At 44.2% G+C, this 225,834-nt stretch overlaps 4 protein-coding genes and 1 long non-coding RNA gene across 13 annotated transcripts; 3 read left to right on the plus strand and 2 right to left on the minus strand.

The window, feature by feature from the left end:
- Positions 1–5,800: 5,800 nt before the first annotated feature.
- NTAQ1 (N-terminal glutamine amidase 1) lies at positions 5,801–24,332 on the minus strand. Of its 2 annotated transcripts, XM_074985621.1 has the most exons (7): positions 24,155–24,332; positions 23,108–23,207; positions 22,598–22,648; positions 17,677–17,825; positions 16,381–16,505; positions 10,898–11,085; positions 5,801–6,241 (listed from the first exon to the last, which is right to left on the minus strand). In XM_074985621.1, the coding sequence occupies exons 1-6, from the start codon at positions 24,229–24,231 to the stop codon at positions 10,904–10,906; spliced, it is 684 nt and encodes a 227-aa protein (XP_074841722.1). In that variant the 5' UTR covers positions 24,232–24,332; the 3' UTR covers positions 5,801–6,241; positions 10,898–10,903. The 2 variants fall into 2 exon arrangements, with proteins under 2 accessions (XP_074841722.1, XP_074841723.1); XM_074985622.1 differs by lacking the exon at positions 10,898–11,085 and having other exon boundaries at positions 5,806–6,241.
- Positions 24,333–26,521: 2,189 nt separating this feature from the next.
- ATAD2 (ATPase family AAA domain containing 2) lies at positions 26,522–142,742 on the plus strand. Its single transcript, XM_074985623.1, has 28 exons — positions 26,522–26,774; positions 39,355–39,497; positions 41,738–41,787; positions 43,135–43,288; positions 51,808–51,910; positions 54,891–54,978; positions 63,220–63,333; positions 64,013–64,130; positions 71,008–71,118; positions 72,755–72,863; positions 73,144–73,259; positions 75,639–75,813; positions 76,637–76,725; positions 78,211–78,370; positions 80,646–80,736; positions 81,280–81,594; positions 90,180–90,306; positions 92,618–92,804; positions 95,742–95,927; positions 103,767–103,902; positions 104,040–104,236; positions 105,226–105,385; positions 105,736–105,858; positions 105,955–106,107; positions 120,969–121,403; positions 125,562–125,695; positions 140,604–140,732; positions 142,575–142,742. The coding sequence occupies exons 1-28, from the start codon at positions 26,550–26,552 to the stop codon at positions 142,623–142,625; spliced, it is 4,179 nt and encodes a 1,392-aa protein (XP_074841724.1). The 5' UTR covers positions 26,522–26,549; the 3' UTR covers positions 142,626–142,742.
- On the minus strand, positions 115,284–130,220 carry LOC142008437 (uncharacterized). The gene is made up of 3 exons (XR_012644145.1): positions 130,202–130,220; positions 128,440–128,474; positions 115,284–115,379 (listed from the first exon to the last, which is right to left on the minus strand). It is a non-coding gene; the product is annotated as an uncharacterized LOC142008437 (long non-coding RNA).
- A 5,809-nt stretch (positions 142,743–148,551) lies between the features above and the next one.
- On the plus strand, positions 148,552–188,330 carry ZHX1 (zinc fingers and homeoboxes 1). 8 transcript variants are annotated; one of them, XM_074986702.1, is made up of 8 exons: positions 148,552–148,833; positions 149,977–150,077; positions 152,121–152,328; positions 154,876–154,904; positions 157,694–157,945; positions 159,765–159,927; positions 179,434–182,272; positions 187,874–188,330. In XM_074986702.1, exon 7 carries the CDS (start codon positions 179,651–179,653, stop codon positions 182,267–182,269), a length of 2,619 nt encoding a protein of 872 aa, XP_074842803.1. In that variant the 5' UTR covers positions 148,552–148,833; positions 149,977–150,077; positions 152,121–152,328; positions 154,876–154,904; positions 157,694–157,945; positions 159,765–159,927; positions 179,434–179,650; the 3' UTR covers positions 182,270–182,272; positions 187,874–188,330. The 8 variants fall into 8 exon arrangements, with proteins under 8 accessions (XP_074842803.1, XP_074842800.1, XP_074842805.1 ...); XM_074986699.1 differs by having other exon boundaries at positions 152,121–154,904; XM_074986704.1 differs by having other exon boundaries at positions 152,121–154,904; positions 159,765–159,917; positions 179,430–182,272.
- A 19,630-nt stretch (positions 188,331–207,960) lies between these two features.
- C2H8orf76 (chromosome 2 C8orf76 homolog) lies at positions 207,961–219,306 on the plus strand. Its single transcript, XM_074985624.1, has 6 exons — positions 207,961–208,385; positions 211,629–211,724; positions 212,613–212,756; positions 214,000–214,526; positions 217,052–217,184; positions 218,953–219,306. Exons 1-6 carry the CDS (start codon positions 208,275–208,277, stop codon positions 219,109–219,111), a joined length of 1,170 nt encoding a protein of 389 aa, XP_074841725.1. The 5' UTR covers positions 207,961–208,274; the 3' UTR covers positions 219,112–219,306.
- The last annotated feature ends 6,528 nt before the right edge of the window (positions 219,307–225,834 follow it).

Genomic DNA, 225,834 nt, shown 5'->3' on the forward strand with positions numbered 1-225,834 from the left:
AGCTGCTAATGAGGCACTCTATGAATATGCACTGCCTCATTAGCATAATAGCAGCTGCGCTCAATTCAAAAGTGCCGCTTTTGACTTGCACGCTGCCCATTTAGACTGGGGCCTTTTGAAGGGACCCCCCAGACTTCAAAAGCCTCTTCTTCCTAAAACCAAATAGGAAGAAGGGGCTTTTGAAGTTCGGGGGCTCCTTTCGAAAGGTCCCAGTCTACATGGGCAGCACGCAATTCGAGAGCAGCAATTTTGAATCGCATGCGGCTGCCACTATGCTAATGAGGCACTGCATATTCATGGTAATATGAACTATGCCCCTACTGAAAGGAAGGGGTGAGTGTAGACATAGCCTTTGAGAGGTACTGAGTTTGCAGCAGCTACAAGAAATACTGATGTTAAAGACAAATTCTGACCCAACTTATATGTCTTAAAAATGTTAAGTACTTTAGAGTCTCTGCACAATGGTTATATTCTGTTTTCAGTTATGCTTCAATTTCAGAGTAACTCTTTTGACTTCACTGGAGCTCCTCTGGATTCACACTGATGTAACTACGATGCAAAGCAAGTACATTTATTCTGTGCACGAGGGGTAGGGCTAAACACAGCTTTGATACAAGCAGACTTGGCTCTGACATCAGTTAAGTTGTATCTGCTCCCATCCGGGTAGAATTTGTCCTGTGAAGTTTGGATTCTTGGAGAAAGAGACAGTCATCTAAAAGAAAAACCACTGTTTCTAAGCTGTCTCATTCTGTTTTACCTACTTTATTATTTTTGTTTGAGTGCAGGTATACATATTAATCATGTGTATGTTCCATATAGAGAAGTGCTCTGTGTTGAGTCCAATATAAATAACTAAACAGATTAAACATGTGCTGAAAAGTCCTTGTTTCCCCCCCTTCCCCACAAGGTACAAGTAACAGCGGCATCTAGATCTGTAGAAGCAATAGTTAAAAGCAGTTACTGCAACAGAACATTTTCTTTGGATGGCTCCATGCATACGCTGGTGCAGTGCCATTTGAAGAGCTGAGACGCCAGGAAGAGTGCCACTAAAATTACATATGAAAAAGAAAGGAAAGCTGAGAACTACCCTATCCTTACTGTGTAGGCCATTTAAAAACAACTCCTGCCTTACTGCAATGTCAACATTCCAGATATAGTCTTCTCTGGGAAGATTGGTACTACATAGAACCAGCCCACATGAGGATTTCCTGCATTTACGAAAGATAATTACAGGAGCCCAGCTCATTGGAGACGCTCTGCTCTTCTCATTCCCTGGTTAGCACAAACGTCAAATATTTCGTATTTACAGCCCAGTCTTGCAAACTCTTCCTGACATGAGCAATGATTTAGACAGGGTTGGTCCAGCTTTGAGCAGGGGGTTGAACTAGATGACCTCCTGAGGTCTCGTCCAACCCTAATTTGACATTCATTTTTCCTGGTGTGTACTTCTTCCTCCCCCACCCCACCCCAAACTCTCCCCGTTTTGCCTGAGGCTCTCTCCTCACTGTCTTTTCACCCCTTTCCTCAAAGCCTCCTCCCACGTATTGCTCTCTGCCTGCCCCCAGCACCAGCAAACAGCTGTGGCAGGTAGGTGCTGAGCACCCTCCTATTTTTTTCTATAGGGTTAGGGTTAGTTAGCCTGACCAGCCGCTCTCTAGAGCCAACTGTAAGCACAGTAGATAGGGCTGCCTGCTGACCTGCAAGCCCTGTCTGTCAACAGAGCTCCTGTCCCCCTCCCCGCCCCCAGCATCCACATGGCTGTTTTGTGGGACAGATTCTGGTGAGAAGGGTGGTTCTGTCTCATGGGGGAGAGGCAGAAGGCTGTCGACAAAAATTCTGTTGATAGTACATCGATACAGAATGCATTTTTAGTGTGGACGCTCCGCAAATTTTGTAAACAAAATGCCAGTTTTGATGGTAAAACCCACGAGTGTGGACATGCCTATGTGAAGTTTTGGCTAGATTGGTAATGGGCGAAAGGGGAAGGCAAATGATCAGACTTGAGCTTTGATCTGGAATTTGATGCATAATGGTGTAGACATCCCTGCCCGTGGAACTGCGGAGTGCTGTGTTCAGTGCCAAAATGTACTTAGGTGGCTAAGTCAATGGGCCGATTTTTTTTTTTTGAAAGGAGCTAAGCGCAGATTTTTATAGGAGCTGTAAGTGCTTACCATCTCCGAAAATCAGATCATTTACTTAGGTGCCAAACTCTGGAGTTTAAAAATGTTGGCCTTATTGTTCATGATTTCCAGAAAGAATTCTTGTTGATATTAATGGGAGTAGTTCAGGCTGGCAAAAGCAGCATATATCCCTCAGTGGTGAACAATGATCTTGCAAGATGCACGTCCATCTGTACAGGTGCCAGAATTTATAAACTTGAACTGTTACCGGAACAAATGGAGGTGAGGGAAGGGAACTCTCCCTAGCCCACTGTGGGAACATGTCTGTTTCTTGAATGGCACCTGCTCCCCCTGCTGGCCAGCTGAAAAACTGTTACAAAATCAGAATTGCTGTTACATCACAAAATAAGGATAAGGGCAAATGTACTCCAGGAAACCAGCTTTTTCTCTTGGGCCCTGAACAGTTACAGTAAATGGTATTACAGTATGTAAGTATACGGTAAACACCATGTGTTACCAGTGACTGAGAGGAAGCAAAGAGGCAAACAAGCAAACATTAGCTTGTTTACATATGGTTTGGATACACTGGCTCACATCATTTTGACCCTTACCTCACAAATAGTTCTACTTAAAGCAATAGGACTTGTGGGCTACGTCTACACGTGCAGCCAACATCGAAATAGCTTATTTCAATGTTGCGACATCGAAATAGTCTATTTCGATGAATAACGTCTACACGTCCTCCAGGGCCGGCAACGTCGATGTTCAACTTCGACGTTGCTCAGCCCAACATCGAAATAGGCGCAGCGAGGGAACGTCTACACGTCAAAGTAGCACACATCGAAATAGGGATGCCAGGCACAGCTGCAGACAGGGTCACAGGGCGGACTCAACAGCAAGCCGCTCCCTTAAAGGGCCCCTCCCAGACACAGTTGCACTAAACAACACAAGATACACAGAGCTGACAACTGGTTGCAGACCCTGTGCCTGCAGCATAGATCCCCAGCTGCCGCAGAAGCAGCCAGAAGCCCTGGGCTAAGGGCTGCTGCCCACGGTGACCATAGAGCCCCGCAGGGGCTGGAGAGAGAGCATCTCTCAACCCCCCAGCTGATGGCCGCCATGGAGGACCCAGCAATTTCGACGTTGCGGGACGCGGATCGTCTACACTGTCCCTACTTCGACGTTGAACGTCGAAGTAGGGCACTATTCCTATCTCCTCATGAGGTTAGCGACTTCAACGTCTCGCCGCCTAACGTCGAAGTTAACTTCGAAATAGCGCCCGACGCGTGTAGCCGCGACGGGCGCTATTTCGAAGTTGGTGCCGCTACTTCGAAGTAGCGTGCACGTGTAGACGCAGCTGTGATGAGGTAGACAGCCCTTAAAAGCTGTAGAGGCTAGTGGTCAGCCCATTGCATGGCCTGGCCCGTTAAGGGTACGAAAGGCCTAATAGGTGCTTAGATATAGTTTATATATATATACACATATATATATATATGGGGGATATGGACAGAGTGGAAGAGGTCCCCACAATATACAGTGTATAGGAGGCAAGCCCAATTCTACCACTTTTTTGTGGTGAGTAAATACTTCCTCTGTGAATAATCTCTGTGACTCCACCAGCACAACATATAGAATAGGTAAAAATCACAGAATCTGACCCTTTTTTCCTTTAGTACATACAGTAGGTTGACACTAGAAAGCCTGTTGCATCTTCTTAGGTGCTCAGATACCACAATGGTGATCACTATATAAGCAGATACCACTGTCCTTTGGATTATTGTTCCTTTTCCTTGCCTTTAGGATAACAGGTGCTCATCTCCATTTTTCTTTAGAGACTGATATTTATGTAGATCTTCCCTGAGTGGTTCTAAACAATTTGGATTTCTGTCTAGTCTGTTTCAGTGGCTGGCATGAATATGGCTGTGCAAGGAAGTAAGATGCTTGGCTGTGATGTGGTAGGGATCGCATGTCTCTCAAACCTTTCTTCCCTGCAAGCTAGCTGGTGGGGAGAGGAGCAGGCAGTGTTGACTTTGTCCCTCTGGTGAAAGACTGGCATAAATTACTGCACCCAACTACCATGAATTGAACAGAGATGAAACAGTCTCAGTTCCTTCGCTGACCTTCTCCCAGGCAAGCACTTATTCAAAAGGTTGATCAAAGGCTCACTCTACACCTAAAAGGTAGCTTTCTAACAGCATACATTCTGGAAATTCTGATGAAGTGCTCTCAGGATTCAGGTGCAATAAATATAAATATTACCCGGGCCTGAATATACTCAATACTGAGTGAAAACATCCCTGGGACTATACCTTGGCAGAGGAATTTTTCATAACAGCTACAGGAACAGATTATTCTATAAATGCTAATGGGGATCATCTTGGATATTCATGATGCTCTACCTAGAACTAAACATCTTTGCGAGACTGATTAGAGAGGAAAATCATTGTGGTTTATTTCCAAGGGTTTTTTTTTTAATTTTCTGAATAAAATCTTGACTGCAGTCATGTCTGAAGCCCTTCTCCTGCAGTTGGATCCATGCGGGCAGATCCTTGCATTGTTGAGTCTCACTGAAGTCAACAGGCTCCATACAGGCACAAGTTTCTTCCTGCAAGGATGTAGCTGCAGGACAAGGGTCCAGTAATGTCAGCTGACAAACTGATGTGTAAGTATAGCAGGGACACCACCACATGCAATAGAAATAGGGTATACAGTTCTGCAGTGTTTTGGACTTGGCTGATTTCCCACAATTCATCAAAACACTGAAGCACGTGCTTAACTCTTACTGACTGTGTCTACACTACAAAAATAACTTTAAAGTTGCTAACTTCCAAGTAAGCAACTTTGAAGTACAGCATCTACCCACATCCTACTTCAAAGTAGGGCACTACTCCATTCCCGGGAATGGAGTAAGGACATCGAAGTTGGGCTCCCTACTTCGAAGTTAATTTTGAAGTAAGGGGAAAAAAAAAAAAGTGTGTAGACTCTCTGCCGGCTACTTCCATGTAGCGCTTAACTTCAAAGTTAATTTCAAAGTTAGTTCCTAATGTAGGAACTCATTGGCTATGTCTACATTAGCCAAAAACTTCAAAATGGCCATTTTGAAGTTTACTAATGAAGCGCTGAAATACATATTCAGCACCTCCTTAGCATGCGGGCAGCTGTGGCACTTTGAAATTGATGCGGCTCGCCGCTGCGCAGCTCATGTAGACGGGGCTCCTTTTTGTAAGGACCCCACCTACTTCGAAGTCCCCTTATTCCTACGAGCAGATGGGAATAAGGGGACTTTGAAGTAGCTGGGTCCTTTCGAAAAGGAGCCCCATCTGGATGAGCTGTATCAATTTGAAGTGCTGCGGCCACCCGCATGCTAATGAGGCGCTGAATACGTATTTCAGCGCTTCATTAGTAAACTTCGAAATGGCCATTTACATGGCCATTTCGAAGTTTTTGGCTAGTGTAGACATGGGCCATTAAGTTCCATACGTATTATAAGCAAGTGCTTAGCTGAATCAGGGCCTATAATAGAATGCTTGTCTTAACTGATGTGCTCTGAAGCTCAATGTCCATTCAGCTGTTTGAACGATTTTTAAATGATCTCATTTGTAATTTAAGAAAGTATTTTACATATTTTCTCTTACAAACTCTTATAATAATTCAAAAAGTCAGGCTCCATTGTCCAGCAGCTTATAAATATACTTTATAAAGGTTATTCCTACATTGTCGGCTTGTTTTAAACACTTAGCAGAAGTTTGGGCATATTAAAAATAAATGATATGCTAATGAAGCAATCCCAATGCTCTAGAATTAGTCTGATCCATTTATACAAGTTCTAACTCTTTGTAGAGTCAAAATATTTTATTCAGTTCTTTGCATTTTTGTTCATTCATCGTATAAGATACTTATGATTACATAGAAATAAAACATTTATAAATAGAACAACAAGACCAACAAAAAAAATGGGGGAAATGATGATGTGTCCTCTGTCTACATTACTGTCCTTTCAAGGTGAATTGGAAATCAGCTTTTTCTGCTATACCGATCCACAAAGTCAGGTAACAGGAATACCGAGCCCCATCCCACCATGGGATTCATACTGATAAAGTCATCCAGGTTCATCTTTGTGTCTAGAGAAGAAGCACAAAAATGGAATATTAAAGTCCTAGATAGTAAATGGATGTACCACACTTACACATGAACATTGTCAATCAAATGCAGACAGAAACCTGTTTTGATGGAAGGGATTAATATACACTTCCATACCAGCAAAGAGCTCATGCAACAGAGTTACTTTCCAGTCATTGAAAACCACTGAATAGGGAAAATGTAACCTGGAGGGAATTCTACAAATTGTAGGGTACCTTTTGAGTCTTCACTGCCTGTTTTCAGGATGTAGCACTTGTCTCATATCTCTCAGCCCATGTCAATAACTTCACCACTTAAGCAAAACTTTCACAGGACTGAAAGACTACAAAGGAAAGCAAAAGAAATCTGCAGCAATTCCAGAAGGCACCTGTGTCATGCCACAGGGTTGTAATGCAGGATAAAAGGGTGACCAAAATTTGAGAATTAAAAGACTGTGGATGTGAAATTGGAATTACTTTAAGGCTTGTAATTACTTTAAGTCAAAGTTACCGAAGCTATTTAAAGCCAACATCCCAAGCAAGGACAAAAAAATTTTAAGGAAGGGTTGCAGACCAACCTTGATGAACAAGCTTCTCAAACAGTTGACAGAGAGCCTACAACGAATGGAAGATGGGGAAAGCTACCTCTTGAAATTCAGGAAGTATATGAATAAAGTGAGAAATGCCAAAAGCCAGCTGGTTGGGGTGTGGGAGAAATACCACAAAGAGAATTAAAACCAACAGTAGAAAGGTTCTATAGTCATAAATAAAAAAGAAAGCAAGGAAAGAAGTGGGACTGCTATTGGCTGATGATAGGGTGGAAAGTAGAGATAATTTAGGCATGGCCCAACATCTAAACAAGTATTTTGCCTCCATTTTTAATAAAAGCTAATGAAGAGTTTAGAAGCAGTGGCAAAGTAGTTTATGGGAATAAAAATATGGAGGTAGAAATTATCACATCAAAGGCATAAGTCACACTCAAACAACTTAACAGGACGAAATTAGGGGCCCCAGATGATCTCCATGCAATAATATTAGCAAATGGCACAGAAAGTTACTAACCCAATAGCCAGGATTCTTACTGAATCTGTAAACACAGGGATCATACACAATGACTGGAGAATTTAAAATACAGTTCCTATTTGTAAGAAAAGAGGGGAGAAAGGTGATTTGGGAAAACTACAGGCCTGTTAGTTTTACTTTAATTGTACACAAGGTCTTAGCACAGATTTTGAAAGAGAAAGTCATTATGGCCATGGAGATTAATAGTAAATGGGATAAATACAATGTGGTTTTACAAAAGGTAGATCATTACAGACAAACCTGATCTCCTTTGAGAAGATGCATGTGTTTTTAGATAAAGGAAATGCAGTCGATTTCAGTGAGGCATTTGATACAGCAGTAGTTTTCAACCAGTGTGCCTTGAGAACTCTTCAAGTGGGCCCTGAAATTTTGTCCATTTCCCCTCACTGTGGCTTTTTGCAGAGCCACCACTAGAGGAAATGCTGACCCCACAGGACCCCGTTCACACTGGGAGGGAGCTGAATTGCTGCTTCCTGGCCCAAATGAACTGGCTGGAAGCCTGCCCCCATTCCCAGCTGTGGCAAGGGGGATGAGAGGGCACGAGTGTTGCAACTGGAATGCAATTTAAATGCTGCATTCTGGCTCCAATGGGCTGGCGAGGAGGGGAGCCTGCTTTCAGTTGTGACTCATTTACTCAATATCCCTAGATGGCATTGAGCAGATTTTGAAAATGTGTCTGTGCTCTCTAAGACGGTGTATTCTGTGGGGGATTTGAAACATTAATGCCTTTAATCCTTGTTTAGCTTATTGTAGGCACTATGTTGCAAGCCTCTCTAATACGACTGTAACCCTAATGTGTGTAATTAGTCCATCGTGTCGGACAATGACGTACAACCCTCATAAATGTGAGTAAATATGATGTTTATGAGCAACTGATTCAGCTGAAAAAGAGTGGGTGTGGCATGGAATTGTTTGTCTCATTGAAGTGTGCCGTGTTACTGGAAAGGTTGGGAACCACTGTGATACAGGTCCAGATGGAAAATTAGTTAAATGGGAGAAGATGGGGATAATTAGGAGAACTGAAGAGTGGGGTAAGGAACTGGCTGAAGGGGAGACTACAACAGGTTATACTGAAAGGTGAACAGTCAGCCTGGAGGGAGGTTACTAGTGGAGTTCCTCACGGATTGGTTCCTAAGACCAATCTCATTTAACACTTTTACTATGGAACATGGCACAAAAAGTTGGGAATGTGCTAATAAAATCTGCAGATGACACAAAGTTAGAAGGTGTTGACAACAGGGAGGACCAGAATATCATGCAAGATGATCTGGATGAGGTTTTAAACTGGAGTAATATGAACAAGTTGAAATTTAATAATGTGAAGTCATGCATCCAAGGACTAACAGGAATTTTTGCTAGAAGGTGGGGATGCATCTATTGGAAGTAACAGAAGAGGGGAGAGACCTGGTATATTGTTTGATCACAAGATCACTCTGAGCCACCAATGTAGAGTGGCTGTAAAAAGGGCTCTTCTAGGATGCATCAGGCAAGGTATTTCCAGTAGAGACAGGGAAGTTTTCATACCATTTTACAGGGCACTGGTGAGACCTCATTGAAATACAGGGTGTGATTCTGGCCTCCTATGTTTAAGAAGGATGAATTCAAAATTGGAACAGGTGCAGAGAAGGGTGATCCAAGGAAGGGGAAAATCTACTTTATGAGAAGAGGTTCAAACTGCCTGGCTTGATTAGTCAACTAACAGAAGAGTGAGGGGAGATAAAACTGCTTTCTATAAATATATCCCAGGGATAAACAGCAATGTGAGCATTTGAACAAATGAACGTAATGTGACCATCAACAAGCTTAGGCTTGAAATTAGATGAAGGTTTCTAACCACCAGGAGGAATGAATTCTGGAACACAGTTCCAAAAGAAGCAGTGAGGGCAGAAATCCTAACTGGTTTCAAGACTGAGCTTTAAATCGTGAGTTGAGGACTTCAGTAACTCAGCCAGAGTTTAAGGGTCTATTGCATGAGTGGGTGGGTGAGGTTCTGTGCCCTGCACTATAAAGGAGGTCATACTAGACAATCATAATGGTCCCTTCTGATCTTAAAGTCTATAATCTACACAAACTCCTTCTGTCACTGTTAGGAGTATCTACACTACAGTGCTGCCTGCCACTGTAGCATAGACATATGTCTAGTGCAGAGTGTTCAACCTTTTTTCATCGTGAGGCCACACAGCAATTTTTCACATGTTCCGGGGCCAAACACAAAATAGCACCCCCAAACCCTCCAGGCTTAACCCCTCACAGCCCCAGCCACTGCCGCCCACCCACCCCACAGTCCTAAGCCTGGGGACAGCTTAACTCCCTCGCTGCAGTCCCAAGCTGCAGTGCAGTGCACCAGGGATTTAGGGAGGGAAGAAAACTCTCAAATACAGGGAAGGGCTTCAGCCTACCCATAATCCAATTCCTATAGCTACTGTTCCAGCTCTGGGATGGCTTCTGCCCATCTGTTCCCTCTAGGTGATGGAGATCACTCATTTGCCCTTTATGATCCTGTTCTCACAGACTCATAGAACAATAGAGCTGGAAGAGACCTAAAAAAGCCATTGAGTCCAGGCCCCTGCTCTAAGCAGGACCAAACCCATCAGATCAGCCCCACCAGGGCTTTGTCAAGGTGAGACTTAAACACCTCCAGGGATGGAGACTCCACTACTGCCCTGGGTAGACCATTCCAATGCTTCACCACCCTCCTAGTGAAAAAGTTTTTCCGAATGTTCAACCTGGACCTTTCCTAGTGCAACTTGAGACCATTGTTCTGTGTTCTGCCATCCGTGACCACTGTGAACAGCCTCTCTCCAGCCTCCCTTCAGTAAGCTGAAGGCCATTATCAAGTCCCCCCTCAGTCTTCTCTTCTGCAGACTAAACAGTCCCAATTCCCTCAACCTTTCTTCATAGGTCATATGCTCCAGCCCCCTAATTATTTTGGTCACCTTCCGCTGGACCCTTTCCAGTGTATCCGCATCCCTCCTATAATTGGGGGCCCAGAACTGGACACAGTAGTCCAGATGCAGTCTCAACAAAGCCGAATAAAGAGGAATAATCACTTCTCTGGATCTACTGGCAACGCTCCTCTTGATGCAACCTAATATGCCATTAGCTTTCTTGACTACAACAGCACACTGTTGACTCATGTCCAGCTTCTCATCCACTACAACTCCCAGGTCCTTTTCTGCAAAATTACTAGTGAGCCAGTCGGACCCCAGCCTACAACAATGCTTGGGATTCTTCCAGCCCAAGCGCAGGATTCTATGGGAGCTGCAGTTCAAGGACAGGCCTTATCAGTCACCTGAGGATCCACAAGTTCTATCACAGTGAGGACATTTGTCTCCAGGTAAGGCAGGAGGCTACTGACCATGACTGAAAGTTAGTCCCTCTTTTCTCCTGTCCCTCTTGCCCTCCTCAGCTTGTTGGTGGGCAAGTTTAAACTGCAAGCGACCATCATGTACTACTTCTCTCCATTTGGAGCAATCTTGGATGAGTGTCTCCCACATCTCAATGTCAATATTGCACTTCAAGTTATCCTTCAGCAAATCCTTATAATACTTTCTTTGGCCTCCTATGTTACAGTACCTTCCTTCAGTGAGAGAACAGGACCTGTTGCAGGAGGTGATGGTCTGGCATCCGGACAATGAGACCAGTCCAGCAGAGTTGCTGATGGATGATCATTGCCTCAATGCTGGTGGGCTGTCTGTCTTCCAGAACACTAATGTTGGTGTGTGTCTTCATGTTTGATCTCATTTGATCTCTCTGTGTACTGCCTACAGCAACAAGGATTCACCATTTGTCTCTGCTCAACTGTAAGCCAGGCCTGGGACTATATCTGAGATCAGATATATTGGTCCTGATAAAGATGTCTTGCACATTAGCTGCATCAGCGGGCCATCACACAATCAGAGATCCCAAATCCCCCTCCTCCATCTACACCACAGGACAACAGACAATTCAATCAGGAGCCACAAAAGGGAGAAGCAATAAAACAAAACAAAAAAGCAACTCAAACCCACACACCTCATTGATATGGGAGTGGGACATAGGATCAGGAACAGGAGCAGGCTGGGGGTGTGGGTCTAGGTGAGAAGAAGGGTGCAAGAGGATTTGGGAAGGAGGGTGCAGGAAGGGGGTGGGAGTAGGGTTCTGGGAAAGAGGGGGGTGCAGGAGCTCTCTGACTCTGTGTCCCCTCACCCTGCTTCCAGGCACTGTCCTCTGCTGCTCTGAGTGGCTGAAATTTCAGCCAATCAGAGCAGCAGTAGGAAGCCTCTGGGCATGCTGCCCAGGCTGCTGCTACTCCCACTTGCCTTCCCTGGCTGGGGGAACAACAGAGACAGCAGTGGAGTCCAGAGCCACTTCCTGTCCCCCAGCAGAGCCAGTCTACAGCTTGCCTGATCCAGCCTGCGAGGCTCGGTGTTCCACGCCCTCCACCCTACTGCAGGCCAGATGCCATGGAGGGAAGTCCTGAGCCTCAGGGTCTGGATCCAAACTGTGGGCCAGCAATTCCCCACCCCGACCTAAACCTTTCAGTCCAGCCCATGTAGGGCCTGTGCTTAGTCACCACAAAATTATTTAAAAAGTGTTCCTGACTTGATAAACAAGCCCAGAGGAACATTCTACCTGTTAAGTGACAACCTCTGAGGGTGAGAAGAAGAGGGCAATGGCGGGGAAGTGGGAGGGAGAGAAAGAGAGAGTAGTTTTAAAACAAGGGAACGCACATGCAGCTGTAGGCAATGGGAAAGGCCACTGCCACCTCATCTAATAGGGGAGTAAGAAGATTCTTCAAACCAGAAAGCTCTTGGGCAGCCTATAAATACAAACTATTTGAATGGTGGGATTTTTTTTTCCTTCTTTTAAAATTCAAGCCAGAATGTCCAAGTCTTCACAGAGCAACATTGTCTGCAGGATCAGTCAATCAATAGATGGCAATGAAGCTTCATAACAGCTAGCTCCCTTTGCATTGCAAGACATACAAGCAGACAGATCAAATGATTATAAAATTCCCTCGTCCCAGGATTATGAATATTTGTTTTAAATGTGTATTGTGCCATAAGTTTACACATTTCCATTCAACTTTATAAAACTGCTAGGCAAAAAAATAGCATAATTCAAATAAAGTTCTGAATCTGAGGTTCTGAGGCACGAAATGAAACAGAAGAGTTAACACACAAGAGCACAGTGCAAGTGTTATTGCTGACAAGGCTGGTGGGGACTGCAGTAAGAACAAGGAGCAAGGTCCAAGCATTGGGGCATGGAAGACCAACTGTGCATATATTCTGGATCCAATCCTGTTTTTAGGGCCTGGCCCTGCTCCTAAAAGAAAACTCTTCCACAGACACTGATATATTGATATGGCTATTTGGTTTGCTTGTCCTTGCCTATCCATACAGCAGCACTTCTGACAGAACCATGTTAGTAAAGCCACACACAATACATTTTATTATTGTGACCAGTCAGTGCATTTTGGGACTCTAAAGCACCTTATCCATTATGCCTGACACTTGCTATGAGCTGGGTCTTGCAGATAGTTTTCAAATACTAGGCACTAGGAGGACAGTGAAGCCCACCCGCAGAGTAAATGCATTTGTGAACTGGAATTTGTTGGGACACTGGTGCTAACACCCCCAAGCTCTTCACTGGTCACAGGAGGTCACCACTCAGTCTACCATTTGGGGGGTGGGGGGGAAAAAAAAGAAGACACCTCCAGAAGTACAGGTCCCAGTTAACAAAGTGCTGAAATAGTTTTTTATGGACTCTGAGTGAAGAGTGCCACCTACTGATTTACAGGGATCAACGTATTTCAGTTTCTTGTCCCATTTTTATCTTCCAACTACAAACACTGAGCTACAGTGAACTCTGACAAGTTATTAATCGAATTTTGGTGATTTACAGAGTTCATACTGAGCTTTGGACTTGAATCATTAGCGACTGTGGCTTCAGTTCAACAAGCAAGTCAGGCACGTTCCTAACTTTAAGCACATGAGTAGTTCCACTTAAGTCAAGATTAGGAACCTTAGGTAGCTCTTGAGGTGCAAATTCCACTCAGATTCATATACCAATGTTTGAGGAATAAGAGTGGAAGAGGAGAAACAGAAAGGAAGGTAAATTTCAAGATAGCAGCTGCTTAAGAAGAGAGGAAGGGAATGGAAACAACAAGAAAAATATTAAGTATTTACTAGATCAGGGTCAGAATATTCTGGATCAAACTACTTCAACGATTTATATAATGGCAGGGAGTACACTTACAGTTTACAGATGACTCCAAGCTGGGAGGGGTTCCAAGTCCTTTGGAGGATAGGGTTACAATTCAAAATAATTTGGACAAACTGGAGAAATGGTTGGATGTAAATAGGATGAAGCTTAATAAGGATAAATGCAAAGCATTCCACCTCACAAGGAGCAATCAGTTTCACACAAACAAAATGGGAAGGGACTGTCTAGGAAGGAGTACTACAGAAAGGGATCTAGGGGTCATAGTGGACCACAAGCCAATCAGTCAATAGTGTGACACTGTTTATAAAAAAAACTGCAAACATGATTCTGGGATGCATTAACAGGAGCATCTGAAGCAAGACATGAGAAGTTATTTTTCTACTCTACTCAGAGCTGATTAGGACTCAGCTGGCGTATTGTGTCCAATTCTGGGCACCACTTTTTAGGAAATATGTGGAGAAATTCCAGAAAAGAGCAACAAAAATTATTAAAGGTCTAGCAAACATGATCTATGAGGGATGACTGAAAGAATTAGGTTTGTTTAGTTTGGGGAAAAAGACAGAGTAGGGACATAACAGCTTTCAAGTATCTACAAAGGTATTAAAAGGAGGAGGGAGGAAAAATTATTTTCCTTAACCCCTGATGATAGGAAAAGAAGTCATGGGCTTAAATTGCAGCAAGGGAGTTTTAGGTTGGACAATAGGAAAAACTTCCTGTCAGATGCTACATCTACATGGCACAGCTACTTTGGGATACATCAGCATCCCAGAACAGCTATTCTGTGTCTGTGAAACATGCCCATCATATCAAAATATTTTTCAATATAGCAGGTGCACTATTGCAGAATCTTTCGGCATTGGTGCTATTTTGGCAATAAATCGAAATAAGAGACGTAATTTGCAAAGTTCAAATGCGTATCTTATTGAGTTTAGGATGCTGTGTAGCCTTAGCCAGCAGTGGATTAAGCACTGTAATAAATTGCCCGAGGGAGACTGTGGAATCTCCATCATTAGATATGTATAAGAGCAGGTCAAATGGTGCTTGGTCCTGCCATGAACGTAGGAGACTAGATTCTATCACCTCTCGAAGTCCCTTCCAGTTCTACCATTCCATGATTCTACTTAAGCATTGAACCCCTCTGGAGACTATTTAAACAGTTGAATAATCCCATTGACTTCAACAGGACTACTAACATGCGTAGTGTTCAGCACGTGAGAAAGTGCTTAGCTGGAGTGGAATCAGAGTGCTCAGCAGCCTGTAGGGACACGGTTCAATAAAGCATCCCTACTCAAGGTAACAAATAGAGCGGTAGCCATGTTCGTCTGTATTTTCCACAAACAACAAGTCGTCCTGTGGCACCTTACAGACTAACAGATATTTTGGAGCATAAGCATTTGTAGGCAAAGCTTATGCTCTGAAATATCCGTTAGTCTATAAGGTGCCACAGGACTTCTTGTTGTTACTCAAGATAAGTAAATTTTTAAATACCAAGCTCCATTGATGATCGTGTGATTTAAGCATGGGCTTAAGCATCATCCTGAATAGGGATGAACTTTTGCACATGCTTATGTGCTTTCCCGAATTGGAGCCTTAGTCTTTTAAGCAGAGAACACCCACTGTGCTCTGAGTCCAATTTAAAGCATAGGCACTATTGGCTTATTCACAAAGCCCCAGCTCCTGGAGTTCCGTGAGGCAGTCAGAACCTCTTTTTTTTTTTTTCTCTTTAAGTTTTTTCTACCCCTCACATATGACAGGTCACATTTTTGAGGATTTCTGTGCAACTGATACCGGTCTGATTTGGAGACAAACTTAAAATGTTAGTTCTGGGAAGTGTGAATTGTCTGGTTTTTCTGAACTGACACCAAAACCACCCCAAGGAGAGGCAGAGCCATAACGTCGAGCCAACATGTGGGAGGTAATGTGCCCTGGGTTATCTTAATTCAGGTCTGTGGATTACAAGGACATACTTACTCCTTGTGAAGACTGACTTGCATGTGAGAGGCAGAATCTGAACACAAGACTAAGATCTAGGAACCCCTAAATCCAAATCTCAAATTGGTCAGACATGCTACATCTATGTCTACACTTGCATTCCTCTTTCGAAGGAGGAACGCAAATGAAGGAAATCAAAATGCAAATGAGGCACTGATTTACATATCTGGCACTTCATTTGCCTACTCTCCTTTCAAAAGAGCTTTTTCCAAAGGAAAAAAAAGGAGGGTAGACAGGGCTCTTTTGAAAGTAAACCCCATTTTCAAAAGAACCCTTCTTCCTATTTTGTTTCAGAAAGAAGGGTTCTTTCGAGTGAGGCATGCAAATGAAGGAAATTAAAATGCAAATATGGCACTGGTTTACATATCTGGCTCCTCATTTGCATATTCTTTCAAAGGAGCTTCCTTCCTAAGGAAAAAAAGCAGTGTAGATGGAGCTCTTTTGAAAATAAACCCCATGTTCAAAAGAGGAATGCTAGTGTAGACACAACTTATGAGACTGTGAACAAGTCACTTTATCCTCTCTGCATCAGTTCCTGTAATAAGTGGATATTAATGCTTCCTTGCTCATCTCAAACAAGCTGTTGTACAGATTAGTTAGGTAATGCTGGATAAATCCCAGAAGCAGTGTTGAATGTTATTCAATCACATATTTATATGCCAAGCATCTTGCAAGTCCCCCCTCTCCCAATGGATGGAAATAATAAAGCACTTTGTCTTGAAAGGAAAGATGCTTTCACCATGTGTTATGGAAGCACAAATATCACTTACGCAATTCTTGGGCTTTATTTTGTTTCATTCCCTTGAATAAAAAGGAAACAAGGACTTTTTTTGGCAGGGGAAGCGTGGATTGTTTTTTACCTTCAGTTTCAATGCAAGGGTAGGAAGGAGGAGGCTTCTGCCAGCATCCGCTGGCGTCTTTCATGTGGGATCGGTCAGAAGCAAATGTCTTCAGAAACAAATCCGCTCGAACTAGTCTGACTTTTCTAAACAAACACATACATTCAAGATATACTAAGCGATGGAGTTGTGTAATACAGTATTACCCATTACTAACTCGGAGCCTGTTCCTGCCCTCATATGCTACGTTTACACTACCATGCTCTGTTGACAGAAGTCACTGTCAGAAGACATTTCCTGACAGAACTTCTGTCAAGAGTGCAGCCACATGCAAAAGATACAGGAGAACACACTGCTCTGTCAGAGTGGCTGGATTGCCCTGCTGTTCTCTCAGCAAAACAGGGACCAGGAGGCACAGCACACAGGGCTCCCCATCATTCTGGATGCCCTGTGGGTCAAGAGCAGCACCGCCTCCCCCACCCCCAGAGCAGCCACGCAGCTCTTTTGTCAACAGCATCTGTCGACAGTGGCGTTATGCCTCATGGCTGGGAAGCAGAACATTGCCAGCGGAAGTGCTGAGTTTTGTTGGCAAAACTGGCTAATGTAACCGTAGCCATAGAAACAAAAAAAGCAGTTCAGGTAGCACTTTAAAGACTAACAAAATAATTTATTAGGTGATGAGCTTTTGTGAGACAGATCCACTTCTTCAGGTCATAGCCATACCAAAACAGACTCAATATTTAAGGCACAGAGAACCAAAAATAGTAATCAATGTTGACAAATCAGAAAAATATTATCAAAGTTAGCAAATCAGAGAGCATAGGGGCGGGGGGGGTGTCAAGAATTAGATAAAGCAAATTGTGTAAAACAGCCCCTATAATGAGCTAGAAAATTCCCATCCTGGTTCAAACCACGTGTTAATGTGTTGAATTTGAATATAAAAACCATAAGAGTTCAGCAGCTTCTCTTTCCAAACTGCTGTGAAAACTCCTCTTCAGTAAAACACAGACTTTCAGGTCACTAACAGAATGGCCCACTCCATAGCCATAGAGTAATTAAAGTGGTATATTAACAGTGTTAAGTAGCTGAATGACTAACAGGAAACTATGCGAGGAAATAGGTTTCTGTTAACTGGATAGACAACTGTATCTTTAAGGCCAGGATCACTAGAAGAGCAGTGTGGTGTGTTTAATTTCCTGCACAGTAACCGATTATACACAAGAGACTATGCATACGAAGAAAAATGTCAACTGCATCAATTGTTGGGGACTAGCTTTTGTAAAACATTCTGTACTGTATTTGTTTTAATTTTCTCACCTTCTAAATTCCGGAAGAAGAACATCATCTGATTTAAAGGCTTCCTCAATGTAAGTGTGAAAAGGACATGGAAATGGCAAAACTGTGTCCAGATCATAAATGAAGTTCTGGTCTCCACTTGAAACATGAAGTAAAACAACATGGTAATCCTAGGAGTAAGTTTCATTGACAGTTAACAAAAAGTTGTAAAACGGTCATACACAAACCTCAGAGATATTAGGAAGAGGAGACAGAAGTTACCCCAAAGCATAATGCATATACTGTGGATCAGATATGAGCTGTGACTGTGACATCTCCCCAAGTCTGTCTAGAGGGCACTTTTTCCAAATGAAGTTCCACAGCTAACCTCATTTTAGCCTGGTTCACCGGCATGAAAAGCCACCTATTACTACCATCCAGCCACAGTTTCAGGGCAACCAATGCTTTATACCCCCTTGCAGCTGCTCATGAGTGCAATTCAGGTGACAAGTTTCACCATCTTCACCTCTTTCTGGCCCACAATTCTACCACTGTAAGACTAGATTCCAGTTTAACCAACAGCCTGGTTTCAGATGTTACCAACAAGAGAGCCAACAAGACACTCCTTTTTGGGTGACTGTGACCCAGGGCTGATTAGAGACTTGAAACAGCTCACATTCGTTCACCCAAAAGTACACAGCATATAGGCAAAAAGGGTTAAACCTAGAACAGGCCTGCATGTCCAAAGATTGCCTGCAAATCACTCTCTCAAGCTTAGGCACTTGAGCTGTCTCAAGCAAGCCTGAAGAGCCCCAGAGCCCTGTTGAATAACTCCACCAAAATAACTTATCTCCCCAAGAAACTGCTGCCTGCTTCTCTCTCCTCTAGGGTAGGGATTGTAACCACTTAGGCTCAGATCCATGGATTTCAGTGGAGGAACCTAAATACCTTCTGAGGACCTGGACCTTAGTTTTCTTTTGGTCTTGGTTTCAGTCCTGTTTTGTGAAGGCTTATCTTTGACACTTTTATTTCCTGTTTGCTGCCATCTAATGGCCCTTCTCTTTTGATTTAACTCTGTGCCAGAGTTAGGAAACAAGTTAGTAATAAGTTCCACAGATTTGTTATATGTTGTGTTAGAAGTTTTAATTTTGCTTTTGATTTCATTGGATGTTCCGTTTTCTTTTAATAGAAGTAGAAATTTTACCCTCTCCATATCATTTATTATTCTGTAGATACAACGAGAAGTCCTGTGGCACCTTATAGACTGACAGAATTTATGGAGCATAAGCTTTTGTGAGCAAAGATGATGAAGTGGGTCTTTGCCCATGAAAGCTTATGCTCCAAAAATTCTGTTAGTCTATAAGGTACCACAGGACTTCCTGGTTTTTTTGCAGGTACAGACTAACCCTCCGATACTTATTCTGTAGATGTCTTCTACCTCTCTTACCAGCCTCCTCTTTTACAACGCTCTAAAACATTTACTACTCTGTTACAGTTAAAATAAATAGCCTGCATCTGAGGCAGTGAACAAAACATAAGGCAGGTCTACACTTAAAACGCTAGATTGATGAAGCTGTACCACTGGAGCGCATAAGTGAAGATGCTCCTATGCCAATAGAAGAATCCTGTAGGCATAGTTAATCCACCTCTGCAAGATGAGGTAGCTATGTCAGCAGGAGAAACTCAGAAGTGATTTTTCACACCCATAAGTGATGAAGTTACACCGCTGTAAGTCTAATGTAGACCTGGCCTTACAAAAGCACATATAGGATATTATGAGAACAAGGGCTGTCAAGCTATTAAAACAATAATAGTACAATAAACAATTTAATTATTTGTGGATGTTTTCTATGTTTCCAAATATATTGATTTCAATTACAATGCAGAATACAAAGTGTATGGTGCTCACTTCATATTTATTTGATTACAAAGATCTGAACTGTAAAGAAATAGTATTTTTCTATTGCCCCAACTACTGCACTGCAATCTCTATCACAAAAGTTCAAGTTACAAATGCAGAATTATATACAAAAAAATAACTGCACTCAAAAATAAAACAGTGTAAAATTTTAGTGTGTGAGTCCACTCAGTCCTTTTTCTTGCTCAGCCAAACAGGTTTATATTTGCAAGAGACAATGCTGCCTACTTTTTGTTTCCAATGTTTCCTGAAAGCAAGAACAGGTGTTCACATCACATGGCACTATTGTAGCTGGTGTCATAGGACAGTTAGATGTGGTTGAGATTCATATGTCCCTTTATGCTTTAACCACCATTCCAGAAGACATGCATCCATGCAAATGATAAGATTCTGCTTGATGACTATACAAAGCACTGCAGATTGATACATGTTCATTTTCATCAGCTGAGTCAGATGCCACAAGCAAAAGGCTGATTTTCGTTTTGGATGGTTTGCATTCTGTAGTTTTTGCATCAGGAAATGTTGCTCTTTTAAGATTTCTGAAAACAAGTGCCACACTTCATCCCTCTCAAATTTTGGCAGACATCAGATTCTTAGACCTTGGATTAAGTACTGTAGTTATTTTTAGAAATCTCACATTGTTACCTTCTTTGTGTTTGATCAAATCTGCTGTGAAAGTGTTCTTAAAAACAAGCAATATGTGCTGGGTCATCAGCTGAGACTACCGTAACATGAAATATATGGCAGAATGCAGGTAAAACAGAACTGGAGACATATAGTAAAGCCTCAAAATATGCAGCTTCAAGTTGCGTGTAACTTACTTTAATGGGAGTTAAGCGCAACTTGAAGCTGCTCTGCAGCTGTCAGTCTGCCTAGCTGCCCACAGCTGTGGGCAGCTAGGCTGGTTAAGAGCCCCTTCTCCCTGCCTTCCCTCAGCTGCACAGCTGTCAGCCTGACAGCAGCACCACTGGGGGAAAGTAGGGAAAAAGCTTTTAGCCTCCCTAGCTGCCCTCAGCTGGCAAGAATCAGGAAACTAACCAGCCCTGGGCTGGCAGGAACCAGGAAACTGACCAACCCAGGTGCCGCAAGTGGCAGGCAGATGGGAACTAGGCTGCCCCCTGGTTCCTGGCTCTCCACTACTCTGGGAGCCCAGGGAAGCTGGGAACCAGGTTGCAGTCTGGTTCCCATCTCCCCCACAACTTGCACGAAAATTTGAGTTATGTGGGGGTTGTAGAAATGCAACCCCCACGTAACTTGAGGGTGTACTGTACAATTTTGACACAAGCAGTTCAATCACAAATTTTATGCACTTTTAATGAGCATCATCAGCACAGAAGCATGTCCTCTGGAATGGTATTTAAAGCATGAGGGGCATATAAATGTTTTGCAACCAGCATTTCAAAAGTATGTCTGTGCCAGGTATGCTAAAGTGCCATACAAACACCTGTCCCCACTTTCAGGTGAAAATGTGAATAACAATCAGGCAATATTAAATGTAAACAAACTTACTTATTTTAGCAATTGGTTCAGCAAGAAGTAGGATTGAGTGGATTTATAAGCTCTGAAGTTTTAGACTGTTACATAACTGAATTCAAAAACAAAAACACCAAACATCTATATTTGTAAGCACTTCCCTGTTAACAAGATTGCATTACAGTACCTGTATGAAGTGAATTGAGAAATTTTATTTTTACACTGCAAATACTTGCATTCAAAAATAAAGTGAGTAATCTACATTTTATATTTTGTTGTTGAAATCAATATTTAAATATAAATAACACCCAGAATATTTAATTTCAATTGGTATTCTATTTTCTAACAGTGTGATTTCAACTACAATCAGTCATGATTAATTTTTGAATTAATTACATGAATTAATTGAGATTAATCAACAGTCCTGTAAAGAATTTAAGAATGACCACATGGAGTCAGACCAACGGTCCATTTACCCCACTATTTTGTTTTCTGACAGTGGCCACTGCCAAATGTTTCAAATCGAAGGAACAGAACCAGACAATTTATACAGTGATCCATCTTCTCTCATCCAGTCCCAACCTCTGGCTGTCAGAATATTAAGGACACTCAGAGCATGGGGCTGCATCATTGATCACCTTGACTAATAGCTCTGATGACCCATACTCAACGAATTTCTTCTTTTTAATTCCAGTTTTGACCTTTTTATCATCCTCTGGTAATGATTTCACACAACCAACCTCTGGAAGACGTACTTCCTTATGTTTGTTTTAAATCTAACACTTCTTAATTTAATCAAGTGATTCCTGGTTTATACATCATGTGAAGGGGTAAATAGTATTCTCATTCACTTGCTTTACAGTGTTCATGATTTTTAACCACTATAATATCCCCTCATTAGTCAGCTCTTATCTAAGCAGAGCAGTTCCAGTATTTTTACTCTCTCCTCACATGGAACCTTTTTCACATCCCTAATTATTTTTGTTGCCCTTTCCTGTATTTCTTCCAATTTTAATAGTTTTGAAAAGGGACAGCCAGAACTGCACACAGTAGTTAAAGTGTGAAAGTATCAGGGATATATACATTGTGATATTTCATTTCTTGTAAGGCTTATGATATACAATGGTTCTTATGATTGCTTTCTTCTTTTTGGTTTGGGGCTTTAAGATTGCTGCTGTGCATACAGCAGATGTTTGTAAAGAAATAAGTTACTGACATGAGAGAGGACTCTCCCTCAGATCCAATTACTCCTTACTTTGCTTAAGAGCCTTTGGCGAAGAACCTTGTCAAAGACTTTCTGAAAGTCCGAGTATACTACATGGAGTGGGAACAACAAGAAGTCTTCTGGCACCTTAAAGACTAACGGATATTTTGGAGCTTAAGCTTTCGTTGGCAAAGACCCGCTTCATCAGATGCATGAGTGGGGGCGGGGGTTGTCTATAGGTTTGTTGACACTCTCAAATAATTCCAATAAGTTGGTGAGGTTTGATTTAGCATATTTTATGCAATAAGGATAAAGTAGTAGAGCAACTGAGCATGATATAAAAACCTATGTAAAACTGAACGTCTTACCCATATCACAGGTTCATCTCCACGTCCTGATTGCTGCTTCCAGAGTGGTATCTGCAAATTACAAGTTAGAAACTAATGTTAAGTAAACTTTTAAAAACACCTAGGATTTCAGTCTAATACAAGATAGATCGGTCTTCACTGGGTAATAAAATTAGTGTTCATTTGTACTGCAATCATTAAGTTCTCAGACTGTCTTTGGTCTTGTTCAGCTTCTGTTTAGGGCATTGTTTTAGATCACACAGATCATTTGGTCTCCTCTGCTAACTGAAGGCAGTAAATGAATCCCCGCCATCCCATCCTCAGGGAGAGGATTCATCTCCAGATGTCAGCTCCAAGGCCTGGACTATCATGACTAAAATACCTGCCTTGTAGGATCTTTTCTGGTATCTGTGAAACCATGGGGCCCACGTGAGCTACAGGCCTCTGGCCACATATATACCTTGACCCCAATCTTTCCTTCAAAGTGAAGATGTTTTGACCTTTCTTCCAAAACACAATTCATTAACTTACCATTTTCCTCTCATTGGATATGAAAACAGCATAAAATTCTTCTAAAGGATATTGATCATAGCTTCTGATGTATTCACAAAGTTTCCAAACATTTTCCTCACTGTAAAAATACAAATTTTTTCCACTGTATGTTTTATTTCAGATGTATACAGTAAAAACAGGATGGTTCTTGTAATTTTTCCAATTTTGTATTCATTTTTCTGCTGAAGATTTTTTTTCCAGTTCACACATCTATTTTTAAGCTCTAAAATTTAGATCCAAGCTCTTATAAAAAGGTTTACATAGATAATTCATAGACTTTTAGGCTACACAACTGTTTAACAGACAGCAGAAAGCATAGCTTAGTTTACTGTATCATGAAATGCTTTGTAATACCAAATGCCTGGTGTAGCTAGTGTTTTGTCTTTTCATCATTGTTTATGACATAGAAGGTTTAACTAAAGTATCAACAAATTATGTTAAATTCCTACCTGCAAAGATATATTCATTTGATAACATGTAAGATCTTTTACAAATATTTGTAATTTTTAATAGATTTCCATCTGATCCGTGTGGAAAATATTAATAATCCCTGTATATAAAATTATTTAATACAATCATTCTGCACAATTCCAAATAAACAATGTCACTGATAACTACTGGGCATGACACACAAATATTAATGGAACCAGAAAATTATTTTCGGATTGATAAACTATCCAGGAGGCTGTACAGTGAGCCTGTATACTGTTATTCCGAGCAAATCTTCCTTCAATAATCCGCATTAAGACTTTCTGTAAATTATAGTGCCCTCTAACCTGTGCATCCTTTTAATACCAAACGCTATTATAAGACAAATATTCACTCTCGGGGCTCTTTTGGCCTCATTTCCTTCTACTTTGCTTCCTGCAACAGTGCGTAGGATTTCTAACGAGAAGTGATAACAAGGGAAAGTGGAATAGGGAACCCTGACACTCGGTGCTTGCCCTCTGAGTGCATTTATTCCTTAACCAGTGAAGAAAAGCGCAGATGCACCCTGCCGCATGTTACATGTCTATTGCTCCTTACCAATAGCAGCTGGTATACACACAGGAGGGCCGACCAGGGACAGCTGACTGATAACCTGCTGCTCTTGGCTGGTCCATAGACGACCCTCATCCAGAGATATAGGAGTGCTGACTATGGAGAGGTTTAATAAGCTCATATACCTCTCCCAGCTGTATAAATCGACTCGCCCAGGAAGTGTTTGTGCCGGAAACTGGTGAGTTACAAGCAATTTCTTCCCCCAAGGAAATGCGGCTGCTATTGCATTGCTACTACGGAGAGCTCAAGCGCGAGGGGGCGGGGATTTTAACTTGAATACAATGAAAGATCATTTCTATTACTCTGTTATACTCTAGCATGTTATGTTAGAGGTAGGAGAGAGGGGGCAAGTTGAACCAGAAGAGTGGGGAAAGGGGAATTTTGAATCCAAACCAGGAAGGGGACAAAATTGGAGTCAGGGTGGGCAAAAGGAAATGCTTAAGCCTAGCCAAGAGGGTGAGAGGATTTCGAGCCAAAACAAAGGAAGAAGAGGGATTTTTGGGGGGCAGGGTGTGTTTGTGAAATTCTGAGTTTACAGTGGAAGGAAGGGAGAGACCAGGGCAAGCCTTTGCAAGAGGGCACGGCAGGGCTGGTACTGATCAAGAATGGCATAGGAGTAGAATCTGCATCTGTTGAGAGAGGGAGAGACTGGCCCAGAGCCACAGAGAAGATGCTGAGGATGAAAAAGAAACATGTTCACAGGATGCATGGAAAACATCCCCACAGGAGTGTTTTCCATCCTCATTGTACATAGTCAAACAACTGTTTCAAGTTAAACACATTTATTTCTAGTTTTTGGTTTTTGTTTTGTGGTGGTGGGGAGGAGATTATGGAGCTAGTTCAAAGCCCTAAAAACTGTCAGAAACTTTCTTAACCGAGCAAAACCAATGGCTGCACACGGGCCTTTAATTTCCTTTCCATAAAATACACAAAACAACTTATTTTTACAGTCACTAGGTTTCATAATGTAAAATGCCATTTTATATTAAAAAGCTGTATTCATTGCTCTGTAAAAGTGCTGTACGCTTTTCTAGTAGCTAGTATGTCATTCTCCATAGTGTGATGATGGGGGGGCCACCTTTAGGAAGCACTTCGTTGAAATTTATGTTTTATTTTCTAACATCACACAAAATGTATTTACTTCCAGGCCATAACAGTTCTGCAAAATGGTGTTGTCACATCGAAACTACAGAAAGCTTTCATTTTTAGTGGATGAGGCCTCATCAGCATTTGGGGTGTTTAGATATGAGCTTTCTAGCTGACAACCCATTTTTAATTGATATGTGCTAAATTCTGCATGATTTAAAACTTTTTGAGACAATGAAATCTTGATATTTGAAACTTCAGTTTGGCTTATTGTTCAGGCAGAGGCAAGCAAAATTACTTTAATGAAAAATTAGTCTATTTTGGTGTGCAAAACTGTTCTTTCTGCATATGGAATATGTTATGTCCCCTTCTTAGGTGTGTCCACTCAAGCCAAAGGTCGTTTTTTAAAATAAAGTTTCAGATAAGCTATTAAATAAATGCCCAAATCTTCCCCATTAGAGTTTTTAGGTGCTTAGTACTTTTGAAATCTAACCCAAAATCCAGGTGTTAAAAGGGGGCTTAGGAGTCTAAATTTAGGTTTCAGTTAAAAAAAAACTTGATTGAAAGCTTGCTGGTACAAACGGTTAGAAAGCTGAACCAGGGAGGACTTTAGGTCATGGGTTCAGTGCTAGCTGATAGCACAACTAGAGGAAAAATGCACCACGTTTCCCTATCTAAAAAGTAAAAACCTGTTAATGTGGGTGATGGGGGAGTGTCTCTTAACCAGAGTTGTTGTGTGCTCGCAGGGTGACAATAACCCCTTCAAACTGTAATCCCCACTTTTACTGCGGCTGCTCCAAACGGGGATCTTGCTCTGCGGACGAGGAACAGCTGTTGGGGAACTGTGTCTTTAAAGGGCGGGCGTTCGACTTAATCCCCTTTCAGCGGGAAACTGGAGCGGGCGGGCTGAGCGCCTTTCTCTTGACCAATCAGAGCCGAGCAAAACACCCCTCCAATTTTACACGCGCCAAAAATTCCAAAATGACGCATTAACCTGCGCGTGTATCTCCGCACCCTGCCGGAACTAACTGACAAGGAAAAAAGAGTCCCAAGCGACAACGGGGGGAGCGGTCTCCTTTGGGGTGGCCGAGGAGTCGCTGGACGAGCGGAAGAGTGCATACCACAACACGACCCCTGCGTCGCAGTAATCGCGCTACTCTGCTCTAATGAGAAGTGGAGGCGGAGGGATTCGGCGGGAGGGCGATGAAGTGACAATCCGCGGTTTGTGGCGCCAGAATTCGGAGAGAAGCCGCCACCCTCCTTCCCTTCAGCTGAGGCAGCGACAGCTCCGGCCATGGTGATGCTACGGAGTAGCACGGGCAGCGGCAGTTCCATCCCGTCTGCCGCGTCTCGTGGCAGCCAGCCGTCCCTCTACGACCTGATGGACTCAAGTGCCGAGTTCCTGTCCCTGACCTCTCCGGCGCTGCGGAGCCGCAGGATGGGCACGCGCTCGGCCGCAGCTGCCTCAGCTAGCAAGTGCGGCAGAGGATCCGGGAGAGCGCCGCAGGCCAAGGGCAGCGTGAGTACCGGGACTGCGGAGTGCCAGGCTGATGCCACCTTCTCCGAGGTCTCCAGAGCGCGTCGGGCGCGCTCGAGTACCCCATCACCGCACTGGCCTTGGTCTTGAGGGGCACTGCCGTGCGTGCGGTGGGTGGGGGAGGGGAGGCGGGGAGCTGGGTGGCCCCCTCCTCGCCTGTAAAATTGGGGGTGTGGCTTTCTAAACTCCGCCCCAAAACAACACCCATCACCCCCGGAGAGTAGCGGGGGTGCGCAGAGACTGATTGCTGCGGGAGCTTCTGGTAAGACTCGTCCGCCTGGGGTGGGCTCTCTGTCTCCCTGGCTTTCCCCTGAGCTGTGTTCGCTGCCGGTGTGTTGGCTCCGGAACCTCTGTGCTCACCTACTGTGAGAGCCTGGCCCCCAGGGTCAAATTACATGGTTTTAACTCTCTGCGCGCCCGTGCCTAAGTGACATCATAGCAACTTGTTGGAGGTCATCACTCTCCTACTGTGGTTTAACTTCCTTGTCTCCACTGTTGTTGTTGTTATGTTTTACTGCGGTGCAGTCCGTGTGTTAATTACCCCAGGTGAAAACTCATCTTTTAGCAGTGAAGGCAAGCTTATGGCACTGAGATGTTATTGTGGTGGGTTGTGTAGATGACTATAAAGTCAGCTGTCAAAGCTTAACATTTTGGTATTAACTAGCATCCTTAAAGTTCAATTAAAATAAATCAGTGAGGCACATCTTGTCTTTATACAATGACAGAGGCTGCAGAAGTACAACACTAGCATCCAAAAAAGGAGCGGCTTGCTGAGCCCATGGAAAGTAGAGTCCTGCAAGTCCATAGCTCATTTTTGCAGATATGGATGCAGATACAAATTTTGTACCTAGTACCATGCAAATGTGTGGATATACATTTTCCAGATGCAGCTGCAGAGACCAATTTTAAATCCATTCAGGGATCTATGTATAAGAACGCTCAAGCCATATGTGTAGGCTGCCAAATACAGTAGCCTGACAAGTGTCCATCAGGGAAAAAATATGCCTATCTTGGAAAGGACCTTGAGTAGTCATCAAGTCTAGTTCCTTGCTTTTAGGACAGGACCTATCACCACAGCTAACAGACTTTTTTTTTTTTTTAAATCTATTTTGCCCTAGATCCCTTAATGGCCCCCTTAAGGATTGAGCTCAGAACCTTGGGATTAGCAGGCCAGTGAGCAAACCACTGAGCTATCCCTCCCCTGCTGGGAAAACTTGGCCTAGGGTGGTAGTCTACAAGCTTGTATCAGACTTGTCACCTTCTGTAGGACTATTGGAAGGGGAGAGGAGATGGAGCTCCTAGGGAAGGATCTTCATTACTCTACACAAGATTAAGCCTGTTGTGACTTTTGTAATCATACCACTTTAATAAGTGTTCCTGCCAAACTCCCAGACAGGTGAATAAGGTTTTCACTGAGCTAAAACTTTGAAGTAGTTTCAACTCAGAGACTGTTTGCAGTAATCTAATTGTAGAGATCTGTGTTCAGCTGGAAGGCCCTGTGAGCATGCAAAAAAACCATAAAATCTTCTTTAAGTTAGATTCCTCTAGCCCACTTTTCCAAGACTGATGTTTCACCAGACTCTTAGTTTGCCGTGCATTTAAAACTTCCAAATATATGTCTCTGAAGAATGCCATAAGTGAAAGGGAAACACTTGTTCTCTTCTGGATCGTAGTACCTAGCAGTCATTGAAGCACTCTGAAGCATCACTTTGGTGAACAAATGGAAGGGCCAGTTACACCCATCAGAAGATTCAAGCACCAAAGTTATCCATGTTTGATTCAGGAGAGAAACAGAAAATAGGATCCAATTTGTCAAATGTTAGCAAGGCCTCTTAAGATAAAATGTTCAGATTCAACTCCAGGTTATCCTTTTGTGGCTTCCCAGCACACTTATAGCTTTGCATCTATCCTGTAATTACAACAAATCTGTATATAAAGAACTTTGTCAGATGTCTTTTATAAGCATCTCTTGGTAGATTTGTTCTTAATTATTTAACAACTTCCTGATATTGGGTCCAGATGCATAGGGAACATCTGGATTCCATTATTACATGGGACAAGGTAAGGTGGGTATATAGCTCAAGAAGTAGACATGGCGTATAGCCTGTCTTTCACTATGGCCTACTAAGTGCATCCTCTTCATTTTCAGTAGATGACTCTTCAGGAACAAGGTCTGTATGTACTGGAGTGGACTGATGTATCGTTGTGTTCCCCACCCCCATGAAAAATTGTTTTTATTTAAATCAGGTTACCAAAAAAAGCTAAGTAAGCCCTGTTGAACTTACTGTCACATCTGGTTTTTTTTTTTGAGACGATGTATAGAATGGGATTCCTTTGCAAAAAGCTAAATTATGCTGGGGTAAAGTAGAGAATAAATTTATGGCATCACCATTATGGTCTGTGGCAATGATGTTTATATAAAATAAGAAAATTACAGTGGCAACTGGCAGCTCTAGATGTCTCTTACTTCAGCTTTCTGTATTGTGTTCTTGAGTGATAGATACTGCACCTAGATAACTAAATAAGCTATAAGGATTAGCTAAAAACTTTTTTCCTAGTAATATTCAACACAGCAGACACCTTGAGAATTTACTTGTCAAATCACACATACTAAAAGGTGTAGAGAGAGAGAGTGAGTCTTGGAAAAATGATGCTTTACAAAGTGAATTATTTAAGTTACTGACCAGTAATTAAGTTACTAATCTATTGATCCAATCAGCCATGTCCACATCTTTACACCATTTTCCCCAATAAGCAGTTTTTCTTACAATGTTTCAGTCTTGCATCTATGCCTTGCATCATCATCATCTTCCACTGCCTACACTTGACAGTTTCTTTTTTAACCCAGGGAGCAGATTTCTTCAAAAATGTTCACTGATCAGGTCTCTCTTATGCCCTGAAGCCATGACAGGTTCCCTTTTTCTTTTTAGTTCACTACACTGTTCCTTTCTATGCTATATCTGTCCTTTCATATATATTGTCTCTGTTTTAAGACAATATCTTAATTAACTCCTCTGCCATGCTTGAACTTGATCTACCCACAATATAAACATAACATAAAAATAATCTGGTCCAACTTGTCTCTTTGTACATGTTACTTTTTAGTAGGCTGAGAAATGGAAATTGAAAGCCCAGAAATTTCAAACAGTTGTTTTTTAACTGAGAAATTTAGTATTTTTTTTTTATTCACCCTTGTATGTATACCATGTTTTTGAGGAGAGAGAGTTTTGTTCAGGCCAGGAGTGGATATTCTTCAGAGTACTACACCAGGAAAAAAAAATCAAGGTTAGTTGGCTCAGCAAGATGCACTTAGAACCAGGGAAATGCAGTCTGGATTACTGTAAGCAAACTTTCTACATGGGGGGGAGCTTTTTGTCTCTGCAATTACCCAGCACCCCCCCACTTGTCTAATGTAATCAAACGAATAGAAATTTCACTTATATTCATATGAAAAAAAAAACTTTTTTAGCACATATAAGAATAAGTATGTAGAATGTCTTTGTTAATCAGTATATAAATGCAAATATGCATAAAATCAGTAACATATTTCAACATTTTAAATTAAAGGGAGAGTGCTTTACATATATAAAAACTCCTTATCTTTCTGTTTCAAGGCTCTGTCCCACTCACTCTTGCGCTGGGGAAGAGGACAGTGGACAAAAAACCAACAGCTCCCTGCTGTTTAAAGAGCCCCCTTTGGAACAAAACAAAAGATCAACATGATTGCACTTTATAGATTTAAAAGAAAAGAAAAAAGTGTTAACTGTCTCAGAAGCTGAACAAAGAGGCTGTTCAGTAGAAGCTTGCCCCCACTCAGCTGCCTTTGCCACACATGCCTCCCAGCTTGCTCAGGCTGGGAGACCAGAAATGATTCCAGCACTTCAGGGGATTGTGGACCCCTCAGGGGTAGAAGGGCTGGCAGCACAGGTCAGCCTAGCTTGGGGAGCAGGAGGGGAATGGAGCAGGACCGGAAATGAAGCAACCCTCTGCCAACAGAGGCTGCAGGAAGCGGTGGAGGGTCCCGTGGGGGTAGGGGGGTACCCCCCTTTTGAAATTGTGCACCCACCTGGCCTAGATCGTTTAGGCTTTTATTGAAGGCCTATTAATAAACCTATAGGCATAATTTAAAACTAGTTTAGAAAAAAAATCATGAGAGAGGCACACTCAGAATCAGAGGGTGATGACGAACTCAGTCTTTAACAGTCTGTCCCTCTGGGTAAACACAGGTCTTCTCAGAGGTGGTCTTAGTTTGGTCAGTGCTGAGGCTGGAGTCCATATTCTTCAGCTATTTCCTCAGCTCTATTTTCTGTAAAGATATGAAAATTCTCAGAACTCTTCTCCTGGGCTCTAGTGTCACGCAGCTGTAGGTTGCTTCTTAAGGGAGCAGTTTGTTCCATTTTGGTTTTAGTCTTCCTTAATCACCTGAACATAAACTCTAGCCTCTTTGGGTGTTTCCCAACCCACTTGGCTCTTCACAGCAGTCTTCTCATGGTGTCTTGTCCAATTCTAGGCTGCTTCCTAGAGTCCCTCTTCTAGAGCTCAGCCTTTGCTAAGTCAGCCTTAAACTGGTCCTTTCTGAATCTAGGAGTACTCTCCAGCTGCTGTTGAGGTCATAGCTGTGCTTATTTCTCTTTCTATTAACTTCTGCTGCGAGGACTGAAATTTCTGCAGTTAATTTCCCTTTCCTAGAATACTCAGGTGCCCTTCTGCTAGGATCAGACTGTCACATACAGTAGACTTCCAACTTACATGATTTCAACTTGTGCATTTCTTAGAATAATGTGAGTCGAAATTGACCAGTACTGCTGTGCGAGTCCATTTCCTGGCTCCTGCAAGTGGCAGGGAACCAGGCAGCAGATGGGCCATTGCACTCCCAGCAACTGCACCTGTCTTCCAGTACCCCTCTGCTTGTGAGAGCTGGGAAACTGACCAGTGCAGCTGCGCCGGTCAGTTTCCTGGCTCAGGTGAGTGGCAGACAGCTGGGAGTCAGGTGCAGGAACACCTGTTGGTTTGCTGCTGTGCCTGACTCTGGGCTTCCTGATGCTCAGGGCAGCAGGGAGCCAGGCACGGCCAGAACCAAGGGACTCTGGTCCCAATTTACGCAAAATTTGACTTATGCGTAGTTGCCCAGGAATGCAACCTACACATAAGTTGGGTCCATTGTACTTACAAGATCTGAAAAACTGGGGCTGCCCCATGAAATCTTGTGACCTAATAAATTGTTCTGTTAGTCTTTAAAGTGCTATATGACTGCTTTTTTTTTTTAAAGGCACTTAGCCCTAGCTCGCCCTTTAAGTGCCAGTCACCCTGTGACAGCCTTTATTCTTTTTCCCACCCTCTCGTCCTCTTCCCTCTCCTCTTCCTCCCCGCCCCCCAAGTCATTGAGAATAAAGACAGTAAAGGAGATTGTGAGGGAACAGGCCACAGTGAATATAATCACCTTTTCATTAATTCTCAAGTCAGGGTTATCAGTCCTGAGCCAGATGTAATTGAAACAACTTCTCAAACTCCCAGCAAAACCCATGCACACAGAACAGAGTGTAACATAGAACTATCCTGAATGGCATCTAGTTGTCCCTGTGCTGGGGAGCTGAGATAAAGGAGCTATAACTGTTCTGAAAAAGCAATGAAGGGTCCTGTGGCACCTTATAGACTAACAGAAAAGTTTTGAGCATGAGCTGTCGTGAGCACAGACTCACTTCATCAGATGCTGGTCTTGGAAATCTGCAGGGCCAGGTATAAATAAGCCAGAGCAAGGGTGGGGATAACAGGGTTAGCTCAGTCAGCAAGGGTGAGGCTTACTACCAGCAGTTGATCTGGAGGTGTGAATACCAAGGGAGGGGAAGCTGCTTCTGTATTTAGCCAGCCATTCTCAGTCTTTGTTTAAGCCAGAGCTGAGGGCAGCGAATTTGCAGATGAATTGTAGCTCAGAAATTTCTCTTTGGAGTCTGGTCCTGAAATTTCTTTGCTGTAGGATAGCTACTTTTAAGTCTGCTACTGTGTGGCCTGGGAGATTGAAGTGCTGTCTTACGGGTTTTTGTATATTGCCATTTCTGATGTCTGATTTGTGTGCGTTTATTCTTTTACGTAGAGACTGTCCAGTTTGTCCAATGTATATAGCAGAGGGGCATTGCTGGCACATGATGGCATAAATTATATTGGTAGATGTGCAGCTGAATGAACCCACGATGGTGTGGCTGATCTGGTTAGGTCCTGTAATGGTGTTGCTGGTGTAGATATGTGGGCAGAGCTGGCAACGAGGTTTGTTGCATGCATGGGTCCCTGAGTTAGAGTGACTGTGGTGTGGTGTATAGTTGCTGGTTAGGATTTGCTTCAGGTTGGCAGGTTGTCTGTGGGCAAGGACTGGTCTGCCTCCCAAGGCCTGTGAAAGTGGGGGATCGTTGTCCAGGATGGGTTGTAAATCCCTGATGATGCGCTGTAGAGGTTTTAGCTGAGGACTGTAGGTGATGGCTAGTGGTGTTCTGTTGGTTTCTCTCTTGGGCTTGTCCTGTAGTAAGAGGCTTCGTGGCACACGTCTGGCTCTGTTGATCTGTTTTTTCACTTCCTCAGGTGGGTATTGCAGTTTCAAGAATGCTTGGTAGAGATACTGTAGGTGTTTCTCTCTGTCAGAGGGGTTGGAGCAAATGTGGTTATATCTTAGTGCTTGGCTGTAGACAATGGATTGTGTGGTGTGTCTGGGGTGGAAGCTGGAGGCATGAAGGTAGGCGCGGCGGTCAGTAGGTTTACGGTGCAGGGTGGTATTGATGTGGCCATCGTGTATTAGCACTGTGGTGTCCAGGAAGTGGATCTCCTGTGTGGACTGTTCCAGGCTGAGGTTGATGTTGGGGTGAAAGTTGTTGAAGTCCCGGTGGAATTCCTCCAGAGTCTCCTTCCCATGGGTCCAGATGATGAAGATGTCATCAATGTAGCGTAAGTAGAGACGGGGTGTTAGTGGACGAGAGCTAAGGAAGCGCTGTTCTAGGTCAGCCATGAAAATATTGGCATATTGAGGGGCCATGCGGGTACCCATAGCATTCTTCCCCTCCCTTGGTGTTCATACCTCCCAGATCAACTGCTGGTAGTAAGCCTCACCCTTGCTGACTGAGCTAACCTTGTTATCCCCACCCTTGCTCTTGCTTATTTATACCTGGCCCTGCAGATTTCCAAGACCAGCATCTGATGAAGTGAGTCTGTGCTCACGAAAGCTCATGCTCAAAACTTTTCTGTTAGTCTATAAGGTGCCACAGGACCCTTTGTTGCTGTTACAGATCCAGACTAACACGGCTACCCTTCCAATACTTGTTCTGAAAAAGTCATTCAAATGTCTCATAAGAGGTACTTCAACATGTAGACTACCACAGCTTTCTCTCTGTTACTATTCATTTATTGAATCACCTGAAGCTAGGTTGGTGTTACAAGGGATACCAAACAGCTGAAGCAATTGATGCTCAGTGTTTGTCTGTTTTTTAAATATGGCCTGATCCTGGAGGTCAAGGTCAACATTTCTTAGAAGGGCAAGTTATCAACCTCAGGCGTATTGCATTATAAGAAACCATTCCTTCATCACCATCAGATAACACATTCCTGAAAACCACCACTTTTCTCAATCCTCTAGCAATATGCATATTCCTGTCATAATCTTGATCTGTGACTAGGAGTCCTAAAAAAAACTATGGAGGGCCTTATCTACACTAGGAGATAAAGTCGAATTTAAGGCTCCATGGTCGATTTTAAAACTCTCCGTCTATATCCCAATGCTCAATAAGTAGATTCTACGTGGCTGTAACACTGACCTCTGTACTGACTTCCCAACGAAGTTACTTGAAAAATTGAATTTGCAATGTCAAGCTAAAACAATATAGCTTAACCAGGGTTAAAATCAATTTTATTAACTCTGGAAAGTGTCCCACAATGCTCCTCGAGGTTTGCTTTCAGGTCATCCATCACTCCAGATGAGCAGGAAGTAGGAAACAGAAAGCCTGGCATTTTGAATTAATTTCTTTACGATAAGTATGGCGATCACATATAGCTACTTTACAGAGCTCCAGTTTCATCTTATGGTCTAGCTCCTGCCCTGATACAGCACATGGTGTCTTGTCTGTGAGGACCAGGCAGTGGCACATAAGATAGCAGGGTGTCACGTCCTGCATGGGGTGAAAGCTTCTTCCCTGCATGGTATATAGTAGGAGAGCCTGAGATTTTTTTCACTGCTTCACATTTGTATGTGGAGGTCCTGCTACCCTACAGGCAACTTGCATTTGGGGGTCTAGCCCACACCTCACTTTGTGGCAACCCCCCTCAGTGCCATGCGGCGGTCCAGCCTCCACCCCACCATACCATGTGGTGGCTGGGCTATGGGGGTCATGTTTGGGTGAGAGGCTAAGAAACTTCTTTTCTGCATGTCACATTTGTATGGAGGCAGCTCCCCCTCTCTTACAGGCACCATGCAGTCAGGGTGTCTATTCCTTGCTCAACCACACCATGTGGCTAGGACCGCACCCAATAAAAACACGTACCTGCTGCACAGTGCAGACCATGCTTCCAGATAGCAGCATGTCCTGGCTTGCATGTGGTGGAGGCTTCAAAGGTGGGAAAGATTTGGGGGCTGGCTGTCACTGGGGAGAAGATTTTTGAGGGATGACTTGCTGTCGCTGGGGGGCCTAGCCAATGTGGAATTGTGGGCTGGCATCCCTGTAGCCTGGTGCCTGCTCCTTGCTGACAGGAGCCTCATGAGCCCCTGGCTCCAGAGGATTGGGTGGCTGGCCCTAGCCAATGCAGAATTTTGGGCTGCCTTCCACTTCCCAAAGCATGTGACTGAGGGGAGCTGCACAGTCTCTGCAATGTCCTGTTTGCTGCTTTTTCACAGGGGGGAAAACAGACCTGGAGAACACACACCATAATGTGTGGGACTGACAGCTCCCTGACTTGCTGCCCAGCCCTACTTCATGCCAGAACATTCCCAGACGTCCGCAGTTGCTCGGATAGTTGTAGCCTGAGCACCTTTGCCAATCCTCTTGGCTGCTGTATGCATTTCCCTAGGTGTTGTTTCCCCAGGGGACCAGTGAGGTTCCTGTTAGTATGTCATAGAACAGGGAAAGGCTCCCTTGCTATTTGCTGGAAGAATATTCCTTGAGGGGGGAACACAGGTGCCCAGCCCTACTGAATGCCAGATAATTTACAGGTCTTCTTTCCCCAAGTCTAGCCACTATAAAGCAAGACACCCTGATTTTCTTTCTCTTCTTCTTCTGAGTGATGCTAACCACTGAACACTAATGCCCTCTGGGATTCCCCCTCTTTTCCTTCTGAAGATTGGCTGTTTGGCTCTGAAGGGAGGGAAACAAGGACAATGCAGTCTGGGAAGATGAAAGTGTGTGCTGTCTTGACACCTTTGGTTAAAAGGTCTGTGATTCAGATGACTCAAACAATATCTCATTGGGGAAGGAGACTTCTGAAAAATGTCCATTTGTTTTGAGCGCAATGCAGTGTGGGAAGATGATATCATACGCCTACAATCACTTGCAGTGAGTTTTTTTTCCCCATAATGCGGCAGTGAAAAAACCCAGAATGCAATGGGGCTCAGGGAACTGTGGGATAGATCCCCACAATGCACTGCTGCAATAGTCAGACTTTGGCGATTAATGGGAACACACTGAGTTGACTTTGTGGGCAGGTGCGGACACTCAACTTCGACTTCATAAAATCCCATATAACAAATTCAACCTTCATAAATTTGATTTTATTTTGAGGTGTAGACATATCCTAAGGTCGCAGGTCTCTTTCTTGCTGAAAATAAGTTGTTAACTCACCACCTCCTTGTCCAACTGGGATTTCAGAGCTTGGTATGCTCTCAGTGAAACTGCTGTCAGACATGGTAATTCTGTGAACTAACCAGGCATCTATCACTAGGGTGTCCACATTACCATAGAATATAAAGTGGTATTATTGTCCTTCTGACTGAATCCAAATAGCCCCTGAAAGTGAAGAAGTGCATATGTTAGATGTGCCTGTGCATTCAGTGTTTTATTTACAATGTCTCACATACATTTACTGTGCATTCTGAAAAAAAGCAACAGTTTTTTGAGCAGTGTCACTGATAGTTTGAGGGAGTCTGCAAGGCTACCATAGAGATCTTCATCCACACTTCTGTAACACAAGAGGCATTCTCATCTCCGTAGATGCAGGATCTGGTAGAAGTCTGTTAAAGAACAGGGTGTTCCAGTAAACCTTTTTCATGTTTAAATTGAATTCTCACTTGGGATGACCTGTTACTTTCACATTGCATAGTGAAAACTCTGTGCCACGGTGAGGATGGAGAGAAGGAACATTCTTCATACTAGGGACCGTCCATGTTCAGCAGTCGGAATCTCCTTTGGAGAATTGGATGATATTAGTAGTTTCTTTGGGCTGTTGGTCTGCAGCAGTCAGTGCCTTAGGTTTGCCTTCGGTGGGGTGGGAACAGTCACAGCACCCCCTAAAGTCCCACAGGCTGGCAAGCCCAGCACCTTCCTGCAGGGCCAAGCTGCACGGTTCATAAGCCCTGACCCCAGGGGAGGGCAACAATTGTTAGTCAAGTTCAGTGCATTATGTTAGTGCTGAGCACCACAGTTACGAGCCCTAGCCCTAGGGCATGGCAGGGCAGCAGTCACTTAGGCTCAATACCTTGCATCATGGCTGAGACGAAGTGAGTCTGTGCTCACGAAAGCTCATGCTCAAAACTTTTCTGTTAGTCTATAAGGTGCCACAGGACCCTTCGTTGCTGTTACAGATCCAGACTAACACGGCTACCCCTCCGATAGTTTACAAGTACTAGCCTGAGGCAGGGCATGGCAATGGTTAATAAGATCAGCACTAAGTTGCTGGGTGGAGCTGCAATCAGGGTATGGGCCCTGGCCCACAGGCAGAGTGGGGCAGTAGTTAATAAGCTCAGCACCTTGCAGCAAGGCTGAGGAATGCAGTTTGTAAGTCCTGGACCTGGGCAGGGCAGCAGTTATTGAGGCTCAGCATTGGATTGCCAGGCTGAGGCCCCAAACGGTATGTGCACCCGGGCCCTGGGAGAGGGTGGAGCAGTAGTCATCAAGACCCTGTTCCCTTTTAGCAGGGATGCACAGTCCAAACAGTACACCAGTGGTTTGCCCTGGCACAGGGCAGGGTAGCAGATACACAACCAAACCAGTGTGGGTTGGGAGAGGCAAGGGGCTGCCTCTCTAGGGAGAGAGGTAGGGGGTGCAGGTCTGTCTACTCCACTGTGCCCCGGTCTTGGGCCCTAACAGCAGCTCCTGCCACAAGCTGGTCAGTGGGGATCCAGGTCAAAACACACTGACATGGGCTCTGGCGGACTGTTTCCCGGGCTGCTTTCTACCTCCACCTCCATCAATCAGCACAGGTTCCCACTTGGAGTCCTTTTGGAAATAAGGTAGGTTGATACCGTCCGAATACATAGCTGCAGGCAGGTCTGGCCAGTTGGGCATTTCTGTGTTGTTGGGATAGGGGACTGGAGGCTCAGGCAGGTCCAAAGCTTCCACATAGCTGGCGGCTGGCAGGCTCACCAACATGGGCAGGTCTGGGCTCTTGGAGTAGCTAGCAGCGGGTAGGCTAACAGGCTTGAGCTGGTCCTCGTCCCTGGAATATGGGGCTCTCAGTGGGCCAGAGAGCCCATATCGATCCGGGAACTCTGAGTAGAGGGCCAGCAGCAGGCCTGGCTGTGGCTTTTGGGATTGGTCCATGTGGCTGGTGGGCCAGTCTGTCAGCCTGGGGCAGGGTCTTCAGCTCCTGCTCACAGGAGACTGGCCAGAAGCCTTCACTTGGCTCAGGAGCCACCCTTTTAATGAGCCCCGTGTCCCACCTCTGGCACATCCGGTCCCAGATGCAACTCACTGCGGGGCAGGGCATAGGTGCTCTGGGCCTGCCCACCAAGGTCTCTGAGTGGCTTCCTCTGCCTTGGAGTCAGGTTAAGGTCACAGCACCTCACTACACAGTCCTGTAAGTGTTTTGAAAAGGAAGGTGTTTCTTCAGGAAATTCCTAAATTTCAAGTCAAGGCTGTGGTGCAAATGGCTTTAATTATAGTACAGAGGTCTAGCTGTAAAATTAAGATGGACCTACAGATGTTTGTTCAGAGCTGTGAAAAGTTGCAGTTAGGTTGATCTGACTCACAGTGTTGATGCATGTAGGTTGGTGGAGGAATTCTTGTGTTAATCTAGCTATTGCTTCTTAGGGAGGTTGGGTGTTTTTCATTGTTGGAGTTCATCCCTTCTGGCAAAATTAAAAATGTGTACACTATGGTGCTACACAGCTGCAGCACCATAGCTGTGTTGCTGTACAGTTGACATACCCTTAGTATTTTTCCATTTTGGAAGGTATTGTTCTAGAGTTCTTTCTGAGGAGCAATCTTAAACCCAGGTTCTGAATAAAAATCTGGGCTACCTCTATGGAGCTGTAGAATACTCCACTGTAAATACTCTCTGACTTGGAGGGTCTTAGAATGAAAATTTGCAGGGAAAAAGTAATTTTCCCATGTTACTGAATTCACGTGCTTCAGCTAGAACATTTTCTTCATCTTCCTAGGAATTTTCTTCTGACAAAGCTGAATGTTTCACTGGACGGTCCTTAGGACCAATGAGAAAAAGCAATCTGCACTCTTCAGATTCTAGCTTTGACAAAAATATGGAAATGTTACATGGAAATGTTAATGGAAGACATTTTACAAGGTAACTGCTCTCTTTCCATGTCTCTTAATAATCACTATTAAAATTAAATCTAGTTTCTTAAAGAAGGGGGGGGGAAATAAAAGTAACTGAGTATTCTGTTGGCTACTAGATCGCTCTAAGTTTAGCTCTTTTACAAAGTTTTTTTGGTTTGGAGGGAATGTATGTCTCTTAGTGGCTGTATTAAGAATCTATGCAACAGGGAAAGGTGAAACTCATTAGACACAAAGTTGTCATGCAAATAGCAAACAAGCCAAGAAAGTAAAGATACGCCTTTCAGATCTTCTTATGATAACATTAATTGTAATGTGAAACAACAGAAGGTTAATTTTTCAGATGTATGTAACAAGCTGATAGTCCTTTTTAATTTTAAGGTTGAAGACACCTTTTGTTCTAATAGTAGAATGTTTATAACTTCCTTGGAGGGGCGGAGTTAACTTAATTTCAGTGCTTGAAGTATTTTTCCTCTCAGCACAGTCACACTCTGCGTCCTCAGCCACAGACAAGAATAGGCTTTCTCCATTCCAAGAGCAGGTTGACTTATGTTATGCATTCTGCCTTAATTAGGTGTTCCATCCACCGTCTGGTTAGTTTTTGTGCTTTCTTTCACTGTGTACACTCGTCTCTCATTAAACGAGTACTTAATTAACGAGTAGTCACTTAAACCAGGGACACACTAACCTACCTTAGTTCACTCTGAGTGAACTTCTCCTGCTCATATGAGCCTTATCCCCTTCCTGTGGCTCCAACACCCCTAGTCTGACCCCCCCCCCATCAGCCCCACAGCCCCAACCCGCTGCAGCCTGACCCCCTGCTGGTCCCCTAGCCTGACACCTGACTGCTGCCTGCACTCCCTGTGACCCCGCAGCCCCAAACCGCAGCAGCGTGATGCCCCTGCTGGCCCTGCAGCCAGAACACCTCCGCTGTCTGACACCCCGCCTCAGCCCTAAACTGCAGCAGCCAGACCCCCTCACTGGCCCCACAGCCTGAAACACCCTGCCCCTGTAGCCAGACCTTGCGGCTGCCTGTATGCCTCGTGGCCCCATAGCCCAACACCCCTGCCAGCCCCACAGCCAGGCCCCCCTGCTACTTGTACCCCCCACGGCCAGACCCTCCCGCAGCCGCCTGTATCCCCCACAGCCAGACCCCCCTGCCACTTGTACCCCCCGTGGCTGCCTGTACACGCCCTGCAGCCCCACTGCCAGACCGCCCCCCCCAACCGCCTATAACCCACACAGTCAGACCCCCCTGCTGCCACCTGTACCCCCCTGTGGCCAGACTGCTCCGCGGCCACCTGTAACTCCCACAGCCAGACCCCCCTGCAGCCCCACAGCGTGATGCCTGTAACCCCTGCAGCCAGACCACCCCACTCCTGTAACCTCCATGGCCCCGCATCCTCAAACTGCGGCAGCCAGACCCCCTTACTGCCCCCCCCACACACACACCCCCTGCCGCCGCCTGACCCCTGCAGCCCAAACACCCCCCTCCCCCTGCTGGCCCCAGACCACAGCAGCCTGAGGGCCCCCGCCACCAGATTTTAACCCTCCCTCCCACTCACAGCCCCAAACTACCCCCAGCCTTTAATACTCCCCAACCTGCAGTTCACTCACCTTTCAAAAGCAGCACCACCTGCTGCCACTCCTTCTGCAAGTTAGGAGCCCTAGGAACTAATCCGAGACTTTTACATGTAATTTAATAGGAATTTAGTGTCCCTCGTACGAGTTTCTGCCTATGAGCAGAAAGTTAGGAACCAATTGTGCTCATAAAGTGAGGGATGAGTGTACACTGGAGAGTTTTGTTGACAAAGCGCATGAAGCATCCAGATTCCCAAGGTGTTTTGTTCACAGTAAATTGACAGAACACAGCACATTTGTCAACAGTGTTCTGCCATTCCCCCATAAGGCCTAGCCACTCTCTGTCAACAGAGCGGATCAAAAGAGAAATGTGCTTGGCAGTCTTCTGTCGACAAATCCTTGTAATCTAGACATAACCTTTGAGAAGAGAATGGAGCAATGGAAGACTTGAACCAGGCTTAGTTAAATTTTTCAGCTAAAAGTAAAAAGGAATAGAAAAGATGAGTGTACCATGGTCAGCTGAATTTAAAAGTTCAGTCTTTGGGCCTTGTAATGATGACTCTTTTGTCTGCATAAACGTGTGTTTTTAAGCTAATGAAATCTAGACCTTTATGCCTAAATAGGTTAAGCAGATGCACTAATGCTTATGTTTCCCATTTCTTTCTATAGGCGGTTGGCTAAGCTGCAGGCAGACAAAAAAAATGAGGATTGTAAAGAAGGTAAAGGAAGAAACTAAGTCTTTACAATTTTTAATGGTGGGTTATAAAATGACTGTTTTTGTGTAACTTGAATTGTTTCACTTTAAATCAGCCTGCAGTGCTGAATAAATTAACTTAATATTCTTAGCTCATTTTCAGACAGCTAACTTTAATGGCAGAATACACCGTAGGCAATATTCCATAGGTTGTTGAAAGGTACTAGTTGGGCAAAGCTAGGGTGCCTGAATTTTATATGCATGATGATGATGATAATAGAAGTCAAGACCTGCACTTGGAATATGTCAAACTACAGGTTTTGCAGTCACCTTCTCAATGTTTACTGTAAACTTGTAACCCTGTGATTAAAGCCTATGTTTATACTCAAATTTAGTTTTAGTATAGTGTGTGATCTAAGATTATTTTGTGTGCAGTTTTAACTGTCTGATGCTCTGATTATTTCACTGTTGTGTGTTAGGTGATGAGCTTTTGTAGGACAGGCCCACTTCTTCAGATCATAGTCATATGATCTGAAGAAGTGGTCTGTCCCACGAAATCTCATCACCTAATAAATTGTTCTGTTAGTCTTTAAAGTGCTACTGGACTGCTTTTTTGTTTTGATAGTACATAGACTAGCACAGCTATCTCTCTGTTGGGGGGGGGGTGTGTATGTATGTGTGTGTGTTAATATAAGCTTATTGATGTAGTAGTAGTACTAATAATAAGAATAAATAATGATGTAAAATTACTGATGTAATATAAATGTTTGCCAGGTGTTTTCAAAAGTGACCGAGAATTTGAGTATGTGACTGCACAAATTGAAACAAATTAAATCTCCTGAAAGTGTGAACGCTGACCTTCTGAAAATCTGATGCCTTTAATCTGTCAAAATAGTAGTCAAAAACTGAGGCACCCAAAATAGGTAGTCACTTCTGAATAGCTTACCTCTGGCGTGTGAAAATAATGGCATGATAACAACTTTGTGTAACTCAGTGAAGGAAGACATCTAAAGAGTAGAATGTGGAGACGAAACTCATATGCATTTGTATTTTGTAAGAAAAAAGTAATTATTCCAGTTTGCTCTTAGCTAGACTATAAATTGCGTACTTACCTTAACTGGTTCCATTTTCAAAAATCTGTTAAATTCACTCATGTACAAATTAAATCTTGCATATAAAATATAATGTATAGAAGTATGTAAATCACTTATATTAATTTCAAGTTGAAAGTTGCAGTCATAGTTATAACTCACATAATTGTGTATTTAAACCAAAGTGCAACACTAATGGATATCTGCAAGATTTTTTTTTCTCTAAATTTAAGGGCAAATATATTTTTAATAATGTACTTTTATGAACATAATAATTCCAGTTACTAGGTCTTTGAAAACCAGAGCTGATGTGAAAGCTGCTGAACAAGTCCGTGTTGGGAGTGGTGATGTGGAGGTGCGTCGCAGTTGCAGAATCAGGCGAAGTCGTTACAGTACTACAAACCAATCTGTTTTGTTTGACAAACTTATAACCAAGTAAGTGTTTTCTCTGTCCGTCAAAAATGATAAAACAGTCCATAAAGGCTTTGCATGTGCTTAGGTACCAAGTGGGCTAAATTTAGAAAAGTGTTTGCTAAAAATACATCAAGTGCGAGAATTCATTATATGTGTTCCCATGACAGTGCTGAGTTTCAGGCACTTTCTATAATGCTGTACCCACTGGCATGCACAACCACCTGCTCCTGGCAGCAAGTATTCAGAACCAAGGTTACAAAATGACCATGTGGTCCCAGCCACGTTGTGTCCTTCCTCCCTGTGGTCAGTTGTGAATGATAGGGCCTTTCTTCCTGTTCGGATAACTTATCTTGATCTCTGAGGTTTTTTTCTTGTAATTAATGTTAGTATTCTTTGACATTTTAATGTAGTCTTCACTGTTGTGCAGCTAGGCCTGTTTGCCCCTAGTTTTATCCCCTGAAGAGTTATAACTAATTCAGTCTTCAAAGATCTACAAAGACTGAGTTTAAAGGTGTGTTTTTTATGCCCTTAGACTCTCATAAATATATTTGCCTTGGAGATCTTGTTCCTGGATTTTTGCTTGATGTAAAACCTGCATACGTCTAATCCAATAGTTCACAAATTGTGGAATGTACCCCTTAGAGGTCAATGGGGAAGTTTTATAGGGGCAGGACAGGCCTGGGCCAGCCTTCATGGGTGGGGGGCAAAGAGGGAGCACCACCCAGCCCCACTCTACCCCCTGTTCTGCTCTGATTCTTCCATTTCCCAGTTGTGGCTGGGAGGAGGGCATGGATGAGGTAAGGAGAGATGCAACAAGAAAAGTTTGACGCCCACTGCTCTAACACTTGCTTATATGCTCTGGCAGCTCGAGGCTTATCTTATGAGCTGCGCCCTAGTTATTGTGCAGTCAGCAACTGGTCCTACTATTGTCTTCAGCTCAGAAAATGTCAGTTATGAGAAAAATAGTAGCATAACAAAACATCAAATACTGTCTTCCATCTGTTCTGATTTAGGAATATACCGTACTAAAAAAAAAAGGAGTTGGTTGATTCTGAGATTCTATTATAGGGGTGAGCAAACTTTTTACGTTGGGCCCCACTTTTTGTCCCTGCAACCTGTATAATGTAATACAATCCTACAGAAATTCTGGTTCTTCTTCGAGTGATTGCTTATGTCCATTCCAAGTTGGGTGCGTGCTGGCGCACGCCCAGTTGCCAGAAGCTTTTTGCCCTAGCCACTAGCCTCAGGGTCTATGCGGTGCCGCTGGGAGTGGTGCTGATATGGCAACCAATATATGCACCACCTCTCACCCCCACACACCCCACTCCTTCTGTTCCGTCTCGCTGGGCTGCCGGTCCTTGGAGCTTTTGCTTTTTCTGCTGAAATTATTAGCTATTAGCCTATATTAGTGTAAATAGTTCTTAAAGAAGTGTAAATAGTTTTAGTAGTAGATAGTCTTAGTGTTTTAACTAATAGCCAAGGTTGGGCTTTCAGTCCCTCTCAGAACTGGGGAACGCCTGGCTCCCCAAGCTTTAAGACTTGTTCAAAATGCAGCAAACATATGCTGAAAAGTGACCCCGATTCAGCCTGTTTAATTTGCTTGGGAAAAGGACACTTGCATGATCACGGTTCAATTTGTAAAGCCTTTAAGCCCAGACTTTTTTGAAAGATAGTGTCCAATGCCTTAAAGTCATCTTAATGGAGGCAGCTCTTAAGCCTCAAGAGTCCCTAGCAGCAGCAGAGAGCGGAGCCTCCTTGGTTCAAAGTGCACTGGTGCAGTCAACCACGGTACCCCTTAAGGACTCCTGGCAGCTGCAGGTGCAGGCATCATTGCCTTCTCAAAGAGATAGGAGTCAATCTCCGGTGCCGAGGAAGAGGCATTGCCCACTGAAGTCAAAGCAGGGCAGCCTCAAGTCCAAGGCTCTGGTGTACACTGTCGAAGGGCAGGAGATGCATATGTTGAAGCCAGTGCCGAGCGGGAGCCTGCAGGCACTGGACTTGCCCTCAATGCCGGAGGCATTTCGAGTGGCACAAGGACTTCTTCAGATGACAGTGCTGGGTCCTTCTCCGTCTATGGATGATAGGCACCGTAGCACTGAAACAGAGTGATCTGGCCTCAAGGACGTGACAACAGTGCCATCCCCTGCACTCACATCAATGCCGGCACCAGCACCGTATCTGGTGCAGAGCACACTGGTGCTGAGCCAGTAGACTCTGGGCCAGTTTCAGGTGCCCTGTGCTTTGGTGCCGTTCTTGGTGTGCATGACCTTGGCACTGACTCCAATGGCCCTGCCATGATCATCTGCCTCTGAGTGGGAGTTCTTCTGCTTGAGCTCTAGAAGGAGCAGGAGCTCAAGAAGGCCACACCATAGCCATTGCAGGCACGGTAGTCGTTGCTCAGACGATATGGGTTGGCTGGCAGCTTCTCAGACAACTCAACAGTGGCCCTTCTGGACCCCATGGGCATTTAATGAGGTGCAGGGCCAGGCCATTGGAGTGCCTTTAATGGTGCTGGGGGCCCTGCTGACTGCGCTCGGCACCGTCTTTGTCACTGGGCGCCCCAACACCAGAACAAGGACAGGAAGCAGCAGTCATTGTGAATCCACTTGGGTACCTTGTCGGCTTCATTCTCAGTGCCATCGTGGGCGCCATCACGGTGGGACTGAACCCCTTCGTTTCCACTGCTATCTGTAATTGTACCTCTGGTGCCAATGGGGCAAGCACCAGCTCGAGCACCCGCACTGACTCTAGTGCAGGGAGCGGTAACAGCGCCATCTATGTCACCTGTTGTGGGGTTTTCTGGCCAGCTGGTGCCAACTCCTGTGGTGCCCCCTGGTTTGCCCATAATTTCATGGGGGGCCAAGTGCCAGACCAGGTCCCTACTACCCATCCCCTCCAAATGGAGGTACAAGGGCTATCGTATTCCTCCTTCCCAGATGAGGCGGTGGTGGCCTCGCCTGTAGTGGAGAATGGCAGGGCATTTCAACAGCTCCTGAGGGTGCAAGCGGAGGAGGTCCAGGATGAAATGTACTCTGTCATGGACATTTTGTCCTCTTCAGGCCCCACAAGGGTGGCTCTGCCCATAATCAAAACAAGTGCAACTACAGCTAAAATGGTTTTGCAGACACATGCTTCTGCCTTTCCTATGGCCTGTAGGAATGAGAGACAGTACTTAGTCCCATCCCAGGGCAATGAACATTTGTTCATGCACCGCCCCACCTGACTCCCTGGTAGTGGATGCTACTAACCATAGAGAGCACCAAGGGTTCCAGGGCTCCTCCACGAAAAATAGAGAAGCTAAACGTTTGGACCTCTATGGGAGGAAGGTCTATTGAACGGGAAGGGTTGCAGTTAAGAATTGCTGACCATCAGGCTCTGGTTCGCAGTTATGCTTATAATACAGTCAGTGCCCTGTCTAGGTTCTCTGAGATGGTGCCACCCGAAGCCAAGCACAACTTCACAGCCATAGTGGTGGAGAACAAACTGTTGCCTGCAGGGCCGCCCTTGAAATCATTGGATGCTGCGGATGCTGCCACAAAGGTTATGGACTCTGGAGTGGCAATGTGCAGGGGGGCTTGGTTGCAGGTTTCTGGCCTGCCTCGTGAAGTCCAGCAGACGATCCAGGACCTCCCCTTTGATGGCCTTGCCCTATTTTCAGATAAGACAGATAAAAAACTGTGTAGTCTGAAAGACTCTAGGGCCACCCTCTGCTCCTTGGGCTTGCATACACCTGCCAACCAACACAGGTATTTTAACCCCTGTATTCAAAGACATTTTCCGCAGCTGCAAAGGGACAGCAATAGAAGGCGGAACAGGCCAGGCAGGCGCCGTTCAGGCCAGCAACCTCAAGGCCACCAAATGGGCCCACAGAGGTCCAAGCCTCAGTTTTGATAGCACAGTTGGGAGCATCAGGTCAATCTCCCCCCACTCCCGCATCACCACTTTTTTTTTGTTCCGCCTATCCTCCTTTTATCATACATGGTGCAGCATGACCCCAGATTGGTGGGTCCTGTGTATGGAAGAGAGAGGATATGCCATTCAGTTTTCTTCCTACCCCCCGCTTCCCTTTCCCTCTTCAGGGACCCCTCTCATGAGATCCCGTTATAGCAGGGATTGCAATCCCTCCTGGGTTCTGGGGCCACAGAAGAAATTCCTCCAGTTTCAGGGGGCCATGGGTTTTATTCCTGGTAGTTCCTAATTCCAAAACAAAAAGGGGGCTTGAGACCCATTCTAGACCTAAAGGGCTCTCAACAAGTTCATAAAAAAGATAAAATTTCATATGATATCCCTGAGTCTCATACTCCTGATGCTGGAGCAGGGGTATTAATTTGCGGCTCTCGACTTATAGGATGCATATTCCCCGTATTTCAATCTACTCTCCTTACGGGAGGCTTCTCAGGTTCATGGCAGATGGAAACCATTATCAGTTCATGGTGCTGCCTTTGTCTGTCTGCAGCCCTGAGGGTCTTCACCAAATGCATGGCGGTAGTAGCAGCGCATCTATGTAGGCAAGGGGTGCAGCTGTTCCCGTACCTGAATGACTGGCTAGTCAAGGGTTGTTCCAGGGAGTAGGTGATTCAGCATGTACGGTTGATCCGTCAAACCTTTGTAAGCCTTGATCTCTTGATCAGCGAGACAGAGTCGGTGTTGGTCCCATCTCAGTCAATAGAGTTTGTAGGGGTGCAACTGGATGCCAGGTATGCCAGGATGTTCCTGCCGGATGACAGGTTCAGGTCAATGGGGACCATCATCCGAGACATCCTGGCAGTTCCCACCAGTACAGCCAGGTGCTGCCTGCATTTGCTGGGTCGCATGGCAGCGTGCACCTTCATGGTACAGCACGCCAGGTTGAGGATGCGCCCTCTACAGCTATGGCTGTCATCAGTGTATTGCCCTGTAAGAGACGGTTTAGACTTGGTGGTTACGCTGCCAACATGGACTCTGTCGACCCTGCACTGGTGGTTGAATGAGGGGGTTGTCCTCACAGGAGTCCCCTTTGCTCCTCAGAAGCCCTCACTTTGTCTAGCAAAACGCTTCAGATTGGGGGTAGGGAGTGTACCTGGGTCAGCTACGAACCCAGGTTCTTTGGAGTGTTTCAGACCTTCGGTTCCACATAAATGTGAGGGAGTTCAGGGCTATCAGACTAGCACGTGTGACTTTCCAGGCCAATTTGGCAGGACATTGCATGTCAGTCAGTACAAACAACGTGACAGCAATGTACTATATCAACAAACAGTGGGGTGCGCGCTCCTCTCCCCTGTGTCGTGAGGCCATGATGCTCTGGGATTTCTGCATACAGCACAACATCATGCTGCAGGCCCTTTACCCGCCAGGTGTGCACAATTCACTGACAGACTAACTCCACGGGCCCTTTACAGATCACGAATGGTCTCTCCACCCAGAGGTTGTTCATTCTATTTTCTGGAAGTGGGGATATCCACAGCTGGACCTGTTCGCCTCCCACCTCAATGTGAAATATGGAACATTTTGCTCCTGCTGCAGGCAGAGCCCAGGGTCCTGGGAAGATACCTTCCGTGTCTGCTGGTCGAGCAGGCTGATGTATGCGTTCCTCTGATTCTGTAAGTTCACAGGGTCCTCCTCAACATTCATTCAGAAGGGGCATTGATCATCTTGGTGGCACTGGCATGGGCCCGTCAGTGCTGGTACTCGACCCTCCTGCACCTGTCAGGCCTCAAGCTGATGACGTTGCCGATCTGTCTGGACCTGCTGACACAGCAAGAGGGGAGACTGTAACATCCCAGTCTCTAGTTGCTGCACCTCACAGCATGGCTGCGCCATGGCTGAGGGACCAGGAGCTGGCCTGTTCAGATCCCATAAAGGAAATATTATTAAATAGTAGAAAACCTTCCACGAGGGTGACTTATTTGGCTAAGTGGAAAAGGCTTTTGGTGTGGGTGTCTCACAGAGGGCTATCTCCTTCACAAGCCGCCATCCCATTGATTTTAGATTACCTATTGGGTCTGATACAGGAAGGCTTGTCCCTCTCCTTGGTTAGGGTGCACTTAGCTGCTATCTCAGCCTTTCACCCGGATCATGCAATGTCTTCTGTGTTCTCAGACCCTGTAGTCAAAAGGTTTCTGAAAGGTTTAGAAAGAATCAAGCCCTAGGTTCAGGCACCACTGCCCTCATGGGATCTCAGTTTGGTTTATTGAAGCTTATGGAGGCCCCCTTTGAACTCTTGGCTGCCTGCTCCCTGCTGTTTCCGAGTTACAAAGCAGCATTTTTGGTGGCAGTCACCTCAGTCAGGAGGGTATCTGAGTTGAGGATGCTTTCACTGGACCCCTTGTACACAGTGTTTCACAAGGATAAAGTTAGGCTGAGACCTCACCCTGCATTTTTAACTAAGGTGGTCTCCGTGTTTCATGTTAACCAAGACATTTCCCTACCGGTATTTTGCCCAAAGCCCCATGCCTCCCTGAGGGAGCAATGGTTACATACTTTGAACATTAGAAGGGTGCTGGCTTTCTGTATAGATAGAACTAGGCCCTTTAATGCAGCACTTCTTTGTGTCACTGGTCTCCTCCCAGCGGACTTCCTCCTGGATGGTGATGTGCCTCAAGAAGTGTTACAAGCTCACGGGGGTTCCTCCCCCGCTGGTTAGGGAACACTCCACGAGAGCACAGGTATCCTCTGTGGCGTATTTGGCGCAGGTGCCTATCCAGGACATCTGTAGGGTGGCCACCTGGTCCTGAATTCATACGTTTACAGCACATTACGCTTTGATGCAGCATGCATGGGAAGATGCTGTGGGTGGGCAGGTCTGTCTTGCAGTCTGTTCGGGGATCTGACCCCCACCTCCTAGGCATTGGCTTGTATTCACCCAAGTTGGAATGGACATGAGCAATCGCTTGATGACGAAAAGACAGTTACCTGTTCTGTAACTGGTGTTCTTTGAGATGTGTTGCTCTTCTCCATTCCAAAACCCTCCTGCCTTCCCCACTGTCGGAGTAGCCAGCAAGAAGGAACTGAGCAGGGGAGAGGGTCAGATGGTGAGTATATTGGTCGCAGTGTTGTTGCTACTCCAGGGGACGCTGCACTGACCCTGTGGCTACTGGCTAGGGTAAAAAGCTTCCGGAGCCAGCACACACCCAACTTGGAACGGACATGAGCAACACATCTTGAAGAACACTAGTTACAGAATAGGTAACTGTCTTTTGTGTTTATATGGGGGGGGAAACTTTTGGCACATATAAGAAAATAAGGATGTACAGTCAGCCTTCATATCCATCATTATCCAGAACTCTGGCGTTTTAACCATTAGTAAATTTTAGTTATGTTTCCATAAGTACAGTATAGTGAGAGTAAATACAAATAAAGACATCAACTACAGTATATGTTTACATTGTACAGTACTATTGTTGGTAAACAAAGTACTCTGCATACATTTTTTGTTTTTTTTCTTAATATGTAATCTTGCTTTACTTTAGTGTAATGCATGGCTAGGTATACCTCTCTATTATCCAGAATATTTGAACATCTGACAACCTCCAGGTCCTGTGGCTGCCAGATATGAAAGAATTTACTGTAGAATGTAAAAACTTTATTAATAGGTAAATAAATGTGAACACACACAAATAATAACAGTAACATATTTCAACATTTTAATTAGCTAGATGAGCCTGACGCTCAGCAGCAGATTGTGCTTTGCCCACCTTACAAAATTTCATGCCCACTGGATGGAGCGTGTCCCCTCCACTCTTGTGTGCACTCTGTTTTGGTGATTCTATGAGCATTTTAAGTATCAAAGAAGTGTACGCACAGGCAGAAGTGAGTTGGTACAGCAACTTAGTTCGTGTTGGGAGCTCCTTATATACTATAGTTCTCATGCTATGTATGTACCAGCGAGGGCAGGGGGAGAGGTAGGGTTAAGTGCTGGAGTTTCTCTTGTAGCGAGGAAATAATTGGTTAGCTTAGGAGCCATATTAGTGCTGGAGTTTTCTTCGTTTTATAGCTTGTGAAAGTTTGTTGCTGTAGCATGATGACACTTGTGCAGCCCCAGTGTTTGCTGCTTTCCTGAAGCTTCTCAAAGCTCAAAAGCAATAGGGTATGTATCTAGTAAGTTCAACAATACTTAGTTCAGAAGTACAGGTATGGGTGAGTTAGCGTTTTGTCCTATTGTCTCTTAAAAGGACACTGCTAAATTGAAATAATGCTTCTTTCTGAATCTTGTGATAGTACTAAGGTTAATAAATAACACTAAGAACTGCTATAACTTGTATGACAGAAAAATGTTTCTCTGTTTTATTTTATATGGGTTTTTGGGTGGGTTTTGCACAGCAATAGGAGAATTCATTTTACTCTTTTTTAAAAAATGATGGGTAAGTCCATGAAAATAGATGGGGAGATTAAGTGGCAGTTGCAGGATCTGAACTATTTTTGAACTTAGTTTTAAAAGCTGATTTTACTTCAGTTTGACAGTGTTGCTTTGAGCACATCATATTGAAATTTTATGCAAACTGATGCACATGTTTTTCATGCTGTCTGAATTTCTTATGTATGTATCACACTTTTTATATCAGCACTGCAGAAGCAGTATTACAAAAAATGGATGACATGAAGAAAATGCGTAGACGCCGAATGATAGACTTGGAAGACCTTGGGGTGTTCAATGATGCCGAGGAAGTAAATAAGTACTCATAATGTTTTCTTGGATGACTTGTTTGTATTTTATTTTTAATACAATTGAATTCAAGTATTGCAAAGAGAACAATATGGTCCAAGACCATTTTTATTTTTGCTTTGCATAATGATGGTTGTAATATCCTCTAGCAGCCAAAACCTGTTTTTCAGCTGCAGTCTCTTGCATTTTGTATAGCTATATTCAGAAGGGTAGGAAATATGATTAACCACATGCCAGTATTTTTATTCAAACTTCTTACTAGTCTTATTCCCACTTTTGCGTTTTTAAAAATAGCACTTGCCGTACACCCCTACCACTGCCCTTCATGTTCCCAGGGAAGGATTGGGATTTATGTGATGAGCTGGTAAAATTCTGGAGGAGATTGTGGTCCTTAGGAAGTTAGGAAAGGAATAAAGTTGTCCTTGCATGCAGTATATTCAGCTGGGTATGAAATTGGAATTGGAGCGTACTGAAGATGTTACCTTTGGACTTCAGTAATTTCCCCTCAGACTGTTTTCCCCGCTAACTGTAACTGTGAAATGCCAACTGCTTTTCCTTTGCATATGTTGGATGGCGTAAATCATGTACATATTAATATAGTGACTTCAGGCTATGTCCTGCCATGGATTGTGCAGAAAAAGTTCCAAATAATTTATAACATATTATCCATTTCCTGACACGCTGTACGTGTGTCAATTCCTCTGCAGCACTGAATGAAGGCAGGGAAGTGAGGAAGATTATGTGTTGCATGTATTTCAACAAGCAGAGCGTGAAGAAATGCTGTGTTAAATATCTTCAGGGTGTGAAGACGGAGTACAGGGTCATGTGTAAATGCACAAAGGGGCGTTTTCCTCTTGATTTAAAATAATGAGACCATGTTTTGGCTGAGCAACTCAAACTGACCTTTCCAGTAAAAGCAGACTTTTTTTTTTTTTTTTTTTGAACCCATGTAGTTAAAGTAGATAAAGTCTTCCCCCACCTTACGAGGATAATTCGTTCCTGAAGAACTCCTCTTAGGGCGAATTCTTGTAAGTTGAAAATATAATTACCATGAATTTCAATGGGAAAAAATTTTATGCATTCCTGAGCCCCAAAATTTATACCCATTTACACTAAAACAACACCAAATCCCATTAAAATGAACACAATTACTTCAATAGTTAACATTAGTTATAACACAACCTAACAAAGCATTTTTCCTTCATTAATTACTCTACAATATGCCAGTTTACCTGCAGAGACAGGGGAATGGAAATCAGAGTGCCTGGGAGCTGGGGCGCAAAGCTGGGTAGCTGCCTGCGGCTGCAGAAGCAAGGCCGGTGCAAGGGGGCAGGCAGGGCAGAGCAGGGCATGGAGAGGCATGGGGAGGCAGCCCCGCCTGAACGCAGCTTAGGTTAAGTGGAGAGGGGGCTGTGTCAAGGGCTGGCTGCACGGGGAGCTAGGCAGGGTCTGGAGACCCGTAGCTGGCAAGGGACGATGCCTCACTCATGCGGGGCTGTGCAGTGGAGAGGCCCCGCCAGCAGCGGCCAAGGCGCTAAATGCAAAGGAGCGCCACAGGTGGCAAGTGGCACCCGAGGCACAGCTGCGCAGGGCAGGCAGCAACGGCTCCCTAGCCGACCAGGGAGCAAGCGGTAGGGGCAGGGCCAGGATGGGCTGCACGTCCAGCATCCACGTCTCACAGGAGCACCTGGGAGCCTGCTGCCACCGGCTGGGCCGGGACATGCCACCACTGCAGAGCCGAGGCGGAGCCCCAGACCAGCCACAGGTGAAGGCTGGGCCGGGGGCTCCGGGAAACCATGGCTGGGCGCTGCAGAGAGAGACGCTGGGTGGGATGCAGCTGCAGGCAGCCGTTGCCTGGAGCCGCAGCCTTTCTCCCGCTGCAGGGCATCTGTGTCCCACTGAGGGGCACGAAATTGAAATTGGTCCTCGTAAATTCGAGGAAATGCCTCTTAAGATGAGTTAGGGGTTTTAAATCAAACTCCTTGTAAACTTGAATTCTCATACACCAATTCGGGTTATCTCGGGGTATGACTGTATATAAAACTGAATTCAGTTTATATCCAGAACAGCTAGTTTGATCATGCAAATGATCATTTGGGTTGATCTTGCTTGTTAGGGTTGATCCTGCTTTGGGTTTCGGGGGGGCTGAACTTGAGGATCTCCTGAGTTCCCTTCCAGCCCTATGATTCTATGCATAGATATTTTGTGTTCATGAACAACTTGTTTCAATCATTTAAAATTTCCTTATTAAAAATAAAGCTCACTGAATTCTATAAAAGGATTTGCTTGCTGATTAGGCCTCCAGTGCATAAGTGGAACCAACATATTTATCAGTTGCAGCTTTGATCCTTATCGGTCAAATTCTATCTCATGTTGCTATTTAAAACAAACATAATAGTATTAATCTGGGAAATTTATAACTTTAAAAGGCACTTGCTATGTGTACTACTATGCCTATGTTTTCAATTCCTATTTGCTAGTTCCATCCTTCCATATATTCTCCTACATGTAGATATATATGGTTGAGGAACTTCTGTGTGCAGTTCCACACTTTTTACTGTGCCAGTAGACGTTCATTCAGGATTGTGATTATCCTCCTTGTTAGTGAAAAATGGTGTTAACCAGAAAAAGGCAAAGCAGGAAGTGAACTGACTTTAAATAGATGGGCCTTTTCTAATTCTTAGATCATTTAACATTTTTTCTGCTTGATATTAGGTATACAGTTTTTTTTTATCAGGTTTGTTACATAAACTGAAATGTAGTATGCTTGATGTGACTGTTAAGAGACAAACTTGGTCTTCCAGTTCTACTTGTAGTTCTTCTGCACAGTAGAACCCCACTTTAAGATAGCCTTTTATGCATATGTCATAGCTTGACAAATGTTATGTATATGATGTCTATGCTGCAGGGACTGAAGTGTGCCTATTTTACATATAACCACCACTGTGTTTTTTTTTTTTTCCTCCTCCGTCTCATAATTAGGAAAATCTTGATATGTACACTCGAGGAAAGCAAAAAAGAGAGCAAAGAACTGATGAAGAAACCACTGATAATCAAGATGGCAGTGCAGGTCACAATTTATCTTAATTTTCTTTTTTGTGTTGTAGTGAACACATGTAACATGGTCTGTTGAAGGCTTCTGCACTACAGAAATGTGTTTTCATAAATCATGGCACTCTGCATTCATGTAGTTGCAAGCTTCCATTTTTTCTAGATGTCACAAGGTAATAGAGGCAAGAGATATCCCTGGAACAAAACAGAAATTATATTCTAAATAAAGGTTGTCATACTTAACTTCTGCCCATATGCATAAGCATGTTGCTAAGAACCATTTAATCAGAAAAAGGGAACTTGCTGTCCTAAAAGTAAATTGAGCTTGCTTATTCTAGATTCACGGTGTCCGATATAGTTGCCACTCTCCACATGTGGCAAAAGGGACACTGCTGTGTGGCGATTTGGCTCTGGAGCTTGGAGCCTTTTAAATGCAGCTCCTCCTAGAGCCACGGGTAAGTGCTGCCTGTCCACGCATGCGCCCAGCCCCGGTGGAAGAAGCTTGTGGTGGCTCCTCTGGCCCCAGCGGCCCCAGTTGTGCTGGCAGCTCTAGTGAGTTGCCGCTTAGATATAATATATAAATTGGTGTGGGGAGGGGGAGACTGGCAGGGCCTGGCCCTGGGGAGAGCATTTATTTAGTAGGGTGGCTGGAGGAGCCGGGGTATGAGGTCTCTGGTGAGTATAGAAAGATGCCAACCACAAGTATGGCGATTTTTCAATTCCCTTGGACACTGCTCTTCTAGATTCCCTGCTTACAGTTCTTGAAAATCTCCAACCAAGTAATATAGCTACTGGAAAGCCGATGCTAATTTCACTTTTTTAATGTGAAATAATTTTAGGAATGCTTTTATTGATTTGAAATCTTACATGTTGTAGACTTTAAATGGCTAATATGGTAAGGGTCTCAGAGTACCCAAACTCAGTATGTGACCCCACTCCTACATGGCTGACCCCAATTCCTATAGTAAACCCTGTACCGCAATTTCCATTTATGCTTAACATGCTCCCCCCCGGCCCTGGTTCAGCCCCACACGGCCCCAGCTCAGCCCTGCCCCCATCTCCACTCATCACCTGCTCATAGCTCCTGTTCACCCCCTCCACTCCTGCCTCTGACTCTAGCTCACCACCCCTCAGGTATGACTTCAGCTCAACTTCCCCTGCCAGCTGACCACCCATGCGCTTGTCCAACTCAACCCGCACACCCACGCTCTGGCTTACCACCCATCACGCATGGCTCCAGCTCACCCCTGGCCCTGGTTTAAACTGCCCGTGCTGCTTCGTACCCCTCACACGTGGCTCCAAATCCTTCTTCCCACCCCGGTTTAAACCACCCACGCTTGGCTCTGGTTCAACACCCCTCCTCCTGTTTAACACGCCTCCACACCCAGGCCCGACTCTGGCTCCAGCTTAAACCCCTGCAGCCTGGATCACCACTCAAGCAGGGCTCCAGCTCACCACCCTCATGCACAGCTCCAGCTCACCTCTGCCCCTTGCTCCCCTGCAACCCTAACCCACCCCAGGCTTACCCCCCCCCCACCCGCCTCCCATGGCCCCAACCCCCGCTAGGCTTAACTCTCCCCAACCACCCCCCCACCGCCACTACACGGCAGGACTTACCTTTCTGCTGCTTCACTGTCTGCAGAACATGTGTTCTGCTGGGGAAAAAGCCAGACCCCCACTTATGCGAAATCCAGGTTACTCAAGGGCATGCAGAACAGAACCCTCACATACTCTGAGAGCTTACTGTATCCCCAAAATCAAAATATTTGAAAATTCATTTTTATATTTCCTGCTCACTTAAGGCTTAGTTGTTAAATACTTAGTCATACTATCTTTACCCACTGTTTATTTTTTCAGCAATGCATTCTTTTTTCTGTAATGTATACACATTCAGAATTTGATTTTAAATTCCTGCAGTTGTTCAATATTTTTAGTGTGGTTTTTTTACCTTCTATTAATGCACATCTTACAAAGCCTTTATCAGTCAGGCCAAATGCAATTCTTGTTGCATAAAACTTTAAACACATAGGCTACATCTACATTAGCTCCTTCTTTTCAGAAGGGGCACGGTAACGAGCCACATCTGCAGATGTTAATGAGGCACTGCTATGAATATCCAGAACCTCTTTAGCCTAATGGTGGCCGCACATGGTTCAAAAGTGCCGCTTTCGAATCGCTCACTGCTTGTGTAGATGGGGGCATTTTGAAAGGAACCCCTGGACTTGGAAAACCCCTTCTTCCTGTATGGTTTTAGGAAGAATGGGCTTTCAAAGTCTGTGGGGGGCTTTCAAAAGTCGCCCCCCCATCTACACAGGCAGCACGTGATTTGAAAGCAGTGCTTTCGAACTGTGCGCAGCTGCCATTATGCTAATAAGGTGCTGCATATTCATGGTAGTGCCTCATTAGCATGTGCCACTGTGGCTTGTGTAGGCGTGGCCATAAGGGTGGAGTGCAAATAAAGACTTGAAAAAGCAGCTTACTGTGTACCAATATCTTTTCAAATTATCTCCTGTGAGCAAAGGGGTCCAGGCAATCAATTTTTTGCAGAATTTAAGCTATTTGTTAAGACATTTAGTAACTCTCTCTGAATAGAAACGGATGTTGTACTATTTATGAGAAACAAAGCAAGCTCTTCATTTAGTCTTATACAATCGCTAGTGTAGCTCTCTCAGCTCTTGTGTGAATTTTAGTTAAGTACTATAATCGTTTTCATGATCTTATTAAACTGTTCTTACCCTGTTGGCTTTGGGGTAGGGGTGGTCTCTCTTTTTCTATATTTCTACAGTAGTTAGCAGAATTGGACTCTGATCTGGCTTAAGGCTCTCAGCACTACTCTGGTGTACAATAATAGAGGCTGATCATGTTCAATAGAGGTTGAACTTTCATCAGCTCTAGTGAGTGAGTTGATTGTCTAGAAAACATGAATTACTCTGTGGGGCTTCCATCTAGTACTATGTGGCTATGTCTACACAAGAAACCTCTGTTGACAGAAGTCACTGTCAGAAGGGATTCCTGGCAAGGTTTCTGTTGACAGATTGCATCTACGCATAAAAGCAGATCAAAGGAGCAATCCGCTTGTCAACGGAGCAGCCAGACTGCCCGGCCCTCACTTGACAGAACGGCTGACTGGGAGCTGTGCAGACAAGGCTGCCTGGTGAACCATAAGCCCTGTGTCGACAAAAGGGCCCTGGAGTTTCTGCATGGCTGTTGTGTCAACAGAATCCTGTTCAGAGGAACGTTATACCTGAATGGGGAGCAGTATAATGCTGCCAACAGATGTGCTGGTTTTGTCACATATCCTTTTGGCTATGTCTACACTATAGCAATCTGTTGACAGATCACGTCCACACACACAAGTGAATCGAATGAGCAATCTGCCTCTGTTGCCAGAGACCGGCCAGACTGCCCGGCCACACTCTCGACAGAATAGCCAACCGGAACCTCAGCAAACAGAGCTGCACAGTAAACCAGAAGCCCTGTCTGTTGACAGAGGCCCTCACCAAGTGTCTAGACAGCTATTATGTCAACAGGAAACTGTCTACAAAGGCATTATTCCTGAACACAGAGAGGCACAGTGCTGACAATGGAAGTGTCAAGTTTTGTCAGTAGTCTGTCATGAAAGTGCATTTTGCATGTAAATGCTCCATATGTTTTTTTTTTTCCAAACAAAAGTCCTGTTTTGTCAGAAAAACCCTCTCGTGTAGACATAGCCATTGAGTGTTCTGCAGTATATGTAAAGGCACTATGTAAGTATGTGATTTGGGCATAGTGGGGCATTACTTAAAAGGGCAAAGTTTAAGGTTGCATTGTCATGTACCTTTAACTTAATGTTTCCTCCTTTTTCAGAGGTTTGAGATTTTACTGAATTTAACATTCTGGAAGGGCATGAAATATTGGTGGGCTACCTTTAAATATTCATTTATCAATTTTTTGTCAGTGATTTTTGTAGGGTTTTGTGGGTTTTTTGGTTCTCTTTTTGTTCAGTTGAAAGAGAACTGTGTTCTGTAGGAGTAAGTAATTATTCAGGTAATTGTAGTTCTTATATATGTTTTTAGTTGAGGTATTACTGTGGTTAGCCAAAGGTAGACAGTGGTATGTGATTTCTGGATTACTGTCCCACCTTCTGTTCGGTGTCTTATAGTGGCATGGTACAATGGTTGTGCTTTGAAATGTTTGGAGGCCAGAAGTGCTGACGGGTCAGATAGAGATCATAGACCTAACCTATTTGGAAGTCTTAGAGGGGATTTTCATATTGGTTTAAATAACTTAAAGAGCATGAGAGGAGACTGGTATGGCATTCAACTTTTTGTCTCACTCCCTGTGTCATATCATCTCCTTGCCAGCTTTTTCAGCTCAACTTAGCCTTCCTTCTCTCGCTATACCACTAAGTCATTAGAACATAAAAAGTGTTTCTTGCTGTCTGGTGCCCTCTGCTGATGCTTATGTATCACCGCCAGCAGCTCAATAGAGCAGGGGTGCGGAACCCCTGGCCTGAGGTCTGGATCTGGACCACAGCTTGCCTGGTTCCAGACCCTGAGGCTTGGTGCTTTCCTCCTCAGCATCCGGGTAGGGAACCTTGAGCCTCATGGGCCAGAGCCAGGCAAGCTAGGGCCCGATCAGGCTCATGGGCTTTGTCATACGGTGGGAGGGCAGGAAGCATTTCTGCACAGTACCACTGCTGCTTGCTGCCATTGCCCCAGCTGGGGAAGTGGGAGCTGCAGCTGCAGTGCACTCGGGGGCTTTATCTGACCACTCTGGCCAGAAATCTGGCTAGTCTGACCAATGCAGGGTGGCACCTGGGAGCAGTGGGGGAAGGGTGCAAAGCTATGTGCTTCTGGGGTTACTACACAGGTAAGCTGCACCCCTGTCACCCAGAACCCTGTGCCCCTAGACCCCTTTTGCACCCTTCTTCCTGCCCAGATCCCTGCACCGTCCCTCCCACCCACACGCTTCACTCCAAGCCCAGTTCCTGGTAGCCCCCTCACACTGGACCCCACCCCAGAGCCTAGAGGGGCACACAAAATGTATTAGCATTGGCCTCCCTAAGTGCTGGGGCTGGTGTGTGAGGGGAAAAGAAGTGTGTGTACTTCTCACTTGTGTGGCCCCCAACTGATTTGTCTGTGGGTCAGTGGCTCCCAAACCAAATAAGGTTTCCCCACCCCCAAAAAAGGGTTTCTAAGTCACCTTGTTACATAAAACAAGCTGCACATGGCATTAGGCTGCAAATCCCAATTACATCCCACTCCAGTAAGGCTCCCCACCCCTGTTGCAGCCAGGCCAGGGATCTGCAACAGAAATAGCAAGAAGCATTTTTCCAAATTCAGTTACAAAAGCAATACTACAAGAGCTGCAGTGCGTGTGAATACAAGACAGTCCTTAATAAATAACGTCAAACCATACTTTTTATCACCCCTATTTTAAGAACTGTGTGCACACATTGATTTGTACCAGTTAGAAAGTTTGTTACCCCCATCTGCAGGCTTAACCTGCCTCAGCCCCCAAACCCTGCCCCTGCCCCATCACCAGGCTTAAGCACTCTCAGCTCCAAGCCCTGCCTCCCTCAGGATTAACCTGTCTCAGCTCCAACCTCCGTGCCATCCCCAGGATTAACTCCACTTAGTGTGTGCAGCTCCTCTGTGGCTGCTATTTCTCCCCACTTGCTTCCTGCCACTGCCTCCTCATTGGCAGAGCTGCATAGCCGGGCCCCCCGGCTCTCCTGCAGGCATAGCACTTCCCTCTTGTGCAGTATGGCTGGCTCCCTTCCCTGCCAGCTTTCTCTTTTGGGACTTCTAAGTGGCAGCAGCCTCCAGAGGCACAAGAGGAGGGCTTAGCCATAAATTGCCAACCACTGCCCTAGGCCCACCCAGCCATCCCTCAAAGATGGTTGTTTTCTCCTGTGCTTTCTCCAGCCCCTCTACCACATGTGGTGATGGCATGCCCATGATGGTTCATCTTCTGCTTTTCAGAATTTTAGTTTAGCTGCTTCTAGGCTTCCTTGATAGTAGCACACACACATAGAAGAGAGAGGGCTTCTGTCCCTGTAAAAGGCATGGGCCTCAGAGCCCATGTAGATGGCATGGAGAGGAGCTCCAGACCATCCATAGGCTCAGGTCCCTCTCCCCTCAAAGATCCTGGCACACATGGCGGGGGGAGAATGTGGTGTTGACCGGCCACCCCTTCTTGTGCTCTGTCTGCCTGAATCCCTTGCCCATGATGGGCAGCCAAGGCTAGGGAGTGGCCCTCCATTTCAGTGGGCCATAAGATTGAAATCATGCATGTACACTAATTGATCCCAGGAATAAGAGTATATGTGTTGCACTTGTTCTCCTCCTTTATCATGCCTATTTCAATGCAAAGTGTTCCATTATGCGGGGGGAGCAAATTAAATTCCTGGAAAAAGTAACATAAAGAAGCATAGGATGGCACAGCTCTCAGTGGCTACGTCTACACGTGAACGCTACATCGAAATAGGCTGTTTCGATGAATAACGTCTACACGTCCTCCAGGGCTGGCAATGTCGACGTTCAACATCGACGTTGCGCAGCACCACATTGAAATAGGCGCTGCGAGGGAACGTCTACACGCCACAGTAGCACACATCGAAATAAGGGTGCCAGGCACAGCTGCAGACAGGGTCACAGGGCGGACTCAACAGCAAGCTGCTCCCTTAAAGGGCCCCTCCCAGACACAGTTGCACTAAACAACACAAGATCCACAGAGCCGACAACTGGTTGCAGACCCTGTGCATGCAGCATGGATCCCCAGCTGCAGCAGCAGCAGCCAGAAGCCCTGGGCTAAGGGCTGCTGCACACGGTGACCATAGAGCCCCACAGGGACTGGAGAAAAGGCGTCTCTCAACCCCTCAGCTGATGGCCACCATGGAGGACCCCGCAATTTCGATGTTGCGGGACGCGCAACGACTACACGGTCCCTACTTCGACGTTGAACGTCGAAGGAGGGCGCTATTCCTATCCCCTCATGGGGTTAGCGGCTTCGACGTCTCGCCGCTTAACGTCGATGTTAACATCAAAATAGCGCCCAACACGCGTAGCCGTGACGGGCGCTATTTCGAAGTTAGTGCCGCTACTTCGAAGTAGCGTGCACGTGTAGATACGGCTAGTGTGTGCAATCAGCACACACCTCACATATTCCCTTATTTTAAGCTTGTGTCACTTCTTCTTATTTTGCTAGCGTCTGCTTGACCCTCCCTTCCTCTGCAGGCCCCATCTCCACTCCTTCCCTCAAACCTTCATCTGGCTTCCTCTTTGCCTCCTCACCCTGAGCAAGCCCCATCACTTCTCCTCCCTCTCCCTCCCAGAATTTCCAGAGCTCCATGAATCAGCTGATTCACAGTGCTTTGGAAGTGCTGGGAGGGAGGGGGCACAGTAGGTAAGTGCAGGCTGCCCTCCCCACCCGTGTGTGAGAGGCACGGCGTGGGTGTATGGGCTGCACATGGGCTTTCAGTGGACCACATACAGCCACGGGCTATAGGTTACCTGCCACTGCACTAGTCTGTTTCTCTTTGTTTCCTCATAATCCTCTAAACCTTTCTTCCCCTATTCCAACTTTCCGACATGGCATTTGTATGAGTACTTTATTTTCCTTTTGCAAACTACTTTGCTGTCTAATTTATCTGCTGTACTCAGTCTGTTTGCCCAAAAAGACCTTGACAGAGGCTTATTTAGTAACATACCTGGAGTTTTCTCAGGTTTCTGCAGAGAAGGGATTTCAAACTAAGATGTCTGAGATTTCATGGCCACAGCATATACCCCTGAGCCATCCATTTTCTGTATTGCTTCTCCAAAGGAGTAGTGGGTGTTATGCAGTATCTTGAGTAACAGTTAAGTGATTGAAACCATTTGGGCAATGATCAGTGCTTTGGTTTGGTCACTAGGCATGTGGAAAAAATGTTAGTAGTCTGTCAATGTAGTTTTTGATGGAAAGCTGTATCTTAGGAACCCGTTGCTCAAATGACCCCCTATTTGCATCACAAGTTCTTTCCAGCATCTCCCACAAGGCACACCGAAATGAATTTCAGTTTGAATAAGCAGGAGGATTTTAGAGCACTTGATGGAAGAGTTTTCCTTTTAACAGAAAGGGCTTCTGAACTTTAACATTGCAGAATATGAAGGCCATTTGTGTTGTATCAGTGAGCTAGGGATATGTTAAATATGCTTGATGGTATTTCTGGTATATGTCAATAAAATAAGACTCTGTTGCTTTTCATTGAACTAAGGGTAAGTATAATTTTTACCATTAGAGTCATCTGAAGAAGAAGCTGAAGACCAGGAAGATGACGATGGAGAAGATAACCAAAAGCGCTATGATCTTAGACAGAGGAAAACTGTTGTACGCTACCAAGCCCCGTTACAAAGTAGGTTGTACATATTTTTCTGGTGGCCTTGTTTCTTGTCTGCAATTAGAGGCTACAGAAACACACATCTTTAGCAAAATAAGCTTTTGTTTTCTTAGCTGTCCTTCCTTCAGAGAGAGATGACCTCTTTTATTTTCCCCTGCATCTTCTCCACTATGTTTTGCACTCAGTAGGCTAGTAACTCTCAATTCTCTGTCCTTTCTTCTGTCCAAATTGATTTAAATGCTTCATTGTCTGTTCAATAGTAGCTTCTATGGTGTTAACCTACAAAAGATCTGGAGGTTAAGATGACTACATAATTCAATCTATATACTTAATTATTCTTCAACTTTATTTTATAGCTATAAATTGCAAATGAATTTTATGTATGCCTGCTGTTTCTTAATTGAAATTTTTAGAGCAAGATCAGGAAAGCCACCCTATATACTCCTGAAGGAACAGTTACAAATAACAATTGATTTGCCAGCCATTTTTCAGTGTTACGATTTTCAACTGCTTTTATTAAATACAAGTTTTTCATGATTTTTCTTTACTCTAAACAAACTTGGCATATTTCAACAAAAGCAGTGTAATTCACAGTCATGACTGCCATCTGTCTGATAGTACTTCATTTGTGTTATATTTACTCTGATTTAAAGATCTAGAACTATCCTAAATTAAACTTGTTTGCATTTAATAGAGCCAAGGCATCAAAGAAAGCCCAAGCTGTTTTATGCTGGTCCGTCTTCTCCTGTGAGGCGAAGATACTCTTTTAGGCCTGCAGGACCACGAAGTCCCTGCTGCAAAAGGATCAACAGGTTGGTATATGGGTGGTGATAATTCTTATTTATTCATATTGGTGGCAGTCACATCATGGAGTGCTGCTTATAATTTTCAGTTTAGTAGTAATTATGAAAGTGCTGGCTATTACTCTGTTAAGGCTGGTTTCCATTTTGCACATAAAGCAAAAATTTGAACTCTCTTCCAATTTTCTGAGAATTTATAAGTAAATCTTGCCTTATATAAAATTTAAAAAAGTCACTTTGAAGTTTAGTGTGTGACAGTCTTTTTGTTCCAAACAATTTTAATAATGTAGACTTTCAATGGTCCATATATTGATAACTTCCGTTTTACTCTATGAATTGATAACTTGTGAATAGGTTATTTTGAAGAAATTAGAATGTAATTAAGTTATTTACTGTTTTATCCAAGTGTTATGATATAGACAACAGATGATGTCACATCAACAGCTTCCTTTAGTTGGAAGTATTTGAAGTAATTCGGCTAATATCTGGTCTTTCTTTACAAAGTAATCTGCATACAACCAATCTGTTGGTTGTAATGATCCTGTAGTATACAGGACAATGAAGAGTGTCAAGCATTATCACTGCTAGATTACATGGCTGAATGTCACTATATTTTGGAGAATCCTGCTATCCTTTTGGGGTGAATACTAGCAGGGGTATTTGTTTGTGTGGCTCTATATGGCACTGCTTTTACTGATGTGCAGAGCTATAGCAGAAGCTCAGTGGGAGCCCATAAAACACTGATACCTTGGGATTTGGGACCTGAGTCTCCCAACCTCCTTTCATGTAGTGCTGGTCTTAGTAGCAGCCCTCTGAATCAGTAAGGCTGTATCTACACTTTCATTCCTCTTTTGAAAGAGGCATGCAAATGAGGAAACTCAAAATGCAAATGAGACAAATTTACATATCTGGTAACTCATTTGCATATTCTTTCTGAAGAGCTTCTTTAGAAAGAAGAAAAGCAGTGTAGATGTGGCTCTTTCAAAAGTAAACCCCATCTTCGAAAGAAACCTTCCATTTTTTTATGGAAAGAAGGGTTCTTTTGAAGATGGGGTTTACTTTCAAAAGAGCAGCATCTACGCTGCTTTTCTTCTTTCAAAAGAATATGCAAGTACAATATAGGCACCCGATATGTAATCTCTGCACCTTATTTGCATTTTCAATTTCCTTCATTTGCATGCCTCTTTCGAAAGAGTAATGCAAGTGTGGACACAGCCTAAGTGTATTTGTAGGTTAAGAGCCAGATTCCTCAGTACATTTTGGCTGACTTGTGCTGGTCTGGTGCACATATGAGTCTGCATTTAAAAATAATTTAAGGTTGATAGATAACATAACTCTTTGTTTTAAAAAATTACTTAAAATGAGATACAGCATTAAATGAGAAATACAAACTCCTAAATAAAAAATAATCTTTTTTGGTTTTTAAGATTGGGGTTAAGCATGAGTGTTCATATCAGAATCATGAAGATAAAGGATGTACTGGGAATGTTGTAATTTTATCACAAAAACAAACCTAAGGCTACGTCTGCGTTACCAAATAAAATCAACTTTTAATAAATTGATTTTTTTAGCCTTGATCTTATGAATTTGAATTTAATTGTCCTCAAATGATTCAACCTACCGTTTCTCTGTCGACAGACTCAGTCTCCATTGCCTTATGCAAGTTTGACTCTGTGAGCAATGCATTATGGGTACCTATCCCCCAGTGCCTTAGCCGTGTTGCACTTTGGGGGGTTTTTTCCCCACTGAGTTGTGGGGAAAAAAATTGGTGCAGTTGCTTGTGGGTGTTTGATGTCACTATCCCAGAATGTAAAGCGCTCTCCAGAATTCAGAGCATCCACTAACCGTGTGGAAAAACGAATGGGAAATCATGCCATTTTCTCTAGCACAGCACTAGCAGAAGCATGGATTCTTGAATGCTTCAAGTCGTTGCACATACCATTATGGCAACTTCCTGGAATGTCGTGCTCTTTTTTCTTTTGACTACAAAGGGAGTGGACTGAAATGATGGTTGAGGGTGATGATGGAAAATTCTGAAGAGGAAATCACTCAACTGCCGTCCAAGAACTTAGAAATGCTGGCTGCCTTGGATGCCTCACTGACAGTGGAGCAGTGGTTTTGGACTCATGAAACCAGCACACATTGGTGGAACCACATCATTTTGGATGACCAGCAGTGGGGGCAGAACTTTTCACATGGGCGAGTCCACTTTTATGGAACTTTGTGATTTGCTGACCCCAGCTCTGAATTGCAGCAACACAAGAATGAGGTCGGCTTTAATGGTTCAGCAGTGAGTAGCAGTCGCTCTGTGGAAGTTTGCAATGCCCGAAAGTTACCAGTCAATGGCAGATCAGTTCGGGGTGGGCAGATCTACAGCGGGAGCTGCAGTGGTGCAGATAGCCAGTGTAATCTGTCCATGTCTCCTGAGGAAGACTGTGACCCTGGGAGATCTACAGGCCATAGTGGATGGCTTTGCTGCCATGGGGTTTCCTAACTGCAGTTGGGCAATAGATGGTACGCACATACCCGCTATGGCCCCCAACTATCTGGCCTTTGACTACGTAAACAGAAAGGGGTACATCTCAAAGGTGTCGCAGGCATTGGTAGATCACAAAAGTTGTTTCACTGACATCAACGTGGGATGGTTGGGAAAGGTTCACAACACATGCATGTGCAGAAAACTCCTGGATGAGACTTTTTTCCCAGACCAGAAAATGAAGATTGGCAATGTGGATATGCCTGTGTGGTAATATCGGCTGACCCTGCTTACCCTCTGCTTCCCTGCCTCATGAAGCCATACGCAGGTGGTCTAGACTCCAGCAAGGATAACTTCAATTTAAGACTCAGCAGGTGCAGAATGGTGGTGGAATGCACCTTTGGCTGTTTTTTAAGATGAGGTTCAGGTCCCTATTGACCTGTTTGGACCTTTCAGAAACTAATGTCCCCACTGTGGTTACAGCATGCTGTATTTTGCAGAACATTTGTGAATCCAGGCAGGAGAATTTCATGAGTGCAGAGGCTGATGTCATGAGCAGTGCTTATTCACAGCTGCCTACAAGGTCATTCTCCAATATCAATGTGGGGGCAGTGGCAATCAGGGAGGCTTTGAAACAGCTTCATGAGTGATCTGCCAGAGACATGATTGCACTGTGTTTCACTGTTTTAATACCATCCCACACTTCACAAAATGATTTGTGCTCCCCACCAAAAGTGAACCAATAAATCAGAACGTGGCTTTCACAGAAAACATGCTTTTTTTTGTGGAGAGGGGGTTAAGTTTCAGGAAGAAGAATGGATGTAAAGGGAGGGTTATTATCACAAAAAGATGGGCAGCTATGCTATTGGCCCTGTCCACCCATGCGAGTCCCTGCAATTTGTCATCAAAGGAATAAGTTTATTTGGAGGCTACAGGGGAGAGGGTTAAGATCCAGGGAAAAGGGGTGTCAAGGGTGGTGGAAAAGCCTTTTGCATTGGCTATTGAGGGTAGAGAGGCAGACTGTCCTTGCCTGCCTTCCCTCCCCACATTTGGGGACTATTAAGGCCCAGGGTGTGGGGGCAGGGGGGCAACCTGCATTCAGGGAAGTTTGGGCAGCAGGGAGCGGAGACTGCAGTGCTGTGTAGGGAGCCCTTCTGCAGCTCCAGCATGGAGTACAGTGCCTCATTTTGGTTGCTCATAGCCACTATGAGCTTTGCCGCATCCTCCCTCAGTTACACTGCTTGCTCTCTCCAGAACTCAAAGTTTGCCGCCACTGTGCTGAGTATCTTTTGCTGTCAGTAATTTCTGCTTGAGCCCACTCCATGTGCTGCATGATAAGGTCCTGCATGGACCTTTTGTGCTTCCTCACCCTGTCTCCCATGCTGAGGATGCCTGCTGGAAAGTGAAGGTCAAAATTGAGGTACAATTCACACGAAACACTTTCCCATGGAATGAATGGGTCTCTGTCTTTACAATCAAGGAAACTTTCTTTTTGCAAGGTCACTTACAGCTTCTTAAGGATGACAAGGATTCAAACTGGACATTGCACAAGCCATCACTTGTCCATACCACTTCATTGTGGACATGGTAAGCTATTGTCTGTCTTACAAGTAGTGGTGGAGAGGGTGCAAAGCAGGAGAAGCAGGCCTGTGTCCTGGAGCAGGGGGAAAAGCTTTTTGGTTGTTCCCTGGAGCAGTCCTCAACAAGGAGAACCCACCTGTACTGGTCACGCAGATATGTGGGACCAGGGTCCGCAGAGCCTGGCAGCCATGTGACAAGGGGGAAGGGTTTGACTCCAGCTGGATGGAGGACTGGTTGGAGAGGGATGTCTGTAAAGTGAAAAAAATGCGGGGGATGGAAAGGGAAGTGGGAGGGCAGAAGGCCCGGAGAGCCTGCCAGCTGAGGGGAGGTGGGAAGACAGAGTACCCGCCAGCAATGTGGTGTGCCAATGCACTCCAGGGAAATGTAAAAGGGCAGGGAGCATTGCAAAGAAATCCAATCCAAATTCCTGTGCTGCTTTAGGTTGCCAAAGAGGACATCACCTTCCGAAGACTAACACACAGCGAAACAGAATAGATGCTTATCCTGTGTAAGCACAAGCCTGGAAAATTTGCCAAAATGCTACGTGGCGCCATGATACCAGATTGCTACCTCGTTGCCTGGCATGGCACCGCATGCTACTGTGGAAGCTGCAATAAGTCAGGCCTGCCCAAAAACCTTGTGCGCACAAAAAAAAAACAAAAAACACCAAGAGTACCTGGATGAAGTCTTCCTGGAGATCTCCAAAAAGGATAAGTGTTCCATACCCAGAAATGTTAACACAGTGTTCTGAGGAGCATAGATCCATAGAAAATCTATACCTACATTCAGCTGCAACCTCCTTGTAGCAATCAGAATAAAATACTCACCGGAACAGCTGGGGTTTGGGGACTGGCGTAAAGGGGACAGGCTCCAGGCCGATGCTGAAGAGCTCCAGTCTGGCAGGAACGGCTTCCTCGAGCCCCTGCTGTTTGCCCCATCCTCCTCTCTACTGGTCTCTTCCTCCTCACGCCCCCCAGCTCCTCTCTGCTCACCCAGGATTCTGGAACAGGGCCTCCTGAAGAATCCTAGTTAAGACTGGGCAACTTAGTTGGGTCCTCCCTTCCCTCCAAGAAGCACGTGCAGCTATTCATAATAGCAGCAGGTCTTTGGGAATGACCCAGGCCACTGGTTGGCTTCCTGGACTTTGTGGTACGCCTGCCAGAGTTCTTTCACCTTTACCAGCATTGCATAGAGTCCTGGGAGTAACCTCTGGCAGTCAGCCCACGTGACATCTCATATATGTCTGCATTTTGCTTGGACATATAGTCTACTTGTCACTGACTCCACTCTCGAAACAGCAAGGAGATCCATGATCTGATGATTCCATGCTGGAGCTCTCTTGCAACCCTGGGAACTAAACAGACTATTATCCCGACTGCTCATGATTACAAGAAATGGCTGCTGATGCAGTGTGATGTCCACCAATATGGCGCAATGTGATGTATAGGAGACATTATAGCTTCTGGGTGCCCCTTATATTTTCTGGGCTTGCTGGTGATGAATTCACATTCGAGGGTTTCCTGTGACCTACCTCCTGCGCGCCTGGAGAGCAGCAGAGATGGAAGCAGCCATACAAAGTGGGTAACCGTGTAGCTTTGTGGGGTACCTACAGGAACTTCTGGAGGCTAATAAATTCAATTTAAAGACATAGCACTTCCATGCTGGCCTGAATTTGAACTTTTAAATTTGAACTTTTGATGCTATGTTGAGTAGCTTTCCAAGGTGTTATAATACCGGTTTTAGTGCTCCCTAAAATTAACCTAATGGTATTTACAGTGAAGACAGTGACATTGTAAAAGTGAGCTAACTGTCTTAATTTGACTTTATCATGTAGTGTAGACGTAATGTTCATTTAATGTTGAATATCTTAGGCTGAAAAGAAGTCCAAATGTGTTTAAAATATAGAAATATAGTTGTGGAACCTGGAAAGTTTCATTGTCTAACTTGCTGTGACATGGCACAGGCTGGCAGGTGGGGCTGGGAGATGCATGTGGGGGATTGCACACCTGTGTGCAGGCATGCCACCGCCCCTTTGCCAGAGAGGGGTTGTCCGAAGCCCACCAGGAGGATTTGAGGAGTGGCACTGGCCCTAACATGCATTGAGTTTGAGACCTCTGCAATAAAGAATTTTTTGGGAGCCACAAATTCATGTTTTCATAATTTAATACATCTGAGTTTCTTTTCACTCTAATCTCCTAATTTCTTAGGTTTGCAATATTTGTTTTTTGGAATGAATTACAACATCTACATAATGTTTTTTACCCTTTAGTTACCAATATATACTCTCAATCTTAATTTGCATTTTAAAATAATCTTTCTTGAGAACTTAGTTTTTATACTCAAAAATATTAAAGTACATTTATGAACTTCGGAAGTGACTTGTGAGTTTTGGATGTCTTAATTTTGTATCCACAACTTGAAAATTTTAAAGAGCCCTTTATTTCTGAGAATATATGCTTGGTACTTTCTGAAAAACAGGATCCTTAAAGGTGTCAGTTCGAGTAATCAAAATTGGCACCTGCATTTGAAATCTTGGCCATATTTTACATGTGACTTAAACATTTAATTTTTTTGGTATAAAAACAATTTTGTTCCAGTGAGGATTTCTGTCTCTCTCTCTTCTTCCCCACCACCCGCCAGGGAAAGGATATAATAAGGAGCAATTCTACATATAGAGGAAATAGACTTGATAACCTAATGGGTCTTAACCCGCTGTACATTATGAGATGGAATCTGAAACAGATAATTAACAACTTGACTTTTAACTTTTCAGAATGACCACATACTTAAGTTTTTGTTACTTTTTTCTGTGAACGTTTTATTATAATATAGACGAAAACATGCAATCCATAACAGTGATTCCACATCCTCCTCTTCTTCGTCTGAAGATGAGCAACATTTTGAAAGGCGTAGAAAATGCAGTCGTAACAGAACATTAAGCCGGTAAGTATAATTAAATAGCCTCTCCCCTCCCGTTGGGGAGCTGTTATCTGCACATATGTAAAATGTTAGTCTTTTAATTCTTATAGTGATGGTAATCTCTACATTGTGAAAACTTGTAGCCAAATCTTTTGGTATATTTGACTTGTGGAACAGACAATATCAGGAATTGGATTTGTTTTTAAAGAGCCTCTTATGTGGCATGTGTGGTTCTACTTGTTGTCTCATTTACAAGGGTGTCTTTAGCAATGGCAAAACACTGATACTGTAAAATGCAAAAGTAAACAAAAAAAACAAGGAAATTGTTTAAAGTATTACTTTAAATGCTATTTCTAACCATAGTAGGTATAGATTTTTCAGGTAGCTCTCAGCTGTGATGTCCAAGTATGATGTTACTTTAAGAAAAACTGTTTGTGTTTACTGGATTCCTCAGTCTGCTACAGACATAGAATGTACATAAATATGGTGGGATTTACTACAAAATTTAGGTCCATTTTTGTTACACAATATCTGGGATGCCACAGCGACTGCAGTCCTCATGGAAAGGCCATTTGGATAGACAGCAAACATTACAACAGCAGAGCAATCATGTTGCTTTTCCAGTTCTGGTTGTTTCTATATTCAGTCTGTAAAAGAAATATTTCTCTCATTAAAACTAAGCTAAGTTCATAATGTCCAAAATTGAATATAAGGAGAACATTAGTTTTTCCAGATAGCACTTGTGAGAGGTGGTGCCAACCCCATTACAAGTGCTCCAATCCTCCACCAGTGGGCAGGGCTGTGTTCTTTAGTTTTGGTGACCCTGTTCAGTGATTTTAGGAAAGTGTTTTTAGTGACACAGCACTCTGGCTGAATTGCACACAGTCTGCAAGCTAACCAAAAGAGACCCCTTCTGGGGTATATAGTATATCCAAGTATCTCTCTCAGGTCCTTCCTGGGCTTTAGCCTTTAAGTAGTTCAGCCCTGGTATGGGGCTGTATCCCCAGGGGTCTTCCATGGAGATACTATCTTTCTGTAGCCTTCTCCAGGCTCAATCTCTAGTCATTTCTAGCAGTCAGCTAGGACCATTTGCTGCCAGTCCCTGCCAGCACACTGTCTTTGCCTCAGTCCTAGCAATTGCTCTGGAGCATCTTGCTCCCCTGCTCTCTGCCCACACTGAACTGTCCTTGGCCCTGTCACTGTTCCAGGAAACCAGGCCTGCAGTGACTACTACTGCTCTACTCTGTAGTTCCTTTTATATGGCCTTCCTGGACCCTGATTGGCTGCTTCCCCTGCAGCCATTCTAGTTTGGCTTGGAGGACCTCTTCTCTGCTTCTTTACTGGTGTGGGTGTGGCAGAGTCCTAATGTCTTTAGCAAAAGGGCCTTTGGGTCTATCCACCCCATCACACCATGCTTGGGATAGGATTTTCAAAAGTGCCCAAATATTTAGAAGCACAAATCTTTAGGCACCCCAAGGAAGTTGGTGGTATTTAGTATAACTGATTCTCTTCCTTGTTCATATTTGGGCATTGTGAACTTAATGCAGTTCATGGATTTATTAGCACAGAAATACTTACCATGAGCTTATATAATTTGCCAAGAAAAATCTGCTTATATAATTTGCCAAGAAAAATCTACTTATCTTACTTTTCAAACCAGGTGTCTTCCACTAAACTTCCGGAAAGATGAATTGAAAGGCATTCACAAGGATCGGATGAAGACTGGAGCAAGTTTGGCTGATGTTGATCCAATGCAAATAGATTATTCAGTAAGTACTTTGTCTCAAATATTGGCAGTTAAGTCTTTTTCCGTCAGTGGATAAATTTAATAAAATTTTCCATAGCAATCTCTTTACTGCCATCATGACACATGAGCCTCCCCTCAGCATGCTCTAGAATTGCATGGTAGCCTAGTATATTTTCTTTTTTAGTTGCATATTATGTCTTCTGTTTTTGGATGCTTGGTATAGTTATGGTGTTGAAGCATTTATGAAATGTGGTTTTTGTGTGTGTATGTGTGTGTTTGTTTTTTAACTTTTTCTGAAATAGGTACGATTTGATAGTGTGGGTGGACTATCTAGCCATATTTCTGCGCTAAAAGAGATGGTGGTTTTTCCGTTGCTTTATCCAGAAGTATTTGAGAGATTCAGAATTCAGCCTCCAAGGTACTGTGACATGTATTGCAACTTGAAAATTCATGCTTTTGTTTACAGAATATTGCTTTTTAAATTTGTCCACCTTTTCATGTTTAAGGCTGCTTTTACACTTGCCCCCTCCCATTGAAGGTGGCATGGTAATGAGGCAATTGGAAGCAAGCTAGTGAGGCGCTAACACGCATATTCAGTGTCTCATTAGCATAATGGCAGCTGTGTGAATTTCAAAGTCGAGACTTCGAATTACAGATTGACAGTGTAGATGCTGGCACCTTCAAAATAAGCACCCCACTTCGATATTCCCTTACTCCCACAAAACTAGATCAGAAGGAAAATTAATTTTTCCAGTTATCAGGAGTTCAAAGATGAGATTGATAGGACCTAGGAAAATGTGACCTGTGATCAAATGCATACAGAAAAGGAAATTGCAGTTTTTCTCTGGTTGTTTTAAGTCAACCTGGATCTTGATGTGATTAATAAACATTGCTTAGTCACTTCATTTTGGACCATATCTCTTATCGCTTTTAAGGCAGTGAGAGGTATATAGGCTTATAGTTTGGAATTTACTTATCTGTTTGTGAAGGCAAGCTGTTCCTTACTCCGAACAAATGGCTATCACATTGTTTCTTGAGAAGGAGTATATATAATCTCTTCAGTTTCTGACCTATCTTAAAACTTCCTTTTTTTTGATGTTAGAAAATGTTAAATTGGACATAAGATGGAATCTAGCGGTGAGCATAATCATAACCATAACCACTGACACAGCTTACCAAGAGAAGTGGATAAATTTGTCATCAGTTGGAGTCTTTTTAAATAAATATTTGATTGCCTTTGTACAAGAGAAGATAATTTCAGTCACAAGTTATGTTCACTTGCATATTAGGAAAGAATAATTCTTGGAGTGTATTGCCATATGGATGCACCACCATAGGATATGCATATGTTTGTGCATTCTGAGTCTTCAGAGTTATGTCCGGTAGGCCTACGTTTACGTTACAACAACCAGATTTCTCAAGGGCCCATGCAACTTGTTTTCTCCCAATGGGCACCCAGCCAACCAGTGGCACCACAGTATTGTTTTGAACAATCTAAGGACACCCCCATTTTTTACCAGTCGTGACCTGCACCTTTTTCCACCTTGCCTTCAAAACTTATTTCTGACTATGACTTCAGTGAGATAGATGGGGGAACTGGCAACCCTCCTACTAGATTACCACACCATGTACTATCTTCTACAGAAACAATTCTACAATATTACCATTCTTGTTTTTCCTCCAGACATAACATTAACCCGGGGTTTTCTTACCAGTTGTCTACCCAAAATTTAATGCATCTAGAGAAGAATCAAGTTTTCATGCACTGGATGTCAGAAGGGCCCTTGCCTTCCATCTGTATAGGACTCTATCATTCTGGGTGTCTCCCATGCTATTTGCATCAATTACAGGCAGGATGAAAGGCCAACCAATTTCAATGCAAACAGTGTTGAAGTGGGTTTTGTGTTGCATCTTGACTTGTTTTGAAAATACTGCGTCTTCTCAAAGTAACACCACATTCCATTAGAGCTCCAGTCCACATCTACAGTTCTACTGAAGGACATTGCCACAGCAGAAATCTGTAGTTCTAATAATTTTTCTCCCAGACGTGACATTTCTTTTGGCAGTGCAGTACTTTTAACTGTTGTGGGCTTACATCATTAGCACTCACCTTCCTATTAAGTTACTCCCTGGAAGCCTACTATAGTGGAGAACCGACAGGGGACATATACAAAAAATAGTAGAGGTTACTTACCTTACAGTAACTTGAGTTCTTTAAGGTTTGTTCCACCTCCCATCCTCTTTCCTTGTGTTGTGGAATTCTGCCTTCTTGGTTGAGAACAAACTTAGTGGTGTTAAGCTCATGCTTCTCTGTATGCCCTCATTTGGAGCACAAAGTGCTGTTCTGTAAAGGCATGGGCATGCAGATGCTACTTTGTGGTCTCTCATTGAGAGCACATCTTCTGGTCTGGACAAAACATTTCAGAGAACTCAAATTACTTTCGGATAACTAACTTTTCCTTCTTCCACGGGGTGAAATCCTAAGGCCTTTATGATGCAGGAGGTTAGGCTAGATTATGTTTATCATCAAACCTTTAAATCTGTGTATCTAACTAAACGAACATATTTTTGCTAAATAAGATTGCATATATGTATCTCAGATATGTGTATATTTTGATTTATAATCTTTTATGCCCACTTTTTTTTTACCCTTTTCCCCTCTTCCTTCTGCTCCCTTCCCCGTTCGTCCTTCGTATATTGCTGTTTTATTGGCTTACTCCTTATGCTCTTTGGAACACGTTCTGTTCCTTTGTATAATGTATCGCAACTGAAATATGTGAGCTCTTGTTTTCTGCAGGGGCTGTCTATTCTATGGTCCACCTGGTACTGGAAAGACCCTTGTTGCTAGGGCACTTGCTAATGAGTGCAGCCAGGGTGATAGAAGAGTAGCTTTCTTTATGAGAAAAGGTGCTGATTGCCTCAGTAAATGGGTGGGAGAATCTGAACGACAGCTTCGTTTATTATTTGATCAGGTAATATTTTACTACACTGCTTTATTGTAAGTGGAGCTGTTATTGACATTTATAGTTAAGGTTGCAGAACATTTTCCATTATAAGGTTCTGTTTTCACTTGTTTATAATTTTGCAATATGTTAACTGTTTGAGATGAAAATTTCCATTCTGGTGCTCATCTGAATTTGTTAGAAGTTCCAAAAAAAATTGTCAAGATGTTTTGTGGAACATGATTACAGGAAGACAGGGAGGAAATAGATTTTGTCTGTGGGTGGTATGTTTTGCTGTTTTGTTTTGTTTGGGGTCGGGGGGGCTGTCTTGACATGCTTTGGTGAGGTACTTTAAATTTGGCAGGGACGTGGAAGATCTGAAAAGGATGCAGAAAGGTGAGTCGCAGGAACTGTGATGGTATGGAGTGGTGGGGGCAAAAGGAAAAGGACATAGGCTTCGAACATGGGGTCAGACAGGTCTATCTGGCAAAGTGTGCATCTCATCTACTCACAGTAACTGGTCCACAGAGGAAATAACTGCCTCCTACTGCTGTCAGTTATTGCCTTACCTCAAGTGGTAGAGATCTGTGCTTGGCTATAAGGGCCTGAACTTTTCTGATGATCCATGTGGGGCAGGCAGGTCAGCATGGTTGTATATGTTAGAACTTGTTTTATTAGGGCAGGGATATTTTTGACTTGGGGGATTTTTTGAGTGTGACTATCCAGGAATGTCTCCCCCTTTAATTCTGGCATTTCTTGTCTTATAAGTGCTTAATTTTCTTCTAGTGTCGTTTTTATGCATATATATAATATATATAGTCTCAATAGTCCTGCGTATGCACTTTTCTTTTAGGCCTATCAGATGCGTCCTTCAATTATTTTCTTTGATGAGATAGATGGTTTGGCTCCTGTACGGTCCAGTAGACAAGACCAGATTCACAGGTATTAACAGTTTAAAAAAAATGTGGAAAAGAGGAAAAATAAGCTTGAGCCTTATAAAGAGGGGGGTGTTACTGTGGTAGTGGTTTAAATAAATATATTTAGAGATCAGCATTAGGAGGCCTCTAATAGTGTGAAGGTGCAAGTAATTAGATCTAGTAGTGGTAACAAGCTTAGTGTAGCGTGTTCACTTTTTGTAATTGAGGTTTTTTCTGAAACACTTCTATGATTTGTTTGTACAGCCCTCCACATGAAATAGTATTTCCAATTTGTCAGTTTGCTTTCCTTGTGGATTTAAGAATTTAACCTTTTTTACAAGCAATATCATAATCTGGGCCCTATATAATTCACAATTTGAACTGCTAAATTTTGTGATCTGCCTTATAATTGTGTTGCTATATCAAAACTTTCATTTTAAAACAAAGTTTTTGGTCTTTATGGTTGAAATTATAACCTTCAAATGAGAAAAATGACAATAAGGACAGTTATGTCTGCTGTCTCAGTATGCAGCCTGCAGCCACAGCTTTGATAGTTCAACTTTCTTCCATTAATCCTTTTGAAGGCTAAAAATATCAAATTAACATACTTTGCCACTGGTGGATCTTGTGGCATGATGAAAATGCTTTCAAAGTTTGCTGAGGTAGAGTTATGAGAAATTCAGTCATATATCCCCCACATCTAAAGTTGCATGCACCCTGATTCAAAAGGGGCAGAAAAGAGGAGATATATCTTCTCCATAGCACTGGGAATTAACTCCCTCCTTGCTGTCTAAAGAAATCTTTAAACATCCCCAAGGATCAGGTCTGCACTAGAATTTTTATATTGGTTTAGCTACATCTCTTGGGGCATGAAAAAATCTGCACACCCAAGAGGTGCAGCTGTAACAACCTACCACTGGTATAGGCAGCACTAAGTCATTGGAAGAAATCTTCCTCTTATCTAGTGACTACATCTCAGGGAGATGGATTACTTATGCTGATGTCAGCCTTGCTCCTGTCAGCATAGGTGGTTGTTTACCTTGAAGTGTTACAGCTTTTTAACTATAAAAAGACCCAAGTCTTTTGGGGTGCCAAAAATTCCAGCTGTCAAAGATTTCCAGCTTTCCTGAAACAGAAATTGGTAAAACATTGAAACTTCGAGTCAGTTTAAAAAAAAAAAAAATCCATGTTTTAAAAAAAGGATGATGTACAGGCCAGCACAGCAATCCATGGAGGGAAACTTGGAGACAGGGTATTTGCATAACTTGGAATTCCTTGTTGCGTAAGTTGGCTTGACCATAATATACTTATTACAAGTAATACTATTTGTTTTGAACAGTGCCTCAAGGCCCCATTTATGTCGTTCTAAGTTCTGTAATATAGGGCTCAAAGTCTTTTGTGATGTTCTGGGCAAAACACGTCTACTAACTAAAAATAATTCCAGCAACAAAAGATTTCCTATCTTGATTGAAATTTGGAAAGAGAAAGTGAATAAAAGCATTTCTCTTAGTTCTATTGTATCTACGCTACTGGCTCTTATGGATGGCTTGGATAGCAGAGGAGAGATTGTGGTAATTGGAGCCACCAACAGGCTGGATTCAATAGATCCTGCTTTACGAAGACCTGGCCGTTTTGACAGAGAATTCCTTTTCACCTTGCCAGATAAAGAGGTAAAAATCTCTGATTCAGTCTTAACAGTAAGGTATCAAACTATTTATAGCATGAGCCACAGCGTATTGTGGAGTTAATGAAGGATAGTGGGGAATGGTGAAGCTCGGATTTTCTGCTTTACAATTTGAATGAATCATGTTATACATTTTCTCATGGAGAGCAGGGCCAGCCGCCACTGGGGACCCCAAGGCAAGGTGTGTGTGCGGGGGGCGTCACTTGGGAGCAGCTCCATGCCCCCAGAAAGAGCAGGGCCAAGGGTGGACGGGACAGGACCTATGGCCCTTAGCACCACTCAGATCGCGGTGCTCTGCCCCCACCAGGCCTTGGAGCAGTTCAATGTTGCTGCAGCATTTCAAAGGAACCCAGAGCTCTGACTGTTGTCACGGCCAAACTAGCAGGCCTGCTAAATTAACTGGAAACAAAATTAGAGGAGCTAGCAGACCTGCTTATACTAATTATGATTGTAAGGAGAAGGAAATGCAGCCAAAAGTAAATGAGGGCTTCCAACTAGCAATGGAAGAAGAATGTCCAGGAGATGAAGGGAACCATTTGAGAGGAAGGAAGTATGTGCAGTGGGAGGCCAGATAGCTGAGAAACATGTAGACAAAGCAAGTGAACGGGTGAGGGACGGAGAAGAAAATAGTGAGGAGGGGATGAGAAATGAAAAGCAAAAATTACACTTGAACTGAAAGTTTTTGAGCAGGGCCAAAAAGATTAGTAGGTTTGACTGGTAAAAATGCATAAATGTTATTTTTAAAATAACTGCCGTAGTTCCTGCATGGAGAACATGATTATGAATGGGAAAGGAGGAGTTTCTATTTTATGTGGACCATACAAATCCCTAATCTGTTTATCTGAATGCCAGGAAAGAGCATCAGGAGTCTTTGAATTTAGCCAGAGATTTAGTCTTGAAGACAAAATGGGGACAGCGCACCGCCCTTGCAAGTTTCTGGTTCATTGACAGTTGTTTAGGCCAAGTAATGGCAATTGTTACCATTGTAAGATTTGCCATAATCAATCTCATTAATCTAAATTTAAAATATAAAACCCAAGACCATTTTGAAATTTAAGAAGTAGTCTTGAACATGGAGGGGACTAACTTAGCAGAGTGCATTTAAAAAAAAAAGTTTTAAATTTTTAATTTAAATTATTATTTAAATTTTGATTTTCAAAAATAATTATTTTTAAAATGATCTCTGAATTTAGGCCTTAATATATTTTCTATTAAACTTATTTATAGTCTCTCAACATTTTAAATAAAAATATGCTGAAGCCATGAGCCATTATCTAGAATATCAAGTTTAAGTTTAATACTAGTATCGTGCCATATCATGCTTGACCTTAAAAGTTAGGTTTTTCCCAACTCTTTCTTTGTACAGCAAACCTGGCTTTATATTCACCATTTTTAGCTCAGTAAAAATGTACAATTAATAAATGAAAAATGTTTAGCTTTTCAGTTGTATGCGCTTTTAAGTGCCAAAATGATACACCACATATTGCATAATGGCTCTATTGACTTGTAGATCAAGATGTTTAATGGTTATATTAACCAATGAGAATGCAAAAGGAATAAGGGTTCCTGTGGCACCTTCTAGACAAACAGAAATGTATGAGCATAAGCTTTCATGGGCAAAGACGCACTTTACCCATGAAAGCTTATGCTCGTACATTTCTGTTTGTCTGGAAGGTGCCACAGGACCCCTTGTTGCTTTTGCAGATCCAGACTAACACGGCTACCCCTTTGATACAAGGAGAATGCATCTTTCTTCAGAAAATAACTGGAATACAAATGGAAAAGTTGATTAAAATTAATGATCTAAATTGAGGCTTTCCTCTTGATTAATGTTATGAAATTGCCCCACCCCTTTTTTTAAATCCATCCACTCTGAACTTAGCTGAACTAACAGATCCCCTATCTTGAACTTCTGGTTCTGTAAGTTTGGGAAGTTTTCTTTAGGAAAAGTATAATATTACAAAACTTAACTAGCAGTGAGAATTTTTCCAATATCATTAGTCTTCAACTTCCTAAGAACTCACTTTGTCCTGGGAGTTTTTCAGTTTTCCTTGTTAAAAGGACCACTTAAAAAGAGGTGCCTCTAATTTAGGACCTATGTAAAGCTTAGGTTTGTTGAGAAGAGCAGTCATTATTTTAGGAAAGTAAAATCTAGTAATATATCAGTACTTTTTAAGAGGCAATTATATTGTCATCAACTTAAACTAAAGATTTTTACAGTGAAAAAGAATTTTTTTTTTAAAAAAAGTCTTTATTTCTAGGCTAGAAAAGAGATCCTCAAGATTCACACGAGAGACTGGACCCCTAAGCCATTGGATGCGTTTCTTGAAGAGTTAGCAGAAAAATGTGTTGGTGAGATTGAGAACCAAAAGAGTTCAGAAAATACAAGTGTCAAACTTGCAGTTTAGCACATGCTAAATAAACTAAAAAATGAAATCTTATCTAAAAGCTTAGTACAAGGTTATTGAATTAGAATACTTTGTTTTTCATCGCCTAAGTGTTAGTTTCCTTTTATGTGAATATGTATATATTTTTAACTACACTCACTCTTTCACCATTTTTCTGGCAAAGTGGACTGGATGCTGTCCTATCTTTGGGTTCTTAGAAGTCCATCTTAAGCCACTGTCTTTTATAATGAGTTTGCCCAGGGCCCCACTTGTTGCCTTTCCACAGACCTAGAAGATCACCAGCAGAATAGTTGTGATATACCAGAATGAACCATTTCTTACCTATATATCCCTTTTTTTTCCTCCCACAAGTTAGAGCTTGCTTGTTCGACATCATTTCCTGCTGAGCCAGATAGGTTATGTACTCTAAACTTGCATATACTGCTTCTAGACTTTTTTTGGTGATTGGAGACAGAAGACTAAATTTCACTTGTTTGTTTGTTCATAGGATATTGTGGTGCAGATATTAAGTCCATATGTTCTGAAGCAGCTTTGTGTGCTTTACGCCGACGTTATCCTCAGATATATACTAGTAGTGACAAGTTGCAGTTGGATATCTCGTCTATTAAAATAACTGCTAACGATTTTGTTGTGGCTATGCAGAAGACTATACCAGCTTCTCAAAGAGCTGTGACTTCACCTGGCCAAGCACTCTCAGCCATTTCAAAACCATTGCTTGAAAACACACTTCACAGAATTTTAGGAGCCTTACAGAGGGTGTTTCCGCATGTGGAGCTGGGAATAAAAAAAGGACAAAAAACAGGTAAAACACTCCTATTACTTTTCATTTATTTGAATTTTTTGCATTTTTTTCCATGATAAGCTTTCCTTTAATTTGTGACATTAGCACACTACATCTATTTACATTTCCCTCTTTGTGTACATGTAGGCTTTTGAACTGTGAAATTCTGATTATTTGTGAGGGCTGAATCTTCCATGGTTCTTGGAGAGTTTTCTGATGGAGTGGCCAAAATAGCTATGCCCTGAGGCAACCCCACTCCTCTATTCCTCCCATCTCCAGGTGGATTGAGCACAAGTACATTGTTCCTGCCAAGGGATACAAGTATCTCTTCTTGCACCCTACCCCAAATTTGTTAGTGGTAGAAGCTGTCAACCACTGTGAAGCAGAAGAACACTAAGTAGCATTGCTTAATAGACTCACGCATCGCTCTTCGCACGCTCAGGATATATATGTCCCAGGACCCGCATGTAAGGTTGATGATTTCTTAAGAATTGGGGCAGAGGAGTATGTTCTGCACTGTTATAGGAGCCAGACAGTTTATTCTTGCTTTCTTTTATTTTTTTAATCTCTAAGCCCAAGGGAGGGCTTCAGCCAATTCTGGGCCTCCTGTGACTTGAACCAGTAGCTGGTGAGGCTCAAGTTCTGTGTGGTTTGCTTAGCCTTCCTAAATCTGGGAGATTGGTGTGCTTCTCTCGAACTCAAGGACATGTGTTTTTGTATTGCCATATTCAAGGGACACAGGTCTTTCTTGTGGTTAATGGTAGGTGTCAGCCACTACCAGTCTGCTATTCTCCTGTTTGACCTAGCCAGAGCCCCTCAGGTGTTCACCAAATGTGTGGCGATAGTGACCGCCCGCCTCAGGAGTTAATGGGTACAGACCTACCCTTACCTGGATAGATTGGCTCATCAAGGGCAACTCCAGGCCCAAGTTTCATACAGATTCACCTGTCTTGGAAGGTGGCATTTCTGGTTCCAATTATGTTGGCTAGGAGTGTCTGAGCTGTGTGCCTTGACTTCTGAGCCTCCTTGCACCATTGTCTTTAAAGACAAAGCCAAGTTGTGACCATACCCTGCCTTCCTACCCAAGGTGTTCTCAACTTCCACATGGGACAAAACATTTTCTTCCCAGTCTTTCCCCAGAAACCTCTTGCCACCAATGAGGAGAGGTGACTGCATGCCCTGGATGTTCTCATGGTCATCTGACAAAGCGGGTCCTTGCCCACAAATGCTTATGCTTCAAAATATGTTAGTCTACAAGGTACCACAGGACTTCTTGTTACTCTTTACATTGAAAGAACAAGGCCATTCTGTAAATCGCTCCAGCTCTTAGTCACACATACTGAAAGGACTGGATATGTCATGCATTCAGGCATGCTATCAGTTAGCAGGTACACTGCTACCGCCACTTGTCAGGGTCCATTTAACCATAGCACAAGCCTGCTCTGCAGCCTTCCTTGCCAGTGTTCCTTTCCATGACATTTGCAAGGCTACAACATGGTCCTCAGTGTACACTCTTGCTGTGCACTATGCCTTTTGAAAAGCTGTGTTGCAGTCAGCATGTCCATAAACTCCCACTGCTTACAGAGATACTGCTTCCAGTCACTTACATTAAATGGATGTAAGCAAGCACTCAAAGGACAAGTTCTGTGGCTTCTTAAAGACTAACAGATTTATTGGGCATAAGCTTTTATGGGTAGAACTCACTTTATCAGATAGTGGATAAAACCCACAGTCTGTTCTCTGTGGAGGTTCAGCAAGTTCTTCTTATGTGACCCTCAGCCAACCTGGCACCCCTCACATGAACTCCTGTGATGGCTGTTTGATTGTTCACCACGGTCCACACATGCCTTTGGCTGATAGGTTACATGGCAGCCTGACTCACACAGTGCCCTTTGCCAGGCTTCATCTTCGCCCTCTCCAGGTGCGGTTGGCATTGGCTTACCATCCCACTTGGCATGGCCTGTCCCTGCCTCACCATGTCTCCCAGTGCTCTCTGCTGGTGGTTATGTCCACAGTATGTCTTTGTAGGTGTTCCCTTTCATGCTTCTCAGCCCACTGTTTTCCTGATCACAGCCACCTCAGGTTTAGGCTAGGGTGCTCACCTGGGATGTCTCACAATTCAGGTGTTGTAGACAGCAGAGAGGCTGTCACTCCACATCATGTGCAAGGGCTGGGCCATTCACCTCGCTTGTCTGTTTTTTCTACCTCTTCTCAGTGCCCGCTATGTAGCAGTCATGACGGACTGTACAACAACCATGTATTACATCAACGGGTGTGGGGAGGAGGCTCTCCTCCCCACTTTGCTCAGAAGCTCTGCACCAGTGGGACTTCTGCATAGCCCACTCAGGATGCCTTCAGGCAGATAATCTCCCAGGCGTCCAGAACCAGCTGGCGGACCATCTCAGTCATTGGTTCCTAGTCTGAGTGGTTGATGCACACAGATCCTCCACTCAATCTTCCAAAAGTGGGGCTTTCCCCATCTGGGTCTCTGCATCCTGTAGCAACTGCAAGTGCTCCTCATTCTGCTCCTTCTGGGGCCTCAGTCTGGGCTCCATAGTGGACACATTCCTTGTTCCGTGGACTCTAGTACTGCTGTATACCTTTCTTCAGTTTCCCCTTGTGCAAAAGGTGCTCAAGGTTCACAGGATCAAGGCAGGTGTAATCCTCATAGACCTAGTATGGGCTTGTCAGCATTGGTACCTCATACTGATGGAGCTCTCTGTGTCTACCCATTCAACTCCCTGGTTCCAGACCTCATCACTCAGAATCAGGGTCACCTCCGGTCTCTTCCTCATGGCATGGCAGCTCCATGATCAACCTGCCAAGTGTACTTGCTCGGGGCTGGTACAGTGGTCATCCTCAGCAGCTGCAAATTATCTATGTGACGGTTTTATGTTGCCAAGTGGACACGCCTCTCCTGTTGGTGCTTTCAACACAATTTCATACCTCTGTACCACAGATGTTAGGCTACCTCATGTTTCTGAAGCATCAGGACCTTCTTCATCCATCCATGTGCACCTGGTAGCCAGATCTTCCTTCCATCCTGTGAAGGATGGTTGTTACGTGTTTGTGCACCCCACGGTGGGGAAATTCCTTAAAGGCATGGACTGACTTCACTCACCAGTTCACCATTCAGTCCCAGCCTTGGACCTTAACCTGGTCTTCTGGGTGCTTATGGGCCCCCTGCTTCAAACTGCTGGCCACTTGTTCTCTCCTCTACCTCTCCTGGAAAGCGGCCATCACCTCTGCGTGAAGGGTATCTGAACTCTGGGCCCTCTTGTCTGAGCCCCTGTACGTAGTGTTCCTTATGGACAAGGTCCAACTTTGCTCTCACCCACCGTTCCTGCCTCAAGTCGTCTCTTGGCTCCATGGTAGTCAGGATGTTTTCTTGCCTGTGTTCTACCCGAACGTCATAGCTTGTATTGGGAGCAACAGCTGAACTCCTTGATGTAAGACGGGTGCCTGCCTTCTATATTGACCGTACTGAGCCCTTCCATAAGAGCCCGCACCTCTTTGTGGCCATTGCTGAGCACAGGAAGGGACGCCCATTGTTGTCACAGTGCATTTCCTGGATCATATCCTGTGTATGGGCGTGTTATGACTTTGTGAAAGTATCCCTGAGTGCAGCAATCCTCATCTACCTTCCTGGTGCATGCTCCTGTCCAGGAGATCTGTTGTGCAGCCACATGGTTCTCTGTGCATACCTTCACTATGCAGCAATCTAGAAACAACACAGCCTTCAAGGCTGCTATGTTAGTTATCCATGTGTTGACTCCTACCCCCCATCCCCCTATCCTCCCAGGTTTAGTTTGGAAATCGCTTAACTTGAATAGATATGAGCAAGCACTTGCAGAAGAAAAACTGGTTCCACTTTGTTGTACTGGTTGCTCTTTGAGATGTGTTGCTCATATTCAAAACTCACCCTCACTTCCCACTGTCAGAGTGGTCAGCAAGAAGGAACTGAGGAGTGACGCCAGGTTGGCTGTGTCATATATAGGCTTTTGCATAGGTATTGTTCCAGGGGCCTCCTCAGCCAGCCTGACTGGCTAATTGCTCGGGAAGACTTTCCAACAGCCAGGCATGTACACGTAGATATGAGCAACACATCTCGAAGAACAGTTACAATAGTGAGTGACCATTTTTTACGAGTTGATAAGCTAAACAGTAACAAGTCTCCAGGACCGGATGGCATTCACCCAAGGGTTCTGAAAGAACTCAAATGTGAAATTGCAGAGCTATTAATGGTGGTTTGTAACCTACCGTTAAATCAGCTTCGGTACCCAATGACTGGAAGACAGCTAATATAACGCCAATATTTAAAAAGGGCTCTAGAGGAGACCCTGGCAATTACAGACCAGTAAGTCTAATGTCAGTACCGGGCAAATTAGTAGAAACAATAGTAAAGAATAAAATTGTCAGACACATAGAAGAACATGATTGGTTGGGCAAAAGTCAGCATGGTTTCTGTAGAGGGAAGTTGTGTCTTACTAATCTATTCGAGTTCTTTGAAGGGGTTAACAAACATGCAGACAGGGGGGATCCAGTGGACATAATATACTTAGATTTCCAGAAAGCCTTTGACAAGGTCCCTCACCAAAGGCTCTTATGTAAATTAGATGGTCATGGGATAGGAGGAAAGATCCTTTCATGGATTGGAAACTGGTTAAAAGACAGGAAACAAAGGGTTGGAATAAATGGTAAATTTTCACAATGGAGGCGGGTAACTAGTGGTGTTCCCCAAGGGTCAGTCCTGGGACCAATCCTGTTCAACTTGTTCATCAGTGATCTAGAGAAAGGGGTAGGTAGTGAGGTGGCAAAGTTTGCAGATGATACCAAGCTGTTCAGTATAGTCAAAACCAAAGTAGATTGTGAAGAACTTCAAAAAGATCTCAGCAAACTGAGTGATTGGGCAGCAAAATGGCAAATGAAATTTAATGTGGGTAAGTGTAAAGTAATGCACATTGGGAAAAATAACCCCAATTATACATACAAGGTGATGGAGGCAAATTTAGATAGAACAAATCAAGAAAGGGATCTTGGAATTATCGTGGATAGTTTTCTGAAAACACCCACGCAGTGTGCAGCGGCAGTCAGTAAAGCAAATAGGATGTTAGGAATTATTAAAAAAGGGATAGAGAATAAGACGAAGAATATCATACTTCCCCTATATAAAACTATGGTACGCCCACATCTTGAGTACTGCATGCAGATGTGGTCTCCTCACCTCAAAAAAGATATACTGGCATTAGAAAAAGTTCAGAAACGGGCAACTAAAATGATTAAGGGTTTGAAAAGGGTCCCATATGAGGAGAGGCTAGAGAGACTGGGACTTTTCAGTCTCGAAAAGAGGAGATTGAGGGACGATATGATAGAGGTATATAAAATCATGAATGGTGTGGAGAAAGTGAATATTGGAAAGTTATTTACTTGTTCCCATAATATAAGAACTAGAGGACGCCAAATTAAATTAATGGGTAGTAGGTTCAAAACTAATAAAAGGAAATTTTTCTTCACACAGCGCACAGTCAACCTGTGGAACTCCTTACCAGAGGAGGCTGTGAAGGCCATCACTCTAACAGAATTTAAAATAGAGCTTGATAAATTTTTGGAGGTTAGGTCCATAAATGGCTATTAGCCAAGGGTAAAGTATGGTGCCCCTAGCCTTTAGTCAAAGGCTGGAGACAGATGGCAGGAGAGAAATCGCTTGATCATAGTCTTCGGTTCACCTCCTCTGGGGCACCTTACACTGGCCACTGTCGGCAGACAGGATACTGGGCTGGATGGACCTTTGGTCTGACCCAGTATGGCCGTTCTTATGTTCTTATGATGCAGGTCGTATCTCCACAGATAGTGATGATGCATTTGACTTAAGATCAGGTATTCTCATCAGCCTTTCTGGTGCAGATCCCTATTCAGGATATCCGCAGGGCCTCAACAATGGTTATCGGTTCATAACACCTTTGTGACCCACTGTTCCATCGCCCATCAGGCCAGAGATGACGTTGGCTTTGACAGAGCTGTGTTGTACTTGAGATGTCCATGAATTCCTACCCACCTCTAAAGATACCGCTTGGGAGACACCTAACATATAATGGGCATGAGCAAGTATTCTAAGAAAAAAAGTTCATTCACTCTAAATAACTGTTCTTCGTGATGTGTTGCTCAGATCTATTCTGTTTCCTCCTCGCCTTCCCTACTGTTGGGAGTTTAGAGAGGGAAAGGGTTGGTAGTACCCCTTACAACAGCGCTTCTGTGGAGGGCCCCGGAGCTTGTCCTGTAGATGTTGCTGAAGGCAAAACATTCTGGCATCGCTGCATGTGGCAAACAGCTCAATCCAACATGGAATGAACATGAGCAACACATCTCAAAGAACAACAATTATGAAAAGTAAGGGTTGCATTTTTTTTTTCCCCCATGGCTTATTGTTGTTGCTTCATACAGTTTCTTATCTGTCTCACATGTTGAAACTATGCATAATAGATGCCTTTGGGCTTCCAGCTTACATTAGAAGAAACAGCTTTTCTTTTCAAAATAAATGCCATGGGAGTCTACAAATGGTGCTTGCTCGATTGTACAGGTTGAAACTCTCTAATCTGGCACTCTCTCATTTGGCAACGTCTGTAATCTAGCATGATTTTATTTAACTGGATGATCAATTAGCATGGGTGTGGCCTAGTTTTCCATGGTCATTTCAAGTTTGGTTACAGCTACCAGTCCTGGCTTTCAGTGTTCTGTGCTGTTATTTAGCTGTAATTTACCTCTAGGTGTCTTGTAAGAGGCCAGTAAGCAGTGGAAGTGTTGGTAATGCTGTTAGGCAATACTGACTTCCCCTGGTCCTGAAAATTCTCTCAATTGGCACTGGTCAGGTCCCACAGATGCCGGACTAGAGGGGTGTTCAGCCTGTGCTTCCTTTAGAACTTTGCTAAATTCACTTATGGGTGCACTTTTTATAATTTGTAAGTTGCCATGAACCGTGTGTTTTTAATTTGCTCTTGTGGCAGTATTCTGCAAAGACTTAACTACCTTTCATTATTCTTTCTCTGCCCATTGATGCCTAAAAATGATCAAGACCAAATCAAAAACAAGGATTGTGTTATAAATTTCTTTTGGGATTGTAATTAATTGTTATATGCTGATGTCTTACTTGGTGCCTCATTATAACTCTTGACCTACTAATGAAAGATCATAAGCAATACCACTGAAGTATGACTTTTGTCCGTGCTGGCAGATCATCTTGAAGTATCCTTTTTTTTCCTCCATTTATAGTAATCTGTAACTTCAAAAGAAGTATGTTCTAAGCATTAGCTGATACCACATTACTGTCAGTCAGGGACCACCTTTTAACTTTTTGAGGGCTGCATGTTTGAAGCCTGCGTTAAAGTAGAATTTTAAAATATTAAATATTTTGCTATATATTGTGACAAAGCTCTGATCTTTTTTCAGTGAGTCTCATGCCTCTGGGGGGATTATGCTTGCCTCAGAGTCTCACTATGATTTTCAACTAAGCCCTTCTCTCTGAAGAGACAAGGGTCACAGCTGACTGAGACACTTCCATTGTAGGCCAGAAAAGTTGTGGGGAGGTGTTGCTGGGACAGTGCCCATTGCCCCTTCAGGCGAAGGATGAAAGTTCAACCTCCTCTCCCAACAAGGATCCATCTTCTCTCTCAGAGAGGTGTCTCTGTGGTGAATCAGGAATTGGGGGAACTCAAGCCCACCCTTTACTCTGGGTTCCAGCCCAGGGATTCTAATGGAGACTAATGCATCTGTTGGCAGTGATTCCCTTCAACTTGGCTACAATTCCTTGGAGCAATTCTCCCTCTCCCTTACTTCCTTCCCCCCCACCTTAGGGTTTCCCCATAGCTTATTGGCGTTTGTACTTCCCAATTTTTGGTAATATTTCTGCTCCTCTGGATTCTTCTGACTCAGGATGGGGAGTTCTTAAATAGAATAGCAGGTCCTTTCTTTCAGATATCTCAAGTAGCCTGTGAGCTCAACTGTCCCTTTCTGAATTATTGGTGTCAAGTGCTTTAATTAGCCTAATAGTCTTAGACTAATAGGCTGATTGTTGTCAGATGTCTCAATATGCCTGCAGTGGCCTTTGTTATCGTTACCCAGTGAACAGGAACCTGCTTATCTTGGGGCCTTCTGTACTCTTCTCTACCCAGCTAGCCTGAGTCTTTAACAACACCTATATGATTTTTTAGGTTCATGGTGTTTGGTACCATTGTGTTTGTGGGAGGAAAGGGGTTTCACATTATGCCAAATTCCACCCTTTACCACCAATCAGAAGATCTGGAGCTGGTAACTGTGTTGGAGGGAGCAGAAAAGCACACACGTGCACCCCTGGCCATGCCGCAGAGGGTGTCACCATTGAAATTGTTTCTGTAAAGTTTTACAAATGAAATTCTCTCTCTTTCTATCATTTAAGTTGCACATAGAATTACACGTGTTCCCAGACTACTGGCTATTTCTTGTAAGTTTTTTTAAATGATAGTTCTTTGGGTTGAATAAACTGCCATAGATTAGCATGCTGAATTGTAAATACAACTTCTCCTTTGAAAGTGAATGATACAAAATTCCCAGGTTAAACTTTTGTGTTGTTTCAGATGTTGAGAGTCATATTTTGGAAAGTGACTTAACGTATAGTGATGAGGAAGCACCTTCAGTGTTTGAAAATCAACTTTCCCAGAAAACACCTAATAAGCCAAAAGGAAATGTCCTTAATTTTAACAGGTACTTGTCTCTTGCCTTTGAGTTTGACTTTGGCAGCTGTATCCTTAATTCAAGGAAGATTTTTCTGGGCTTTTCTTTTTGTGGGAAATTGTGTTGCTCCCTTATGCTTGCGTTTTGCAGAAATAAACATAGAAACAAGCAGATAAAGTTATTGTGAAGTATCTGATTAGAACTGACCAAATTTAGGGGGAAAGGTCCTGATCCATCAAGGAGATTGACAAACTTGGAGCCCATATTTGTTAACTCATCTACCCCAGAGAGCACCTTACCAGGATTTAGCTCTAAAGTAGATTATTTCGCCTGTTTCTGAATCACGTTGATAGTTTTAGACACTTTTGTACTTTTAATTTGCAAGTTTATGTATTTGAACATACTTGCATTCCACTGTAATGGGCTGTTTTCTTCCTTTCTGTTTATATAATTATCTACTGAATTTGAAAATTACTACACTACTGTTTTAAAAACTTATAATACATTTTGCTGATTTATTGTGAGAATTATAAGAAACTTCTTTGAAAGTCAAATTATTGTAAAATCTTAGTTTGGGTTAAGCCACCAGCTGTTGCAATTTCCTATGCTGCCAAATTCCGATTACTATGGTGGTTGGGGAGATGTTCTAAATTACTGAACCTAATGACCTACACATGTCAAGTCATAGATGCTAGCCATAAAGTGCATTTTAAAGATACGGTTCCAGAAACCAGTACTAGATTTAGAAACATGGCTCATAAGAACAAAACAAACTGCATCTGATGAAGTGGGTCTTTGCCCATGAAAGCTTATGCTCCAAAATATCTGTTTGTCTATAAGGTGCCACAAGACTTCTTGTTGTTCTGGAAAGATTTTGATTGTATTAGATATTAATGACCAAGCTATGTGGAAAGACTGAACAAATGAAATAAATGAAATACAACTTATATTTTAAAATATTGGTTTTACCTGTGCCTTCGTGTGTCACAACTGAGAACAATAAATTCAAGTCACACTGCTCAGAAGTAGGATACACCCCAAAATGCTGATGGTTATTGTCCCATAAGATGTGTCAAGTGAGCCACAAAAGTAAATTTCTGTCTCACCAGACTGGCTAACAAGTCATAAAAGCAGTTTCCTGAGGTATCCCAGTCTTTTTATAATTCTCAGAAACAGTGGATTTAAAGATGAGTTCTTTAAAACCAGTCTCAATAAATAACAGGTTCTTTTGATTCCAAAGGACCATCTGCACATCCAGGTCAATATACAGCTCAGAACTTACCCAAAAATCATGCTTTTGCTAATCCTTTAATATCTAAAATCTAATCTAAAACCTTACTTACAAAAGAAAGGAGAGAATTGAAATTGGTTAAGGGAATCGAATACATACAATAATTGCAAACTTATTGATTGAGGATTATGGGAGTGATGGAATAAACTGCTGGCTTAAGTCAAGTCTCTGGTTGTTTCCAAATCATTGGAAGGACGTAAGTCCCTTTGTTTAGTGCTTTCAGTAGTGTAAGTCCATAGTCTAAAAGTTTGAGCAGAAGAGGCGTAAAATGGGGGCATGTCAAGGTCCGTTTATAACTTCAGTCATGTGGAGAGCAATCCATTGCTTCAAGTAAAGCCCTTGGTGCACTAGTGGAAAGTTACAGGTAAAGATAGGAGTATTGAAACACGCGCAAATCATATACATGCAAAAGTTTGCTCGGTCACAGCAGTGATTGTTGCCTATACTTCAAATTGAAAGTTGATTCAGTGTAGATGGGTATCTCCCATGGTCCATTGTAAGTTGTGTCTTTTGATGGGCTATGTAATTTGAATAGTCCCTCCAAAATGTGCTGACTGACTGCTATGTGGTTGTTACTTAAGAGCAAACATGGGAAATTCAGATATGAAGCAAATACAGTTTCAATTACAAAACTAATACATTCATACAATAGCATGATCACATTCAGCAAATTATAACCTTTCCGTAGACAACGTATGTACCACATTTTTTGTACAAATCTGTTCCAGATATGTAACAGTGGTTGTAACATTAATCTATATGGTCATATTTTAGCCAGTTAACATTATAGAAGCATTGTATGTAACCCATAACCTTTATCATGGCAGCTTTCCTTTTCTTCTCTGCTATAGCTGATGCTGTTTATTTTCTTACATTTTTCATACATTGTTAACAGTACAGATTTATTTATTTATATTCTAAAATGATAGTAGACTAGAGAGACTCAACCCCTGTGCATTCATGCATTGATGTATTTTTTTTTATTTTTTTTTAAGTTCTTGGGTTTTTTTAAATTATTTTGATTTTCTGATTTTACCATTCTTGTTTTAGAAGTGCTCATCATCAGCCAACATCTTACAGACCAAGGCTCTTGATAGTTGGAGACCCAGGATTTGGACAGGGCTCTCATTTGGCACCAGCTATAATACATGCTTTGGAAAAGTTCACAGTCTACACACTGGATCTCTCAGTTCTGTTTGGAATCAGTACCACATCGCCTGAAGAAACATGTGCACAGGTGTTTTGTTTTAATCTGATAGGAATAATAAATATTGTTTTCTGCAGGTTTTTTAAAACAACATTTATTCAACGGAGGCCACATTCAGTTTTAATGGGTGTGTCTGTCCGTCCTGTGAATCTCAGTCTGTAAGACTGCCCCTTTCTTTGAGTAATGATCATACAGATAAGAAGGGACATTTTCCTTTTTCACCTTCTACAATTAAAAGTTCTTTATTTTATAAAAGAACCAAGTATTTCATAAAACCTGGGAGTGCTGCAGCACACCTAGTTCCCCAATTAAACATTTAAAACTAATAGAATTTTAATTAGTTAGCTTGATTAGGGTTTTTTTACTCACTATTCACATCCCTACAACAAGATTCTCCTCTATCCTCTATGGCTGAACCCACATGGAAAGAGGACAGTCAATCACCTCTATTTCAGAGAGGGGTTCTCCTATAAATTGTTTTGGGAATCCACTTTCACTCATGGAAGTTTTTGCTGGGCATCAAGGATGGAGAAAGCAGCCTTGTATGCAAGTCCTGCTTCTTAATGGACCCCTGAAGTTGCCATATTAGGATGTGTGGGCTGCCTGTTGACAGTAATTTAACATATTATGATACCATCTCTCAGAGAGAACATGGTTTCACATCCTTCCCTATCCGTCCATGATAGGAGAAAACATTTGAGGAGCAGGAGAAGAGCATATTACCCTAAAACTTTGTTGCTGCATGAGGTGGTTATACTTCTACCACCATAGTCAGTGATTGCACATAGTTTCAGGACCTCTGTTTCAAGGAGAGCAGATATTCTCCCGAGGGATTGGCAGGGTATCAGAGATCAGCAAAAGCTGTTTTAGCATTGACAGCACCCTCCAGAGTGGCACTACCTGTTAAAAAGGCTCTCTTGGATTTCTCTAAGACGGTATGGCAAAAGCCTGCCACTATTCCACCAACATGCAGAAGATGGGATAAAAAGCACTATGTGCCCTTTAAGGATTCTGACCTTTTATTTTTGTATCCTTCTAACTCCCTAGTGGTGGATACAGTGAATGAATGTGGTAGGCAGCACTTTGAGATCTACTTCCTTTGACAAATACCAAAAGTGGTTGGGTACCTTTGGACAAATGTCTTACCCATCCACCCTCCTGTGGTTCTGGGTTACAAAGTACCAGCTGGTCATGGCCAATATGACTTTACTAATTACAAAGAGTTCATGGCACTTACTAAGCAGCTGCCAGAGCCAGATGATTATGTAGTACAGGGGGCAGTTCCACTTGGTAGTTGCAGGGGGTCAGCTGTTCAGCAGAATTGTTCGCTAAGCATCTCTAGATGCAGAACACACGTGCCAGATCGGTCTCTATGGTGCTAGATACGTGCCAGGTGTCATTTCTCCACTATCTGGGGTTTCACAGAGAGGTTTAGAACACAATAGAGGACTTCCTATTTGATGCCCATAAGCTTTTCTTGGAAACATTGGGTGTTTTCTTGGAAAACGTTTAAGGGTTCAAGGGCCACCCTACCACTTTTGTGCACTGGTACCCATACATGCAAGAAACATTTTTAGTAGGTTGCACATTACCTGGGGGTCATGTGCTGCTAAGTTTTTCTTATACCACAGAATCCTTCCAGAAAGAGAGAAAAGTTTCAGAACAAGAAGGCTGCCCAGCTATCCTCCATAGCCATTAAGGACCATCTTAAGAGCACTTTTGATGGGTCAGTTGAGAGTTTGAATCCTCCTCCTCTGGATTAACAGATCAATGGGGTTGTGTGTTTTTCATTTATATACATGTGTGGGCCCCATTACAAAGATGTGAGTGTTTTGTAATCTTTAATATGATATTTAATCTATAATATGGAGATACACATCTCATAGCACTGGAAGGGGTGTTGGGAGGTCATAGAGTCCAGTCCGCTGCCCTCTCGGCAGGACCAAGCACCATCCCTGACAGGTTGTTTGTTTTTTGTTTGTTTTTTTTTAAATCTGTTTGCCCTAGACCTCTAAATGGCCTCCTGAAGGACTGAGCTCACAAGCCTGGGTTTAGTAAACTGGTGCTCAAACTACTGAGCTATTCCTCCCTCCTGTGTTGAAAGGAAGCACTCTTATGCCCCATTTCACAGATGGGGACTTGAGAACTAGAGAGATGACTTGGTTAGGGCCTAACAGGATGTTTTATGGCAGAGCACATAATTGAACCTAGATATTCCATGGCTCAGTCCAACACACTAACCACTGAATTGACCATCCTTCCTCCCTCTTTGATGTCTGACAGCATAGGGTCTCATCTTAAAATGATGCATCATTTCTAGCTTCCAGTTTGATCCATCTTTCCAGAAGGAAGATAAAAGACAGTTTTCCAGAATACCTATTGATCTTTGATTAGAATCTGTGCTGTTAGGCAAATAGTGATTATCCTCATCCCATCAAAATTAATTATCACCTATGCCACTGTCTAGGTGTCTGCATTGCTAAACACTGTATGATAAGAAGGTAATTAAAATCCCAAAGCAAAGTGTTTTTGTTTTAAAATTCCATGAAATACATCAATGCAAATTTTCTTAATGTTTCTAATGTTTGGGAAGAATCACTCCTATGGCCATATTGGGTCCCATGGATTGCGTATTGACAGCAATTTAACTTACTACCATTAGTATTCAGATAGGTTTCAGTCCTGGGTTTTTTTCTTCTTTAGATTCAATATTAATAAAACACAAACTGGAAAATTATGCAATAAAATACAAATAAAAATTACCACTTACAACAATTTATAATTGGGTTTGTTTCGTAGCTGAGTCAAGATAGACTTACCTCACTCAGTATTAAGAATTGTTCTTTCCCAATTGTTGCTTGCTTTGTGTATCTACTGTGAAATAGAAGTGACCAATTAATTGATCTTCAATTATTTATTAGTGAGTTATTCATATTTCAGTATTCTCAAATACTTTGTTTTTAATAGTTGATCCGTGAAGCCAAAAGAACAGCACCAAGTATATTATACATTCCACATGTCCACTTATGGTGGGAGACTGTTGGATTCACTTTGAAAGCTACATTTACAACACTATTACAGAATATTCCATCATTTGCTCCAGTTTTGCTGCTTGCAACGTCAGATGTACCTCATGCATCTCTACCAGAAGAGGTACCATTTGTCAGTTCATTTAATATAAGCCTCATCTCTCTAATTCAAATAACTCTTTAATATTAATTTAGTTCTAGTGGCTTACAAAACTGCCAAACCTGATCCTAGTGTGGTGGGGGTGGGTTTTTTTTTGTTTTTGTTTTTTGTTTTTGTTTTGGGGGGTGGGGGTTGGCAAACAGTAAAAAGCAGATACAAATATCCTTGCTTACAGTAGGTTTCATTTGTAAAAACACTATTCTTTGTCAAGTGCTTGCTTGTGTCCATTTGTTGTAGGTGTGTGTGATTGCCATGTGCACTGATTTTGGAAGATTTTCCTGCAGCAGTAGCTGTAGGGACCAGTTTCAGCATTCCCTGGAGTGGTGCACATATACCATGTCAGCCACCTCCATTCTCAGTTCCTTCTTGCTGCCAGTGATGGTGCTTGGAACTTCAGTACTATATCACTTCCTGTTGCTTCTTTTCTTATCTACTGTTCTTACTCACTTGTAATAGATTCCGTCTAATTAGATGTTAGTGGTAGTTCCGAGTATAGTAGTCCCTCGAGTTACGCGAGGATTGTGTTCTCACACACCCTCACATAACTCAGATTTTGCGTAAGTTGGGAGGGGTGGCTTTTTTCCCTGGCAGAACACACATTCTACAGCTAGGGAAGCAGCAGGAGCACTTGGAGCTCCTTTTGAAAAGTAAGTCTTGGGGCTTGGGGGGCCAGTTGGGGAGGGTTAAGCCTGGCAGTGGGTTGGGACCATGGGAGGGGGCAGGGGGTTAAACTGGGGTGGGTTATGGCTGCAGAGGGGGTGGGGAGGTGGAGTTGAGCCAGGGCTGCACAGCCCTGCAGGGGGGGTTGTGCAAGAGCTGGGTGCACAAGGGGTGGGGGCGTGGCGAGCCAGGGCCGTGCAGGGCCATTTGAACCAGTGCTGGGGGCTTTGATCCAAGGCCAAGGGTAGTGGGATTTTCAGTTGTGCTTGACTCATGTTAATGTGTGATTTTTTTGAGTTGCACTTTCGAGGGATTACTGAGTTAGAGGTCCCATAGGGACAATAGCTCCCAGAGAGGGCATGTCCCACTCACCTGGCTTTAAGTCATGTAGTAGCTGTTGCAGGCCTATGTCTGTTAGTGACCCTCACCACAGTTGCTTATGGCCCTTAGAACCTTTAGGCCACAAACAAAAAAAGGAGAGGAAAATTTGTTTAATGGCTTTTCTTGTGGACTGGTTCTAGCTCAGGGACAGGACCAACATTTGGATATGGGACCAGGCATGAGTGTTTCTGTGCACCAACAGGTGTACAGCATCATTCTTTATCTTTGGCTCCAGCTAAGGAGCTGAAGAAAGACCTCAAGAGTAAATCTCCAGGCTCGCACAAGGAGAAAGTTAAACAGCCGGTTATCATGGACCCTACTGGGACAGTGCCACTGACCTCCAAGACTGCATCAGAACAAGGTAGTCTGGCCCTTTCCAGGCAGCAGTGCCCATCTCTGTGAGCCAGCACTGGATGCTCTACAGATAGTCCAGGACATTCTTTGGATGCTCGTGCCACTTACACCAGCAATAGCTAGGCCCCAGCACAAAGAGAAGCCTACGCTTGAACCTCTTCAGGCCTCCCACAGGCAACATTCCACTTCCAGGGGAATGTTCTGCCACAGATCTCCCTTTTGCAACAATAGGCAGAAGACCTGTAGCCCAGTGTGCTTCTCAGTGGCGCAAGGGCTCCTGGTGGGGTGAGGTGGGACTTTCAGACAGCCAGGACTAGACCAAAGGAGGCACATACCCAGTGGCATGGACAGCATTCTGGGGAATGGCTGTCCCAGCAGTCTGTCAATCCAGGCGCAGAGCACACCACATCTACTGGCACTGGTTCACCACTTTGCCTGTTGCTGACACCATCCATCCCATCATGTATCCCAGTAAAGTGTTGGGGCACCTCTGTGCCCTATTCCACTTCACTTCTGTCACCACTGCATGACACTGATTGCCACCCTGGACTTAGCATAGCTCCACGGACCACTGTTGGTTGCTGAGGAGCCATTCCTAACATCTGTCATTTGCCCCAGCATCACCCAGGAGCACTCCATTCCAACAGGAGCTCTTGCTTGGTCCCATAGTGGTTACTGGCCAGGGTCTGACACCAGTGCACCGGAATGTCCATCAGGCTCCCTTTCCAAGCAACCCTTGGTGCTGGAGGCCCCTGGCACCACCACTTCACTGATTAAGAAGATATAGAGGAGAAACCTCTTGCACCCCCACTGCCTGAGATGAGGCCATCAGCTTAGGCCTCCTCTTCTTCATCCCCTGACAAGTCCATCATGGAGACCCCACCTCTGGTAACACTGAATGACTCAAGTGCCCACCATGACTTCCTGAAAAGGGTGGCTTCCAACCTGAATATCCAAGTCAAGGAGGTGGAAGAGCCTGAGGACACTTGGATTAGTGGGCCAGGTGACCCTTGCAAATGTGGCCTTACTGTTACATGGAGTTGAAAAATCACAAAAACCTTGTAGCAGACCCTTTCCTCCCTGTTCTGTCTCCAAAAAAGCAGAGCAGAACTACACACATGCCCAGCCTCCAACTCTCTTGTAGTGGAGGTAGTGAGCCAACAGGAAAGCTACAGGCATCTGGGGAGCTATACCAAAAATAAGGACTTAAGGAGGCTTGATCCCTTTGGCAGGAAAATGTATTCATCCTCTAGCCTCCAGGAAACGATCAGGCTGTAATGGCATACTGTGACCTCAATATTTGGTAAGCCATGGTCATATTAGTCCTCTCTCCCCAAGGCCTCAAGGAAGGAGTTCTGGACTCTGGTTGATGAAGGTGCTACAGCAGCTAGAGTGGCACTCCTGGCAGCCTCTGATGTGACTGACTCCATGGTTTGCGCCATGATGACAGTGGCCTCAAATGATGACATCTTGGCTGCTTTTCTTGGGCCTCTCCACAGAGGCTCAGCATCAATCCAGGACCTTGGACAGGTGTGCCCTGTCTGTGGAGCAAATAGAGTGTAAGCTTCATGGACTAAAGTACTCGTGCACAACTCTGCAGACCGTGGGCTTGAACATCCTGGGGCACACTTGCAAGAAGTTTAAACCACAGCAGATCCAGCCTCAACACTCCCACTCCTGTCAGGAGTCAGCCCAAAGCAAATTCAGGGACTATGAGAGGGGGATGAGTAGACAGCTGCATCCTCCACCAATGTTCCCTCTAATCTTTTCCATCCATATGTGGATTTTTGCCATCCCTTATAGGGAATACTGGTCTCCATCCCAAGTTGGGTCCACCCGGTTGAAGTGCGCAGACAAATGGCCCTGTAGACAAAGTACCTCTGTGTCCCGGATTCCACCCCCACTTTTATTCTCCCAACACTTGCGTCCTTTCCTCCCTGTGTGGTGCTTAACTTCAGACTGGTGGGTCCTCAGCACAGTGCAGCAGGGATAGTCCCTTCAACTGACTTCTCTCCGTCCCTGCCATCTTTCAGGAACCCGTCTCACAAGAACCTGTTGTGACAGGAAGTCAAGCAGTTGCTGCAGATATGTACGGTGGAGGAGGTTCTGTCTCAATACCAGGACCAGGGTTTCCATTTGTGTTACTTTTTAATTCCTTTGTTTCCTCCTGGAACTGAGAGACCTGAATTGCTTACCTCACAAACTCAAGTTCTGCATGGTCTCTCCAGCCTCTTATTATTCCCTGCCTTCATCTGAAAGATTGGTGTGTGGCCCTCAAACTCAAGGACTCTTATTTCTATACTGTGATTTTTTTATTTTTTTTTTTGAAGGGGTGCAGGCGTTCTCTGTGATTTTTTTTTACAGTAGGTTTCTACAGTTTGCAGTCGTCCCACTTGGCCTGTCTAGTGCTCCATGAGTGTTTACCAAATGTATATGGATGGTAGTGGCTTACTCATGTGATGGAGTGTACATCTACCCATATCTGGACAACTGGCTCATCAAAGGCCATTCTGCAACTCTGTGGATCTGCTACTCATGCATCATCAGCTTGGCCTGCACATCAACTCAGACAAGTCAATGTTAGTGCCATTACAGAAATTTGAGTTTATCAGGGTAATACTTGCTTTGACCTGGATGAGAATATAACATCACCCCCAGTTTCACTTGCTGGTCAGTCTCCTTGAATGAGTCTCTGCATCTCTACTCGCCACAGTAAGGGCATGTTTTCATCTACTTAGCCACATGGGTGCATATACTGTCATGAGCTGCGTCTACACGTGCACGCTACTTCGAAGTAGCGGCACCAACTTCAAAATAGCGCCCGTCGCGTCTACACGCGTCGGGCGCTATTTCGAAGTTAACTTCGACGTTAGGCGGCGAGACGTCGAAGTCGCTAACCTCATGAGGAGATAGGAATAGCGCCCTACTTCGACGTTGAACGTCGAAGTAGGGACCGTGTAGACGATCCGCGTCCCGCAACGTCGAAATTGCTGGGTCCTCCATGGCGGCCATCAGCTGGGGGGTTGAGAGATGCTCTCTCTCCAGCCCCTGCGGGGGCTCTATGGCCACCATGGGCAGCAGCCCTTAGCCCAGGGCTTCTGGCTGCTTCTGTGGCAGCTGGGGATCTATGCTGCAGGCACAGGGTCTGCAACCAGTTGTCAGCTCTGTGTATCTTGTGTTGTTTAGTGCAACTGTGTCTGGGAGGGGCCCTTTAAGGGAGCGGCTTGCTGTTGAGTCCGCCCTGTGACCCTGTCTGCAGCTGTGCATGGCATCCCTATTTCGATGTGTGCTACTTTGACGTGTAGACGTTCCCTCGCTGCGCCTATTTCGATGTTGGGCTGAGCAACGTCGAAGTTGAACATCGACGTTGCCGGCCCTGGAGGACGTGTAGACGTTTTTGTCGCAACATCGAAATAAGCTATTTCGATGTTGGCTGCACGTGTAGACGTAGCCATGGTGTGCTAGGCTCAACCTTCACCCTCTACAACAGTGGCTTGCATTGTTTTACTCCGCCTCTGGGCACCCCATGGATTAGGTCAAGATCATCCTTCCCTCAATGCTCACGGCATTCTCCTGGTGGATGAGCAATGTGAATGTTATGAGAGGTGTCTTGTTTGAGACCACTCTGCATTTGGTGAAACTAGTGTTTGATGCCTTGGACCTCAATTGTGGCACTCACTTCAGTGACCTGCATGCTCAAGGCTGCTTTGTATGTCAGGGACCTCAGGGCAATGTGTGGAGTGTGAGAGGTCTTCCTCCCTCACCTCTAGGGCAGGGGAAAGGGTGTGATAGTCCTCACAGAAAACACTGCTACAGTGTATTACAAGAACAAGCAGAATGGAGAACACTCATCAGCACTCTGGCAGGAAGCACACTGTCTTTGGGACTTCTGTCTATTTCACAACATTTCTCTGGCGGCATCTCACCTGCCAAGAATTAGGAACATCAAGACTGACCATCTGAACAGAGAGTTCTCCTTTCCCCACAAGTAGGATCTCAACCCAGATGTGGCTTCCACTCTTCCAAAGGTGGGGCACTGCCTAGGTGGACATGGTTCACCTCCCGACAGAACAGAAGTGCCACACTTTCTGCTCCAGGAGAGATGTGGGCAAAGGATCTCTTTGGATGTCTTTTTTCCTGTGACAACTGAGCTGCTCTACGCCTTTCCTCTGACTCCCCTCATCAGCAAAGTCCTGTTGGAGATCAATCAGGATATGGTTTTGGTTATCTGTGCTCCCATCACAGTCCCTGCTGGTGTTAGCCAGTGGCCAGGTAATGTGCGGTGAGGTACCAACTATGCCCTTGTTATCATCCGAGTTTAAAACTACAAGAGCAGGGAGCTCGTTGCTGCAAGCAGCCAAGACAGGCTGATGGATTCCCCTGGGTCCTAAGCAACCCAGTTTTTTTACTGTTAGAGCAGGGAGCTCCTGGCACTCTCACCTTTGGCCAGGCTGTAGTAACCAAACGGTTAAAGTTCCTTTTGTTGTGCCGGCTGTGTTGCAGTGACGAAAGGGTTAAGAGCAGTCAGGCTCAGAGCTTAACTGGTTACAAGTTTATTTAAGCTACAGTTATAAGCGTGTGGTTACAAAAGGCTATTGTTTACTTCTTATACGCTAGCAAAGTGCAGGTGTTAACAAGTTACGTTACAATCCAATACAAAGATATCTGTTACCATCTAACACAATGATATCTTGATACAACGACATCTAGTTACAGAGCTCTAATTCTTTAGCTGTGCACAAAAAAGTCGGAGACCTAGCATGGGTGTATCTTACCCTCTCTGCTTCTCTCGATACCAGCGTAGCCAAGCCAGATCGGTCACTCAATTCCGCAGAAAGACGAATACGAGGTTGGGCGTCCCCAGTTCTGGACCTCGGGAGGCAATCACCTGACCCGACCAGCAGGTAGATGGTGGAATGCACTCAAAGTTAGAGTTCTGCTGGACCCACCTTTTATACCCCTTTTGGGTTACGTATTCTCTTTCTTACCTAAGGTGCCAGATCACACTGGTCTGTCTTTTGTGACGCCAGTTTGTTACAAGGGCAATTCTTACTTAATTTGCACTTGTAAGACAGGAGATAAGCAATTTAGGAGTACAGGACATTCTTTTTGTGTGGGCGGGGGACTTCCCCTTCTGGGGTGGTTGTGTGTGTGCATCATATCCATCAGTGCCAGCTGGGGTGATTTCCTGAGGGTCCCCCCACCTCTTGTTGACAGTTTGGCCTGTTAGCCTTCTATCTGTACTTTCTGCTTCTCAGGGTCACGATAAGCTAGCACATCTGGGCCTCAATGAGGGCATCAAAGACTGGGCTGTCAGCAGCCGTTTCCGTGCCCTGTGTGCTCCTCAGTGGCGGGGGGTGGGGGGCAGCGAGCAAGCTGGCTTGTAAGGGGGAGACTTTGTCTGGCTACAGCTGGTCTACCCAGACCTCTTTTCCTAAGATCACAGTTCTCTCCTGCTCCTGAACTTGGATTCCCTCCACTTTTCATCCTGGTTGAATCCAGAGGAGCAGGCCTGCTCCAGAGCAATGCGACAAAGCCTCCTGGAGACCTGAAAGCCAACCACCAGGCAAACATAGTTGGCTATGTGGACTAGGTTTTCTGTGTTGGCCTCTTAGAAAGGGGCCTCCCGCATTGAAGGCCTCTATACAATCTATATTAGACTACCTCCTTCACTTGGGAAAAACTAGGGTCTAGCAGTTGCCTTGGTCGAGGTCCACTTTGCAGACATCTTGGCCTTTCACTACCCCCTTCACTCCCAATTCAGTTTGTCAGTGTTCTCTCATGAGATGACAGTCCGATTCTTTTGAAAGGTCTAGAGAAGCTCTCTCTGAACATCTGAGCACATGGTTTTTCCAAGGAAACCTTAACTTGATCCTCTCCGGGCTTATGGGTCATCACTTTCAGCACCTGTCATCATGTTCTCTTAGTATTCTGTCTTTAGCAGAAGAAATACCGTTTATATAGAATTTGAATGGCTACAAATAAGGAAATTTAAGAATGAGGTGGAGAAAAAATGTAAAAAAAAATTTAATTTAAAACATCTGGGTTTTTTAATTGTCACTTTAAAAAATAGCTACCTTCGTTCAGAACCCCCATTTATTTAGTAATCAGCTGTTTGTGTAGTGCAGTCTACAGTTCACTGTGAGGCACTTTAATACAACAGTCTTCAGTTTCAGCAGCCTATTGAAATTAATTTTTGACTTGTGGTTGCTTCCACAAAGGCCTGGTTTTAAGGTCGTTTAAGGAAATCTAGTATTTACAGCCAAGAAGTTAATTCTTTTATCAATGATGCTACTGTATGTCCCTCAACTTAGTATAAAAATGCACATAAATTGCACGCTTTTGTGATATCACATGAATTCTTTTTTAAACCTTTATTTTATAAATAACCTTTCTTCCCACCTCTAGGTGCAAGAATTATTTGTTGATGATTTTGGAGAAGTTTTCACTGTCGAGTTGCCTACCAATGAAGAGAGGAGGAGATTTTTTGAAGATTTAATTTTGAATCAAGCTGCTAAGCCTCCTGTATCAAAAAGGAAAGCAGGTTAGGATATGCTACAAACATCATTTTACTAGCTGTCCTCTAAAGTCACTAAAATACACTTTGCAGTGTTGCAGAATGCATTGATTGGAAAAAAAACCAATCCTGTAAATTGGCTTAAATGCGCTGTTTGACTTAAGTTTTGCAGGCTTTAGAAGTCCTCCCAGTAGCACCACCTCCTGAGCCACGACAGTTGACAGCAGAGGAAATTAAACGGCTTGAGGAGCAAGAGGAGGATACATTACGTGAACTGAGGATTTTCTTGAGGAATGTTACACACAGACTTGCCATCGACAAACGTTTCAGAGCATTTACAAAACCTGTTGACTTAGATGAGGTAAAATTAAGGTTGAAATAAACATTCTGCATTTTAAAAAAAAAATCCCCTTTCTTGCTTTTCTGAAATAAACTGGGTGCCACCACAGTTTGATCAGCAAAAAGTTGTTGATATAGGCACGTGTAACTGTAGGAAAATGAACATAACTTTCTTTATTTAGAGAAGAGTTGGTAATACTATTAATTCAAAAGATAACCTAAAGCTTTCCTCACTTTCAGCAGGCCATCTAACCACTGGATTGGGTATCTCCTAATTGGAATACACGTGAACGAGCACTCGAAGGAGGAAAGACTGTTAATGTACCTTCTCATAACTGTTGTTCTTTTAAATAAGTTCATGTCTGTTCCAGTACCTACCGTCCTTCCCCACTTTTGGAGTAGCCAGCAAGAAGGAACTGAAGAGGGGAGAGGTCAGCTGGGCTCTATATTGGGCGCCATGAAGGCACCACTCCCTGGGTGTGCAGGTTGACCCTAGGGGCACTGCTATGGAAAAAAAATTCTGGCTGCTATGCATGCACACACACAAGTACACCTAATTGGAATAGACATAAACAACACGTTTGTAAGAACAACAGTTATGAGTCTTTTTAGATTCCTCTGGGGTGAGGAAGGTAGGTGCTTTTGTTATTCTGCGAAAGGGAGAGGATTAAAACTGAACCTCAGATAAACAAAATCTGTCAGATTAAATATAACATCTAAAAATGGCAACAAAAAATAAGTGAAGATGAAGCCATTGCAATGCAGCAAGAATATATGGCAAAGTAACACCAGACATCATCTTCATTGTAAATAGGAAATTGTATACAATGTGATATCAAAACATCAATTTCTCATGAAACCTCAAAGTAAATCTGAGTAATTTTTGAACAAAACAGCATGAATACCTGCATTATTTGGGCAAGTCATTTAACTGTATGATCCTTAATTTAGCAGCTGTGAAGAAAGTTTTGTTACAAAACTTTTGAACATATTTTTATATTTCACTTATAGGTACCTGATTATGTCACTGTTATCAAACAGCCAATGGATCTTTCAACTGTTATCTGTAAAATTGACCTGCACCAGTATCTTACTGCAAGAGACTATTTGAGAGATATTGATCTAATCTGTAGTAATGCTTTAGAGTACAATCCAGATAAAGACCCAGGAGGTGAGGATTCATTTTATTGCATTAATGTAAATAATCTTCAAAAATGTACAGAGTTATTATACCGTATCCTTAATATTGTAGATTAAATACTTAAATGTCTACTGGGAAACATTGCTCACTACATTATAAATATTGGTGCAGTAAACTTTGGGCCTGAGTTATCTGCTGCTAATTTAAATGCATATTTAGCATTTGCCTCAGGTTTCAATATTGCTATCCTTTCTGTCTCCATGTTGTCTGATGAGTTTTGAAACACAAATATGATTAATAATGAAGAGCTGAAATTTTATCTGTCATTAAAAATGAAAAACATTGCGAGAAAATATTTATTTCTGTCCATTAACTCTCAGATCGTCTCATCAGACATAGAGCCTGTTCCCTGAGAGATACAGCTTATGCAATAATCAAGGAAGAAATAGATGAAGATTTTGAACAACTGTGTGAAGAAATTCAGGAATCTCGCAAGAAAAGAGGTGTGTGTTTAATGCCAGCGATAATAAAGCTTCTCTGAATATCTGTATCAAGAAACCCAGACAATCCTTTACTGTATAACTGTTTTTCTTTTCAAGGTTGCAGCTCTTCAAAATATGCTCCCTCTTATTATTATGTGATGCCAAAGCAGAGCTCCATATCTGAATGTAAAGCACTGGATCTTGAGAGTAGTGAAAAAATGAAGATACCTGCTATGGCTATGGATTCTAGCACGCCATCCCTTTCTAATGGCAAGTTGTTGGCTTTTTTGCTTTGTTTTTTGTTTTGTTTTATTTTTAATAAAAATTTGGGCTTGCTTGGTTAATTTGTGACTATTTAAGACACATTCTCTATTTTAACAAAAACTTCTCAAATCTTTGTTAGAGATACTCTTAATCCTTTTCTTTCCTACCATATACATTTATTCTCCTTTTCCCCCAGATTTGAGCCATAATAGTCTTTGGCTGCGTCTACACTACAGACTTACTTTGAAGTTAACTTGGAAGTAAGGGGCTACTTCGAAGTAGCCTGCAAACCATCTATACACACTCTTCCTTACTTCGAAGTAAGAGAGGCTAACTTTGAAGTCACTACTCCCAGGAATGGAGCAGTTCCCTACTTCAAAGTTTAACTTCGAAGTATGGTGAGCGTAGACATTCTGCACTCCTTACTTTTGAAGTAAGGGGTCTGCCAAGGAGGCGGCATCCCCTGGAGGACGGAGAGGCTTTGGCCAGCCCAGGCAGGGCTCTGTGGTCCCTGCCAGATGCCTTAAAGGAAGTAGCTCCCCAGCAACCCCAGGCAGGAAGCTGACACTGTGCCACAAGCAGGGGCAGCATAGGCTCCCACTTGGACTACCCCTGCTCGACACAGCACCAAGCCTCCACACCCACTGCAGACCACACTAGGGCCCCCCTCAGGGGCCCCAGATGATGCACATGCCAGGAGGGCCATGCCAGGAGGGGCCCCTTGTGATCTAAGGGGGTGCTGAAGGACCACCGCACTCTGTGGGTGGGATGAGGAGGTCCTTTGGGAAACTGGTGCCCACCACAGGAATGCCGAGGCCTTTGACCGGCTGGCAATTGGGCTCGCTGCTGGAGGACACCCCAACTGCACTGGCAGCAGCGTGCAGGTAAAAGTGAAAGAACTGAGGCAGGCATATGTGAAAGCCTGGGACGCTGCCAGCCCATCGGGGGCATAGCCCATGCAATGCCCCCACTACAGGGAGCTGCACAGGCTCCTGGGACCAAGGGAGGTGGCCACCCCGGAGCACCTTGTTGACACTGCCAGTCCCCCGACTGTGGACAGCGATGAGGAGCACCACCAGCCCCCTCCCTCCCACATGGTGTCCGGCCCACCAAGAACTCCAGCAACAGGCCCCTGGTCATCACCCTCACTTCTGGGATACCCAGCTGAGCTTCGTCAAGCACAGCCTCGCCTGAGCCCCAGGTGGTTGCAGCTGGTATGTATAGGGCAAGCAGGATGTCTCCAGGGACGGGACCACCCCCCGCCCCCCGGAACAGCCCCACAGCCCACATGCCTGGAGAGGGGGGAGGAAACATGGGCTGACCCTTGGCAAGTGGGAAGCTCTTAGCACCTGGGGATCCCATGGGGGTCATGGGCCTTTGGGTGGCAGGGTGGGGGCCAGTGGAGTGGGGGCCATGGCTCCTGTGGGGTACCCAGCGCTCATGAGCCATCCCCTGTCTCTTTCTTTCTCAGGTCCATCGTCAGGCAGCCCTTTGCTAGGGGACCAGGAGGCTGCCCCATCGCCCCAGCCTGCATCCCCCCCGTGGCCAGGCCTCATGGAAGGCAATGCTGGAGGGACAAGGAGCTGGCCACCAACCAGGTGGTCATGCAAGAGATGACCACGGTTGCTCTGGGACTGGCTGGTAATGGAGTGGGATGTGTGGGTGAGGCTGTCCAGCAGCCTGGATGCTGTGGCTGTGGCCCTGGCCTTGGCCGCCTGCCTCGCCCAACCTCCTCCCCCCCCCTCCACACACACACATTCACCAGCTGTCTCAGTGGCTCCTGGCTGGCGTGGGCACATCTGGCCCAGCCCCAGTCCCGCCCCTGCCCCTCTGTACGCCTACCTCCCCTGGTCGCAGCCCTATAGGGAGCCCCACGGCTCCCAGATGCCCACACCCCTGGGTGACTGAGCCTTTTCCCATCCCAGACCCCACTCAGGCCAGTCCCGACACCCGGCCCCCCTATGAATTGTAAAGAGTTCCACATGTTCTGTTTTGTTTTGCAGTTACATTTATTCCTCAAAGTAAAGTTTATTGTTCTCACGCTAACCCCATGTCCCTGGTGCGTGGAGGGGAGCAGAAGGGGAGGGTGCGCTTGATGGGGGCATGTGAGGGGTGGGGAAGCTTGTGGGGCAGAGTGTGGCTGGTGGGGTCAGGGCAGGCCCTGTGTAAAGGCTTGGCCTTCCGGACCCTGACACCATTCCTCTAGCCCTCGCGGAATGGGGCAGTGGGTGGCTGTTTGTAGCTGGTCTGCGGCCCAGCCCTGGATAAAGGGCTCCTGCCAGCTCTCCACAAGACTGTGGAGGGCACAGTAGGCAGCGATGACCAAGGGGACGTTTGGGACGCTGACATCCAGCCTGGTGATGAGGCTGCGAAACCTCCCCTTCAGCCTCCCAAACGCCCTCTCTACTGTGCCCCTGGTGTGGTTGAGGCAGCTGTTGATGTCCTGAGCAGGCGTGGTGCGTCCGGTATAGGGCCACATGAGCCACGGGTGCAGTGAGTACACGGCGTCAGCCATGGTGCAGGGGGAGCGTCATGATGTCTCTAATCAGGAGCTCCCGCAGGGGGGACATATGTGCCCTCCTGTATCCAGTGTCCCAGCCACAAATTCTGGAACACTAGGGCACCATGGGCCCTGCCCGGCCACCCCACGGTCACGTCCAAGAAATGGCCCCTCGCATCCACCAGAGCCTGGGGAACCACTGAGTGGTATCTCTTCCTGTTCATATAAGAGCCTCTGCTGTGGTCTTTAGCCCAGATTGCCACATGCGTTCTGTTTAAGGCTCCAAAACAACTGGGGAAGCCCAGGTCCCACAACCCAGTGAGGGTGGCGTCCGGGTCCCCCAGGGCGATGATGCGTCACAGCAGCACTGTGCTGATGGCTCAGACAACCTGCAGAGGGGGAAGGAAGACACATCCATGAGCGCCTGACTGGGAGGCCCCCCTTCTCCTGACCCCTCCCTGCCAGGGGCCCTCTTCCTCCTGCCCCATAGTGCCCTCCCCAGGGTGGGTCTGTGGTGGGGGCTGGACTTACCTTGATCAGCACTGCTTTGAAGGTGGTCTTGCTGACTCCAAATTGGTGATCAATGGACTGGTGGCTGTCAGGGGTGGTCAGCCTCCACAGTGCAATGGCCACCCTCTTCTGCACTGGAGCACTGGCTATATCCAGGTGTCTGGGGTCCTCAAATATCTGGTGGGTCATTCTGAAGTTCCTCAGCCACTGCTCATTGTCCCAGTCCTCCAGCACCAACCAGTCCAACCAGTCATGGCTGGTGGCGAAGGCCCACCAGCACCGGATCAGAGGGGCCCAGCGGAGGGGTAGCAGTGCCGTGGCTAGAGCCTGCAGGCTGGGTTCCATGAGGATGACCAGGCTGGCCAGTGTGGAAAGGACATCCTCCTTGGGGAGGGTGTTGATGGGGCATGTTCCCCGGCTCCTCTCCCTAGCACGTGCTCTGCTGCTGTGTGCAGCATGGCAGCCTTGAGCATGTGCTGGATGGGAGTGTTGGAAGGGACCCTTTAAGGAGTCAGCTGGCTGCAAGCCTGGAAGGGTTTTTCGGCCATATGACATTTCCTGGCCCTTAATTCAAAGTAGGGGCTATTGTGTGTAGACACTTTTCGAAGTAGTGGGGAGCCTACTTTGAAGTGAGGTGGGGAGCTTTTTGTGTGTAGATGCTCTACTTTGAAGTTGTTTACTTCAAAGTAAGCAACTTCAGAGTTATTCTGTAGTGTAGATGTGGTCATAGTAACCCAATTCCTTATTTAATACAGTAACGCCAAACAAAAATAATTAGACGTGCAAAATAAGCAAATAAACATGGGAGCAGAAGTTGTAGATGTCTAAGTGAAAACTATTCCATGTTCACCTTTTCCCTACATTGTGAAAAGGACTCAACATACAAATAAAATTTAGCTTCCAGTTCAGTTTAGGTTTAAATGGGTTTAGACAATGTATTATGAAATCCCAGGCATGCTGAAGTGTAGTGGCAAAATGCCAATTGATTTCATTGGGCCAGGAGTTCACCTGTGTTCTTTATATTCTTTTCATATACAGTAAACCCCCTATATAAGCAATTTGGACTTGCACTTAACTTGTATTAATGCGAGTTAAGCACAAGTTGAAATCCTGGAGTTCCTGGGGCTCGGCTGGGGGCTGGCAGGAGCACAGCTCCTCCGCCAGCTCCCCACTCCAGCCCCCAGCTAGGGGACCCAGGGGACAGACAGCCGCACCACCCTGGCTTCCCGCAGCTGCCTAGTTCCTGGCTCCCTTCCACTCTGGGAGCCAGGAAACTGACCAGCACTCATCAGTTTCCTGGCTCCTCCCACCCCCACTTGAGCAAAATTTAAGTTAGGTGAGGGTGTGCAGGAGCACATCTCCCGCAAAACTTGGAAGTCTACTTTATTGCACACAGTCAAGACAAAAGGACCTTCAGCTGTGGAAGACACATAAGCAACTCCACTCCATGCAAGTTAAGTTGCTTTGGGTAAAGCTGCTTATGCAATCTGGAAACTGTCCAGTAGAAGGACTCCTAAACCTCGTAAGTTTAACATCAGCCTATAAAACCATCTACTCCATGAGATTTTCTGATTTTGGTTGTCTTGTTATGGTCTGTCTACGTGTGTGCTTACTTGAATATTTGTGTGACTTTTTTACCTTCACAATGAGCCCATAAACTGATTGTGCCAGAGCATGAATCTTATTTGGTATTTCATGAAGTGCTTTTTGTTTTTTCACTAGATTTAATTACATAACAGAAGAACTAGATATAATTAATATAATTTTCCCCACTTAAAATTAAAGTTGATAACATTTTGTGAATGCTACTACATAATTAATGCTTTTAAATCTAAGAACAAATCTTTGAATTGAAAAGTCAGATTTAGCATTAAAATACTTTTAGTAGTGTCTTTCTGGATGCTCCACTGTAGATATAGCAGCGCCTATTGGACTGAGCATGTGCTATTCCCCCTCTCTCACGGCCAGTAGCGCTGTGTGGTTCCACTTCTCTCAGTTCCTTCTAAACAGCATTTGATTTGGGACCAAATAAGGAGCAGAGATGTTCTATCTCCTTTTACCTTTAGAAATACTCTCACTAACTTATCTCGCATTAATAGTTAGTGGGCGTTTCTTTTAAATTTCTCCCCTTTAAAAAAAAAAAAAAAAAAAACTTCCCGCCCAGTTACCTTATGCTTTCTCCTTTCCTCCCTTCCCCTCTCACCTCAGATTATGTCAGGATCCCCCAGGTTCAAGAGATCCCTCTCGTTCTGGGAGATCTTTCCCAAGGTAGTGATAACTCACTCTGGATCCATTGCCTCAGTGAGGGTAATGTTGCACAGAAACACACCCACTGCCTCAGTTTGATTTCCTTGGTTCAAAAGGATGAAATTAGACTGAAACTTTTTCTCATGGAGAGTTCTCTACAGCCAGCCAGTTTCAAACCTCTACCCTTGAACATCTCCAGCTCAGATCTCACATTTGGTTTGGTTATCAGCTGACCTCCACTCATCACAGCCATCCAAGAGGAAATCCCCTTTCCTGCTCAAACTAAATCACCACCTTTCAATGAGCTGCCTTAGAGAAATCCATCCTTTGAGGCCAGTAGTCACTGAAGCAGGGTGAAACTTTGCTCCCACAATCATCTGGGTACTTCTGGTCCTGGAGAAAAACTGAAGTCTATGATCCTGAATGGGTAGGACCACAGATTTATCTCAGGTCTGGGTACCACAGCTGAAGAGCTTCTGAAATAGCACTGGCCACATTCTTGGCACTGATGAGACACACTGCTATGGACAAGCCATCTCCACTATCTTTTGGCCAATAAAGAGAATACATTGTACTCTTGGCACTGAGAGTACATTTCCAAATGATCACTGATGCTGCTGATGGTCCTGGCTATTCCACAGGACTCCAGGTATCCAAGGAGCCTGGTCATTCATACACCTCAGTCACCACTCCCCTGTAGCCAACTTTCCGAAAGCTTATGCTTCCTCACTGGCATCACAGCACTACTCCCTTTTACTATTTGGAATTGTGCTACCCTTTCCCAGTGAGCTGATCCACACACTGAGTGCAGAAGGTGGTGGGGCCTGAAAGAGACCTTAAAAATACTTTGCCTCCATAGGAGGGGTCAGCAACCACTGGCACCGGTGCCAGGAGTGGCACACAAGCCAATTTTCCTTGGCACAGGAGGTGGTAGCTCAGCCCCAACTCTCCTCCTCCATGCAGGCAGGAACTCACTCAAGCAGTGCCTCTTGTGGATTAACAAAAGACGAGCAAGTGCTACAAACCACCACCTAACCAGTAAAGCTCTGCATTTTAATTTATTTATTAATAAAGTTGTTGTAATTAGGACTATTAGTGATTTAAAAATTACCACCGGCACTCAGACCATACATGGAGGTCAAAAGGTCAAATTTCAGCACTCTGCCTCAGAAAGATTGCTGACCCTTGCTCTATAGGCTTCTGCTGTAAAGCTTCCCAAGATTACAGATTCCCTGACCCTCGGAGGTGGCTGCCAGCAGCCAAGTGAGGGAAAACCCCTGTTTAAAACTCAGGAAGACGCACTTGGGATGTCTCCCTGTGGGATAACCCAAAGTTCTTAACCCTCCCTTGGAGAGAAGTTGAAAGCAAAGAGGCCGAAATTAAGCTGCAGTCAGATAGCTGACCTTTCAGTCTTAGACGTGCATATATACAGACCCTTCTCTAGGACACAGGAATCAAATCATTACCTTTAAACAACAAAGGTGATTTATCAATAAAACAAAACTATACAAATAAAGTGATAAAGCATACTTGGTGCTAGGTGTTACAGAGCAACTTAAAAGGGGTACATAAAAGCACAGAGAATTATTTCCCTGGAATTTAGTTTAAAAGTTATAGCATACGGGGGTGGGGGTGAGGGATGTACATCAGCCAGCCAAAGAAGTCCTATATCAAACCCAAAATAAAAGATAATCTGATCATGTCTGATTAAATATTTCCTTTCTACTTACATATCTGTATGCCCAGATCTTCTGGGCTGGACATTTTTTGAATTCATTAAGCCTGCTCAGGATTAAATACTTGTGTCCCTCTCCCCACCCCTTTTCCTCCCACACACACAGACCCCTCAGCAGGTAACTGCTTCAGTTCAAAAGATTCCTTTTCTTCTCGTTAGCTCACCTGACTGCTTGCCAACAGAGAACCCACTCTCTCTGGGTTTAACCCTTTACAGACATTCATTCATGACACCCAGTGAGCAGAAAGAAGATGAAAAGTAGTCTGTTCTACACACACTTCCAGATCACCCACACAGACAATCCTTTGCTTATCAATGTCATCTCAAGCCCAGAGCCAAACCAGGACCCTGGTACAGTCCCAGTGGATGCAGTCCCACATTACAGTGCCTCCACATTGGCGCTAAAGAGATCCATAGGTTATGTGTGGGGGACAGTTTCCAAAAACCTCCATATAGCGAAGTCAAGCATGCACACAGTCACAATCTTCATCCATCTCTTGACCATCGGATGTCAATCCAATAATGATGGAGGAACAGCAAGAAGAAATGGAGGAAGATTATACATGACCACTCCACTTTTTCTCTTTAATTGATGAAGCCATCATGCCACTATCTCCTACATCAGCAGATGATTTCAGACACTTTCATGAGCTATTCTGCAGAATCACAAAATCTCTCCAAATGTCACTGTGGAAATCAAAAGCAAAAACACAAGCTGCTCAGTAGTCTGGCTACACATCTGCAAAGATAACCCTCTTTATTCATGAGATTCTATTGGACCCAATTAAGTGCCCTGGGAAACTCCAGTGTCCATCCTGCTGTTCTGCAAGCAATATGGACAGAAAATACCATTTAAAGAACTGGATTTTTTCCTAATCTACTTCAAATTCTGTGCTCATCAATGTGGTATGCTAAAAGTGACTCCAGAGCTACCCCAGGACAATCCCCATGACCAGGTCTAGGAGCAACTACACTTGTTTGGTCACAAAGTATGTTCTTTTTTCAATACTCCAGTTTTCTATCACCAATTACAAGGCTCTTTTTATGGCCAAACAGTTAATATGAACTACTGTAAAATACAGGAATTCTGTCTGTACCTGCCAGGTGATAAGAAGGTGCAATTCTAGGCATCCACGCAGAAGGACACCTTGTGACCCACATGGCACTACAATCTTCCCCGGATTCCACGTATGGAGCTTCCTGCTTCATCTCAACAGTCATGATAATGAGAAGTGTCATGGCTTTATCTCTTTGGATTCTGTAAAAAAGGTGCAGAATATGGCTGAGGAGGATCCAAGCTATTTGCTGAGAGTAAAAATGAGTCCCTGCGCCCTGCTCTTTCTCTCACAGCCCTTCAGGCCATCTTAAATGACTTCACTGAAGCATTCAAAAATCTCGGCCTCACACTGAACATCAAAAAGACCAAAGTGCTCCACCAGCCTTCACCTATGGGACAATCTCATGCACCTTTTATTGAAGTCAATGGAGAAACTGCTGGGAAATGTGGAGCACTTCTCATGCCTTGGAAGTCATCTTTGTACTGAAGTTGACATTTAATGCAGAAATCTAGCATCGTCTGAGCCATGCAAGCTCTTCTTTCGTCCGCCTGAGACAAAGGGTCCACAAGAACTGGGACATCTATCCCAAGACAAAGCTCTTTTTATGTCATGCAGTGGTTATTCCAACGCTACGATATTCATGAGAAACCTGGAGAGCAAACAGGCATTATTTGAAGGCACTTGAACAATATCAATGCTGCCTCGGGAGAATCGTAAATATCTCTTGGGAGGATAAGTGCATAAACACTAGCGTCGTGGAAGTCAAACATGACCAGCATTGAAGCCATTATCGTTCATCAGTAACTTTGTTGGACTGGTCACATGGTTCGGATGTCTGATCAGCACCTCCCAAAACAGATTGTTTTCTGAATTGGAGGAAGGAAAGAGGAGTGTTTGCAGGCCAGTGTAAGTGATATAAGAACATGCTGAAGGCACACGTGAAAAAGTGCAGCATTGTTGTCGATACCTGGGAGAACCTTGCCCAAGACCATCCCCAGTGGAGAATGGTAATCTGTGAAGGAGTGGCACAGTTTGAGAGGTCTTGCTGCAGTGCAGACCAGGAGAGGCTGAGAAGAAGAAAAGAGAGTCAAAAACTGCCCAGTGCCCTTCCAACAACTAACACCACCTACCTCTTTTTTGTGATAAGATCTGCAGCTCCAGAATTGGGTTGATCAGCCATCAGTGGACTCACAAATATGAGGGTGACATGAAGATATCCTACTCATTACTGTGTGACCGCCGAAAGAAAGAGAGGGGGCTTTAGGTTCATTCTCAATACAATATTAAGTAAATGAGCATTGGTAAACTTTTCAAAGAATAGTCGTAACATTTTGTTCAGCATTAAAACATTTCAGAGTTACTAATAGCATCCCTTCCTAAGGTGTTTGTTATTCTGAGGTTCTACTATACTATCATTGGACTTTCTACAGCCCTGACTTTTTTTTTCCCCACAGGTCCTCCAAGTTTAGCCTATTTGTGATAACAAGGCATCATCATATTCCCATATTTACATGACTCTCTTCTCAAGGCTCCATCCAAACCCAACGCAATTTATGCCATGCAAAAGATGATGGACATTTTCTCAAACGTCAGCCTTCCAATAAACATTCAAATATTAACAGCTGTCACCAGTACAACAGCTGGAGGTTTTAGTAGCACACCAAGATGCAACACAGTCCAGAGACTTCCTCTCGGCTCCCAGATTTTCTGTAACTGCCAACCTCGTATGCATTGTGGGAACCAGCCCACAAATCTCTGCCAAGACATGCCTCCAGCTGCTCAGCCATATGACAGAAGCCACATTTGGGGTAGAACTTCTCAGGTTGTACATACTCTTTCCAGGTGTGATTATGCACAGCACATGTACTTCGCAGATACAGTCTTCACAAACTCCTAATTCTTGCCTATCAAGACCAAGGGCTCACTCTACAGGACATAACCCCAAAACATCTGACTGGATTTTCCTATTCTCCAGCCAGCACCATTCCTGATTCTAATGACCCATATTTCCCTAATTGTTTGGAAATCATACTTTCAGATCCACATGATGAAAGGAAGGTGGTGCCCACAGAATCCTCCATGTGTATCAACTACCTAGAATTGCAAGTGGTTTGCAGCGTGTGCCAACATCGCCTGCTCCTGATTACACATCAGGCCATAAAAATGACGGACTGTATAACTTGCATATTCTACATCCACAGATAAGGCAGAATAAGGTCCCACTCCCTGCGCTTGAAAGCGCTGATATTCTGGAACTGGGTGTCCAACACATCAGCATTTTGGCCGCATATCTGCCTGGACACCGGAACACCAGTGCAGACTTGATGAGCCAATCAGTCTAACAAGAGAGAACTAGACACAAGAGTTGTTCAGGACTCAGTCATAGGGCAGATAGTCAGTCATATATGAATATGAACTATGAGCAGGTGGCATACATTTGTATTCGGTGCAAGGAATTCCTGGCCGTCAGAAACTATGTATAGGGTTTGGATACCAGAATGGATGAACTGGAGGAGCTAAGGAGAGAAAAGTACGTAGATAAGACTTTCTGGGACACTGTAGAAAAGCCCCATCCCTAATCCTAGTCCTAGGCTATTGAGGAAGATGAAAGTCTCAAGGAAGGAGAGTATCCAACAGGAGTAGAGGGAAATAATCCCATATTTGGGATCCTTCTTTCTCGCAATGAAGACATTTTTGTGGGGGAGGGAAGTCTAGTTATTAGGAAGAGACAGATAATAGGGAAGATTCAATCATTAGAAACATAGTTAGAACTGCAATAACTGGGAGAGCGACATAGTGACTTGCATACCTGATGCAAAGGTTGCTCATCTCTAGAGATGTCTAGATATACTTACAAGTGACGCTAGGGAGGAACTGGTGGCTGTATTAAGTGTAGATACCAGTGGCAGAGGGAAGGGCAGGGGTGAGCTGTTGAATGCCAAATTTAGGCTGATGGTTAAGAGATTGAAGTCCAGGACCTCTGTAGGAGCATTTTCTGAGATGCTGCCCCATGTCCAGAACTAGACAGGGAGAACTGCAGAGTCTAAATGTGTGAGTGAAACGATGCAGTAGGGAGGAGGGTTGAGATTTGTTAGTAACTAGGGAAACTTTCAGGAAAGGGGGAGTCTATACAGGACATTTGAAGAGTAAAAATATAGTTGGGAAAGCCAGCAAAGAATTTGAAGAACAGCTAGCCAAAGACTCAAAATAATAGCAATTTTTTAAAAAATACATCAGAAGCTGGAAGCTTGCTAAACAACCACTGGGTCTACTGGGCAATTGAGATGATAAAGGACCTCTGAAGGATGATAAGGCCATTACAGAGAAACTACATGAATTCTTTGCATCAGTCTTCATGGCTGAGGATATAGGATTGATTTCAAAAACTGAGCTACTGGGAACTGTCCCAGATTAAACTGTTGTTAGAGGAGATTTTGGAATAAATTGTTATAGTAATAAGTCACCAGGACCAGAAGGTCTTCACCCAAGATTTCTGAAGGAACTCAAGTGTAACTGTGCAAAACTACTCACTGGAGTCTGTAACCTGTAATTTAAATCAGCTTTTCTACTAAATGACTCAAAGATAGCTAATGTTACATCAGTTTTTAAGATGGACTCCTGAGATGATCCTGGCAATTACAGGCCAGTAAGCCTGACTTCAATACTGGGCAAACTGGTTGAAACTGTATTTAAGAACAGTATTATCAGATCTCTATATGAACTGTTGGTTGGGGAAAGAGTCCATCTGGTAATTGTAAAAGGAGATCATGCCTCTCCAATTTATTAAATTTTTAAGGGGTCAACAAACATGGACAAGACGGATCCACTGGATATAGCATACCTAGACATTTAGAAAGCCTTTGACAAATTCCGTCACCAAAAGCCCTTAAGCAAAGTAAGCTTTCATAGGATAAGATTATGGTCCTCTCATGGACTGGTAACTGGGTAAAGATGGAAAACAAAGGGGAGGTACAAACTGTCAGTTTTCAGACTGGAGAGACTTAACTAATGGCATGTCCCAGGGGTTTGTTCTGAGACCAGTCCCTTCCAGTATGTTCATAAATGACCTGGCAAAAGGGATAAAGATTGTCGCAACATTTGCAGATGATACAAAATTACTCAAGATAGTTAAGAACCAGGCAGACTGTGAAGCGCTTCAAAAGGATCTCTCAAAAATGGGTAACTGGGCAACAAAATGGTAGATCAGATTTAATGTGGATACATGCAAAGCAGTTCACACTGGAAGATACAATCCCAACTATGCATATAAAATGACAGTATCTAAATTAGTTGTTACCATTCAAGAAAGAGATCTTGGAGTCATTATGGATAGTTCTCTGAAAACATCCACTCAATGCACAGTAGCAGTCAAAACTAACATTGTTGGGAATTCTTAAGAAAAGGGGTAGATAATAAGAGAAAATATATGGCCTCTGTATAAATCCATAGTACGCCCACATCTTGACAACTGCATGCAAGTGCAGAAAACCCATCTCAATAAAGATATATTGCAATTAGAAAAGATTCTTAAAATGGCAACAAATGATTAGGGGAATGGAACAGCTGCTGCATTAGGAGAGATTAATAAGATTAGGACTCCATCTTGGAAAACAAACAAGAAGAGGGGGCCCTGTCAGAGGTCTATAAAATCATGACTGGTGTACAGAAAGTAAATAAGGAAATGCTGTTTACATAACACAAGAACTATGGCATCACCAAATGAAACTAATAGGCATAGATTTTTTTAAAAAAGTATTTCTTCAGATAACAAAGTCAACCAGTGGGACTGTGCCAGAAAATATTGTGAAGGCGAGGACAAAGTGGGTCTTTGCCCACAAAAGCTTATGCTCCAAAAAGATCTGTTAGTCTATAAAGGTGACACAGGGCTTCCTGTTTTTACAGATACAGACTAACACGGCTATTTTTTTGGTTCTTAAGGTCTTAACTGCTGGAGTTTTTCCCCACTTAGATGTCTTTATTACACCAGAGAACACCAAATATCCTCATTTCTGCTCTAAAGCAGGTAGGTCGTGGGTCCCTTGTAGATGCCATCCTCATTATATGGGACACTCCAGGACTCTGTCTTTCCACTTTTTCTCTTCTGTTCAACGTCTTCACAAAAGATATGTGGAATAGGTCCAATTCATATTCATGGCCACAACAAACTCATTATCCTTACCTCCTAAGCATGCTGGTATGTTTGCTGATAGCACTGCATATGATTCTGCTCATTGTCTCACAGGATGCAGCTGAATCCTCTGTCCAAATCTACATCTCCTTCATCTGCAGGCATGACTCCTTTATGGTTTTGGAATTTGGAGGTGACTGGTTCAGAGACTAAAAATATTCTCTTAAACAGCATACGTGACATGGATGGACATACTTATCTCCAAGATTCCTATCCTGGTTGTACAGCCAATCATACCTCAGTGATGTACTCTCATTTACCTTTCTTTATAGAATATATTATAGATCTTAAGATTCTGCCTGTCTACAAGCTCAGTGTTATCGGCTGCCACCACACCACTGCACTCCATGATAGATGGCCATTCTCTGTTCACCAACCTAGTCATGAAGAGATTCCTTAGAGGCCTTTCGAACCTTTACCTTTTCCTGCAACATCCCATTCCGCCATGGGAATTCCAATGGTGCCTTACATTGTCTCACCAGACCCTTGTTTGAGCCCATGGGAACATGCATCATTCATCTTTCTATGAAAATAGCATTCTTCATCTGCATGATGGGTCAGAGAAAGAAGTGCTCTCTTGACATCCCCCCTTCCCTGTCCACCCCCATTACAACAAGGTCACTTTCTGCATACATCTAGAATTCCTGCCTAAGGTGCCATCCTCCTTCTGTTTGAACCAACCTATGCACTTTTCCTGCTTCTTTCTAAAGCCACATACCAACTAACATGAAGCAATACTACAACCTTGCATATTAGGCAAGCATTAGCCTTTTACTTTGATTGAGCTAAATCTTTTAGACAAACACCATGCTTATTCCTCTTAACTACCAAACAATCAAAGGGAGCTACCATATTCCAATGACATCTTTTTGAGTGGATCTCTCAGTGTATACACCTTTGTTATTAATTGCTCAGCCAGATATCGCCATCCAGAACTCAAGGACAGTCCACTTGTTTTCTCTCTACCTTCATTGTAGAGAAAGGCACTTTGCTGATCACTGACATTTGCAAAATGGTCACCTGGGCAACTACAGATACTTTTAGCTAACACTATGTAATTGCCCATGATACACTGTCCTCTCATTATTGGACACCAGTCTGAAGCTGCAGCCTTCCATCTAGGGGTACTGTTCTACAGTCACCTATAGTGGAACACCCATAAGGATATTGCAGTACTTGAAGAATAAAAGAAGGCTTTTCACTGTGTGCAGTCAGTGAAGTTCTTCAAGTTGTGTATCCCACTGTTTACCCTACTGTCCATCCTCCTACCCTCTGCCTCAGAGGGGAAAGAAAGTTTTATTTTGTGGAGGAAAAGGAACTGAAAGCACTTGGATCACACAGTGCTATATATAGATGTTAAAGTGTGAGAGGTGGAAGAGCACATGCAGTGCAGTGGAAATTGCTATCTAAGGTCTCCAGTCCCAGGCACAGTGGGCACTGCTGCACCTTTAGTGAAGCACATGTAGTGAGACTCATCTCCAACCTCAGTGTGTAGTCTTCTATTTTTTAATTTATTGTCCTTGTTAATCAAGTCAGAGACTTGGGGTGTAGATATCAATTTTGAATAATTATTTGAACACATTTCTGAGTTACTCTTGTGTTTTACTGTTTTTTGTAACTCTTCTGTAGCTTTATCAAAGAAAAAACCTCGCAGAAGGAATAAATGGTCCTTGGGTAGTATAACAAAGAGGAGAAAGATTTCTCAGCTCAATAAAGAGAATAAAATTCCAGAAGAAGAGGAAGAGGAAATTGAGAGTGATGGAGAAGTATTTCTGGATAATCATGATTCTAGTGTGGATCAGACTGAAGCTGAAGCTACACATGATTCTTCAATGGAAGGAGAGGAAACTGCTCTTCAGGAACGGCAGACAAATGGTTGTGAAAACAAATCTGATACAGAAGGTGGGAAAGAGAGAGCTATCTGTGACAATGCTAAGCATGGCTCTGAAAAGGAAATCACCAAGACTTCTGTATTTTTAGAACTGAGAAGGGAAAGTGAGGGGTGTAATGGAGAAATTCCCAGTTCTCAAATAATGGAAAACTCTGAAGAGAGAGATTGCAATGGTATGAATCTAGAAATGAATCTACAAATGAAAGACTTAATAGCTTATTGATCCCGTTCTTGTTAATGAAATACTGTTTCCCTTTGTGCATTTATTAATCTTAAACTTTTCAATTTCACCCTATTTTATATTTTTATTCTCTATTCTAAATTATGCTTCTCTGTTCATAATGTTGATATCCTTCAGATAGCCTTGTAAATGTACTGGCCAAGCCAGTCTTGTCATCACTTAGCCAACCTTTGTTTAACCTTCAAGTCTTTTTCTCTTAAATCAGTCCTTCTAGCTGCACTTCTGTTGCCCTTCATTCAGTTACTTTTACTATATTAATATTTTCCTGATGTGCTCAGAATTAAATCGGATATCTCAGGTGGAGTTGTATCAGAGGCATACTCAATTGTTAAGGGTATTTTTACAAAAAGTCATAGACTGATCACAGCCCATGATTGGTCCATGACTTGTATTATATATCCCTGACTAAATCTGGCAGTGCAGCAGGTGCTTGCAGGGATTCATAGTCCGTGACCCATGAGGCACAGGGTGTTTGGCAGGGCTGACTGGCTCCACACTATTTACAGCAACTGGCAACCTATCGCTCAGCTCCTACGTGGAAATGTAGCCATGGGACTCTGCACACTGTCTCTCTCCCAAGCACCAGCTCCGTGGTTCCCATTAGCCAGGAGCCACACTGTGGGAGTGGAACCTACAGGTGGATGCAGCACCCAGCATGCTGGACAAAGGATGATGTTGCTATTTATGAGTAAACTCCCAAGGTGGGTGCTGCCAAGCGCGCACACCCTGAAATTCCTCTCACCCCAACCCACTGCCCCAATCCCCTACCACATCCAAACTCCTGCTGCTGGTGGGAGAAGAGGAGGAAGCAGTGACCCAAGACTTCCGTGGCAGTGACCAGTGCAGCTGGCCCAGGGAAAATAGGTAACAGGATGGCAAATGAAATTCTTCAGTGTTGAGAAATGCAATCTTGTGGGGCCACATTACTAGCTGTCCAGGGCCGCAGGTTGGACACGCCTGATCTAGAGGATAAGCAAGTGGGGTTCAGGAAAAATAGAAGTTCCACACAGCAGATATTGGCACTAAGATTGATAGCAGGGGAAGTCTGATTAAAGAACAAGAACATCTACAATTGCTTTGTCAATTTTCAGAAGGCATTTGCAGTATAGATCAGAAAGTGACTTGGGTGGTGTTGGAGTTGTATCATGTGGACAGCAGACTGATACGGTCGTTGAAGGATATCAATGACAACACGGGGGCAGCAGTGAGAACGTTCTGGTTTTGTTTAGAATGAGCAGAGGTGTGAGACAAGGAGATCTGATATCGCCAAGTATCTTCATCGTGCATCTAGAGAAAGCAATGGACAAAATCAAGGAAGGGGTATCTGCATGGGATTAGAACTAACAACTTAAGGATTGCAGATGATATAGTTATCACTGAGAGAGATGAGAAGCAAGCGAAAACAGTGCAGGTGCTAAACGAGGAAGGGAAGCAGTATGGACTGATTATTACCGTTGAGAAGACAAAAACAATTGTATTTGGAGATAAGGAAATAGGAAGAAAGATCACGTAAATGGGATTGAATGAGAGAATGTAGAGAAGTTCACATATCTGGGGAGCAACATAACATCTGGAATGTGAGAAGGAAATAGCAACTAGAATAGTGAATGCAAGAGCAAGTTTGAAGGCAGTGGATAAGATATGGAAAAGCAAAGCAATCAGCTTAGGAAAGAAGCTGAGCATCTTGCAAATGTGTATATTCAGCAGCATGTTGTATGGATGTGAGACGTGGGTGATAACGAAAGATTTGAAGAGAAGAATATTGGCATTTGAGAGGAGTTGTTACAGTAAGATGCTGAGAATAGGAGGGATGCAGAAGGTCACGAATGAGGAACTATATAGAAAAATACAGCCGAAAGAGAAGCTGCTGCAGAAGGTTATACAATGCAAGTTACAGCTATTCGGGCATATTTGCAGAATGAACAACGAACGAAAAATCAAGACCCTGGTATTTGGCATTGTGGACGGCTTGAATAGGAGAGGCAGTCCCCACAGAGAACGGGTAGATGATTGGTGGGGAGCTAGTCAACAGAAACTAAGCCACTCCACACCGGACAGGGAAAGATGGAAGGAAGTAGTGAGAGAGGCATCAGACACCAACAGGCGCTGAGCCCTGGCTATTGATGATTATGATGATGAGAAACTATATAAGAGAAATTGATGAAACAATGATTGCTTATCGTAAAAGATAACTAACGAGGGGATGTGATAAAAGTGTAGATTGGGAGCTGCTCTTCATGTAGTGCCCCCATTGGTGCTCCACTGAAGGTGTAGGGATGGGGAGGAAGAGGAGAGAAACTAAACTTCTCTGTCTCTATTTTGCTTTCTTTTTTTAAACCTAAGGGAGTTAAAAAAAGAAAAAGGGAAAAAAAAGCTATCTTAGACCATTACAGAGAACAAAGATACCAAAAAACAACTACTCTTTATGTTAATGATGAAAACAAGGACAGTTGTACTTTCTGTGTGAGGCCAAAGGTGGTTAAGAAGGAAGTGCGGAGCATATGCGTTTGCCTGGGTGAGCACATGCGTGGGCTCTATGGCGACTGCTACCAAAAATCTCCAATTAGAAGCATAGAAGTGCACATACACCTACAGTGGAGCACTCTTGGGGGGACACATCTCGAAGAACCATCGTTACTGTACAAGGTAACTTCCTCTTCCTGTTTTTCATCTTTTGACACAAAAACAAGACATTCAGTACATCAAGAAATGGCAAATTCAAAAGGAATATAAGGAAATACTTTTTCAAATAGTATGTAGTTAGAACTCATTGGCACAGGATGTTGTTGAGGCCAAAAATATACCTATACTGAAAAAGTTATTGGACGTTCTTAATAAATAGGATTCTGGATAACAGGAATATCCAGATTGTTAGTATTAACTGTGGCAATTCTTAGAAGAGATGGTAAAGCTAATGCTCTAGTATTTAAATTATTTTTTTGACTACTAGGGATTAATTGGTAGGGAAGGTATGACTAATTTTTCACCTGCCTAACATTTTCTTTCATCTTAATTTGAATTATCCAGTGTTGGATACTGGACTAGATGAACAGTAGATCTGATCCAGTTTGGCAATTTGTGTGCCTATAAATATTACCTAGTTACTATTTTTTCCCAAGTCTTTCCCATTTGAGAAAACATTTGAGAGATGTTTACACTGACTGCTTTGAAGTCCACATATGTAGTTACATTTGTAAGATGTTGCAGTTAAAAATTTATGCTTAATCAGCTAATAAGATTTTAGCATTTCAGTATAGATTTCGATGCCTTCATGTAGAGAGGGTATTTTGGGATACGGCATGGTGAAGTTTGAACTGCTGCTTGTGCATGCTGGAAAACAGCCACAAACAAAGCATCTCAGACTGGGAAGTGCCAGTAACAAGAAGCCACAGGACAATTCATTTTCTGTCTTGAAGACCTGTCTGTGGCTCTCCGAAGAGAGATGCTAATATAGTCTAGTTCAGAGGTTAGCAACCAGAATAACAGGAAGAGCCATTTTTTTCAGTTCGTTAAAAAACTCAATTCGAGAGCCACAATGCATGTCATTATGAGATGCTCCTTAATAAATAATGTCAAACCATAGGTTTTGTAACCCCTGTTTTAAGAACAGCACACACACAATGATTTGTCATGTGATACAAGTTTATTGCAGGACATTCACAAACTTATACATATTCTGTTTCCTCACACTTTTTATGTGTGTGTTTGTACCACTCTTTTCCTGACTTTTACTCCCAAACTTTCTCTTTCTTTGGAGGACACTAGGGGGAGTTATCCAGTGTTTTGAGATGACGTATTCGCTATTTAGATATGAAGTCTACATTTTGGGGTTTTTAGATGTTCACCGTTTGTCAACAATAATCGGGAGAGATTTTTTTGTTTTGTTTTGTTTTGTTTTGTTTTTTTACTTTGCAATTATAGCATTGGGAGCCACAAAGAAGTCCTTAAAGAGCCACATGCAGCTCTGGAGCCGCAGGTTGCAGACCTCTGGTCTAGTTCAACAGAACTGCTGGATCTTTGGTCCATGAATTAATCCAGGGAGTTTGACTTAATACTTATTTTAAAGTTTTTTGTTTTTTTTTAATCTTAGATATGTGTATACTTCGTATGACACGTAGTAGACGTTCTCAAGTTGAACAGCAGCAGCTCATCAGTGTTGAGAAAGCCATAGAGATCCTCACTGAGCCAGCTTCCCCACTTATTGTGGACTACAGAGAGCTTAAAGTATGTATACTTCCTATTTTCTGAAAACTGAAGTAGGGTTAAACAAGCTGATAACTTGGTATTGGGAGCATTGGTTAATCAAAGGATATACAGGTGATCACAATACTTATTTTTGACCTGATGAAAAGTTGTTGGCCTTCTATTTCAGCTCTCCATGAATTCCTAGGGAAAAAAACATTTCTCCCCAGTTTTTATTCATAAAAGAACATGTTAATTTATGGAACTACATATTAAAAAAATCCTTAGTACTGTTAGCTATTGATAGTCTTTGCCATGATTCTGGAACTTTTTAAATTCAAGATACTAATATAAAGATCTTATTTCTGGTAGGAATACATTTACAGTATAGTAAGTTAGCTGTCTTACATCAAGTTCTGTTGGAAGTGGTGGTGAGATGTAACTGATTCCTTCCAAACCATGATGTTACAATTTTTTCTTGAGTGATCGTCTATATGTATATTTCATATGTGAGTAAGGATATGCACCATGCTCTTGAGTCTTGAATTTTTGGCAAGCAGGGGCCATTGATCCACACATGCTCCATAGCAGTCCTTGTGCTTCAGACTGAGCATATAAAAGGTGGACTGATGCCTCTCCACTTCCTTCTTACTGCTACATGGTCTGAGCCTGAATCATCAGTATACTCATCTCTTGTCTACTGCAGCATTTCTATGAATATATTGTAAATAGTACAGTAGGGTCTCAACATTCGTGAAGGTTCTGTGTTGAGAACCCTTGCGAATATTGAATTTAGCGAATACTGTATTGTATGCCCAGCTGCTGGGGCTCCTACCTGGAACCCAGGGAATCCATGGCTGCGGCCGTTCCCTGCCTGCGGCCCTGGGGAAGCCATGGCTGCAGACGTTCCCTGCTCTGGGAAGCAGAGTCTGATGTCGCTCTCTGCCCCGGAGATCCAGAGAAGCCCCTGCTCATGAATACTTGAATTCACAAACCTTAGGTTAGTGAATGTTGAGACCCTCCTTTGTTCCAGAATGGTATAGTTAGTTTTTGCCTCTTTGTTGCCCACTCTGCCAACTTCTTCTCCTGTGAGAAGGCTTGGGAGTGTGCCTAGGTTTCTGGGGTTCAAGAACTCTGCTCTTTGCCCTTACTGCTTTTCTATGAGTGACGTATATCCGTGCTGCCAGTACTGCCTAGCTGAGGAGCACACATCAGCCAAACGAAGCATCTGCTGCCCCCCTTCTCTCCCCACCCACCCCAAATTTGAATCAGGAACCAAGGCTTAAACACTTGATGGAGAAAGCAAAGTCAGATCCAGGCTGGGCCTCCTCCCCTCTTTCTCCTTCTCCTCCTCCTCCTCCTCTTCTCTCTTCCACACCCTTATTTCCCTAATACATCAGTGTCGTCAAAGGGGAAGTGCCCCTTTAAGCACAAGTGCAGGAATGGAGGCTAAGACTTTTAAGCCTAAATAAAAGTCTTCCCATGAGATTGAGGTATGTTCATAGGTGCAGGGATGAACAGTCTTCTGAACTGCCATGAAGAAACAGATTACGTTCCTGGCCATCTCGAAGTGAGGGGAGATTGCACGTATAGGGGTAAAGACTTATGTCCAAGGAAATCATCTTGGCAAGAGAAAATGTGTGCAAGGATACAGATCTATCAGTTCTAGATTTGATTTTAATGGCTGAGCACAAACAGGCTTTGGTGGCCTCTTCCATATCTAAAATCAATGTGGAGGCTATAATGTGGTCCTAGGTAGATACAACTTCAACTGTGACCAAAGAAGCTTCATTTCTGAATAATCAGATGCAGACTCCCTGCATCCCAGGGCAGCTTGAAAACATTTTTGCTCTTCCCTGTCCTCTTTTATCCTTCACATTGGGACCAGCAGGTCATTCTCCCAAGGAATGAAGGTCATTCTCACATCCTTCCTGCCAGCCTTAGTATGCAGATATTACTACTGTCATCCAAGCTTTTTCATCCTACAAACCAGAAGCACCTTGGAAGCCTCTGTTGAATGAGGTAGAGGTGGTAGAAATGCTAAACAGATCGTGGACTAAGCCTTGGACCATAGATGATTAGCAAGGCAAATGACCCTGTGTCAAGGGGAACTCCTATGCCTATTAATCTCTCCTACTGACACTGGTGGGGGCCTTGGGAACCCTACTCTAGACAGCCGGAATTGATACATGAGCACTATTTACCATTGTCAGGCCTATGCCAACCAGCCTGTTGGAGAATTTGGAAGACAAAGGCAATCTACTTTTGGGGCAATTTCCTTGTTTTCACTGGATGAGGTAGTTACTGTTCAGGCAGTTTCAGGTGTTCATGCACAGGATGGTGTCCAACCTCCAGATTCATCTTAAGGAAGTTCAAGAGCCGAAGCCGAACTGTGGTTCCTGACATTGTGCAGTTATTCAGTCCCAGCTATGTGCTCCTCTCAATCAACAAGACCATTGTGTACCCAGCAAAGGGCAGAAAAGCATTACTTTTGTTCCATCCACATGTTTTATTCTTGCAACAGCCAAAGACTATTCTGCCTAGTGGATACAAGCTGCTTGACCTTCTGTGAATAAAAGTCTTCTTTTCAATCTCCCTCCATTTCAGGATCTCAAACTGTTTTCTAGCTAAATATAATTCTACTAATTATGCCGAATATTATGAAGTGGGAATTTTCTGTAATATATTTGTCTGTAAATCCGTTTCCCCTATATGCTATACTGTTACTTGCTAAAGGAGAGAAAAGGACTTTGGCTGGCTAAGACATAGGTGGGGGCGTTACCTACCTGTCTGAGCTTTAGTCCCCATATCAGTGGAGCATCTGAAAAAGACAATGGCAAATCCAGTCAATGGGACACCTCACTGCCAATGACACGGAAAGACACAGAGTTTTCTGCCTTTCTGCAGAGGAGCTGAGCAACATTCCCCAGTTGGAAAACAAAGAACTACAGAGGTGGGGGATAAGAGCCAGCTGCTGAAAGGAATCTCACAGTATTCATCTGGAGCTTGGCCAGCAAGGTCAGACAAAGACATATGGACAGCTTGAACAATGAAGTTGATTACAGCTTCTCTGGGCTAACCAGAATGGTCCTATGTTTTAACCTTCAGTTCAAGTATTTGCTTATGTCTATTCCACGCAGGTGTGTGCCTGCAGCGTGCACAGTTTTCAGAAGGTGTTTGTCCCCTCCACATTTACAGCCCTGAGAATCACCAACGTATATTAGTAGCTCCCCCAGTTAGACAAGCATGTCAGGAATGGTCTAGATAATACTTAGTCCTGCCCTGAGTGCAGGGGACTGGACCTGATGACCTTTCAAGGTCCTTTCCAATCCTATGATTTTGAAAGTTCCTGTACACTAAAGACCTGGGGATTGGGGAAGAACCACAATCACCATTACTCAGTATGAGGGCACAAGTGCAGATCTTGGCACTTGGAATAGTTCTCCCATCGGCTTATGTACTACCAGTGTGCCAATTGGTGCCACTCTTACCCAGTGATGGGCTCTGACAGAGACCAGGAGGGATGTCCTTTTCCTGGTCTCTCATTGTGTCCTGCCATAAGAATACAAGGGACCTTCTCAGTTCCATCAAGCTGACCTGTAGTCATGGTACAGACCTCCTTGGCACCTCTACCACCTATGTTCTTCCTCTTTCCCCCGCCCCCAGTGGCCCTATTTGGATCCTCAGCTGATGTACAGATGCCATACTTTGCAGGCATCTAGTGTCTCTGGGAGAATCTGTCAGACTGTCTCCTACAGCATCTCTCTCCAGACCCCCTTAGGGGACGAGGAAGTTTTGGAAGAACAGGAGGAAAGGCATGAAGGTGAAGCTATCCCTTGTGACAGGTTGGATCACAGGGGTCTCTTGAGTCTATCACCTGGTATTGCTGTTCACGCCATTGAGCCCACCAGCCTGCCTTGTGGCATACCCTACTAAGCCTAAATAAACAAAACATGCCAGCTCATGCTGATATTCTAAGGCTGTGTGTACACTAGCTCCCAACTTCAAAGGGAGCATGGTAAGTAGGGTGTCAGGAGATTACTAGTGAAGTGCTGCAGTGCATATGCAGCACTTCATTAAGCTAATTCTCCTCCACAGAAACTTCGAAGCAGCAAACTTTGAAGTACCTGCTTGCATGGAGCCATGGCTTACCCACCAGTACTTCGAAGTAGCCCAGGCAAGTTGCTGCGGGGGAGAATTAGCTTAATGAAGTGCTGCATATGCACCACAGCACTTCTATTAGTAATCTGCCGACACCCTACTTACCTTCAAAGTTGCGAGCTAGTGTAGACACAGTCTAAGAGACTCGTTATGTGCAAATTCTTACCCTGACAGTTGTTCTAATCATCTCTTTAACAAGTTAGGAAGCCTCCATGCCTTGGGCCCAGTTTTTCCCCCAGTTAGTCTTAGATGTTTCCAGCAGGCAGCTTGGGTGGTAAGTGAGGGTCTCCCCTGGTGTCTGGCCATTCCCCTATTGTTTTGGTTTCCCACTTTTATATCCCTTTTGCCCCAGGTGGTAATTCTTTGTTCTGTTCACATTTTTCTCACCTTGAGTGGAAAAGTAGGTAGTAGGCATCCTTCAATCCCGAGGGATCATGGGTTTGTGCCCCAGTTGGACTGATTCGAGCAGCGTCTTCTGTGGCTGTGCAATCCAATCCGGGAGTGGCAGTCCTTTCCGCACTGTGAGCAGCAGTAGGCAGATGTCGCTTCGGTATCATGGGCACGGATCTTCCTGAGGGCTCTCATATCTTCCGCTTCCTTCACCAAGGTAGTTTCATACATAGCAAGAGCTTCCTTCACTCCCTGTTTCCAGGCATGCCTGTCTGAGGCGAGCGAATGCCAGGTGTTCACACTGATAGAGAGAGCGCTGAGGTCACGCTTGCACATGTCCTTGTAGCACAATTTAGGTCGCCCTTTCAGCCTTTTTCCAGACACCAGTTCGCCGAAGAGGAGGTCCTTCAATATTCGGCCTTCCATCATGCGTGAGACATGGCCCAGCCAGCGCATACGCCTCTGTTTGAGAAGGGTGAACATGGAGGTGGTGCCTGCCCTCTCAAGCACTGCGCTATTGGGGACCTTGTCCTGCCATGAGATACTGAGTATGCGCCTAAGGCAGCGCATGTGGAATGTGTTGAGCTGCTGCTCTTGTTTTGAGCGCAAAGTCCATGTTTCACTGGCATACAGCAGTGTGCTCAAAACACAGACTGTGTAGACCTGCACCTTGGTGTGTACAGTGAGCTTGCTGTTAGCCCATACTCTCTTCGTCAGCCTGGAGAACGTTGTGGTGGCTTTTCCAATGCGCTTGTTGATCTCGCTATCAAGTGACGAATTGTCCGAGATCGTCGAGCCTAGGTACACAAACTCATGGACACCTTCCAGTTCATAGTCTAGCACGCTGATAGATGGCTCGTTACCCATGTTTTGGCCCATCGCCTGGGTCTTCTTTAAGCTGATTGTGAGGCCAAATTCCATGCATGCATCCGCAAAGCGAGTTATGAATGACTGCAGTTCCTGCTGAGTGTTAGCAGCAATAGCGGCATCATCAGCAAAAAGGAACTCCCTTAGATGCTTCGTAAGCACCCTGGTCTTCGCTCTAAGCCTCGACAGTTTGAAGAGGTTGCCGTCCATTCTTGTGCAGAGAGAGATGCCCCCCTGTAGCAGTTCCGAAGGCATATTTGAGCAAAACTGCAGAGAAGATGCCGAATAGTGTTGGAGCCAGCACACACCCCTGCTTCACTCCGCTGAGAATCTCAAAGGGTTCAGATGTGGATCCGTCGTATATAACGGTCCCCTTCATGCCTTCATGGAAGGCCCTAATAATGCTGAGCAGAGATGGGTGACAGCCGACCTTAGCCAGAATCGCGAACAGACCTTTTCTGCTGACGAGGTCAAATGCTTTGGTCAGGTTGATGAAGGCATATACAGAGGTTTGTTCTGCTCCCTGCACTTTTCTTGTAGTTGCCTAACAGAGAAAACCACGTCTATGGTAGACTGTTCAGCTCTGAACCCACACTGAGACTCAGGGTAGATTCTCTCCGCAAGAACATTGAGCCTCTTCAGAACAACATGTACAAATAGCTTCCCCACGGTACTGAGAAGGGAGATGCCATGATAGTTGTTACAATTGCTTTTGTCACCCTTGTTCTTGTAGACAGTAACGATGTTAGCATCCCTCATATCTTGTGGTATGCTGCCTTCTCTCCAGCATTGGCAAAGTATTCCATGCAGCTCTGAAATGAGAGTACCGCTGGTGCATTTGAGGATTTCTGAGGGAATACCATCTTTTCCCTGAGGCTTTTCCAGAAGAGAGTGCTATTAGTGCGTCGCTGAGTTCCTCCAAGGTGGGCTCAGCATCGACTTCAGTCATGGTGGGCAGAGGCTCGATGGCATTCAGGGCTCTCTCTGTAACTACAGTCTCTGGCGTACAACTGTGAGTAGTGTTCCACCCAGCGTTCCATCTGTTTGGTTCTGTCCTTCAAGACCTCGCCTGTGGCCGACTTAAGTGGGGCAGTCTTTCTTTGTGATGGACTGATGGCCTGCTTGATCCCATCGTACATTCCTCGCATGTTACCAGTGTCCGCGGCCTGCTGAATCTTGGAGCAGAGTTGGAGCCAGTAATCGTTGGCACATTGCCGAGCAACCTGCTGCACTTGACTCCAAGCAGACTGGAGCACCTGCAGGTTCACCTCACTGGGAGAGGACCTGTATGCAGCCAGTGCCTGTCTCTTCTTCTCAACCAGGGGTGTCAGCACTTCAGTGTGGGCTTCAAACCAATCAGCAGACTTGACTGTCTTCTTCCCAAAGGTAGATATCACAGTATTATAGATAGCGTCCCATAGTTGTTCCCATCTCTTGCTGATATCAGTGTCGTCTGGGCAGGGCAAGGCCTCTTCAAGTGCTTGGACAAACTCGCATACTTTTGAAGGGTCAAGAGTCTTGCCAGTGTCAATGTGCGGCCTCCCTTCCTTTTTGGAGCGAAAGAATCTTCGCGGCTGGATGTGCACCTTACTACACACGAGCAAGTGGTCAGTGTCACAGTCTGCGCTGTGGTACCTACGTGTCACCCTGACATTACCTAAATGGCTGCGTTTGGTGAGGACGAGGTCAAGCTGGTGCCAATATTTCGATCTTGGGTGTCACCACGAAACTTTGTGCTGGGGTTTGACGTTGAAGAAGGTATTGGTTACGCGGAGGTCATGTTGAAAGCAGAGTTCAAGGAGGCACTGTCCGTTTTCATTCATCTTTCCTGTTCCAAACTGTCCCAGACAGGATGGCCAGCTGTGGTGGTCGCTGCCAACTCTGGCGTTGAAGTCGCCAGGAATGAATAGTGACTCATCGGAAGGTACCTCACTGATGGCAATGCTAAGTTCATCATAGAACTTGTCCTTAACTTCCTCAGCAGAAGTTAAAATAGGCTCATAGACGCTGAATATGTTGACCATGCCCACTGGTGTTTAAAGCTGGATTTTCAGCATTCTCTCAGTTCCCACATTTGGTGGTATGACTGAGCCAACTAGGCTGTTCCTGATTGCGAAGCCACCTCCATGTTCCCTGGTCTCTTCTGGAGGCTTCCCATGCCAGAAAAAGGAAAAGTCCTTCCCCTGAGACATCCAGAAGATGATAGCCTTGTTTCCTGGAGGGCCACGATGTCCATCCTCAGTCTTCTCAGCTTGTTGTTTAATGATTGGTGTCTTCTGGGGGTTACTAATGATCTGTAGGTCTTCTGTAAGGCCCGGAGTCATGGTCCTTGCATTCCATGTACCCAGCCTGAACGCTGGATTATTTTGTTGCTTGTTTGTTTTGCCTGGTGTAAGGTTAACGATCTACCTGTCGGTGATTCCCTGAGCCCCACACACCCAGTGGAGCAAGTGGACCATGGCAAGGCAGCAACTACTTGGCTGGGGGCTGCCCAGCTTGAGGCGGGCTGTAGCTGCCCAATGAGATCCGAAGACCTCTCCCACCGTCAGAAGCAACTCCTGGCGCCTCACTCTACGCCAGTCGAGTGCAGTGGCTTAATACCGGTAACTGCTGCTTCCCGTGTTGTGTCACCGCTCAGAATGCGATGCCGGAGTGTCCTCTCCAGGGCGCAAGCCTGGGCACGTAAGTTTGAAGAACCAGCTGATGCCCAGCAGCAGGTTTCCCCTCTCTCTGCCACTGATGTAATCCAAGGGAAAGGCGAAAGCCAGTACAGCTTGGCACCAGTGTCATCGCAGGAGCTGCCAGAGTGAGATTAAGCACAACCTCAAACTGCCTTAAGGGCTCCATCTCTGGATTTTTCCTCGGGGTTTACTCCCGAAGCCTTTCCCATGACTAGGTATCGCCACAAGGCAGCGGAGGTTTTAAATCAGAGTTTCCTTCTCCTAGGTGGGCGGCCTTCCCAGGCTGACAAGCCCCATCTGCCCAAAGCAACTGGTTTTAAGGCACCAGTTACCCGCCTTTGCCCCTTCTCCTGTCAGTGCAAACAATTTCGCCGGGCTTAGAAACTAAGCCACACGTGAAGGCCAGGAGCTGGACTTCAGTTTTCAGAGGCTATTGGAGACTCACGACATGGGAGCATTTTATAGATAGTGGGAGCTTATCCCTGCTACCACCCTCGGCTATGACAACCTTTGAAACCAGTGGAAAAGTACCACATTGAAAACAGGCTCTGCTCAGTCCAGTACAATGCAGATGTAAGTTCTATAACTTTCCGTCATTGTTGGTTTTTAATCCCATAACTTTCTGTAAGCTTTGTAACAGTAACTTCGTTCTGTAGATGTAGCTTTGTTTCTATATGGTTATGTTTTGTTTCATGAGTATTGTTTTGTAGCAGCTGCTAGGTCTATGTTAAATATTATAAGTTAATAAGAAATTGTTTATAGATACCATAAGTCTTGTAAGAAATCCTTTGCGTGAGTTAGGAAAGTGTGAATGTGGGCATGCATGCAATGGAATCAGTCCCTGAAGCCAGCCTATCTGGACAACTAGCTGACAGCAGCAGCTTGATGACCAGAGAATAATAGGAGCTGAGTCCTGCAAAAGAATCCACACAAGAAAGAGGAAGAGGCCACATAAAGAGAAGATCACAGTCCCATCTGCTGTTAACCTATGACTCATGGTCATACAGTCTTGAGACAGTGGTGATGACTCCTGGTCATACAGTATCCTGGTTCAGTGGGACAGGACAATTGCTGTTGGAGTGAAAAATATAAAAAAGATGAGTGCAAAGCTATAAGAACTCCTTTTTTCCTTCTTGCCATCACCACTCTGCAGGAGTTAGTCTTGGCTGGATGAAGGAGGGGCAGGAGGGCCCCGGCCCCTTCCCTCTCCCCAGGGTGGATGATTCTAACTGCTTCTGAGTACTACAGCTGACAAGAGAGCAAGCTGCCAAGGGTGTCATACAGTCGGCTCACTGCCCTGGATTCATGACTTCAGCCAGACACACTGGACCCACTATGTCTTGGCTTCTTCTGCTATCCCTGTGCAATTCTTTATCTGCGTGAGTTCACCTATGTAAGTGTCTGAGTGCAGGAAGGTGTGTGTGGATGTGTGCTTGAAAGCTAGTTCCCCTTTTCCTTTAATCTAATATTGGCATTTAATAAAATGCATATCAGTGTAACCCTGGGATGATCTTTAGTGTCAAAATAAGGTAACAGATTCCAGTGTAAAGTAGCCTGGCCACATATCTTTGTATAACCAACCATACTTTGGACTTAGAAGGAAAAACTAAACCCATTTACAGATCATTGTCTTGAGCACCCAGCAGTTATGTCTCTGGAATACTACTAATGGCCCTCATTAGCACGTCTAGAATTATAAACAAATCCACACTTCATATTTCTAACTTCACATACAAGAATTGTACATGCGCAGAAATATAATATACACATTCAGCAGATTGTAACTTTAAAAGTGATAGGTCACACCATACATTTTCACTGGTATGTCTAAGTTATAGATTCCTAGTCATAAGCCAATTTTCATAAAGCTTGGAGGGGGCATGACACTTTCATCAATTTCTTGTCATCGCCAGATGGGATTTTAATGCTGTCTCTCACTTCATCCTTCATCACTAACTGATGAGTTTAAGAACTTTTAGAATCTTACCAAGAGGGTGGCAGATGAGCTGCTGTGGATTCCCCTGCAAGATGTAACAGACATACTGCATAAGCTGGTGGATATTCTCCAAAATGCCTCTTCATCCAGAATTGCCCTCCCAATTAATGAGGTGATTCTGTATCCTGCCAAAGTCTTCTGAAAGATACCACCCTCCATCTCACCAATCTGCAAGAGAACTGACAAATCAATCTGGTGCCAGTAAATCCCTCTCAGAGGCAGATTTTTTTGTTTCAGCATCTACTACCCTACTTGATTGTAGTGGACCAGTTAATTCATATGGCAAACATCATGCCAAGACAATCCTAGACAGTCTGATTGGAAGACGCAAGATCTCTTGGGAGGAAGGCATGTTCCTCAATGACATGGCAACTTAGAGTCAGAAACTTCCAAGCGGTCATAGCCAAATGCATTTATCAATTATGGAAAACTCAGTGAGTTTGTGGAACATCTACCAACAGCACAAGAGGAGCAGTTCAGTTTCAGGCCATTGTCAGAGAGGGCCAGTTAGTAGCTAGAACTGCACTACCACTGGCACTGGTTATAATGGATATAGCAGCCCACTCAGTCTCACATGGCAGTGGTAATAAGGCAGGCGTTGTGTTTACACCTTTCAGGGTTATCTAAAAGAGCTACAGATAATAGTGGAAGATCTCCTTCTGCTTTAAAGGGCTCAAGTTCCTTGTAGATGAGACATATTCCTCTCTCCACATGCAGAAGGATTCTGAGCCATGTTACGCTTCTGGGGAATGAACACTTCTGGACAAAAGAGAGGATAAAATTTTCAGTCACAGCACCTCCTCAGTAATAGCTGTTACAGTGCAGTTACAAACAGCACGAAAAGCCCATAGTATGAAAGTCTAAGCAGCCAGCACCCGAGCTGTCTCCTGTAACCCCTCAGCTAAGCACTTTCGATAGGTTGGTGGAAGGTCTGAACAGCTATTCATTCCAACACCAGCTGCCTTCTGTGCACCTGTCATGTCCCTTCAGAAATTGGATGGCCTTCTTTCTCAACAGTTGGGAGAATATCACATCCAACAGATGAATCTTATATTGAAGGATTACGCCATTCAATTCACATCCCTCTACAGATTCCCTTGTTGCAAGAAACTGCTTTGCCAGTAAATAGATCTGTTATGCCTAGAACCAGTCCTGATGCAACTTGGAGGCAAAGGTTTTAGTCTCATTATTTCCCTCAAACCCTAATTTGAAGGGGTTTGGCCATTCTTGATATAAGCCACTCAACAAATACTTGAATGCACAGAAGTTCTAGATATTCACCCTAACAGCCATTATATTCAAGCTGTAGAGGAAGCATGTCAAACCCAAAGCCAACTCAGGGCCACACAAATGAAGACTGGTAGTTTTCAGGGCCACCAAAGAAAATGTACTTCTGTTGGAAAGTGGTAATTATTTATTATTATGGGTTACGTTTTAGGTATATTCTATAACTTTTTGGTCTTGCTTGAATATAATAAAAACAATTTTAATTGAGAATTTAACATGAGAATTTAATATGAATTTTATAATTTTAATAGTTGATAAAATTTGATATGTAAAATTTGCTTATATAATTTTAATTTAAATATAAATGCAAGGTACTTTTTAAATTTTTTATATGATACATACTTGATTTGTTGAAATAAAAACATGTATAGACAGGCTAATCAAATAGAACAGGCTTCTATTCTGTGCAGATTAGGGCTGAGAGAAACTGATCACAAACAGCTCAGTGGTGGAATGCCCCAGTGTTACCTTGCTAAAGGCGTACTTAAGTTGGAACATTTCCCTTGTACAGGGTTTGCTTTGTCAATCGTTGTGACCAAGTTTGAATCATGCTTTAGCTGATTTTCTATGTTTCCCTCTCACCTTTGCACAGGGTACAACACAGTGAAACCCCTCCCCTGCCCCAACAGCAGCCTCTCTCCCCATATGGAGATTAGAGTTTCCCCTACCTACCTCTGTGAGTCATAGAAGACATCACAATCTGATTTTTTTTCCTGCACAAAGGAAGCAGGGAGAAAGGAAAGAGGTGCTGAGTGGGAAGTTAGGGGAAGGGGTGATGCAGGGAGAGACCAAGTCAGGATCTCACAGCTTCTGTGGCTATTGTCCAAAGTACAGAAAGGACATTTCTTTTCAATTCCACCAAAGGAGAAACATTGCACTCCCCTCCAGTTTACCCTGCCCTCCTTCTCCCCCCACCCCAATTTCTCCGTACTTCCTTCTCAGATGTTCTGTGGTTTACAGTGCAGTCCCCCATTGCTGTGTTCTTCCCCATCCCCCTCGCATTTCAGGCTCTTTGGGGCTTGTATCCCCTCCACTGCAGTGCAGCCCCCATTGCACCACCTCTTGAGGCCTGCACTGGCACCTATTGCAATGCAGCCCCCAGTGCACCAACCCCAGGCCCCTTCAGCTTGCACTGCCCCCCTCCATGCACTATCCCCACCCCCCCCAGGTCCCTTAAGGATTACACTACTTCCCAGAGCACAGCCCTCAGACCCCATAAGGTGTGCACTGCACCCCCCCATACCCCTTCCCCATATTACCCTGCTTTGCACTCCTTTACTGCCCCTTGCTCCACCCTCCTCCTTTCCTCCTGCTCCCGCTGTTGCTCCCTACCTGCCTCTGCCCCAGGCTGGTGCCCCTCTCCACCTCAACCAAAGTGAGCTTCCCCACTGTGGCTCCCAGGGATTTTAATACACATACACCTGACGCAGACAGCCCGAGGAGGTGGAATTGGTGTTTGTCCTGCTCCCTGCTACTCGTGCGTGCCAGAGAAGGGCGTGTGACCGGGTGGTCTACACTTAGATGTTTTATTAACATCTAGTCGCGGGCTGCAAAAAAAATTGATTGGAACACAAGTTTGAGATATCTGCTCTAGAGCAAGGAGATTAGTTTTCAGTCCTTAACCTACAAGATGCCTTCTTCCTCATCTCAATACATCCATTTCACAAGAGAGTCCTACAGCTGATATTTGGGCAGGACCATTATCAGTTCACAGTTCTCCCATTCGGCCTCTTGGCTACACCCAAAGTTTTCTATTTTACTGGTATACCTGCAAACACTGGGTATTGTTTATTCACCTATATTTGGATAACTGCTTCCTTCTGGCTCCCTCATTGGAAGACACAGTATGAGCTGTCCAAATGATCATGTGCACAGTTGCACGGCCAGGTCTATAGCTCAACATACAGAAATTAACATGGACGCAACCTGTTGCCTGCATCCAGAGTCCAAAGGCACTCCATGAGCTCAATTTCTACTTAGGCACCTTCCTTAAAAGATGTCCCTATCAGAAATCTGTAGAAAGTGTTTGGACCGTTCCCCACACTTTCACAGAATATTCATGCAGTCACTGGAGATCTGGCCTATGACACTAACTTTGGCTCCTCGGTACTTTCTGTAATAACAGCATGCACTTCAAAGCGGGGATACTGCTGTGACATCACCTACAATAGAACATCCATAGGGACGCTACTCTACGAAAAGGAAGGAGTAACTCACCCTGTGCAGTAACAGTTGTTCTTTGAGATATGTATCCCTCTTGGTGCTCCACAGCCTGTCCTCCTGTCCTCTGCTTCATAGTTCTCAATATGTACTCCTGATGGAGTTCTGCACCATAAAATTAAAAATTCTGCATACACTGTTTGGAAGCTCTGAAAAATTCTACATATTGTGTCAAAATGACACCATATAATCACTCCTGTTTGTTATTTTGGTTTTCAAAATTCTATTAATATGCAACTACAAAAAAGATTTTCTCCAGGAGTAGAGAGTTGAGAAGCCTTTATGGCAACAAGTTCCAGCTGGAGTGTGCTAGAAGGTACCCAGAACCTAGACAGCTGTACTTCCCTCCCCCTAGAGCCCAACTGCAGGCAACCCACCAGGGCCCAGACAGCTGTACCTTTGTAATGAATAATACGAAACATTCAGCGAATCTTTCCAAGGAGGAGGATTTCTTGTTTCCGTAGTAGACCTAGTATGTTCATAGGTGCTTCAGCAAATGTAATGATTTTTACATGGGAATTCTGTCAAAGAAACTTAAAGAAAAAATTTTAATGGAATTTTGAACTTTTTCAGATATGACCCTTATGCTTACCTCAGATTACTGCCACCATTTCCAAAGAGTTGCAGTTCAGCACTTCAGAGTTTTGTTGTTGTTGTTTTGAGGGGGCTGATGATGTAACAGTGAGAAGACTCTTTCCTCCTCCTGTTCTTCTTTGAAGGACCAAAATGTCTGTGGCTCTTCATCCCTGAAAGGGACATCCTAACTGAATTCCTTCTGTTTGTTCCCACATCTCCTACACCACAGTCAAGTAGACCAAATGGGGCAAGTTGAAGACGCAGTCTCTTTCACCAGGAAATGTCTGTGAGCTTCATCAGCTCTCAGCCACTTAGTTATTTGACTATATTTCCTTCAGGAGACTGAGACTGAGGTGTAGCTTATGGCCTGACACCCACTCCTGAGGGCCCTGCATTACAGCATCCATTTTTCTCATCAAGTGAGGCAAGATACAGCTATTGCTGGAATAGCTTAGTCACTGAAGAGTCACTTCCTGATGTTCTGGGAGAAAAGTTAACTTGTAACTATAATCCCTCACATGGCAGCTGTGCTATTGGTGGTCTGGCTCAAAATTTCCAGGCTTCCTTTTGCTCTGAAGTATAAAAAAATGAACTATTTTTGCTTAACACTAAGTCATTTTTAATTTTTTCTGAAAACTGTTTTTCTTGCTTTACTGGTAACGATGCAAGAAAATAAGTTCCTTTGCCATTATTATATGTTCAGATTTTGAACATGTCAAAAGCCTATTCAGAAGATTTTAACAATTTTAAATGTATACATTTCCACCCCCAGAAGCTGTTAAAGATTGTAACTGAAAAAAGTAGAGGCTACAGTATATTTCACTTGGAAAAGCTTTATGCAATACTCAGCCAGTGTATTTATCGACATCGCAGAGACTATGACAAGACCAAATTAATACAGGTAAAAATACTTAAATGTTAAATATTAAATAACTCTTTTAAATAAATGTGTTCTATTATATAACTGGTGTGAGCTTCCCTGATGTAAATTTTCCTGTTTCATTTTCACTAATCTTTCCACATTTTAGAAGCAGCCTGATATAAATTATTAATCTCAGTCTAACAGACAAGTATCCATATCACAAAATCGCCATCATATTTGGACAAATTCAGCAGACAAAAATTTTGATAGACTGTCAGAAAGGATCTTCTGTTCTGATTATGCAATAATACAATATCTCCTTGGATCCAGACCATGTCCTGAAATGAAAACCATTCTCAACCCAGAATCCATTTGTAGTGATGTGTTTCAAGCGTGGAGGTGGAAGTCATTTAGAACACTGGAGGGCTCATGGAACCCAAGCAATGCAGAATGCACAAATCTTTTGGCCAGGGGCGGTGGGGGGGGGCCTGTTTTATGTTTTTCTCTAATCCAAGAAGGAAAGGCCTGCAGATTGCCTTAGTATTATGTTGGGAAACATGCTGGTTGAACAGGCAGAGAGAAAGGTCTGTCTTATTTCTTGTCAGGAGACAGAATATCTGAGTGTGATGCCATCTGAATAGAGTAATTCCTTTGTGAAAACAATCAGTTATAGGTAGGACAGAGCCAGAGCTGATATCTAAAAGTATTGCCTTTGCAAATCAACCCTTGACTCTCAATCTTTCCCTTTATTTTGGATATGTAAGGTTGTGTCTGAAGCTTAGGTAGGAACTAAATGTCAGTTAAGTGACTTTTATGCCATTGATAATAAAATTCTCTATGTCAAGAAAGGGCTGTGTGTTTCATGTGGCAGGGCATGTAACTGCAGTATAGATATGCAAAGGCAATACATTTGGGTTACATCTACACAAGAAGAATCTGTCTACAGAAGTTACTGTCGGAAGAGATGTTCCAATAAAACTTCTGTCGACAGATTGTGTGTACATATAAAAGCAGATAATCTTTTGACCTGCTCTGTCGACAAAAGGGCACTGCAGAGTGTCTACATGGCTTTTTTGTCAACAGTTTCTGTTGACAAAACACATTGGCTATGTTGACACTACAGAGATCTTTTGAAAGAAGCCCTTCTGGAAGATGTCTTCCAAAAGAACTTCTTTCGAAAGAATGCATCCACACACAAAAAAGCGGATCAAAAGAGCGGTCTGCTCTTTCGAAAGAATGGGTCAGAGGTTGAAAAATCAGGCCCCCCTGAGGACTGCTCTTTCATGGGAAAAAGGGCCTGCAGAGCATCTACATGTTTTCTTTCTAAAGAAGGTTTCAAAAGGGGGCATTCTTCCTGAAATGAGAAAGGGAGAGTGATTTCGAAAAGAGTGCCATATGCTTTCGATTTACTTTCGAAAAAACAGTGCGTGTGTAGGTGTTCTATGGGATCTTTCGCAGCAGACCCCTTCTTCGGAAAAATCTTTCGAAAGAACTTGCTAGTGTAGATGCAGCCATTCTCTCTCTCTCTCTCTCTCTCTCTCTCTCTCTCTGTGTGTGTGTGTGTGTGTGTGTGTGTGTGTGTGTGTGTGTGTGTGTGTGTGTGTGTGTGTGTGTGTGTGTGTGTGTGTGTGTGTGTGTGTGTGTGTGTGCGCGCTCCATGAGTGTTGTCAGCAGAACCCCAGTTCTGTCGATAAAACTCTAGTGTAGACGTAGCCCTTGGAGAAAAAGAACTACTGGTGAGTAACCTTTTTCTTATTATAGTTATTTTAGCTGAGCCTTTGTCAAATGTATACAATGGTTAGTGATGTTTACACATCTTTTTTTTTTAAACAAATATAAGATTTCCAGCAGTTTCCACTCATTTTTTCCCCCCTCTTTCAGGAAATGAAAAAAGAAATTGCAATCTTCAAGCAAACTGAAGATCGTACCTAAAATAAACAGATTTTTACCTTTCTAATCTATTGCTTTAATTTTATGTTCCTTTGTTGCCTGTGCATAGTCAATATCAGAATGCATATACCTGTATAAATAAATATATTAAAATATATTGAGACAAGATCTAGTAAGGTCTTTAAATTATTTTTAATTGTGTTTTTATGTTGCCATTAGTATGACAAATAAACTGAAAAATAATAATATGAAAATACAAAGTAACAAACTGTAAAATGTTTTGAAGAGAAGTATTTTTTATGTAACTAAGGAGTTGTGTAATGCATAAGCCAACAGGAAGAGTTCCAGATTTGCTTGCAAATTGACATAGCATTTCGTGATTTTTGAGATCTGAACTATCCAACCACTATATGCATTACGTTGTGGGGGAGGGTTTCACCCTACAGAACATATATCCGTATTGTTTGGTGCTGTGTTACTGTATTAAAAGTTTGGTTATCTAGTTGATTTTCTGTACTGTAACCACAGGAGTCAAACAGGAGTTGCTGAATCTTTGATATCCCTCTCCCATGTGCTTAAAGCCGTAACTTCACCATGGGGTGGCTCAAACAGAAATGTGGAATCTTCAGTAGTTGGAGCAGCAACGAAGGGTCCTGTGGCACCTTATAGACTAACAGAAAAGTTTTGAGCATGAGCTTTCGTGAGCACAGACTCACTTCATCAGATGCTGAAGTGAGTCTGTGCTCACGAAAGCTCATGCTCAAAACTTTTCTGTTAGTCTATAAAGTGCCACAGGACCCTTCGTTGCTGTTACAAATCCAGACTAACACGACTACCCCTCCGATACTTCAGTAGTTGGGTGAGTGGCAGTCAGCTTAGGATGATACTTCTCCTTTAAACGACCTGGGGTGAATTTACAGTAGGAACTAACTTGGACGTTAACTTGGAAGTTAGGCACTATGAAGTAGCCAGCAGAGTCTATGCTCATTTTTCCCTTACTTCAAAGTCCTTACTCCAGTCCCGGGAATGGAGTAGTGCCCTACTTCTAAGTTTCAGAGGGGTAGCTGTGTTAGTCTGTATCTTTGAGAACAACAAGAAGTACTGTGGTATCTTATAGACTAACAGATATTTTGGAGCATAAGCTTTGGTGGGCAAAGACCCGCTTCATCAGATGCATGGGCGTGAGGGGATGGTTCAGAAGACGTTTACCAAGCTTTCCTCAAACTACACTACCCACCTAAGGAAGTGAGGAAACAGATTGACAGAGCCAGCTGGGTACCCAGAAGCCACCTGGTACGAGACAGGCATCACAAGGAAAACAAGAGAACACCACTGACCATCACATACAGCCCCTACCCAAGGCCTCTCCAGTGCATCATCAGCGAGCTGCAACCCATCCTGAACAATGATCTTTTGCTTCCACAGTCCTTGGGAGGCAGGCCTGTCCTCACCTACAGGCAGCCTGCCAACCTTAAACAAATCCTCACCAGCCACTATAGATCACAAAACAGTAACTCTAAGCCTGGAACCAATCCCTGCAACAAACCCCGCTGCCAACTCTGCTCACATATCTACACCAGTGATATCACCATAGGAGCTAACATTGACCATACCATCAGGGGCTCCTTTACCTGCACATCTACTAATATAATATATGCCATCATAGGCTAGTAATGCCCTACTGCAATTTACATTGGCCAAACTGGACAGTCTCTGCGTAAAAGAATAAATGGACTTAAGTCAGACATCAGGAATGGTAATGTACAGAAGCCTGTGGGAGAGTACTTCAATCTCCCTGGTCACTCAGTAGCAGATTTAAGGGTGGAAGTCCTGAAACAGAAATTTCAAAAATCAAATGGAGAGAGAAATTTCTGTGCTGCAACTTATTTGCAAATCTGACTCCATTAACCAAGGATTAAACAGAGACTGTGAGTGGCTTGCACCTTACACAAGGAGCTTCTCTGCCCTAGGTGTTAACATCTCCACATTAGACTGACAGTGGGCTATACCCCTGTCTTATCTGACCTGTTTTTTCCTCTCTTCATACATACTACTGATAATGGGCCTTTTCCCCCCTGACTGAATAGACCTTGTCAGCTCTAGCCCTCCCTTTTAGTGGGACTCCACTGTTTAAATACCCCTCTGAAACCACCCTCCGACTCATGCATCTGATGAAGCAGGTCTTTGCCAATGAAAGCTTATGCTCCAAAATATCTGTTACTTCTAAGCTGTACTTCAAAGTGAGCAATTTCAAAGTTATTTTTGTACAGACAGCCCAGGGGAAAAACATATACACAGCATCCAGAAAATAACCTTTATAACTCCTCTAGGTCAAGAAGCCAGTGGTGGGCAATGAACTCACTAATTTTAATTTTTAAAAAAAATCTGTTTTTCAAGCATTATTAAATGCAAGATTTCCTACACAAGCCTATTTTGAGAATGTCAGAAGGCCTTAATGGAGATTTCTGGACTAAAGCCAAGTATTAAAAGCCCTATAGAACACAAAAAATACTTCCTAGATTTTGGAATCCAAGTTTGGTGAAGCAGTAGTGGTACCAATGAAAGTCATCATTGCACCTTCAGAAAAAGAATTTCTTTTGCAAAGAGCAAAAAATAAATCCTAGAAATTTCCAAATCTCACCTATAGCTATTTCCTACGCCACATAGTTGGTTCAATATAAATCGCCTTACATCACCTTAGTTGTGTACTAATATTTTCCTCTAGCTGGCATAAACACCCCATTATGGTGACAAAGTAAAACCACCTTCCCTATGACATGCAGCTATGGCTGACTCTGATTCCAGACAGTGCATAACCTATAGCCCCCTTCCCTGGGTAATGACCACTCTGGTCACAGCTTTAAATTTCGTGAGTCATGGGTGACAGAGACTCTATGCCATTCCCTCCAAGTCCCTTGTGTATTTTTGAAAAACATTTCCTGATTTTCCCTCTTATTGAGTGCACCTCAGAGCTCTCCCTTGTCTGCAACTGTGTACAGCAAGCACCGTGTAATTCATAGCTTCTGTAAAACGATCTCATATTTACAAATGTTCTCAGACCCAGAGAGCAGTTCAGAACAGAACACTAGTAAGGCTGACTATTAAAAGTACTCTCAAAGCTTCCCTCAACTGCATAGCTCCACATTAGGTTGTTGCAACTGTCCTTGTGTCTGGCAAAGCCACTCCACCTCCACCCTAGCAGCTGTTTTCCCCCTATGTATGACAGCTGTTACACAGGACACAACAATCAGCTATTGTCATGGGGATGTTTTTCTCACTGAGGTCCAATCCTGTGAGTAAATGTTAACAGCATTCCTTCAGTCTTCCAAAATCATTCAGTGGTCTGCTGCACTGAGAGCGGGCAGATTACCATTCCCTTGATTCTGTCAAGGTACAACTTCATGAATAAGTGTTAGACTAGGTCCCCCAAAATCACTGTTCGGATTTCAATACCAGTAGTACTCTGCAATCAGGAAAGAAAGTCCTGCTTGCAACTTTCTGAACTACCCTTTGTTCTTAAGCTTCATCCCCCTTCCACAACTAGTCCACACTGATATAAGTGAAATCCTTGATCAACCAATCCTTGCCTAACCTTGGAATAGCTACTCTTTCTCTAGATGTACTCCTTAGCAAAGTGGGATGATGCAAAAATAGATATGTGCACACTGTCTATCCCCTTACCACACTTCAGATACATCCACTATGCCCTTGCACCTTGCCTGTACTGCGTAGCAGAAGATTAGTAGCCCCTACATATTTGCATGACAATAGCCCACACTGGATTTTCAAATGGTAAATGTTTTCCCACTGGCGTCCTTGCAGTGGAAAGCTCAGAACATAGATCCAGGAATATGTATGGCCTTCCACACTGGAAAGTTCTACAGCCATTGCTGCTTGTCATCCCAAACCTAATCCTGCCAATTAGTGCTCTTTTCTCAAACTTAGAAATGATGCACTACCATCTGCAGCTGCTCCATGAATGCCACCCACAGCCTTGTATTGTTTTTCATTATATCTCTTAGCAAACTATCCTAGAAGAAAATGTCATGCCCATTGTTGCAGTGCTTCCTACCAGTTTGCAAGTACAAGGGAATAATGTATCCTGTATTTGCAATGTTAATGACAATAGTGACCGTCACTTGTCAATTCCTCACTTTTGTCAGAGATGGCAGAGACCAAAAAGGGCTTTTTAAAAGGCATAGTAATTGTGGTCTATGGAGGTCATTATGGGATAGAGAACATTTCATTCTGAGATCCCTTGTTCCTGGTTATCCTGGATAAGTAATTTCTATCCCAAAAGGTATCACACCATGAAGTAATACAAGAAACACTGTGATACCTACCCATGGTGTGTGGATTTTGCGTCAACTCAAGGCCTCCTATCAGTACTTGCAATGCTAAAGGAAGTAAGTAGTTTTATGTTCAGGTGCTCAAAAGTGTTGGCAGCCATATGCTGATGTAACTGATGAACAAGGATTGTAGGGTAAAACTTGGTTTTAATCAAGCAAACCTTGATTGTAAGCATGTCCTTGCTTTGAGTATGACCAACCTTGGTTTCAAATTGTGGTTGAATCTTTGTAGTATGGGGTGGCTCCTGGCTGTATGAAATACACTAAATCAGCAGCAGCCAGTCATCATGTATTCTGTGCATCCAAATGTACAGGTCTGAGGATGTTTGGGAAAACAGAGTAATTAGTAGTGGAGAACGCAAAGCCGCCTCATCCCTCACTGTGAAAGCCAGCATAGCAATCTTGGTCTTCCTGAGCATCAGTGGTATTCCAGAATGGTAACAAAAAAAATCTGAAACTAAATTTCCTAGGGAAATGTTGCATTTTCTACCCATGCTAACACAGTTCTCAATATGACCAGACATGAGTGTCTATGACAGCTTGAAATTTCTGTGCAAGAGGGCCTTTTTTGCTACCTGCAGCACCCCAAGTTTTAAACGTCTGTTGGTAGAGGTGAAGGCTTAGGTTGCAAATTACTAATCTAAACCTATTCATGGACAAGTTTCCACTCGGTACCTGTTCAGAGAAATAGTCTTTGGCTGAGTCCTGGAGTTTCAAGCAACAACACTGGATCACCTCTGAATTCCACAAGCAATAGGTATTACCCATTTGTGATGAATGGGGAAAGAAAGGGAAAGAGTTAATTAGCACACATCTCATTCTGAAAAAGACTGAACCAGTTTTTCCTTACACGTTAACAAAAAAAAGTCTGAGGCAAGCACAGGCATAAGACATTTCTGCACAACCAGCTGAAATTTGGTGAAGTTTTAAGTCACGAAAAAGTCTTATAACGGAAAGTGCAACGTCACATTTACCATCATTGCTGCTCCAAGCTCTACTGGTAAAGAAACTAGACCACTACGGATGCATTCTTTTTTCCTCCTCGATGGTCAGCTTTAAGAGCACTTTCCACGCCTTTCAGTGATTCTAAAATAGGAAAAATGTTCGAAATCCAAACATTGAGGCGCCCTGCTAATGTGTAAACTAGAAAATGAAACTAATTGGCTTGTTTGCTTTTATTCATTTCAGACGCCACCAAGCGCAAATGGTGAAAAGGAAATTAGATTAAAATAGTTGTGATAACGTGCCTGCTGCCTTCCTTAGCACAACTAGATTACAACTTGAGAAAGGAGAGAGAGAGAGGGAAAAAAACACGCAGCGTTGACTCAGGGTGAGATTTTCCTCTTGGGTCTCCTAGCTCAGCAGCTCCGGGGGTGAGAGATGTGTGCGAGTCATCATGTGATCACTAGTCCTCCCGTCCAATCTTGCTCTGATCTCTATGGCTGGAATGGAACGTCACTGTGACCAATCACAGGGCAGGCTTCTGTTGTGCCAGCTTTATAAATGGTGGCAGCTACCACTCCCCTGCTTCACACGCAACGGGAGAGGAGATTGTATCATTGCTGGAGCAGCTCCGCCCCTCCCTCCCGCTCTTGCATGTATGATTGAGTGAGAGGGATACATACACTGCCTATTGCTACACCTCCTTCCCACACTCAGATCATGGTATAGATGCACAGGGACCAAGGGGAAATACAGTTTTAATTTAGGAATCAAATCAGGGTCTGTGTACTTAGGGTGGGTATAAAGTGTTGGGTGAGTTCAAAGTTCACAGTTCAGCTACCTACCCCTCCCCAAAAAAAGTGCAGTAGTTTTTGAAATGCAAGATGGCGACGAGGCAATAGGAGGAGGAGGTGCAGACACGGGCTGAGTGGGAGAGAGGCAGAGAGCTGCACTTCAAGGTAGGGATTTTAGCATTCTTTGCTTTCTCTGCTGAGGAGTGCGGGGCAAGTTGGAGTGTGTGAGCGAACCAGACTGAGTGAAATATCTCTGTGGCGAAAGCTGGGAGCTGTTTCTCACACACACACTAATACCTCCAGCCATTGCTTCTGTAACTGAGATTTGAGAAGGATTCTCCCCTTCAGTTTGTAGTCTCCTTATAATGTGGGCGGGGAGGGGGGGTAATGGGGTCACCACCTCCTCACTGCCTGGCTTAGTGATTAGCTCTGAGGAAATTACTACTACTCCCACCCCCAAAAAAGAGAGAGACGTTTCCCCAGGGTTTAGTCAGAAGCAATGAGAAAGGGAAAACCCGCGGGAGGGAAGGGGGTTCTAACTTGTCAAATACGGGAAAGGGGTGTCTTCATTAAGATGTTTTGATACTTTTAAGATTTTAACGTGGGAGGGGTTGAGTGTGTATTTCTCCCCATCCTTCCCCCTCCCTATTGTTTGTCTGCAGCTGATGAGACCTGTGTTGTGCTTTATCCCTATGGTGCTTTAGAGGAGGCCCTAATTACAGTTGTGGGTGGTGTTTTGAAAGAGTTTGAGTGTTGGGTGGGGAGAGCAATACTGAAAAAAAAAACTCATCACAGTTTTGAAATTTACAAACCTGATTATCCCTGTCCCAGTTGAATGAGATTCTTAAATTTCCTGGGGAAATGCTATAAAATCCCTCATTGTGACTTGTTTTTTGTTTTAAACTGCTGTAAAATTGCTGAAGAACCAGGGAGAGAGATTTTCTTCTTTCCTCATTACGTACTCTTCCTTCCCATCACCAAATATGAGAGTTTGGCTGTGGTGCAGCAAGGATCTGTGTGTTTTTTTGTCTTTCACAAATGGTGGAGGAAAATTGGATGAGTCAGATGAACAGCAGCATTGTGAACTTAATTTTCATAAATTTGAGGGCCCCGAGATGTGTGCAATTTAATATGCCAGTATTTACCCTTGTGGATATCTTAGTTAACCAATAGTGTCCATGAGAACTAATCGTACAGTACTATCATCTTATAATGCAGAACAAATCAGAGATTCAGAAGATGAATCATGTAGCAGTGTTTACAGATGAAGTTTGTGACATGTCATTTTTATTTTGTTTCCTGGGACAGACACACTCACGTCGACATTCTGATTTTCAACTCTTCCCTATATCAGGATGCACAGTAATAAAGATCCAAGGCAGTGTCAATAAACTGCTTACTTTGAAAAGGTACCGGGCCTCTGGCAGGTGTCAGAACACCTAAACACTGGTGTTGGTAGGCACCTGTGCTTTACTGCTGAACATTTAATTTTTTTGGGAGGGCAATTGGTCGTACCAGTGATGTAGCAGTTTACCTTTATTTGACATTTAAAATATAATAAGATGGGACATAAATGAATATTCATCCAGATATAATAGCCCTTATTTTAAAAATAATAGCAGAAGTGCACAGGGAGCATGTTGGAAGTATTCAGAAAAATGAATTTCATGGCAAAAGCTGCAAAGTGCAATCTAAACTGTCTTTTTTTAAAGGTGCCATGATGAAGAGGTATTAAAACCACGCAGTTTAGACCAAAAATATATTTTGTTTACAAGGATTTTACAAAATCTAATAGGTCAAAAATATTTTTCGAGTAGCTCTATAGGTGATATGGCCAGAAGGGACCACTATGATCCTCCTGTACAGCACAGACCACAGGACTTCTCAGAATTAATTCTTGCTTGAACGAGAGCATATCTTTTAGAAAAACATGCAAGCTTGATATAAAAATTGCCAGTGGTGGAGAATCCCTCACTGTAGGGATTTAAAAGATTAACCAGTTACTTGGTAAGTTTTAGCCTTACCCGCATGCTTACCCAGTAACTAGAGGGTCAGGCTAGAGCAACTCCCCGTCTTCCGGGTGTGGCACAGCAGCCCCAAACACCGGGACCCTGGCCACTGTGTAACGGGCCTCTGGAGCTTGAGCAGCCCCACCCATGGAGGACAGGCTGGACGAGTCCCTTACTCATGGTGGGTTGGCCGGCCAGTGGGACCCTGCCCTCAGCAGCCCCTGGCTGGAGCAGCCCCTGCCTTAGGATCCCAGCGGCTCTGCACCAGCCCTCTGTTAACTGGTTAAATGATAGGTTAAATGATATAATTTTAATAATCTAACCAGTTAACGTTTTAAATGTGTATTTATATCCCTGCATCATAGCCCTTGGTAAAATATTCCAAGGGTGATTTACCTGGACAGTTTAAAAACTTTTGTTTGAAGCAGGTCTTGTCTAGTTTCAACTTCTAGCCATTGGACCTTGTTGTACTTTTGTTAGAATGGAGGGACCTTTCTACTTCCAAATTTCTATTCCCCATTTAGATACATCTAGACTGTGACTTAACTTAAATCACCCCTTAATTTTTTCTTTGACAAAGTGAACACACTGAGACCTAGAGTGTGTCTCTCTCTCTCTCTCTCTCTCTCTCTCTCTCTCACTAGAAGACATGTTTTCCAATTCTTTAAAAATGTTCATGGATCTTCTGAATTCTCTTCAGTTACAAGTATGCTGCTACTTTAATTGTAGGAAGCCAAAGTGGATAGGGTAATCCAGTAGTGATCACTCCAATGTAGTAAAATAACCTCCCTAGTCCTCCTTGATATTCCCCTGTTTATACAGCCATACATCACACTAGCCTTTTTCTGTGAGCCTCCTTCAGCTGATTGTGAATCATGATCTACCTCCAACTTCTTTTTCAAAGTCATTGCTTCTCAGGATAGAATCTTCCATTACTTCGTCATTTTTGTATGACTTCACATTTTGTTGTACTGAAATACATAGTCTTTGCTTATGCTGTTTATCAAGCAATCCAGATGGCTCTGCATCAGAGGCCGATACCCTTCATTATTTATAAATCCCCTGATCTTTGTGTCATCTGCAAACTTAACCTGTAGGTATTTTATGGTTTCTTCCAGTTCGTTGATAAAAATATTAATTAATTTAGGACCAAGAACTAATGCCTCTGAGATCCCCCCAGATATGCACCCACTTTATGATTCCCCATTTACAATGATATTTTGAAACCCATCAGCTACTTATTAGTCTACATAATGTGCCATTGTTAAGAATAGTGATGAAGTATAACACTACCCTTCTCCTCCGAAGAACGGAATTCAAATTTGGTTTAAGATCTTCAGTGAAAGTATTTGGGTCTTACCTGAGTTCCATGTTCATAGTGCAAAAGTGCAACATGTCCAGTCTTGTAACCTGCTTTTGACTCTCTATATTTATTGATTTCAGTGGGAGTTGAACGCGCTGCAGATCAAGTTCACAGTTTGTAGTCATTGGTCAGAAGAATCTTGGGGCATGGATGACTGGAAGTAATGGCTGTCAATACGGATGGACAGTACTCAGTGGGACAGTTTACGTAGTGTTGTCCTTTCTTTGGTGTAGCCAGCGTTACTGTTCAAGTGTCACGAGCATCTTATTAACACCTCTTTGGGGAATGGTAGGAACAGGAACTTTCTAACCAATATAGTAAAAGTGGGGCCTAATAATGTTAGGAGACAGGTTGAGGGGGAAATCTTGAAACTATTTGCTGTTCATGTACAAGAGAAGTCAAGACAGTGGGGTTTTGATGATGCATGGTGATGAACAGAGGCTGCTGTTCACCTTTCAAGGTGGATCAGCACAAGTTAAATGTCATGGCAGAGATCACAGAATGAGATTTGGCCTACACTGTAGGGTTAGGTTGATAATAGAGGGGTTTACCTAGCAATGCATAACACTGAAGAAAAACAAGATTAGATCTTAAGAAACAAAAATGTATGCAGAGTACTTTATTTACTAACAACAGTAGTATTGTACACTGTAAAATTATACTGTATTTGCTGTATTTATTTGTATTTACTTTCACTATACTGTACTTATGGAAAACCTAACTAAAATTTACTTACAGTTAAAATGCCAGTTATTTGAGAGTTTCAGATGATAGAATGTCAAATATGAAAGAGTTTACTGTAGGCTGATACTGTGTCAATGGAAACAATTTGTTGCTTACATGGACTATTTCTGTCTCTCACGAACCATCCCACAATGCCACACGCTGATAATACAGTCATCACATGCACTCCTGCTAAAGATGCTGACACACTGTGCCAAGTTTGTAGATTCATAAGTGATCCTTATGTGAAGTAAGAATCAAAAGTCACTAGCTCCTGACACCCAATAGTGTTTTCAGCCCACTGATTGCACTGACATCACCCAGTTATTTGTTAAATAACGTGGGTGAGATTTTCAAAAGAACTCAGCATCGACCTAGCTCTGTATTAAGTTCGACGGAGACTGTAAGTAGAACTGGATAGTTATTTAGGTCTCTATCGTGCAATTGCTGAGGACACACAGGTTCATCCACACCGAAATCTGAGCATTTGGAGTGGTTGTAATGGATTTTCACTCACAAAACATAAAGCACAAAAATAAATATCCAGGCCTTCTGTATACATCATCATCATCCAACGCACGTGTGTGTATGCGCGCGTGCACACACACACACACATACACACAGAGTAAAACCCTGACTTATGCAAAGGTTGCGTTCCTGGGCAACCATGCATAAGTCAAATTTCGTGTGAGATGGGACAGGCAAAGAGCTAATGCAGGGAGCAAGGCTCCCTGCTGCCTTCAGGTCCCCACCAGCTGGGGCTGCGAGTGGTGGAGGGGCTCGGAACTGCAGTGAAGATGGTGGCGGCTCCATGCGCCTGCCAGCTGGTGTGGCAGCGCTGCTCACAGCGCTCACCCTGCTGCTCTCGCCGTCCCAGTCCGCGTTTTCACAGCTCCAGGCAGCCACTGGCTGGTGTGGTAGTGCAGCACGCATTACTTACCCTGCTGCTCTCACTGCTCCAGTCCGTGGGATCAGGGCGGTGAGAGCAGCCGGTGAGTGCCACGAACAGCGCCGCCATGCCAGCTGCTGGGCGCCCAGAGCCTCCACCATCTTCACTGCAGCTGTCGACCCCTTAAAGTTTTCAGATGGGCAACAGCTAGCAGAGGCGGGTGCTGGGGGTGCAGCTGGGCCTGGCGAGAGGGGTGGCCAGGTCATGCTGCAGGCGACAGGGATGCAGCAGGGCCCGGCAGGAAAGTGCAGCAGCCAGGCAGTAACTGTTGGTTTTGACTCATGTTATTCCAAGAAATGTACAAGTTGAAATTGGGTGAGTTGGGGGTCTACTGCTGGGGAAGAGACTTGCACTTCAAAACTTTAGGGATTTGTATATGTTAGTTAACAAGTGTTACAATTAACTCAGTCTCTTGACAACCAGATTCCTCCCTTGACATCTGTGTTTTAAAGTCCGCCTGCAAAAACAAGGATGCAAAATGGACATATTTTTCCTTTGGCAGTTACCTGTAAAGCTTGTCAAATATTTTAATATATAAGGATTTGATCCAGCTGAAATTGTGTGTGTCCTGCCGCAAAGGGGGAGCGTGGGTGATTACTGGCTTTTACTCAGTGAGTAGAGTCTTCTCTTTCCTCGCCTGTAAGCACTTAGATCTCAATACTGCGATGAGCTTCATGCAGATGGACCACTGCATCAGCTTTGATCTTGTTGTCAGACTGAGGCTCAAGACCACTCGAGCTGGAATAACTTCTCTGTGCTGTTTTGCCTGGAGTTGTTCAGTGATTTCCACACAAGACAAGAAAGTAAAAAAACTTACGCAACCATTCCATTTTGAAACACCCCCTTTGATTATATACATGATTCATTCATATAGTATTCATCAGTTTCCCCAGTGGTTTGACACTTTTCACTAGACTACAGTTGCAGGTTTTTGCAACATTAGATTTAATTTCATAAGTGGAAGTCTTGGGAGTTACAAAATCATTTTTATTACCCAAGTGATAGCATGGGTGAAAATAGAGTCAATCTTAAAAGTTTATCTTTGCCCCATATTCATTTTTAGTTTGTAATATATAGATGAGGAAAAGAGGGTACCCTTTATTTTAAACGATTCATGCTGCCTGAAAATGTAGTGCTTTCTAATTGTGTATTGTTTTTCCCAGTGGAGGATTCAAACAAAAGAAGAAAAATGGTGAGTTTTCCAAGAAATCCTTGGCATACAGGGTTATGGAAATAGCTTTGAATTTTATAAGCAGTCTTTCCAATTGTGTATTGATTGGATATAAAATGATAGTAGTGCAATATGCAGCTTGAAACAAAGAAGACATTTTGTTCATTTGTTATTAGCCCCCTTTTTTTTAAAGCAAAAAACCAAAGTGGTTAATTTTTCCATAAAACCAGACTTGCAAAATCATCATGAACATTTTTTAGTCCATCCACAAAATCTTTTTACTCACCCGTAGCTTGATGGTAAAAAAAAAAAAAAAAAATGTAATATTGTATGTGGCTGTCAAAAAAAATTACTCGCCCCTGGCAAGTGAGCCAGTAGAATTTTGCAAGGCTGCCTGCAACAACAGATGCGTCTTATTCCCATGAGGTTCCCACAGCCTGCCTGTTTTCTTATGCTAAACTTGGACAGTCTCACAGATGTTCTATTTGAATACCACGCCCCTGTTTTATCCTGAAATGATTTAACTTGGTCTCATATAATTATGACATTAGATTTATCTGCCGCATCTCTCCCTTTCCCAATCGTACTACCTCTTCCCCCACCCTACAAAATCACCCATCTAATACTGTGGTATAGAAATATTTCTTGTGTCCACACGGTGGGCTGATTTTAATCAGTTATTTAAACCAGCAATCAGGAAACCTTGATTTAAATAACATATTTTAATCTTGTTTTGCATTTGTATTTTTTAATTATTTTCCTCACAACAGGCTAATTCTCTTTAGCCAGTATAATTTGGTACTTCCTTTTTCTAACCAAGAGAAGACACTATGTCTGTACACATTTATTTAAACAGTTATATAGCCTAACATAAATTTATTCAGATTCTTGAGTTTTACATTTTTATTGTGTTAGAGAATGGTGAATGATCCATATCTTTCTTACTAAGTTATTTGTTATTTTACTCAAATTTTGTATCAAGCTCCACTTGCATAGAAAGTGGAATTTAATAAGGCTATGTATACATAGCAGTGTTATTTCAAAATAAGCTATTCCAGAAGAGATTTTCCAGAATAGCTTTTTCTGAAATAATGCTTCTACATACAAAATGCATTTCAAGATAGCACTCAGCTATTTTGAAATAAAGTGTCTACGCACAATAGAGCCTGTTTCAAAATAGAGCCTGTTTCGAAATAGAGCCATTGGGCGTGCTATGGCTTATTTCGAAATAGGCTCTATTCTCTGCCTACACAGCCCCTATTTTGAAATAGGTGCTGTTCTTCATGGAATGCAGTATACCTGTTTCAAAATAAGTTGAAATAACTGCTGTGTAGACATACCCATAAAGTGCACAAAACAGCGTTTTAAAATCTTAAATATGCTGGACTCATGAGAGAGAGAAGTATGTTTATCAAAAGATGCTTTGCTTTTGAATGAATAGATTTATCAAACCAGTAGTTCTCAAATTGTGGTGGAGTACGACTACCTTGCAGGTGGGCTGTGAGACTTGGGTTTCATTCCCTTCTCCCCCACTTGCTGCAGTAGGGACCCCTTGCTGGTGCTCCAGCCCCACACTCCCTCTTCACAAATCTGGAGCGCCTGTGCTGGCTTTCCACTGCTGGGGTGGGGGCGCTCTGAGCTTCAGAGGCTGGATCTGGCTGGCAGGCCGATGAAGCGGCTTCATGTGCTGCTGCTTCCTGTCCCCACAGCTGGGGGAATGGCAGTGCAGGAAACTGCTCACTGGGCATCTTTGCCTGCTACTCCCACTGGCTGGATTCCAGTCAGTGGGAGCAGCCTAGGGTGTTGCCTGGGAGCAGTGTGGAGTGCAGAGCCAAGTAAGTGTCCTCCTTCCCCTTCATGCCCAGACCCCTGTTGCCCTCATGGCCCCCTCTTTGCTGAGATCTACACCCCCCACTCTGCTCCTGCACTCCCCTCGCTCCCTGCCAGGTCCTTGACCCCTTCCCATCCTTCCTCCCACCCAGAACCCTCACCTGCTCCTGCAACCTCCCTCTCTCACAGGCCTGCCACCCTGCTCCTACACCCTTCCTCTCTCTCCCTGACCCTCCACCCCCACCCCATTCCTGCATCCTCCCTCCTGCCCAAACCCCCCACCTGCCGCTGCATCCTCCCTCTCTCTCAGACCCTCCACCCTCGTCCCACTCTTGCATCCTTCCTCCTACCCAGACCCCACACTTGCGTCCCACTCCCCAGCAGCCCCCTCTTGCACACTAAATCCCTCATTTTCATGCCACCCCACGCTCTAGAGCAGCCAACAAAATCTACTAACACTGAGCCTCCAGAAGGATTAATCTCTGGGACCCCTGACTGATTTTTCTGTAGGACAGTGGCCCCCAACCCAACAGAGGTTCCCCATCCCTGCCATAAATAAAGACAATGTTGAAATGTTTTCCTGTAGACATAAATTAATATTTTACTTTATTTAAAACAAAGATTTAAAATATATGCCACCTTATGTTATAAAACGTAAAAAATAAGACCTAAATATACACCCCTTATGTTATAGCTGTGTGTTTGTTTTTATGATCCGGTAGCCTAATATGATTGATTTAGTACTTCAGATATTTAGAGATAAGCAAATGTGGTTTGTTATCATGGGTGATTGGCTGGTAGTTTGTGGTAAGGTTTGTGTTGAGCAGGGTGGGCCTCAGGCCAAAAGGTTTGAAAACCACTGCATTAAACACATGAATTATTGTCTGTAGCTAGAGCTGAACTGATAGTTTTGTGACTGGGTTCTTCAAGATTTTAGAACTAGTAGACCTGCTCCTCTTACACCTCTTTTCTTTTTATAGATGGAAAGAGGAAAATGAGCTCTTCTGCTGTTTTTTTTTCCCAACTCCCAATTGGTTTCTCAACTTTGAATGACCTAGTCATTGAACTGAACTACTTGAATAAACTGAAATGAAGAAGATATTCATTCTGAGCCTACAGAAGAGGCCACTCCTGTCAAAAGTTGATTTAGCACTTCAGACACCTATCCTAGTGCTTAGCCATTGGCTTCCACCAGTGCAGTGGTTTGACTTTAAAATTTGAGCAGCATACAGGTACTGCTTGAATATTTGTATTTAATTTACATTATTTTAATAGATTAAAGTTTTGGCCTTAATGCAAATTGTTATAATTTCTCATATAATTTAAATATGTTTACTTTTAAGAACAATAATTTAAATGTTACTTTTTATTTTTATTCACTGTGATTTAAATTCCTGTACTTTGAACTATTCAATACAGTAGGCCCCCGACTTACGCAGAGGTTGCATTCCTGTGCAACCCTGCATAAGTCAAATTTCATGTTATTCAGGGAAGCCGGGAAACTGACCAGGGGAGCAGCACTGGACAGTTTCCTCTCTCCAGTGAGCAGCAAGGTACTGGGAACCAGGTTCCAGCTCTCCACCATTTACAGGAGCAGGGAAACTGACCAGGCTGCTGCCCTGGTCTATTTCCCCTCTCCTGTGAGTGGCAGAGATCTGGAGCCTGGCTCTCAGATCCCTGCTGCTCAGAGGACAGTGGAAACTGATCAGGGTTGCTGCACTGGTCAGTTTCCCCGCTCCTGTCAGTGGCGGCAGTCAGAGCTTGACTCTCAGCTGCTACCACTGACAGGAGCGGCAGCCTGACTCTTACCATCTCTGACAGGAGTGGTTTCCCCACTCCTGTCAGAGTCAGCAGCCTCCCCACTCTGGTCAGGGGCTGATAGGCTGCTGCACCTGATAGGAGCAGGAGCCATGAGTCAGGCTCTGGCTGCCACCACTGACAGAAAAGGGGAGACTGGCCAGCACAGCAGCCCTGGTCAGTTTCCCTGCTCCTGTGAGTTGTGGGGAGCTGGCGCCTGGCTCTGGGCAGCCATCCACTCACAGGAGTAGGGAAACTGACCAGAGTTGCTGAACTGGTCAATTTCCAGCTCCTCTGAGTGGCGGGCAGCCCAGAGCCAGGCACCAACTACCCTCCACTCAGAGTCACATTAGCCCATGATTCGTTCAACCTGAATGCACGTATCTCGGGGTTCTACTGTACAGGAATGGTGCTTTATCTATTGTACAATAAATTAAATTGTGTTACTGACAATAATAGTTTTAATAGTGACATAAGGTGCAAAAATGTAAGGTATAGCTTAACAGAATGTTTTTTGTGTATATCTATTTGGAAGCAAGTATAACATCGACATTAACTTAAAACTGATTTGGCTATTTTATGTCAGATAATATGAGATATATTTAGGTTTAGAATTCTTCTTCTTTGCTGCTCCTCAATATTATGCAGTTTGAGTCTTTGAAACAAGAGTGGACTCCTATTTCCTTGCACAGCTTGCTTTTTCTTGGTTCTTTTGCTGTTGACTTTTAATTGTTAATTTCAGTGGCTTTAAAGTAAAATTTAGACATGATAGGGACCTGGTCCTGTTGCAGTTAATGGTATATTCCCTTTAACTCCAGTGGGAAGCAAGATTGGGCCCTAAAACATGAGAAGATGGCACAAATAGATCGCAATTACCAATATATTTTAAAATAATTGTTAAAGGGACTCTATTGGGCATCTTAAATGTTTTGTTTAAAAAGATCAGAGATCTAATTTTAATAGAAGTGTTTGCATAAAATTATCAAAAAAAGAAAAAAATCACATCACCCTTCCTGTGTATGAGAACCACAAAGCCATTAATCTATTTTCAGTATTCAATATAAAAAAAAGTGAATTGAAATGCAAAAAATAATCCACTTAAATTATTAAAATAAAACTATTTTTTTCAGTTATCATTACTCTGCTCTGATGCAAGTAACTTTGGTGGTATAATTTTGGGAAAACAAATATCCCTATTCTAGAACAATGATAGCATTAAGTTAATAGGGGTTTCCTGTTTTACCTTCCCTCTAGGACCTAAGAGCAGGGTTCTCTTGTTCTACTACAAGAGTTGGTCACATGAACAACAACTACTCTACTTTAGAAAAAGGATGCAGCCTCTTGTATTGCCTGGATGTTAATGATGTCATCAACTCTTTCATGAAAAACATGGAATCCTGAACTCAGGTCTTGGCAAGTATTCTGGTGCCTTTTTAAAATGTATCTATTTTATATTGAATATAGCTAAACTTAAAATATAGTAACTGTATATGTTTAGATTCAGATTTTTTTTTTCCAGATAAGAGAAAAAATTTCTTCACAGATCTTGTTTATGTGGGAGCTGTCGGTTTCAGTTAAACTGGTGTCCTGCGTGGATACTCTCACTTCAGCTTAAGGCCTTGTCTATCATTTTAAAATTTTTCCATTTTATCTCTGACAGTAGAGTTGCAGTTGCAAACACCACAGTATAAAAGTGTTCAATATTGTTATTTGATTCTTGGCTCAAAATAAGCATAATGGAATAAAGTTCCGTATACCAATGTAATGATCTACAGTCAGGTTTCTGTGAGTATAACTACAACACAAAATGTCATATACATCTTGCCAACATTGCTGTGTTGGTAAAACTTAAAATATTTAGCTTAAGCCTTTTCCAGGCTGACTTAAGTAAAACTGAAATAAGTATCACAAAAAACAAGAAGTCCTATAGCACATTAGAGACTAATAAATGTACTAGGCCATGAAAGCTCATGGTCTAATAAATTTGTTAGTCTCCAAGTTGCTACAGGAGTGCTTGCTATTTGTGAAGCTGCAGACCAACACGGTCACCTCTCTGAAATAAGTATGTCTGAACAGGGCTTAGCACCACTTAAGTTAAATCAATTCAAATTCAAACCTTAGCTTAAACTGGGGCATCTTTCACATGTACACAAGACCACAGTGGAATGCTATGGCCCTGTCTACGTTGCAAATGTCTATGCTACTATCTTAAAGCAAATTAGTTACTGCCATTATTGCCTCTAAATATGGCTTATATCCTCACACAATCCAGGTAATAGTGCCAGATTCTGTTATGTATTGAGTAGCCCCTTGTTCTTCAAGAAGTCTCATTAAAATGAATGAAAGTACTCGTGGAGCAAGGTGCTTGGTCCTGACTGTGAGGGCAGGGGGCTGGACTCGATGACCTCTGGAGGTCCCTTCCAGTTCTAGTGTTCTCTGATTTTACACTCAGTGTAAGGGTGGCAGAATCTGACTGTCAGGTGCTATGGCAACTAATTGTGTTTTGTCTGAGTCAGAGCTTAGATTGGGATGGTCCTCCGTCCTGCCATCTCCCTGAGATAGGGCATCCCAGAATTAAGTGCCTCTTGTGCTGGTGGTGCTGCTCTGTTGCATCTTTCTCTGACATTCTCTCCCATAATGAGAGCCTGTGATAACTGCCCAGATTTTCACAGACTGTATGTGTGCATAATCTGTCAGCAAACTGAAGTAGGAAGGAGCAAGCTTAATTGGCATGTGGATATAATGCAGAGGGGAAAGCTACTGTGTGGACTATTTTTTAACAGGTCGGAGAAATGAATCCCAGACTGGATTTAAAAACACCATTTACCAGTAATGGGGACAGACCCTCCCTTGCTCTTCCCAAAAAATAGGATACAGTCCTGCTCTAGCACTACTAGCTGATTTGCTAGTTCTTATCCATATCTAATTTCTGTGATTCTGTTCATTACTTTACGACTATATATGCTGGCTCTTGATTCAGCATAGAGAATATTTCTATGTTGGCTTAAAAAAATCGAAAAACAAATCACAATCTGTGTTTCCTGCAGTGTAAAAAGTGAGGAGGCTAATCTTGTGGTGAAGTAAGCAGGAAAAACAGTGCTGTGTTTCCAGCTCTGGCTCAGACGCCTCTGGGACCTCGTGCAAGCAATTTAGCTCTCATTCCCTCAAAACAGGGCCAATTGTGTTAACTAATTGCGTTTGTAGCCTGACTTGTATGCATTCAAATGTGGTCTCCCACATTTTAGCAAGCATTAAGAGGGCTTTTCAGTTGTAAGCTAAGACAAGTGAAAAACATCCTTTTCATCTGTCAAGAGGACCTACTTACCTATATTTTCAAATCTGTGAAAAGGTGCCGATAGATTCTCTCATATAGGTGCTGAGGTGTAGTCATTCAGTATCTGTGATGTGTTTTGCGGTGGTTAGAATGTTATAGGAGTGGAGAGTAGGGGATGTGTGGCATTTAAATACATGTAGCCGTAGTGGAACATGTATTGATAGGGTTGCCTATTGCATTCCATTATCAACCCATTTTTAGTTTATTTTAAATGTCTCATGCTTGGTCTTTTCTTGTTATTTTTCTTGGAAATTTTGGTCCAGAAAGTTTAATTTATTTCAAGAAAAAACTTAATGGAAGGGAAAATGGAGTTTTTGTCTGTGACTGTGTTCCTCTTCTTCTCTCCCTCTGTTTTCTGAATAGCTCTAGTGCCTTGGGTTTGGAACAGGAATTTGAAATTTGGCAGAGGAATAGCCCTGAGGTCAGAGAAGTGGGTTTTTTTTAATCGTTCCTGTAAAATATGACAGCCACGTAATAGCTATACTTGCATAGAGGATAGTTTTTAGAACATTTTTATTCTTTTGTAATCATATTATCTCAACAATTGATACTGTTTTTACATTATACTCAATCATTCCAGACTGCTCTAGAGCCTCCGCTATTATTCCAAAATCATGTGTACAGTTATAGCTCTGTTTGTGGTGCAGGCAAAATAGACCCTCTTTCTTCATCTGTCTTGATTCTGATACTGGCAGCTATCACTGTGGCATCTGAAACAGTGCTGCTTATGTACCTGCCGTGAGCGTTTTTTGTAGAAGGAGGAGCACCAGGTTGGGAGCCAGGGATGAGTTATTGCACCTATTCTACTGACCAACCTTAAGAGTAAAAAGTCAACAAAAATGTTATCGAGCGAGGTTTCATGCTACTGTACTTCTCAAGGGGAAGGCAAATATCAGTACTGAGACCAAGAAAGGTTGTAGAAGGTCACTGGTGTGTGAGAGCTTGTTTCCAATAGAGCAGGCACATCTCATTTATTTCCCCACTCTGCCTCTCAGAAAATATGGGAAATCTGTGCTTAGTTATGCTATTGGTAAAATGAGTCTACTCCTGTATGCCCATCTGCTCAAAGTGCATTGAGTTCAATGAATGAATAAACACAGTGTAAATGTGCAAAGTATTGTTTTAAAAAAAAGAGTAGTCCTAACTTTCAATACCTTCAGCTAAGTACAAGTTGAACTTCTTAGTTTGGCACTCACTGTTAGTGTTAGTATAAAGAAACGAAAAAATATGTGAGACAATGATCACCAAGCTGAATAGAACACAGGGAAAAAATCCATATATATCAATGTGACTCTTTCTTACAACATTACTTAGCTATTTTTAATTAACAGTTTTTTCTGTGCTTTGTTTTTTTCCACAGGGTGCGAGGGAGTCATTGAGTGCTCTTTGGGGTGAGGTTGTTCTTTAAATATGGGAGTGTCATAGATTCTTATCCCATATCCATGTCTGAGATTCAGGATGCCACTGGCAATTTTCCTTAAAATAAACTCCTTGCGTGAGATGACACCACATTGCTTGTTGGCTAATATTGAGGCTTAGGAAACTAAAGGTTATTTTCACTTCTTAATGGGTGAAAATTCTCTTACATCCCATGAAGATTTCAGTTTAGATGAAGTTTCTATTAATGGTGAATGAGAAAATTAAAATGAAGATTGCAATATACTCAGAAATATGTACAGAGTGCCCCACTCACTGCCCTTCATCACAGAAAAAGATTTGCAGACTTTTCACAATTTGAGCTGTAAGTGTGAAAGGCCCCTACAGGCCTCCTAATTCAGCAAGAAGCTTGAGCACGTGGCTTACTTCAAGGGTGAGTAATCCCACTGAAATCAGCTCGTGTGTTGAATCAGAACCAGAACTCAGCAACAGAAGGAATTTTTTGAAGACTTCTGGCCTTGAATTCAGTTTTCAGGTTTACTTTGCACTTCATCTTTCAGCAGTAGTGCCTTCCCAACCAGTGAATGGACATCTAGAGAAACTGAGAATATAAGGCAAAACTAAGGACATTTTATTTAGCCAATCATTAATTGATAAACAGCCAGCCTGGTAATCATAGATGCTATTAAGCCACGATAAGTAACCAGCGTTCCTTCTAATATTTTCTATCTGGGGTGGAATAAATCTCTCCTGGGTGGCCACCAAAGTACTCAGTTTATAGGGAACACTGCAAGTAGCTATTCCTCAGGCAGCCCACTTCGTTCTGTGTTCTGAAAATATTTATACATTTCTTCCCTCTTCACCCAACTGTTGGCATTAACTGAGAGAAGTTTTGAGCCTTAATGGGAGAGTGTTAACTGGTAACGTGAACAGTTCACTTTTCCATATTCAATTTTCCATACATTATTGTTCTCAACAGTTTCCCCTTCTGTTTTAAAAGTTAAAGGTGAAGGCTCTGAAGCTGTAAAAAAAAAAAAAAAAAAATTCGTATTTTGTAACTTTGAAGTTGGTAGGATTATTTATAGTGCATAAAATAACACACACGTAAAAACGAGAAGTCCTGTGGCACCTTATAGACTAACTGATATATTGGAGCATAAACTTGTTGGACGAAGACCCACTTTGTCAGATGCAGGTATTTGCCCAGGAAAGCTTACTCTCCAATATATCTGTTAGTCTGTAAGGTACCACAGGGCTTCTTGTTGTTTTTGTGGATACAGACTAACACGGCTACCCCTCTGGTACTTGGCACATACATAAATCTTTCCCAAATTGTGGTTCAAACCTTAACAGTTCAAAGTAAAATTTAAAAAGTTTTTAGTAATGAGTAAATCATAAGGGATTAAAAAGCACAGCTGGTTGAAAAGATTTCACAATGAAAAATGGCTTTCTGAGTAAATGGAAATCTTTGCCAACTTTTCTGGGAATTTTGTTAAGAAACCAAAAATCTTTTTTTTTCCCAAAAAACCTGCAATATTTGACAAAAAAAATTGTCAAAAATGAAAATATGTTTCTTTTTTTATTTCTGGAAATAAAATGTTTCCTACTCAGCTCTAATTAAAATATTACTTATTAGAAATTTAAATCATCGTTTTTTTAAAAACTTTCCTTACATTTGTTCCTAAAAGTACCATAAGTAAAGCAGAAAAATAAATAAATTTTAATTTACTTGCTACTGTGCAGTGGTTTGTTTACTCTTCATTTGAGTCTCAATAGTTTTAAAAAAAAAAAAAAGTCAGTTTTTACATTTTCTCTTTCAGGTGGTGGGACAATAATGCTACTGTATGTGGTTGGCAAACATTGCAGAAGAGTTTTGATTTGTTTTTGAAATGTATCTATTTGCATTTTTCAAAATAGTTTCCATGGAAACTTTTCTCACGGCTGACATTCTTCAAACGATTGCACATATGGAGTCCAGTTGTCAAAGTTTTTCCTCAACAGCACAGCACAGACCCTGGAGGTGCACTTTGGTGGTGCTCAGGTTATGACCTTGCTGACCTGGCACTCCTCAGGTCCTTCTTACTGCCCGTGATGGTCATTGAAATTGTGGTGGCTTGCTTAGCAAGTTCTCCTCATTTCTTCTTCGAGTGTCCCCGTGGGTGCTCCACATTAGGTGTCGGGCTCGCCCGGCGCCGCAGATCGGATCTTCCAAGCAGTTTCTGCCGGACCGCGCATGCGCCGGTGTGCGCCACTCCCCCGCGCGCTCCCGGCCACGTGCGCGATCCGGTCCCCGCCAGTTCCTCTTAACCGCCGTCGGCTGCAGACGGAATCCGAACTAGGCTAAGGCCAAGTAGCGTATTCAATGACTTTAACTGTTTTTTCTTTAAAGTTTTTCAAGTACTTAGGCTACTGCAAGTTAGCCGGTTGTTATTTTTCAAAAAAACAAAAAACAAAAACAAAAACAAAACAACAAACAAACTACAAGCAGGACAGCTTCAATCCAGTCCCAGTAACAAGCGCCGGAGGCCAGGAGCATCGGGCCATCAGCCCTCCTGCTGAGGCAGGCCATCGGACGGGGAAAACAGCACAGGGAAGGTGCTAAGTACCCGCTTAACAACTGAAAGACTCACCAACAATGTCCTCTTCAGGATTTAAAAAATGTGAGTCCTGCCCAGAGGCGATTAAGGAGAGACAGGGAGATGAGGCTTAAAATGCTGCTTTTGATAAGGCCCTCCAGCCAGACGTGCCGGAGCGGCCGCAGCAGGAGGGACCCTCTGGGGCCCATAAAAGGAGAGCTGCCTCCCTCACTCCATCAGCGCAGAAACGGAGGAAAGTCTCCCCAACCCGATCCCTGCTGGCAGCAACAGCGAGCGGGACGGGAGGAGCGAGCAGCCCCCAGCCGCAGCAACAGCTGATCGGCGGCGGCACGGAGAGCCACGTGGAAGCGGCTCAGCCTCCGATAATCAGCCAGCCGCCCCGCACCGCAGGCAGGGCGGCGGCTTAAAACTGCTTTTCGTAAGGCCCTCCAGCCAGACGTGCCGGAGCGGCCGCAGCAGGAGGGACCCTCCGGGACCCATAAACGGAAAGCTGCCTCCCTCACCCCATCAGCGCAAAAACGGAGGAAAGTCTCCCCAGCCCGATCCCTGCCGGCAACAATAGCGAGCAGGACGGGAGGAGCGAGCAGCCCCCAGCCGCAGCAACAGCTGATCGGCGGCAGCACGGAGAGCCACGTGGAAGCGGCTCAGCCTCCGATAACCAGCCAGCCGCCCCGCACCGCAGGCAGGGCGGCGGCTAAACAAGCGCCGGTACCGGCGGCACCGCAGGCAGCGGCACCGACCCCCGGGGAACCGGCGGTGCAGAGCGCGCAGGCACGCAGCCTGCAGGCACCGGAGGACACCGCACCTGCGGCACCGCCCTCGAGCGTGCCGAGCTCGGTGCGGATGGGGCCGGGATCCCCTGTACGTCAGGGGGCGGAGTTACCTCCTCAAGGGAGGGGGAAGGCTGCGCACAAGAGGAGGCATTGCAGCCCCTCTCCGCACAGGGCTGTGGAGTTGCTTTCTCACAGCCCTCCGCTTATGTTGCAGACTCCAACCAGAAGCCAGGGGTCCCCCCTAGCCTACCCGGAGCCCCCTTCTCCATTTTTTTTTTGCAACCAGCCTCACCCTGGCTGGGACCACCTTCACCCTTCCTGGGGTTTGAACCGCTGGACTATTATGCAAAATCGCTCTCTCCAGCCCTCCCCCAGACGCAGAGGGTATGCACCAAGGGAGTGGTCTAGGTCACCTTCCCAAGAACAGTGCCTATACTGCCATGGTCGCCCCTACCACGCGGGGCATAGACACCATCGGCTATCTACCAGGGAAAGATCCCCACAAACGATCTCGTACCCCCGAGGGCAATTGCGACCGGGGACAGAGACTCAAGCATCTCAGGGGGGACTGGTTATGGAACCCCGAGATTTTCCCTCGCAAACCTCTAGTGAGAGGGTGTACCATCACCAGCAGGAACCGGAAGGGTCCAGAGAGACGTATCCCAGTGGTTCCTCGCTCTCCTCGCCGGATGAGGCTACGGCCCCGGGGGACGTCCATCCTCCGGACGATCTCAAACAGTTCCAAGAGCTGTTTTACGAGGGTGGCCTTCATGCAAGGCATCCAGACAGCTAAGGTGCAAGAGAAACACCATAAGCTCCTCAAAAATCTGAGACCTCCGGCCTCCTCCAAAATAGCAATACCGCTTGATGACGCAATCTTGGAGTCTGCCACTATGATATGGCAGACTCCTGCGACTATTCCGCCTGTCCACAAGAGAGCAAAAAAAAAAAAACAAAACTTCGTGCCGACAAAGGGCACGGAGTTCCTGTTCAGCCACCCACAACCAAATTCCTTGGCGGTGGAGTCGTCGCAATGTGGGGGAACAGACAAACATGCCAAAAAGCTAGAGCTGTTGGGCACAAAGGTCTACTCCTCCTCCACTCTACTGTTGCGAATGGCAAATTACGCAGCGCATCTAGCGAACCATAATTTCGATAACCACATTAGGTTAACCTCCCTCATGGACTCGCTTCCAGAGGGCAAGAAACCAGTGCTCAAGGCCATCATGCAAGAAGGCTACGCGGCCTCGAGGACGGGAGTTCAGATCGCCCTGGATGTTGCGGACTCAGCAACAGCGTCCCCAGTACCACAGGGGTTACGAGCAAGGGCGACATCAACAGCACCAGCAGTACAGAACTCCCAGGCGTCGTTCCCAACACAGCCGTGCGTCCTCGGGGCAGGGCCAAAGGCCACAAGTTTGACACACAGATCCAGGGCTGCGCCATCACTACCGTCGCAAGGTCATCCGAAGCGGTTATTCCACCATCGCCTCCGACCATTCTATAACCAGTGGCAAAGGATCACCACAGACAAATGGGTGCTGGAGATCATAGCCACGGGGTACGCCATCCCCTTCCAGTCGCTCCCACCGCCATGACCTCCACCCAGGCCCCACCTCCAGGAGGCCTCCCACGTGGCGAGGCTCAAGCAGGAGGTAGACCATCTCATGCTCATAGGGGCAGTGGAAAGAGTGCTGGAGCAACTGCAAGGGAGAGGGTTCTACTCAAGGTACTTCCTCACGGGGAAAAAGACAGGAGGCGGGAGGTCCATCTTAGATTTTCGAGGCCTCAACCGGTACCTGCGCAAGCAACGCTTTCGGATGATCACAATCGCCTCCATCCTTACGGCACTAGACGATGGAGATTGGTTCGCAGCCCTCGACTTATAAGACGCGTATTTTCACATAACTATTCATCCGGCTCACCTACGATTCCTCTGGTTTTTCATGGTAGGCAAAGAACATTTTCAATACAAGGTCCTACCGTTTGGCCTCTCCTCGGCCCCCAGAGTCTTCACCAAGCCCTTGGCAGTGGTGTCAGCCTACCTGCACAGACAGGGGGTATTTATATTCCAGTATCCGGATGACTGCATACTCAAAGGGGCCTCGAAGGAGGAGGTACTACGCATAATATGCGTCACAGCAGGCACGTTCTCTTCGCTCGGCCTGGTTATCAATCTGAGAAAATCAAAGATAGACCCCACGCAGGACATAGAGTTAGTAGGGGCACGCATAAATTCTATTACAGCGAGGGCGTATCTACCAGAGACTCACTTTCGGGCCGTCGGCTCCCTCGTGCAAGTCTTCACCTTCAGCCCTACGGTGCTGGTTCTGACGTGCTTACAGCTGCTGGGCCACATGGCAGCAGCGGCGTTCGTAGAACAGAACGCCAGGTTACACATGCGCAGCATGCAGCACTGGCTGGGGAGCGTATACAACCCGGCAGCACACACTGTTCACAGGGTGGCGTCGCCCACAACAGAGGTGCGCAAATCCCTGCAATGGTGGGTAAACCCCGAGAACCTGCTAACAGGGGTACCCTTCCACAAACCACACATATTGGTTTTTCTTACTACAGACGCCTCCCTCATAGGGTGGGGAGCACACATGGGTGAAGGGGTGATGCAAGGGCTGTGGTCCTCCACGGAGCAGTCACTGCACACAAATATACTGGAGCTCAGAGCAGTGTTCAACGCCTGCAGACACTTTCGAGACCATATAAAAGGCAAAGTAGTCGGGATCAGTATAGACAATACCTCCACCATGTTTTATATAAATCGGCAAGGAGGAGCTCGGTCCCGTGCCTTATGTGCAGAAGCAGTCCGGTCGTGAAACTGCTGCATCGCCAACAATATAACCTTGAAAGCCTCGTACTTCCTAGGCGCTCACAATGTGAAGGCAGACCAGCTGAGCAGGCGTTTCGCACTCACGCACGAGTGGCAGATCCGTCCCGATCTGCTGCAACCGATTTTTCATGCATGGGGTTTTTCCCCAGATAGACCTGTTTGCTACTCAGCACAACAAGAAGTGCCCACGATTCTGCTCCAGGGCAGGACTGGGACGGGGGTCCCTGAGGGACGCCTTCGCGATCTCATGGAGGGGCCCCCTGCTTTACGCTTTCCCTCCCACAGTGCTCATCCACAAGGTGTTGCAGAAGGCCAGGAGGGAAGGAGCCTGAATGATCCCGATAGTCCCAACGTGGGATCGACAGCAATGGTTCCCCCTACTCCTGCGCATGTCGGACCGGCCACCGATGCCCCTTCCGGTGGCGCCGGATCTGCTTACGCAAGCCCAGGGGTCCATAGTGCATCCGCACCCCCAAGGCCTGCGACTACAAACGTGGTTAATCCATGGCTCAGCTCCCTAGAGAGCACATGTACGGAGGAAGTGCAGCAAGTCCTAGAAAGTAGCAGGAGGACTTCCACCAGGAAGACCTACAAGCAGAAATGGACTCGCTTTACGGCATGGTGTTCTACCAAACAGCTAGCCCCCCTTTTGGTGCCTATGGCTGTGATATTAGAGTATTTACTGGACCTCAAGAGAGGAGGACTCTCGCTACCCTCGTTTAAGGTCCACCTTGCCGCCTTTTTGGCATTCAGACATGGAGAGACAGGGCACACAGTGTTCGCCCATCCCATGGTTACCAGGTTCCTTAAAGGGCTGGTAAACCTATACCCCCCCTCGGAAACCGCTTCCACCTTCGTGGAACTTGGACCTGGTGCTTAATGCGAAAAGGGGACCACCGTTCGAGCCTTTGGCCATGGTTTCCCTCTGCCTCCTTATGATAAAGACGACCTCTCTTCTCGCAATCACGTCAGTTCGCAGGGTGAGCGAGCTTGCGGCAGTTATGGCAACGCCACCCTGCGCTGTTTTTTCCAAGGAGGCGGTAACCATACGGCTGCATCCAGCCTTTGTTCCTAAAGTTTCTTTCTGAGTTTCATACTAACGAACCTATTGTTTACCCTCGTTTTATCCAAAGCCTCATAACTCTGACAAAGAGGCGTGCCTACACCTCCTGGACGTGGGGAGGCGCTAGCTTTCTATATAGACAGGACCAAGTCCTTCCAGAGAATGGATAGACTCCTAGTCTCTATCGCTCCCAAATCCAAAGGAGAATGTCTTTCTTCGCAGAGAATCTCGAAGCACATCGTATCTTGCATAAAAATGTGCTACAAACTCAAAAAGACTCCTTTACTGGCCATGCCCAGGGCTCATTCCACTAGGGCGGTGGCAGCATCAACAGCCTTTTTTCAAGGGCGTTGCGCTAAAAGACATTTGCAGAGTGATGACCTGGTCATCCTGTGACACCTTCGCCAAACATTACGCCCTTCACAGGGTATTCCAAGAGGATACCCGTCTCTCGGCAGCGGTCCTCTCGGGGACAAGCTGCACATAATCCGATTACCCACCTCCTATCTTGGGTTACTGCTGGGTAGTCACCTAATGTGGAGCACCCACGGGGACACTCGAAGAAGAAAGAAAGGTTACTCACCGTAGTAACGGTGGTTCTTCGAGATGTGTCCCCGTGGGTGCTCCACTACCCGCCCATCCTCCCCGCTTCGGATCTCTGTTTAGTGTTTTGCAGGAGCATCCGAGGCGGTTGGTCGAGGAACTGGCGGGGACCGGATCGCGCACGTGGCCGGGAGCGCGCGGGGGAGTGGCGCGCACCGGCGCATGCGCGATCCGGCAGAAACTGCTTGGAAGATCCGATCTGCGGCGCCGGGCGAGCCCGACACCTAATGTGGAGCACCCACGGGGACACATCTCGAAGAACCACCGTTACTACGGTGAGTAACCTTTCTTTCCCTAGCCTTTCAGTTATTGTAGTTTAGTTTTTCACTGTTGGTTTTACTTATTATAGTACTAGTGGTGAAAGTCAAGCAGTGCACCCCAGTGCACCACCCCAGCAAGAGCCGTCGGAGGCATGCCACTGTAGGAAGGTGGTTTGGCTTGCAGAGCACTCTTCCAGCTGAGCTCCTGGGTCTCCATCTGGCACTGGTGGCCTTGGGCATGCAGGCAGGTGTGAAAGGGACCAGCTAGAATACACACTCCCAGCGGGGCGTCTCTTGTGCCTGTATGTATCCTGCTGCCCCTGTCTTGCTGGACTCCAGGCAGCACAAATGCAGTCCATGGCATGAACTGCTGCTGATGGCCCCCAGGAAGAAGCCAGGGGAAGGCAGTGGCAGGCCCGGGGGGAGGGGTATCTTGCAGCACCACCAGTTTTTCTGCAGCAGTGACCCCATGCAGTCAGCCCACAGTTTCCTTGTGGCAGTGCAGCAAACAGGAGCAGCTGGTGTAAGAAGGACTGTCAGTCACTTTAAAAAGTATCTCTGGCACTCAAACCATAAATAGAGGTAAAATTTCAGCCCCCCGCCTCAGAAAGTTTGCTGAGCCCTGGCCTAGACCATCTATACTGTAGGTTTGGCAGTCAAGCCCTACATGGGGGCTTAAACTGGTTCTTTACAAATTGATGGGATCTCCCTTTGAACTGTTGGAAACTTCCTTGCTCCCGTACCCATCTTAGAACAGGGGTCAGCAACCTTTCCAAGGCAGAAAGTCAAATTTCGGCACTCTGACCTCTAAGTACAGTCCAAGTGCCAGTGATACTTTTAAAAGTCACCAATAGTCCTACTTACAGCATCTTTATTAACAAATAAAGATGCAGAGCTTTACCGTTTAGATGGTGGTTGGTACCATTAGCTGGTATTTTGTTAATCCATAGGCAGCATGGCTTTCAGAAAGCTCCTGGCTGCATGGGGGAGGAGGTGTGCGAGTGAGCTGCCGCCTTGCATGCCTATGAAAATCAGCTCATGTGCCACGGGTTGCTGACCCCTGTCTTAGAAGGTTGACTTTCTAGTTGAATAACTTTGGCAGAAGAATTCTGTAGCTCAGGACTCTCAATTCTGACCCTACAGACATGTCTTATTCAAAGACAAAGTGCAGGTCAGGCCTCACCTGGCTTTCGTTCCGAAGGTCATGTCCCAATTTCACTCCAACCAGGACACTTTCCTGCCTGTGTTTTATCCCAAACCTCATGCAAGCAGCCATAAACAGAGGCTCCACTCTCTGGATGTTCCTAGATACTCACCGTTTGCATCAATGCACAAAATCATTCTGGAAATCAAACTAGCTACTTGTGACAGTGGCAGACCACATGAAAGGTCTCCCTGTCTCATTGCAGAGGATCTCTTCCTGGATTGTTGCCTGCTTTTTGCATCCACACCCTGCTCTCATCACTTGTTCCACAAGATTTCAGCCTTCCTTGATGGCATTCCTGACCTGGGTGGCAATTCAAGAGATCTGGAGAGCGGCGACATGGCTCTTGGAACCTACTTTTGCCACTCAGATGCTAGAGACAATGTAGCCTTTGACAGACAGCACTCAAGTCCGTCATTCCACCTCTGAGGTAGTGCTTGGGAGTCACCTAATCAGAACTGATATGAGCAATCACTCAAAGAAAAAATTGTTACTCTCCTTCTCGTAACTGTTCTTTGAGACGCGTTGCTCACGTTCATTCCAGACTTATCTGCCTTCCTCTCTGTCAGCAAGAAGGAACTGAAGAGAGGTGCTGGATTGGCAACATCATATGTTGAGCACCATGAAGGCCCCACTACAAGGGTCTCCACAGCCAGTCTGACTGATGCTGCTAAGGGAAAAGCTTTCCAATGGCTGTGCAGACACACGCCTAACTGTAATGGATGTGAACAACACGTCTCAAAGAGCAATAGTTATGAGAAAGTGAGAATCCGGGCATTTTGGGTTAAATTTATCCCTACCACATCACTTGAATTTTGTAATTTTTTCTGTGAACTCAGAGTAAGGAGGCTCAGATTTTCCAAAATGGCATCAAATGTAAGTGGCAAACTTTACATATATAGAGCCGGATCTTCAGAACTGTTTCATGTGCACAATTCCAAAAACAGTTGCGAGTGACATGTCTTTGAAAATCAGGCTGTAGGTGTTTAAAGATAGGGACCCAAAACTGGTAGCCCCTTTTGAAACTGTGGGCCTAAAACTTTAAATTGTTTTAAAATACACTTACTTTTTAAAACCTTTTGCAAAGTAGCAAATGCCAAAAAATAATAATCATAACATGTTGTCCTATGCCTTTCAAAGCAGTATTGATACTTTAAGAATAACCTTATCACAGGTTTTTGGAGCCGTCTGATAGAGTTAGTAGGCATCCTTCAGTCTGCAGAGACTATGGATCGCGCCCTTTAAAGTTTCAATTGAGGACTTCATTTACAGCGTCTAGTGTGACTATAAAGACCCACACACGAGAGTGACAGTCCTTGCTGCATCTCTTGCAGACTACTACTACTGATAGAGTTTATAAGAAAATTGTGTACTGTAGAATCATGTACTTCAAGATCTTACTGTGGTTCTTTAGCTCAGTGGTTTGAGCACTGGCCTGCTAAACCCAGGGTTGTGAGCCCAGTCCTTGGGGAGGCCATTTAGGGGTCTGGGGTAAATAGATTAAAAAAATTGTCAGGGAAGGTGCTTGGTCCTGCCAAGAGGGCAGGGGACTGAACTTGATGACCTTTTGAGATCCCTTCCAGTTCTATCAGAGATGTATATCTTGTTCTCTTTGGCTGGGTCTACACATGCCCCTTCCTTTCGAAAGGGGCATGTTAATGAGCAGGTTCGAAATATGCTAATGAGGCACTGCAATGAATATGCAGCGCCTCATTAGCATAATGGTGGCCACAGTGATTCGGAAGTGCGGCTTTTCGAATTGTGCGCCGCCCGTGGAGACGGGACCTTCTGAAAGGACCCCCACAGTTTTCGAAAGCCCTTCTGCCTATCTGGTGATCGGAAGAATGGCTTTCAAAAACTGGCGGGAGGGTCATTTCAGAAGGTCCTGTCTCCACAGGCAGCGCGCGATTCAAAAAGCCGCACTTTTGAATCGCCGCAGCCGGCATTATGCTAATGAGGTGCTGCATATTCATTGCAGCGCCTCATTAGCATATTTTGAACCTGCTCATTAACATGCCCCTTTGGAAAGGAAGGGGCACGTGTAGACCCAGCCTTTTAGATTCTTTAGGGGGAGATTTTCAAAAGTGCCAAAGGAGTTAGGGCCCCAGGCCCTACTGACTTTCTGTTGGGCTTGTGCTCCTTTGGAAAATTTGGAAAAATTTCCCCTTTGTGTCTGAGTTATTTCTCTAGAACCCTGTTACATTTTGTTAGAATTCCTCCATTGTCATGTAACAATGATAAAGAATCAAAAGAAGTATTTGTTTTCTTCCAAAACTAATAAAGTAGCTTTATTAGAACACGAACAACAGTGCTGTCCCAGCACCACTTCCTCTGTCGCCCAGTGTTTCTTATTGCAGTGGCAATGTGTAAAATATTCTTCAGTCTCTGCCTTCCCAAGTGAGTGCTGCTGCTTTATAGAAACCATACACGTGCCTTTATACTTTCATCCCAATTAAATTCTCTAGAGGACTCTTTCATAAAGATCTGCACTGTTCTTTCTGCTCTGTTATTTTGTGCTGTGTTTTGGCTTGTGTTCTGCCTCTTTCTTTTCTCTCTTCCTGTCTGTACTCCTTATTGCCCCTCCTTGGTCCCTGCCAGCCCTGACCAGGAGTTCTATATGAAATGTTGTTCATTTTCACTTTGGTGCCACTCAGCACTTAGAAAAGGAGAGGGAGCAAATAGATTTCATTTTCCTGCTAGCTGTGCAATGAAGAATGGGGGGATAAAAGTAAAACTGTAGAGCATGGCACACAACAAAGCATTTCTGTTCTACTGAGATCTTAAGGCCTGATTTGTAAAAGGCATTTAAACACCTAACTTCCATTTAAATCAGTGGCAGATAGGTGCCCACATGCATTTAGAAATCTGATCTTCAACAAATTTCATCTGCTGCTTAGCAGCATTGTGACAAAACACATATGGTTTTCTAAAATTATTTCATTTTTAAAAAAAAATCTAATGTGGTCAGTGATATATAAGTGCACAACTTTCTTCGCAGAACTGCTTGTACCAAAGATGCATGTTGCTTTCCTGGTACACAGGCTAGAGGGATGGCAGAATATGTTTAAATGTAAGCACTACAAACCAAAATAGAAACTTGGGGGCAGTCTGCACTTACACTCTGTCTCATTTCAGCATTGGACTGTCAATGTGGGGATAAGATTCTTACTTCGCTAGGGCAGCCGTGTGTGAGACAGCAGTTACATTTTGTGGTCTAGAGGAGAGTAACATTCTTCAAAGGTGACTTGGACGCTTAGGATCCTAAGTCTCATTCCAAGTCAGTTGCTCAGTATTAACAGCTGAGTAGGGTTACCATGTTTGACGTCTCAAAAAAGAGGACACCCCTCAGAGGGAGTGTATCTGTATCGGCCTCTACCAGCTCACTTTGTATTAAAGTACTGTATATAGCATAACACATTAATGCAATGTGAGTTGGTAGATACTGATACAGATACACTATCACTCAGGAGTGTCCTCTTTTTTTGAAAGTTCTAACATGCTAACCCAACAGCTGAGGCATTGGCCAGGCTAAAATTTTGGGAATAGGGTGAGCTCAATTAGACATGTAGGGTGGGAGTTTTGGACTCATTCAGTTAACCTATCAGATCCCATTGAAGTCAATATGCATTTTGCTGTTGACTTCAGTGGGAGCAGAGCTAGAGCAGAATATTTCTGACAATTTTACTGATAAACTCTTAAATACAAATTGAAGAACTCAGCAAAGTACCAGTCTCTTTCCTTCTAAATGTAAACTGTGTGTTTTAAAATGTCTTTTATCTCTGGGTTGTAAATTGAGAGAAAAATATTTTGGAATATGATTTTGTAATGTTCTGTTTACACTTTATTTTTGTATTTTGTCTATCAATGTACCCATCTTTTTCTTTTTTTTTCCAGTCCAGGAAAATAAGCTAACACCTGAGACACTCAACTGCATTTTTTAATGATCATTCTGTGAAAGGAATTCTCTCAATATAATGCACACTGCAGGGTATACACTAGCATCTCTTTTGAAGGGCCTTATCTGAAGATTACATTTGCAAAGATTTTTCAAGTGTAAATCTGTTTTTAAAACAATGTAGAAAGGTGTATGTACAGAAAAATATTCCAAAGAAGATACACGTGGAACGGTGATTCAGTAAAAAGAGGCATTTGTCTTAGACTTCTGTTCAGCAAAGTGCTTAAGCATGTGCTTATGAGCAGTACTGAATCAGGGTCTTAATCAGCAAACAAAAGATTTTGTAAACGTCTGTAAATTAAATACTTTAAACAGAGACAGACTGTTCATTCCTTGACAAGACAGGGATATAGTCAGATTTATATTTCATGTAGGGAGAGGTTCTTCTAAAAACAGCAGAGCATATGTGTTCACAAGCAGCAGACTTCAGATTTATCAAACTGTGCCTTTGCCAGCTTTTCCCTGTATAATGTGGGATTTCATGTGCTGTATTGTGCAGCCCAAGGGAAAAGTACTTCTCTCTAGCAAGTGCAGTGCATAACGGGGGGCTGACCGTTAGGTGAACTGATTTCCCACAGGCTGCTGCCAGTGTAATACTGTTGTATTCTTTCAAAAACCAAGCATCTTGTACAGCACTATGTGCAGCTAAGTATCACTTGTTTCTCCTTTGCATTGGAGAAAAGTTTGAAGTTAACAATAATTTCGATTTTTCAAAATGGAGGATAAAGAATAGGGTGACTAAACTAGTATAACAAATATCTCATTCCCTGCCTTGTTTGGTTTTCATTCCTCTCTTCAATGTACACTCTTCTCTCTGGTTTTCCTCTGTAGTTGTTTTACGAACGTACTTTCTTTCCAGTTGATGTCTGCTGAATCCTATTGCCTTTGTAATGGCATCTGTGTTCTTCTCTAATTGAGCACACTGCCACCTAGGGAGCTAAGGACCATAGTTAAGAGTCACGCTCTAATCCTCTGGCTGTAAACTCATGTCTCTCTCTCAATCTCTCAATCTCTCTCTCTCTCTCTCTCTCTGTGTTTGACTATATTTCAAGGAAGAAGCAATTAATGAGATTACAACTCTGCAGAAGTTTCTGGGACTCTTTCCTATGCACTGTGCCCACGGAATGAACTTTAATCCATCGTGGCACCTTTTTAGGAATATATGAAATTGCTTTCCTTCTTAATCTGTGTAAATATTGCATAATTTGGTGTATTTTTAATTGTAGAGGTCAGTTGTGTCTGTATAGTGGTTCATTCTTTCTCTTCTGTAAAATAGACAAGAGTCTCTGCCTGTGCATGAGTTCGGTTAGTGTCCTTTTGCTGTTTTAGCCCATGTTTTGTTCTGGTGTAATTAGGGTTGCCAACTGTCCAAGCACACAGACCTGCCGCAGCCCTGAGGTTCTACCCCTTGTCCAGCCACCTCTGAGGTCCTGACCTGCTCACTCCATCCCCCCTCCTTCACTCACTTTCACCAAGCTGGGGTCGGGAGAAAGGGTGTAAAATCTGGGCTGGGGCCAAGGGGCTCATAGTGGCGGGGGGAGTTGGGCAGGAGGTTGGTTTGCAGCCATGGGGTGTGGGCTTTGTAAGGGAGTTTGAGTATGGGTTCAGGCTGTGGCAGAAGATTGGGGTGGAGGTTTGGGGTACAAGCTCTGGGAGGGGGCTTGGAGCTGAGGCAGGAGTGAGGGGTGCGGACTGTGGCTGTGCAGTGCTTACCTCTGGTGGTTCCCAGTTGGCAGTGCAGTGGGGATAAGTCAGGCTGCCTGCCTGCCTGCCTGTCTGTCCTGGACCCATGTTACTCCTGGAAATGGACAGAGTAGCTTTGTGGGCCCTGAGTGGGGGCATCAGGGATTTCCACACGCTGCCCCGCCTGCAGGCACTGCCCTCACAGCTCCCATTGGCCTGGCCAATTGAATTTGCAGTGTTTGGGATGGGGGCAGCCTTCAGGGACCCTCTGTTTCTGTCTCCACTCCCAGGACCACAGGGATGTGCTGGCCGCTTCCATGAGCACTGTGGGTCCAGGACATACAGGGAGCCTGTGCTGTGAGTCTTTTAGAGGCCTAAAATTTCCCAGTGTGGCTTCAGTAGCCTCAGGAAGATAGAGCCTGATTCCAGAAGACTCCCGGTGAAAGTGTTGGCAACCCTAGGTGTAATTAAATCACTTGTGTTCTCAGTAGTGTCCATGGTGATGCATGCAAGCACACTGTAGTTAACCTGTGTAGCAATTAAACTAGTTTTGGAATAGAATTTTCAAATCCTGAATTTCAGCGACCTTTTGAAAAGTGAGACAGGAAGAGGTTTTCTCGCATCTCTGTCAGACTGCCATAGAAAAGGGCTCTATAAACCCCATATTTGCAATAGGGGAATGGCCCCACCATAGACACTGTGGGCAACCCACCACAAGGCTGTCTTCTGAGGATCCTCTTCAGAAGCCCTCACATATGGGAGGTGTGCCAGGCAAGGCTGGGCAAGTGGGTTGTATCAAGAGAGGGCAGAGCTGTGCTACATAGAATGTCTTGGCAAGGCTAGCAGAGCATCCTGAGATTGAGAGGGTGCAAAGGTGTTTTAACACATCTGATCTCAGAATTGCACCCAGCATTTAAAGTGAAGGACACAATGGAAAAGCTACCAACTATTCCATGTTTTGGTGTCCCTGATCTGCACTGAAGTATATTAGAAAACTTTGAAACTGTTGACATAAGGAGCCTGATCCTGTCCTGCTAATGTGTGCTACCTTACTCCTTGATTAGTCTCATACATTTCAGTGGGTCCACATAGGAGCGAGTAATAATTGTGGGATCAAGCACATAGTGTTAAATTATTTCGAGTCACAAAATATTTTTTCTGGTTAGTGAATAGAAATTGCTCATTTCTATCCTTATATAATGATGTTTTGTCTTCTTTACTGCAGGTAGTAGAAATGGACTTTCAGAAATTGTGACTCAACATTTCATCCTTCAACTACAAAGTTTTTTTTTTATCTGATTGCACTACAGAAAAAAGCAGCTGCTAATGGGATAAATGTTGAGACATTTCAAGTATTGACTTGAAGTACCAAAAGCCATTATTGAACGTCAAGAAGAGCTTGAAAATTCCACTATCATTCAGTCAATATTTCCTCACAACAGCACAATGGCAAGTAAACGAAAGTCAACTACACCATGCATGGTCCTAGCAAGCGAGCAGGATCCAGACTTAGAAGCTATATCTGATGTGGACGAAGGACCTCCTGTACTTACACCAGCAGAGAATGCTACAGCTGAGAGTATATCAAGTGATGAGGACATTCAAGAATATGTGGATTCAGACAATCAGCAAAATAAAAAGGTTGAAGGTGGCTATGAATGTAAATACTGTACATTTCAGACGCCAGATCTCAATATGTTCACTTTCCATGTGGATTCAGAGCACCCTAATGTAGTATTAAATTCATCCTATGTTTGTGTGGAATGCAATTTTCTAACCAAAAGGTATGATGCTCTTTCAGAGCACAATCTGAAGTACCACCCTGGAGAAGAGAATTTTAAATTGACCATGGTGAAACGCAATAATCAGACAATCTTTGAGCAAACAGTGAATGATCTCACTTTTGATGGGAGTTTTGTGAAAGAGGAGAATGCTGAGTCCTCCAACACCTCAGAGACCCCTTCACCAGGAATCTCAATTAGCAAAACTCCCATTATGAAAATGATGAAAAACAAAACCGAGACTAAACGAATTGTTGTATTCCACAATGTAGCTGAAGACATTCCTGGTGAAGAAAAGGAAACTGAAAATGAGCCAGACTGTGAGGAAGTAGTTGAAAACCCACAATCAACAGTTTCCGAGTCCAAAATGAGCAAGCCAACTGCTTGCAGTACAGCAGATACAACTAGCACGGTAATGGCGCCGGCACCAGTAATTCAGCCTGGGGTGGCACAGGTAATAACAGCTGTCACGGCTCCACAGAACGCTAACTTGATTCCAAAAGTCTTAATACCTGTAAGCAGCATTCCAACCTACAACACTGCTTTGGATAACAATCCTCTTCTGCTCAACACCTACAACAAATTTCCTTACCCAACCATGTCGGAAATCACAGTTCTCTCTGCTCAAGCTAAATATACTGAGGAACAGATTAAAATATGGTTTTCGGCCCAACGCCTGAAACATGGTGTGAGCTGGACGCCCGAAGAAGTGGAAGAAGCAAGGAGGAAGCAGTTTAATGGCACTGTGCATACTGTACCACAGACAATTACCGTTATTCCAGCACACATTTCAGCAGCTGGCAATGGTTTGCCATCGATCTTGCAGACATGCCAAATAGTTGGTCAGCCAGGTCTTGTTCTGACTCAAGTTGCCAGCACAAACACATTACCAGTAACAGCCCCAATCGCTCTGACAGTAGCAGGGGTTCCAAATCAAACACAGTTACAGAAAAGCCAGATCCAGACTGCCCAGCCTGTTGCAGAAACAAAGCAAGTAGCGGCCGTTCCTGCGCCTCCGCTTATCAAACATGAAACCGCTTTAGTAAATCCGGATTCGTTCGGCATGCGTGCCAAGAAGACGAAAGAACAACTGGCAGAATTAAAAGTCAGCTACCTTAAAAATCATTTCCCTCATGATTTGGAGATTAGTAGGCTTATGAAAATAACAGGTCTGACCAAAGGAGAAATCAAAAAGTGGTTCAGTGACACACGATACAACCAGAGAAACTCAAAAAATAATCACGGCATTCATCTCAACAACGACTCTTCCACCACCATTATTATTGATTCAAGTGACGAAACCAATGAATCCCCAACAATAGCCACTCCAGAGCATAAGCAATCATGGAATACTTTCCCTGATTTCACCCCGCAGAAATTCAAAGAAAAGACTGCTGAACAGCTGCACAGTCTCCAAGCCAGTTTTCTCAATAACCCTGTCCTGACAGATGAAGAGCTGAATAGGTTAAGAGCACAAACAAAACTGACCAGGAGGGAGATCAATGCCTGGTTTACAGAGAGGAAGAAAACAAATGCTTTAAAGGAAGAAGAAGGTGAGGTAAAAGAGAGCAATGTAAGCAGCTCAAAAGATGAGGCTGGAGAAACCTCTCAAGGAGAGGGGTCTATAGGGCTAAGATCGGGGGGTTCTGCAAGCAAGGTTGGTAGGAAGTCATCAGAGCAGTTACACATGCTTAAAAGTTCATTTGTCCGTACACAGTGGCCATCCCCACAAGAATACGACAGGCTGGCAGAAGAAACTGGACTTCCAAGATCAGACATTGTTAGCTGGTTTGGAGACACTCGCTATGTCTGGAAAAATGGTGGTTTGAAATGGTACTACTACTATCAGGGTCTCAGTGGAAATTGTGTGAATGGTCAAGGCTTTGCCAGAAGGAGAGGGAGAGGAAGACCCAAAGGGAGGGGAAGAGGAAGGCCTCGTGGGCGGCCCAGGGGAAGCAAAAGGATAAACAACTGGGACAGAGGATCATCCATCATCAAATTCAAAACTGGAACAGCAATCCTGAAGGATTATTATATGAAGCATAAATTCCTCAATGAGCAAGATCTTGATGAACTTGTAGCCAAATCTCACATGGGATATGAGCAGGTCAGAGACTGGTTTGCAGAAAGGCAGAGAAGATCAGAACTAGGCATAGAGCTGTTTGAGGAGAACGAGGATGAAGAAGACATGTTGGAGGATCAGGAAGAGGAGGAAGAAACCGATGATAGTGACACTTGGGAACCTCCGCGACATGTTAAGCGTAAACTCTCAAAATCAGATTGACGTGTAAGTTTGCGGTTTGGGGGTAAAAACCCCACAAATTATATTTGACGTTATTGGGAAGAGCCAAATAGTTTTTAGTGGTCTTCAGTTCTAGTGAACACCATCCTAGCATGTTCCCTCCACCTGAGAGAGTGGACAGTATGCTATCTGTACAGCCACCAAATATTTACTTCCTGGCAACCAGAGATGAACATGCCCAGGGTTTGGACCTATACATCCAACCCATATTCTCCTCCTCCTACACATCATTGCTGAGGGCTCATCATTTAAGTGACTATTTATAAATATTTAATTACCTTGTGTTTAATTCCAAAAAACACAACTGCATTGCTCATTGTTGTAGAAGACAATACCCACTCTTGAAGGAGAAACATACACAAACCTAATCTTTTTGCAAACCTCGCTTTACCTCTAAGGCCTCAGAACTTGGGGTGTTTGTTTTTTAAAGGAACAAATTCAAAAACAAAACACAAGTGGAAAAGTGTGACGAAAGAATCAGTAACCACAGGGGTGAGGATTACTTGGTTTTAGAAAGTAGGTTAAATAAGTGTCATATTTTCCAAGTGGTTCAGAATGACAGAACTTGTACTTTTGTTATCATGAGTCAGTTTAAATTTAGGGTTATAAGATGATGATCATTAAACTCAATCAGCATATTCAGAAAGCCATTCTATATCCATTTAATTTAAATATATGGTAGTCCTGATGTGATCCATATCAGCATTCATGTTTTGCTTACACTTTTGTTCTTATGTTGGGAAAATGGAAACATAGAAGTCCTTATCAAATGCTGTATTCTGAAAAAAGTAAATGTTTGGATAAGTTAGGAAAATTTAAAACTGTTCAGAATCAGCTGTTTTGATTAGAAACGAAGACATGAAAAGACAGGTCTGAGATTAAAAGCATCTGCAAAATCACTGAATGCTAGGAAAAACACTTTACTTTTTAAAGTAGCTTTAGCAAAGTGCCAATGTTTTAATTCTTACAGAAAATTAAAACATGACTGCTGTTGCCTCTTAGTCTTTGGGTGTAACAAATGATGTGTACACTCATCTCATTTTTTGTCTCTAGTGGCAGCCCAGTTGAACAATTTGCATACAACATTAACCAAACTGCATCCTAACAGATTCACTCCATCTGTTTGAAGATCATTTCTGTGAATGTATAAGGCAGTAAAACTACACGGTCAAGTATTCTGGTTTAAATTCAAAGTTTGACATGCCTGGACTGACCTCAAGAAGTGTTTGAGTCTGACAGGGAATGTCTTCTGACTTTGATTTTTAGAGAAACTAATATTTAACCAGTTGGTGTCCACCCCCCAAAAAAGAATTGCTTGAACAGTCATTTTGAAAACAATGGGGTAGGTTCACGAAACACTACTCAGGAAGGTGCCTCACTAAGCATAGGCTGACAGTGTTTGTACTGCCATGTTCCCTTCTTTCCTGCTGGAAAGAGCAGCACCTTAAAGTGTTGCTGATCTTTGTGTTCCACCATGGAGACGCTGAAACAACATTCCTGGTCCCCTGGCCAATGATATCAACTTTTTAGGTGGTATTAGCCCCCACAAAATCCATCCTATCATCACGTACATCCTCCCTTTGCGCCTTCTTCCCAGTGGGCGCACTGCTTTCAGAGGCTTGTAGAAGGCAGCATAAATCTTAATCACATCTATCCCAATGGTGCTGCACTGTCAAGTACCCAGCTGAGAATTCCTGGTGCACTCTTCCACACAGAGAACAAGCAGTCCTGTGGCACCTTAAAGACTAACTAATTTGTTTATTAGGTAATGAACTTTCATGGGTAAGATCATGAAAGCCCATTACCTAATAAACATATTTGTTAGTCTTTAAGATGCCACAGGATTGCTTGTTTTTTGTGAAGCTACAGACTTAACATGGCTACCCCTGAGACTATCCCACACACACATAAGTGGTGACAAAAGATCAGTCACATGTCCTCTGACCATGAGAACATAGTGGCAGTAGCTCTTATAAAGTGCACTCTCTGTTTTTCTGCTTATTGGTGATGCCCAAATCAAGAACAAAGACAGGGACAATATATTTAGTCTTGGGGGAGAAATCTTGCAGTTGACTAGCTTCATTTAGCTTATGCTCCCTGTCCAAACATATTTGCAGCCACCCTTCTAAGGTCTAAAGTGATGACTAAGCTGCTACAGTATATTCTGTTCGACATTCCAAAGCACGTTATTGAATGAGTTCTCCTTGTGTGGTCAATATTACGGGACAAATGTTAAGGCAGTATGCATTCGAACATATGTTGTAGGATTCAACTTTGCAAGTATCAGGTGTCTTAAGAGACCAGACCAGAGCTCCAAAAGTCTAGTAATGTGAATCTTTGTGTTGGTCTCTATCATTATGATGAACTATAACTTTTTAAATCTGGAGTATTGAGAAATGTAATTAAGTTAAAACTTTGTGGGGGAATTCATGACTCTGGATATAGGGGAGTTTAAAAGACATCAATTCTTTTTGGGCTTCAGCACCTAAAAGTGTCTATCTAGTAACAGAGAGATAGCCATGCTAGTCTAGATACTATCAAAACAAAAAAGCAGTCCAGTAGCACTTTAAAGACTAACAAAATAATTTATTAGGTTATGAGCTTTCGTGGGACAGACCCACTTCTTCAGACCATAGCCATACCAGAACAGACTCAATATTTAAGGCACAGAGAACCAAAAATAGTTATCAAGGTTGACAAATCAGAAAAATATTATCAAGGTGAGTAAATCAGAGAGTAGAGGGGCAGAAGGGGAGGTGGGGTTGTCAAGAATTAGAGCAAGCCAAGTATGCATAAGAGCCCCTGTAATGACCTAGAAAATTCCCATCCCGGTTCAAACCGCGTGTTAATGTGTCGAATTTGATTCAGCAGCCGCTCTTTCCAGACTGTTGTGAACATTCGTCTTCAGTAAGATGCAAACTTTCAGGTCATTAACAGAATGACCCGCTCCATTAAAGTGCTGACTGACAGGTTTGTGAATCAGGAGTGTTTTTATGTCTCTTTTATGCCCATTAATTCTTTGTCTAAGAGAGTTTGAAGTCTGTCCAATATACAAAGCATGTGGGCATTGTTGGCACATGATGGCATGTATGATGTTAGTTGAGGAACATGAGAATGTGCCCGTGATTCTGTGAATAGCCTGGTTAGGTCCAGTGGTGGTATCTCCAGGATAGATATGTGGACGAAGTTGGCAACAGGCTTTGTTGTAAGGAAGAGTTCCAGGACTGGTGTTCCTGCGGTATATACTGTGGTTGTTGGTGAGAATCGTTGCAACAAAACCAGGCTGCAGAAAAACTCTATTTTTTAGCTTCCAAGAATATTAAAGTAAAACCTGAAACTCCTTGGCACTCTCTCTCTAATATGCAAAGACTGGACTTGCCTTAATATTTAGGAATGACCTGAGGTTAACTTTTATTTTTAATATGGTTAAAAGAAACGTTTTCATGGTTCTTTAAAAGATTGTTTTTAGGCCGTCATTAAAATGTTTTAAAAATGTGGTGAGATCTAATCAGGAAGATTACCAGGTCACCTGGGTAGCAGTCTGTTAAATATCACCACATATACAGCAATTAGCACATGGGGAATGATAAAGAAATGAAGGAATAATAGATATATATATTAATTCTGTCTAGAGTAACCAGAGATGTTCATAGGAGTTGTGTGTGCCCAGTACTGCCCATAACTTGCCCTTGTAAACCAACCTATAAAGGAAATAATGTTTTAGAATCCACCTGTGGATGTGGTTGACTGAGAATATACACAGAACTAAACTTTTCTCATGCCTTTGCGTCTGGTGTTTCTGCCAAGAATATCTGATCTGATGAGGTAGTTACAGCTGCTGTTCCGAAATGACTTTGCAAGTAGCTATGCACCAAAAATGCTATTTCAAAATAGCAGGTGGCCTACTTCAAGCTCTGTAACCTCATTCTACGAAGAATAGCGCCTGTTCTAAAATAGGGGCCTCCAGTCTCCCCCTGGGTGCCCTGCTGGCTAGTCAGTGTGGAGGCTCTGTTTTGAAATAGCTGAGTGCTAGTTCGATATGCATTTTGTGTGTAGACCTGCTATTTCGAAACAAGATGTTCTGGAAAATCTCTTCTGGAATAGCTTAATCCAAAATACCGCTGCTGTGTAGACATAGCCTCAGTGTGAGAATTTGCCCACTACAATATTTAAATTGCTTTTGGATACATTCCTGTGACGCTTCCACCCCAAGCTGTAATATTGATGACTGGGGATAATGTGAATGCTGTATGCCCCCAGAGGAATCTATGTCATGTATGGCTCACTGGCTTTGGACAACATCTTGTCCCCTTTACATTTGCTGGGGATGGATCTCAGATGCAGTTGAACAGACTTCTTTTTGCAGAGTTGGGGCAGGATTTCTGGAGACAACACACAGGAGATACAAAGCCCAGAGAAGTGGATCCACTAGCTGTTTTCCTCCTAAAGTGGGAATGCAGCAGTAGCTGCAACAATTGTTGTCTCAGGCCATGTAATAATTGTGCTGCCATGCGTCAGTTTGGTGTGGAGGAGGGATATTGCCCCTTTTGCACTAATGGATTACTGTAGTTAGATCCTTTAGTGTTCCCTTCTGTGATTATGACAGGTTTGGATTCAGCCACCTGTCTCCAGTGGAGCCAGCACTTTATCCATATGTATTCATAGTACCTCCCAAGCAGAGAAGGCAAGTTTTCAAGTTACTATCTTGCTCATACCCAAACCCTGATATGGAAGCTAGAAAATTGAGCATGCAGCGAAATAATATTATGTCAGGGATTTCATTTGGCTTTTCTTGGCAATAGGGCTTAAAAACATTAGACACTAATGAAGAGACATGAGAATGAGTGATATGTTAAAAATTGTTCAGTTCTGTCGACAAAACTCTACTGTAGACGTAGCCCTTGGGTTTTATTTATCACAGCTCAGTAAGTTGAAGTTGAGATATTTGCCTACTGTTGAGTGAAGTGTTCTCTACACATTTCTGGATCAAAAAATGTTCACAATGCTTTCCCTAATTTATCTGCAAACAATGTGAAAGTACAAGTTGCAAAACCACCGCCTGTGTTCTGATGAGACCAACCATTCATGCTATGCTAACACATGCTATGTTATGACTTCAAAATAGCTTTTTTCCTTAGACTCAGCTTCTGCAAATGTGTCAAGTGGTCTTATCTGGGCATATTTACAGTGCGTATCATGCCGATATTAAAAATTAGTTATCCTCCTTGGGAAGGCTTTGTTGCATAGAAAGTGTTGCACTGGGTTCCTCTCTTCATGTGCACAGAAGAGTTAACAGGAATCAATTTGGTTTACATAAATGATAGAGCTCTGCAGTTTTAAATAACTGCAATATAGTTGTTTCTTGTTTCACATGTGAAATGCTATTAAATGTTGTGTAGAGCATTTGAAGTACAAGACCAGTGATTCACGAATGACCAGCATAGTTTTAGGAAGTGAACAGCGTGTAGCAAGCTGTGATCTTTGTCTTGGTGTATGTAATCATGTTAAAGGAAGTCGTTGCCACATTTTTAGAATGAAGGGTTTCTCTTGAGTGATGCAGTAGCTTACAGTGTCTTTCCTTTGTAGCTGCCCAAAGTGGTGAAGGGGAAGCAATTCTTGAAAAGTTCGAGGTATCTGGTTTACTGCGAATGGGCCTAATTTTTCATGAAATCAAGAAAAATTTTGGACACACCCAGGATTGAATACTCAAAAGGATTGGAACTTAGTGTGCCAAAGTTTAACTACTGCAACTGGCAGAAGTCCTGCACTGTAAATAGAAGACTGATTAAAAGACTACTTGTAAAGCAAATTTTAATACAGGACATTTTTATTCTAATACATGATGGAAAGTTGCTGTTCTAGGCCTTTTTGAGGGGGCTTCAGTGACCACTAGATTTTGTCCTCTTATATTTTGTCCAGCTTAATACTGTATGTTCTAGTAAAATGGGCTTATTGCCTGTGTTCTTTGATATGTGATTAAGCTTATAGCTTTGAGTGACCAAACATTTTACAGAGTAAAAGTTCTTAGAAACGGTAAAAGTAACTGATATTTGTGTCTTATTTATCAGGCTCTGCACAGACCTTGAAAGTTGGGCATGTACTTGTACAACTTACACGTACAATCGGGACTGCATGGTATTCTTCTCAATATTACAAAACTAAGCCTTTGTGGCATTATGGGTCTTGTCTTTGGATTTGTTTTTTGAGGCAAAGAAATGAATGAATGCCGCTGTTAAAATATTTGTAATATTTCCATTACTATTTACAAGAGGGGAGTATTTTGCTCCAACATCAGAAGAAGATAATACAGTGAAAGAGAAAAGTAAAAGCTGTCAGAAGAATGAATACTGAGAAAACCACTGAAAATAAACTTTGTACCAAAAATTTGAAAACAGAAATAATGTAATATGTCTTTACTGAATGTGTGTGTGTGTGTTTATAAGGATCATGCAGAAACCAAGAACTGTATTGCTCCTAACAAGTAGCAGTCTAGAGCTTTTCTTGCTTTGTTCTCTGTTCATTTTAACTGCATTACCATATTAGGAGGCCTGAATATTCATGTAAACTCTCTGTTATGGCAGATGCTGTTCATTCATATTTTTAAAATAATTTTGGGAAGAGATTTTTAAAGATAACCGGGGGGTTAGGCACCCAGTAACCCCAGAAAACTATTGGGAGCTGCACACCTAAATCGCTTTGTGCCTTTTGAAAAATCTCCCCATTTGTGGCTCTAGGACCAGTCTTAAAATGGGCTTTTTCTTCAGAGAAAAACATGGAAATGAGCATGTTCCATTTAATGCCAGCCTCATGCACAAATAACTGTAGACAAAATCCTGCTTGCCTTCATTCACACAAACTCCAACCTAAAGCTAGGGTGGAGCTTTGCATCAATAAAACTAAGGGCTTGTCCACATGCACAAGTTGTAATACTGTAACTATATAGTATACTTAAAGTGGAACAAATCCCTAGTATGGATGCACTAACATCTATATAAAAATTGTTTATATATAAAAGAGGAATAAGCTACACCAGAGTAAAATCAACCCAATTATTGATAGTTATACCACTCCAAAAACAATAGAGGCTCCAGATTTATTAGCTTCCTACTGTTTGTGCAATCTGTGTTACACCAGACATAGAACGATACATCTTAAAGAATGTTTGTTTTTTACCAAAGCATTTGTCAACTAATGAAAGAGTTAAAAAGGAGCCTTGAATATGCATGTTGCTTTCATTTCTGTAAGTGGTTACCTTTTTTAACAACAGCTTTAGTGGTGATTTCAAAATCACGTGATTATATTGATAGTTTCACAAGAGACCAGCTGGTTTGTGAGTTGGTGTTTTTATTTCTTTTTCATACTACTGTCAACTATTTTTAATAATGTAAAATATGCAAAAATTTCACGCACTGTTTTATCTTTCTTTTTTACTCTATAGAATGCTCAGAAGTGTAATATTTAATTGCTATTGGGATTTTTCTTTTTTTTTTTCATTTTGTTTTTTTCCTCAGCATTGCTGATTGTGATCTTTGATCTGTTTGCCAGTAGTTTCTTAACATTTTCAGTTGTTGAACAGATATGTTTTGCTTCAGTTATTGTAAAGAAGCCTTTGAATATATTTATATTATCTGTTTGCACTGCAATAATGTTTAACCATCTATAGCTATAAATAATTCTCAGCAATCTGTGTTTCTTTACCAGCTTAATGCTGATCTGATGTTTGCTGGCTTAAAATATTTATTTGACAGAGAAGGAGAAAAATTCTGTCTTATCCAATTGATTTGTGTCTTTGTATAATAAAGGTCAGCGTTCAGCAGTAATTTTCTATTAGTGATTTTCCATTTTCTTAAATGAAGTTCAAATTATAAAAAGAAGTAAAGTGAAGTTGCTCTTAAGAGCTCATCAGAAATGGGCTGCCTAACAGAGGTGACCTCTTATCAAAGTTCAATTGTGCTGAACTTGAAGGCATTGAGGACACTTTTAACATGGAATATTGCCTAACAAGGCCCTGACCTTGCAATTTTCTGTAAACAGCAGAGTGCTGCATCCACGTGGAATCCCACTGATTTTAATGAGGTTCAACATGGACACAGCAATCTGCCAGCACAACAGTGAAGTGCAGGAACAGAGATGGGTCAAGTATATGTCTACGCAGCAGCCTTATTTTGAAATAAGCTATTCTGCAAGAGCTTCTTTTGAAATAATGCTGCTACACACAAAATGCATTTTGAAATAGCACCTAGCTACATAGCATAGCACTTAGCTACAGTTAACCCTCAAAATACATTATTTTGAGTTGCGCTTAACTCACATTAACGCAAGTCAAGCACAACTCTAAATCCTGCTCCCCATGGCCCTGGCTCAACACCCCCAGCCCACACAGCCCCAGTTCAGATCCCCACCCCCAGCCCCGCTCACCACCTGCACATGGCTCAGACTCACTCCCTACCCCATGCCCTGCTCTCACTCTGGCTCACCACCCCTCACTTGCAGTTTTGACTTAACGCCCTCGCCCTGGTTCAAACCCCCCATGCACAGCTCCAGTTCCATCCTCCCGCAGCCCGGTTCACCACCCCCGCACATGGCTCTAACTCAACCCCCCCCCACCCCACCCCACCGCCCGCACACAGCTCCAGCTCAACTCCACCCCCTACCTCCCTGCAGCCCTAACCTACCCCGGGCTTAACTCACCCCGCCATGACCCCAGCCCACTGCCAGGCTTAACCGTCCCCAGCTGCCCCCTCCCCCCAGGACTGACCTTGCAAAAGGAGCTACAGGTGCTCCTGCTGCTTCCCCAGCTGCAAAATGCGTGTTCCACTGGGGAAACAGCTGCCTCCCGACTTATGCAAAATTCAGGTTACGTGAGGGTGCGTGGGAACAGAACCCTCATGTAAATTGATGATTTACTGTATTTTGAAGTAGAATGTCTACACTCATTGAGCCTATTTCAGAATAGAGCCATTGGACACACTATGGCTTATTTTAAGATAGCTCCATTCCCTGTCTGTATGGCCCCTATTTTGAAATAGGCACTATTCCTTGCAGAGTGAGGTTCACCCATTTTGAAGTAAGCCAACTGGTATTTTGAAGTTATTTCAAATAGCAGTTGCATTGTGTAGATGCTAGGATAGTTATTTTGAAATGACTTTGCTGTGTAGACCTACCCTGTGCATTCAATGACAGTACTTTTGGCACCATTTTCCACTTGCTTTGCAACTTGGGTAGTCCCATACATCTGTGCAGTGTGAGCGTAAAACTGTAATTCTGAATTTTTAGTAACTTACACTTGCTTTATATAGGAGTAAATTACTATGCTAGGGTCAAGGCAGTGGAGAAAGTTCTTACAGCTATATCGCTGGTGTAAGCATTGCTTCTTTATAGTCACTTTCCACTGTGGTCTCTTGACATAAGAGGGGAAAAAAGAAACAAAATGAAAAGGAAGAGAAAGGAAAATCTGACTTCGAAAACAAAAATATTGGCAGGGTGACTCGGGTAAATACAGCACCTGGAATGACTTTTAAATGGTCTAGCTTGTCTGAAGGCGTCCCTTTAAGACAAGAAATAGACAAGACTGTAGGAAAGGCAATTCCGTTAAAACTTCTAAGCAGCTAAATATAATATAAGAAATGGGTGAAGCACTAAGTTGCTAGCCAGGGGCACTCCTGGTCCATCTCCAGCTGCTCAGGCTCACAAACGGTTTCGGAGGTGCTTTTCAGCAGCATGGGAATAGATCTTAAAGGTAAAGTGCCCCTGCAAAGGCATGGAATCAACACAGTCTGCACGTACGCTGGTTTCGTCTTGGGAACATTTAGAGTATGTGCTGTAACTGGGCCAGTGAAGCAGGTCAAAGTTCTGGCTGAGAGTTATTGGAAGTGCCAAATGCCAAACAGGTGTATGGCTCATATTGCTTTAAAGCTCTTCCAGGCAGCTTCCATCTTTGTTATCATTTCTTCTAATAAGCTTCACACTGCACTGGCTTTTACTTGCTCCTTTTCCCTGGTGCACTTTTTCGTTTGTGTTTTCTTTTTTGCCTTTTTAGCAGAAGGCAGAAATTTTGTTTTCTTCTCATCTGTTCTGTACTGTCCCATCTCTAGATCAAAGTCTGCTTCAAGAGTACCAATCGCCCCTTTACTGCTATCTCTAATTGCATTGGCTAGTCTGTTGGCTTCCTAAGTGAGCTCATTCAAGTTTTGATAATTTTTGAATAAACAACAAGAAGTCCTATGGCACCTTATAGACTAACAGATTTTTTGGAGCAAAAGCTTTCACGGGCAAAGACCTGCTTTGTCAGATGTTGTGATACTCAATACTTTTTGAAGAACTTTCCTGGTCTTCTTAGTTGAGGACAAGCTTCATCACTGAAGGGCTGAGCTGTTGACTTCACGAGGCTCTGGATCAGGCCGCGAAGAAGGAGAGCTGTAATTACAGTAAACTCTTTAATATCCAGCAGCTCCGGTGCCGGGAGGTTGCCGGATATACAAAAATACTGGATAATAGAGATGTATACGTAGCAAAGGATAACACTAAAAAAAAAGCAAGATTAGATAACTAAAAACAAAAATGTATGCAGAGTACGTTATTTACCAACAGCAGTAGTATTGTACACTATAAATTAATATTGCATTTGCTGTATTTATTTGTTTTTACTTTCACTACGCTGTTCTTATGGAAAACCTAACTAAAATTTACTTACGGCTAAAATGCCGGTTGTTTGAGAGTTCCGGATGATAGAATGCCAGATATGAAAGGGTTCACTGTAACTTGTTTGGTGGCAGAGCGTTTGCTCTGTTATCGCAGTCAGCATGTTCTCAGAGGAGGTTTTTTACAGGACTCTGTGCCCTGGTTAGGTAGTCATGTGGTTGGCAGTGCTTTGAGTTTGTCCGTCTGGGTACTCCTCCATAGGATGGGTGCATATCTGTGAACTCTGAAAGGGTGCCTGTAAAGTAGTGTCGATGTCTGCACATGCACAGAGCAGCTCCTGGTGCTCCCATGGGGGGACGCATGAGGAGGTGTGGACTGTTCCTTTTCAGTTGCTTGTACATGGAGCACGTGGTCTCCGTTCGACAGCTTCTCCTCCTTTTTCACTCTGAATTTTGTTGGCGAATGGTATTTAGTTTTCTCATTTTTATTGAATTTCATCCCAGTTGGGCTTCCACAGGGGAATCCTCAGCCCTTTTTCAGGACTTTTGGTATAGTGTTTCCACACACAAGTCGAAGACCCTGGGATTTAAGCTCAGGCCTTTTTCCCCATAGCGACTGGCATTCTCAGCATCTCTGAGATACACACCCTGTTAGAGTGCAAGGTCTGCTCTGGGTTGAAAGCAGAGGTGGGGAATCCCTGGCCCACAGGCTACCTGATCTGGGCCCTGCGGCTCAGGGCTCCCCTCCACAGCATCCAGCCTGCGGCAGGCTTGGGTGTGCTGAGCCCTGTGTCTTGTGGGCCAGGTCAGGCGAGCTGGAGCCAGATCCAGACCACGGACTCCACTGGTGTGGGGGCAGAAAGCAGCTGGGAGCGGTGCCATGGCCATTCCCCCAGTGGCGGGAAGATGAAGGGGAGCAGCAGCCACTTCAGCAGCACTGCCCAGAGGCTTCATCCCACTGCTCTGATTGGCTAGAATTCCAGCCAATCAGAGCAGCAGAGGACAATGCCTGGGAGGGGGTGCTGAGCCCTGTGCATCCAGGGCTGATGCAAAGGCAAGCTGCAACCCCAGTGCCCAGACCCCACCCCCCCGACCACTCCCGCCCCCTCCCATCCCAACCACATACAGCTAACTGTCCTGCACCCCTCCCGCCAAGACCCCCAACTTCTGCACCCTTCTTCCCACCCAGACCCCACACCCCAAGCACACTTCCTGGCAGCCCTCTCCCACACTGAACTGCTCATTCCCATTGCACACCAGCCCCAAAGCAAAATGTACCAGCCCCACCCCCATATTCTGGGGCTGGTGTGCCAGGAAACGTGGGGAGTATTGTTTTCAGTCAGGGGCCACTTTAGTGAGGGTTTTGTTGTGTTTTTTGCTTCTCCCGTGTGTGGCTCCTGACACTTTGTCCATGGGTCAGTGGTCCTTGACCTGGAATATGTTCCCTTGCCCTGGTTTAAACACAGACCTAGACAAGAGGCCAGTTTGTTTGAAGCTCCACTTAATGGAGCCTTCTAACTCCATGGATCTGCTTCTCCCCTGCCCCCCATGTGACCTGCCCCCTACCCCCACCATAGAGCAGCCTCAACTCTTGGATTCTTCTGGTGACAGCTGTAGTTCCAGCAGCAGCTCAAAAGGCTAAGTAGATACCTCTCCTGTACTAGGGGAAACAAGGAAAATGGTCAGTCACCCCATAAATCTCACTCCTGGGAGGTTTCACATCCTTCATGCTATGTCTACACTAGCACCCCCCCTTTCAAAAGGGAGATGCTAATGAGGTGCTGCAATGAATATGCAGCACCTCTTTAGCATTATGGTGGCCGCAGCACTTCAAAAGTGCCACTTTCAATTGCGCGCGGCCCATCTACATGGGGTCCTTTTTGAAAGGACCCTGCACACTTCAAAATACCCTTATACCTGTTTGGTTATAGGAATAAAGGGATTTTGAAGTATGTGGGATCCTTTTGAAAAGGATCCCATGTAGACAAGCCGCGTGTAATCAAAAGCGGCACTTTCAAATTGCCAAGCTGCCATTATGCTAATGAGGTGCTGCATATTCATTGCAGCACCCTATTAGCATATCCCAAAGTGTGTCATTAGCATCCCCCTTTTGAAAGCGGGGGTGCTAGTGTAGACATAGCCTCAGTGGTCTGTTGTGACTATTGGGCGCCTGAAACCGTCCTCTGTTTTAAACTCAAATGTAAGAAGTGAAAAAGTTCGTAAGATGTTACACAATAGCCTATCATGAAAAATAGGCTAAATTATTTTCAATGAATTAATTTTATAACCACATTCAAAAGAACCAGACCTATGGCTGGCTGGGCTAATTGACTTGGGGCTGTAAAATTGCTGTGTAGAAGTTTGGGCATGACCAGGAGCTCAAGTTCTGGTGTCCACTCTGGGGGGGAAAAGCCCCAAAGCTCTAGCCAGAGCCCAAATGTCCTGTCAGGGCTGCCTCCCCACTCTGACATGCCAAGTGCAGAAAGTGGGGTCCCTCAAAAACCTTAAAAATACCTTGCCTGTAAAGCTCCCCAGGGTCACAGATTCCCCAATCCTGAGTTGGTAGACTGTCACCACCCAAGTTGGGGGGGGGTGCGCCCTTTAACCCAGGAAGACACAAAACACTTCTCAGGATACAGGAATCAAATCATTGCCTTAATAAAAAGTAATTTATTCACAAGAAGGGAGATACTAACTCACAGAGAATTACTTCCCTGGGATTCAGCTTAGAAGTTAGAGTACAGGGGAAAGAATCAAATTAACCAGAGCATCAAACTGCCCCTGAAGAGACATGACAAGTCCTCACACCAGAGGTGCCACCCCTCCCTGGACACCCCAAGGCATGACCAGGCACCAAAGACGGCATGGCCATCCACTGCAGCCTAGGAAGTCCCAGCTGTGACGACTTTTCGTACCACTGGAACCAGGCTTCTGAGGTCAAGAGAGTGGAACTGCCCCTGTGCAACGGCTTTTCCACTTTAAACATTCTCCCACACAGGTTCTCTGCACATTCTCATCACTTCTGTCTACCTCAAAGTTCTGCGGCGATGGTGGAGGGGTGAAGCGACAGGTGGAGGTGACCACTGAGAGTTGTAGCTCCAAACCTGCACATAGGCGGCCTGTGGACTTTGGCTGCTCAACTCTGACCCCGGGGCAACAAAGGAGTTTGGCAGCATCCCAGGCATCTGAGCAGGCCTTTTTAGCAACCGCACTGCTCACCCTCAAATGAGGAAGGGGACTAGAAAAGGTGTCCCAAAAATTGCTTGTCCCAACCACAATAGCCAGCATGCCGCAGCTGGCAGTTTTACCCTCACAGCGGTCGAAAAATGGTGAAAAGAAAGATGATATTTGCATCATGGAATGTCTGCACCCTCTTGGACAGGGAGAGTGCTATGAGGCCTGAGAGAAGTACGGCCCTCATAGCAAGAGAACTGGCATGTTATAATACTGACATAGCTGCCCTGAGTGAGACCAGACTGGCAGAGGAAGGATCCATCTGTGAACCAAAAGGAGGTTACACCTTCTTCTGGAAAAGCAGGCCAGGAAATGAAGAGAGAATCCATGGAGTGGGACTTGCTATCAAGACATCACTTCTGCACCAGCTTCATGACCTACCAACTTGCATCAGTGAGCGTCTGCTCAAGCTCCACTTCCCTCTCAACACCTCTCGCCATGTCACAGTCATCAGCACTTATGCCCTCACACTGACTTGCAGTGACGAAGCAAAAGAAAGTTTCTTTGAGGACCTTGACCATCTTGTGAAAGCAACTCCTCCTAGTGACAAGCTTTTCCTGTTGGGTGACTTCAACACCAGGATTGGCAAGGACTGTGAGACCCGGAAAGGGGTGCTGGGGCATCATGGTGTTGGTAACATGAATGCCAATGGCCGCCTTCTGCTGAGCTTGTGTGCAGAAAATGACCTGACGATTACCAACACACTCTTTGGGCTAGCCAATAAATACAAGACCACATGGATACACCCAACATCAAAACAGTGGCACCTGATTGACTATGTCATCAGTTGCAGGTGGGACATTCGAGATGTTAATATCACCAGGGCCATGCGGGGAACCAAGTGCTGGCCTGATCATGGACTCGTCAGATCAGTCCTTATACTGCACATCACACCACTGCACTGCAAGAAGCTCAAAGTTGTCAGACCCTCCTTCAGCATCGGGAAGCTGCAACATACTGGTCATCATGAGAAATTTGCAGCCTGCCTTGACAAAGTGCTGACGTCCCATGGACCTCTGACTGGAGACCCAACACAAAAGTGGAACCAGTTCAAAACACTGGTGACGGAGTCAGCCAAGTCAACACTAGGACTGAAAAAGAGAGTCACGAAGACTGGTTTGATGAAAATGACAAAGCCATCATGAAGATCTTAGAGGAAAAACAGAACGCATTTCTGCTATGGCAAAACGATCAGTCCTCAATCTCCAACCGTGATAATTTCAAACACCTTCAGAGCCAGGCACAAATGGCACTTTGCAAAATGCAAGACAAGTGGTGGGAGAGTAAAGCTGATGAAGTCCAATACTACGCTGACACCAAGAACTCCAAGATGTTCTTCAGTGCTATCAAAGCTATATATGGACCTTCAAAGCCAAGTACTACACCTCTCCTGTCTGCAGATGGCATGACCCTTCTGAGGGAGAAGAACAGCATGAATAATAGATGGAGAGAGCACTTCAGCAACCTTCTCAACAGATCCTCCATTGTCAACCCTCTGGCCCTAGACTAGATCCCTCAGAATCCCATAATAGACAATCTTGACCTGCCCCATGCAATGGATGAGGTCAAAAAGGCAATCAGACAGACCAGCTCTGGCAAAGCCCCTGGGATGGACAGTATCCCTGCTAAAATTTTCAAAGTGGCAGGCCCAGTGTCACTTGAAGCCTTTCACAACATCTTGATCAGCATCTGGGAAGAAGACGACATGCCCAAAGACTTTAAGGATTCCACAGTCATCTCACTCTTCAAGAACAAGGGCAACAAAGCTGACTGTGGAAATTACCAGGGCATCTCCCTTCTCTGTACTGCTGGGAAGACTTTGGCTTGAGTCATCCTCAACCATCTGATCACCAGCATCTCAGAGGAGAGCCTACCAGAGCCACAGTGTGGTTTTCGCCCAGACCACAGCACCATTGACATGATCTTTGCTGTTTGTCAGGTCCAGGAAAAGTGCATAGAGCAGAACTTGGATCTGTACACTGTCTTTATAGACCTGACCGCGGCATTTGACACCAACAACAGAGAAGCCCTGTGGATTATCCTATCAAAACTTGGCTGCCCAAGAAGATTCATTAACCTCATATGCCTGTTCCACAATGACATGACTGGCTTTGCTCTTTCAAATGGCGACTCCTCAGATCCATTTGAGATATCCAGTGGTGTGAAGCAAGGGTGCGTGCTGGCCCCAGTGTTATTCAACCTCTTTTTCACGTGCGTCTTCAGCCACACAGTTAGGGGCCTGGACCATGGAGTCTACATAAAATACAGACTTGATGGGTCACTTTTCAACCTTCGTCATCTGAATGGTAAAACCAAGACGCTTGAGAGGCTCGTCCTTGAAGCCCTTTTCACTGACGGCTGCGCACTTATGGCACACAAGGAATCTGATCTCCAGCTCATTGTCGACAAGTTTGCTGATGCCACTGGCCTCTTTTGTTTGACCATCAGCCTAGTAAAGACCAAGGTACTGTTTCAGCCTGCTCCAGGATCTGCTGTTCTCCCCGCTTTAGTCTTTATTGAAGGAACAGAGTTAAAAACAGTAGAGGAGTTCAAGTAGCTTGGCAGTGTGATAGCCAACGATGGCTCCCTTGACAAAGGAATCAATGCCAGAATCTGCCAGGCCAGCCAGGCACTAGGACGTCTGAGAGCGCGAGTGTTGAATCAGCACAATATCCGACAGCCCACTAAACTGAAAGTGTACAAGGCTGTAGCCCTGACCAGTCTCCTGTATGGCTGTGAAACCTGGACCTTGTACAGAAAACATATAAAACTGCTGGAGCACTTCCACACACACAGCCTGAGGTCAACACTGCCCATTCCATGGCAGGACAGAGTTACGAACCTGGAAGTCCTGGATAGAGCAGGAACCGTGAGCATCAAATCCATGATTCTGAAAGTCCAGCTTCCCTGGACAGGGCACATCATACGAATGGAGGAGTCAAGAATCCCTAAGCAACTCCTCTACGGTGAACTCTCCCAGGGCAAAAAGAATCAAGGCAGGCCTTGCAAGAGGTATAAAGACTGCATGAGGGCCAACGTTGCTCATGCTGGTTTAAAACCAGATTAGCTACAGCAGCATGCAAAAGACTGAACAGGCTGGCGTGCTCTTGTATGACAAACGTATGACAATGTTGCAGAGCAGTGACGCATATGCCTCATTGATGCTCATGAGAGGAAGAAAGCAACAGCAGCAGACACACTGACAGAGCCAGGACAATTCCCTGGCCCCCCCGTGAACGCCCATGCCGTTCAAAGCTTGGACTCCTCAGCCACAAGCGAGTCCACAACCGATGAGCCTGTGCAAGTTCAAGACGTCATCGTCGGACACGACAGACTACCTACTAACCAGAGCACCTCCACACCAAGTCCCAAAATAAAACATAACCTGATTGCATCTAACTAAACATTTCCTTTCTACTTACATATCTATGGTTGATATGAGGTGGCCAGAATATTTACTGGATTTATTCCAGCTGCTTAGGAGCAATCATTTCTCTTGTATCCTCTGCAGCCACACAGACAAAGACCCCTCAGACTGCAATTGTGCTCAGTTTAAGAGAGTTTGTCTTCCTCTCATTGGCTTACCTGGCCACCCACTGCTGAGAGCCCCCTGTTAATCCTTTTCAGGCATTCATTCATGACACGTCCACACTGCAACGTTTAGTCTTGTATCCTGAGCTCTGCTAGGCCAAAGCCAGCTGACCCAGTCCAGCTGTGGCCATGCCATGAGTCTTTTATTCCAGTGTGGCTGTACCCTGTGAATCTGCCATACAGTGCCCTAGCTCAGTGCTCAGCGACCTTTATCACCTCGTGGCACACTTCAGCACTCATTATAATTTCACGATACACCAAGTATATGTACCCCAATGCCCTCCCCCAGAGCCAGGCACCCCCAGCTCCCTACTCTAATCCAATCCCCCTCCCTCTCCCACAGAGCCAGGCACCCCCTGCCCTCTGCTCTAACCCAATCCCCTCCCCCTCCTCCAGGGCCAGGCACCCCCAGCGCCCTACTATAACCCAATCTCCCACCCTTCCCTGAGAGCCAGGTACCCCCCATCCCCTATGCCCCACTCTAACTCAACACTGGCAACTCACCAGAACTGCTGCCCCTGCTGCTGCTGCCCCAAAGCCACAGCCACCTCACACTTTTCCCTCCACATGGTGGGGCGCATGCGCGGGGTGGCGAACGGCATGCCAAGTGCCACTTCACAGCACGCCAGTGTGCTACGGCACACCAGTTGAGCCCTGCCCTAGACATTAAGAATATAAATATCCATAGGGCACCTTTTCTCCTGTCCTCCTCCATCTCAGAGGGCTTACTACAACCTCTGGAGACACTTTGGTGAATAATTTTATGAGGTAACAGGTAGAAATAAATTCCAATGCTCATTCGTACCACATCACTCACAGCAATAGACCATCTTCTAGGGCTGCATGCAACATTCATTCTGTAGCTCCTTTTGTGCCTGCTGGAGAGGCGCAAGAGGAGCTATGGATTGAAGGAGGTTTGTCCCCATCACCCAAATAATCCCATCACTGACCTTTTATCCTGATTTCTTTAGGGCCTTCCAGGATTTAATGAAATGTCTGGCAGAATCCCTCCAGATTCTCCTGAGGGGAAAATGTTACTCTGTGTCTGACTCCAGGCTCCTAACAGTCCAGAAAGCTCCTAGGCCTTCTACATGAGCCTCAGGAATTACTTCCATTCTAGCTTTTGCCAGACAAAGGAACAATCTGTGAACTGATGGAATTTCTGCATTCCAAAAGGGATCTTCTGCAGACCACACTGATATCCTTGGAGGCAACAAAGGCTGAAACCTTGATCTCTAGTGGATTCTGCTATCCAAGCTGTTAGCCAACTGGCTCCTCTGGGAGTAGCTCCTGGGAGTGCCACACTTCATATCGTGGTTTGGGCTAGCTCCACATTCCATTTTAATTATTCACTTTCCTTCCTTCTGTTTGCTCTTAATGGTCTTGCTGGACTCTGGTGCTTTGCTTGTGGGCCAAGCCACAGTGGGACTGTCAGGCCAGAGAAAGAACAGGAAGTGAGTGTGATGTTCTGAGGGTACAGAATTGCTATGTTATAACAGCCACAGGCTAATTCCAGATATACCACTAAGTGTCTTGTTTCCCAGTGCCCCTGTCCTTTCCTGCAGAGGCTCATTACATCCTTACATTTTTTTTAAAAATAAGGGTGCAGTCTAGGATTTTAATAGGGCTCTGCTGACCACAGGACAAGATCAGGGCCTCAGTGTGACTTTATACTTTGCAGACACCATGAACTCCCATACTTTGGAGTTTGTAACTTTAAAAAAAGAGTTCTAGTAGGAGGCACACACTTGCTCACTCCTGTTAGGCAGGAGCTGGCAACCCCTGGTACACATGCCACTCTCGGCACATGAATGGATTTTGAGTGGCACGTGGCAGGGGCCCTGGCACCATCCCTCCTCCCACGCGTACCATGAGGGGGCTGGAGCCTCTGCCGTGAAGGCCCCCGCTGCAGTGTGGGGCTGGGATCAGAGGCCCTGCCACGGAGGCCCCCGCTGCACCAGAGCATGAGCACTGGAAAGTTTGTGTTCAAAGGCAAATTAAATGTGCTTTGTTGTTGTTGATATTTTAATTAACAATTAAATGGTTTACACAGAAATGAAATATTTGTGGTTTTGTATAAAGGCATTCATGGTCAAAGACAGTCTAAAGAGGACATTGAAAGATAACTTTCTTCACCATTTTCCCCCAAGGATAAATTTACGTTTCCACTAACAAATCTGAATTAATTTGACCTCATTGTTCTGAAGCCCTGATTACAATGGCGGATTTTTACAGCATTGCTCATAAAAATTATAGAGCAAACTGACAGGTGTGTCACTGATGGACTTTATTTATTTATTAATGACGCTGTTGTAAGTAGGACTATTAGTGACTTTCGAAGGTATCACTGGCACTCGGACTGTCCGTAAAGGTCAAAAGAGCAAATTTCAGCACTCTGCCTTGGAAGGGTTGCTGACTCTTGCTGTGAGGTCTGTAATGTAATTGCGCATGTTCCATGCTAACCGCTAGGGGGCATCTGTATGTATCAAAATCCTCAATAAAGGAGTAGCACGTGGTGGAGCAAGAAGAAATGCAGCAACTGAATAAAAATGCAGGTTACTTACCTCTCTGTCTATGTCTTAATTGGCAGGTTCCTGGTCCACAAGTACCAGACCTGATAGTGGTGGCGAGGCAGGAGAGCTCATACACAGCTGGTGATTTAGCAGTCCTCCAGCACCAACAGCCAGTAAGTGTGTGCGGCAGGGGTCAGAGTGAGGCTGGGGGCTGAGGCAGGCCTGGTGCAATATACTGTTCCCCAGCAGCACAGCCTGCTGAGGGAAGGAACGGATCATGCACTATCCCAATAGCTAGACAAGGCAGGGAAGTGGCCTCAACAGGCTTGCAAAGATAGAAAGAGGCAACATGGGTTTAACAGTTGATTACGAAAACATGGTTGTTTGGACTGTGATGTCACAAATTCCGATAAAGAATATTATAGAAATGTTTGACAGCTCGGTACAAGATGAGCCTCTCTAGTCTGTCACTCTCGTCCAGCAACATCCGTAATCCAGTATGATTTTAATTAGCAGGACAACCACTTATCAAGGGTGTGGCCGAATTTGCTGTGGTCTCATAAAGTTTGTTTACAGTCAGTAGTTCTGGCTCTGTGTTCTGTGCTATTATTTAGCTGTAATTTACCCCGAAATGTCTTGTCAGAGCCCAGTAAGCAGTGGAAGTGTTGATAATGCTGCTAAGCAACGTTGACCTCCCATAGTCTGGAAAACTCTCTCTTCCAACACCAGTCAGGTCCTGAGGGTGCTGGATTAGAGAGGTCCAACCTGTAGAAGACTGGCCTAAGGATGCTGAATGGCTGCAGCAATATTTTGTGCTATATGAAACACCAGATCAGCAGAAAGTGCCTGTATTGCTGAATTATATAGGTGGGAAGACATCTCCAGACAAGCCATACACGTAGACTTTTGCTGAGTGAGGGACAGTATTACAAAAGTGTTCTACTTGGAGAGAGCTGAGTGCTTTAGCTTCCATAAACTCAATCAACAGGAAGATGGAACCATAACTACATACAGAGTGACATTACAAAGATTACCAGACTAATGCAGTTTTGAAAATACCCTGCAAGGTGCCCTGAGGCATCAATTGGTATGTGGCATCAGAGAGGAAGCAGCCCAGAAAAGTCACCTGACAGGTACCATTCACACACTCAAGAGATCTATGGAGATAGCTATGCAAGCAATAGCTGTCTGGAAACTGGCCACTCCAGACCACTACTGCTCCGTGGGACACTAGTTCGGAGTGGGAAAGGCCACGGTTGGGGCTGTCATCATGGAGGTAAGGAGGCCCGGGCACACACCCACTGGGAGGTGGGGAGGCCAGGGAGGGGGCTGGGTGTGGGGCTGAGGAGGAAGGGGTGCTGGGGAGGGAGGGGCTGGGTGGGGGCGGTACCTGGGGAGGTGCCCGGGAGCAGGGCCTGGGGGGAGGGGCCTGGGGCACCCTACACACCCTCATGGGCGCTTGTGTTCCCTCTCCACAGGTGGTCTGTGCACTCAATGCCATGCTGCTCCAGAGGGTCATCCGAGTCGGGGACCTGGACACAGCCATTGCCAGATTTGCTGCCATGGGGTTCCCAAACTGCTTCAGGGCCCTGGACAGGACCCACATTCCCACTTATGCCCTGGACCACAGCGGGGGAAGATACATCAACTGCAGGGGCTACCACTCCATGGTTCTGCAGGCCATGGTGAACAGCTGGGGCTGCTTCCAGGATGTCTATGTGGGCTGGCCCGGCTGTACACACAACACCCGCATCTTCCAGAACTTGGGCCTGTGCTGCCAGCTGGAGGCAGGGACCTACATCCCCCGGAGGGAGATCCCTCTGAGGGACACCACCATGCACCTCTGCCTCATAGCAGACATGGCCTACCCCCCCTCCAGCCCTGGCTCATGCGCCCGTACACCAGCTACCTCACCGCCAGCCAGGAGCAGTTCAATGCCCAACTGAACCATGCCCACCAGGTGAATGAGAAGACCTTCAGGCTCCTGAAGGGCCGCTGGCGGTGCCTCCTTGCCCGCCTGGACGTTGACCTCCAGAACACCCCCCAGGTTGTGGGCACGTGCTGCATGCTCCACAACATTGTGGAGAGCAAGGGGGAGGCCTTCTTCCAGGTCTGGGCAGTTGACGCTGGCACGGGCTTCCCCCAGGCGGCTGCTGCACCAGTCACCAGGCCCACCGCGAGGGGATACGAGTCCGCAAGGCCCTGCAGGTCCGTTTTGATCAGGGAGACCCCTGAGCACCTCCCTGGCCTTCCCCAGAGAGCCACCCACCCACCGCCCACACTGCCCACCATTGCCCCCACCACCCGCACACCATCCCCCCAACAAGCACACGTCTCAGGTTCTTTGGAAAATAAAACTGTGGATTATTGAAAACAGATAACTGTGTTATGTTCACAACAAAAACTGGAACCAATGTACAAAGGAGGACAACTATATACAAGGGGAACAACTATACACAAGGGGGACAACTATATACAAATGGAGGCGCAGCAGATGGCTCAGCCTTCGGCCCATCAATCTGGGGTGGGTGTAGAGGGGCGCAACCCCCAGCGGGTACAGGTCACGCCCCACCCCTTCTCCGTGGTCCCTGGCACAGCTAGCTGGGGGCCAAGAGGACCAGCAGGTATGGCCAGGATGCCTCCACCAGCTGGTCTTCAGCCCCAGTGGGCTGCGGTCCTAGGAGGCTGGCAGGCGGCACGGCAGGCAGCACAGCAGGTGGGGCAGCAGGCGGCAAGGCAGGTGGGGCAGCAGGCAGCCCGGCAGGGAGTGAGGCAGGTGGGGCAGCGGGAGCATCGGGTGGAGTGGTGGGGAGAGCGGAAGGGTGGGCAGTGGGGGGCAGGAGCTGGGTGACAGCCTCCTGGATTGAGCTGGCTATGTCCCGGAATACACCCATGAACTCCTGCCACGCCACCCAGCATCAGGTAGACTCCTCCCAGTTGAAGAGGAGTGTTTCCTCGGCCACCTCTGCCTGCTGCCGGAGAGCCGCCAGGAGCTGGGGGCCCATGGGGGCCATCCCCTTGGTCCGTCGGTGGCATGACTGTCCCACTGGCCTTGGAGGTGTCCCTGGGTGCTGGTGGTGGCTAAATTCAGCGGGCTCTTGGAGACCATGGAGGGTGCCTGGCTGCCTGGGGCCTCAGATGGTGCAGCTGCGGAGAGGGTGGGGAAGGCTGTTAGTACTGTGCCCTGGCCCGTGGCCCATTCCCTCCGCCCCCACTTGGGTGCTAGGTCTCCATCCCCATCGGTGGGTGTGGTGTCCCTGTTGGGTGTCCCCCCTGCATGGTCCTCCTGCCCCCGGGGTTAGGGCACAGTGCTGTCCATGGGTGCAGGTGCTGACAGGCGCTGATGGCCGTGCCACTGTCCTGGGACCGTGCTGTGGCTGGGCAATTGTGGGTCGGGGGGTCTGCTGGGGGTGTGTGGTGCTCCCGGTCATGTCTGTTGCCCCCGCCCCATGGCCTAGATGTGTGTGCCCTGTGGAGTACTTACCTGACCGTCCACTGCCGCAGTCGGGGAATCCCCAGTGGGTGGATGACCAGCTGGTGCTCTGGGAGGGGAGGTCTATGGGGAGCCCCACCCCCTTGCTGCTGGACCCCTCCTCTGCCGTCCTGAGGGGTGACTCCTCGGGTGGCCCCTGGGATGCAGGGCTGGCCTCCAAGCTGGACTCCAGCTCCGAGGCCTGCTGGGGCTCCTCGGCCATGGTGTCAAGGTTGGCCAGGGATGGGAAGAAGGTGTCCCGGGGGGCCCAAGATGGCCTGAAGCTCCCTGTAATAGGAGCAAGCAGTGGGGCATCCCCAGACTAGCTGGCCGAGTCCTGGGCCTGGGCGTAACCCTGCTGCAACTCCACCTTCCTCCAGACGTGGTCCAGAGTGCAGGCAGGGTGACCCTGGGTGGCCAGGCCCTCCGCCAGTTGAGTGAATGCTTCCATGTTCCACCGCTTGCTGCCCATCACACAGAGTACGTCCTCCTCACCTCAGAGCCCCAGCAAGTCTCGGAACTCAGCCTCCAACCAGGAAGGGCCCTGCCACTTTTTGGCCCCCCGTTTGGCTGCCGGGGGTGTCTGGGTCCCTTTGGGGGGAAGCCCTGGGGGCGCTCTGGGGGTTGGCTGGCTGCCATGGGTGGTGGGTGGTAGTTTGGGGCCTCTGGAGGGCGTGCAGGGCAAGCACATGTGTGTGCTGCTGCCTGCACACGCTCAGCTTCCTGCCACAGGAAATGTGGGTTTATGGTGCTTTAAGGGCTGCTGTGCGCAGGGACCATAGAGCCCCGCAGGGGCTGAACAGAGCGTGTCAACCCCTCAGCTGATTGCCACCATGGAGGACACCACTATTTCGAAGTAGCGGGACGTCGATTGTCTACACACGCCCTACTTTGATGTTGAACGTTGAAGTAGCGTGCTATTCCCATCTTTGGCTAGGAATAACGATTTCAACGTCTCACTGCCTATGTCGATTTCAATGTTGAAATAGTGCATGGTGCGTGTAGACGTGACGCGTGCTATTTCGACGTTGTGCTGGCTACTTCAAAGTAGCCGGATAGTGTAGATACACCCTAAAAGGGATCAAAGACTTTGCTGTTTACTCTCCCTCCACAACCATCCATGAATCTGAGACTTGCAAGTGAATTTCTCCTGTTAGCTGAGTTTGCAAATCAAAGCAAAAGGGCCCAAGGGAATAAAAACCCCTAACATGGAAGAATTGGCTTTTTATGACTATTGAACTCTGTAAGGCAAGGAGTATTAGACAAGCAAAAGATCCTCAGTGTTTAGCTTAGTTTAGCCCAAAAGGACATATAAAGCTTGCTTATCTTGGAAGCTTCCATTGCTTTTTGAAATATAGAATTGGAACTCATTTATGTGTATAGATGTTGATCTGTTTTAGTCTTAGAACAAGAGGTGCTGGAACTCAAGTCTGATGATTCCTCATAGGGGTTAGGGTGTTCAGTTATAATGCCCTGGTCCCCATGCTGCTGCAGGGTGGCGGAGGCTCCTGGTCCAGGCCCCCGCTGCTGCGGGACCAGTGGGGGCTCCTGCCCCAGTCCCTGCACTGCTGCAGAACTGACGGTGAAAATTTTTCTGGTGTTCTCACAGGAAAAAAGATGGTGGAAACTGTTTTGGTGCATTCTGCCAGGAAACAAACTCTTGTAAGTAACTCTTTTTTGTAAGGGTATGACACATCTTTAGATACTTTATTATAAAATTGCTCACAAGCCTAGTCTGTGGTGTGAGAGCTGAAGTGCCACTGAGCGAGGGTAAATGACTGGTGTTTTGAGACTGGGATGGCTGTGACCCTTGACATGAGGAACCATTTATCACAAAGGTTGTCTCATCTGGGATAAGACAGCTGCGAGTACTCAGGAAGACTGTCTGCCAGGATCCCTCTGTCTGGCCCTTCCGGCCCATAACGGGCACCGGCCTTCTGGTGGCCGAGAAGACATGACAAAGTGGTGGGAGGCCCACGTGCCTCTCAGTCGTTCATGCGCTGCCTATGACCTTTGCATGGAAACCCACAGGCATTCAGCGCCCCCAGACAGCTCTGGCACAGCCTCAGACTACAGCTCCCAGCATGCAGTGGAGCAGGGACAGGCCTAGAGCTCCCAGAATGGAGAGCACTGCATGCTGGGAGTTGTAGTCTCCGGGTATGAGATCCCCCAGGGGCCGTGCAAGGTAGGGTGTATGCCGGGAGCTGCAGCACCGTGCGGGCGGGTAGTGATTATCTCGCTGGTCAGTTCTCGCCGGGATATGGCCCTTTTCCCCGTCCCAGCGCCACGGCGTGCAGCCTGACTCCGCAGTGTCTAGCGCCAGCAGCGGGCGGCGCTCTACCGCAGCCAGTGCCTCTCTGTAGCCAGGGAGGGACTTTCTCGTCACGACCTCAAGGAATTTCGCTCAGTGCCCCATTAGGGGAAACACTCCGGCGTCTCTATGGTCTTCTTGGAGGCGCGCTACCCGCGCCTGCGTGTGGCACAGGCGGGGGCGCTCTAGCCGAGACTGTGGCCGGGAGGCCGCTTTGGCCGAGGCGATGGAGCTGACGCTGGGATTCGAATTCGAGGACTCGGTGTTTGCCCCGAGCAGGGAGCGGGGCCCGGCCGGCGGCTGCGCAGCCTACGTCGCCAGGCGCTGCGAGCCCCGGGTGAGGCGGGGCTGGCTCTGCCCACTGGGCCGTGACAACCGAGGGCGTGGGGGCTGGGCTGGCGGGTGTTGTAGGGGCAGCGTGCCCGGGGGGGGGGGGCTTTGATATTCAGTAAACCCCCAATATGCGCAATTTTGACTTAAAACGAGTTAAGCGCGGGTCAGAATCCTGGGCTGGCTGCGGGCTGGTGGGAGCGCAGCTCCTCCGCCAGCTCCCCGCTCTAGCCCCCGGCTGGGGGAAGCCGGGGAGAAGCCAAGCCGCAGTGGCTGCGGCTTACTCAGCTGGGGGAAACCGGGGGTCTAGGCAGCCGTACCCCTGCGGCTTCTTCCCGGCTTCTCCCAGCTGCTGTCTGCCCGCCCAGCTTCCCCCAGCTGATTCCCGGTTCCCCACTGGTTCCCCGCAACTCTGGGAGCGAGGAAACTGAGGCGCACTGGTTAGTTTCCTGAGCCGCAAGACCAGGGGAGCCGGGACCCCGGCTGCTGCCCGGCTCCTGGCTCCCCCACGGCTTGCGCAAAATTTGAGTTAGGCAAGCGTGTGCAGGGGCGCAGCCACACTACTTGGGGTCTACTGTACAGGCAGTGTGCGGGTGGGGGCTGGGCTGGGCTGTGGGGGCTCTGATATATGGGCAGGGTGGGGGCTGGGGAGCCTTTGCTGCACAGGCAGAGTGCTGTGGGGCACTGGGCTGCAGTCACTGTTGGAGGGTGGAGTTTCATCCTCCGTTATGAATTACACACACACACACATCTAACTATTAAAACAAAAAAGCAGTCAAGTAGCACTTCAGAGACTAACAAAATAATTTATTAGCTGAGCTTTCGTGGGACAGACCCACTTCTTCAGACCACAGCCAGACCAGAACAGGCTCAATATTTAAGGCACAGAGAATCAAAAATAGTTATCAAGGTTGACAAATCAGAAAAAAAATTGTCAAGGTGAGCAAATCAGAGAGAAGCGGGGGAGGGGGGAGATAACTTTTGTTCTGATTTCTCGACCTCAATTACTAATTTTGGTTCTCTGTGCCTTAAATATTGAGTCTGTTCTGGTCTGGCTATGGTCTGAAGAAGTGGGTCTGTCCCACGAAAGCTCATCACCTAGTAAGTTATTTTGTTAGTCTTTAAAGTGCTACTTTACCGCCTTTTTGTTTTCATAATATATAGACTAGCATGGCTTTCTCTTGGTTACACATCTAATTATTATAAGTGGTGGGGGTGAATGAAGTAGGTTTTGGGAGTGGAAACTGATGGCCCATGACCCCCCACATAATACTGTCGCTATCCTTGAGGGTCACAACCCCCAGTTTGAGAACAGCTGCCGTCGTCGAAGTGAGAGTAGAATTGGACCTGCAGTGTTCACCGATGACCATTAGAACTGTATCTGTTTCTTAGACTGTAAAATCTGTGGGGATGTGGCTTTTTGTTCTGTCCTACAGGAGCTGGCACTCTGGGGTCCTAGTTCATAGCTGGGGCTCTTCTGGTCATAAAAATAATAATACATTTTGGTTTTCATGGTGTTCAAAAGGTAAAATCAGTTCTGACTGCAGGCAGTCTGTTTTAGCTTTGAAGGCTGTCTTAAAGCAGGGATGGAGAACTTTTTTTTTTGATTGGGGATCCCACGGAAAAATCAGTCAGGGGCCACACAGAAGTGAGAAGCAAAAGAAACTGGCAGTGATGTGGTCTGTGACTGAGAAACAGAAAAACAGGAACTCATTGCCCCTGCACTTCACGGGGTAGCTGGGGGAAGAGTAGGAGGACTGAAGTTCAAGGGTTCCCTCCAGGCAGGATTAACTCTTCTGGGAGCCCCCCATGGTTTTGTGGTGATGCCAAAAAATGCGGGATTCAGAGTGTGGTAGAGGGCTCCCAGGAAGTGGGATGGAGATGCAGGATCTGGGTGGGAAGAGGGGTGCAGGAGTGGACAGGGGTTGGGGGTTGTGGATAGGAGGGAGGGTAAAACTATGAGGTGGGGTGCAGGATCTGGGCAAGAGGGGATGGTACATGGGGAGTAGAGGAGGCACGTATGTGGCACAGCTCCCTAAGGGCGCATGAGGCTCTGCCCCCACTGTTGCTCCCAGGCTCTGCTCATGCTGCACCCACCTGCAGTTCCAACCAATGGAAGCAATGGAGGGAAAGTGTCTGTGCAAGTGGTTTCCTGTGCTGCCATTTCCCCATCCTTGGAGGAGGGGGAATGGCAACATGCAAAGCTGCCTTCTTCCCCAGCCCCACCGCCAAGCTAACTAACAAGAAAGTTCACCGTAATGGGTAAAGATAATACTTTGTCAAATGCAAATATTTATGGTACTAGAAAGATAAAACTATGAACCAGGATAACAGTGCCAGGATGGGGAAAGCGGCAGCTGCGTTCAAGACTTTCCATCCCATATGGAATTCACAAATAATATCTGTGAAGACAGAACTGTGGATCTTCAACACCAATGTGAAGAGTGTGCTCTTGTATGGATGTGAGACCTGGCGTACTGAAAACTCTTCAATCACAAGCTACAGACGTGCATAAACAGATGCCTGAGGTACATCCTTCGCATCAAATGGCAAGACTTTGTCACAAAGGAGGAATTTTAGAACAGAGCAGGACACGAACCACTTGACGTTCAAATCAAGAGAAGGAAGTGAGGATGGCTAGGCCACACTCTCAGAAAACCATCATCCAGCATAGTCCATCAAGCTCTCAAATGGAACCCATAAGGAAAATGCAAAAGAGGAAGACCTTGGACAATGTGGAGAAGATCTACTGAGACTGAAGGACAACAACTGGGGTACTCCTGGAGTCAGCTAAAAGTTTTGTCCCAAGACAGAGTGAAATAGAGGAGACTTGTAGATGACCTATGCTCCACATGGAGTATAAGAGTTTAAATGATTAAATGAGTAATTGAACTTGAGGTAGGCTATAAAATACGTCAGCAGTATGACAGGGCTGGAATACATTTCTGTTGAAACAGTAAAATTATTCTTTGTGTCTGATTCACAGTTTTATCTTTCTAGTACCATAAGTATTTGCATTTAATGAAGTACTATCTTGACCTGTTACGGTGAACTTACTTGTTAGTGAGTTTGGAGTGGTAGCTTTACGTACGTGATACATCTCCACAAATCTGCTGCTGTGTAATTTAAGCCTGAAATACCGTGTACAGTCCAGATACTAGTAGTTTGTTATAAGCCGCTTTATAGTGAATTTGAAAATCATAACTTCAGTTTCTACAATACACTTGAATATTTTCCTTTGTGTTTACAGTGGTTTTGCGAGGAAAGAAACAGTGAGGAGGACATTGAAATTCTAACAGCCAAAAAATTCAGAGGTGATTTGGCATATAGACAACAAGAGTATCAGGTATTTTTGTGGTTCTAACACAGGGGTCTTCAATCAAAATAGTGAGAAGAGACGTTTTTTTCAAATTCAGTTTCAAAATCAATACTTCAGGAGCCACAATGCATGTGAATACAAGACAGTCCTTGTTAAGTAATGTCAAACTGTTCTTTTTGTCACCCCTATTTTAAGAACAGTGCATACACTTTTTGTACCTGTTAGAAAGTTGTTACCCCTTTGTCCAGGCTTCATCCCACTCAGCCCCCAAACCCCCCTCCCTATCCCCAAGCTTTAGCTCACCCAACCCCAGGCTTAACCCCTCTCAGCCCCAAACCCACCCCCCATATCAAGGCTTTACCCACCTAAGCCCCCAAATCCACCCCGCCCCCATTCCCAGGATTAACCTGCCTCGGCCAATGAGCTCCTCCAGCTACGCGCGCTTCTGCCTTCCCCCCACCTCCTTAGCAGGGCTGCGTGGCTCCAGCATGGGCAGACTTGGTCGCCCCTCACCCCAGCTCTCCTGCTCACTGCCCCCACCTGCAGCACGGGCAGCTCCCTGCCCTGCCACACTTAAATAACGTAACTAACTTGAATTGGTTTAACAGCTGGATTCCTCCATCCTGCCGCTCATTAAACCAATTCAGTTTAGTTCCATTATTTCAGCAGCAGCAGGGCAGGGAGCAGCAAGAGGAGTCAGCGGCAGCACCATCCGGAGTCGCAAGTGACTCCTTAAAGAGCTGCATGCAGTTCAAGAGCCACGGGTTGCTGACTCCCATTTTAATGCATTCTGCTAATTACCCTCTGTAATTATGATGCACGTTCAAGTTGACGTTTGACATTTTTGAAGTTGTATTTAGTCCTATTTCCTGTTGTTTTTCACTCTCACTTTTATTTTTGCAAACACCCAACTAGAAAGCCCTGTGTGAGTACTCGAGCTGCTTGGTGCTGTTACCGTCCAGTAACATTGCAATGAGAAGAGATGTCCAGGAAGGCCAGGCTCGGTGTTTAGCTCACCTAGGAAAGCACAAAGATGCTCTGGAAATTGCAGAAAAACTGGTTAGTTCAGTCCTTCTACCCTCCCTGTCCCCTGCATCGCACTTTTTTTTTTTTTAAACATATGTACTGTTTTCTGGCAAAAAAAAAAAAATCCTTCTCCCGTAAAAAATAAAAATAAAACCCTTTTGTGAGCTCAGTGCTCAGAATGTTTGATAGTGGTTGTTACTATATATCTATTTTATTCTTTACAAATAAAACCAGTCTGCCACGAAAGTGTTAGTGGTAATCCCAGAGAGCAATAGCATCTTGCTATGCAGCGCAGAATTAATGCAATTAAGAAAGGGGATAAATGAATAGTCTGTACCTTTCCACCATAAGTAGTGCCCCAGTTTGAACACTCTTCTTCCTCCCAAGCCTTCCTACCAGTCCCTCCCAGAGACCCCAAAAAAATCTTACCCAAAGCAGAGTTCTGATCCTGTCAAAGAAGTGCCAGACACCCCATGAAGTTCAGTAGATATTTTGCTATTGTTTTATGTGGCAGGCACTCAGGTACTATGTTGATGAGTGGCAGTATAAAGCTATAAAAAGATAAGTGGTGATAAAATTCAAGGACAAAACAGGTTCAACCTCTCAGGTCCGGCACCCTGGGGACCTAAGTGGTCTTGTACTTGGGATTTTGCCAGACCAGAGGTGGTCAGTTCTGCCCCTTGCTCAGCTCAGCTCTTGCTCCTGGGCTCCTGCCCGCAGCTTCCCTGTCTGGCACTGTTGCTGAGCTGCCACTCCCCCGCCTGGGTTGCAGCTTACCAGCCTGGGCCCTGCTCCCTGCTGCTGCTGCTCCTGACTTGGGATCCCTGGCAGCTGGTTGTGCCCCCCTTTCATCTCCCTGCTGCCAGACCAGCTGTGGCTGCTCTGCCCTGGGCTCCTGCTGCTGACTTGGCTGGACCCTCTGCCCCCCAGCTCTGGGATTATCTGGTCCTGCAAGGTCCGTGGTCCTGACTGATGACAGATGTTGCTGGACAAGAGAGTGCCGGGTTTGTGAGTTTTAATCTGTACTGTCAGGTTGGGATAAGAGACAGCTTAAGGGAGTGCATTCTTTGAATCTGCTAGAGGTGATTGCACATAGCAGGACCATGTTATTTTAAAAATATGTAGCAGAATGTGGACAGTTAATTTTGTAAATCCTAAGAAAGCCATGAGAGAGCAGGGAGGAGTTTGTGTATTACTGTTAACTTGAAAAAAAATCCTGAATAATGATGACTTAAGTCCATTCTACTGTGTTTAATCTGTCATAATTTGTTTCTAGAGAAATGGAGCAACTAACACAGATCATTTAACAACTGTCCTCAACCTGCAGTTTACTATTTACTGTCTCCTGAAACATGTAGAGAAAAAGATCATATGCCTACAGCAACTGATTTCCTTACATCCTTTTAACCCATGGAACTGGAAGCTACTTGCCGAGGCTTATGAGAGTTATTTACAGACTCTGCCTCCAACATTAATTTCAGAAATGAAACCTATTCAATGCAAAGATTGTATTTCAAATGATAAAGTTTTCCAGGCCTCACCAAGACAGTTAAGAAAAGAAATTAACCATCAGTGTCACCAAGCACACAGCAAGAGAGAAGAATTTAAGTCACCATTTTCTACAAAAACAATCAGAGACAACTCTGTATCTTTTAGTGATAGCCAAATAGTAAAGGGATCCCTCCATACCTCAGAAGAATGCAAAAATCTGGACAAAATGAAGCATGGTATCTTTGAGTCCTGGGGACAGGAAGCTTTGAAAGATGTTTGGCTAAAGGCTTGTGCCTCCTTTGTTAGAACAAGGTAACTGAATATATAACTAATGGGAAAATCTTAACTGCCCTTAGTCCACAAGGACTTTTCTTTTTTTTTAAATGTAGTTACCCCAAACCTTAATATCAGAATTTGTTAAATGTTTCCCTTGTTATTGCAAACACACACACAAATATTTCTAGAGAGGTAGCTGCGTTAGTCTGTTCTATCAAAACAATAAAGCAGTCATGTAGCACTTAAAAGACTAACAAAATGATCACAATAAATTATTATGTTAGTCTTTAAAGTGCTACATGACTGCTTTTTTTTACACACATATATTGTGTTATTACAAGAGAAACAAAATAAAGCTGACTAGTCTGATTTGAGTGAAATTTGAGTTAAATGCAAAAAAGCATTTGATCTTGTGAATGGGTGGAATGTAAATTCATTCATTTTTTAAAAATTCTCTGCCTTAATAAAGTCGTGATATGTGTTCTAAACATTGTCTTTCATAAAATGATTACATAATGGATGAGGTTGAAAAATTAATGAATTTTGTCACAGTTCATTGACAAGAAAACACGTAATTGCATAACTGCTTATGTTCTCCCCGTCTTCCTTTGCCTCCTAAAACATAATCATTGGCAAGCTTAATTAGAAATAGTCTTTTACAAAAATCTTGGATTTCTTTGAGGCAAGGACAGAAATTATTTATTGACTATCTAAGAGCTATTTTAAGGATTTATCTTAAAAATTTTTATGTACACCTCAGAACATGAGGTATAAACTATCCCTTGAGAGGGATTAAGAACTTGAAAATCAAACATTTTATGTTCTTCTGAGAGCATGACTATTTTAAATTTGCTTTTCTAGACCCAAGAGATAAAATGCTTATTTCATATATTAAAACTACAAGGTAAAATATGCTGTTTCATGTATAGAATTCATTATCAGATATTTGTAAACTCTGTCATTTACCTCTCTTTGCCCCTTAGTTTGTCATAGTGTTGTAGCATATTTTTAGATACACGCATACCTGCATATTAAATTTCTCCCTGGGTGAAATTCATCCATGTGCACAGTGTCAGCACAAGGCCTACCTCTAAGGGTGAATCTGTACTTACTACCCAGTGAGGTTGATCTTCCCGAGTTTGATTTTGCCACGTTAAGATGTGGCAAAATCAATCTCTCTGGGCTCAGCTGTTGATCCTGGCACTCCACACTATTGCATGGAGTAAGGGATGTCAGTGCAAGCCCAAAGATCCATGATCTACACAGGGACAGGAACTTGATCCTGATATGTCGAGTCTAACTACATTAATGGCATAGCTAAAATTGCAAATCTGGGATTGACTTTCTGCCCTTGTGTAGACCAGGCCTAATGGAAGTTCCACTGCAGTCTTAGGCCTGGTCTATGCAAGGGCAGGAAGTCAATCCCAGCTATGCTATTCTAGCTATGCCATTAGTGCAGCTTGAATCAACTTATCAGGATCCACTTCCTGCCCCTGTATAGATCGGGGTTCTTTGGGCTCGCACTGATATCCCTTACTTCATGTGATAGCATGGAGTATCAGGGTCAATGTTCAAGCTCAGAGAGATCAATGTTTGCCACATCTTAACACATGCAGTAAAATTGAACTCTGGAAGATCGACCGCAGTACAGTTGACTGGCCCATAAGTGTAGATTCGCCCTGAGTCTTCTCTGGGCTTGATTGATAAATGGTGCCTGGCCCTTGCCCGGTGAGAAGTTCCTATGAATTTCATCCCCAGCAAATAAAATTGTATACTAAAATGCTGGATTTTTTCTTCAAGCCCCACTTAAGAATGTCAAGGTGGATGAAGAGAAATATCATGTATTGACCAACTTCTGTTCGTGAAAGAACTTTTTTCCATAAATGCAATAAAATCTTTGTGCCAAGGCTAGCAACACTTTCTGTGAAATGAATAGTTAGGAAAGCTTTCATCTGAGGATGAGATAGCCAAAGATGCTATTCTGAAGTGTCTACACCAAAAAAATAACTTCAAAATAAGCAGCTTCTAAACTGAGCATCTACACACACCCTACTTCGAAGTAGGGCACTACTCCATTCCTGCGAATGGAGTAAGGACTTCAAAGTTGGGCTCCCTACTTCAAAGTTAACTTCGAAATAAGGCAAAAATGTGTGTAGACTCTCTGCTGGCTACTTGGAAGTAAGTTCCTAGTGTAGACACACCCTTTGTGTCTTAAAATTTAAGTTTCTGATTACAATGCTAGTCATCTCTGTATACAAAAAGATTCTGCTTTCTTGTAAAATCTGAAATCAGACACTGGGCACAGGATGTACACTGAATCTAGATATCTGATATCAAAACCTGGTATATTTCATATCATGGTGCTGACCATAATAATCCACATAGATGTGTACAGATTTCTCCTCTTTCTCTGCTTTCCTGATTTAAAAACATGCCTGTTGGGATTTAAAAAAAAACCCACGCAGTACTTTAAAAAGTCTTGATTTCATGTTGTCATTTTAATATTTTTGTTAGCACTTCTCTAAATTGGCTATATATTATTACTGAGTCTATTTTTTCAGGCTTTTACTTCAGATTATACAATTGCAACAGTCATCCTTTGCTCTGGTGAAGAATTTAAAGGTTCAGCAGGAAATTGAAGACAAAGTAAATAGTTTTGGTTTAAAGGAAGAATCCTTGCTATTGATTACTGAGGTGAGTGACCAACTTCATTATGGCATAAGAGTTCATAGACACCGTGCGATATTGAGATTTTCCTAATGGAAATATTCTGGTTGGCATTATGTAAGCACCAACTCTTCCGCCTTAACATTTGTAGGTACTTTTAAGTGGTGCGTATTGTTTTGGACTATTCTCTTCTTACCTGATTATTATTTCTTTTATTAGGACACAGGTTTCTTTTTCAGAAGAATGTACACAGGGGAGAGAATTGTAAATGTGAGGCAAACTGAGAACATGTGGTGCTGCTTTAAGCACTCCAATTTCTTGTTTTTCAGAAAGCTAAACTGAATCTTCCTTGCAATAATTATTTTAACAATATTACTTTTTATGTTGTTGTTCTGCACACTAGGTTCTGTACTAGTTTTAGGTGATTCCATAAGAGTGGGAATAATATTCCATGTCTTAGGTAATAGAGATATTATTAACATGCCCTCCGAAAGATGGAATTTGTGGCTTTGTGCTCAAGACACACAGGCATCTACACAATTTGAACTCAGAGACTCTCCATTTGCTATCATGAGTAACAATTTATACTTTTCATTTAATGATCTACTAAAAAGCAAGCAAGTCCATTGCAAGCCGACACATTTAAGGAGTGATTCCATCCGTGAGAGCAGGGGTGAACAAATTTTGTACATCGGGCCCCGCTTTTTCCCCTGCAATTAGCAGGGCCTCCCAACTTGTCTAGAGTAATCTAAACCAATGGAAATTTCAGTCATGGTCATATGAAAAAAAACCAACCTCTTTTGGCACATGTAAGAAAATAAGTAGGAAGAATGTAAAACCTTTAATAATCAGTGTATATAAATGTGAATACACATACATAAAAACAATTACATTTCAGCAGTTTCAGTGGGATGCATGAGCTTGACATGGGGTGACCATATCTCCCTGTCCCAAATACAGGACAGGGAGATATATGGGGAGGAGCAGCTCCTCCAAGCCCTAGGGAGCTGGGAACAAGGTGGCAGCTGTCCACCCTCCCTGAGCCCTGGGGTGCAGCAGCCCTAGTGCTCCCAGGAGCCCCAAGGAGGCAACGAGGATGGGGCAGCTGCAGTGCTTCCTCCTACCTTCCCTGAGCCCCAAGGAAACTGCAGAGACAGGGCAGATGCAGCTGTCGGTGGAGAATAAGGGACAATTGATCATTTTTCTAAAATTAGTAGGGATGCCTTTTTGGTGTCCCAAATATAGGACCGTTCCACCAAAAACAGGACAGATGGTCACCTTAGCTTGACACCGAGAAACCAATTGTGCTGTGCCCCCCTCCCCTTTTAAAAATTTAACATCTCCCCACTTTGCTCATCTCTACCTGCGGGGGCAGTATTATGCAAATGTTACAAGGAAATCTGGAAATTGAAAAGATTCCTGTGCACATTTCTTGGTATAATCCCCACACCTCCGGGAGAAATCAAAATTTTGCCACTACAACCAGGTGTTGAATTTATAGTTAACTATGAGGTTTATCACTTTCAGCCTGTTAGCCAAAAGCCAACATCAGTGCAAAGCCAGGCCAAACGAGAGGGGTTTTGCCACTATGATACATGAATCTATATTGTCCCGTTCTTGTTGCACAGCGCCGTAGGGGACCCGTTTGACCATAGGTTGGAAATTTTACTTCAGTTGTATTAATATTCCTAGAGGTAAGTGTGTGTTTAATTACTGTGGAATTTATTATTTTCCTTGCTGATAATTTTTCTTCCTTTTTTTTTTTCCTCCTTCCCCCTTTTTATTTCACCTGCAGATTATGGGAGAGGATCTCATTCCAGAAAAACTAAAAGAGGATGTTCAGGGAGAGATAAAATGTGTAGGCCCTTTAGCACTGACATCCTTGGTAACTGCATCAGCTGCAGAATTTGAACACAAATGGTTCAAAAAACTCCAAGACAATTTGTCACTTTGACAGCCAGTTCTGCCTAGATATATACCTTCCTCTGTAAGTCACGTAAAGCCTCTTGTTCTATTTATTTTTATCCTCTTTATCTCAAGTGATGATGAAATAAAGTTCATATTACTTTAAAAATAAAGTTGTGTATATTTTTAAGATCATGTATTGGCTGCATTTCTAATCGACAGTCTACTTGTATACTCCTTGGCTTTTTCTTTCTGTGCTTCCACATTCCAACAGGAGTAAGAGACCCAATTTAAAATGACCAGGGCAAGTGACAGTATCAGTCTTTAAGGGCATATTGCAACACTGAACATCACACTTCTTGGTCACACCTCACCTATCATTTATTTAGAGCTCTGGTTCCTTAGGCTAATTTCTTCACTATATATAGCCTGAAATTTTTACAGTATTTGGTTTTATCTTGCTGTTCTTAGAGCCACGGACTTAGCAGTTACTTATTACGAAATCTGGTGGGTATGTTTTAAAAATTAGTATTTCTTTATAAATTGAGGTATTTTGCTATTTACTGAGCATCTTAATATATTTTATTGAGGAAAATAGAAAGGAACATAAACACTCCCAAATTAAGTGTCATAATGTAATAAGAAAAGCCAAAAAAGATTTTGAGGAACAGCTAGCCAAAAATTCAAAAAACGATAGTAAAATGTTTTTTAAATACATTAGAAGCAGGAAGCCCGCTAAAAAAGCAGTGGGGCCCTTGGACGATAAAGATATAAAAGGAGCGATCAAGGAAGACAGTGCCATTGCGGAGCGATTAAATGATTTCTTTGCTTCAGTCTTCACGGCTGAGGATGTTACAGAGGTTCCTAAATCTGAGCCAGCCTTTTCAGGTGACAAATCTGAGGAACTCACTCAGATTGAAGTGACATTAGAGGAGGTTTTGGAGTTAATTGATAAGCTGAATAGTAACAAGTCTCCAGGACCAGATGGCATTCACCCAAGGGTTCTGAAAGAACTCAAATGTGAAATTGTGGCGTTATTAACAGTGGTTTGTAACCTATCCTTTAAATCCACTTTGGTACCAAATGACTGGAAGACGGCCAATATAACGCCAATATTTAAAAAAGGCTCTAGAGGAGACCCTGGCAATTATAGACCGATAAGTTTAACATCAGTACCAGGCAAATTAGTAGAAACACTAGTAAAGAATAAAATTGCAAGGCACGTAGAAGAGCACGAATTGTTGGGCAAAAGTCAGCATGGTTTCTGCAGAGGGAAGTCATGTCTAACTAATCTATTAGAATTCTTTGAAGGGGTTAATAAACATGCGGACAAGGGGCACCCAGTGGACATAATATACCTAGATTTCCAGAAAGCCTTTGACACGGTCCCACACCAAAGGCTTTTATGTAAATTAGGTGGTCATAGGATAGGAGGAAAGATCCTTTCATGGATCGGGAATTGGTTAAAAGACAGAAAACAAAGGGTGGGAATAAATGGTAAATTTTCACAATGGAGGAGGGTAACTAGTGGTGTTCCCCAGGGGTCAGTCCTGGGACCGATCCTGTTCAACTTGTTCATCAATGATCTAGAAAATGAGGTAAGCAGTGAGGTGGCAAAGTTTGCAGATGACACCAAGTTGTTCAGGACAGTCAAAACCAAAAGGGATTGTGAAGAACTACAAAAAGATCTCAGCAAACTGAGTGATTGGGCAGCAAAATGGCAAATGAAATTTAATGTGGGTAAGTGTCAGGTAATGCATGTTGGAAAAAATAACCCAAATTACACGTACTACATGATGCGGTCAAATTTAGCTACGACAGATCAGGAAAGGGATCTTGGAGTTATAGTGGATAGTTCTCTGAAGACATCCACACAGTGTGCAGTGGCAGTTAGTAAGGCAAATAGGATGTTAGGAATTATTAAAAAAGGGATCGATAATAAGACAAAAGATATCATACTTCCCCTATATAAAACTATGGTACGCCCACATCTTGAGTACTGCGTGCAGATGTGGTCTCCTCACTTCAAAAAAGATATATTGGCATTAGAAAAGGTTCAGAAAAGGGCGACTAAGATGATTAGGGGTTTGGAACGGGTCCCATATGGGGAGAGGCTAGAGAGACTGGGACTTTTCAGTTTGGAAAAGAGGCAATTGAGGGGCGATATGATAGAGGTATATAAAATCATGAATGGTGTGGAGAAAGTGAATATAGAAAAATTATTTACCTTTTCCCATAATACAAGAACTAGGGGACACCAAATGAAATTGATGGGTAGTAGGTTCAAAACTAATAAAAGGAAATTTTTCTTCACACAGCGCACAGTTAACCTGTGGAACTCCTTGCCCGAGGAGGCTGTGAAGGCCAGGACTCTATTAGGGTTTAAAAAAGAGCTTGATAAATTTTTGCAGGTTAGGTCCATAAATGGCTATTAGCCAGGGATAAAGTATGGTGCCCTAGCCTTCAGAACAAGGGCAGGAGATGGATGGCAGGAGATAAATCACTTGATCATTGTCTTCTGTTCTCCTTCTCTGGGGCACCTGGCATTGGCCACCGTCGGCAGATGGGATGCTGGGCTCGATGGACCTTTGGTCTGACCCAGTATGGCCATTCTTATGTTCTTATGTTCTAATGTTTTCAGTAAGGAACAACTCTTTGACTTTCTAAAAATGTAATGCAAAATGTCTCTTCTTGTCTGCACACTGAGACTTCAAGACTAATAGGTTTTCTGTGCAAGTGGAGAACTCACCATACATCCCCAATTTCACTTGTACAGAGGGCTCAGAGTAACAGGTCTCTGAAGTTCTACATACTGGGAAAAATGATGCTTCTCTTGTACAGTTTCACAAAATGCGGTGCTCACGCTACAGTGAACCAGATCTCTCATCTGTACAGCTTTGTCATTTTAAATCTTTAATTTATAATGAATCCAGATATCTGTTTATTGTAAGTTTAAAAACAGTGAAATAACCTGGTTTGACTTGTTCTGAGCTTTGGAGAAGCAGAGATCTTTCTTTGATTGTCTCTATCAATATACTTTGCATTCCAAGTATCTAAAATGTACTCTTATTTTTTTTTAAAAATATTCTTTACTCATCTTCAAATAAAGAGTGTATTCTGATCTCATTAATTGTTTGTTTCGGTAACAATGGAAAATCTACTCTTTCACCATAATGTTTTTTTTTTCTTATTGTGGATTCTTTCTTTTCAATGTACTAAAGAATGCTACAGCATTTAAAAACAAATTCACTGAACTGTATCCCTCACCCCAAAACACATTTCTCTGCTAATTTTAAATGGAGTTCAGAACTTTAAAACAGATGTTCAGCATTATCTGTAGTTTTCAAAAATGTATCATTTGTGCCCAGAAAAAAGTTAATTATCGGGCTTCACTAAGGGAAAAAAAAACCTCTCCCTCTGTCATACCAGATTATTTATGATGGTTTAATAATTTAATGTGCTTAAACCACAGCCTGGTCAGCTTGTTATGAAAGGTAGTTGGTTGGTGTGTATACTTGGATAGACATTAATACACTTAAATAGGGTACAAGTTGAACCTCTGTAGTCTGGCACCCTTGGGACTTGACTGCTGCTGAACAAGAGAATTTGCTGGACCACAGGAGGTCACTATTATCTAACAGCATTACCAACACTTTGGCTATGTCTATGCTACGAAATAAAGTTGAATTTTTTAAGTCAACTTTTTACCACTAGATTTTATAGTGTCTAAGACAAGTGTCTGCAAATGTCCAGAAAGTCGACATAGTGTATCTATGAGAACAACATGCATCTGATGAAGCAGGTCTTTGCCCACGAAAGCTTATGCTCCAAAATGTCTGTTAAGTCTATAAGGTGCCACAGGACTTCTTGTTTTTCTCATTGATACAGACTAACACGGCTACCTTTCTGATATAGTGTAGCTACATTGCCTTAGCTAGATTTGGTTGCATCAGCAATGCACGTGGGTACTTATCCCACAGTGCCTGCAGCCCCATTGCATTCTGGGTTTTTGTGTCACTGTGTTGTGGGAAAAATGCACCTCAGGTGCTTGTGGGTGTCTGATGTCATCCCAGAGTGTGATTCCCCCACCACCACCCGCAGCCACTAGAAAACAAACAGCCCAAGGAATTTTGTACCATTTTTCAGGCCATTTTCCCAAAGCCTGCTCTGGCTCACTCCATTGCATGGCACTAGCATGGATCCTGACCAGCTTAGAGTCATTGCACAGTGTGTTACAACTACTTCCTGAAGTGCCAGACAGTATTTTATAAGACAAAGCCAGTAGGAGGATGAGGTGGATGTGGATGTTTCGGATGATGATACTGAAGAACTGGAAACCAGGAATGCAGGGCTGCCGGCTGCCCTAGATGCATTGCTTGCAGTGGAGCACTGGTTCTGGAAACGTGAAACCAGCACACACTGGTGGGACTGCATCATTTTGGAGGTCTGGGACAACCAGCAGTGGGTGCAGCACTTCCACATGTGCAAGGCCACTTTCATGGAACTTTGTGATCTGCTGTACCCTGTCATGAAGCGCAGCAGTACCAGAATGAGATCTGCTTTGACAGTTCACAAGTGAGTGGTAATTGCTCTGTGGAAGTCTGCAAAGCCCGACAGGTACTGGTCAGTGAGGGTGCAGGGCCACATGGTGATGAGGGAAGGGGAGGTGCAAGACTGTATTGGAAGAGGGGTGGCTGAGTGGGAGAAGGACATGCAGGGAAGGAGACAAATATGCCTGATCAAGTGGGTGAGGCTAGAAGTCAGCCAATGTCAGCATGTGGGTGGCTTTCCAACTCTCTCCTCCCCCAGATTACAAGTAATCCATGTCTCCCACACACATTCAAGAAACTTCCAGGTTCACTTCCAGGTGCCTGCCCAGCAAATACTTCCCTGTCCCTTATGTCCTCCCATTACCCCAACTCCTGCAACCCTTTGAATTGCTTCTGAAGGGTGTGGGAAATATATTTCTATATTAGTTTAAATTAATTATTACTCAGAAATCTGCATTAATACATGCAGTAAGGAATCAATGAAAACACTTCCTGAACCTTTTTGTTGTCTGTATTCTTTCAGATATACTTGCTGATGAGCATTTTGAAATAAATTACCCAAATAATTTAAACTAGAATGATTATATTGTTATTTTGACACATAAAACATGCAGAATTTTAAAATAGTCTCTGCAGAATTTCTAATTTTTGGCACAGAATTCCTCCAGGATTTAATAATATTGTGAGGTAGATAGTGAGTTAAGTAAAATCTCATTTATGTATGCTGCTTGAATTTCCTTATGATGGATTTATGCCTTTCTTGCACTTTGGAAACTTCCATCATTTCCAAGGAATCTTTTAAATGTAGGATATGTCATTTTGGGCATGACCTTTGGATGGACACCTCTGCACAAACAGTTTTTCCCGGCAAAACCATGTTTTTGCTAGGAAAAAATCCATGGAGCATCTACATGGCAAATATCAGAGGGATAGCCGAGTTAGTCTGTATCTTCAAAAACAAGAAGTCGTCCTGTGGCACCTTACAGACTAACAGATATTTTGGACCATAAACCTGCTTTGTCAGATGCACGAGCGGGTGAGTTCCAGGGGAGGGTTTAAAGGGGGTGTCTTAGTCAAGGGTAGGGCCAGAGTTGACAAGGTCATTTCAGTCACAGAAGATGTGGCACATTTTCAGCAGTTAATGTGGAGTTGTGAACATCAAGAGGGAGAAATCAAGTCAGTTCAGTCAGGGAGGATGTGGCCCATTATCAGTAGCTAATGTGGTGGTGTGGATATCAAGAGTGGAGAAACCGCTTCTGTAATGGGCCAACCATGGCAAATGCGCTTTGTTGCCAGTTTGTTGAGAAACCCAGCACATCCACTAGCAGTGTTACACCTCTTCCCGTTCAGGTCTAATGCCTCTCTCGATAGCGTTCTGTCGACAAAACAGCCATGTAGATGCTCCATTGCCGTTTTGTCAACAGACAGGGCTTCCGGTTCACCAGGCAAACCTGTTTGCAGAGCTTCTGGTCAGCCATTCTGTCGAGAGAGGGCTGGGCAGACTGGGTGCTCTCTGTTGACAGAGTGGATTGCTCTTTCAGTCCGCTTTTATGTGTAGATACAATGTCAACAGACGTTTTGCCAGGAAAACCCTCCCGACAGTAACTTCTGTTGACAGGACGATGTGCTCAACACTTGTAATGACCATTACCGTTCATTGAGTTAGATACACCGCTTCTCTGAGGAGCACGCCCTTTTGTTCTGAAAACTCTGACTGCCAGTTGCTGTCTACTTCATTAACTTCTCATTTAAGTACATGAAGGAGGATTTTGCAGATCCATGCACTTATAACAGATTCATCCTCTTGAATTGAGCACATTAGGCCTAATTTCTGCAAAGCGCATGACTGGTAAGACTTTGCTTTTAGATTTCCTCTGCTGTACATAATTTTCTAATCTGAATCTGTGCAAATATTTTTAAGATAAAATTGCCTTCTAGAAATTGAGAGTCTCTCGTCAGCAGGAAGCTTCAGTTTCCAATTGTATAAAGAACTGAGTGAATAGGTGGTACAGGATTAGAAGGCTTTTCATGTCTAGGTTGCAGGACAGAAGCTAGCCGTAAGTGACAGTAACTGAAAGTTGTTGCCATCTGCTGGCTTTACGTGAGCAGGCAATCTAAATCCTATTCATAGTTGACAGGTCTGTTCACAGAAAGCACAGCAACAGCTGTCTGCCTTGTTATCAGTCTCAGCTGAGATGTCAAAAAACTGAATGGAGATGCAA

The sequence above is a fragment of the Carettochelys insculpta genome, chromosome 2, assembly GCF_033958435.1.
Source record: "Carettochelys insculpta isolate YL-2023 chromosome 2, ASM3395843v1, whole genome shotgun sequence".
Taxonomy (NCBI): Eukaryota; Metazoa; Chordata; order Testudines; family Carettochelyidae; genus Carettochelys; species Carettochelys insculpta.

Excerpts from the sequence above, each read along its gene's own strand:
- NTAQ1 (XM_074985621.1), bottom strand. The coding sequence starts at position 24,231 with ATGGACCAGCCAAGAGCAGCAGGTTATCAGTCAGCTGTCCCTGGTCGG. Across the intron at positions 22,649-23,107 it reads TATCCAATGAGAGGAAAATG|ATACCACTCTGGAAGCAGCA; the intron begins GTAAGTTAATGA and ends TGTAATTTGCAG. Across the intron at positions 16,506-17,676 it reads CTTCTTCCGGAATTTAGAAG|AAAAGTCAGACTAGTTCGAG; the intron begins GTGAGAAAATTA and ends GTGTTTGTTTAG.
- ATAD2 (XM_074985623.1), top strand. The coding sequence starts at position 26,550 with ATGGTGATGCTACGGAGTAGCACGGGCAGCGGCAGTTCCATCCCGTCT. Across the intron at positions 75,814-76,636 it reads TTCGTTTATTATTTGATCAG|GCCTATCAGATGCGTCCTTC; the intron begins GTAATATTTTAC and ends CTTTTCTTTTAG. Across the intron at positions 125,696-140,603 it reads TGGACTACAGAGAGCTTAAA|AAGCTGTTAAAGATTGTAAC; the intron begins GTATGTATACTT and ends TTCCACCCCCAG.
- ZHX1 (XM_074986699.1), top strand. The coding sequence starts at position 179,651 with ATGGCAAGTAAACGAAAGTCAACTACACCATGCATGGTCCTAGCAAGC.
- C2H8orf76 (XM_074985624.1), top strand. The coding sequence starts at position 208,275 with ATGGAGCTGACGCTGGGATTCGAATTCGAGGACTCGGTGTTTGCCCCG. Across the intron at positions 208,386-211,628 it reads CCAGGCGCTGCGAGCCCCGG|TGGTTTTGCGAGGAAAGAAA; the intron begins GTGAGGCGGGGC and ends TTGTGTTTACAG. Across the intron at positions 217,185-218,952 it reads CCTTGCTATTGATTACTGAG|ATTATGGGAGAGGATCTCAT; the intron begins GTGAGTGACCAA and ends TTTCACCTGCAG.